Raw genomic sequence first — 288,358 nt, 5'->3', positions numbered from 1 at the left:
GATGGCGCTGCCACCCCACACCCTGCCGTCAACACACTCCCACGCGCTGCTGGCCACCGTCAAGGCTGCGCTCTCACGCGCATTCTCACCCCCTCCTGCCAACACAGCTGCTCCCCGCTGCTTGGAATCGGGCTCACACATGCGTTCGCTGAGGGTTTTTCTCCTGTGTTCTCAAGGCTCACACTTGTAAACAAGGCCAGCATACACTCTGCCCCCTGACCTAGGGTGTCAGTCTCGTCACTTGGAACTGTGTGACCGTGGGCAATGGACTTAACATCTCTGGGCATCTGACGCCTCATCTGTAGAATGGGGACAATAATCACCTTCTAGGTGTTTTCCAAAGGCTCAGGGGGAGCTGGGCGAGAGAGCAGGCATCCAGGAAGTGCTAGATCAGCGGGAGCTCTGATGCTGGTGCTGTCGTGTGTCCTTTTTGGAGTCTGGCCACTGGTTTTCCTTTCCCACGCCTGACTGCTGGCCTCACCTCGTGGTCACACCTTCCTAGCCCTGTGACCTCAAGTGAGGCACATCACCTATCTGCTTCTCATGTCCCCAGCTGGTGAAATGGGTTTAATAACTGCCTGGCTGGGCCCAGAGGCATGCTGTGAGGGGCACAGGAACTGGTCACTGTTGTGCTTCAGAAGCCCATTAGTGCTGGCCACAGCTGCAGGGTGTTGTGGGCGAATGGGATTGGAAGGGGGCAACAGCCACACATGGGCATTTTCAGCCTCCTGCCATCTCCCACTCATCCCCTCCTCAACCCTCAAGCTGAGGCAGTGTTTCTATTTTGGCTCTGCCATGGGGCTGCAGTCCACCCAAAGAGGCCACGGTGGCCCATCTCTGCAGCACCTGGGGCCTTGCTGAGTTGCCGGCCTACCCGCCTCCCCACCCACTCCTTCCTTAAGGCACAGCGGTTCTTCCCAGCAGGATCACTGCAGCGCTGAGCCCTCCAGCGTACCCGTCTCCTCCTGCTCTCTTGCTCGCCCTAAGGCCAAGGGTCCCCGGTCTTCTCCCCGAGTTCCCCTCCACCCTACCATCTTCTCCAGGACTCTGTCTTCCCTTCTCCTTGGCTAGAGAACCTGCTCTAGATTTTTCTATTCTGGGGAACAGGGGTATGCAGAGGGATAGAAAACAAATGTGATTTAAGAACTGAGATAAATCTGGGCTGAGCAGGAGGGTGTGCGTAATGGAGAAGGAGGCTCTGCAGTGGGTGGAGCGGCAATTCAGGCCAGGTGGGTGAGCTGGGCTTCTCCCCACGCTGCAGCACCATACCTTCCTGCCTCTTGATGCAAACAGGTGAACTTGCTGGAGGGCAGATCCTGGCCTGGTCCTTGCTCAAAGGTTGTGGCTTCTCCATTTGCCTGTGAGAGACTCTCAAGCTCTGGCCACCGCTGGGAGGCCACTGGAGGTCCATTGGCTCAGGGGAACCATGGTAACCAGGCTGCCTCTGTCATCTGGGGCACTGGAAAGAACACAAATGGAAACCCATATACTACATGTATCGATACCCAACATGTGTAAGTCAAGCTAAGAAGCTGTCAAAATATTATACCTTCAGAATGACCTGGAAAGCCAAGTTTGAATTTAGATTTCTTGGATTCTTCAGAGTCCCTCCAGAACACAAGGAGGGACAGGAGAGAGCTGGGTGGGTTGGTAACCACTGTGCAAGTAGGGCTCTAGAGCAGTTGGCTGACTTGGCAAAAACATAAACTATGTTTCAATCCAATCAGCACCTTCTGTTTTTTACTTCCTCCCAGGCCACTGTGGCCTAAAGAGCTAGAAGGCAGTAGGCACAGTGGTGGTTATTACCTTCATTCAAATCCCAGGGCTGCCAAAACCGAGGCTCAATTAATCTTTTTAGTCTTTTTGAGGCTCAATTTCCCCATTTGTAAAATGGACTAATGATACCTCCCTGGTAAAGCTACTGTAATTACTAAAAGAGAGAAGCCTTGTAAAGCCCTTAGGGTGGTCCTGGAACATAATAATTGCTCACTAAGCTGTGAGCTATTATAATTTCTCCACATATGTGCAATGATAGTATCAGAGCAGGAAGCAGTCTGCCTGCCTCTTTATTGCGCACATGATGAAATAGGTCACTCAGCTAAGCAGAAGCAGATATGGAACTAGGGTTTCCAACTTTCCCACAGTCTTGGGTTTTTCCCTAGCTAAAAATAAAAAAAATGGTGGCCCAATAACGTGAATGTCTTTAATTCAGTGCATACTTTAAAAACAGTTAATATAGCAAATTTTATGGTATGTTCATTTTGCTACTGTGTTAGTTGATTAGGGCTGCCATAACAAATAATCGCAAACTAGGTGGCCTAAACAACAGAGATGTACTGTCTCACAGTTTTGGAGGCTAGAAATCTGAAATAAACGTCTCAGTAATGCTGACACCCGAAGGCTCTGAAGAAGAATCTAGTCCCTGCTTCACTCCTAGCTTCTGATGGTTTGCAGGCAAGCTCTGGCATCCCTTGGCTTGGAGAAGCAGCCCTCCCGTCTCCGCTTTATCTTCACAAGTCGTTCTCTCTGTGTATACGTGGCTCTCTTCGTGTGCCCAAATTTCCCCTTTTTATAAGGGCACCAGTCAGATTGGATCGAATCCACCCTGTTGACCTCATCTTAACTAAAGACATCTGGAATGATCCTATTCTTGAATAAGTTCACATTCTAAGGTACTGAGGATGAAGACTTCAACATAGGAGTTTTGTGGGGGACACAATTCAGCCCATAAAAACCACAGTGAAAAATTATGGCTACCCTGCACGCAGTATCAGACTGCAGGCAGGGGAAAAACACCTCTGGTGATGTTTCAGGGCTGTGCTCACAGCAAGTCTTCAAAATGTGTTTCCTGATTTGTGTTAAATCTGGTGCCAATAAGCTAAAAGGGCTGAAATCTCCCATTTTCCACAATAAGTCCTCCACTGGCCATGAACTAAAAGGATTTTTAATGACCAGTACTGTTTCCAGACAAGTACTTAATAAACTCTTTAAAAATAACTGGTTCTCTTTGGTTGGCTCAACTCTGCAATCCTGGATGCCATCTTGTTTCTACTATTTCTGTCCTCAGAGAAGAGGTAAAATTCAGCTAGAGCAGGCAGAATTACACACTGTCTTGTTTTGCACGTGGATAGCTTATTTTATTTAAATTTTTTCCCTTTAAGATTTTAGGGAGAAAGTCTTCACACAAATAGAAATCCTGCAAGAATGGCACAATAGACACCTATGTACCTTCCACTTAAATGCAATGATTATTAACCTTTTGCAGGATTTGCTTTATCTGTAGCAAGTTTTTTTAGTGAACCACTTGAAAAGAAGTTGCTGGCATCATGATATTTTAGCCCCAAATATTTAGCCATGAATTTCCTAGGAATGAGGGCTTCCCTGGTAGCTCAGCTGGTATAGAATCTGCCTGCAATGCAGGAGACATCAGTTTGATTCCTAGGTTGGGAAGATCTGAGGGAGAAGGGATAGGCTACCCACTCAAGTATTCCTGGGCTTCCCTGGTGGTTCAGAGGGTAAAGAATCCACCTGCAATGTGGGTAGACCTGGGTTCAGTCCCTGGGTTGGGAGGATCCCCTGGAGAAGGGAACGGCTACCCGCTCCAGTATTCTTGCCTGGAGGATTCCATGGACAGAGGAGCCTGGCGGGCTACAGTCCATGGGGTCGCAAGCAGGACATGACTGAGCGATTTTAACTTTACCTAGGAACAGACTGTTTTCCTATATAAGCACACTGAGAAAACCAATTGTTCCATAGTATCATCTCATATCCAGTCCATACTCAAATTTGACAAGGCTGATTTTTAAAAAATTCTGAATCTGATGAATTTCAAATCTGTGAAGTTTAGGGTCTTGAAAGTATGACCGGTGTAATGGGAAATTTTGGAGCTCTTGAAAATTAACCTAGTATCTAGAACTCTTTGACCCATACCACACCGACGTTCCCTTTCTTCATTTCCTTTCTCTAGTGAGCCAGCTCTCTGAAAGCCCAAATGCATGCTTGGGGTGGGGTGCTCCTGGAATTCCTTTTATTCTAAGACTGAGACTAATTCTAAGACTTACTCTTAGCCTTAGGAGCACCTGGAAGAAGGCCTCCTGGCCTGGGGGCCTGCTACACTTGCCTGGGAGGCCCCAAGAGGGAGTTGCAAAGACTGGATTGGGGGTGCAGGGACGCAGGCTCCACCAGACCTTGACTGAGGTGGAGACTCCCAGACTTAGCACCACCCTCTCCAAAGCTGGCTAGGTGCCAGCCCACCGTGGTTGCCAGCGCTGCCATTGTCACAGCCTCTTTCTGGGGATTTCCAGACAGCGGCCTAGAGGATCATCCTGGCCTCCAGAAAGGTGACTGCAAATGAACAGTGAAAGAAGAAAAAGAGGAAAATTCGGCAATGAACTTCTCTGAGTTTGCAGGGGACAGTCCTCTTCCCCTTATCTGCAAATCCAGGGTTCAGGATTAAACCTTTGGTTTTATTTATTTATTTATTTATTTATTTTAAACCTTTGGTTTTAAAAACTGTTTCATAACTAGGAACAGCATTAATCAGTAGAACCGTGCAAATAAAAAGGGGGCCAACAAAGATGGAGGGTGTGGGGAATGGCTGGTTTGTGATTCAGAACCGCCTCCCCCGCCAACCCCCAGGCTTGTTTGAGCTTGGCTGCAAGTTTCAGCCAATGTATTTCTGGATGGGACAAGAGCCAGGGGTCAGATAAAGTTCCAACATATTTTGCAGCAGGCCTGACACTTTGCCCAGTGCTCTGGGCCTGTGACAGCTGCCAGGATGGTGCGTTGGGAAAGTTAGGCCAGATGGAGCTGGTTTAAATGGGTCTGAGGGAACAGGCAGTGGACTAACCAGACGACTCAGCAACACCCAGCACAATAACAACACCATTGAACCAACATGACTTCCTGGGCCACCAGAGGTCCTGCACGCCATTCCTGGGATATCACTAGCAGCCACCATGCTAATTCCCCCAACCCCACTCCCGGCATCCCATTCCCATCTTATTTTCTTTAGTAAAACAAGTAAACGCTGAACACACCAAGCACCTGACACGCATTATCTAACTTAATCCTAACAACAGCTCAGTGAAATAGGTATTGTTATTACCCCCAGACAGACAGATAGACAATTTGTTTTTGTGTAAGACAGCTTACACAAATAGTAACAGATACACCTGCAGGTATGAGGCCCATTTTAAACACTTCCCAGGTGTTGCCTAATTTAGTGGGGAAACCAAGGCGCAGGAGGCAACGCCATTTGTCCCGGGTCACAGGGTTGGTAGGTGTGAACAGGAAACCACTGGGAAGTAGGGGAGTCCAGATGGAGGGCCCACGCCTGCACCACCCCGTGACTGTCCAGATGGGAAACCTTTTCTAAGACAGGCAAGGGGAAGAGAGACTGGGTTGAGATCCGAAACAAAGTGAAGGCAAAGGTCTGCGCTCTTTTCCGTTTCCTGGCAAGCATAATGAGCGGCACCCGTGGGAATAGAAACGCAGACATCTGACCCTGAGCCCTTGGCCGCTCTTCCTTCCTCTCCCCTGGCCCCGTTGGTCTGGACTGTGTGGTCTCAGGCCTCACGGGACAGTCACTGTGGGACAGAGGCAAGCGGGCAGGCTGCAGGGGGCCTTCTGTTTTCACCGAGCTGCATCTCACCCCTCTCAACTCTGAGGCGCCCAGCGGACAGTGAGGGGCTGCCCTGTGCACCTCCCACAGCCGAAGCTGACTGTCTCAAATCTGCAGTTGAGCCGGCTGGGTCCAGACCTGCACGGAGGCCAGGCTTCCCGTCACGTTGTGGAACTCTTCTGATAGCCCAAGGCCACCTGCAGCAATGTCACCTGGCGGGTAGAGATAGTCTGCTCTTTGTCCTCAGCAGCTCTGCTTTCACCTGCACGTGGACAAACTCACGCACCCAGGGGAGCTGCTGTCCCCTGTCCCAGCTGCCTGCACGCACTCAATGGCCTCTGGATGGACTCCGAGGAAGGAGCACCAAGGCCTTGCTTTGGAGCACCTGCCTACACACTCCAAGGCAGCTCCTCCAACACAAAGGCAGCATCAGAAGGGTTCTCAGAGGAGATGATGTCTAAGCAAAGTACTAGATAGAAAATAAACCGTGACAATGTCTGTATCCTGCTCCTCAGAGGTATTTCGGTTGGTGTATGCTGTTGACTTTCTTATGTTTACAGACATATCCGTGCCTTTATCTATATACATGCTCCTGACATTTTAAAAATGTCATGCTCTGACATTTTTAATTAGAAAGGAACCAACTTCCTTTCTTTACTTCTTGAGACACCAGGAACATTTTTCCATGTGGGTTTATATCCGTCTAATGGCTGCCTAGTATCCCACCATGCCATCATTTACAACAGCAATCCCCTACTGATGGACATGTAGGTTGTTCTCAGTGTTTTTGCTAATCAGTCATCCACCCTTTCTTCCTTCACACAAATATTTATTAACCCCTGACTATGTGCCAGGCATCTTGGTAAATGCTGGATATATAGAGATGAAGAAAGTGTACACGGTCTCTCAATCATAGATCTTTCAGTCCAGTGGAGAGACAAATTTCTAATCCCAAGGTGCAATAAGAGCTGAGGAGGGAAGGACGCTCTGAAGGGACTATCAGAGCCAGAGCCCCTGCTTTCCTGGACACTGGGGAAGGCCTCTCTGGGGTGGTGACATTTCAGCGGAGATCTATGCCAGGAGCCAGTCATTTGAGGAGTGTAGGGAAGAACATTCTGGCAGAGAGAACAGCATGAACAAGGACAGAATCGTATGAGCACCATGTGTGTGGTCTGTTTGGGGAAGCCTGAGATTCCCCCTAAGGCGACAGTGTAGGGGTGAGGTTGGGGGGGAGGCTAGATAGGCAGGGTGGAACTCAGGTGAGAAAGCCTTGATACCAAGCCAAGGAACTTGGACTTGATTCTCTCAACAGAGCCTCTCAACATGTCACTGAGTCTAGACAGAATACTGCCGGCTCCTGCCTAAAAGACACAGGAGAATATTAATGTTCAGGAGGAAATCTCTGCTTTAAATGGAAGGTTCGTTTTCCTGCTAGAAGTTCAAAGTCTGTCCTGAGCTTTAGGGCCAAGCGCGTTACCTTATTACTGAGTTCCCCAGAAATGTGACCCAGAGAGATCAAGGATTTGCCCAAGAGAAACAGCAAACTCACCGCCAAAGGCAAAACCTAAAGCCCCAACAGCCAGCTTTCAGCTCCTGCACTAAAGCCCGCCCCCTTTCACCTAGGCAATCTTTCTGGCAGCCACTCGAAACAGGAAGCGGGTGAGGAAATGCATTTTCAGAATTTGTGGAACACCCACGAGTGTCAAGCACTGTGCCTGGCCTGGGAGGTACAGGCCTGTGAGGCCAGCCTGGAGGGTGCTCACAGCCCCGAAGACAGCATGAGTCCCCAGTCATCCTCACTCCAAAAATCCTCCCTGCCCCGCCTCCCCCCGAAAAGTTGCTGAAAAATCATGCGTAACAAAGTGGCCAGGGGTTTCCTGCTTTGGTAAGCTGGCTTACTCAATTTCCCTCATTTGTCCACCCGGCCCAGACGGAGCAAAGGGCAGCCATCAAAGGTGTCTGGGTCGAGGCTCCGGCAGCCGGGTGAATGGGCCGCTGGGGACTCAGTCTGGTCTGGGCCGGGGGCGGGGGAGGGACAAGGCCGGGGGCAGCCGGTGCCAGGGGCGTGCTGTGCGCTACGCGTGCTGGAGAGCGCGAGCCGCCGCGGTCGGATGAGGCAATCGCGGGGAACGTGCGGCTGGGCCCGTCAGGGGCTGCGGCTGGGAAGTGGGAGGGGAGGGAGCCGGCGGGACCGCCCGCAGCAGTTCAGCCCTCTCCCCGCGCCGCTGCTCTCCCAGCCACCTGTGCTGGGCTCCAGGGCGGGCGCGTCGGCTTCTGGCTCGGCCCAGCACGGGTGGGCGCGCGCAGGCGCACCGCCCGGAAAGGCTTGTCCGGATCCCCCTTGCCTCCAGGGCGCCCTGGCTCTTTATACCCCGGGCGATTGGCGTTCTGTTCTTCGCAGGTCCTTCCACGCCCCCCGCACTGTGCTGACAGACACATGAGTTCCTGTTACGAACGCGCAGACACACCTGGGCAGCTCCACGTGGGCGTCACGCGCGCGGAGGCCCCTCTGCCTCTGTATTTGGAGAGCTGTTCTAAGTCAGCCCTAGATTTGTTGTCCTGTACTTGCTGGAACAAGCGCTGTGTCTTTGGGGAAGTTGCTTAACCTCTCTGAGCCTCAGATAAGCCGTCTGTCCAGTGGAGATGATGATAGTATTAATACATACCAACCTCACTGGCTTGTAGTAAGAATTAAATAAGACAGTGCCTGTAAAGTGTTAAGACCCAGTGGTCATTAGAAGTCACCCAATAAAGGATAACCCTGATGATTTTTATAGAGGAGAGAACTGAGCTACAAGCCCTACCTGGCTGGGCTCAGGGAGTCTGTAACAGGAGCAAGACTGGGTGTCTGGGTTTTGTCTGTTTTATTTCCTTTATCAGATTCATCCTTTCTGCAGTATCACTCATCTCTTCACCCAGGGCTTGCAACACAGCACACATTTCTTGATATTTGTGCCCACTCTACAGCATTAAAAACGGAAGGCGTGGCACCCCGGGTGCTGCCAGCTCCACCAGTGGCCTCCTGGCCTGGACTGCTGCCAGCTCTGGGCCCTGACACACTGGAGTTAAGTCACTTCCTGCCTCAGTCTCTCCATCTGTACTGTAGGGATAAGAGGCCTCCTCTCTCCCTTCTCCTGGGACCGGCAGAGGATGACTCAGATAACGGTGGGGAAAGCCCACAGAAACAGAAAAGAGGCTCTTTCTGGAGCCGGGGGCCCACTGAGTGATGCAAGCTTTGGGCTCTACGTGCAATCCAGCAAGAGGGAACAGGGATGATTCTGGGAAAGTGTGAAGAGCCTGAGAGAGCAGAGGCATTCCTGCCCCTTGCCCTTTAAAATCAGACAGCCGGGGTGCAGGGACAGAGCCTCAGTCTAGAAGTCTGAGGGGCCAACACTGGGCTCAGACTCTGCCTCCCCCAGGTCTGTGGCCACCAAAGGCTCATGGTCCCTTTGATCTGTCTGCCTTTTCTGTCAAGTGGGAGCTGTGATATTTCCCTCAGGGGGCTGTTGTGAGGAGTATGAGAGGTAACCCTGAGAGAGGGCAGAGTACATTCTGTGTTTCTAGGTGGGAGCTCAGGGTGAGGGAGTTGAGACAGAAGGCAGCCCCTAAAGGCTTGGCACAGTCTAGTCACCCCAGGCTAGTGTCCAAGGGCCCCTTCCCCCAAAAGTCAGAGAGTCACAGACCCAACTCCAGACATAACAGACCTCCACTGACAGCCCACGAAGTACAGGAAGTTTGGACTCAAGAGTGGGTCCAAACATGGTCTCTGCCACATACTACCTGTGTGATGTGAGGCAAGTTACTTACTGTCTTTGGGCCTCCATTTTTCCACATGTAACATGGGGATAATAATTCCTGCTGTATGAGGCTGTTTTGAGGACAAGAGAAAATGAGGGGGACTTCCCTCATGTCCAGTGGTTAAGAATCTGCCTTCCAATGCAGGGGACGTGGGTTCCATCTCTGGCTGGGGAACTAAGATCCCACATGCTGCGGGGCAGCTAAGGTCCCCTGTCCACGACCACTGAGCCTGCGTGCTCTGGAGGCCTGGAGACACAGAGAAGCCCGAGCGTCTGCAACGAAGACCCCATACACCGCAACTAAGACTCGACACAGCCAAACAAATCAATTTTTTTTTTTTAAAGAAAATGAGGTAACTATGAAGTGTTCATACTAGTGGCCATTGCTGTTGTTGTAAAATGCAGTTTTACGCCACTGCTCATCTTAACCTGTCACAAGTGGGGCCAGGCAGATTATTATCCTCTTGGGTCTTTAAGTTACAAATGTGTACTGAAACCTGTAGTGCCTTTTTGTTTTCTTCAGTTGATAGCCTCACACCATGAGCTTTAATGGAAACAAGTCTGTTTGCTTGGAGACTCTATAAGGCAATATTGTATTTGACATGTGAGGAAGACCTTATATGTCATCCATTATACAGATGAGAAAATTGAGACAGGGAGAGGTCAAGTAACTTGTCTCAGGTCCTGTGGGTAGAAAATGGTCGGCCAGGATTTAAGCTGAGGCCTGCCTGACTCCAGATCGTCCCACCGCTCAGGGCCCTCCCTGCCTCTTGTGTTTCTGCTCTGGGTATTGTGCTGCCATTTCCTGAGGGGGCCTCTTAAAGTGTCCCCAAGGCCAAGGACAGTCATGATTACTGTTCGCTTCCTTGTTTCCCAGGGTGTGGCTCAAGCACACAGTGGGTCCTCAGTCTGTGCTGCTGACCAGGGAAATTGAGTCTCACTTAGCAGGGGGATGAGTCCTCTTAGGGGGAAGTGACTCACAGGCCAGCTGAGTGTGCAGGCTGTGTCTGTGCGTCTGCGTGTGTGTCTCTGTGTGTGGATAGGGGTGGGGCGTGAACCGGGTTCTGCAGAGATGATGTGGAGGGAAATCCAGGCTGGTGATCCCGTCCCTGCCGTCCCTGCCGAATCACAGACTCACCCTCCTCTTTCCGGGCCCTGTCTGCTTGAGGCCTCTGTACCGGCTCCTACTCTACCCCAATGCTACTTGTGCCTCAGCCCTCCAGATGCCTCCTCCACACCTCAGCACCCTACACTGAGCCTGGGGAGGGGTGGGGGGGCGCCCTTCTCCTCGGCCTGATGCAGGCAGCTGGCTGAGGTCACAGCTGGTGTCAGCTCTGGTGAGAAGCTGGCTCCTCCCTTGCCCAAGGAGAAGCTCTTTGGATATCTCCAAGGCTGGGCCCTACTATTTTTAGATACTGTCCCCTCCTTTCCCCTCCCAGCCTCATACCAGCTGGGGGAGGAAATGACTCACCTCAAGCCCAGACAGGTAGAAGCTGTCTCAGTGAGCCCCAGGCAGCCCTGCCTGCCTCCAGCCCTGGGGCTCCCCCACCTGGGGTCACCCAGAGTGACCTGCCTCCCAGCCTGAAGATCAAGGCCCAGGATCCCACTAGGCTTTCTGTGGGCTTCTGCTATTTCTCTCACAGGGCCTAGAGTAGGCTGCCCCCAGTAGGTTGTAGACCCTCTGCTCACTTTAGCAGACTCTGGGCTTTAACTCTACTCTGGGCCTGGGCTAGGCCCCAGCCGAGTCTGAGGGGGCCAGTCAGATTGAGTGGACTGACCACTCACTGGCCTCAGTGGGGATCAGGGGAATAGAAAGAAGGAAGACCCTGTTCAATGGAGAGAGGGGAGGGCATGAAGACCCTAGGTATGTGTATGCTGAGTAGGGTGACCAGTTGTCCCAGCTTGCCCAGGTATGAGGAACTTCCTGGGGACTTTAAATGCCAACCAGGAGAGTTCTGGGTAAGCTGAGATGGTTGGTTGCCCTGGCACTGAAATGTGGGCTGTATCTTAGGGAAAGGGCAGGTGTCAGGAGCTTGTTTGGATGTCCTGGCCTAGTCCCACCCAGTCATGGCTGAAGGACCAAGTTCTTGGCCCAAGCCTGCTCTGCAGTCAAGAGACCATAAACAGAAGTTCACTTCCTGGGGAGGGACTGGGCCCAGGCTGTGCGAAAGGCTGGTAGCTCTCTGTGGACTGAGAGACCCGGGAAGCCCCTGGTCGGGGCAACTCTCCTTGCTAAAGCCAGTGGGGGCAAGGTTGGGGCAGTCAGCACAGGGTTAGGTGCAGTGAGAGCAGAGCCCATGTTGTGGGGAGGAGGAAGAGCAGAGGAAAGACATTGAAAAGAGCAGGAAATAGTGATGAGAGGACAGCTCTGACATCAGGGAGGCTCGGTTCCAGGCCCACCTACTGCTGGTGCCTCAGTGCACTTAACTGTAAAATGGGCAGAGGGGCGCCTGTCTGCCTGCCTCAGTTACTTGAAGTGAGGACTGTGAGACAGTGCCTGGAGAAGCGGGTGGGTGGCTGGAAAGCAGGGGCTGGGGTGGTTGATTAGTTGGAGAGGGCTTGGAGGGGGCTGACCGCCCGCAGAGCTCTCAGCTGGTCAGAGAAGCAGGCAGCGGAGGCCTTGCCCTCCTCTCCATCCCAGGTCAGCATCTGCTCAACAAGGCTCCTGGCCCTGAGGCCTCACCTCGGGGTCATGTCAAAGTTGCTGTGGCCGAGGCCCAGACCTTCATGGCAGCACCCCGCTTTGCCTTTGTCCTCCTCATTCTCGGGGTGTTGGCTCTTTTTTCGCAGACCAGTGGTGAGAAGCCTGGGCAGCAGCTCTGACCCGACTGAGATGGGCAGCCTTAGACAAACCACTTCTCTTTTCTGGGCCTCAGTTTCCTCACTGGTGAAACTGTGGGGTTAGATGAGGTCTCTGGTTTTTCAATATTCATTGAAAAAGGGAACTGTTTTGTTTAGTGGGCAATTGAAATGCCCGATGGCCCCCTCTACCCCATCCCCTGCCCCCACAGGGGCCCAAGGGCTCAGGCAGACACAGTATGAGGCCCTTTTTCGGGGTGCCTGCCCTCTCCAACACTATTTGTGCCTTGAGGGCAAGGGTGTCCTTGTTGTCCTCCCCAGGCAGCCCGGAGTTAGACCCCAAGCCCAGCACCTGGCAGAGAGAACTTCCACATACCTCACCTCATGTGCCCAGTCTGCAGGACAGGCCTGAGATTCCTGTGTGACAGGGATCTGGCTTCAAGATCCCCCCACCTGTGGGTCAGAGCTGGGCACCTCGCCAGGAGCCCTGGTCCTTTCCTGGAGCTGCAGTCTGGGGCACCTGGCCAGAGCCCAGGATAGGCCCGAGCTCTCCCTAGCTTATCCCGGGATGCTGGCACCTGCAGGCACCAACAACAGAGAGGAGGTAGGAATCGATGAGGAAGGCTGGAAAGACGGGGAACTTGCTTCCTCATCTTGGGGGTCATTGTTCCCAGCTTACCAACAGGCAGGGATATTCCTGCCCCACACATCACCTTCCCCAGTGAGGGGTGGGAAGGGGGAGGGAGCATGGAAGGAGGGGGGAGGCCAGGACCTCAGAAGCTGGGCTGCACAAATGGGTACGGAGGATGCCAGAGACCAGGCAGCTGACCCAGGGTCACCCAAGGGCCCATGAGAGGCCCCCGCCGGCACTGACATCAGCAGTGCCCTGCGGGACGTGCAGTCCTCATGCCGGCTCCTCTGGCTCTCACGGCAGCAGGCGTGGGGAGGGCCCTGCGCGGAGTCAACAGTTCCTCGGATTGTGTCATTGCCCTCGCCTGCCAGCTCTGGAGCTAATAACACAAACACATGTAGGGCATACAACTCCATCCCGTGGCCTGGATCCTGCCCCGCTGCGTGAACCCCAGGCTCAGGTCCTGGGGTGAGGCTGGGTCTGGGAGGGGCCCGAACCCCTGGGTTGGCCTGTTTGTACAAGCCCACCCCGGTCAGGCTACATGGTTCACAGAGGTCGACATCAAGGACTTAGCCGGTGTGGTCTGTGGAATGATGATAACTGTCACAAAAATGTTTAAATGATACAAATGAAAAGTGCTTCTTTATGTATAAGTTTACAATTATAACAGAAAAATTTTGAATGATACAAATGAAATTTGATACAAATGTCCTTCACAGCTGAGGCGTGAAACCTGATCTCTGGACTTTGTGCCCAGTGCTTCAGTGCTGAGGAGGGACCAGGGGGAGACTGAGGCCCACACAGTCCCAAGAGGAGCGGCCCCAAGCCCCTTCCCCCGGAATACCATGGAAACCATTGCTGCCCATGTGGCGCCGTGGGAGGTGGTCTGACGCACGGGGTCCAGGGTGCCATCCTCAGCACCCGGGGCCCTGGGCTGGTGGCCGGCAGGTAGCAAAGCCTGCCAGCCGTGACCCTGAGGCCTGTGGCCAGGGCCGCACTGAGGCAGCCAGGGACAGAACCGTGTCTGAGTCCAGGAGTGGATAGTGCCACCTGGCAGAGGCCTGAGCGCCAGAGAACACATCCTCTTCCACCCATTAGGGGTGGGAACACTTCGGACAGCCGTCAGAGGTGCCCTTGAGCATGAGCACTGCTTATGATTCTCACTCTAGCCCCTGGCCCAGCCATCCTCCCGCAAGGACAGGAGACGCGGTGGGCATCTGAGCAGGACTCTGCTCCCCTTAGGAGGTGGGGAAAAGGGAAAGGCCTCACTCAGTGCTTATCTCATAGCAGGCTGGTTCACACATCTTATCTGTCCAGCCGGATGCTGGCCCTCCCTGGAGCCCTGGCAGCTCTGGCAGAAGTGTCCCTGGTCCTGCAAGAGGGCTTATGGCTGTAAAGCTACCTGGAGGGTCACCCTGGGCAGGGCTGGGGGGAATATCACAGAGGGACAGCTATGAGTGGCCATCAGAGAGGTGCCGTGGTGTCGGGGGTGCCCCTTTGTGCCTCGGCAGTGTTCACGGATGCCTCGCTGTGCCCAGGCAGGGGGCCGCAGCACTGAACACGTGGACAGGCCCCAGACAGGCCCGTGGCTCTTCAGGCTGTGAAACCTCCTTCCGAGAACTACGTGAGCTCCTCCAGTGAGACGGCAGGGCAGGCCCAGGCTGTGCAAACACAGGCAGGCCTCCTGGGGGATGAGGACGGCGGAGGCTCAGGGAGGCTGCAGGCAGAAGGAGCAGGGTGGCGGGTCAGGGAAGGGTGGGTGGTAGGGGCTGCGCCAGGGAGCAAGGTCAGAGAGGAGGTCACCTGGAGACAGGAGGAGGACCTCACTCCACTTTTCCGGCCTCCACTTCCCTCCTCTGCATCGAGTCCGTCAGCATCCTCCTGTGCTGTTTGGGTGCCTGTCTCTCGGGCCCCTTCACTGTGTCCATCAGAAAAACGGCAACCACCCATGCGGTCAGGTAGTGGGGCTGCTGACCAGAATCCTGAATTCCTTAAGCCTGACCTCTTGGCCTTACCAGTACCAGCTCCACTGTGGAACTGCACCCCATCATCCCCAAGGAAAAGCCCAGCCAAAGTCAGAGCTAAGAAAGGCAGCCAGGTTCCCCCTGGGACTTTATTTAGACTAATGTGAGGGACACAATAAACAAAGTCAGACTGCCCACTCTTCTCCAGAGCAAAGTCCTGACTCCCGGACTCTCAGAGGACTACCTGGACATGGGGGTCTTGAAGACACCCGTCACACCCCTGGTCCTGTCTGGGCCCTGGAACTTTATTTCCTGCCCACACAGCTGCGGGGCTGTTGGAAGTAACAGGAAGCCTGGGCTCTGTGCCTGGTGAAACATCCCTCCATGAGGGTCAGGGGAGGGGTAGGGGGTAGAGGGCAGGGATAGGGCGATGGTGTGAATGCCACAGCATAGGCTTCCAAGTTTGCCAACCTCTCTCCCAACTCCCCTGTCCCCCGTCCTGTACGACTGGCCTCACAAGGCTGCCTCCCTGAGGGCAGGGCCCAGCAGCAACAAAGGCTCAGACATGCTTGGTGAATCCCTGAGTGAACGGGACAGCCAGGATTCTGGCGGTGCAGGGGCTCTTGTTCATTCATTCCCAGTGAAGGTCTTTCTCTGCCCAAGGCCCCTGGGTCTGACTGGGTGAGCTGACAGCTATAGACCGGGGACCTGGTGCATGCACTGTTCCCTCCTGTACCTTCCGAGGGCTCTGCCCGCCTGTCCCCTCCAGCCAGAGTGCCTGCCCACCCGAAGCCCTGCCCACGCCCACCTCCTTCACAGATGCCGCTCTTTACTGTGAGCTGCTCATCCCGCCACACTCCCAGCTTTGTTGTCAGTCTGCTTACTGGGGTCTGCTGAATGCTGGGCTCACCCACCCAGCCGGAAGTTCTTCCAGGGCAGCCCCAGTCTTAGTCACCTTTGTGGTTTCGTGTCTGGAGTGGGATTTGACTCCAGTTGGTGCTTGGTGAATCTTCCTCGACTGACGACAGATAACACAGAGACCTTTCTGTGTACCTGTTTTGTTTTTTTTTAATGTGAATGGGATAACTTTTATTCCTCGCAGTAACCCACTGAGGTAGGTGGTTTTATTATCTGCATTTTGAAGATGAGGCCACTGAGACAGAGGGAGGTTAAGTGACATGCCCAAGGCCACCCAACCAGTACATGCAGCTGGGCTGTGGGGTCCACACCGACACCTGACGGATCTGCTGTCCTGCCTCTGGAGTGTGGGGCCAGCTCAGGGAAGCTGCGCGCACAGCAGGTGGACACCTTTGTCGTTGCTGGGAGAGAGTAGGTGTGCACAGCTCGAGGGCAGCCTGTCCCCAGCCCTAGACCCTCAGATTAAGTCTCATTTCCCTTAGTGTGGCCTTTCCTCGTTCCCACCCTTCTGAACTCAGGGCTCCTGCCACTCTACTTGGTGTGAGTGGGTCTGACCCTTCAAGGACTGATTGTTTTGCTACATAAACCCCAAATACATGGACAGCTTCATAGACTCTTGGGGGACGAACTTCCCTGCCTCAGGGTCTCAGTTTCCCGCTCTGGGAAATGGGCTGACTGGCTCAGACCACATAGTGTGACATTTGGTAAAGACTCTGAGCTCACATTGTGTCAACAGTCTATTCATCCAAATCTGTGCACCTCTCAACAGCCAGGTGACTCTGCCCAGGAACTCTGGGTGGGGATGAGGCTATAGTCAGGCTGGGGTGTGTGCTCCTTGCCCCTTGGGGCAAGTCTAGAACGGGGAGATAAGCCGGCTGATCCCGGGAGCTTGCACGGACTCGGGGCCCTGTTGTGCCACCTGACAGTGGGTGGGGAGACTTGTCAAAGGCTCTTCTTTGTAGCAAACAGACAGAGTCTGTCCCGCCCCTTTTGGCTCACAGAACTGCACACTGAGGGCAGAGGGACTTGAGGGGGGTTGAATGGGGGTGGCTGGCAACGCCCCTGCCAACCGCAGCCAACAAGTGGTGGCTCGCAGACCGGGCGCGGGCCGGTGACCCAGGTGGGGGCAGCCAATGAGCACCCGGGCTGCCGTGGCACCACCGGGCAGCCTGCCTGTCTTTGGCTGGAGCTGCGGCAGGAGGGGCCTCAGGCCACCAGTCAGGGCTGCGGGCCCTGTCTCTGGGAGGCCCCGGGCAGATCTGCCGCTCCATTCACGGAGGCTGCCACATTTTTAACTTTTCCATGGGGGGGGAGGGTGGGCTGTGGGGGCGGTGTGGCAGGGATGGCTGGGAAGACTGTGCACCCAGAGATGGAAAGAAACTCCGAGAACTTTTCTCTTGTTCTGGATCCAGGGTGGGCTGGAGCTCCAGGCTGGGGAGAAGGGAGGTTTGAATCTGCTGTGTTCACCATAGGCCTGATAGTCAGAGGGGTAAGACCAAGGGGAGGCCCGGGTTGCACACCCTGGATTAGTGCCAGGGACCCCCCTGGGTCCTGGCCTAACTGAGCTGCTTACCCTTTGTTGCGATAGAAATCAGCCCTGGAACAACACTTGTGACTGAAGTGGCTGTCAGCTGGGGTGAGGGGACGTTCCGACTAGCCACCAAACTCCTCGTGGTCTTGGCAGGACAGTGTCAGCAGCAACAGGTGCTTGTACCCCCCTTCTACCCTCCGAGCTTGGGCCCCTTGCTCAACACAGACCCACCAATCACATAATAAACATGTATTTATAGATATACAATTTCAGAATTCTAATTCAAGAAATACAGCTTCTCAGGGGATCCATCAGGATCTATGTTCTTATTGCACATGGCTCAGCCCGTCTAGGGACATCTACCGAGACCAGAGGGTTGGGGTGGTCGGGGCAGAGCACCGGGGCCACCACAGGCAGGGCGCTCTCATCCGCATCCAGTTCTGAGCATCTCTCTGGGCTGGGGCGGCCGCTTCATCACAGGGCAGGACCTTGTTTAAAAACCATATTTGACATCTCTTAACCAAGCTTCCTTTCCCAGCAAGAATCCTACTTGTTGGGAGACTTTTAAAAAAAGAGCCAAGAGAAGCTCTGGGAGGGTGGTGACCCCCCTCCTGGCTGGCAGCTTGGTTTGGGGTAGTAAGGCTTCGGAGGATGGCAGGCTCAATTGACACACCCACCACGAGAGGAAAATTTGGGGAAAACGGCAATTCCAAAAGGCCCAGTATAAACTGTGGGAATAAATAAAACCTCCCTCCCTTCCCCTGGCAGCAAGTGCTGTTTTGAGAAAAATCCTCATTTGAAGGTGACGATAAGAAAACCTTCTGGTTCATCCTTTGTCCAAAGTGCAACAGAAGGCCGGGTGGCATCATGTCCTTGGAGAGTAGACAGAGGTGCCCATGGTCATGGACTTTCTTCAGGATTTGGCTGCTGCCCCAGGGTCCTGGGTGCCACCTGGTTGACTCTTGGAAAAAAAGCCTTCTGAAGCCTTGGTCCATGACTCAGGAAAAACCAGTAGCAACAATGGGGCTGTGCCTGGGGGCACCTATAACGCAAAACTCACGTAGGGACTAAGCGGGGAGGTGGTCAGGCAGAACCTGATTCCCCTCTCCAATCCTGCTGTTCTCGGTGGTAGGGGGAAGGCGGCTCCTGGACGCCAGGACTAAGTGCCCACCTGAGCTGACCAAACTTATGGTGGGTGGGCTCATCCCCCTGGGCCATCTGGGGCCTCTACCATGACACAATACTGACCTGGCACCTGGCCCTAGGGGCACCTTCTTTTCCCCATGGCCTGTTCCCCTCCAGTTTAATCATAACGTTGGCAGCCTTCCAAATTCTCTACAGATTTATGCTATCATGATTACTGCTGCCATCAAAAACAGGCTGGGCTTGAGGGCAACGTTAGAAGCTGTGACCCAACTTTCCTTCTGCTGTCAGCTATGGCTAATGTCTAGCCTTTGAAGGACCAGGCTCCCTTCCCCAAACAGGCCTCATTTTCTAAATCAGGCAAGAAATCAACTCAACAACCTAACCAAATCCCTGCATAGTTTCAAAAAGTAGACTCTCTCTCTATATATCTTTATATGTGCTATTTACATATAAATAGATATATACATATACACGCATCTATAAATTACATTCTATGGAGAGTTCTCTTTCCTCTTCCTCTTTATCCTTGGCCAACACTGATTGCTTCCACTGAGGTGACTGGTGGTGGCTCCTGGGAGGGGGGAGGAAAGGCAGTTGGGCGCCCCCTCCCCCAGCCCTTCCCACAGACATTTGCTGCAAGTTTTACATTCTACTTTCGTTGCCATGGTTTCTGTATCCTAGGAGAGAGCTGACATAGAGGTGGAGCCCGAGCGTTTGCCAGCCCTGGGAGGAAGGGAAGCAGCCCCGTGGCAGGTTTTCCTGTCTGTCCTAAGAGCTTTCTGCATTTACTGGGTGAGAGAGAGGGCAGTTGTGCAGCGTTCGGCCTCCAATTCCATTTTAATTTTTTTTTCTTTTTTGTCTTTCCTTAAGTGTATAGTCCGTCACCTTGGCTCAGTGCATGTCACCAAAAATTCTCCAGGGATTTCATAGTCTGGGGAGGAGAGTGGTAACAGTTAGCCTGGCAGTTATGTGTCCCGGAGCCTGGAGCTTAGCCCCCACCGACAAGCCAAGTCCTAGGCCCTGCAGTCTGTTCGTCTCTCCCAGCGGCACCAGCGAATGGCCTCAGAGCAGAGCCTGCAGCTGAGGGGACACAGGCAGAAGAGGCAGTGGGCAGAGCGCCAGCTGAAACGGAACCTTGACCAGCTCTGCTCACACTCCTCTGGGCCTGGTCCAAGCTGTCCCCTCCAGCAAATGCTGGGAACAGAGCCTGCTGTACCGGGGGGAAAGGTGGGAGGGTGGCGCGGTGGAGCCTGCTACCACCACCTGTAATTTTTTCTCCCATTCCTCTGTGCTGAGGGCTCTCTGTTCACTGGACCCTGAACTCGTGAGCTTTTGTTCCCTTCCTCAGACCACAGGTGAGATGCATGGGCGGTCAGATGCCTGCAGCTGCCAGGTGAAGAGCTGCTCAGAGTGCTTCCGATCCAGCCAGACTAGCACCAGTCTGGGGGCAGGGCCTCTCCTGCCCCCAGCCTGTCGGCTCCCTCCCACGAGCACCACATTTCTTCCTGCCTGGAAGGACAGGGGAAGAGGAAGGGCTGTCCGCTCACCCATCCCCACATGGTTCATCCTGGTGTCTGCCGGGGAATGTCGGGGGGCTACTGACTGCCCAGTAATACCAGGCGGCCTAGATGCCAGGGCACAGGTAACAGTCTGTAACACTTGGGAAAGGGCCCTGGGGGACCACATGGCTGGAGTAGACCAAGTGAGCCCTGGGCACCCCTCAGTTCTGGAGCCAGGGGGCAGGGTAGCATGGGCATGGAGGCACCCTGGAGGGCTGACACAGACTTCAGTTTCCCCACTCACCCCAGGGCACTCCCAACTCTGCAGGCTGGGGTCAGGCTGAGGACAGGGAAACTGCACCGCGCGATCACTGGGCGCCCTCCCTCCCTCCTCATACCCTCCTCTGCCTCATGACCAAGACCAGAGCTGCCAGGAGTTGCCAGGCAGAGAAGGCCCTGGCTCATACTTGGACCTCGGCGGCACGGCTGGCCCAGGACTATCCATGCAGGGAGGCCTGCACCTCTGACAGTCGGCTGCAGCTTGGGGTTCCCATCTTCTGTGCTTTGTTGTACAGGTCTGTGTCACCAAAGTAGCGGGCCCGGTACAGCAAGCCTTCCTCTGCAAAGCAATAGGACAAGTTGGGGTGTGCTTCTAAGGCTGCTACAATGTCAGCATGGTCTGTGCAGGAGGGGAAGGGCAGTTACGGGCCCAGGGACAGGGGCAGAATCCCTTTAGGGTAGACCCCCCACTGGGGAGCAGGATAGAGGCCCCTTTTGATAGAGCACAGGTGAGGCCAGCCAAGGTGAGGACCTGTCATCCTGGGCAGACTGCCCCAGGGCCCCACAGATAGATCCAGATGTCCAATCAGCGAGTGGCCAGGAGATTTGCCCCAATTTCTCTCTACACAGTTACCTATGGCAGCCAAACAACAGGCTGATTGCAATGATTTATAGGAAGCTGGAAGAAATCCCCAGGTGGCCCCTGGGTCCTAGCCCCAGGGAAACACAGGGGTGGTAGGTGGCTTTCGGCTGGGCCATGGCTGGCGCAGGGCAGGGCCAGGCGCTCGGCCCACAGATCACGGGGGAGCAGCGCCTTCTTCTTCCAAGCTCTCAGGCTTTGTGCACCCCACCCCCCAACACATGCACACACACACACACAAACTTACTTTGCTGCTTCTCCTTCCAACAGTTGTTTCGAAGATTGGCAATATAATCGTCTTCCACATTCCGTTCAACCATTTTGAGGCTGGAGCCTGTGTACTCCTCAGAGAACGTGTCTGCCACATAGTAGACGACGTTCAGGTGGTCAGTGACTCGCTTGTGGACGTGGCCCACCGACCTGGCCAGAAACAGACCAAGCGCAAAGTGGGCGTGGGTCCACAGACCCAAGGTATCGCTAGGGATGACTGGGGCCCCCAACAGAAGGTGCCACACAGGTCACGGGGTAGGGGCTAGAGCAGGAGCTCCCTGCTGCTCTAGAGAAAAGAAAGAGGCTCCCTCCTGTATGAGTGGCCCAGACCACGGTAAGGTGTGCCTCCAGCTCTCTGCTTACCACACTGCTGCCTGGGGCCTCTGGGGAGCAGCCCCTCTCTGGGAGGGCCTGGTCAGGGACGCAGGGAACCCAGGGTGAGTGCAGGTTCCACCTGTGATGAGTTGTGTGACCTGAGCTCCCCGTGCTTCCATTCCCTTGTTCATGCCCTAAGCCAATCCTTGCTGAAGGCCTGCCCTCCTATCCAGGGGCTCCCAGTCCAGAGTGGAGAGGCTTAGGAACAAAATGACAGGAAGGATTCTAAGGCGCTGTATCCTTTCACCTCTTGGAATCTTCTAGCTCCAACTGCAGGCTCTGCAGGCTCAGGGCTTCCCAGGTGGCCCTAGTGGTAAAGAATCTGCCTGCCAATGCAGGAGACATAAGACATGCAGGTTCAACCCTTCGGTTGGAAAGATCCCCTGGACGAGGAAATGGCAACCCAGTCCAGTATTCTTGCTCGGAGAATCCCATGGAGAGAGGGGCCTGGCAGGCTATAGTCCATGGGGTTACAGAGTCAGACGTGACTGAAGTGACTTAGCATACATGCGTGCAGGCTCAGGGAAGAGCCTCTATGTGCTGATAGGAGTTAGTGGTTTGGTGAGGACAGCTTCTGTCTGCCCATTCCTGCCTCTCACCTCTCTAGCTACAGAGAAAAAGGCTGGCATCAGGCAACAGAGTGCCTGTGCTGGCTGGTGTGGGTCCAGTGGACCGACTCTGCCCCCTGCTGGCTCAGAGGGATCCTGCCAGGCTCCCAGGCTGAGCCCGGCCGCTAGGTGGGAGCTCTGAGCTTCTAGCTCTATATCAGATACTTGGTCAGGTGCTGGAAATAAATGAGGGCAGCTGATGCCTTAAAAGGGCAAATAACTTGCCCAAGTTCACCATCGTGGTTGAGACCGTATATTCATTTGACAAATGTTAGCAGGCATTTCTCGGAGAAGGCAATGGCATCCCACTCCAGTACTCTTGCCTGGAAAATCCCATGGATGGCGGAGCCTGGAAGGCTGCAGTCCATGGGGTCACTGAGGGTCGGACACAACTGAGCGACTTCACTTTCACTTTTATGCATTGGAGAAGGAAATGGCAACCCACTCCAGTGTTCTTGCCTGGAGAATCCCAGGGACAGGGGAGCCTGGTGGGTTGCCGTCTCTGGGGTCGCACAGAGTCGGACACGACTGAAGCGACTTAGCAGCAGCGGCAGCAGTGGCAAGCATTTCTAATGAGCCTGGCATTTTATGTGTATAACTCATTTAATTATCACAAGCAGATATTCCTATTTTGTAGGTGAGGAAACAAAGGCTCAGAGAAGTTACATAACTAGTCCAGGGTCACAGAGCTGCTTAGTTAGTAGAGGAGCTGGGATTCAAAGCAACCCTTGCTCTGACTCTAGAGCCTCTGTTCTTCTCATGGTCTCAGGGCCCTCAAGCGGAATGGAAGAACAGAGGTTCCTGTTTCAAGGCCAGCAGTAAGATGGGGAGAGTGTCATGAAACCTGTGAAACCACACGCAAAACAGTGTGCACGCGCAGCGTTCTAGGGAAAAGAGCCGCAGGTTTCACTGCGTTTTCTTAGGGGACTATGATCCTAAAAAGATCAAGAACCTCAGCTTAACAAGGTTTGTTTTCTTGATTCTAAGCAGCTTCTGCAATTTGATCAGGCACCTGCTGGAAGAGGATGGGAAGGAAGGCCCCTGGTGGGGGCTAAGACTCCAAAGCTCCCGCCCCACCCCACCGTGTACCCACGACCCTGGACTCACCCCAGCGGCAGGTACTCACGGTCTTAGGCTCAGACTGTAGGGTGGACTGGACACCATGAGCTGGCTGAGAGCTGACACGAGGATCAGGATGAGGATGGGCATCAGCTGGACAAACACCCCCAACCCACCCTGGAGGGAAGAGCCAATGGTCACCCAGGCTGAACCTGGTGGGGCGAAACGCTGGCAGCAAACGCCAGAGTGGGGCCCAGGTGGTGGGAGCCTGTGCAGACAGGCCTCGATGCCTCTCTCTCCCAGTCCCTCCCATGGGCCCCCAAATACAGAAACCCCTCTACCTGCCAGTTTCCCCAAATAAGAACAAAGCAGCAACTGGGGTTAAACACTGGGGTGGGAGGTGGGTATACGTATTTACTTGTGAGAGAATACAAAACAAAGACGAGCGAAAGTGTCTGCCTTCAGAGGAATGGGAGGCAGGGCTTGAAGGAGGCTTTCTCTATATCTGCTTTTCTGAATTCTGAACCCTATGACTGTATTACCAATTTAAAAGTTGCCAGTTGAGAAATTATAAAATAAAATTTGTTCAGTGCATGATAATTTGTGATTTTAAAAAACTTCTGTATGTTACACACAAAATAAAAGTTTAAAAAATGAATAAACAAAAACAGAAGGCCACATTATCTATCAGAGCAAAAGAGAACCCTCTGCCTAGTATAATTTTAAATATTCTGCAACTGTCCACAGTATTTTAATCTTAGCTAACTGCTTTAATTTCAGTCAGCCACCTGTTCTTATAATCTGTGGCACTCAAAGGATGTTTGATGCATTGTCTTGTTACAGCTCTTGTATACATTTACGAAGGCCGTTAACACTGGAACCTGCCTGGAAGTAGGGAGGTTTCTGCATTCCATTTCCCAGCAGAGGCCATCACACCCAACTCCCGCTGTGGGTGCTGTGGAGTGTGGCTCCCTCTGGTGTCCTTTAGTGGAATGGCAATGGGGGGACCGAGTTAGCTCCCCAGCTGAGTCGTGGGGTACTGCTGTCACAGGATAGCAAGGTACTCCCCACTCCAGGCCTCACCCCCTTGGGTGAGGCACTCTCCCCGTGCCCATCCCTTCCTCACTCACATCACCCTGGTTCTCCCTGCGGTCCTGCCTTTGATGGTACGTGTAGCGCATGCGGCCATTGCTGTAGACATGGACGTTACCTGGGGGTCAGAGGGACTGAGTCAGGAGCGGGGCTGCTGGGAAGGGGAGCGAGGCTGGCATCCCATCTCCCACCATCACCACCAGGGAGGCCTGGACGTGGGGGAGAGCAGGGAAACTTACTAGATGGAAAGCCACCACCAAAAAACATGTTAAAGAGGTCTTCAGGGGAGATGTCGGCCTCAAAGCCGCGGTGGAAGTCCGCATGCCCGTGGCCGTGCCGGGCGGCCTGGCCCTTGTCATCACCGAACTGGTCATACTGCTTCCTTTTCTCTGGGTTGCTAAGTACCGCATATGCTGTGCCGATGGCTAGAAGAGAGGAGGCAGAAAGGTGAGGTCCAAGGATGCTGGGGGGCAGGCCCATGGTGGCCAAGTGCTCACTTCCTTCAGGTGTTCAAGTGGTGCTCTAGGGTGCGGAGGGTGGGGTGGGAGGAGGGATGCTGGAACACCTCTGAATGAATCGGGGCAGCCTGGACTGGGTGGAGTTCTCACTCTCCACCACACGATGATGGTCCACTTTTTTCTATCGATCAGGTCCTTTATGGGCATTCCCCTACTTACTCCTAAGAGCTCATCTCCATTTTACCAATGAGAAAACGGAGGCTCAGGGCAGTTAGGTGTAAGCTCACACAGGTCTGATGCTGCAGAGCCAGGATCAAACCCAGGTGAGTCTTGCTTCAGGTCTGCTCTTTGACTTTATGAAAACCACCAGAATACCTCCTCCTCATTCCTTTCTCCTGGGGTGTCTGGTGGGATGGGGCATCCGTTCTGGAGGGTATGTAATCTTCAAGTCTCCACAGCACAACACAAGGGCGACAAACCCGAGACGTGCTATTGTAAACCGGAGAGCAGGAACTGCCAGGAGGGGCCAGGCCCCCAGGCACTAGAGACTCCACTGCTGGCGGTGTGGCCGGGGCGAGCCTTCTCTTCCCTGGGGTCCAGGTCCCAGCTGTGGTTCCTCGGCCCGGCCCCCATTAGAGCTCCTGGGGGTGGGGAAGCCTGTGCCTGGAAGGCCCCAGCTCTGAGCCCTCCTCAGTCTCTCCTCCTCCTCCAGCGGCCCACACCCTCAAGGCAGCAGGTCAAAGCTGCCTCTGCTTCATGGCGTGCAACCCCTTGAGAATGAGAATGCCCCTCCCCCTTCCACTGTGACAGGGCCCCGAGGCCAGGGCTGGAGAAACGTTAACCCCAGCCACCTCGCCTCCTCATTCCTTTCTCCTTCTGCCCCGGGGCTGGCGGACAGGCAGTGGGGAAGATGCCTGCACGCTGCCCCACTGGGCACCAACCCTGAGCAGCCTGGAATGCAGCACCTGGGGTGGCCCCGCGAGAGGCACACGGGGTCTTGGGGGTCTGTTCTGTGCGGGCTCCCCACCTGGTGATGGTCACAGCCCTGGTACAGCACAGCGCCCTGCCTGGGCCAGAGAAGGGGGCCGGTCACCACACCCCAGAGGGAGGTGAGCCTAAGACCATGAAGGTCCCGTGGAGGACAGACATGTGTGAGAGAAGAGAAGGGATGTCTGTGGAACTGCAGGCCTAGCAACTCAGCACTGGCACAGAGCCGGCCTGTGTGCCTGCTGTGTTCAATGAAAATATCGATTAAAGGGCAGCTTATGTTTTCAGCCAGAACTGAAGCCCCCTCCCCAGAAATAGCAGGCCCTGAGTCCAGAGAGACTGCCATGTCCCCTATTGGAGGTGAGCGCTTGTGCGTGGTGTGTGTGTGGGGGTGTGTGTGTGTAGAGACGGGTGGGTTGGCTGCGGCTGCTGGTCTGAGGAGGCCACCCAGCTTCTCAGAACAGGGAAACAGTTTTCAAGCTCCCAGGATATGGAAGTGACACAGGTGGGTCAGGAGGCCTCCTTCAGCCCCTCAATCAGCATGGGACCTTGGCAAAGGCACTGGTTCTCAGCTCCAGCGCTGTAGCTCCGGGGAGGGAGGGGGAAGGAGAGAGAGGAGCAGTGCCAACTGCACTCTGAGACTGCGGGGTGGAGGCGACCACAGGGCCTTCTTCCCCAAAGCACCTCCTGAGCTGGGAGGACTTGGGTCCAAGGCAGCTTCCAGGAAAAGCCCCTCCTTCCCTCCCAAGGATAGGAGATCAGAACACCCAAACACAGGAACCTGGGTCAGCTTACCTTTGAAAGCTTCAGTGGCGCCAGGCGCATGGTTCTTGTCGGGGTGGAATTTGAGGGCTAGTTTGCGGTAGGCCTTCTTCAGGTCCTCATCTGAGGCCCCTCTGCTCACCCCCAGGATCTCGTAGTAATCTTTACACTGCTTGACCCTGGAGGAGGAGGGAGTAGAATCTGGCGAGGGAGCTCTCGTGGGCCCAGGCTGGGAAGGGAGGTGGCTGATGAAAGAGCAGTGTGGGCGCCCAGCTCTGAACAGGCTGGGGGACCAGCAGGACAGGCCCAGCGGAGACAGCAAGAATATATTTAGGATTTAAGAGGGGGCAGCTGCTGTTTCTGCTAGGCCAGGAACCATTTCCCTGAGCTAACAACAGCACCCTTGCTGCAGGCACCTAGGAAGGACTGTCAGTCAGGGGCCTCTGCCCAAGGGCAGGTATGCCCCGGGTTGGGCAGCTCTGCCATCCTGGCAATCCGAAGCTGAGGGGCAAACAGGCCAGATGTGGAAAGTGTCTGTCCACCCATCACAGGGCTCTGAAGAGACGCTGTTTCTCTGCCTCTAATTTTTACTCCTGGGGTCCCTGGAGACTCCCTGATTCTTGGCCCACAGTCGGTCTCTCTCTCTTTCTAGTGCTTATTTTTATTCGGCTGCGCTGGGTCTCAGGCACAGCATTTGAATTCCTAGTTGTAGTATGTCGGGTCCAGTTCTCTGATCAGGGGTCGAACCTGGGCCCCAGTATTGGGAGCGTGGAGTCTTAGCCACAGGACCACCAGGAAAATTCCCATCACCAGTTCCTATTGCCTACAACCCATGGGCTTGTCTGGTCAGAAAGATGTCAATTCAGCAAATACTTTTATGGGAAATTATCATCACACTGGGTCACACACAGGCCTGAAGCTTGACAACATCTTCACTAGCAGCCAGGACCATGGGGGAGTGACCGCAGAGGGACTCCCAAGGCTAGCTGGTGGGGAGGCCTCTGGAGAAATGCGAGCAGGAGTATCTAATCCTGAGCAGCCATGGCTGGGTTGTCTCGGCCTGGTGTGAGCTGCTCTGTGCTGAGCCTGCCCAAGCCTTGGAGGGATAACGCCCCCTGTCTCCACCCTACCCCGCACAGGCTCTGATCTGAAAGGGTCTTTGTTGGGGGCAGGAGTGTGGGTTGGGGGAGTATCTGGAGGGGAGAGCAGGCCTCATCTCTGACAAATGGGGCTGTGTAAGAGGCCCGGGATCTGCCGGCCTGTGGCTGAGGAGGCTGGCAGCATCAGCGGTTTTCAGCCTTTGCTGTGGGCTGCAGGGGCAGCAGGGGACAGCAGGGCCCCAAGGCCCACACTAGACTCCAGGGCCTCATGGAAAATAGCAGAGGGCCTTGTGAGCCCGGCTTCTGAGCATCCTCCAGCCTCAAGGTCCTCCCAAGCGAGGTGGACGATGGGCGGCAGGAAGCCTTCTCTAGATGTGAAAACGTCCCAAGCCCCAGGCTCTGGCCCTCCCCCTGCCCAGTCCCCTACCTTTTCACGGCTGCTACTTGCTCGGCGGTGTAGCCTTTGGTGCTCTCTCCTCCTCCCGCCTCACCGTTGGCTGAGGGCACGTTGGCCCCAGCTGCTTTCCTATGGGTCGCGTGAGTTGCCTCTGTGGGTTGGGGTTGGTCGGCGGCAGGCTGTGGTTTCTGGTTGAGGGACTCGATCAGGGCTGTGCAAAAAGCAAGACAACTGTTTAGGGTTCCTGCTCCAGCAACGGCTGAGGGCCTGCCTGGCCCTGGGAGATCCCAGGACCCCTGCACCCCACCCTCTTCTTCCCAACATAGCTTGATCCTTTCCTGACTTGGGCCTGAGGGCCTAAGGGGCTAATCACTTGCTCTCTGAGGAGCCACAGTTCTGAGGGTAAACCCAGCACAGAAATAAACTATTAATCTTTTAGGTTTTTAAAATCCCAAAGTAATGTGTGTAACAGCCACCTTCTGTTGAGTGCCAAGATGGGCAAAGCGCTCTGTAAGGGGGCTCCACTTGGCAGGACCATCAGAGTCAGCAGGGACTGGGAGGAAGGCCCGCTCAGCTGTGGAGAGGACAGGGAGCAGTGACACTGCCCCAGGGGGCAGGGGTGTGTGTGGCTCAGGACACACATCTGCTGTGCTCATGGCTTGCTACTGTTTACCTTCTTCAAACGGCTGGCCACGCCCAATGTCCTGCTTCAGCGTTCACAGTCTTACAGGGCATTAGCGGTCATGCTCAGAGAGGCTCACAGATATCCAAACACAAGTGCTTGGTGCCTTTTGATTCAATGAGGAAAGGCCCATGTCTCTGGGAGGAGTCCCCTGTGCCCACTCATTACAGGCCCAAAGCCAGCTGTGAGCCCCTGAGTCATGTCTGGGGAACAGCACCCTGGGAATCCAGGCATCTGGGCCACTGCAGGGACCCGGGACCCCTCCGTGCAGAGGAGGGGCAGCAGTGCAGCCTGGCTGGTCCCCAACTTCCTTCAAATATGCCAGGTGTTTGCTGGGCTCCAGGCACTACGACGCATGTGGGCCTGGAGGAGGCCCAGAGCTGGGCTCCAGGGAGCGGAGCACTGGGGCTCGAGTGGCCCACTGTATCCTGAGCCACAGCCACCGCTGCGCTACTTGAACACTTGCATGTTCTGAGTCAGAAGCTGGGAGATACAAACACAGAGGCTGACAGGTGAGCTGGCCCTGCATGAGGGGGTGGAGGGACTCCTGCAGCAAAGCCCAAGAGGGTGCTCGGAGGGAAGCCACAGAGGTGAGCGCTCAGCGTGAGTCAGCAGCCTGGACACGGAGCTCTGCATGTATTCACTCATTTAATCTTTTTTTAAAAATTAATGATTTATTTTTTGGCTGCGCCGGGTCTTTGTTGCTGCACGCAGGCTTTCTCCAGTTGCAGAGAGGGGGGGCTCCTCCCTAGTTGTGGTGCTCAGGCTTCTCATTGCGGTGGCTTCTCTTGTTGCGGAGCACAGGCTCTAGACACGCAGGCTGCAGTAGCTGCGGCACCGGGCTCAGGAGCCCTGGCGTGCCGGCTCTAGGGCGGGGGCTCAGCAGTTGTGGCGCCTGGGCTTAGCTGCTCTGCAGCATGTGGGATCTGCCTCAGCCAGGGATGGAACCTCTGTCCCCCGCACTGGCAGGCAGATTCCTATCTACTGCGCCACCAGGGAAGTCCTCGCCCATTTAATCTTGACAGTGGCCTCAGAGCTGGGTCTCATCACTCTCATCCCTGTTATAAGGGAGGAGCTGTGTTTGATCACCTTGCCCATGGCTACACAAGGTGAGTGGCAGCAATCGAGTTCCAGGATGTCCAGCTCCGGAAACCATGCTCTTGACTACTCTGCCATCCCAGACCACATGAGCCTGGCAGGAGAAGCCCCTTCCAGACATGTTGTTCTGAAAAAGAAGTGCATTCCCAAAGACCCAGGCTTCGAATCTCAGTTCAGCCTAACACTCCGACCTCTGGTGGATTGGTGAAATTCTCTAAATTTCGGTTTCCTCACAGTGTGTGTGTGGGTGTGTATGCTCAGCCGCGTCCAACTCTCTTGACCACATGACCCCACCGCCAGTCTCCTTTGGCTCCTCTGCCCATGGAATTTTCCAGGCAAGAATAGTGGAGTGGGTTGGCATGTCCTCCTGCAGGGGATCTCCCCACACAGTAGATGAGGATAAAATGAGACGTGGAACTAGCTGGCACAGACACTGACATACAGTAAAAGTTCAAAATGAGGAGCTGCTAATACTGTGACCTGGGCTGATGAGCTGGCTGGCCAGGGAGGTGAGGTGACTGAGGTGGGGGGTGGGCAGGGCACTCCACATCTTGGGGAGCCAAAGTCTCAGCACCCAGTAGGCTCTGGACTCAGCTATAACCATGAGATGTCAAGCCATCCCAGGCTCCAGTTTTACACTGGGTACCAAGGAAATGGCAAAAGTAGAAACCAACAAAGTGATTCTGACCAAGACAGGACTGTCACTCCCAGACCCTGAATGCCAAACCCTCTCAGTGGCCCGTCCTCTCTTCTCCCAGCTGGTTTCCTAAGGCTTTTAAAGAGGTTGTTTATTTTGATTTCTCTGGAAGCCTCAGGGGTCCAGGCTGATGCCCTCAGGAAAATATGACTGGCCATTCAGTTACTGTAGATACACAGGAGCATCAGCCAGGAAGTGGGATGGACTCTCTCTGGTCCCTTTCAGGGAAGATTCTGGAAGATTTTTTAGACAGTTATGTGGAATCAGCCCTTCTAATTTCCCTACACTGCACAAAGACAACGCAAAGGGGAACGAATGTGCTCTGGGTCACACAGAAGATTGCTGTTTGAGGTGGCAATTCAAGATTTCTGGGTGCTAACAATTAAGACTTTCTTGTGGCCAGGACAACCCCTCCACCAGCCCCTGGATATGACTGCCCCATGCTGTCTCACTGTTACACCCGTCACAGCATTGCGCCTGGGAAGCAAAATCACAGAATAGTGGGCAACAGAATAGCTTAATGTGGTGATGGAGTTAGACAGACAGGGTTGGGTTCAAATCCCAACTCTGCCCCTTCTCAGAAAAGCTGGCAGACAGAAAGAAGGGGAACTGGAGGAAGAGGCCAAAGCTGGGGTGGGAGGAGGAGCCACTGAGGTGGAGGTGAGACCATCTGTATAGACAAAGCTACTAGAGGAGACCCCTCCTCAAACCCAGACTGGAGATCAGACTGCCTGCTTCAAACCTGGCCCTGCTGCTCGACAGCAGTGTTTCCCTGGACAAGTCAACTTAGCTTCTCCATGTGAACCTGGGTCTCCCTCAAGACAGCTGAAACAGTAAATGAGTGAATGCCTCCAAAGCACTGAGCACTGCCTCCAGCAAACACTGTGTCACCGCGAACACATCCTCTCCAGGCTCTCTAGGTACCTACAGTGCTCAAAGTAGTCAGGAGATGGAGGTCAGATTAGAGGAAGAGCCTGGGAGCGGGGCTGCACAGTCTGGATCCTTTGCTAATTAGCCACGTGGCCTTGTCAAGTTACCTAATTCCTCACTGAAGACACAGTCCCTGCCCTCACAGGGTTGTTCAGGGGGGTAAAGAAGAGTCAATAAAACAAGATAAATGGAAGGACTGAGTGCACAACGGGGTACATAAAGGCTGACCAACTTGAACAGACAGCTCCACACTCTGGACCTTGCCAGTCTTAAAACACCCCTCACTCCCAGACCCTGAATGCCAAACCCTCTCAGTGGCCCGTCCTCTCTTCTCCCAGCTGAAACAGTAAATGAGTGAGCTGGCGTGTGCTGGCCTCCCTGACTGAGCCTGAACCCCAGAGCCGGCACCACCCAGAACCTTGGGAAGCCTCTGCATGGACCTGGAGTCTGGGACTTCCTGACATCTCTTGGTTACAACTCAGTCCACAGCCTGCTGAGTGTTGAGACTTTACCTTCTGAAGCCCTGGCGCCTCCTGGCCCCCGACCTTGGGTCCCCTCACCTCCCTGGCTGGCCTGCTCCCGGGGCTAGCCGGATCATGAGCCCAGATCAGGACATTACCGGCTATTCATTTTGAACCTCGTCAGTCTGTGCCAGGTGCTTCACAGAAGCTGAGGCAGCTGAGCTGTCCTCCACGGCTAACCTTCACTCTGGATGCTGGAAACACACAGGCCTGTAGATGTTCTTAACAGCTCCCAGGAAAACGCAGTGCCTTCCACCACTGTCGCTAAGCCCAAGGCGAAGCCACTGCTTACCAGGCTGCAGGACTGGATATAAACTCTCAGAAAGGGACCGACTGACTCCATTCCCCTGCCCTGTGACTCCTTACCTCAGGGCCCCACCCCTGCTCCAGAGCACATCAGTCCAGCCCCTGGTGCCTCCCCATCCCACCTTCTGCAGCAGAGTTTCAAGTCCTCTTGGACCCTTTCACTGTGAGATCCTTGGACCCTTCCACTGTGAGATCCTTGGACCCTTCCAAGATTTCTCTGAGCCTCCACTCACTCCTAACCTTTCCCTGTCTGTCCTTCCACGTCTCCAAGACCAATCCTCCTCTGATGCTCTTGATTCTCTGCCTTTCATTTCTTGACTTGCCCTTTTCCCATGTGGCCTCTGCAGCAACTGACAGTGCTGCTCACAAGCTCCTTGACACAGGGCTCCATGGCTACCTGGCCGCTGCTCCCTCCCGGGACTGCCTCTTCTGCTGTTGCTCCATCTCACCTCTTGCTTCCTGTCTCTCCCCATTGGCTACGGGCAGATGTGGCAATGACTGTGCCTGCAGTAACCTCTGCTACACGTTCACACGTTCCCACAGTGACCTCAGCCAGGCACGACTCCAGTGAGCTCCATCCAACTGATGACGAGACTCTCAGCTGGAACTGGGAGCTCTTTCCTGAGCTCCAACCTGACAGCTTATTTGGAACATCCCACCAGCACCTTGCACTCTGCCCATCTCTGCCCACCCATGTTCTTTAGCTTGGTTTCTTCCTGATCACATAGGGTTGGATTCTGAGTCCCCATTTCTCCTCAGTATCCTTCTTACAGAAGCCTCAGCACCTCTCCTCCAGTGAATTTATTCTGATCCATGCTGCCTTACCTTAGGCCTTTGTAACTCCTAACCCACGCCACGCAATTGCCTCCCAACTGATTTCTGCCTTGAGTCTCTCTTCCCACTCAATAACCCTATATGTTGTTTTAAGATCAGTACCCTATCTTCCACCTGCTATCAAACACTTCAGTCATTTTTCCACTAACTACAGAATAAAGTGAAAATATCCCGGTATGGCAGGAAAGGATTCCCCCAGTCTGGTCCCATCCTGTTTTCAACCATAGTCCCTTCCACACTCAAATTACCACCTCCACGGCCTCCACATCTTGTTACACTCAGTCTCTTTCCCCACATCTCTTACAACTTCCAGCCTCTATATCTTTCCCCCCACATGCCTTTCTCAAGCCCCCTACTCTCCTCTGAAGTGCAGATAAAATGCGGCCTCTTATCCTACTACCTGAAGCCCTCCCTCACTGTGATCTACCATCATTTTCACATCCCTGTCATGAGATTACTTATAATTTACTCTCCATGCTTCCTACCCCCAAGACTCCCCTCCACCTCGTGAAGGGCAGGGACTGAATTTTTCACATTCACCCAGAGGTTCTCAGCATCTAACACTGGGTTTCATTTCTGTTTAATCACAGCTCTCGTTTTACAGTTTGCAATATCATCTTTTCTGTAACTGTCTCCTTCACTAGATGTAAGCTCCTTAAGGTGAATGATCACATCTTACCAATCCTTCTATAACCACTTAGCACCAAGCAAAGACTCGGCAAACAAAAACAAAGAAGGCTTTGCATTAAATGAGTATGTAATGAGTTCAAACTTTAAACATCGAGTGCAGACAACTACCTAGTATTTTTTAACCAAGGTTTCCCTATCTCAAACCTAAACTACCCCTACATCCTCGTCAGCTCAGTGCAGGGCTGCAAATGGCACAAGGTAAAGTTTATAGAGAGCTGAGAGGCATCTACCCTTTCCAGAATAATATGAATGTGACAAATATGCAGCAGGTCACGCCTCTGTTTGAGCAGATTCCAGTACTTGTGCCCCAGGAAGGACACCATCCAAGCACTTGAAGTGTACCAGGGGGCCCTGGTAACAGAAGAGTTCCACAGGCCATGCTGTTACCATCCATTCTTGGCTCCCTGTTTCTGAACCAACAGAAGTACTGGAGTCAGTCCGGGAGCTGCCCTCGTGCCCCCTTATACAGAGCGCCCTCCTACAGAGTGTGATTTCACAGAAAAGCTCCTCGAGCAGGTTACCTCAGGAGCTGTGGAAAATAGAGACTGAAACTCTCTCTAAAGCAAACAGGCCAAACCTGCAGAGTCAGGAGGGAGAGAAACTCAGGCATTCTAGACTGCCTCTTCCACCCCTACTCCCCTTTCTCAGATTCATAATGTGGGCATGAAGGGTTAGCAAGCTGACTGCTGCTGTTCAGTTTCATTTTGTTCCTTAGCAAACATGTAAAGACTCACAAAACTTTCCAATTTCTAGCTGTGTAACCTTGGACAAGTCCCTAGCCTCTGAGGTATTTCCTTATCTACAGAACAAAGATAATGATCTGGTCTGCCTCCCTGACAGGGCAGGTTCAAGAGAAAAAATGTACTGAAAGAGCTGTCTAAACTGAAAAGCCCTTTTGGGTACGATTGTTATTCACATTATCTGTGCCAGCCCTCCAATTTTCCAGTTGAGGAAACCCAAGCTCAGAAAGATCACAGCGTAGCAGTTAGGATGAAAACTCCCATCTTCTGAGTACCTACTGTCGGCCAGTTTACTTAGTGGTAATTGCAGGTACAAACTCTGTATTTTTAATGAACTACCTCTTTCTCTCCTCCAGCGTGTGAAGAAAAACCCCGAAGAAGACGTAGGTTAAAGAAAACAAAAGAAAGGCTTCCTGGATAGAGCGAGTAGTACAGACAGCCTCACTGGTCCCTCTCTGGTTTGGAAACAGTCCAGGGCTGCCTAGCAGCCTGGTGCCGTCCAGCCGCTCATATGGCCGCCCACTGACGGACTCTCGGGCGCGAGGGTAGGTGGCAGTGGTGGAGGCCATCGCTCTGAATCTCGCAAGCGGGAGAAGAGGCTCCAGGAGGGAGTGAGGGGGTGTGTGGAATGGGAAAAAGGCAGGCTCTAGTCTGGTGAGGGTGGTCCTTGACCCTAGCCCGGAGACATGCCAGGGAGTGAACATACGGAGATGACTTTTCAGGCCGTCCGAAGGTCAGAAGTCCTCTTTCTTTCTCTAGAACTTATTTCTTCCTTCAGAGGAGTTATGGTTATTTTCCTAAACTATAATATTTCCCAGGCCGGCAATGGCCCTGGGCCACCGAATGGCCCCTTGGGAAAAGTAGTTCGATTTCGCTTCTATATAAGTTCCTTTCGCCCCATCTGTCAGAGCCTCTCATTCTTGGGAACTCCAAATCTCAGAGGGTTCCGCAAGCACCTGGAAAGCTAAAGCCACCGTTGCCCCTGTCACCAAGTGTCCAGTATCCCGGAGAGGGGTGGGAGCCAAAGACTACACCTCCCGAAGGCCACCGCGCGTCACAGTGCGCAGGCGTAGCCGCGCCTCGCCACCCCTCCCCCTCCTCCAACTGCTCCCGTCGGTCCGTTCCCGTATTCCCCCCATCAGTTCTAATGTCCCCTCAGTGTCTCCGGCATCCTACACTCACAGCGAACTCGCGGCGTCGGGTACAGCCGCTGCGCCTTCTCCAGGAAGCGGAGCGCTCGGTCCGGCTGGTTGCTCTCGATGGCCTTAAGGGCGATGCTAATACAGCGCTCGGCTTCATCCTTGTTGGATTCCATGGCGGAACCAGAGCGCGGAACCAGGGAGGGGGAGGCCGGGCGAGCGAAGGGCTGCGCCAGCAGCCGGCGCGTCTAGGGGCAGGCGGTCGCAGGGTGATGACATAAACCCTCCGCCCCTCCTTCCCTGGGGTTTGAGCGAGGGCGGAAGCGCTACCGTATGTCTTCTAAGAGCGGGAAGTCTGAGAGAGACCCTAATGGTGTAAGCTCACATTCCAAGCGGTCATATGCCGAGGTCTTAAAGTTGTATGGAGAAGGAAATGGCACCCCACTCCAGTACTCTTGCCTGGAAAATCCCATGGACGGAGGAGCCTGGTAGGCTACAGTCCGTGGGGTCACAAAGAGTCGGACACGACTGAGTGACTTCACTTCACTAAAGTTTTGTATGTTCGCAAGTTCTTGGTAGTAACTCTATGCATTTGAGACGAAGGTTTCTTATTTAGTCATTCGACAGATATTTGGGTACCCGCTATTTGCCAGGTTAGATATATAGTAGAAAACAGAAGTCCCTGCCCTCATGAGCCTACATTCTAGTGTGTGTAGTGGGGGTGGGGAGATGTCAGATAAAGAGACTCAAATAGTGACAAATGCTAAGAAGGAAAAAAAAAGATAAAGAAGTAAAGGGATTGAGAGTGGATGGTGCTATTTTAAATAACCTGATAGGAGAAAGCTTTCAGAAGCTGTAATTTTAATAGAAATCTGAATTCAGGAGAGAGAGCAGATAATTCAGATGTGACTACCTGGAAGAAAGGTGGTCCAGGCAGAAGGAAGAGCAAATACAGACTCTGAAAGGAGAATTTTGATGAATTATTACAGATCAACAAGGAGCATATAGAATTCCACTGTACTGTGGAATCCAGTTCTGTCAGGTTTTCACATATCTGATCAATCCAGGGAAAGCAGTCTTACTAATGTTACCAATGACCTGCATTGGCAAATCCATCAGTCATTTCTCAGTCCTTCTATTATGTGGCCTCCCCAGCGAGATTTGGTAAGAGTCTTACCACAGATAAGGGTTAGGAGGCTACTACTATAATCCATAAATGCTGGGCTGGATGAAGCACAAGCTGGAATCATGTTGCTGGGAGAAATATCAAATAACCTCAGATATGCAGATGACACCACCCTTGTGGCAGAAAGTGAAGAACTAAAGAGCCTCTTGATGAAAGTGAAAGAAGAGATTGAAAAAGTTGGCTTAAAGCTCAACATTTAGAAAACAAATATCATGGCATCCAGTCCCATCACTTCATGGCAAATAGATGGAGAAACAGTGGAAACAGTGGCTGACTTTATTTTTTGGGGCTCCAAAATCACTGCAGGTGGTGACTGCAGCCATGAAATTAAAAGACGCTTACTCCTTGGAAGAAAAGCTATGACCAACCTAAATGGCATATTAAAAAGCAGAGACATTACTTTGCCAACAAAGGTCCATCTAGTCAAGGCTATGGTTTTTCCAGTAGTCATGTATGGATGTGAGAGTTGGACTATAAAGAAAGCTGACCGGTGAAGAATTGATGCTTTTGAACTGTGGTGTTGGAGAAGACTCTTGAGAGTCCCTTGGACTGCAAGGAGATCCAACCAGTCCATCCTAAAGGAAATCAGTCCTGAATGTTCATTGGAAGGACTGATGTTGACGCTGCAACTCCAATACTTTGGTCACCTGATACAAAGAGCTGACTCATTTGGAAAGACCCTGATGCTGGGAAAGATTGGGTGAGAGGAGAAAGGGACGACAGAGGATGAGATGGTTGGATGGCATCACTGACTCGATGGACATGAGTTTGAGTAAGCTCTGGGAGTTGGTGATGGACAGGGAGGTCTGGCGTGCTGAGATTCATGGGGTGGCAAAGAGTTGGACATGACTGAGTGACTGAACTGAACTGAACTATAATCCAGGTGAGAATTAATAGTATCTTGGGATAAAGGCGGTGGTGGAGGTGGTGAGAAGTAGTCAAATTCTGGATATATTTTGAAGGCAATCAAAATTATTTTTCTAATGGACTGGATTTGGAATGTGAGAGAAAGAAAGAAGTCAAGGATGATTCCAAGATTTTGCCCTGAGTATATGGGAGAACTGTTTCCGTTTACTGAAACTGGGAGAAGTTCATGAGAGGAGCAGTTTGGTAGGAGGAATATTAGATGTCTGATTTAGGGTGGTTTAAGTTCGTGATATCTTTTGGAGTCAAGTGGAGATGTAGAGTAGAAATTTGTATATATGTAGGGTTTAGGGATGAAGATGGGACTGGAAATATAGTTTTGGAAGTTATCAACGTACATAAATTGTAACGGGGGGAAAGCAGCAGGACACAACTTTTCAAAGAATGACATAGCCCAAGGACACAACATAAACTGATTAGAATCAAATGGGACCAAAGATGGTAGACAAGACTAGACCTTGATCCTGAATCAGCAAGTGAAATGACACACCCAGAGGTGCCATGACAGTTCCAAGTCACTAAGACCAAGGAGTGGGCGGTGGCCCAAATCCAGGAAGTCTCTGCCCCATCCCCCAAATAGTTGGAATAGTCCTCCCACTCATTAGCATATGAAATTACCCAGCCTATAAAAACTAACTATGCCACATTTCACAGCCACTGGATTCACCCTCTGTGATGGCCCAGACTCTGTGGAGTGTGCTTCTCTCTGTTTCTGAATAAATCCACTTCTTACCTATCACTGTCTCTCACTGAATTCTTTCTGCAATGAGACATCAAGAACCTGAGCTTCATTATGACCTGAAACCAGGTACTGTGAGTTTTGGCTGGGTTCGGGTCCCAGTCATGTGGGTTCGAGTCCCAATCTGAGGTAAATGGTTTCAAAATGACATTTAAAGTTTCAAGACTAGGTAGACAAAGACATATAAATAGTATTTAAAGCCATGGAACTAAATGCACCTAGAAAGTGACGGTAGAGAGGGTAGAGCCCTTTACCAGGCCCGTATGCAGACGTCTGGAAGAGAAGAGAAGTAACTCATAAGGTCAAATTACTTTCTTTTAACAAAAGTTTCAAGGGGGGGGGCAAATTCCAGCAAACCATGTAGGAGACCAATCACTGTGAGGACTGTGAAATGACCAGCGGATTTTACAAGGTGGAGGTTGAGGGTGACCTTGACCTTCTTGCTGTCAGTGGATGGTAGTGGTAAAAGGTCTGACAGGAATGAATTTAGGGAGGGAGAGTGAGGAAGAAATGGATGAAGAATGGGAATGTAAGGAAGAATATGGAGAAGTTTTGGCCATACCTTTGGCATGAAGGATCTCAGTTCCCTAGCCAGTGACTGAACCCAGGCCCCCAGCAGACTTAACCATTGGACCACTAGGGAAGTCCTGGTTTTGGTTTTTAAGATGGGATATATTATAGCATTTTGTGATAGGAATTATTTAACTGTGAAGAAAGTTCAGTAAAAGGAAAGAGAGGAGACAACAAGAATAGACAGAGGCGGTGGACTGTGGGGCATGGCGACTGCATGGCTTTAGACAGTGACATGGATGACATTGATTTTCAGGAGGGAGGCAGTATGGTTAGGTATACTGCAGGCCAGCTGGCAGATCTGGAAGTGGGAACACAAGGAAGTTCTTTTCAGATAGCTTTTATTTTCTCAATGTAATAAGAAGCAAGGTTGTGGCCTCATTGGCTACATGTTCACCCTTGGAAATTTCTTCACATCCAACCTTCATTTCCATTCTCATTGTTTACTTCCCCATGAAGACTCTAAGCTGGCCAATAGGGAGTATCCTGGTGGTGAAGAAATCAGCCTCTCCTTAATAATGAAACAGGAGGGAAGGGGGCAGGGCACAACATTTAAAAGAATAACATAGTTAGAATATGTGACATAAAGTGATTAGAACCAAATAGGCCCACGATGGACAAATGGACTTCCATTAGTCCTTGAGTCTCAGTATATGCTCACTGTAGCTCACCAGCAAGATAAATGACACACCCACAGGTGCCCTGATGGTTCCAAGACCAAAAAGTGGGTGGTGGCCCAATTCCTGGAAATCTCCGCCCCTTCCCCATAATAGTTGGAATAATCCTCCCACTCATTAGCCTATGAAATTACCCAGCCCATAAAGCTAACCACACCACATTTGAAGGCTGCTCTTGCCTTCTGAGATGGCCCACCCTCTAAACACAGAGTGTGTTTCTCTCTAAGTAAATCCACTTATTACCTATCACTTTGTCTCTCACTGAATTCTTTCTGTGATGAGACATCGAGAACCTGAACTTCATTAGGTCCAGAAACCAGATATGTGATCTCAATTGCAGCACTGTGGGTTTTGGCCTGGCCACATGGGTTAGTCCCAAGCTGGGTTTTGGCTAGGTTCAAATCCTGGCACATGGGTTCAAGTCCCAATCTGAGGTGAAGGGTTTCAATAAGACAGCCCTACACTTAGAGTCCCTTGGACAGCAGGGAGATCAAACCAGTCCATCCTAAGGGAAATCAACCCTGAATATTCATTGGAAGGACTGATGCTGAAGCTACAACTCCAATACTTTGGCCACCTGATGTGAAGAGCTGACTCATTGGAAAAGATCCTGATGCTGGGAAAGATTGAGGGCAGGAGGAGAAGGAGATGACAGAGGATGAGATGATTGGATGGTATCACGGATTCAATGGACATGAGTTCGAGCAAACTCGGAGATGGTGAAGGACAGGGAAGCCTGGGGTACTGAGTTCATGGGGTCACAAAAAGTCAAACACGACTGAGCAACTCAACAACAACAACACACTTAGAGAGCAGATTCATTTCCTGGGTTAGGAAGATCTCCTGGAGGAAGGCATGGCAACCCACTCCAGTATTCTTGCCTGGAGAATTCCATGGACAGAAGAACATGGCAGGTACAGTTCACAGGGTTGAAAAGAGTCAGGCACAACTTAAATGACTCAGCACGCACACATGCACACGTAGAGAAAGTGAGGGTCTCCACAAATTGTTAGGTCCTTCAAATGTGTTAAAGGATAAACACTAGGACACCTATCAAATAGCCTCTCTGGAGGTTTGTTGACCCAGGACTGCTAGGTAGTCCCCTCTCCTGCTAAGTATGTCTTCCATCTCCTGAGTGTTATGAGGTACCCCCTCCTTGGGCTGACAACAGGCACTTCATTTTGTGAAGAGGATGCTCGTGTGTAAAAGGTGACCTGTAATTTATTGTGTTAAGGAACTGGACTTTGATTGCTCAGCTGCTGCTGCTGCTGCTAAGTTGCTTCAGTCGTGTCCAACTCTGTGCGACCCCATAGACAGCAGCGCACCAGGCTTCACCGTCCCTGGGATTCTCCAGGTAAGAACACTGGAGTGGGTTGCCATTTCCTTCTCCAGTGCATGAAAGTGAAGTGAAAGTGAAGTCGCTCAGTCATGTCCGACTCTTTGCGACCCCATGGACTGCAGCCTACCAGGCTCCTTCATCAATGGGATTTTCCAGGCAAGAGTACTGGAGTGGGGTGCCATTGCCTTCTCCGGATTGTGCAGCTATTGGCTGGTAAACCCGCCTCTTCTTTCCCACGAGGCAAATCAGTTTTGAGTTCATAGTAATAATTTGGCTTGGTTGGCAGGGTCTGGAGTAGTATGGATCTGAAGAGGTAGGCCGGGTGGGAGTCTGTGTGTGGCAGGACATTTTCCTGCCTTATTTCACAGAACTGTTTCAATTCAGAAAGGCTGTATTGTTTCAGAAGGGATTATAAACTGAGCCTGAATGCTGGTCTACCCAACCTCTATGTAATCACTGTCTCTGTTTCCTAAAAATCCCAAACCAGGTGTCATGTTTTTTGTGCAGAAGCAATTTGACTTTCTACGGTTCTTTCCCAGTTCAAAGGCCAGGAAGAGAGCCACATTTTTGCTCAGTTTATGTTAAATATTATGGCCCTTGGTTTATAGATGTTGTTTAAAAATGGAACTGATATTCAGGCTGACTTGAAATTAGTTTTTCCTTGATAGTTCTTGAAATCAAGATGTCATGATGATGATCTAAGGAAAAAATTAGAAATTTTATCCTGATTAGCTGAATCATGGTATGGATGGGAGGATGAGGTCTGAAAAGAGACATAATATCCTTAATTGCCTCCACAGATATCCAGGTGAAGTCACTGGGGAAATGAATCTCCCATTGAATCTCAGCTTCTCATTTTGCTCCCAGAGCTGAAACAGCCCTTGTGTTAGGTGACCACCAGCCTCCAGATTTCTTGGAGGATACCAAGAATTCAGTCTGACCTTAACATGCTTTGATCTCCCATGGTTCCCTCCTCATCTCTCTTCAGATACATCTCACCCCACCTCTATCCATCTGCTGGTCCTCCTTAAATATCTCTTGCGTGCGCATGCTAAGTTGCTTCAGTCGTGTCTCTTTGTGACTCCATGGACGTAGCCTGCCAGGCTCCTCTGTCCATGGGGTTTCCCAGGCATGAATACTGGAGTTGGTTGCCATTTCCTTCTCCAGTAGATCTTCCCGACCCAGGGGTCTAACCCACATCTCTTATGTCTCCTGCACTGGCAGGAGAGTTCTTTATTTTTATTTTAAAAAAATTTTTATTTTTACTTTATTTTACTTTACAATACTGTATTGGTTTTGCCATACATTGACATGAATCCACCACGGGTGTACATGTGATCCCAAACATGAACCCCTCTCCCACCTCCCAGGAGAGTTCTTTATAACTAATGGCACCTGTCCAAATCTAACTAGTTCTTCAGGACTAAGCTTAAACTCTATCTCCTCTGTGGAGAGATAGAATTAATTTAAGTCAGATGTTTGGGATTCCCTGGTGGTCCAGTGTCTAAGACTCCGAGCCCCCAGTGTAGGGGACCCGGGTTGGATCCCTGGTTGGGGAACTAGATCCCACATGCCACCACTGAGAGTTCACATGCTGCAACTAAGACCCGAGGCAGTTCCCAAAACAACATCAGCAGACAGAAAGACAGATGTTTATCCTGAAAGCCAGGCACTCTAGAGTTTCAGGGATTCAGAAATGCACTGTGAATAAAGGACACAACCCGGCATCAGGGAGGCTGCAGTCTAGTAAGGGAGGTATTGCTTGCCCAGGTGGCACAGTAGTAAAGAATCTGCCTGCCAACACGAGAGACGTGGGTTTGATCCTGGATTGGAAAGATCCCCTGGAGAAGGAAACGGCAACCCACTCCAGGATTCTTGCCTGGAAAATTCCATGGACAGAGAAGACTGGAGGGCTACAGTCCATGGAGTTGCAAAGAGTCAGACACGGCTGAATGACTGATCTTGCACATATGCAAGGGAGGTGTTAAAAGAATTAGAGGACAGTGTGGTAAGCACGACAGTGGGGTTGGGTGTAAACCTGAAGAGGCGCAGAAGAGGGAGTTGTTACTTGTGTGTGTAGAAGGGGAAAGCTGTCCTCAGGGAGATGACATCGGAGGCCGAGGCTGAGAAAGAGCTGACTCTCTAAGAACTCCCCTTGCGTTGAATTCCCATAACACTTAAACCTGACCCCTCCATGGAAACCTGGCTTGACTGCCTTGCACAGTTGTTGCTCTTCACTTGTGAGTCTGATTACATCCTGTCTCATACTAAAGCAGGATGGAGATCTTGCCCTCATACTCTCCATGATCAGATCACTAGCCTGATACCAAATAGGGGCTCAATACATATTTGTTAAATGAACAGAATGACAGGTTTTTCTGTTCCCAAACACTTGATCCAGAGTTTCCCTGAGCAAGCTGGGGTAAATTCCTTCCTAAGGCTTCAGGAAGAAGTGCCAAGTCAGTGGAATGTCCCCTGTTTCCTGTCCTTTGCTCTGACTCCCCAGTGTCCCCTGCTGCCTCCAAATGTGACCCACCAAGGCCTCCCTTTCGGAGAGTTCTAGGCTCCAAAATGTCTCTGAAGAATCTCCCCTTTATTGATAAATGATGAAATGCAGCTGTGTGAATGGTTGAGCATAAGGCTTTCCAATGTATGCTTTTAAGATATGAGTTTGATTTTGGAAACGTGAATGTTCACCTATTAAAAATATAGAGAGGGAAACCTAAACCTTGCTTTGAAGATGATGTAAAATTCACCTGAGTGTGAGTGACTGATGAATTTTCAATCTGAGCTTTAACAAACTAGTTGTTGGGTGAACACAAGAAGATTTCCCTATAGCATCTCTGGATCTCCACTTCAGGCATTTGCTCTTTCTCCCTAGAGAAGGAGGAGACCTCACATCTATGGACAGTCAGAGGCTGGAGGATAAGGGCACTTGAAGCCCTTTCTACCATACATGTCTGCTTCAAGGACATCCTACCAAGCATGGGTTCTTTTGATTCAAACTCCTTTCGATGGCCTCTATTCCCAGCTTCTATTGGGCAAGAGATGGAGGTGGTTAAGACACTGATTCAGACTTCATGTGTTCGTAGTTAGTTGGTCTTGAAATTGGGAGAACCCAGGTGGTTAGCAGATTCCCTGGGTCCACACGTATCTGTCTATCTACTAGGTATTTCTACTGGGATCTGTCTCAGGCATCTCATCATATCAAAAAATTGCCTCATCATTCTCCACCCAAACCTGGCTCTCTCGGCCTCCCAACCCTCCTGAAGATCACTATCACATATGCAGTTACACAAACAAATCTGGGTTTCAGGCTGAGTTATTTCCTCTCCCTCACCATCCTCTGATTTGAACACCTCATCCTCACGCCTCACCTCAGGCGTGATTGAAACATCTTTCAAATCTCCAAATCTGTTAGGAACTCTCCAACTCTGCAGCCATTCCCCTAATCCAGGCTTCCAGCATCTGTTAACTGGATTATTATAGCAGTCTCCAACCTGGATCCTGCTCCAATCCATCTGTAGCCTTGTAGGCAAAGTCATCATTCCAAAATGCAAAGCTCATTATGTCATCTTCCTGCTTAAAACCCTTCAGTGGCTCCTACGTGGCATTAAGACAGAAGTCCAAACTCCTATTGCGGTCCTATAGAACTTGGTTCTATTTTTCTTTTCATCCTTATATAAAGCCATCTGGCCTTGGTATTTTTTGTTCTAAGATTTTAAACTACTGATTCAATTTACTATTGTATTGTTCAGTCGCTAGAAGGTGAAGGTGAAGTCGCTCAGTCGTGTCCGACTCTTTGCGACCCCGTGGACTGTAACCTACTAGGCTTCTCTGTCCATGGGATTCTCCAGGTAAGAATACTGGAGTGGGTTGCCATTTCCTTCTCCAGGGAATCTTCCCGACCCAGGGATCGAACCCGGGTCTCCCGCATTGGAGGCAGACGCTTTAACCTCAGTCGCTAAGTCATGTTCAACTCTTTGTGATCCCACGGACTGCCGCGCTCCAGGCTTCCTTGCCCTTCACTATCTCTCAGAGTTTGCTCAAATTCGTGTCCATTGAGTTGGTGATGCTATCAATTTACTATAGCTTAGTCTATTCCAAGTTTGATCTGTGGGTTGGGAAGATCCCCTGGAGAAGCAAATGGGAACCCACTCCAGTATTTTTGCCTGAAGAATTCCATGGACAGAGGAGCCTGGAGAGCTATAGTCCATGGGGCCACAAAGAGTCAGACATGACTGACTAACACTTTCACTTTCATAGTCTATTCAGATTTTTATTTTTTTATTGTGTCTAGGAAGTTATATTTCCTAGGCAACTATTCATTTCAGATTTATTGGCATAAGTTGTCCATAGTATTATTTTTTAAACTGTGATAGTATCTAGTTATATACATTTGAAAATTCTTAAAATTTATTTTTTCTGTTTGTTATTTTTTTGTCTGGGTTTTAATCTGTTGTTCTTTTCCCAACTTTTTGAGGCAGATGCCTAGCTTATTAATTGTCAGCCCATCTTCTGTAAATAAGTATGGAAGTTGTTAAGATGTTTCTAACTTTCCCTTTAACTGTGTCTGACAAGTTTTCATATGTAGTATTTTCATTATCATATTCAATTCTAACTTTAAAAAAATTTCCATCATGATGTTTTCTATAACCTGTTAGTTGTCTACAAGTGTTTCAAAATGCCCAACTATATTTCTTATCTTTTTTGTGAATGACCACCAATCTTAATCCTTGGGTCACAAAATCACTCCCAGTCTGTACTTCCTGGATACATCTTAGAACTGCCATCCTCAGAGACATGCTTTTTGGCCTTTGGACTTTTGCATACTTTGTTTCCTCTGCCCAGACACTCCTCCTCCTTGCTTTATTAACTCCTTCTCAATGGTCCCAAAGAAGGGCGATGCCAAACAATCTTCAAATTACCACACAATTGCACTCATTTCACATGCTGGTAAGGTCATGCTCAAAATCCTCCAAATTAGGCTTCAAAAGTACGTGAACCAAGAACTTCCAGATGTACAAACTGGATTTAGAAAGGCAGAGGAACCAGAGATCAAATTGCCAACATCTCTTGGATCACATAAAAAGCAAGAGAATTCCAGATAAATATCTATTTCTGCTTCATTGACTATGCTAAAGCCTTTGACTGTGTGGATCACAACAAACTGTGGAAAATTCTTAAAGACATGGGAATACCAGATCATTACCTGCCTCCTGAGAAACCTGTATGCAGGTCATGAAGCAATAGTTAGAACCAGACACGGAACAATGGACTGGTTCAGAATTGGAAAAGGAGTATGTCTAGCCTGCATATTGTCACCCTGCTTATTTAACTTCTATGCACAATACATCATGTGAAATACTGGACTAGATGAAGCACAACCTGGAATCAAGATTGCCGGGAGAAATACCAATAATCTCAGATATACAGATGACACCACCCTTATGGCAGAAAGCAAAGAGGAACTAAAGAGCCTCTTGATGAAGGTGAAAAAGGAGAGTGAAAAAGCTGTCTTAAGACTCAACATTCAAAAAACTAAGATCATGGCATCTGGTCCCATCACTTCACAGCAAACAGATGGGGAAAGAATGGAAACAGTGATGGACTTTATTTTCTTGGGCTCCAAAATCACTGTGGATGGTGACTGCAGCCATGAAATTAAAAGACGCTTGTTCCTTGGAAGAGGAGCTATGACAAACCTAGACAGCATGTTAAAAAGGAGAGACATCATTTTGCTGACAAAGTTCTGTTTAGTCAAAGCTATGGTTTTTCCAGTAGTCATGTATGTATATGAGTGTTAGATCATCAAGAAGGCTGAGTGCCAAATAGCTGATGCTTTTGGACTGTGGTGCTGAAGACTCTTGAGAGTCCCTTGGACTGCAAGGAGATCAAACCAGTCAGTCCTAAGGGAAATCAACCCTGAGTATTCACTGGAAGGACTGACTCTGAAGCTGAAGCTCCAATACTCCGGCCCCCTGATGTGAAGAGTTGATTTGTTGGAAAAGACCCTGATGCTAGAAAATATTGAAGGCAGGAGGAGAAGAGGACAGCAGAGGACAAGATGGTTGGATGGCATCACCGACTTGATGGGCATGAATTTGAGCAAGGTCCGGGAGATAGAGAAGATCAGAGAAGCCTGGCATGCTGCAGTCCATTGGTCTGAAGAGTCAGACAGGACTGAGCAACTGAATAATAACAACAACTCAACCATCAGGTCTCATATTTTCTTTTTTTTTTTTTTCATATTTTCTTAATTAAAAAAAAAATTCTCTGCACATCTGACTTGAAATTCCAATCTGGATTAGATAGCCTTCTGCTTTTCTAAGTGCTATCACACAGCTTACATTTAACCTACTGCTTGTTGTTTTTTTTTTTTTTTTTTCCCTCACTTTGAATTTCCTTCTGCAAACTCCTTGAAGACTCTGCTCAATGCCCGGCCACATGACTCTTACCCTCTCACTTGCTGGTAATTCCTATTCTGGAGCCACAGAGAATGATACATGGCTGCTTCCCTTCTCTCAGGAGTATCATCATATCCACCGCATCTTTTTTTTATGGTTACAGTCCATCACTGGCTGTTCATCCAGCTCCAGCCCACGCCACCCAGGTCCCTGGGAGGCCTGTTCTCCAGAGCAGGACTGGGGCCAGGCTGGACTCCAGCTGATTCCCCTACCCTGCTCCAGCTCAGTGACTCCCTTGCACTGAGCCTTCTTGCCAGCAGGTGGAACCCAAAGCCTGAAAGCTGAACTACTCTGTCCCATGTTGTTTTTCTGAGCTGCTTATTGGGACACATTACCTGGCTTGGGCTGTGCTTGGGCTTGGAGAGGATGCTCTGGCCTGTGGACCTGGCTCCTGGCTCCCATGCTGCTGTCCTTTCCTCCTGATCTAGTAGCAGTCATTGCCTGGACTTCCCCTTTGCCTCATAGTCTGATTCAGTGTGTACATTCCAATCAGACGTAAAACTAGGTAGTTCAGTTCAGTTCAGTCACTCAGTCGTCTCCGACTCTGCAACCCCATGAATCACAGCACGCCAGGCCTCCCTGTCCATCACGAACTCTCGGAGTTCACCCAAACTCACGTCCATCAAGTTGGTGATGCCATCCAGCCATCTCATCCTCTGTCGTCCCCTTCTCCTCCTGCCCCCAATCCCTCCCAGCATCAGGGTCTTTTCCAATGAGTCAACTCTTCGCATGAGGTGGCCAAAGTATTGGAGTTTCAGCTTCAGCATCAGTCCTTTCAAAGAACACCCACGACTGATCTCCTTTAGGATGGACTGGTTGGATCTCCTTGCAGTCCAAGGGACTCTCAAGAGTCTTCTCCAACACCACAGTTCAAAAGCATCAATTCTTTGACGCTCAGCTTTCTTCACAGTGCAACTCTCGCATCCATGCATGACCACTGGAAAAACCATAGCCTGACTAGACTGACCTTTGTTGGCAAAGTAATGTCTCTGCTTTTCAATATGCTATCTAGGTTGGTCATAACTTTCCCTTCTAAGGAGTAAGCGTCTTTTAAATTCATGGCTGCAATCACCATCTGCAGTGATTTTGGAGCCCCCCAAAATAAAGTCTGACACTGTTTCCACTGTTTCCCCATCTATTTCCCATGAAGTGATGGGACCAGATGCCATGATCTTAGTTTTCTGAATGTTGAGATTAAGCCAACATTTTCACTCTCCTCTTTCACTTTCATCAAGAGGCTTTTTAGTTCCTCTTCACTTTCTGCCATAAGAGTGGTGTCATCTGCATACCTGAGGTTATTGATACGTCTCCCAGCAATCTTGATTCCAGCTTGTGCTTCTTCCAGCCCAGCATTTCTCATGATGTACTCTGCATATAAGTTAAATAGGCAGGGTGACAATATACAGCCTTGACGTACTCCTTTTCCTATTTGGAAACAGTCTGTTGTTCCATGTCCAGTTCTAATTGTTGCTTCCTGACCTGCATAGGCACTTATGCTAATAAAATGATCATTTTTGAATATCATGTATGTTCTTATGCTCTTTCCTTACTAACCGTCTCTCCACATTCTCCCTGCTTCCTCTTAGATAATCTAGGAAACCTATCTGAACCCATCAAGGCAGCCCCAGCAGCTTGGCTCCCCTCTTAGTGTCTTTTCCTGTCCAAAGCCTAAGGGCTAGAACTGCAGTTATCATGTTTTCTTTTAAATATTATAACAAAAAACTTTCTTTTTTTGGCTGTGATGGGTCTTTGTTGCTGTGTGAAGGATTACCTCTAGCTGCAAGTGGGGCTACTCTTTGTTGTGGTGCGTGGGCTTCTCACTGCAGTGGCTTCTCTTGTTGTGGAGCACAGGCTCTAGGGGCACGGGCTTCAGCAGCTGAAGCTCACAGTCTCAACAGCTGCAGCTCGTGCGCCCTAGAGCACTGGCTCAGTAATTGTGATGCTCAGGCTTAGCTGCTCTTCCTGGACCAGGATCAAATCTTCCTGGACCAGGGATCGAACCCCTGTCTCCTGCACTGGCAGGTGGATTCTTACCCACTATACCACCAGGGAAATCCTATTTTTTTTTTTTTAAAGTAGAGAACAAAAAGTAGACAACTTTTGTTTGTATGTGTGTTTAGGAGTGTCACTGACCTGGAGAAGGAAATGGCAACCCACTCCAGTATTCTTGCCTGGAGAATCTCAGGGACAGAGGAGCCTGGTGGGCTGCCATCTATGGGGTCACATGGAGTCAGACAAGACTGAAGCGACTTAGCAGCAGTAGCAGCTGACCTTGGTCCCTGAATTCTTTAACAGAAATTGATGAGGCCAGATAAGGAATTCAGGCGAGGCTATATTGGGACTTAGACTAGCACAAAAGGGCAAGAACAGGTAACAAGTGCCCTTGCTCGCTCTCCCGTGGAGGGCAGGCTGGTTCCTTCAATGGGGTGAGAACAGGAGCAGATTCACAGCTGGGGCTGGACGGTGGGTTCGGTGTTCTGCCCATTCCCTTGAAGGCGCCAAGGGATCATGCGCAGTACCCTGCTTTTGCTCCTGGCGCCTAAGTGGCAGTTGGTCTGTAGCTTTATATCTTATTGTCCATAACTGCACTGATTGAGGCAGGCATGCTGTTATTTTTAATCCCGTGTAGTTTCTCTGCATTCTGTTGCTCAAGGAGATGTTTGTCCAGCTGCAAGTGCAAGCACTCTGGGAAAGGGTCCCAGACTCCAGTCTCTCAGGAGGAATTTCCTGAGGCACTGCTAGTATCACCTCTACATTGTCTGAGAAATATTTCAAAATTAGCTTTCGGTGGTGGACAGTTCCTTTGATCATGTCACTGCTTTGGGTCTGAACTTGGTGGGTGACAATCTCACAAAAATTACATCAAATTACAGCAGTGTTTTTGTAGGTGGGCAAGTGATCCTTGGGAGGTAATGGAGGGGCTACTAATCTTGTCTGGAAGAGGGTCAACAAAGGGACAGTTTGATGTGACCCTTGATGGCAGAGGGGAAGGTTATCCTGTCTAGGTAGGAAAACAATGGGAACAAAAGCAGAACCACAAATCAGCCTTCTGTATTCCCAAACTGCCTGTTAAAATCCCCTCAGCCTACTCATAGGCGTCTTCGGTCAAAGCCTCCCTTGGGTACCAAGGAATACGTACCCCAAGAAAGCACAGACTGGACGATACTGGCAAACTCCTTTGAGAGATAATCTGGTCTCTTCTGGGTGCCTTAGCTTGCGCCTCTCACCTGCACATTTGCCCTGCAGTGCCCAAGTGTGGCTCTCCCATCTTCTTGACCGCCGGTATCTCCTCTGCTTCCTCAGGCTCTCCTAGGAGCTAATGGGAGTTCAGCTGGAATTCCAGCTACCTGTGCTCTTGACGCCGGGTCTCAGGATGTTGTGGGTGAGATCCTTACCCTGTTCAGCTTCGTGAACGCAGGCCAGTTGGCAGGTCTCTCCTTGGGAGGGAATGAATGCCCCACAAAGGCTGTGAATGGGACTCTTCTTTCAGGCTGGAGAGACAAGGACTGGGGAAGAGAGTGATTTGGGGACCATGGGACAAATTTAAGAAAAAGCTCATATTTTGCTGATCCTCAGCCCTGGGACAGTGAGCAAGACAAAGGCTACACTTGGGTGCCAAGAATACTTACCCCAAGAAAGCACAGACTGGAAGACACTGGCAAATTCCTTTGAGAGATAATCTAATCTGCTCCCAGCAAAGATCTTAGGACTAGAGTTATTAAACCACTCTGGAGAAAATGCTGGGGTTGACACTGTCCACAAGTACAGACCCACATCTCTGCTCTTCTCTTGCTGAAAAACACTCCCTACCAACTTTTAGGATTCGAAGGAAGCACTGGGCTTTTGGTATTGTGGTTCTATTACACTGGCAGCTAGACCCTATCCTGCCAGGGAGCATTACCTGGAGGTTCTGGAGGTTGGAGGTACTCTGGAGAAGAGCTGAGGGAGAGGTTTCTGGACATGGAAGAAACCTCTAAGCCCATTAAGCTCAACCCTATCTGTCATTTTATAGTTGAGAAAACAGATGGGAAATTGCTTGCTTGCTTAAGGTCACACTGAGTTAGTGGCAGAGCTAAATCCATAGAAAACACTGGTTGCTATGGATTTTTCTTTTTTCTTTTTCTTGGCCATGCTGCAAGGCTTGTGGGATTTTATTAATAGTTCCCTGACCATGGATTGAACTGGGGCCCTTAGCATGGGAATGTGGAGTCCTAACCCTTGGACCACCAGGGAATTCCCAGTTGCTATAGTGCTTAACACTGACATCTGCCGTAACCAGATGACGTCTCATATCCCCCCCACCCCCCACCACCCCATCTTAGTTCCTTATCGTGGGGCATGAGTGATTATGGACCACTTAACGTGGTCCAGGATGAAATGCTATCCAAACCATGTTGAAAAATGCCACCACTAAGCTTCAGACCCTCACTTTTTGCTTATGCCTGAAGTGTCCTCTCAACAGGAAGAACCAGAAAGAAAGAAAATAGGTCTCTCGCTAGCAGGATCTCAAAGCCAGTGGAGAAGTGAAATGGAAAGGGCCCTGGAGGATCCTAAAATAAAGGACACAGGAGCCTTTGTGTGTGTGGGTTGTTTATTGCAAACTGTTATTATTAAAGTGGTATTTTACAAGTGTTCTTAAGACAGAGGACAGACAGGCTCTGAGCTGGGCCTCGGCTCCAGAGGCACACACCCAGAGGGGAAATGGCACTTGCAGGGAACATGAGCTCAACGGCTGTTCACTTCATAAGCACAGTCGTGCTGGAGTCTTCTCAGGAAGCCTGAGAGGAAAAGAAGGGAGTGGGGACAGCCATGAAGCAGCTGCTTTAAATTCCTAATCTCGCTCCATCCCCACTGTGCACAGGGCCTTTTGGGGCAGGCCTCAGAGCCACCCTGGGGATTGACACAAATCCATCCTTGGGCCCAGGCTTCCTGCCAACTCGGGGGGTCTCGGTCATCCTTGTTATCATTCATCACTGATTTACTTTTTCTGTCAGAGATTTCCCAAATTTGTAGCTTAAAAACACCAGCAGGAGGAGAAGCAAGGAATGTTCTTGTTAATATAAATCCACAGCAAGATGGCTTGAGAACTGGGTGTTTCCCACAGTTGGCAGGTATGTGGACAGTTGCCTGCATTCTTTATCCATAGGTGCTTGAATGCATAGCAGTTTTGAACATGCAAAGGGTCTGCACTTTTAGGACTTGCTCGTGTTTTTGAGAACCTCTAGAGAGACTCACTGGATCAGAATCAGCCTAGCAGAATGTGGGGACAGGGGAGACTTGGATCCTAAGATCATTCCCAGGAGAAAGGGAGCACTATTTCCAGAAGTAGCAGCAGGGCGGCTGTGCCAAGGCTCTGCCCAAGGATCCAGGTGCCTGGTGTGGAGAGGTGGCTCCTTGCACAGTTTTGGGTTACTGTTTGGGCAAAGAGAAGTCCCAGGCAGTCTCCTGTGCACATTTCCACATGGCCTGCATGAGGCGGGTGAAGCCCATGTCTTTGGGCTTCTCTAAGCCTCTCATCAGCCGTTGCTTCATGATGGAAACAAATTCTTTATTGCTCAGCTCTCCATTGCCTAGAAGAAGAGGCAAACACAACAGGGATAAGTGAAGGCCTTGGAACAAAGATGAGAAAATTCCACTGTCACATCGTGTCAGTTCCAAAGCCTAGCACTCTCTCACGGCCAAATTCAATTCTCTTGGCTAAAAGTGAACTGATTTGTGCCTTCCTTGATGTTTTCGATGCAACTCAGTGACAATTCAGTGTAGTGTGACAGAAGTTGAATGAGACTACATTATATGTCAGGTCCGGTGCTATGCTAGGTATTGAGAATAAAGAGATAAAAATGACTTTGTCCCTTGAAATACCATCAGATCGTGGGAGAGACAAGTACATTATTTAAGTATTATGGTAGATGTCATAATGGGGTAAACAGAGGATGCTATGGGGCACAGAGGAAGAATGTCTAACTCAGGATGGGCAGGGTACAATTACAGATCAGTAAAGACTTCCTGGAGGTGACTCTTCAGCTGACTCCCAAAGGATGAGCAAGAATTGGCCACACACGGGGGAGTGAGATGGGGGAGGCATTTCAGCGGTGGTTGTAGCATCAGCAAAGGCACCGGCAGGAAGCAGTCCAGCTGCTGGAGAACCACACTGGGTGAGGTATTGCTGGACACACAGAGATACAGGTGGGGCCAGGAAACCAACGAGGGAGGCAGGGAGACAGGTCCCTAAGGAGCCTGTATTCTCCTTAAAGGGTTTGTACTTTATCTTCAGGGCAGGAAAGGACTGGAAGAAGGGAGGAAGATGCAGTTAGATTTTCATTTTGGATGGATTTCTCCGGCTGGATGATGACGGTGATGGCCTGGAGGGTGGCACAGCTGGAGTATGGCAGCCAGTTCGGAAGCTGCTGTGACAGTCTTGGCTGGTACACTGGAGCTATCTGCAAGGCTCCATCAGAAACAGTGTCTACGTCAAGGGCAGTAAAGCTCAGTTTTCCTGCCGGACTCCAGAGGGCCCCACTTACCATCGCAATCGAAGAGCGCAAACACCACATCACACACGTGATCTGAGAGTTCCACTTTGGCCACCGTCCGGGCCACCTGCTGCATGGTCACTGAAAGAAGAAAGATGTTGAGTTAGCCCAGCAGAGGGACTTTCGTTTTGCTTTCTCTGAATGAAAGGATAAAAATATTCCATCACAGTAAAAAATTTTCAGATGTATTTGTGATAATTCAGTTTTTAATCCATAACCACCCTTCCTTTTCACTTCAGGTTCCATTTTTTTCTATTGCTGCCACACTTTAGGAGGTATATATAATTAAGTAAGAATGCCTGGTAACAATTCATAGGGAAAGTAGATAAGAGGTTACCAACAGCTGGGAAGTTAGTGGTTAATGGGTACAGATTTATCATTTGGGGTGATGGAGAATTTTTGGAATAGTAGTGATGGTTGTATAACACTGTGAATGTAATGAATGCCACTGACATACTTTAAAAATGGCTTAAATGGCAGCTTTTGTTATATGCATTTTACCATAATAAAAATTTTAAAAGTTAAAATCCACATAATATTTAAGAATGGAATTCTAAGTCTCCAGCATATAGTGGTGGCTTTTCTAATAACTTATTACCAGAAGAGTGCCTTGCAAAAAAGTAAAGAATATCTGATATTATCATAGTCTCCATCTTGGCATTTCCCTCCCACTGGAAAGAACACAGTAACAAACAGTCAAAGAAATAATGAGGCAGCCAAAGGATGGGGAGATGAGAAACAAGGAGGCTAGTTTGACTGCACTGAGGCTTCGCCACCAGTTGCTGATGAATAGCGGAAATGCACAGCTGGGCTCCTGCCCCTCCTCCCGACAGGTTTTCCATCACCCACTTTGTTTTTTCCAACTGTGCACCTTGAGAGAAGCAGTGGCCCCCACCTCGCTAGATCAGAATACAGTGTTTTGTTTTTTTTCCCCAGATTTCATCAGGAAATCTCTCCTGCCGTTTTCTCTTTCTCTGACATTTACTGTTAAACACTAGCAATCATGTGAAAATTGGGTTCTCACGAAAAACAAGCCAGGAAGGAAATTAAGCGATTTCCCCTGCCTTCTCTGTCATTTATCCTCAAGCCTGATCTAGCTACATCTAGAAATTATGTTATTGCTTATAGACACACTCTTAAGTGAGGTAAAACTCAGAGGAGAGAAGAAGATGAATTTCTATTCATGAATCAACTAGCAACGAAGTATTTGTATCTATAAACCTCAGTCGCTAAGTCCTGTCTGATTCTTTGTGACCCCAAGGATTGTAGCCTGCCAGGCTCCTCTGTCCACTGCCGCTTCCAGAAGCAATGTAAACTTTTTAAAGTCAGTGTGTTTTCTCTGCTTATTTCACTCCTATAATTTCAGTTCTTTCTTGTCATTTTTTTTTTCTGCATTTGATCTCTCATTTTGCCTCTATGGCCTCCATACACTCTCCACAGTGCTCTCAAGGTCAGCTGATACAAATGCCAGAGCAAGGCTGAGGAGCAAGGTGACGCAGGAGGAAAACTGTGCTTGCAGTCATAAGACCTGCGCTCTAGTCCTGGCTCCACCAACTTGCTCGTGTGACCCTGATGGAGTTATGTGATCTCTTTGGATACAGTTTCTCATATCCAAAAGAGGAGATGCCACAAGATAACTGCTAAGGCGGCTTAGTAGTGCAGAGTGGTTCACTGGCGTTTTCCAGAATCTGAGGGTGACGGACAGGAGTGGAGGTACACAGAAATAGCTGAGGATCTTGTGTGGTGAAGGACAGAAGAAAGGTATAACGGCCACAAGCTGGGCTGTGTCTCAGTGTCCACAGTCTCTGGCTGGAGGGCACTAGGCTGCTCACAGGGCGTGAAGAGCCAGAATCCTCCTCTTGAGGCTTTAGGTTACCGCTCACACTGCACTTCCTCCCAGGACATGAGTCAGCATGAACGAGGAATCAACATCCCTTGGAACTAAAAGACTTAAGCAGACTACTGTGTGGATGTTCATGAGATGTAGTTAAGTGCTGCCAGGGGAGATGGGGCCTCTACCAGACTGTGGAAGTTTTAGGGTTTATAAACTTCTCCTGGTAGGTCTAGACACTTTATTCTCCCAGTTGGCTCAGGAAGAACCAATTCCTGCTAACTAAATGGCCTGGGGAAGGAAGAGAAAGCAGAAGGCCAATTTACAAGGAAAACAGTTAACTGTTAAGAGAACTAAAGGGACAACAGCTGGTCATTATACTTCTCAGTAGGAAAATCTACTAAGGAAACTCAATCCACCTCAGAAGTTTGCTCAGTGAAAAGAGAATAAGATCAGAAGACCCTGGGTGCTCTCAAATTGTGGTCACTTACCAGAATACCCTAGGCAGCCACAGAAATGTGTCCTGAGAAGTGGTGCAAAACCTGTTCTATATTAGATAAATACGGACACTTTATGTTAACCGTTCCTTTCTCTGCCAATGTTTGTTAACCATGCCCTTTTCACATCAATACCACACCTGTTTTAACTGATAACTACACCTCCTTTTCTCTCAGTTCCATTCTCTCAGGGCACAGTGCCCATCATCAATTCTTGATGCTCCCAGTGCCCATCCTATTCCCTATGAAGATGGATCTTATCCTCTAAATAAACCATTAAATAAATACTATTCAATGTCAGTGAGAGCTCTTGGCTTTTTCGGGTGAAAAGCTCACTGAAGTGTTATTAAGTGGTTTCAGAACAGGGACTTTCTCGAATTCCACAGGTGAGAATGCCTCATTACAAAGGCCATCTCTTAACAGAACAGTTACAGAATATGTTTCACCTCATATGGAGAGGGCTCTGATGCCATCTGTACTACAGGAGGAAAACCAGGGCTGCTGAGGTATTCAAACCACTGGGATGTTACCAGCCAGCAAAGGGCCTGGCTGGGGTGCCCTTTCACTGTCTGAGATCCTCACACAGGCCCCCAGGGTGTGAATCAGAGCAGTGGAGGAAATGAACATTAAACTAGCTGGTGAGCTCCAGCCAAGAGTACTGGGAACAAGTAGGATGACAGACTACAAGCCAAGTGCTTGACAGCTGGTCCTGAGAGCTGGCTCATTCAGATTTGCTTCCACATCTCTGAACCAAAGTCATAATTAAATCACAGCAAGAACAATCCCCCACCACTTCTGCCCAGACCTCAGCTTCTCCATGCAGACCAGTTGCTGGTACTGGAATGTGGGCCTCGCCTATTTAATGATGCTAACTGATGGATGGTTGGGATTCTAATCTGAAAAATGTCCCTATGGAGCATGAAATCCCCCTGGAGAAGGCCTAGGTTTCCAAGGCCTATTTATTCCTTTCGTACAAATCTGCTCCAGCTGCCTGAACAATAGATAGGCATGAGACTGGGTGATTTCTACTAGATTGGGATGGGGAGGAATTTGCAGAAGCAGGCTCATTGGCACTCAAAAATGTGTTAACCATCTGGCTCTTTGAAAAGTCCAAGCAGAATCTGAGATGTGCCAGGTCCCCAGTTTACTCTCTGGCATAGTCCATGACTGGACAATTCAGCAGCACAAAGAAATACATACTGAGTTTGTGTGACTATGTCAGATGCTATATTATATAAAACTATCTATTCACAACAGTACTCGAACAGAGGAAAAGAGAGTTCTGAAGGGATAAGAGCCCAAATTTCCATTTGGAATCAGAGAATCTTAGAACTGGAAGAGACCTCAGAGGAAAGATAAAATGCAAAGAATTTGAATGACTTGCTCAGGGCCACAAAGCTAGTTGGTAGCAGGGCTGTGTCTAGAATCTAGGTCTCCTGACTTTCAGCCCATGCTCTTTTTCCTATGCACACTGGGCTCACTCCATCCCTTATACAGACAGTGGATCCCCCCATGAATCTGTCACTCTATTTTTTTGGTGGGGGGAGGGCATGCCATGCAACTTGTGGGCTCTTAGTTCCCTGGCTAGCAACTGAATCTGTGTCCTCAGTAGTGAAAGTGTGGAGTCTTAACCACGGGATCACCAGGGAATTCCCTGAAATCTCTCATTATAAGTTAAGAGAAAGGACTCAGGTGGAAGAAAAGCCAAAATATGAATTACTCCTTGCTAGTGGGCAGGGATGAATAACTGAATAATAACTAGGGGTTGTGAGGAGCCAGCACTGTAGTCTGACCACAGATCTGCTGTCCTGTGTGATGGAAGACATCAGTATTCCCTTGGAACATATACTGACAATTTTAAGGACAACTCAAAAGGTTTACTAAAATGCAACCTAATGAAAAGTGTATGAAATAAAGGTGGCCCTGGGAGTTCTGCCTGTGATGCATAAATTGAGCTATGCACAGTGTGACCCAATTAGGAGCTGCCTGTCTCTTCCTAATGCAAAGGTGTCTGGAAAGGTGATACGCCAAGTTGGGTTGACAGTCTCTAGCTGTGTGGCCATGTGATGATGCCTGTCTTCCTGGACCATAATGGAGAAAATCAAAAGCTGGCTTGTGACAGCCAAGGTTAAGTGAGGGAGACATTTCTGCTTCAGCTCTGAAAAGGCTTATGCTGTAGAGGTCTTAGTTTCTTAAGTCCATCCCTAAATGGCTTCGGGGAAGGTGGGGACAAGGGGAAGGATTTTCCTTTAAAGAGCACTTGTCCTTTCTTTTGCATCTTCTTCCAGGATACTTTGGCTAATACAACACACACATTTCAACCTGACTGAAAGGGGTGGGGGTGGGAAGGAAAGGACAACATTTAGGATAACAAGCAATTTCAGGAGCCAAGAGTAATGCAGTATACTAATAATGAAAATGATAACACTCTGTGTTATGCACAGAGCTTCTGTGCCACAGGCAGGTTGACCAGCTCTGTGCGCTCAGGCCGTCCACCTGTCAGAGGTGATGCTGGTGATCCTGGCTCTTAAATACTGCTATATGCCAGAAAAAAAAAACAAACTGTGGCCAGGTTTTCTGAACCTCAGAGCATCATTCCAGATGACTGTTTCAATGCGCTTCCATGCTTAACCTAGTAAAACTAGTTGACAGTAAGATTTATTGCCATTGTCCAGTATTGTATCTGGGGTCATTAAAAATGCTCATCACATTTGTCCACAAAAGGCAAGCATTTCTACCAGCACCATTAGGCAGTGATTTCAGGTGCCACATTCAGAAGGCAATCACAGTTCAGTGGGGGAAACCATACATACCATTAGGATTGTGAAACATATAGGAGAATTATCAGACATATTAACAGACACACATGGGTTACAGTGGAAAAGCTTGTATTTGGTTAGAGGTACATTTTGGATCCTCATTCTAAAGGATTAAGGAGACAGACTGCTCCAGATATGGCATGTAAAGCAGTAAGTAGTAGGTGGTGGAGGAATCAGTTTGAATAAGTACTGGAAGCAGGAAAGGAGGCTAATGCCTGACTAGACAGCTTGAACAGAGGTGCAAGTGGGGATGAGAGCATTAGGCTAGATTTGCCATCAGGACAGACTGGCAAGGGGCCAGTCAAGTCTCCTTGCAGGGAAACCTTTATAACACAGCGGTCTTATCTTGAGACCAATTTACCATTTTACCAAAATTTACCATATTTGCTTTTCCCTCTTTGACTCTTTTAAATTTTCATTGTTTTTTATTTTAAAAAGTTATTTTTCATTATATAATACATTTAGCTATTTGAAATTCAAATGGTACAAAAGGGTTGAAGTCTCCCTCTCAAAGTTATGTCCCATCCCCCTCCAGATGTTGTCCACAGGCAATGAACATCTCCAGTTTCCCTAGAAATATTTTATAGATATAAAATCAAATATTTATCCTTCACTTCTTCCCACAAAATGATTTAAATATACGGTTTTGCTTGACTATTTAACAACATATCTAAGAAATAATTCCATTCCAATACATAAACAATTCCTTTTTGACAGCTGCACAGCATTCCACCAAGAGCATGTGTCATTATTTAGATAACCACTTCTTTACATTATTCTAACATCAATTTTACCAGGGTTCAATCCCTGGTTTGGGAAGATCCCCTGGAGAAGGAAATGGCAATCCACTCCAGTACTATTGCCTGGAAAATCCCTAGGACAGAGGAGCCTGGTAGGGTACAGTCCATGGGGTCACAAAGAGTCGAACACGACTGAGCGACTTCACTTTCACTTCCAACCTCAATTTTGGAAGTGGCTTTTATGTTTGCTTTGCAAATTACTTCCTTGGCTATAGTTGTTAGCCTCAAGAGAGTCTGAATCTCTGATAACTAAAGTCGAAAGCAACTGAGATATTTAAGTTCAGCTTGCTGAAATGATGCAAAAGGCTAAATACTCTTCATCTTAACACATGTCTTATCAAAACTTCAGAGGTACACCTGTGGCTGATTCATGTCAATGTATGGCAAAACCAATACAGTATTGTAAAGCAGAATAAAGTAAAAATAAAAATTAAAAAACAAAGGTCTCTAAGGGCAGTAGCCCCTGAAGCCCTTGCAAAGAAGTGCTTGCATTAAATACTAACCTCTATACTTCCCCAGTTTGTATAATTTCTTTCTGATCATTTTCATCACAGGATGTAATGCTGGCTGATATTCTTGTCTCTTTAAGTCGGTGTTTTGGTGGTTTATCTTACCCTCTTTCCTCTCTCCTTCAATGGTAATCATGAGTCCCTAAAGCAGCTCTCTTTCTCCTTGGGGCACTTACAAATAATTTCACTAAATCACAACATATTCAAAGCAACAGAGTTAAGCCAGAATCAATCTTTAGAACTGCTAAGTGACTTTAAATTTTGGGGAAAATAAATTAGTTCTCTGCAGAGAGAGAAAGTGCCTCATAAAGCAAACCTTTCAGAATTTGAGCTTCTGTGCCTACAGTATGAATACTTTTGTTTTAAAAATTGATGGCTTTGTCTTAAATGAATGGAATCCTGGCAAGCACTCTCCTTCACACATAAACGTTCTTACAAAACGAAATAATGAACTGAAGCACAGAAGCCTGCCTCCCACAAACTTTAAAAGAATTTATAGGGAGTTTCCTAGAGGTCCAGTGGTTAAGACTGTGCGTCCACTGCAGGGGGCACAGGTTCAATCCTTGGTCAGGGAACTAAGATCCTGCGTGCTTGGCAGCATGGCCAATAAATAAATAAATAATAAAAATACGAGAATTTACAAAATAGGAGCTTTTTTCCCATAACCTCTTCTCCACACATCTTTATGACATTACCATTTCCTGCCTTTATGCTACAGCTGTCTGGGGATGTTCTCCTATACATTCTTGCTGTAAACTTTCCCCCATTTTTGTCTTCTCATAAAAGCTGTGAGTCACCTATAGAATTCTCTAGACCCTTCTAGTGGCAGTGAGTGCTGTGTACCTAACCAAACAGTGGTATGGAAGTGAATGAACTGGAATCTCTGGTCTCAGTTTTGTATCACACAAGCTGTGATCTGAGCAAGCCATTTTCCTTCAAGCGTAACTGAAGAAGTTAAAAACAAGGTAGTGGGGGTTTAAGTAAAATGATTTCTAAGCTCCCTTTTAGCCCTAAAATTTTATGACTGACATGTTAACATCTTTTTAGATAACATGGCTTAGATCAATTAAAATGTGCGTATCTTCAGAAGTCCTCAAAGAATTTAACTGGTAATTTCTGGAATTACAGCCGGTATGGTGGGTAGAATTTTGAGATGGTCCTCAAGATCCCCACACCCTGTAAAATCTCCTCTCCTTGAATGTGGGCAAGACCTGTGAATAGGACGTGATACCACTCTCGTGATTAGGTTACTTTATATGGACAAGGTAATGGGATAGTCATTCTCATGATTACAATTATGTAAGAACCCATCTTGCACACTGAGCAAAGAGATTCTCCTGCTGGCTTTGAAGAAGTGAGCTGCCATACTGTAAGAGGGCCACACGGCAAGGAACTGCGGTGGCCTGCTGAGAGTGACAGCCAGTATAAGAAAGGAACCTCAGTCCTACAACCAAAAGGAGCTGAATTCTGCCAAGAACCCAAATAAGCTTGGAAGACGACTGTCTGTGAACTCCAGATGAGAAAGCAGTCCTACTGATGCCTTGATTTCTATCTTGTTAAAGACTTTGAGCAGAGAACCCAGTTACACTGTGCCTGGACTCTCTGACTTATGAAAACTAGTATGATAAATAGGTGGTATTTTAAGCTGCAAACTTGTTGTAATTTGTTGTAAGCAAGAAAGTAGGGAAGGTATTTATGGTTGGGATTGTCCTTTAGAGATTCCTCAAATCATACTTTATATAAAGCTATGCTCATTCTAGGTACATTTTATGGAACTGTCACTTTTCTGCAACTACTATACCAAGCTTCATAAATTAGCTCTTATCAAGGCACTAGCCAAGATCTAATTAAATTTTAAATTTCTTAACAAGAAAATAAATTAAAACTGCCACCATTCTTTTGGGAATTCAACAGCCTTGCTCTGATTTCAAATGTATTTGATAATTATAAGTCAGTTCATTTTCACAGATTTGGATACAGCTTTAGGCTACAACATGTTTCTTAAAACATTACTACATTCAGTAAAAAGCTGATTTAGTTATAGAATTTCAAATCTGGAAGAATGCTTGGCGATATTTAGTATAACATCTAACTTGAGGTCAGAGAAATTGTGACTTGCCCATGTGTCAAGGAAATTAATGACAAGGGAAGGTGTCATACTCCTCTTGTCCTCCCCCTCACCCTAGGCTTTTATTAGAGAATTATACCATCCTTTTCAGGATCTGATCAGGTTAAGAATTAATTCACTCATTTATTCAACATTAATTAAATATCTACTGCATATAAATAATTATTCTAGGCTCAGAGCAGGACACAAAGATGTGGAAAACATGGTTTTTGTCCTCAAGAATTTACAGTCTAGTAGACGATTACCCTTTGATTGCTACAGATACTAGAGATATTAATAGGGCACAGATAGTCCTAGGAGCAGGGCTTCCCTGGTGGCTCAGATGGTAGACTCTGTCTGCAATGCAGGAGACCCAGGTTTGATCCCTGGGTCCTGAAGATCCCCTGGAGAAGGGAATGGCTACCCACTCTAGTATTGTTGCCTGGAGAATTCCATGGACAGAGGAACCTATGGGTTACAGTCCATGGGGTCACAAAGAGTCAGACATGACTGAGTCACACACACACACACACACACACACACACACACACACACACACACAGAGTCCTAGGAACAGAGAAGTTAAATAATGAAAATTGGAGATACTAAGGGAACATTTCATGCAAAGATGGGCAAAATAAAGGACAGAAACAGCAAGGACCTAAGAGAAGCAGAAGAGATTAAAAGGAGGTGGCAAGAATATACAAAAGGTATATTCTTCTGTGTATTCTTGACTATACAAAAAAGGTCTTAATGACCCAGATAACCATGATATAGTCACTCACCTAAAAACAGAAATCCTGGAATGTGAAGTTAAGTGGACCTGAGGAAGCATTACTATGAACAAACCTAGTGGAGGTGATAGAATTCTAGCTGAGCTATTTAAAATCCTAAAAGATGATGCAGTTAAAGTGCTGTACTCAATATGCCAGCAAATTTGCAAAACTCAGCAGCAGACCCAGGACTGGAAACGTCAGTTTTCATTCCAATCCCAAAGAATGTTTAAACTGTTGTACAATTATGCTCATTTCACATGTTAGCAAGGTAATGTTCAAAATCCTACAAGTTAGATTTTAGCAGTACGTTAACCAAGAACTTCCAGATGTACAAGCTAGATTTAGAAAAGGCAGAGGAACCAGAGATCAAACTGCCAACATCCGTTGAATCATAGAAAAAGCAAAGGAATTTCAGAAAAACATCTACTTCTGCTTCATTGACTACGCTAAAGCCTTTGACTGTGTGGCTTACTACAACAAACTGGAAAATTCTTAAAGAGACAGGAATACTAAACCACCTTACCTGTCTCCTGAGAAACCTGTATGCAGGTCAAGAAGCAACACATAGAATCGGACATGAAACAGCAGACTGGTTCCAAATTGGGAAAGCAGTATGTCAAGGGTGTATACTTCACCCTGCTTATTTAAGTTTGCAGAGTACATCATGCAAAATGCCAGGCTGGATGAATCACAAGCTTGAATCAAGATTGCCAGGAGAAATATCAACAATCTCAGATAGGCAGATGATACCACTCTAATGGAAGAGAGTGAAGAGGAACAAAGAGCCTCTTGAAAAGGGTAAGAGAACAGTGAAAAAGCTAGCTTAAAATTCAACATTCAAAAAACTAAGATCATGGCATCTGGTCCCATCCGTTCATGGCAAAGAGATGGGGAAAAAGTGAAAACAATGACAGATTTTATTTTCTTGGGCTCCAAAGTTACTGAGAATGGTGACCACAGCCATGAAATTAAAAGACGCTTGCTCCTTGGAAGAAAAGCTGTGACAAACCTAGACATCGGATTAAAAAGCAAAGACATCACTTTGCCAACAAAGGTGTCTATAGTCAAATCTATGGTTTTCCAGTAGTCATGCATGGATGTGAGAGTTGGACCATAAAGAAGGCTGAGTGGTGAAGAATGACTGCTGGAGAAGACTCTTGAGAGTCCCTAGGACAGCAAGGAGATCAAACCATTCAATCCTAAAGGAAATCAGTCCTGAATATTCATTGGAAGGACAGATGCTGAAGCTGAAGCTCTAATACTTTGGCCACCTGATGTGAAGAGCTGACTCCCTGGAAAAAACTTCAATGCTGGGAAACACTGAAGGCAGGAGAAGAAGGGGACAACAGAGGATGAGATGACTGGATGGCATCACTGACTCAATGGACATAGGTTTGAGCAAACTCTGGGAGATACTGAAGGATGGGGAAAACTGGCGTGCTGAAGTCAATGGGGTTGCAAAGAGTTGCACACGACAGTGAATAAACAGTGAAAAACAATGCCTCCTGAAAGCAATAATCCCAGGAATTTTTAGATGAATGATGAATTTTAGGAGAAACTAAAAGCTCCAATCTTCCGCATTAAAAAAAAAAGCAACATACAGCTTCTTTTTTCCTTTTTTCTTATTTTTATTTGGCTGCACTGGGTCTTAGTTGCAGTATGTGGGACCTAATTCCCTGACCAGGGGTCGAACCTGGGCCCCCTGCATTGGGAGTGCAGAGTCTTAGCCACTGGACCACCAGAGAAGTCACAACAACTTCTAAATTAATACAAATTTCAAAAAGTGGCTGAAAAAAGCAGTAGATACTACTTTCCAAGAGGACAAACAGTAAGCCATATCAGGGTCTAGGGTGGTATTTTAAAAAATAACTTTGCCAAATTGCCATATCCGGAGAGGATGTTTCTAATCTATTAGCTCCTTAATGAACTGAAGATAAGATAAACAGACAGAGGAAAGTCAGTATTTTGGGGTTGAAAACAGAACAGGCAGCTGTCTATAGTCATAATTTCAATCTAGTATAATAATACAGGATTCAGTTCAGTTCAGCTCAGTTGCTCAGTCGTGTCCCCATGGGACCCCATGGACTGCAGCACGCAGGCTTTCCCGTCCATCACCAACTCCTGAAGCTTGCTCAAACTCACGTCCATCAAGTCGGTGATACTATCCAACCATCTCATCATCTGCTGTCCCCTTCTTCTCCTGCCTTCAATCTTTCCCAGCATCAGGGTCTTTTTAAATGAGTCAGTTCTTCATATCAGGTGGCCAAAATATTGGAGTTTCAGCTTCAGCGTCAGTCCGTCCAGTGAATATTCAGGACTGATTTCCTTTAGGATAGACTGGTTGGATCTCCTTGGCAGTCCAAAGGACTCTCAAGAGTCTTCACCAACACCACAGTTCAAAAGCATCAATTCTTTGCCACTCAGCTTTCTTTATAAATGAGAGCAATTGTGCGGTAATTTGAACATTCTCTGGCATTGCCTTTCTTTGGGATTGGAATGAAAACTGACCTTTTCCAGTCCTGTGGCCACTGCTGAGTTTTCCAAATTTGCTGGCATATTGAGTGCATCAATTTAACAGCATCATCTTTTAGAATTTGAAATAGCTGAGCTGGAATTCCATCACCTCCACCAGCTTTGTTTATAGTGATGCTTCCTAAGGTCCACTTGACTTTGCATTCCAAGATGTCTGGCTCTAGGTGAGTGATCATACCATCATGATTATCTAGGTCACAAAGATCTTTTTTGTATAGTTCTTCTGTGTATCCTTGCCACCTCTTCTTAATATCTTCAGCTTCTGTTAGGTCCATACTGTTTCTGTCCTTTATTGTGCTCATCTTAGCATGAAATTTTCCCTTGGTATCTCTAATTTTCTTGCAGAGATCTCCAGTCTTTCCCATAATATTGTTTTCCTCTACTTCTTTGCATTGATCACTGAGGAAGGTTTTCTTATCTCTCCGTGTTATTCTTTGGAACTCTGCATTCAAATAGTTTATCTTTCCTTTTCTCCTTTGCCTTTCGCTTCTCTTCTTTTCATAGCTATTTGTAAGGTCTCCTCAGACAACCATTTTGCCTTTTTCGCATTTCTTTTTCTTGGGGATGGTCTTGTTCACTGCCTCCTGTACAATGTCACGAACCTCCATCCATAGTTCTTCAGGGACTCTGTCTATCGGATCTAATCCCTTAATTTATTTCTCACTTCCACTGTATAATTGTAAGGCATTTGATTTAGGTCATACCTGAATGGTCTAGTGGTTTTCCCTACTTTCTTCAATATAGGATTATCTCACTTGATTCTCTCAATGGCATGAGGCAAGGAGTCTATATCACCATTCTACAGATCAGGAAACTGAGGTTTTGAAAGCTTCAGTAACACAAAGCTAGTGAGTTCAAAGACACAAAGCTAGTGAGTTACAGCGATTCAAAATCAGGTTTGAGTTTAAAACCAGAATTTATGCTGGCAGACAAACTTCTTGAATATATTTAACTTTCAATAAATGCTAGATGTTGGAAGTGTCTCTGAAAGTATAATAAAACATTGCCACACCCGCAAGTAGAGGTGATAAGGAACACCTGGATCGTTAGAAGTTCAGATGTCCACATCTGTATATCCTGTAATTTGATGTCCAGAAATGACAGCTTGGTATAGATATATGTATCTTCTGTTCTGTGGGAGCCTTCAAAGGGGTACCAACTTTCCTTGCTAGATGACCATATTTAAGTAATTGCAGGCTTTTGTGTATTGGTTTTTTCACCGAAGAGTAATATGGTCAGAAAAGTGAAGAACATAGATGTGTCTACTAAGATGTTCCTTTGTGGGCATAAGAAGCTACATTAGACAATTCCAAGAATCTGTGTCACTGCAGAGCATGCACTACAGATGTCAGAGTGTGTCTGAGCTGGAAAACATGGTTCTGAACAGAAGAGACGACTGCAGGGGGAGAAATGTCCTATTCCATATTTAACAGAAGGGCACTGACTCCAAAACATCAAAAGGACTCTATTCCCACCCAAGAATGGTCAACTCTTAACCAAAGGGAACTAGGAGGAAACAACCTAGTGCCTGTCCTCCCTACGCTACTGAGAACCAGAGTTCAGAATGGTGAACCTGCCTTGTCTCCTCCTGGATTACATTTCAGCAAAAAATTTTAAATCCCAGAAGTGTTTTGGGGTATAGAGACAACATGATGGTATGGAAAGAATACAGGCTTTGGGATCAGAGAGCCCTGAGGTTGAATTCTGGCTCTCCTTATTAGCTGAGTAAGCAAGGGTAAGGTGCTTCATTTTATATTTCCTTTTCCATAAAACGGGATAATACTAGCTTTCAGTAAAAATACTTGGGGTTGCAGAAAGCACCTTGTAGGAGTTACGCAGCAGGTTTTACTATTTATTTTCCTGACTTGTCAGGTAATTAGGTAAAGTGTACATATAGAATGACTATACAGAATTGAGAGCAACTATGTCATAAATTATGATTTTCAATTTAAGTCAGCCTGGGCTGGAGCATGACTACTAAACATCATGGACTGTATTTGTGCCACTGTTTCCTGTATGATAGTTCAAAGTACACAGGAGATACAACTGGACCTACAAGTTTCCCAAATCTCTAATATTCTAAGGTGTTTTATAATGGGGCTTTTCACCACCTGGAAACCTTTTATTCTCTTGGCAGAAATAAGAACACTCTAAGTCATACAGGCCATAGCTCATTCTAGAGCTCCAATTCAAATAATTTCTCACTTTTCTATCATAGGATGCCGTGGAGAAGGAGTCATGTTCAATTTTCCATTACCTTCTTCAGCAGACTAGGTAAATCATTCAGACAGCCCTTGAGAGCTTATACATCTAATTTTATGCCCAATATGTGTATGAATAAGCAATAGAACCAAATCCTCTTAAGTGCGAAATAAGAGATGACCCATAGTAGAAACATACTATTAGTTCATGTAGAAAGGTTGTTTCTCCAGATGGTCAGATTCACCAAAGACATCTCATTCTTGCCTGGCAGTTGTCATTTCACACAGGCCAAGGGGAACTAAAGAAATAGCCTCAACAAAATTTGCCATTTTCATTCTAGAGGGATTAGATCACATTGTAATGTAAATCTGGAATTGCCACCTGCCTAGGTTCTCCAACTGTTCCGAGGAACATTAGCTCTGTGAGTTGTTAAAAGACATTTTAGGGCAAGTCAAGTTTGGGAATTTTATCACTCTCTTGGAGATTAATAATGAACATTAGCATATTAAAAAGTTGGCAGGAGTAGTGCCGCAGGAAGAATTTCTGTATAACTTGGCATTTTACAAACTTCTTTGAACCATGGAACACTTTTTTGGGGTTTTGCTTTAAACCCACAGAACCATTAACATATTGCAGTATATAATGTTCTTCACAATGCTGTTTGGGAAATTCTGTGCTAAATTATGTCTAAAGACAGGTTTGCAAGCTCTAAAATAGCCAAGGAAGAGACAGTGCCAGGGCCTCTAAAAGGTTCCAATTTCTGAAGGTCCTAACCTTTTAGGAAAAAATGAAGACAGCTGAGACTGAGAATAGCAGGCAGACAAAGGTACTCATATGTCCACCCAAAGGTACTCTTCCCCCACCTCCCATAGAGGTCAGAGGCTCTAACTAGCACCTATCACAACTTGAACAACTTGTATCCTCTTCTTTCTCCCCTGATGATAGATTGTGAGCTTCTTAAGAGCAGAACCCTGTGCCAGCACAGTGCCTATGCTGCTAGCTGAATGAATCCATGAACCATGCTAAATCTGGTTATATCATCAACCTCATAATGCAAGCAGCAGGCATTTACTCAACATTCACTGCATGATACGCACAAGGTTAAGTGTTATATGTAGATTTATCCTCAGAACAATCCTGTGAGGTGGATATAGTTATCCTGATTTTAAAAACACAGAAACTAAATTCAGAAACTGCCCAAAGCTACTCGGCTAGTCAGGCTTCCCAGGTGCCTCAGTGGTAAAGAATACACCTGCCAATGCAGGAGATGCAGGAAATGTGGGTTCAATCCCTGGTTGGGAAGCTCCCCTGGAGGAGGAAAGGGCAACCCACTCCAGTATTCTTGCCTGGAAAGTCCCATGGACAGAGGAGCCTGGAGGGCTACAGTCCATGGGGTCACAAAAAGTTGTATGTGACTAAGCACGCACATACACTAAACTAGTCAAAGATGGAGCCAAGATTCAAATCCAGGCTTGTGCTGTTCACCACTGTATTTTTCTTCCTCTCTTCTAAGATGTATCTCAGCAGTGAAATCTCATGATTCTGTGGAAGCAGAATTGGTATAGAACTCAAATCCATGGAAAAATCACCAGTCTGACTATCAGGCTAAGGAAGGTTTAAAAGGGGAGAGTGTAAGGAGAGCCTGTAAAAGACAGGCACATCTGGCGGAGGGAAGGAACTTGGAATGGTTGCCAAGCGCATGCTAGTCTTTCCATGTGCAATGTATGTCAAGTCTAAAACACAGGGCTTACAGAAGACAGTGAATTCATGACATGAGTTTGTTCTCTGGGTCTACTGTCAAAGGTGAGGGGTTACTGGCTTGAGATCCTATGTCTTGTTCACATCTATCAAGATATTCAGTCATTCACCTATTAATTGATCAAATATTTACAGAATGTCTACTGTATCTTAGCTATTGTCCTAGGCACAGGAAACATATCCAGGAACAAGACAGATAAGCATTTTAGTAAACAGGGACAGATAATAAACACACACATAAATATACAAGAAAATACCAGGTAGTGATAAATGCTATGATACAGGCTGATGGAGCTACCTAGGAAGTGATTTATGACACCTCAGTTACAAGAGCCAAACACACTGAGGTCCCAGGAAAGAGCACTTGAGGTGAAGAACAGCCAGAACAAGGGCTTTCAGGTGGGAATGAACTTCGCATATCTAGAAAATAAAAGAAGGACATGCAGAGTGGAGAGAACTGGTAAGAAAGTGATATCTGTTACACTCAAGAGTATGTAAGAGCCACGCCACATGGAGCCCTATAAGTCCAGGTAGAGAGACTAGAAGTAGAGTGGGCTAGATGGAGAAACAAAGTCAGATTTGGGATTTCTGGAAGTAGAGACATAGATTCACTGAAAAAACAAATATGCAGATGAATGAGTATGGAATCAAGGATAATGCTTACTTTTGTTTGTTTACTTCAGTTTAGTGTTTACTGAAAGCCTACTATCGATGTACAAAACATCACAGATAGTAATCTCTACTCTACTGATTACCTGTATTTGTGAAAATTCAAGCCCATGTCCATAATTTATGCATAGGAATTGATGATAAGAGTCAGAATATTTTAGGTTAAAAATTACAAAAGCTATAGATAATGTAGTTAGTTTTATATAACTTTTACTGAGTAGTCAGGGAAGGGGCTCTTTGAAGAAACAGAAGTTAGCCAGGGAAAGAAAGACCATAATTAGGTTTCTTTAAAAAATTCAGTTTTAGGGACTCGCCTGGTGGTCCAGTGGCTGACTCTGAGCTCTCAATGCTGAGACCCTGGGTTTGATCCCTGGTTGGGGAACTAGATTCTACATGCCACAACTAAGACCCTGAACAGCCAAATAAATTTTAAAAAATTCAGTTTTAAATAGACAATACAAATATTCTCATAGTAAATTAAATTCATTTTTTGTTTCTGCTTTTGCTTTACTTTGTGGACTACATATGAGTGATATTTAGTTCCTGGTTGCTATAGTGAGTTGAATGTTGGCCCAAGAGATATGTCTGCATCTTAGGCCCTGGAACTTATGAATGTGACTTTGTTTGGAAGAAGGGTCTTTGCAGATGTCATTAAGAATCCTGAGATGATCCAGGTGGGCCCTAAGTCCAATGACAAGTGTTCTTACAAGAGACAGACAGAAGACAGGCAAACAGGGAGAAGTGGGTAGGGAGGCCATGTCAAGAGAGAAGCATGACTGGAGTTATGGAGCCACAAGCCAAGGAGTGACTAAGCCACCAGAGGCTGGAAGAGGCAAGGGAGGACTTTTCCCTAGAGCCTTCAGAGGGAATATGGCCCTGCCAACACCTTAATTTCAAATCTGTGGCCTTCAGAGCTGTGAAATAAATTTCTGTTGTTTCAGATCACCGTGTTTGTGGTAATTTGTTATGGCAGCCCTAGGAAATGAATATGCTTGGCTTTTCCCTCTTACTTCGCATGAATCTAGGCCAGTTTCCCCTAGATATCTTATCTTTTACACTCAGGGAATCCAAAGTTATACAGATGAAACAAACTAAGAAGTCAAAATAAATGCCAAACATCATCTATCTCAAAGCCAAACATATTTCTGGATATCAGATATAACTATATAATTTGTACTGCTGCCTCTGTTAGCAAGGATAATGAGGCGTGAGCTCTATGGAGGGACTAAACATTTCAGGAAATGGTCTGAAGTTATTTGAAAGAAACACTATCCTTTTTTTTTAACCACTAGGTTACATTTTCCTTTGCTATCATTACCCTGAATCATTCTGTTTTGTGCATCCTATAATTTTAACACAGATAGTGATTCATCCTATATAATTGTTCCTGAGAGCAAATCTATGATCTTTAGTTAGACTTCTCAAAAAAAGGTATGCAAATATAAAGATGAGCCTATTTATTTTATTTAATAATAAGCGATGACTTCAAATCTTTTATGTTGGACTTACAGATGCTGTCAGATCTGTTCTGTGAAACAAAGCAATATAACCAAAGGTATTCTACAGAAATGACCCTGTGGTATTATACAAATACATGCATAACCTCCCGGAGAAGGCAATGGCACCCCACTCCAGTACTCTTGCCTGGAAAATCCCATAGATGGAGGAGCCTGGTGGGCTGCAGTCCATGGGGTTGCTAAGAGCCGGATACGACTGAGCGACTTCACTTTTACTTTTCACTTTCATGCATTGGAGAAGGAAATGGCAACCCACTCCAGTGTTCTTGCCTGGAGAATCCCAGGGACAGGGCAGCCTGGTGGGCTGCCGTCTATGGGATTGCACAGAGTCAGACACGACTGAAGTGACTTAGCAGCAGCATGCATAAGCTCCATGATTTAATTAATTTTTTCCAAAGGTTTTCACAAAGTTCAGAAGAGGGATTATTTTAAACAAACAAAATTATATAAGTAAACAAGCAAGGAGATGAATATTCTTTTGAAAAGTTATGTGGATCAAGAAAATGAAATAAAAGGCATCCCTGTTGGAAAGGAAGAAGTAAAATGATTTCTATTTGCAGGCTGCATGATCTTATATTGGAAAATCTTAAGAAAACCACCAAAAAGTGTTGAATAAGCAATACTGTGTTTATAAAACCCAATCAATGCTTTGGAGAAATTTAAAAATCACAAATTGCAGTACTCAATGGTGAAATAAAAACATTGTCAGATAAATCAAAAACTAAGAGAATCACTGCCAGCATATATGTACTATAAAGAATGATAAAGGAAGTTTTTCAAACTGATAGTGATATCAGATAAAAATTTAGACATTCAGGAACAAATGAAAAACACTCAAATTGGTAAGTATGAGTAAATGTGGCTAAGTATAAAATTTTTTTGTTAATTTACTAAAAGTATAATTGTTGAAAACAAAAATCCTGACATTATATAATAATGATTATAACATCTATGGAGGAAATATAACATGGCAACAATAGCATAAAAGATGGGGTGACAGTAAATGGAACTATATGAAAGCAAGGTTCTTACAATTAACCTGAAGTGGTACAATATTAACTTTAAGTAAAACATGAAAAATGACAATTTCTAGAGAAATCACTAAAATATACAATGCAAAAAGGTAGAGCTAAAAGGTCACCAGACCCAACTCTATGTCTAGAAGAGATGAAAGGTTTAACACAAAAAGAATAGAGGAGGACAAACCACGCAAAGAATAACTACCTAAAGATTTGTGCTGTGCTTAGTCACTCAGTTGTGTCCGACTCTTTGCGACCCCATGGACTGCAGCCTGCCAGGCTCCTCTGTCCATGGGGATTCTCCAGGCAAGAATACTAGAGAGGGTTGCCATGCCCTCCTTCAGGAAATTTTCTCACCCCAGGGATCGAACCCAGGTCTCCTGCATTGCAGGCAGATTCTTTATTGTCTGAGCTACCAGGGAAGCCCAAGAATACTGCAGTGGGTAGCCTATCCCTTCTCTCGGGGATCTTCCCAATCCAGAAATTGAACTGGGGTCTCCAGTATTGCAGGCAGATTCTTTACCAGCTGAGCTACCAGGGAAGCCCACCCAAAGAGCTAGAGTAATTAAATCAATACCAGACAAAATAGACTTCAAGAAAAGGTATATTACTAAACATAAAGGGGGAATACTTCATATTGATAAAATGGCTAATTCATCAGGAAAACACAATAATCATAATCATTAAATATGTATGTACTTAATACTAGAACTCAAAATTCATGAAGTAAAGACTGACACCATTTAAAGGGAAAAACAGACAAATTCACACATCATATTTAGAGATTTTAACATTTCAATCTTACTAAGAGCAACTAGACAAAAAAATCAGGACATATAAGATCTGAATACTATCAACCCACTTTGACCTGACATTTTTGTAACGTTACATTCAAAAGAATGCACATTCTTTTCCCATGTATATGAAACATTCATTAAAAAAAAAAACTAACCAAATTCTGGGTCATAAAACAAGTTCTCAGCCCATTTTAATGAACTGAAATTTTATAGTGTGTATTCTGACCACAATAGAATTAAATTAGAAATAAAAAACAAGAGTATATCTAGAAAAATAAAATATTTGGAAATGAAAAAAACCTATCTTGTGCAGGAGACACAAGGGGCTCAGGTCTGATTTCTGGGTTGGGAAGATCCCCAGGACTAAGAAATGGCACCCTATCCAGTATTCTTGCCTGGAAAATTCCATGGGCAGAGGAGTCTGGAGGGCTACCGCCCATGGGGCCGCAAAGAGTAGGACACAAATGAGCAATCAAGCACAAAGGTTTATTAGGATGAGAAAGTAATAATCAAAAAAATTTGATAAATTAAACTTTATTAAAAAGAAGAATTTCCACTACTCAAAAGACCTCATGAAAAAGTGAACAGGCAAGCCAAGACTAGGAAACTATTCACAAAATATATATACCTGATATAGGATTTATATTAGAACATAACAAGAACTTCCACAATTCAATAAGACAAGCAACTTATAAAAATGGGCAAAAGATCTGAACAGACACTTCACCAAAGAAGGTATCTGAAAGATGAGAACACAAAAAGCTGCTCAATAGCAGAGGTCATCAGGGAAGTACAAATTAAAAATACAATGAGACACTTTAATGTACATTCCAGAATCACAAGAATAAAAGATACATTGTGGAAAAGTGTCTGAAAGTTTTTTTTTTTTTAAATAAAAGAAATACTCACCTTTCTCTGTACTCAGCAATATACTCCTAGGTATTTATCCGAGAAAAGTGACAATATGTATCCTCAAAAAGATTAACACAAGAATGTTCATAGTGGCTTGATTCAAGATAGCCAATAACTGGCAACAGCTAAGGTGCCCAACAGAAGAAAGGATAAACAAATTTTGGAATAGTCACACAATAGATTACTATTCATAAAAAAGGAACAAAACAAACTACTGTATGCGTAACAACGTGGGTGGATCTCAAACACAGGCTAAGAGAAACTGAGTGTTCATGGTACAATTCCGTTTGTATGAAGTTCTAGAACAAACAAAATTAATCTACGGTGGAAAAATATACAGAATTAAGGTTGCCTCTTGATAACTAGGGGCAGAAATTAACTGCAAAAGGGCACAAGGGAACTGTAAACCACTATTGAACTATTCATGCTGAAGTACTTCGGAGTGATGTACACTTATGTCTCTAACGAACCATCAAAAAAAATGAGGAACTGATAAACAGAAGGATGAATATATGCACAGATATCAGAGAAATATAGCAAAATGTTAACTGAGCTGGACATATGGATGTTCTCTGAATAATTAAACTACTGTGTATGTTTGAAGTTTTTCATAATATTGGGAAAAACTGCTTGCAATTGCTCTGCTCGCTCCCATTGCCTGTACAAACTGGAACTGAAGTTGTATGAAGTAAGCCAGTGGAGGTGCTATTCTCAGACTCATGATTTTATCTTTAAAGAAAAACACAAAAACTAACATGAAAAAGAAACCAAACTATTCCTTCCTAACAAAGAATGAATTAAAATGAACAGCAACTTTAGCTTCACATTTTGTATGTCATGACTGGCTCTGATAAGAGAACTTCCAAATTCCATGCATTCGTCCTCAGCTTAGATGCGTTTCTAAGACTAATCATTTAAAGATGGGCATCTGCCTTGACTAGTGTTTAGCTCAAGAAAATGTATTTGTTGAACTTGGCCTCTCAGGGTGAAATGCAAGGCCCATTCAATGTCAACAAAACAAAGCAAATCAAAAACAATGTCAAGAAAAATTCACATATCTCTGTTAAGGAAGGGTAGTCACCTAATGGATTACAGATTCACTGTTTATAGCTTCAAAAAAACACTTTTGGGTTTCATTACCTTTATCAAGAGACGCCCCAGCCATATGGTAAAAGCTCAATGCAGTGTCTACATCATTAATATTCTTTAGGAAAGTAAAGAAGTTCTCCACTTCCTGAAATGTCAGCCCCTGAAAGAAGAAAAACAGTAAGGTAAGGCAGGAACCTGTGCAAAAAGCAGCATAAAATGCAGAAGACTAGGCAGTTACTCATGCCTATAAATCAGAAATTTATGCTATGTCTGGAACAGAGACTCAACAGATTACTCAAGAAATGTCAAATTTACAAACAACAGGGGAACAAAACGTTGGAATTTTACCCTAAGAAAGGCATGCTAGCTAATTGCTTTCCCCTCATATGTAAAATCTGACATGAAGCTGTTTAGTGATGGGTGGATATCTTTAATCAAAATATTTCTAACTATATCCTCCAATTAGCCACAGTATCTGTTGTGACACTCTCTAAATGAGCTGTAGCCACTTGATTTGTTATACATCTTAACAAGTAAGACCCATTAGGACTTTCATTTTAATAATCTACTCAATAGGGCAGTCAAGCTTTTTTGAGGCTTAAGCTAATTAAAGAATCATCAAAGTCAGTGATATACATGGGAATAGTTTCAGGATTTACCAGAACCCAAGCAACTGGGAAAGTTGTTCATGATACCAATTTAAAAGCTACTAACGAAGCAATGAAGCAATTGGCCATGTAACTTTAATTTGATGAAATTTCTGTGAATGAGGAAATTCTTTTCAAAAGCTAGTCAAAGATTTGCTGATCTTTAATTCTACCTTTTATGATGGCTCAAGAGAGTAGTTGGATAAAGATATTAGAGGAAGGAAGATCTGTCCTACTTGCCTGCTTCCCATTTCTCACACATCATGCTGGGATGGAAATGAATACAATTCCAAAGAAGTGAGTAACACTGGAAAGACACTGAGGTTAATGCATTGTAATGAAGCATAAGGTCCTTAATGGACTGCAGATGTTGACAGGCTTCTAACCAGTACTGCTCCTCTTCCGATTTCCATTTCCCCAAACCACAGAGCCTGGGCTTCCCAGGTGGCACAGTGGTAAAGAATCCACTTGTCAGGAGACGTAGGAGACATGGGTTCTATCCCTGGGTGGGGAAGATCCCCTGGAGTAGGAAAAGGCAACCCGCTCTAGTATTCTTGCCTGGAAAATTCCTTGGGCAGAGGAGCCAGGTGGGCTACAGTCCATGGAGTTGCACAGAGTTGGACATGACTAAGCATGCACGCAAACTACAGAGCCTAGGAATTTATATCTGTAACTCAGTAAAAAGGAAAACTTAATATAGACTACAGTATACCAGGAAACTGGCCAATGATATCTTTATCAATCTAACTAAGAGCTAAAATACTGTATGATTATGTCATATAATCTTCTTAGTTTTCCCCCTTCAGTTCAGTTCAGTTGCTCAGTCGTGTCCAACTCCTTGTGACAACATGGACAGCAGCACGCCAGGCCTCCTTGTCCATCACCAACTCCCAGAGCTTGCTCAAACTCGAGTCCAAAGAGTTGGTGATGCCATCCAACCATCTCATCATCTGTCATCCCCTTCTCCTCCTGCCTTCAATATTTCCCAGCATCAGGGTCTTTACTAAGAAGTCAGTTTTTCACATCAGGTGCCCAAAGTATTGGAGCTTCAGCTTCAGCATCAGTTCTTCCAATGAGCACCTGGGACTGATTTCCTTAAGGACGGACTGGTTGGATCTCCTTGCAGTCCAGCAGACTCTCAAGAGTCTTCTCCAACACCACAGTTCAAAAGCATCAATTCTTTGGCACTCGGCTTTCTTTTATGGTCCAACTCTCACATCCATACACGACTACTGGAAAAACCACATCTTTGACTAGACAGACGTTTGTTGGCAAAGTAATGTCTCTGCTGTCTAGGTCATAGCTTTTCTTCCAAGGAGCAAGCCTTTTAATTTCATGGCTGCAGTCACCTGTTTTGGGGCCCAAGAAAATAGTCTCACTGTTTCCACTGCTTCCCTATCTATTTGCCATGAAGTGATGGGACCAGATGCCATGATCTTAGCTTTTTGAATGCTAAGTTTTAAGCCAGTTTTTTCACTCCTCTCTTTCACTTTCATCAAGAGGCTCTTTAGTTCCTTTTCACTTTCTGCCATAAGAGTGGTGTCATCTGCATATCTGAGGTTATTGATATTTCTGCTGGCAATCTTGATTCCAGTTTGTGCTTCATCCAGCCTGGCATTTTGCATGATGCCACAAGGTGACAATATACAGCTTTGATGTACTCCTTTCCCAATATGGAACCAGTCCATTGTTTCATGTCTGGTTCTAACTGTTGCTTCTTGACCTGCATACAGATTTCTCAGGAGGCAGGTAAGGTGGTCTGGTATTTCTATTTTTTTTAAAGAATTTTCCAGTTTGTTGTGATCCACATAGTCAAAGGCTTTGGCATAGTCAGTGAAGCAGAAGTAGATGTTTTTCTGGAACTTTCTTGCTTTTTCTATGATCCAACAAATGTTGGCAATTTGATCTCTGGTTCCTCTGTTTTTTCTAAAACCAGCTTGAACATCTTAAGTTCTTGGTTCATATACTGTTGAAGCCTAGCATGGAGAATTTTGAGCATTATTTTGCTAGCGTGTGAAATGAGTGTAATTGTGCAGTAGTTTGAACATTCTTTGGCACTGCCTTTCTTTGGGATTGGAATGTAAACTGACCTTTTCCAGTCCTGTGGCCACTTCCGCGTTTTCCAAATTTGCTGGCATATTGAGTGTAGCACTTTAAAGCATCATCTTTTAGGATCTGAAATAGCTCAGTTGGGATTCATCACCTCCACTAGCTTTGTTTGTAGTGATGCTTCTAAGGCCCACTTGACTTTGTACTCCAGGATGTCTGGTTCTATGTGAGTGATCACACCATCATGGTTATCTGAGTCATGAAGATCTTTTTTGTATAGTTCTTCTGTGTATTCTTGCCACCTCTTCTTAATATTTTCAGCTTCTGTTAGGTCCATACTGTTTCTGTCCTTTATTGTGCCCATCTTTGCAAGAAATATTCCCTTGGTTTTTCCCCTTAGAATCACAGAATTTAAACATTTAAAAACTATGGAATATGAGGATCAAATAGAAAGGTGTGTAAAACATAAACATACAAATGAACAAACTCTGTAAAATGAAATTTTACACCCATAAAAACTCAATTCAGGTCAAGAAGCAGATTAGTCAGCATCCCAGGAGCCTCCCTCCCCTTCCCCAACAATGGCCCTTTACAGTCATGAGCCTCTTCATATAAAAACCATTCTGAATTTTAGGAGATTCATTTCCTTGCCTTTCATAAAAAATAGCTTTTCTATTTATGCATCCTTTAACATATGTTTAAGGAGTTTAAGTATATCTACTTTTGAATTTTATAGATGGAACCATGCAGCATGTATTCTATTATATACGGTTTCTGGCTTTAAAATATACATATATATTTGGCCGCACCATGTGGCATGTAGGATCCCAGTTCCCTGAGCAGGGATTGAACCTGCATTCCCTGCACTAGAAGCACGGAGGCAAGCAATTGACTGCCAGGGAAGTCTCCGGCTTCTGTCTTTAACATTTTTTAATATTTTTGTGTATGTCTGTAGTTTATTCACTTTTATTGCTGTAAGTATTCTACTGTGTGACTATTCTATTTGGGCTATTTCCAGTTTTTGGAAATTATGAACAGTGGTCCGTCTTATTTAAAAATTCATTCAAACATTTATGGAGCACCTAGTATGTACCAAGTTCCATAACTTTTGGTGGTGAACTGGAAGGCCTATATTAAATAATTTCCTCTCAACTTGAAGCCATTCTCATGGTCTTGACTTAGAGCACCCAGAGGTAGAGTTCATTCCTTGTAAAAATGCTACAATATGCTAACTAATGTAAGTACTAGGCTATAACATAATACGAGGAGAATTCCACTGGATCAGAAGCACAGGTTTTACATCATCTGCTTATGAATGGATACACTAATACCATCTTCTCTTTCTATCAAAAGACATTAATGGAAGAGTATTCAGTCTTTAAAAGGAAAAAAGTTCTGATACATGCTACAAAGACAAACTCTGAACACATTATGTCAAGGGAAATAATACAAATTACAAAAAATACAAAGGACAAATACTGTATGATTCCACTTATATGAATTACCTAGAGTAGTCAAATTCCTAGAGACAGGAAGTAGAATGGTGGTTTCCCGGAGTGGGGAGGGGGATAATGAGGAATTATTGTTTAATGGTATGGAGTTTCAGTTTGGGAAGATGAAAAAGTTCTGGAGATGAATGATGGTTTTGGTTGCACAGCAGTATGAATGTACTTAGTACATTTGAAAATGGTTAAAATGGTAAATTTTGTTCTATATTTTTAATGGTAAATTTAAAAAAAGACATGCTAAAGCTATTCTCCTTTTTAAATTTTACATATGGATTTCCACAGGGTAGGGGAGCATTGGTGTCTGAGTTTATGAAAGGATTTTTAAGGCTAAAAGGTTAACATAAATTCCTAAAACTGAAAGGGCAACCTCTAATGTGTGTTAGTTAATTTACTGTGAAACATTAAAGATGACAGTGCTTACGTTGAGAATTATTAGAGGACAGAAAAATCTAAACTGAGTGATTATTCATTTGATGACCAAAAAAGTGGACTATAAATCATATTAAGTCATTATTAAATAAAAATATGCAATATTTTTCCTTTTACTACATAAATATAATTAAAATTTTTATTGAGCACTTACTAACCACTTAGCACTCTACTAGGAACAGTGAGGAAAATAAAATTGCTTTGGATATGGGTCTTGGTCTTATAGAGCTTAAAATTTTGATAGGCCTCCTTAAAGAAAATGTGATGCTATTCATAAAATTATTATTTCTTGGTAACTACCTCAGTAAAAAGTCCAAAGATTTATTAGAATAAAGCTAGAATAAGAGTGCAACATGAAGTTTACGGATAGAAAGTGCAAAGACAGGCTTTTTGAAAGTTGAGTTGCTCGGACTTAGAAGGCTATAGCTTAAGTACAATATTTTGTTGAGTGACTTGAACTGCAGATATAGTAGTCAAAAGGAAATACCCTTCTCTTAGGCTTGGCATCAAACGGATTTTTTAAAATATATACTATGGGGAAATAGAAGAAGCAGGAGTTATTTTATTCTGTGACCAGATTTTCAACAAACCAACTGAAAGAACTTACATGACTGGACTAAAAAATATATATAAAATTAATAGTACTTTGAGACTCTAAATAGAAGTATTTCTTTATGTTGTTTTAAAATGATTTTAACATTAGAGAAGTTGTTAAACAAGCAGACAGAATTGTCTTTCAAAACTAAAAGCAACTGATAAAATGTTCACAAAAAAACCAGAAAATCTTTATGACCTTGGGTAAGGCAGAGTTCTTAGATATGACACCAAAAACACAATCCATAAACAGAAAAAAATTTAATATATTAGATTTTATCAAGGTTAAAAATTCTGTGCTTAAAAATACTGAGGAAACAGACAAATCACAGACTGGGAAAAATATTTTAAAATCATATATCTGATAAAGCATTTATATCCAGAATTATATAAAGAACTCTTTTTTTTTAAATTACAACATCATGATTTATTAAAGCACAGCATTCTGTACAACAAAGGGCCTTAACAGTTATCTATTCGCAGCCAAACTTCTCTATAAGTTAGTTTCTCTTAATAAAAAACATGTTATACTTTAAATTAATAATTTAACTGATGAGGAAGTTACCATAATACCTATTTTAACATTGAACAAATCTAACCTCCTATTGGACATTAATGTAAAATCCTGACATAGAATTTGATTTAAAACTTCTCAAAATAAATTCATTAAAGCAGGTTCCCTGTGAAAATATGTAAGAATGAAAGCTAGCATAATAGCAGGTGCAGTCTTTACATTTTATTAACCATAGAAGATACTTTTATAAACAGTCTAATAGAGACATTAACTGTGCAAAAGCTGATGAGATTTACAGTCTTAAATATAAGCACCAACACAGAAAGGATATTGTGTCAGTTCAGTTAAGTTCAGTCACTCAGTCGTGTCCGACTCTTTGCGACCCCATGAATCGCAGCACGCCAGGCCTCCCTGTCCATCACCAGCTCCCAGAGTTCACCCAAACTCATGTCCATTGAGTCGGTGATGCCATCCAACCATCTCATCCTCTGTCATTCCCTTCTCCTCCCACCCCTAATCCCTCCCAGCATCAGAGTCTTTTCCAATGAGTCAACTCTTTGCTTGAGGTGGCCAAAGTATTGGAGTTTCAGCTTTAGCATCAGTCCTTCCAATGAACACTCAGGACTGATTTCCTTTAGAATGGACTGGTTGCATCTCCTTGCAGTCCAAGGGACTCTCAAGAGTCTTCTCCAACACCACAGTTCAAAAGCATCAATTCTTCAACGCTCAGCTTTCTTCACAGTCCAACTTTCACATCCATACATGGCCACTGGAAAAATTATAGCCTTGACTAGATGGACCTTTGTTGGCAAAGTAATGTCTCTGCTTTTGAATATGCCATTTAGGTTGGTTATAACTTTCCTTCTAAGGAGTAAGCGTCTTTTAATTTCATGGCTGCAATCACCATCTGCAGTAATTTTGGAGCCCCCCAAAATAAAGTCTGTTTCCACTGTTTCCCCATCTATTTCCCATGAAGTGATGGGACCAGATGCCATGATCTTAGTTTTCTGAATGTTGAGCTTTAAGCCAACTTTTTCACTCTCCTCTTTCACTTTCAAGAGGCTTTTTATTTCCTCTTCACTTCCTGCCATAAGGGTGGTGTCATCTGCATATCTAAAAGTCCATTAATTCTACACTTAAGAGGATCATTTCTTTATGTAAGGATAATCTCATTTATGAATTACACACGATATGTAGTTTAGGATCCATCTACACTATGCTTGTAACTGCATGCTGCTGCTGCTGCTGCTAAGTCACTTCAGTCGTGTCCGACTGTGTGCGACCCCATGGACTGCAGCCTACCAGGCTCCTCCATCCATGGGATTTTCCAGGCAAGAGTACCTGAGTGGGTTGCCATTGCCTTCTCCTTAGAATTATATAAAGAACTCTTACAACTCAATAATGAGATAATAATAACCCAATTAAAGAAAAGATCTGAACAGACATCTTCCAAATAAGATATATGAATGGCTAAAGAGTACATGAAACAATGCTTCAGATCATCATTCATTAGAGAAATGCAAACTAAAATCACAATGAGATATCACTACATATCTATTAGGATGACTAATCAAAAAGACAGATAATAACAACTTTTAGTGAGGATATGGAGAAAATGAATTCATGCATTGCTGTGGAATGTAACTTTGGAAAACAGTATGGAAAACTTCTTAAAAAGGATGTTTCACAAAATTTTACTATATGACCCAGCTAGCCACTCCTAGGAATCTCCTTAAGAGATATAAAAACATAGATGCACATCCAAGATTTGTATGTAAATGTTTCTACCAGCCTCAATTTGGAAACAATTCAAATGTTCATCAACTGGTGATGGCAGAAACAAGATATAAATATCTATACAGTGGAATATTATTTACTATTCAGTAATAAAAAGTTATAAACTATTAGTATATAGTTTATACTGAATAGTAAACAGTGTTTCTGAATAGTAAATAGTACTCCATTGTATGGATAGTAAACAGTCTTCCATTGCATAGTAAAGCAGAGACATTACTTTGCCAACAAACGTCCATCTAGTCATCACTGGAAGCTGTGACGTTTCCAGTAGTCATGTATAGATGTGAGAGTTGGACCATAAAGAAGGCTGAGTGCCGAAGAATTGATGCTTTTGAACTATGATGTTGGAGAAGACTCTTTAGAGTCCCATGGATTGCAAGGAGGTCAAACCAGATAATCCTAAATCCTGAATATTTACTGGACGGACTGATACTGAAGCTGAAGCTCCAATACTTTGGCCACCTGATGCAAAGAGCTGACTCAATGGAAAAGACCCTGATGCTGGGGAAGACTGAAAGCAGGAGAAGGGGATGATAGAGGAAAAGATGGTTGGATGGCATCACCAACTCAATGGAGATGAGTTTGGGGAGATGGTGAAGGACAGGGAAACCTGGTGTACTGCAGCTCATAGGGTCGCAAAGAGTTGGACATGGCCGAAGAATTGATGCTTTTGAACTGTGGTATTGGAGAAGACTCTTGAGAGTCCCTTGGACTACAAGGAGATCCAACCAGTCCATTCTTAAGGAGATCAGCCCTGGGATTTCTTTGGAGGGAATGATGCTGAAGCTGAAACTCCAGTACTTTGGCCACCTCATGCGAAGAGTTGACTCAATGGAAAAGACTCTGATGCTGGGAGGGATTGGTGGCAGGAGGAGAAGGGGACGACAGAGGATGAGATGGCTGGATGGCATCACAGACTCGATGGACGCGAGTCTGAGTGAACTCTGGGAGTTGGTGATGGACAGGGAGGCCTGGCGTGCTGCGATTCATGGGGTCGCAAAGAGTCGGACACGACTGAGCGACTGAACTGAACTGAGTGACTGAACAACAATTCCACTGTATGGACAGTAAATAGTATTCTATTGTATGTATGAATAAACCTAAAAATATAAGTAAAAGAAGCCAGACAAAAGACTTCAGTATTATATGAATGCATTTATATGAAATTTCCAGAAAAGGCAAGTCTATAGAAACAAAAGGAAGATTTATGGTTGTGTGAGACTAGGGTGGAAATGGGTATTAACTATAAACTAGCATGAGGGCTCTTTTTTCGGGTGATGGAAATCTTCTAAAACTAGATATTGCAGTAATGACTGCAAATTTACTAAATTTGCTAAAAATCATTGATGGGTGTCACTTTACAAAAAATCATTCATGGATGAATTGTACACTTAATTTACATACGCTGCTAAGTCACTTCAGTTGTGTCCGACTCTGTGCAACCCCAGAGACGGCAGCCCACCAGGCTCCCCCATCCCTGGGATTCTCCAGGCAAGAACAGTGGGTTGCCATTTCCTTCTCCAATGCATGAAAGTGAAAAGAAAGTGAAGTCGCTCAGTTGTGTCCGACTCCTAGCGACCCCATGGACTGCAGCCAACCAGGCTCCTCCGTCCATGGGATTTTCCAGGCAAGAGTACTGGAGTGGGTTGCCATTGCCAATTACACCTCAATAAAACTTAGGGCAGTTATAGTAGAATGAGAAGAGAAGGAAGGAAAATTTGGCTTCCTCTGGAGTCAGCTGTAAATTTAGTATCTCATATTGAGAGGTCATGGGTGGTATAGACACACTGTAATGATGATTCTCTTGTGTTGTCTTCTAACTGGTCATAGTAAATCCATCTGCCAATAATCAACCCAACTGCCTGAGTTCCCTCTATGGCCCATTAAAGAAAAGGAACAGTCTCCTTCCTTCTTTCTTATACGCTATGCTTCTCACCAATCTATTATCTGCTCAATTTTTCTGCAAATTTTAAAATTTAGTTTTAAAAAACATTTACATTATTTTTATACTAGGTAATATATGTTGCACAGTACAAAGTAATTCTTTCTCTACCCTTGTCATCTAGTCTCCCACCCTCCATGTGGTCACTGTCAACAAGTGGGTACCCTTTCAGAGGTGTTACTATGCTCGTCTTGCTTCAACAAAGCATCGTCCCATTGCAAAGCCCAGAGGTTTCTTCAACTGGTTGCTGCCTGGCAGTAGGGGGAAGTTATACCATTTCTATTAGTTACATTTCTTTAAGAATCTAAATGTCCTGAAACATCACTTTTCTTTCTATGTTCCTTCCTACTGTTGACAAAATATCAGTGACACCCAGTGTCAATTGGAAACCCCCAAACTTCTTAGTGTCGTATACAAGGTCTTCTACAACCTGGTTTCATAATTTACCTTTCTAGCTATCTCACTAAGAGATAGGCTACAGTCTAGTAACACTGTTTTTCTTGTTTACTCCAAACTCTTCTGCTTATTCAAATCATAGAGAACAGTGATAATAAACAGATTCATTAGTAGGGCGATTATGGACTCTGGAATGAGATAGCCTGGCTTTGAATCCTAATGCCACCTCTTAAGATACTGTGTGTTCTCAGACAAATAACGAAGGTTCAGAAAAAGCATTTTTCATCTCAAAAATGGGGATCCTACCCACCGAGCAGGATGTGATAATTAGGGAGAAGACAAATAAATGTCTTGTACATAAAAAGTACTCAGTAAACCACTAGACCATTCAGGTATGACCTAAATCAAATCCCTTACGATTATACAGTGGAAGTGAGAAATAGATCAAGGAATTACATCTGATAGACAGAGTGCTTGATGAACTACGGACGGAAGTTTGTGACACTGTACAGGAGACAGGAAGCAAGACCAACCCCATGGAAAAGAAATGCAAAAAAGCAAAATGGCTGTCTGAGGAGGCCTTACAAATATCTGTGAAAAGAAGAGAAGCGAAAAGCAAAGATATACCCATTTGAATGCAGAGTTTCAGAGAATAGCAAGGAGAAACAAGAAAGCCTTTCTCAGTGATCAGTGCGAAAAAACAGGAAAAAAATAGAATGGGAAAGACTAGACATCTCTTCAAGAAAATCAGAAATACCAAGGGAACATTTCATGCAAAGATGGGCGCAATAAAAGACAGAAATGGTACAGACCTAACAGAAGCAGAAGATATTAAGAAGAGGTGGCAAGAATACACAGAAGAACTGTACAAAAAAGATCTTCATGAACCAGATAATCACAATGGTGTGATCACTCACCTAGAGCCAGACATCTTGGAATGTGAAGTCAAGTGGGCCTTAAAAAGCATCACTATGAACAAAGCTAGTGGAGGTGATGGAATTCCAGTTGAGCTATTTCAAATCCTGAAAGATGATGCTGTGAAAGTGCTGCACTCAATATGCCAGCAAATTTGGAAAACCTAGCAGTGGCCACAGGACTGGAAAAGGCCAGTTTTCATTCCAATTTCAAAGAAAGGCAATGCCAAAGAATGCTCAAACTACCCCACAATTGTACTCATCTCACACATTAGCAAAGTAGTGCTCAAAATTCTCCAAGCCAGGCTTCAGCAATACGTGAACCGTGAACTTCTAGATGTTCAAGGTGGTTTTAGAAAAGGCAGAGGAACCAGAGATCAAATTGCCAACATCTGCTGGATCACTGAAAAAGCAAGAGAGTTTCAGAAAAATGTCTATTTCTGCCTTATTGACTATGCCAAAGCCTTTGACTGTGTGGATCACAATAAACTGTGGAAAATTCTGAAAGAAATGAGAATAACAGACCACCTGACCTGCCTCTTGAGAAATCTGTATGCAGGTCAGGAAGCAACAGTTAGAACTGGACATGGAACAACAGACTGGTTTCAAATAAGAAAAGGAGTACATCAAGGCTGTATACTGTCACCCTGCTTATTTAACTTATATGCAGAGTACATCATGAGAAATGCTGCGCCGGATAAAGCACAAGCTGGAATCAAAGTTGTTGGGAGAAATATCAATAACCTCAGATATACAGATGACACTACCCTTATGGCAGAAAGTGAAGAAGAACTAAAGAGCCTCTTGATGAAAGCGAAAGAAGAGAGTGAAAAAGTTGGCTTAAAGCTCAACATTCAGAAAACGAAGATCATGACATCTGGTCCCGTCACTTCATGGCAAACAGATGGGGAAACAGTGGAAACAGTGGCTGACCTTAATTTTTTGGGCTCCAAAATCACTGCAGATGGTAACTGTAGCCATGAAATTAAAAGACGCTTACTCCTTGGAAGGAAAGTTATGACCAACCTAGAGAGCATACTAAAAAGCAGACATTACTTTGTCAACAAAGGTCTGCCTAGTCAAGGCTATGGTTTTTCCATTAATCATGTATGGATGTGAGAGTTGGACTATAAAGAAAGCTGAGTGCCTAAGAACTGCTTTTGAACTATGGTGTTGGAGAGACTCTTGAGAGTCCCTTGGACTGCAAGGAGATCCAACCAGTCCATCCTAAAGGAAATCAGTCCTGCGTGTTCATTGGAAGGACTGATGTTGAAGCTGAAACTCCAGTACTTTGGCCACCTGATTCAAAGAGCTGACTTATTTGAAAAGACCCGGATGCTGGGAAAGACTGAGGGCAGGCAGAGAAGGGGATGACAGTGAATGAGATGGTTGGATGGCATCACCGAGTCAATGGACTTGAGTTTGGCTGGACTCCGGGAGTTGGTGATGGACAGGGAGGCCTGCCGTGCTGCAGTCCATGGGGTCACAGAGCTGGACACGACTGAGTCACTAAACTGAACCTAACTGGAACAATAGGTCAAAGTCCAGAATAAGCTGTCAGGCTCATTCTAAAAACTAGTAGTAATGAATTTACTCAGTTATGCTCTGAAATATATTCTCTTCTCTGGTATGTATAGGGTCTTGAGGGATAGGAAATAGGGAAAAGGCTGGCCACATCTTGAATGCTATACTACATAGTGGTTTTGGTGGACACCCAATAATTGCGGTTGCTGCTGTAGCTGCTAAGTCGCTTCAGTCATGTCCAACTCTGTGCAACCCCATAGATGGCAGCCCACCAGGCTCCCCCATCCCTGGGATTCTCCAGGCAAGAACACTGGAGTGGGTTGCCATTTCCCTCTCCAATGCAGGAAAGTGGAAAGTGAAAGTGAAGTCACTCAGTCGTGTCCTACCCTCAGTGACCCCATGGACTGCAGCCCACCAGGCTCCTCTGTCCATGGGATTTTCTAGGCAAGAGTACTGGAGTGGGGTGCCATTGCCTTCTCCGAGTTTCTCAAAGGTTCTGGGATCAATGTTCCTAGAATGTGACATTTTATGAAGACCACAATGTGGGTCCAACTCTCAAGTATCTGAAAGAACATGTGAACAGAAGAGACCACATGAATATTATCCACAGAAAACAAGAAAAGTAAATAACCTAATAGGTTTATTATGTCTTTATGAGGGTACATACTATACATTCATCAATGCATCTGATAAACAATTGCCTGTGAGACATCATACAGAGGATGGCAAAGATGAGCAGGACAGAGCTTTTAAGAGGCTCAAAGTTGAGTGAGTTGTATTATAATTATTTATTATGTCTTTCTCCACTATGAGAACAGACAGCTGGTTTTGCTCACTCTTGTATTCCCAGTATTTAGAAGAGTGCCTGGCACATGGGTGCTCAATAAATATTGATATGAAATTAGATAGTTCTTTGCATAGATATATGTTTTATTAGACTATTACAGACTACATATTTCTTGAGGATAGGTTATGGCTTTATCTTTTATCCTACAGTACCTGGTTTTGAATATAGCAATGTCTGCCACTGAACTGTAACTTTCAATTCATTCTTGAGTGGATTTGCTAAATTATTAAAGCTTGTGGCGTCTGCACTCTTAACCATAGAGAATCAACACTGTGAATTACACCTATGAAGTCTCAGGAAAGTCTCTTTCCTTTAATGAGGAGAAGATGGTAATTTGAAGAATGGAAAGTTTAAAAAAATTTTAAGTTGAGTCACATTTGACCTAGAAGAAAAATTCACAGAAAAAAAAGACAGTGAAGGGAATGGGGAAACTCTGATAGAGGTTAGGGACTAATTTTGAAAACAAAGCCAAAACAAAACATGTTTTCCATAAAACAAAAAAAGAAAGAAAGAAAAGAAAAATCTGCCGTTGTTAAATAAGAAACATGGTGGTTACTCAGCATGAACAGAGCCATTTTTCCGGGCATGGCAGGCTCCCCAATTCCTCCAGCTATTACTCAGGGACAGAACTAGAGACACTGATGAAGCAGACTTTTCCAGCCCAGTGGCTGGCAAGCTTCACTGCACATTAGAAAAACCTGGGGAGACTTTTAAGCACTACTGATGCCTGGACCCACCCACTGAGCTTCTGATTTAGTTGATTTGAAGAGGGTCTCAACAACCACATTTCTGAAAAGTTCCCCCAAGTGAGCCTACTGGAAAACCAGGTCCAGAGGACTGCGTTAGAGGAAGAGTATGGTTAGGAAAAACGGAATTTTGTTAGAGAAGGGACAAGATCTGTAATAGGAAGCCTCAGATTTTAGTCCAGATTGTGGGCAGATCATTAATTTCTCTTCTTCTCTGTCTCTATAATCTCAAAGGCAAAATGAGATCTAGCAAAGCTGTTACAAACACAAAAAAGGAAAATGGCTGTGAAGCACTGCATGGTCACTAATATGCAAATATTTATTTAATACCACCACTAGGACCTTCAATCTTTTAGTTCTGGTTTGAAATTTTGTACAGAACCCCACACAGAAAGTGACTAACATGTGCCAAATGAAAACTTACATTTTCATGTTAACAAATCCAGAGTGGAATAAAGGAAGCAATTAGGAAGCAGATAGTCATTCCCCTATAATGGGAAATGGTCCCAGAGAGATGGACTGGTAACCTTAGGAGGAAAAGCCCTTCATTAACTGTCATTTTAGTTAATTGCTATGTTCACAAATTATTTAACCAACATGAGAGTACAATCAATCTCCATCTCCTTGCTAAAGCAGGCTAGAAATTCTGGGCCAGAAATAATTTAGCACCCCAGATTTTTATCACCTGACAAAGTTTGTCTTTTCACTTCAGGGCTTTTTTGCAAGGTCTTTGGGTCCTAAATTAACTCCTGCCAAAGCTAGAATACTTTTATTTCTTCAAGGGAGATGTCTCCAACACCCAATTTATTGCTTTAAAATATAAATTCATATCAAAACATGAATTAACCTATCATGATAGATAATGTTGTTTAGTTGCCAGGTGGTGTCTGACTGTTTTGCAACCCCATGGGCTGTAGCCCACAAGGATCCTCTGGTCCATGGGATTTTTTAGGCAAGAATACTAAAGTGGATTGCCATTTCCTTTTCCAGGGGATCTTTCTGACCCAGGGACAAAACCTGTGTCTCCTGCACTGGCAGGCTGATTCTTTACCACTGAGACACTTGGGGAGTGATAGAAAATTATTTTAAGGTCAAATCAATGCCAGGACCAAAACTTTTAAAATAAGTTTGGTCGGGGATCTCCCTGGTGGTTCAGTGGTTAGGGCTCCATGCTTCCAATGCAGGAATGGGGGTGGGGCATTGCAGGGTCAATCCCTGGTGGGGGTGTATGCTGTGTGGTGCAGCCAAAACATTAAAAAGGGTCAGGTCAACAAAAAGGTGCATTCCCTACAAAATTCACCTAGATATTTGTGATCAACTTTCTGAAATTATAACTTCCAATAGATATGAGCTGTGTACTAGGCAATATAGGAGTTCTCTTTAGGAGAGAAGCATTGTCCTCTATCACTTTCTGTTAAGGAGTCTTCCTTCATAGCCAAGAGAACACCTTCAGACCGGCTGGACTGCTCAGAGAAGCTGACACTTTCTCTCAGAATCCAGCCTGCTCTCAGTTGCAGTCCACAGCCTGTTCAGAGGTCCTTTCAGCTTTTCAACACCCAAGGTACGGAGGAAAAACTCTAGCTGATAAGAACTGCTTTCCACCAAAGCAGTTGGTTGATGCTATTCAAGCAAGATTTCCTGCACAAAGACTAACAAAACGGAAATAAGCCCAGGCAATTCTATTTCTTACTGAGTCTTTAAAGTTTAGAGCCTGCATAGAGGACAAGGGTCTCAGTTTACGAGGCCAGTTAAGTGATCTATCCAACGTCCACAGAAACTTCTGAGGCAGGACTTGAAGTCAAGTCTTCCAGCTTCGTGTCTGTTGTATCACCCTACCTTAGCAATCCCTCATGGAACATGTTTAATGTTAGGTCAATTTTCCAGGCACGGCTAAGTGGTAATTGTTGTCATGTGGAAAGGGTATTGGGCTGAAAAGGAGATCTGGGGTCTAGCCCTTGCATTGCTGTGTGTGTTTGTGTATGTGTGTGTCTCTCTGTGTGTACATGATCTTTAAAAGATCTGGCCTCTTTACTAGTTTTTGGTTCAGTTTGTTCATCCCACTGCCTAGAAAACCCCAGACACTGACTCAGTTCTACCATCTGCTTCTTCCCTGTACCAGGCACAGCTCTGAAGGCTCTCACAGAGCAGTGTTGACTAGTGTCACCACAAACCCATGGTCCCAATCTCAATGCTGCTCAAAAAAGACCCACTCATCTCCTCCTGAAATCTCTAATCATCATAGTCTCAGCCTTTTGCTTCTATGCTTGCTCCTTTCCAAACTATTCTTCATAAAGCATCCAGAGTTGTCTCTTAAAACATACACACAACCACGCTATTTCCCTGCTCACAACTCTTTAATAGCTTCTCATTGCACTGTGAATAAAACCCAAACTCATTCCACACCTACAAGGTCTTGCAGGTTCTTGCCCTCATCTTCCTCTCAGATCTCATCTCAGGCCATGCTCCTCTTTGTTAGTATTCATCAACCACAATAATCCCCGTTTAGCTCCCTACACATGCCAGATTTTGTCTTTCCTGCTTGTTATGGACTGAATGTTTGTGCCCTCTCACCCCTGAAACTTAATACACTGAAGCCTTAACCCCCACTGTGGCTGTATTAGGAGATGGGGCCTCTAAAAAAATAATTAAGGTTAAATGAGGTCACAATGCTGGGGCCCCAATCAGATAGGATTAGTGTCCTTATAAGAAGACACATTACAGAGCATGTTCTCTCTCTGTATAAACACTAAGGAAAGGTAATGTGAAGACAGAGCAAGAAGGTGGCTGTCTACAGGACAGGAAGAAAGCTTTCATGAGAAACCCAATTTGCTGACACATTGATAATGGACTTCTAACCTCCAGACCAGTGAGAAAACAAATTTCTGTTTTTTAAGCCACCCCGTCTATAGTATTTTGCTATAGGAGCCCAAGCCGAGTTAATATACTACCGCCTCAGAGTTTTAAACATATGCTATTTCCTTCTTTCCAGAACCTCCCTCTTCCTTCCTTTTTTTCAATTTCCTCACTTTCTGTTTAATATACCTTCCAACTGGACCACTGTAATAAAACAACTCTCCCAAAGGTCACCATTTCACCAAAACCAATGGGTATTTATCATTTTATTTTACTGGACCCTCTCTTTCCCATGGGACACTGTAGATCCCTTAGTTTTTGAACCCTCTTCTTCCCTGGCTTTGATTTCAATACTTTCTCTAGGTACTCCTCTAACCATTACCTCAAGATTTCATTCTGGAACTGCTTAAATGTTAGTGTTCCACTTGATCTTGCCCTTGGCTCAAGGTTCTATAATGTTCTTCTTGGATAACTGCATCAATCTTCATGATTTTAATTCTAATAGTGTGTTGATGATTTCCAAACCCAGCTCAGTCCTCTAAAATAGATTTGAATATTCAACTGCTGGTTAACCATCTCTACTTAGGTAGTCCACAGGCACTTTAAACTCAAGATATCTACAAGTGAACTCTATATCTCCCCATCAGTCTCTCTCTTTCAATTCACTATTTCAGTTCATGGTCACATTGTGATCTGAACAAAAAAACCTAGGGTCATTTGAGGCTATTCCTTCTTCTTCAAAACTGCTTTTTTTTTTCCAAGTGCCAGAAATAAATTAGTCATAATTAGTCACTAGTTCACTCTCATTATGTTAGTACCTTTGCAGTAACAATATGCTCTCATGGTTTCCTCTAGGCAAAGATACCTACCTTTCCCTCTTTGAAGTGCTTCTTGAGCTGCTTCTGCATGGCAGTCAGCTTCTTGGACTGCACTCCACTGTAAGCCAGCAGCATGCCACCAAACTGCCTCTCAGTGATTCTCCCATCCACAGGGTCATGGCGTTCAAACTGGAAAGTGAACAGAAAGAGTGTTCACGGGGTCAAATGGAAACTATTTTGAAATGGGATGTGGAATGATCAACTGTTGGATTCTGAGAACAGCTGGTGGCTGGGATCATATTTTGAACTATAATTCTCATCAAGATTTAAAAAGATTAGAAACAGAATATTTGAGTTTATATTCCAGATCTGCCACTTAGTTACCCAACTACTCTAGGAGTCAATTTTCTCACCAATAAAACAGCTGCTATAACATCTCCTATATCTTCTAGATCAGGAACTTCCTTGTGAGAATAAAAACAATGCCAGAACTCCATTCAAATTCATTAGTAATATTATTAGTAATAAGTGCTCTCTGGATCATCCACATCTCTGTTACTCAGAGAAAACTTAAAAGTTAATTATTATAAATTTGATCAATTGTACATACCAGTTCCTTGATCTGTACTTAGTATTGTTATACAGACCTCTAAAGACTTTAAAGAAGAGCAATGTGTTTTCCAGTTTTCCCCCAAATGGTAATCAAATGTTAGAACATCAATAGAGCTTGAAAAAATAATGTATAGAGCATATGATGCCTCAATTAGACATGGATACTTATCACAAAGCTACAAAAAATCATTAAGCATATTTAAATATGCAGATGGAAGGCTAAGCACAAAAAACTTCAAGCTAATCTAAGTAATATCAGAAAACTAAGATTGTCATTTAAAAACAGAGAGAAGTTATCTCAATACCAGCTGCAGTGTTAATGATATATATAAATGCCTAAATAATAAAATGGTTAAAATGGGCCTAGAAACCAATTAGAAAGCAACATGATTTCAACACGGTAAAATTTCCCCATGGTTTTATTGGAAAATAACAGTTACAAAGAAACTTTCACATTCCTACATGATAGGGCAAAATCTTATTCTCCTAAGAGAGTTATATATAGACATAAGACACAGCTAAGTAAGAGCAAGTCAACAAACATTTCCTGAATGTCTACTAGTTATCTAGCACTGTTAGTCACTGTAGGGTACAGGAAAGATGATTCAGTTTCTGTCCTTAGGAACTTTACCATCTAGTAACAAGATAAGGTTTACATGTAAGATATAAAATAAGGAAGTATATAGTTAAGGGTGAAAGTCTCTCTCAGTTTTTATTTCCTTGCTTAGTTTAGTAAATTGATATACACTTTGTCTCCTCATTGGTCAGACTAGGTCAGTGAGCAAGACACACTAATTACATTTGAACAACAGTAATCATTTGCTGTTAGTATACTATGAACCAGGTACTTCACTCATACAGTCTTTCATTTAATTGCTGTAACAATCCTACGGAGTAGATATTATCAGCTCCATTTTACAGTTGAGAAAACTGAGGTAGATGAAGTTAGAGCTGGGAGTCATATGTGGCTCTGTCTGGAACCACAGACTGTTATCTCAATAACATACTATTTCCTCCTTCTAAACACTAGTACATATTCATCCTATAGGATAGCAATATGTTGTTTTGGATAAACTTATAAAGCAAGGGTGCTTAGTCATATCTGAGTGAGAAGCAAAACTCTTTCCATAGAAATCAGCATCATCAATACTAAGCAAAAGCCTCGGTTTTAACTTAACCACTCAGTATTTCATGTTGGCCACACCATCACTTCCACAGAGCTGATTAATTTTTGACAATACCAAAAGTTTTCAGGACTTAATTTAAGTTTGATTTATGATTCAATTAGCCACCCTGAAACAAAAATGGAGGACTGATAAAATTTTTTTAAATGAACATACTTTCTGCAATGTTTAAATCAGATTTTCAGTGACATGTGACACCCAGGCCAAACTGGGCTTCTTCAAGGCATGTGAAACAAAGCGGCCATTCCTGCTCTCCTAGGCGTCAACTATTTAGTGCATTCATTTTATCTTTATCTGGGAGATTTCACAGTTGTAGAGAAATCCCATACATTTGAATTAGAGGAGTTAAGTTTTATCCCCCAAGATAGATTCAAGGTTGCAATGTCTCTTTTTACAGTGCTGGCAGCAGCAGCAGTGTGCTCATGCTTATGAAAGCCTGCATTCATCTGCTCTCCACAGGGGTATAAACCTCACCTCTGCCACGTCTCAAACAGTAAAAACAATTTCCAGTGGAGATCCCCAAGTAACAATTCCAGTGCTCAAATTAGCATTTTTACTAATGTTCTTTGAAAACACAGACTTGTCTTTTTCTATCATTATTATTATTGTTAATATTTTGATGTGGTTGGAACATGAAAGGGCGTGAAAGTGAAAGTGTTACCATGGACTGTTGCCTGCCAGGCTCCTCTATCCATAGAATTCTACAGGCCAGAAAACTGGAGTGGGTAGTTTTTCCCCTCTCCAGTGGATCTTCCCAACCCAGGGATCGAACCCAGGTGTCCCACACTGCAGGCAGATTCTGTACTGTCTGAGCCACCAGGGAAGCCTAAGAACTATAAAACTCAGATCCAAGCAGTATAGCCCACTTCAAAGTTCACTACCTTCTCTATAATTAAGATTTGGAGCAGCACTAAAGACCTACTAGGCCAGGGAGCTTCAAGGGTAGTTTCTCAAGGACCTGAATTAGGGCTACATTTTCCAGGGCAATAGCTTGACATCATGTGGCACCACATGAATATAATCCCCAAGGTCATGAGAGGGTCTTTGGGGAAAGATAGATTATTACAAAATTATCACAGTGTAGAAAGCTTCTAATTATACATCTGGAAGCAATTCAAATGATTGGCTTTATTTTATTTACCAGATATCGACAAAGCCTCTTAAGTTCCACTTCAGTAGGACAATTAAGAAATTCCATTCTATTTGATCCTGTGGCACAGAATACGTATGTTCTAGGGTACCACCCACAATTTTCACTGCTCCTTCAGACTGTATTAACAAAGCTACAGTAATAGAAATAGCATGGTACTGGCATGATACCAGACATAAAGATGAGTGGAACAAAAGAGCCCAGAAATAAACTCACACACCCTGGGGTTAACTAATATGACACGGGGATAAGAAAACACCATGGAGAAAAGGCTATTCTTTCAATAAGTGGTGCTGGGAAAACTGGAAAGACGTAGAAAACAATGAGATTAGAACATTCCCTCCTATCATATATAAAACATTCCACATATAAAAACAAACTCAAGATGGTTTAAAGATCTAAACATAAAACTCCCAGAAAAAGTTTGACATAAATTGTAGCAGTATTTTCTTGGATCAGTCTTCTAAGACAAGAAATAACATAAAAAGAAATAACATTAAAATGAAGTAAAAAAGAAATAACATAAAAAAATAAACAAATGGGACCCAATTAAATTTAAAAGTTTTTGCTCAGCAAAGGAACCATCAACAAAAAGACAACCTATGGGATGCAAGAAAATATTTGTAAATGATGAGAAGGGGTTAATATCCAAAATATACAAAGAGCCTATACAAGTCAGTATCAAAAAAATCCAATCAGAAAATGGGCAGAAGACCTGAATAGACATTTTTCCAAAGAAGAAATACAGATGGCTAACACGCACATGAAAAGATACTCTATATCATTAATTATTAAAGAAATGTTTAAATCAAAACCACAATGAGGTATCACGTCACACCTGTCAGATTGTCTATCATCAAAAAGTTTACAAATAAATGGTGGAAAAGGTATGGAGAAAAGGGAACTCTCTTCCTATACTGCTGGTGCAAATGTAAATTGGTGCAGGCTGTTGAGGTCCTTTAATGGACCGGAACCTGGTGGTCCAGAGTCGAGATAAGAAAGTAAAGGAGAGAGAAGGAGGCCGATATTCCTTGGTTTATGCAGAAAACCAATAAAGCTCCTGACATGGGGCTTGCGCTGTTCATGAAGGCACCTGGCGCCCTCTCAATGGGGTGAAGGCACAGCGTGCCTTCTCGAGAGGGTCTCAGAAGCCTAGGCAGGAAAGTGAGCACAGCAGAGAGAGAGAGAGAGAGAGAGAGAGAGAGAGAGAGAGAGAGAGAGAGAGAGAGAGACGGGGACCCAAGCTCTGATGGAGCAAAGGTGTTTTATTCAACATGTGTGAGTATTTATACTGTCTTACAAGGTAGCTATTTTCAGCAGAGATAAAATCAAAACTTACAAGTTACCAAGGAAACATGGGGTCATCCATGTAAGAGAGAGAGGGTAGTAAATAATCACTTTTACTCTATGGGTCATAAAAAGGAAGACGGTCGTAAATAGTTACTTATCACCGTATGTAAAAACTAACGAAGGAAATGCATGCATTCCCAAGCCCCCAGGAGTAGTGTGCTACTCCACTTAATTCCTGAATACTCAGGAATTAATAAGGGACAGAGGATTCATGACAGATCCAAAACAGCACACAGGAAGCCTCCTGTTAAATGCTTCCTGACAGCAGGTCACTACAGAAAACAGTATGGAAGTTCATTAAAAAACTAAAAATAGAACCACTATATGACCCATCAATTCAACTCCTAGGTATACCTATCTGAAAAAAATGAAAACACTAATTCAAAAGACACATGCACCCCAATGTTCATACCAGCACTAGTTACAATAACCAAGACATGGAAGGAACTCAAGTGCCATCAACAGATGACGGAATTAAGAAGATGCAGTATATATATAAATATATATATATGCAATGGGATACTACTCAGCCATAAAAAGAATGAAATACAGTCATTTACAGTAATATGGGTGAATCTAGAGAACATTATGTTTAGTGAAATAAGTCAGAGAAGGACAAATACTGTTATCACTTACATGTGGAATCTAAAAATAGTACAAATGAATGTATATATACAACAGACACAGACTCAAAGATACAGAAAGTAAACTTATGATTATCAAAGGGGAGATGAAAGGAGAGACAGACAAATTAGGGGTATGGGCCTAATAGACACAAACTACTATATACAAAATGTTAAGCAATAAGGATATATTGTAGAACATAAGAAATTATATCTATTATCTTATAGTAATCTATAATGGCGTATAATCTGCAAAAATACTGAATCACTATGCTGTATACCTGTAATGAACACAATATTGTAAACTGACTATACTTCAATAAAACAAACAAAAAAAGAAATTCTAATCTGTTGGATCCTGTGGCACAGAACATGTACGTTCAAGCACACCACCCACCATTTGCATGGCTTCCCTGAGTCTAGGAATAGAGCTGAACAGCCTAGCATTTTCTCTTCTGTGCCACTGCCACTTTCTCAAATGGATACAAGCTGTTGGCTTCCTGTTGTTCCCCAGGGGGCTGCAGGGCAGAGAAACAGGGGACAGAGAAGAGGAGCCAAAAAACTGTCTGCAAGATTTTCCATCGGTTTCTGACCACACTGTGCCTCTCACTCCCATCCTTGCCCCTTGTTGAGAGAAAGAACAGTTCTGTGGAAGGACAGATGGTATGTGTGTGTATATACACATAGACACACACACACACACACACATATATATATAGAGAGATGAAATGATTTAAGGAAGAAGGAAAGCTAGGAAGAAAACATGTACTATGAACAAAGCCCAAAATAAGATTAGAAAATTGTAAAAGAAAAAAGAAATCAGTATCTGCAAGTGGGTCTTGATTTATTAAAGCCTTTTGAGGTTAATATATTTCAACAAATATAAAATTCTTCTCTATCACAAAATTACATTTCAGGAGACTCTGTCTACCCCTCAGAGTAAATCCTGCCCTTTTACAAGTACAGGCTTTTCCTAGCTTCTGAACTGTACAATTCAAGTAATGCATAGTAATCTCAAGCCACTGAGCTGAATACATCTATGTTTTTCCATCTGACAGTATTTGGATTTTGAGATGTGAATCATGTCACTGCTGCTACTACTAGGAGTCTCAGAAAAACTGTTTTGGAAAAATGATTTCAGGCCAAGTTCTCTACTGCAAACCACCCAGCGAACATGACATGTTTAAATGTGAAATCTATGTTTCTACAATTGGTAAGTGACATTAGAGAGCCCCAGGTCAAATTACCTTAATCTTAAGGTATGAATTTTCTTATTCCTTAAATACAAGATGGATCTTCATTGTCAATAATTAATATGACTGTCTTTTGGCTAAGGAGGAAGGCCTATACTTTGAAGGCAACATGATTCAGTGCCCTGAGCAAGGGCCAAAACAATCCACTGGCATCTAGGGCCATGAGATTATAGATTACCAAATTTTTAACTTGCTAGACTCTTCTACTTCAAATCCAAGGATTCTTTCCATTTAAAAATGGTTTTAAAGAAAATTCGTGCTGGTTAGCAAATCAAGTGACTAAAAGACATGAGTACCAATCACACAGTTAGATCAGAAAAAGATTAACTTTATAGTCTGATAGTCAAAGTTAAGAAAATAACAAGACTAATGCATGAACTTAATATGGGATAATAAAAAATCAGCATGTATTTGACTAAAGGTGTTGGAGAAAAATATTTTAGATCTGGAACGAAGGAATTCAAGGTTTGATAAGTTTTGGTTTCATTCCATGCAAAGTAATATATTTAAATGACTAGGAATATAGATTTTAGAATCAGCTGCCTGGGTCTGAATTTCAGCTTGAACCCATACTTACTGCTGTGACTTACTTTCTCTAAGAATTTAACTTCTTCTCACCAAAAAAAAAAAAAAGGAGATAATATTCACAACCTCAAAGTGTTATAAGGATTAATTGGGATAATGTGTGCAGAGAAATTAGTACAGAGTTTGGTGCATAGTTTGAATTCCAATAAATGTAGCAATTAATATTCTTATCACCATATCACTTCTCAGGAAAATGCCTCAATTGATTATTCTCTTCTTTTTTTAAAAATATAAATTTATTTATTTTAATTGGAGGTTAATTACTTTACAATATTGTATTGGTTTTGCCATACATCAACATGAATCCACCACAGGATTATTCTCTTCTTAATAAGTGTTACCTAAGTTCAGCTTACTAGGTCTCATTTCTCTTTTCATAACTGCTTTCGCCCCGTCTCTGTTTACAGACTACTACTTTCATATTTGAAAAGCAGAAAAAGTGAATGTAACAAATATCATTTGTTATACAACATAATAGAATAATTCCTAGATTAAACTACCTAGAGGAAGCTGAAGCAGAACAGCTTAATAAGACCTGTATCCTGGCCATATATTACTAGACAGAAAACTTGCATAAAGGAGGTGCACAATAGTTAGTAAGTGAACAGAGGTAGAACACTAGAAAATCAATTCACAGTACAGTGTCCTACTGTTGAGAGTATTTCCTATCTGAGGCAAGGATTACCTCTCCATTTCCCCCTTAACTCCTACTTCCACAATATTGATTTCTACAAGAATATGCTTGAGAACGTCATTAAATATGACTAGTCAGTAATATATTTGAGTGCTTACTAATGTTCCAGGTGCTGTCCTAAGAACTTACCTTATGTAATCCTCACAATGTTATATAACAGGTATTATTATTATTGTTTTATTTTATAGACATGGGCACACAAGCAGAGAGAAGTTAAATAACTTGCTCATACAGTTAATCTGGTGAGAAACTTCTCTTTCGGCTCAATCAAAACAGTTAATGTGCTTTCTTATCTTAAAGGCATCAACGATCATATTTCCTTTCTTACCCTGGTTACGGAAAGCTTAGTCAAGTTTGTGACTTACCTCTAACAAGAACAGGAGTTTACAACTTATATTTTTCATAATAATCTTACTCCTGGCTTTCTCTTAACCTTCTTCCATTTTTTAACTTTCATTTCTCAGCAAATTTTATTTTATTTTTGTTTCATTGAATATATTCTTTAGGGCTTTATTAAACCCTTTTTTGAACAAAACAGGGTATAAAAAAGTGGTGTTGGACATCTCTGTTATTTCAGTTTTTGGTTATAATAAATATCACCACTGGGATCAAGTTTTTCTGTATTTTTCATCATTATTTTTGGGTTGATCTCTAGAAATGAATTATGAAATAAAAATCTATAGGCTCTTTTAATTTTTGACTATGAAATATTTGATATATACAAATAATACACATGATAGACAAGTCATGAAGCCTAATAATTAAAAAACTTCCATGAATTTACCACTAATTTGAGAGGAAGCATTAGCACAAATAGTTGAAGTTCATCTCTCTGCCTCCCCTAAGAGGTAACATCACTGGACTTCATTTTTTACTACCTTGCTATCTTTGTTTAGTTTAAAACACATTAACAATATTGTTTATTTCTTCTGTCTTCTGAACTTTATAAAATGTTATCATAGTGGATGTATTCTTCTGTGATTTTCTTTTTTTCAATTTACCGTTGTACTTTTAGAATTCATTCATGTTGGTACATTTAAGCATGCTTCTTTCATTCTTACTCTATTGTAGATTTCTATTATTTGAAAATATCACTATCAGTTTTCCTATAAATGGACATCTGAGTTATTGTCAGCCTTTTTATAAGGCTATTATGAATATTCTTATATCAGTGTCCTGGTGAAACAGCAACAAGAGTTCCAAGGCTAGAGCATGTATGTAGAAGTGGAACTCCTGTCTTATCAAGATAATATCTAATTACTCGCCAAAAGAATCACACCAATACTTTTCATCACTATGTATAAGAGCTCTGTTTCATACTTTCACAAGTACTTGGTGTCGTCAGACTTTTAATTTTTTGCCAATCTAGTGTGTGTAAAAATAGTAGGCATAAATTTTTTAATGCTTTTGATATATATTGCTTAATTTCTAGAATGATGTATTGCTTTATAATCCTAATAGTATATGAGAACACCCTTGATAACATCAAGTATAATTTTTAAAAATCTCTGCTAGAGTAAAAATGGTAGCCCATTTTAATTAGCATTTCTTTGATTACTAGTGAGGCTGACCATTTTTCAAATATGTGTACTGGTCATTTCTATTTCTTCCTCTGAATTTTCTATCTTCTTTGCCTATTTATTTACAGAATTGCTGATATATGTCTCATTAATTTATAAGATTAAAAATATTTGCCCTGTATTAATACAGTGTAAGTTTTTTCACCCAGTTTGCCCATCTTTCAGTTTTGCTTAAGTCTGCTTTAAATCTTCATTGTGGTGAACACATGGATCTATTTGCCACTTGTTTCACTGGCTTACAGCTAGTAACTCTTTTCCTGTTAGATAAGAGGCTAACTAAGCATTGATTTATCATTTCTTGATTTAAAAAAGGAAACATAACCTAAAATATTAAAACATATTCTTCGGTGTCAATCAATGAAAGTGATTAAATCCTCAGAACAAAGGTAAGCTTTGCTTTAAAAAGTCCTCCAGATACTGCATGAAGTCAGTCAGACAGAGAAAGACAAATATCATATGATACTGCTTATATGTGGAATCTAAAGAAAAGGTATAAATTAACTTATTTACAAAACATAGAGTTACAGATGAAGAAAACAAACTAATGGCTACCAAGGGGGGGGAAAAAGGGGACGGATAAATTGGGAGGTTGGGACTGACATATAGACACTACTATTTAAAAAATATGTGTGCGTGTGTGCATGCGTGCGCGCGTGCATCCCTGCGCGCACATGCTCAGTCACTTCAGTCGGGTCTGACTCTTTGCAACCCCATGGATCATAGCCTGCCAGGCTCCTCTGTCCATGTTATTTTCCTGGCAAGAATACTGGAGTGTGTTGCCATGCCCTTTAGGGGATGTGCCTAACCCAGGGATCAGACCCACATCTCCTGCACTGCCAGCAGGTTCTTTACTTGCTGAGCCACTGGGGATAGATAACTAATAAGAACCTACTGTACAGCACAGGGTACTCTACTCAATATTCTGTAATGATCTATATGGGAAAATAATTTTAAAAAGAGTGGATATGTTATGTATAACTGAGTCACTTTGCTGTATAGCAGAAACTAGGACAACATTGTAAATCAACAATGATACTCCAATAAAAATTAATTTCAACAAAATAAAATCAACTGAGAATATTAAAAAAAAAAAATAAATAAAAAATCCTCCATTGCTGACTTTTTTTAAACTAGTTTTTATTTTTTTTTCTGCCAAGCCACAGAACATGCAGGATCTTAGTTCCCCAATCAGGGATCGAACCCATGCCTCTGGAAGTGTGGGGTCCTAACCACTGGACTGCTAAGGAAGTCCCTTTAACTAGTCTTAATGTTTGGGAATTTAGACTAAAATCGGGTTATTTAAACCTAACTTAACCAGGTTTCCTTTAATTGAGGGAATAAACTCACAGAAATTCAGTCCGGTTAACTATCTTTTTTTGTTTAAAGGAATATAATCAGCTCTGGAGTGATGATAGCTCAGTTGGTAAAGAACCCGCCTGCCACGCAGGAGACCCCAGTTCAATCTCTGGGTTGGGAAGATCCGCTGGAGAAGGGATAGGCTACCCACTTCACTATTCTGGCCTGGAGAATTTCATGGACTATATGGTCCATGGGGTCGCAAAGAGTCAGACATGACTGAGCGACTTTCACGTTCATGGAGTGATAGAAAAAGCGAAAAAAAAAAAAAAAGTTCAGTTCTAAAGAAAAGAAGGCCTAAAAGGACTATTATACTTTCTTAGAAAAATTCCTCAGGTTGTTAAAGAATAACCCATTCTCTATCATTTATAATAGCAAATATTACTGTTACAGCATTTACTATGTGCCAGATCCTGTTCTAAGTGCTTTCCATATACTAATTCACATAACATTCTGAATTATACAAAATCTGTGTGGTTGTTTTCTTCCTAAGATATGACCTTGATCAATATGAAAAAGACTCAAATTCTGGCAAAATTAACAGCTATTTAATACTCTAATCAATCTATGAAGTTAGTGGTTCCATATGGAATCACTATATCATGTTAGTCTCAAGCTATTTTTTCCTCTACAATAACTCAGAAAGCAGTAGATCTTACCATATCCAATTTCTGCTTTCAGCATCATTTTATTCTAAATCACAGCAACATGAAAAATACCTTAGTCTTGGCACTATATATTCCCTTGAGATTTGAGGCCCAACATTATTCAGAGTTCAGGGACATTCTTCTTTTCATGAGATCACAAGAATTTTGGAAACAGAAAGTCCATGTATTGGAAAAAAAATATAAAAGCTCCAATTTTAGTAGATAAGAACCAAGGACTAATCATGGTAGGAAAGCAAAGTGCTATCTTTTTCTCATCTGAGTGTCAGTTTGTTTTCCTCTGACTTCATTATTTCTGTAGATAGCTCTCTGAGATCTATTGTCTAGGTGAAAATACAATATACATTTCCATGCTGCTTTAGTCCGAGCATTGCTGAAAGCATATCAGCACTCTTTAATGAGTTGGACATTTAGCTAGTTCATTACTTGACACCTAATGTCACTATAAAAGACTTGATGTGCTGATTTTACCTAAAGGAACCAGTGTGAGAAGCTGTTAAAAAGTAATGATGAAAATTAAGACATACAATTTACTTTGGGCTTGGTGTATTCATAATTGATCAGTTCCTCAACACAGTGAGTTATTAAATAAAGAAAAATAAAAGCCTCAACAAATTAGCAAAGCCAATCTAGCAACATATAGAAGGGATTAAATACCATAACCAAGTGGGATATATCCCATAAATGAGAGGATAGTTTAACAACTGAAAGTCAGTTAAGGTAAGACATATCAAGAGAATAAAGGTCAAAAACTAAATGATCAAAAAAAAAAAATGGGGAGAGAGGCAGACATTTTATCTTGTTACCATTTTCATATAAGAATATGGGTAATTTCTCCTACTTCCATTAAAGAGAAAACTCTCTAAGTCAGTAGACAGCAATTACTGGCAAATGATGAACAGATCAAAATTTGCCTAATAGAGACAACAAGGATATACATTTTTAGTGGACCCCAGTGAAACAGCAGGAAAGCGACAGGGTAAAACCTTTAAAAGAATGACATACTGTTGAGGATATGACAAAGACTGGTTAGAATCAGTTAGGTCCAAGATGGCAGAAGATTTGACTTCCAATGGACCTTAAGCCTCAATATACGTTCATTGTAATATGTTAGCATGCTAAATGACAGTTTTGAGGCCGACCACAATAGGACAAAAAGTGGGTAGTGGTCCAATTCCTGGAAATCTCTGCCCCTTTTCCCAAATAGTTAGAATAATCCTCCCACTTGTTAGCCTATGAAATTACCCAGCCCATAAAATCTAACCACCCCATATTTGGGGTCTTTTGCCTTCTGAGATGGCCCACACTCTCTGTGGAATGTGTTTCTCCCATGGAATGTGTTTCTCCCATGGAATGTGTTCTTGCTTTGTGAGATGTACCACAATCACTGCAAATGGTGACGATAGCCATGAAATTAAAAGACACTTACCCCTTGGAAGGAAAGTTATGACCAACCTAGATAGCATATTAAAAAGCAGAGACATTACTTTGCCAACAAAGGTCTGTCTAGTTAAGGCTATGGTTTTCCCTGTGGTCATTATGGATGTAAGAGTTGGACTGTGAAGAAAGCTGAGCGCCGAAGAATTGATGCTTTTGAACTGTGGTGTTGGAGAAGACTCTTGAGGGTCCCTTGGACTGCAAGGAGATCCAACCAGTCCATTCTGAAGGAGATCAGTCCTGGGTGTTCTTTAGAGGGAATAATGCTAAAGCCGAAACTCCAGTACTCTGGCCATCTCATGCGAAGAGTTGACTCATTGGAAAAGACTCTGATGCTGGGAGGGATTGGGGGTGGGAGGAGAAGGCGACGGGAAGACAGAGGATAAGATGGCTGGATGGCATCACCGACTCGATGGACATGAGTTTGAGTGAATTCTGGAAGTTGGTGATGGAGAGGGAAGCCTGGTGTGCTGCAATTTATGGGGTCGCAAGGAGTTGGACACGACTGAGCGACTGAACTGAACTGAACTGAACACTGGCTCAGACGGTAAAGAATCTGTCTGCAATGCGGGAGACTCAGGTTTAATCCCTGGGTCAGGAAGATCCCTTGGAAGGGATGGCAACTCACTCCAGTATTCTTGCCTGGACAATTCCATGGACAGAGGAGCTTGGTGGGCCACAGTCCATGGGGTCACAAAGAGTTGGACACGACTGAGTGATATTTTAAAAAAAACCAAAACATTCTGTCTATGAAATGAGTATCTCTCTAAATAATCTACTTCTCACCTATCACTTTGTCTCTCACTGAATTCTTTTGTGATGAGACATAAAGAACCTGAGTTTCATTAAGTCTTGAGACCAGGCATGTGATCTCAATTGAAAGACAGTGGGGTCAGGTCTCAATCTGAGCTTTGGTTGGGCTGAATTCCTGGCCCATGGGTTCAAGTCCCAGTCTTGTGTGTCTTCACCAGCATGATGTAAATTAGCCATCAATTCACTAAAATATGTAATATGAACTCTCCCCAAGCTGTACTGATTTGTACCTAATTTTTTCATAACAATAAATTTAAACATAAAGCCTTTCTACAGCAAGAATAATCCAATCAATTTTAGACATTCTGTATTCTTTTTTTTCATTCCCCTCCCATCCAGGCTGCCACATAACATTGAGCAGAATTCCATGTGCTATACAGTAGGTCCTTGTTGATTATCCAGTCTAAATATAGTAGTGTTAAAACAGTCTGTATTCTAAAGGAGACTTCTTTCAGCTGTGAAAGGACTTGGAACACCTCATGGATCTAGGGAAAGTAAATTGCTTTATGCTAAGCATTCAGATTTTTCTTTATTTTCCCTCTCTGGGATATTGTCCTCACTTTTTGTCTATCTGTACAACCCTGTCCTTTCTTGAACTTAACCTCTCTTCATGGCCCTACTGGTTATTCCAAAACACTTGATTTCTCTGAGTTTTCTGAGATCTTACAATAGATTAGGTCTAGGCATCATAGAAAATTATGCTTTGCATTGTATTTTCTTTTCTTTTTGAAAGTGCACATATTGCTCTTTTAACATTATGTACTTCTTGAAGGAAGAGTCCATGTCTTATATTTTTCACTCTGTCATACCCAGAGCTGGGCCACACAGCATGTTCTCAATAAATAATTTGTGTTGATTGATTAAATTTCTGCCTCATATAAGACTCCCCTATCAGTTCTTTACTTATCATCTACTAGGAGCTTATATAGCTTTTCAGCCTATACTCTTGAATACCGAAGGTGAGACTCTGCCACTTTACTAGAATTGATAATTATTCCTGGGGGTGGAAAATCCTAACACTGCCACTAGAATTTCAAGGATATGATTAGTTGCGGGCTCCATTATGAAGCTCCTTTTGCTGCTTTACCTAAGTCCAGTTATATATAAAATTTCTCAATAATATTCAGTTTGCATTTAAAAACCTGAAAGAAACAATAAAAAAATAGGTAAATCAATAAGCATACTGGAGGAGGCAGATAGGATAGGCAATGCCAGATTCTGTAGGCCAAAATAATTTGTACTCGGAGTCTGAAACTATGCTGGAATGATAAATTAGGTGAGAATGGCAGGTACAGTAATTCATCCAAGTGAAAACCACAAAAACCTATCAGTAAAGTTTCCCTTCTTCTGTCACTTGGTATTAGAAAACCACCATATCATCAATTTTCATAAAATTCAAGCCAGGGTAGATGTCATAAAATCATTATAGTCACACTGTCGTCCATTAGGAAAATGGGAATATTTTGATCAAAATACAGAGACCCACTCATCTAAATTAAAAGTCTGAATTGCAGCATCTATACGCAGCTGAAGACGTGCAAGAGTCTTTTCATTTAGTCTTTAAAAAAAATATGTTTATTTATTTGGCTGCACCAGGTCTTAGTTTCAGCATGCATGTTCTTTATCTTTGTTGTAACACGCAGGGATCTTTAGTTGCAGCATGCAAACTCTTAGGTGCAGCATATGGGACCTAATTCCCTGACCAGGGACGGACTCTGGCCCCCACAATAGGAAGTGCAGAGTCTTAGCCACTGGACCATCAGGGAAGGCCCTCATTTACTCTTTACTCACTGAAATTTTAGTTTGGTAGCTTCTGGGAAATACTTTATGCAGCTCTATATAGTCTCTGCTCTGGCTCTCTTGAAGAATTAGGATATGCTTCCTGTGCCCATTTCAGAGATCTTGATTATTTGGGCTATGCAATTGAATCCAATATATTACAGTGGCAAGGATAAAGGTTTTGCAGTCAGGCTGACTTGAGTTTTTTTTTTTTTTTTTTTGGTCTCTTACCAACTGTAAACTCCTGAGCAATCTATTTATCCTTTCTAACCCTTGTTTCCCTCATTTGTAAAATGGGTATAATAACAGTACTTTCCTTGTGAGATTATTCTGAGGGTTAAGTTAGATAATACATGTGAAACAATCACCCCATTTAATATTTTACAAAATGCATTTACTTATATTTTTTATATTTTAATATCTCTGAAATCAATATGCTTCTTATAATTGCTATTGGCTAGGCAGCAGTTGCAATGCTGTTGTCATTGCCTATATAAGATGTCAAAGCTTGCAAAATGAATGTCAGTGGCTTGGAAGAAAATCCTAGGTAACAGTGGAGTATTTCTTTAAGAAATGCTGCATTACGAATGCTCTTGATGGCTCAAAGGACAATTTGGTGTAAATTAACAGATATTCATAATTCTGCATCAAAAGAGAAATTCAGAAGAGTTGGGCCCTGAACGTGAGGACATTTTATACCAATTTATTTATAATTCCTTTTATGAATACACAGGATGACATAATAAAAATCTAAGCCTAAAGGAGTATTTCAATAGGCATTAACTAAATATATTTAGTGCAAGGAAAGCATTTTTGTTGTGATTTACTTGACAATTTTTTCTTTTTTAGTGGTACATAAAATAATGGTACATCTCATCAATGTTTGTGTTTTAGATTCAATGAAATATGGTAATACATTGTCTAGCACATATTAAGAGCTCAGTAAATGTTAGCTGCTATTAATAAATGTTGTTAGCCACAAAAATAATAATAACAACAATTTTGCTTCTATTAACTTCAGTTCTGTTTAAAGAGAAACAAACTTTCTTTCCCTACAAAGATAATACAGAAAAAAAATTGAGAAAGGAGAAAATAACTACAACCAAGTAATTCTCTTCTCTCTCTCCTTATTACTCTTCACATGAGCATTTTTGTTGTTTATGAGAAGAAAAGGAAAAGAGGTGGGCAAGAGTGGAACTGTGCTCAGGGCATAGAAAGTTTAATTCTAAATTGTCTTTCCTTATAAAAACTGCACTTCTGCAAAAATTTCTGGAAATAGGAGGTATAAGAATAGACTATAAGCTCTGCAGTTACTACCTATGGGACACAAATAAACAAGTGGGCTGAGAATAATAATGTACAAAATGCTTCCTTCTTTTGAGTCTCATAATCACCTTTGAAATAGGTGTAATAGTGACCATCTCCATTAACATAACAGGAACGTGAGCTCTGAAGAGTAAATGGGACAAAGCCAAAACAACAATAGTCTAGAGGGTTTTAAAATGAATGTGTATTACTGGCATGATAAAATTATGTAACTACTTTTTATGAGTGAATGATTTAAAAAGTCTATCCCTAAAGGCTGATTTAAGATCATGTAATTACACATTTGCCTAACAAATTAAAAAAAAAAAACTAGCTAGGCAATTATAAATTAAACTGCTAGCTTATACCCAGGAGGAGACAGCATCATTAAAAATAGTTATTACTTGATGTTTTCTATAGGAATAATGTCACAGATAAAAGATATGAAAAAATCAATTGTGGCTCAATTTGAAAAAGAGCTGTGTTTAAGGAATCCATCGTGACAACTCTCTCTATGCTTCACAAAAGCTAGACAGTTTAACTGAAAGAAACACAGGTTCATTACACTAAAACAATGGGACAGTTATGGCTGTACCTGTTTTTACATGATGAACTAAGTTGAGTATTAAGTTGTATATTCTCAAATTTCTACCTTCTTGGAAAACACTACAATACTATAGTTTGAGGACACTATCTGTAAAATTAGCAATACATTCCATTCTGTGGTTTCTGGAGTTCAAATCTCAATTTATCTCCCTTCTTGAAATGATGATCCCTTTTTGATTGGCTTAATCTTATCACCCATTTTAAATCTGCCCATTCAGAAAGCCACTGCATAGGCAATAAGCTCATGCCTATTAGGTGCTATGGAACTGGTTACTAATTTTTAATATACTAAAAATTATGCTGGAAACTGCCAATTTTCTTAGAACATAAAATAGAGAGCTAGAGAGTGAAATAATATACAGAAATTAGAATTCAGGTTGACTGACAAGCATAAAGACAAATGTAAGAAAGACTGAGAGACTAAAGCTTAGAAATATGCAGCTCACTGAAGCTTCAGTGTAGAAAGTGGGAAGAAATGATGAGTCCAAATGCAGGCAGGTGAAAGGCAAAGTATCTAATGGGCAAGATCACTTTGGTGGTCATTGTCTTTCATTAAAAAATAGAGAAAAAGATAATACATGTTTTTCCCTGACATAGGAAAATGGAGGAAAGTCATCAAATCCTTTTATGATGACAATGGTAAATACAGAAAGAGAACTTGCTTTCTATTTGAATTGTATTTTAGGTTAACAGTAAGTTTAGCTCCCCCTGGCTGGTCAGTTACGTGTTTTAGAGGCCAAAGAGTAACCAATGAGTGAGGTTATTATATGTTAAATCCCTCAGCACTATAAGATTTCTGGTTTGTTTGTTTTTTTTTAAGTCATCGAGCTAATTAAGAAGGTTTTTCTTAAATGCTAGTTTTTCATTTTTTTAAAAACCAATTTAAAAGACAAAGAAGATACTTTTCAAATATGTGGTAGCATTTCAGTTTTTAAAAAGAGATAATTAGGACTTTTTCATGCTTAATCATGTGGGTCTTCAAGATAGCAATTAGTTAAAATTATCTAAACTATCATACCCTATAATGTACCTCTAAATTATGTGAAGTTTGTTCATTTTAAGGTCATTATTTTTAGTTTTTCTAGTTGTATTAACGCTTCTCTTTGGTTGCACATAATAGAAACAAACTCAAGATAAGTTCAGCAAAAAAGAAATTTAGGAGCCTCAAGAGACAAGGGCAAGCTCATGGAAGAAAAAAGACTGAAAGCCAGGATTACAATATTGGCAGGTCTCTTGTCTCTGTGCAATTGCTTCACTCCTCATTTTCTGTTATCCTTTCTTCCTCTGCACTTGATGAGTTTACATGGTAGGCAGCAGATGGTTACCCTGGAGTTCTGGTGTTCATATCTTAAAACACCAACTATGTCCACTTCCAACTTCAAATTCCCTATGGAGAAACTGAATGGCCCGACTTGGGTTGGGCATCCACTGCCAGTTCAATTAGCTGAGATAGGGGAAGGGGAAGGTGATAGGAGGAGAAGTGGGAGGTGCAAGGTATAAATACTGGAGCCCACAGCTGTGTTTGGTAGGTAGAATGGGACAAATCTTGGAGAAAAGGGAAGTGTTGAAAGTTGAGTAGATATCCCAAAAGATGCCTAATTAATTAACACATAATGATGCTATTGAGAGAGATTGAGAGGGTGAGTGCATGTGTGTGTAACTTTATCAAGCTTTTGACTATTTCCTGAGCATCTGATTTGTGTCAGACACTGTACCAGTCACTAAGGAAGTAATAATGAGTCCAAAACTCTAACAAAAGTTCTCAAGGAGTGTTTGGAGACAGGTATTTAAGAAATACTCAGGAGACTATATAATCAAGTCACCTGAAGAAAAAGTACAGAGTGCTATGGAAATATGTAATCTAAAATGAGGTCTAACTGGGCTGTGAGAGATAAGAAGGAGGTAACTGGGGGAAGGGAAACGAGGAAGAGAGTATTTCAGGCAAATCAACAATAGTGCAAAAGCCCTATTGGTACGAGATGAACTTGGAAGAGGAGGCGACAGAGGTCAAGTTATACAGAGTCCAGGGGTAAGGGTTTAAGTCTTTATTTTAAGAAGAGTGAGGAAGGCGAGAGTGGCTACAGTGGGACTTCTCTGGTGGTCCAGTGGGTAAGAATCGGCCTTGCAATGCAGGGGACACCCGTTTGATCCCTGATTGGGGAACCAAGATTCCACTTGCCATAGAGCAACTAAGCCCATGTGCCCCAACTAGAGAGCCCATGTGCTGCAATTACTGAAGCCCAAGTGCTCTGGAGCCCACGAGCCACAACAAAAGATCCTGGACAATGCAATGAAGATCTCGTGAGAAGCAAGTAGAACCTGATGAAACAAACAAACAAAAGAGAGTAGCTAAAGTAAGACTAGTTGGGAAGTAACTAAAGTGATTCAGCCAGAAGATAACCTGTAGTGTAGACTAGAATGGTGTTGGATATGAACAGAAGTGGTAAGATGAGATGATGTTACTAAGAGGGATTGTGGGAATGGGTGTGACGAAGATATCTATGCCTAATACATTCTTTTCTGCTTCATATCTAGTTCTTTGAATAGGACTTTAGCTACTTGGAAAGCTGATGGTTGCTTGACTTTCTCACTACTAACTTGAAGTTTTTACTAAAAGAAAGATAAATTCTCATTTCTGCCTGGCAGGTCTTTCTTTGCTGGTCCTAACAGAATGTTTTCATGTGTGAAATTATACTTCCTTAAATCTTTAAACTGTTTTTAACACCTTCCCTTCTGAGGGTCCCATAAGACTTGCAACATCTGATACACTCATGTGAATGGCCAATACAAGGTAATAGGGGCAGTGACAGCTATAAAGGAGGCTGCTCTTTTCATCTCTTGTCACTCTCCAAAGTAGCAGAGATCTACCTTCAAACGTATTTGATCTTAAGAGCTAGTCTAACACTGAAGACAAAGATATTAGTATTGGTTGGTCATTCTCAGTTCTATCCCTTTCAGTTCAGTTCAGTTGCTCAGTTGTGTCTGACTCTTCGCGACCCCATGAATCGCAGCACGCCAGGCCTCCCTGTCCATCACCAACTCCCGGAGTTCACTCAGACTCACGTCCATCGAGTCCGTGATGCCATCCAGCCATCTCATTCTGGGTCGTCCCCTTCTCCTCCTGCCCCCAATCCCTCCCAGCATCAGGGTCTTTTCCAATGAGTCAACTCTTCGCATGAGGTGGCCAAAGTACTGGAGTTTCAGCTTTAGCATCATTCCTTCCAAAGAAATCCCAGGGCTGATCTCCTTCAGAATGGACTGGTTGGATCTCCTTGCAGTCCAAGGGACTCTCAAGAGTCTTCTCCAACACCACAGTTCAAAAGCATCAATTCTTCGGCGCTCAGCCTTCTTCACAGTCCAACTCTCACATTCATACATGACCACAGTAAAACCCATAGCCTTGACTAGACGGACCTTAATCGGCAAAGTAATGTCTCTGCTTTTGAATATGCTATCTGGGTTGGCCATAACTTTTCTTCCAAGGAGTAAGCGTCTTTTAATTTTATGGCTGCAATCACCATCTGCAATGATTCTGGAGCCCCCCCAAATAAAGTCTGACACTGTTTCCACTGTTTACTACAATTCAAATACTGACTTCTTTGCTTCCAGCTTTCATGGAGCTGGGAGACAAAAATAAGCCTCAATTTAGGGAGGAACAAGCTGTCCATGGCTTTTTTAATACAGAGGAGACTGCCACATAAACACAAGGTCAAAATTATTGCACCGTTTTCAGTACAGAGGCAGAAAGGAAGTTAATTAGTATTTCAGACCAGAACCAACCAATTCAATACACTAAAATTATACCACCATGATAACATAAAAAGGAAAACTGCACATTCTTCTGTCATATATTTACCAGCACATATTGGCAGAGAGGCAGGTATTTCCAATGTTTGAAGCTATCTGGAAACCATGGTTTGAGATATACTAATTATAGCTTAGCAGCATTCATTTACTAAAATTGTGTTAACTTTTACTTCCCTCTGAGAGTAAAACTTGCCCCACGGAGCCCTCTGGCACATGGACATGATGATCACGAAAAACTCGTGCAGGGAAGGTGACTCTTTCGGGATGACTTCTGCAAAGCTAGCTGGGAAGGGCATCTAAGGTGATGCTCCATTATGCCAGTTTAAAATAAATCATGTTTCACTAAGCAGAGCAGGCTCCTGTTGACAAAGTATGTATAAAATCTGATTAGCTTTGGTGAGTTAATGACTACATGTTCAAATAAATGGACTTACTAGACTCACTGGATTAACCAGCTCCACAATTTATTATTTTTCCTTGGCAGAAATTGAATGCAAAGCCACATTAACATCACATTTGAGGTTATACATACTCACAAGTGAGTAAAATCAAAGAGATTGTTCCCCTAGCTATCATAACCCTGTCAGAGCATAAATACAGTGAACTAAAAAACTTATTTCAAATCCACAGTTAGGAAATGAATACACCACAATATTCTTTAAGATCAGCTGTGGAGATATTGTACTAAGAGAATTTTAATTAATCTTTCCTGATGGAGAAAGAGGAAATTCCTTCACAGGCTCTTTAAAATCAAAATAAGCAAATCAACAAACCAACCAGCACCATTTCCCAAGCATTAGAAAAATCCCAGCATTACTTTAGATTCAAATTTAAAAACTAGTCTCAATCAAATTTAACCTGATACTCATTTACTTAAAAATTTAGTTCAATTTAGCATTGGAAGGACTGATGTTGAAGCTGAAACTCCAATACTTTGGCCACCTGGTGTGAAGAGCTGACTGATTTGAAAAGACCCTGATACTGGGAAAGACTGAGGGCAGGAGGAGAAGGGGACGACAGAGGATGAGATGGTTGGATGGCATCACCGACTCAATGGACATGGGTTTGGGTGGACTCTGGGAGTTGGTGATGGACATGCTGCAGTTCATGGAGTCGCAAAAAGTTGGACATGACTGAGCGACTGAACTGAACTGAACTGAGCCTACTGGGAAAATTCCTGACAGAAAGCAGAGTTTGATCCCATTTCTTTAGTTAACATCACAGAGTAAGATGAGCTTATACCTAAGTGAATAATTGTAAATTGTGTAAAGGGATAACCAAACAGTAGCTACTTTCTGCCTAAAAGTTCCAAGTCCGTTAGACCAAAGAAATCAACATTTTCAGACATATAGAAGGCTATCACTAAGGGATGTATTATCCAGGTGTTTTAATACATACCATCTTCTGTGTATCATGAGAACAAAATTCCTTAAATCCTGAGTAAAAAAAGGCAATCTGTTAGTTTTTAACAGGTTGGTGTTAAAAACTCATTTGGTATTACAGTGGGAATTTTCCAAGTTGATTACAAAATATTTCAGAAAAAAATCTATGCGGTATTTTCATTCTAGATAGTGATTTCAAAGAGATCTTAACAGATATATTCCTTAAATTACAAGCATGCAAACTAAAACATATCACATCATTTTAGCTGTACATTTATTTCTTCAGAATGTCCAATACTTCTGCCACTAAGGGGAGCAATATACCATGATGCATAACACAACAGAGATTAAGCTTCCTCGCCCCCCCCCCCACCCCGCGGGGGGGAAACTTGAATCCTGGAGATGAGAGGAGCCTTCCTTGTCATTTCAAAAGCTGCATGTTGCTGCTGCTGCTACTAAGTCACTTCAGTCATGTCCGACTCTGTGTGACCCCATAGACGGCAGCCTACCAGGCTCCCCCGTCTCTGGGATTCTCCAGGCAAGAACACTGGAGTGGGTTGCCATTTCCTTCTCCAATGCATGAAAGTGAAAAGTGAAAGTGAAGTCGCTCAGTCGTGTCCGACCCTCAGCGACCCCATGGACTGCAGCCTTCCAGGTTCCTCTGTCCATGGGATTTTCCAGGCAAGAGTACTGGAGTGGGGTGCCATTGCCTTCTCCGCAAAAGCTGCATAGCAGGACACATTTCTTTGGAAACAGAAGGGACTGCGACAGGAATATGGCAAGCATTTGCTGAGTCTGGATTACATGAACATGCAGCTGGGTGTCTGGTGAAGCAGAGAGAAACTATGGATGTACACTGCCTGAAGACTACAAGGAAGCAAGCCTTCTGGGAAGGAAGAACATAAGGCTGCAATCCTCTGTTCACTAGATTCACAGCTAATGAAACATGTGGGGGAGAGCTGTGGTGACCCTGAGCAGTGCCAGTGGTTCAGAAAGGCAATGAGGCATCTGCGACAAATCAAGCCAGGGCAGAAAGACAAACTGGTGGGGTGGCTTCCGTGACGAGTCAATTGCTGGGAAAGGCAGAGATGGTGGTAGGGCCATGAGACAGCACTACTGGAGATGGCCTGTCATTGCAACTATTCTTGACACAGCCCACCGAAGGCTACTCTTATACCCTGGGGAAGGTGGTAAGTGTACACAGGTGGTACCCTATATAGAAATGGTTCCCAGTGTTCCCCATCTTCTAATATTCTCTCACGTGCAGTCTCCTCCCACAATGGACCATGTCAAGAGAGCCCTGTGAAGAGGTCCAGAGAAGGAGGAACTGAAAGCCTCCTGCCTGTGGCCATGTGAGTGAACTTGAAAGAGGACCCTCCAGACTAGTCAGGCTTTCAGAAGACTGCAGTTCTGGCTGACACTGTGACCACCACCAAATGAGAGATAGCCAGAACCACCCAGCTGAGCTGCTCCTGGATTCCTATCCTTTAGAAACTGTGTGATACAATAAATTCTTTAAATGGCTAAGTTTGGGGAGAATTGCTTATGCAATAATAGCTAACTAGCGCAGAGTTGTAATACTTCACTTTTTAGAAACTATCTTCCTACTTTGAAGAAACACTAGAGCTTGAGCAGAAATCTATACCAGTGGTGGTAGTAACACCAACATGAGAGCTGGAGTTGCAGCATCACACACATTACCTTGAACAAGAGCAACTGTGAAACCAACCCTATTAACATTAATTTATCCTCTATGACAGAGAGAAACAGAAAAACAATTACTATCACAACAAAAATGACCCACCAGATAGGAAAGGTACTTTTACTACAGCAAATGAGATGCTTCTAGAGTTTCTGGGTTTGTACTCTGCCAGTCTTAATAGCACAGAAAATTCATGGAAACTACTTCTAAATAGGAAGGCAAATAATAGCATATTAATATCTTTTAACAAATAATGACAGCAATAACTTTGTATTAATGGTTCTGTATATGATGTCCATTAAAGAGAAAGTGAATCAATACTATATTCAAGGAAAAACTACTTTAGTTCCTTAATTTCTGGCATCATGCTCCATAATGTATCCATCTGGAAATTTGAAAAATATTATCAAACATCTCACTGAGTGATATCTTCAAGTACAATGAATTCAATACACCTCACTTATTTTTCTAGTTGGATATTCTGGAAATCACTGATTTGGGATGAAAAATAGAATCAACATAATGACTGTGAAACTGGAAATTTTCTGGAATCTTTTCAAACATTAAAGGAGACAAAACTGCAAAGAATATCAAGATGGGCCACTGGACAGAGATGTCAAGAAGTTACTGACTCTTCCCTCACTTCCTTTTCTGCTAAAGCAAGAAGCGCAGGAGCCAACAGCAGTTTCTGGGAAGGGGCTCTGTGGAGCTGTCCAACATTCGGCACTAAAATTTCACACAGGCAGTCACAGATGAATGAATAAATGAACAAATCTTCCTAGAGTGATTGGTGGGTGCCAGGCATGCCACTGGGGTCTTTCTTATCTCAGGCAGTCTTCCTTACAAGTCTGTGAGGTGGCCATTACTCTAACTGTACAAATGATGAAACACAGGCTCCCAAGGCCATAGAGGTAAAACTTACATTTAGATCAACTTTCTAAAAATCCAAATGGCATAACTGTATACTGATTATTCTTTTCACAAACATTTATTGTTCACCTCTTCTGTGCATACCTCCATCATTGTACTTTTCTTCCTGTACTGTAATAACTAATTTCCCAGACTGATTATAGTTCCTTAAATTTAGGAATCAGGGTCTACTTGGTTTCATTATCCAGTATCTAACACAATGCCTGGCACACACCTAAACACTAAATAATTTTAATTTGTTTTTAGTAAAAAAAAAAAAAGACTAAGTATTACATTTTTGGTTTTTATTTCTTCTGCTAGGTAGACACGCTATCACATTTCAAGGAAAGACTGGTAAAGAAAAGGGGCATCTCCCAAAAAGCTTTTTTGGCATTGCTTTATTTCAGGCTTTCCTGATAGCTCAGCTGGAAAAGAATCCGCCTGCAATGTGGGAGGCCTAGGTTTGATCCCTGTGTTGGGAAGATCCCCTGGAGAAGGGAAAGGCTACCCACTTCAGTATTCTGGCCTAGAGAATTCCAATGACTGTACAGTCCATGCGAATGCAAAGAGTCGGACATGACTGAGCAACTTTCACTTTATTTGAGGCTTTTTATGTTAAAAATGATTTAAGTAGTTTATATTTCATTAGGCCAAGGAGCTTTATTTTTTTTATTTTTTTCGAGCGAGGCCCAGTAGCTTTATTTTTAAAAGGTACTTTTATACCTTGTCTTATACATAGAGGGAAATGAAAGATGCAAAGTCATACAGAGTCAGCCCAAACATTACATCTATTTTGTCTTTATCAAAACCAGGATTTTTTCTGCAAACCTTTCCCATAAACAATATTGTGTACATTATCTTCTGGCCTTGGAGGCCTGTGAACATTTGATGACCCTCTTTGGATAAAGGCTTCTCAACCAGAAAACTTATTTTCCCTTGAAATGTTTTTTCTTATATTTCTAATCTACGTCAGCCTCAGAAAGTATTAAACAAGTTACATTTCTCCTGGAGCAAAGGTGCAGTGAGTTATAAGAAAGAACCAATTAGCTCAAAAGTCTGATGTGGTTAATTTCAAGGCTACACTTGTTTTTCTTACATTTCAACTATGTTAACTAATGCACTCCCAGGTGCACAGTGGATAAGAGATACGGGAACTTAGCAACAAGCATTGGCCCAATAATGAAATCCTACATTAGCACTACTCTAATAACTTTTAACTCTTTGAAAGGCTCTATGTTTTAGGCTTTCCATGCCTCTCACAGTTGGGGGGCTGTAAATAATCATATGTGTAGCTGCAAGAGTCTGGATATACCTGCCAAGCAAGCTAGAATGCTAACAGAGGGGTTTTGATTGGAAATATTCCTCTCATGTCCAGGAGACTTATTAGCTATAGCCCTAAGTTGATTTTCTCCAGAGAAAGGTGGCCAGGAAAAGCCCCCTGTTAATGTCAGAGGAGTTGGTGAAAGTCATGAAATAGTAAAACAGATTCTGGTTTTGGGGTAGATGCTCGAGAAAGCCTAGGGAGCCCCTTGAGTTCTGAAGCCTTGGTTAACAATTCTCTTCCACATGACCTTGTCATGGGGGGATCTCCCGTGGTGGCTCCCAGCAGAAATAGATAGAAACCCCAGAGATAAACCCATATACCTATGGTCACCTAATGTATGACAAAAAGGCAAGAATACACAATGGAGAAAAGACAAGTCTCTTCAATAAGTGATGCTGGAAAAATTGAACAGCTCCATGTAAAATAATGAAATTAGAACATTTTCTAGCACCATACACAAAAATAAACCCAAGATGCATTAAACACCTAAATATAAGACTCACACTATAAAACTCTAAGGAAAACATAGGCAGAGCACTCTTTGACTTAAATCACAGCAAGATGTTGTAGGATCCACTGCCTAGACTGGCAAAAAAATAAAAACAGTTAAAAGTGAAAGTGAAAGGTTAGTTACTCAGTCGTGTCCGTCCAACTCTTGCATCCCCATGGACTGTACCCCCACCAGACTTCTCTGTCAATGGGATTTCCCAGGCAAGAATACTGGAGTGAGTAGCCATTCCCTTCTCCAGAGGATCTTTCTGACCCAGGGATAAAACCCAGGTCTCCTGCACTCCAGGCCAATTCATTACCATCTGAACCAGCAGGGAAGTCCCAGAGTCATAAAAACAAAGATAAATGGGGCCTAATTAAACTTAAAATCTTTGCACAGCAAAGTAAACCATGAAAGAAAGTGAAAGTGAAGTCGCTCAGTCATGTCCTACTCTGTGCAACCCCATGGACTGTAGCCTACCAGGCTTCTCCGTCCATGGGATTTTCCAGGCAAGAGTACTGGAGTGGGTTGCCATTTCTTTCTCCACCAAGGAGCTTTAATATGAAAAAACATTCATGCTAATATTGCGGTAGATTGATACAAAATAAATAAGGAGAATGTGGGCAGAGAGGGAGAAAAGGCATTCTATTAAAATAAGAAATGAAAGAGACTTGACAAAAGCTGTTTTTGTGCTGTTAACTGAATTCAGAGGGTAATAACCTGATATAATTTATATGATCCTCTAAAGTGGCATTTGCTCAGAGTCTGTATTCAACAGGCTGCAATGCATTATTTATTCACAAATTACTGCAAAGCTGGCTCTGATTCCTAAGATATTGTCTAGACGTCTCAGTCTCCCCTAAGGTTATATGGCAGGCTAGAGGATAAAGCTATTTTTAAAAAATCTCCTTTCCCTCTAAGAAAGAAAAAAATAGACTTACAAGAGTTATTTAAGGCCAAATTAGTTAGAAGAAGGGAAAACAATTAGAGGACAAAAAGCTTCTTTCCACTCATTAGTACAGTTATCATTCTTTAAAGCTCAAATTCTTCCTTGTAAAATGTCCAGAAATTCTGAGAACCATAATTCTGAAATATGGCAAAAGATGGCTAGAAGAGGGATAAAAATGAACATACCTACTCAGATCCCTTAGGCAACACTGAGTTCCAAGTTCTTCATTCAAGGTCTGATTTAGAGGCCAAATTTGATCTTTCTACCGGTCCAGCTAGCTCCAGAAATCTGGAGAAAGCTTCTCTTCTCTTATCCAGTCCCCTGTTTTTCATATGCTTCTCAACAATCTCTGCAGACCCAGACTTGAAGGCAGAGACTCTACCAACCTGAGAACACCTAAGAGACACATTAAATCTTGTTTGGGACAAACTGGGTAAGAAAGGTCATTTCCTCTGTCATCCCTCTCTTGGCTCCAGTCCCAGTGTACTCAGCGCTTCCTTGCCTCTTCTCATCTAACCAGAACAAAGAGCTGACAAAAATTCTTTCTTTAGATATAATAAATTGCAGAGTTAAAGCTGACTCAAATATTGCCATCTCTGGGAAAATTTCCCGAGTGGTCTCTTGCTCTTTTACTTCACAGACTGATTTACATGTCCCCTATTATACTCTAATTGCACCACATAAATCTCTCCAATATTGTACTTACAACACTATGCAAGCATTTCTGGTTTATTCAGCTCACTTTTATAAGTTTCTTGGGAGTAGGGACAGTATTTTGTTCATCCCTGAATCCTGAGCATTCAGCACAGCTCCTGGAAAGCTAGTGTAAGTCAGTAGTTAAGTGCAGACTCTAAAATTGGGTAGAAGGCCTAAAGAGACATTTTTCTAAAGAAGACATACAGATGGTCAACAGGTACATGAAAAGACACTAATATCACTAATTATTAAGAGAAACATAAATCAGAACCACAGTGAGGTATATCACCTCACACCAGCCAAAACGGCCATCATTAAAAAGTCTACAAATGTTGGAGGGGGTAGGGAGAAAAAGGTACCCTCCTACAGCGTTGGTGAGAATGTAAATTGTTATAGTCTATGAGGCAGGGCAAAGGCTAATAGAGTTTTGCCAAGAGAATACACTGGTCATAGCAAACACCTTCTTCCAACAACACAAGAGAAGACTCTACACATGGACATCAACAGATGGCCAACACCAAAATCAGATTGATTATATTCTCTGCAGCCAAAGATGGAGAAGCTCTATACAGTCAGCAAAAACAAGACCGGGAGCTGACTGTGGCTCAGATCATGAACTCCTCATTGCCAAATTCAGACTTAAATGGAAGAAAGTGGGGAAAACCACTAGACCATTCAGCTATGACCTAAATCAAATCCCTTATGATTATACAGTGGAAGTGAGAAATAGATTTAAGGGACTAGATTTGATAGATAGAGTGCGTGATGAACTATGGACAGAGGTTCATGACATTGTACAGGAGACAGGGATCAAGACCATTCCCAAGAAAAAGAAATGCAAAAAGGCAAAATGGCTGTCTGGGGAGGCCTTAAAAATAGCTGTGAAAAGAAGAGAAGTGAAAAGCAAAGGAGAAAAGCAAAGATATACCCATTTGAATGCAGAGTTCCAAAGAATAGCAAGGAGAGATAAGAAAGTCTTCCTCAGCAATCAATGTGAAGAAATAGAGGAAAACAATAAATGGAAAAGATAAGAGATCTTTTGAAGTAAATTAGAGATACCAAGGGAACATTTCATGCAAAGATGACTCAATAAAGGACAGAAATGGTATGGACCTAACAGAAGCAGAAGATATTAAGAAGACACAGCGAGAATACACAGAAGAACTGTACAAAAAAGATCTTGATGACCCAGATAATCACGATGCTGTGATCACTCACCTATGCCAGGTATCCTGGAATGTGAAGTCAAGTGGGCCTTAGGAAGCATCACTACAAACAAAGCTAGTGGAGGTGATGGAATTCCAGTGGAGCTATTTCAAATCCTGAAAGATGATGCTGTGAAAGTGCTGCACTCAATATGCCAGCAAATTTTGAAAACTCAGCAGTGGCCATAGGACTAGAAAAGATCAGTTTTCATTCCAATCCCAAAGAAAGGCAATGCCAAAGAACGTTCAAGCTGCTGTACAGTTGCACTCATCTCACACGCTAGCAAAATAATGCTCAAAATTCTCCAAGCCAGGCTTCAGCAATACGTGAACCATGAACTTCCAGATGTTCAATCTGGTTTTAGAAAAGGCAGAGGAACCAGAGATCAAATTCCCAACATCCACTGGATCTTAGAAAAAGCAAGAGAGTTCCAGAAAAACATCTATTTCTGCTTTATTGACTATGCCAAAGCCTTTGACTGTGTGGATCACAATAAACTGTGGAAAATTCTGAAAGAGGTGGGAATAACAGACCATCTGACCTGCTTCTTGAGAAACCTGTATGCAGGTCAGGAAGGAACAGTTAGAACTGGACATGGAACAACAGACTGGTTCCAAATAGGAAAAGGAGTACGTCAAGGCTGTATACTGTCATCCTGCTTATTTAACTTATATGCAGAGTACATCATGAGAAACGCTGGGCTGGAAGAAGCACAAACTGGAATCAAGATTGCCGGGAGAAATATCAATAACCTCAGATATGCAGATCACACCACCCTTACCACAGAAAGTGAAGAAGAACTAAAGAGCCTCTTGATGAAAGTGAAAAAGGAGAGTGAAAAAGTTGGCTTAAATTTCAACATTCAGAAAACTAAGATCATGGCATCCAGTCCTATCACTTCATGGCAAACAGATGGGGAAACAGTGGAAACAGTGGCTGATTTTATTTTTGGGGGCTCCAAAATCACTGCAGATGGTGACTGCAGCCATAAAAGACGCTTACTTCTTGGAAGGAAAGTTATGATCAACCCAGAGAGCATATTAAAAAGCAGAGCCATTACTTTGTCAACAAAGGTCCTTCTATTCAAAGCTATTTTTCCAGTGGTCATGTATGGATGTGAGAGTTGGACCATAAAGAAAGCTGAGCACCGAAGAATTGATGCCTTTGAACTACGGTGTTGGAGAAGACTCTTGAGAGTCTGTTGGACTGCAAGGAGATCCAACCAGTCCATCCTAAAGGAGATCAGTCCTGAATATTCATTGGAAGGACTGATGTTGAAGCTGAAACTCCAATACTTTGGCCACCTGATGTGAAGAGCTGACTTATTTGAAAGGACCCTGATGCTGGGAAAGGTTGAGGGCAGGAGGAGAAGGGGATGACAGAGGATGAGATGGTTGGATGGCATCTATGACTCAATGGACACGGGTTTGTGTAGACTCTGGGAGTTGGTGATGGACAGGGAGGCCTGGTGTGTTGCAGTTCGTGGGGTGGCAAAGAGTTGAACATGACTGAGTGACTGAACTGAACTATGGAAATTAGTATGCAGAGTCCTTAAAAATTAAAAAGAAAGCCACCTTATGAACCTGTAATGCCACTCTTGGTTATATAGCCAGAGAAAACTCTAACTCAAGAAGATACATGCACCCCTACGTTCATAGCAGCACTGTCTACAAAAGCCAGAACATCAGTTCAGTTCAGTTCAGTCGCTCAGTCGTCTCTGACTCTGCGCTTCTCTGTCCATCACCAACTCCCAGAGCTTACTGAAACTCATGTCCACTGAGTCAGTGATGCCATCCAACCATCTCATCCTCTGTCAGCCCCTTCTCCCCCTGCCTTCAATCTTTCCCAGGATTAGGGTCTTTTCAAATAAATCAGTTCTTCACATCAGATGTCCAAAGTATTGGGGTTTCAGCTTCAATATCAGTCCTTCCAATGAATATTCAGGACTGATTTCCTTGAGGATTGACTGGTTGGATCTCCTTGCAGTCCAAGGGACTCTCAAGAGTCTTTTCCAACATCACAGTTCAAAAGCATCAATTCTTCAGTGCTCAGCTTTCTTTATAGTCCAACTCTCACATCTATACATGACTACTGGAAAAATCACAGCTTTGACTAGATGGACCACTGTTGGCAAAGTAATGTCTCAGCTTTTTAATATGCTGTCTTGGTTGGTCATAGCTTTTCTTCCAAGGAGCAAGCATCTTTTAATTTCATGGCGTAAGATTATGCAGTAGAAGTGACAAACAGATTCAAGGGATTAGTTCTGATAGGCAGAGTGCCTGAAGAACTATGGATTGAGGTTCATGACACTGCACAGGAGGCAGTGATCAAGACCATCCCCAAGAAAGAGAAATGCAAGAAAAGCAAAATGGTTGTCTGAGGAGGCCTTACAAATAGCTGAGAAAAGAAGAAAAGCTAAAGGCAAAGGAGAAAAGGAAAGATATACCCATTTGCAAGCAGAGTTCCAAATAACAGCAAGGAGAGACAAGAAAGCCTTCATCAGTGATCGATGCAAAGAAATAGAGGAAAACAATAGAATGGGAAAGACCAGTGATCTCTTCAAGAAAATTAGAGATACCAAGGGGGAACATTTCATGCAAAGATGGGCACAATAAAGACATAAATGGTATGGATCTAACAGAAGCAGAAGACATTAAGAAGAGGTGGCAACAATACACAGAAGAACTATACAAAAAAGATCTTCATGACCCAGATAACCATAATGCTGTGATTACTCACCTAGAGCCAGATATCTTAGAATGTGAAGTCAAGTGGGCCTTAAGAAGCATCACTACAAACAAAGGTAGTGGAGATGATGGAATTCTAGTTGAACTATTTCAAATCCTAAAAGATGATGCTGTGAAAGTGTTGCACTCAACATGCCAGCAAATTTGGAAAAAACAGCAGTGGCCTTAGGATTGGAAAAGGTCACTTTTCATTCCAATCCCAAAGAAGAGCAATGCCAAAGAATGCCCAAATACCACACAATTGCACTCATCTCACATGCTAGCAAAGTAATGCTCAAAATTCTCCAAGCCAGGCTTCAACAGTACGTGAACCATGAACTTCCAGAAGTTCAAGCTGGATTTAAAAAAGGCAGAGGAACCAAATATAAAATTGCCAACATCCGCTGGATCATGGAAAAAGCAAGAGAGTTCCAGAAGAAGATCTATTTCTGCTTTATTGACTATGCCAAAACCTTCGACTGTGTGTATGACAACAAACTGTGGAAAATTCTTCAAGAGATGGGAATACTAGACCACCTGACCTGCCTCCTGAGATATCTGTATGCAGTCAAGAAGCAACAGTTAGAACTGGACATGGAACATCAGGCTGGTTCCAAACTGGGCAACGAGTACGTCAAGGCTGTATATTGTCACCCTGCTTATTTACCTTATATGCAGAGTACATCATGAGAAATCATGGGCTGGATGAAGCACAAAGTGGAATCAAGACTGCCAGGAGAAATATCAATAACTTTAGATATGCAGATGACACTACTCTTATGGCACAAAGTGAAGAAGAACTAAAATGCCTCTTGATGAAAGTGAAAGAGGAGAGTGAAAAAGTTGGCTTAAAATTCAACATTCAGAAAACTAAGATCATTGCATCTGGTCCCATCACTTCATGCCAAGTAGATGGGGAAACAATGGAAACAGAGAGAGACTATTTTTTTCGGGTCAAAAAATCACTGCAAATGGTGACTGCAGCCATGAAATTAAAAGACACTTGCTCCTTGGAAGAAAAGCCAAGACATAGAGCAACCTAAATGTCCACTGAAAGAGGAATGGATAAAGAAGATGTGGTATATATATACAGTATACTATTACTTAGCCATAAAAAGACTAAAATAATGACAGCAACCTAGATGGACCTAGAAATTATTATATTAAGTGAAGTCAGTAAGACAAAGAAGTATCATATGATATCACTTATATGTAAATCTAAGAAAATGATACAAATGCACTATTTCTAAGACAGAAACAGACTCATAGATATAGAAGTAAACTTATGGTTACCAAAGGGATAGTTAGAGGCAGAGGAGGGAAGATAAATTAGGAGTTTGGGATTAACATATATACACTATTATATACAAAATAGGTAAACAACAAGGAGCCAGTGTATAGACTGGGGACTATACTCAATATCTTACAATAACATATAATGGAAAATCTGAGAAAGAATATATATATGTATGTATATATAATCGAATCACTTTTCTGTACACTTGAAACTAATAGAACATTGCAAATTAAATATACTTCAATTCAAAAAAAAAAGAGCAGACTCTAGAGGCAGACTGCCTAGAATCTACTATCAGCTCCTCCTTATCATGCTAGGGACCTTGCGTAAATTACCTAATTTCTTTGCATCTTCATTTTCTCATTTGTTAAACGTGGATAATTATAATGCCAATCAAATATTGTTGTGAAGATTAAATGAAAATAATGTAATAAGGCACCCACAATAGTGCTCAACTTCCAGTGAACTCAAGAGATATGTTGGCTAGTATTTTTATTTACGTAATATGTACTCAATTGTTTGCTAAAACGTTTGATACTTCTACAACAGACTGTTGTAGCTAGGAAAGTAGCTACTGATTAAACATTCACCGTCATCTTTTATACTACTTTCCATTTCACTGTATCACGTTCAACTATATTGTATATTAAGCATTCTGCTGTGTGTAAGATTAAGAAATTATCACTGCATTCTGATTTCCAGAGTTGAGCTATGAACTTTCAACACACTGGTACACAGCTCATTCATAAATTGAGAAGTGCCTGTGTTCTACTAAAAAAAATGGTTAATAAGACTATTTGAAGATAAGACTGAGGAAAAATTTCCACCAGAGAAAAATCAAATTTTCATGATTTATTTATGAGCCCCTTTTTTTCTTGTGTCCAGTTTAAAGTTAACTTAGAATGTAAATTAAAGATATGTGATGACAAGAAAATCCTGGTGATTGCCAAGTATGATAAGAGGTATCATTAACATATTGACTTTGGAATCACAATGCTATCTGCATATCAAAAAAGTATTAATCTCTAAGTTTTCTGCACTTTAATGATCAATCTGAAATGTCAGATTCAGAAGTACTAATTAATATCTTTTAAAAATCATGCCTAGATCATATACGTTTAAGCACCAAAGTATCACTCAAACTTTCCTTTCATTCTTCAAAAGATATGAAACAATAAGCACTGTTTTCTGTAATTTTTATAGAATAACTGATTAAGGTTACATTTACATCAAAGGAGCTTTGTATCACCATGGACATTCTACTATGGACAGACTTTCCAATCTGATTCTACCTACAAGCAGCAAATGACAGCAAACTTGAGCTATAGGGTGTAAAGGGAATTGCAAGAAACTAAATCAGTTTGGCTTTATGTTTTACATATCTTCTTATTAAACTAACACCCTGAGAGCTAACTTGGTTTCATCAGGGCAAGACTTTGGACCTACCTGACAATATGGTACAGAGAGAAGACAGAATTAGCTTTAAAAAGTGTTGACATCAAGTCATGAGTGACTGACTTATAAAGAATTATTGTAGGCACTTAAATTTTTATTCTATCATTTTTATATATTTCTATTTAAAAAATTTTAATTGGAGGCTAATTACTTTACAATATTGTGGTGGTTTTTGCCATACATTTACATGAATCAGCCATGGGTGTACATGTGTTCCCCATCCTGACCCTCCCTCCCACCTCCCTCTCCATCCCATCAAACCCAGACTGGCAATCTATTCCACATGATAATATACACGTTTCATTGCTATTCTCTCAAATCATCCCACCCTTGCCTTCTCCCACAGAGTCCAACAGTCTGTTCTTTATACCGGTGTCTCTTTTGCTGTCTCGCGTATAGGGTCATCGTTACCATCTTTCTAAATTCCATATATATGCGTTGATATATACTATATTGGTGTTTTTCTTTCTGACCTACTTCACTCTGTATAATAGGCCCCATTTCATCCACCTCATCAGAACTGATTCAAATATATTCTTTTTAATAGCTAAGTAATATTCCATTATGTATATGTACCACAGCTTTCTTATCCATTTGTCTGCCGATAAACATCTAGGTTGCTTCCATGGCCTGGCTATTGTAAACAGTGCTGCGATGAACCTGGGGTACACGTGTCTCTTTCAATTCTGGTTTCCTCAGTGTGTATGTCCAGCAGTGGGATTGCTGGGTCGTATGGCAGTTCTATTTCCAGTTTTTTAAGGAATCTCCACACTGTTCTCCATAGTGGCTGTACTAGTTTGCATTCCCACCAACAGTGTAAGACGGTTCCTTTTTCTCCACACCCTCTCCAGCATTTATTGCTTGTAGACTTTTTGCGTGAGATGGTACCTCATTGTGGTTTTGATTTGCATTTCTCTGATAATGAGTGATGTTGAGCATCTTTTCATGTGTTTGTTAGCCATCTGTATATCTTCTTTGGAGAAATGTCTGTTTAGTTCTTTGGCCCATTTTTTGATTGGGTTGCTTATTTTTCTGGAATTGAGCTGCAGGAGTTGCTTATATATTTTTGAGATGAATTCTTTGTCAGTTGCTTCATTTGCTATTATTTTCTCCCATTCTGAAGGCTGTCTTTTCACCTTGCTTATAGTTTCCTTCATTGTGCAAAAGCTTTTAAGTTTAATTAGGTCCCATTTATTTTTGCTTTTATTTCCATTACTCTGGGAGGTGGGTCATAGAGAATCCTGCTATGATTTATGTCAGAGAGTGTTTTGCCTATGTTTTCCTCTAGGAGTTTTACAGTTTCTGGTCTTACATTTAGATCTTTAATCCATTTTGAATTTATTTTTGTGTATGGTGTTAGAAAGTGTTCTAGTTTCACTCTTTTACAAGTGGTTGACCAGTTTTCCCAGCACCACTTGTTAAAGAGATTGTCTTTTCTCCACTGTATATTCTTGCCTCCTTTGTTAAAGATAAGGTGTTCATAGATGCATGGATTTATCTCTGGGCTTTCTATTTTGTTCCATTGATCTATGTTTCTGTCTTTGTGCCAATACCAAACTGTCTTGAAGACTGTTGCTTTGTAGTATAGCCTGAAGTCAGGTAGGTTGATTCCTCCAGTTCCATTTTTCTTTCTCAAGATTGCTTTGGCTATTAGAGGTTTTTGTAACTCCATGCAAATGGTGAAATTATTTGTCCTAATTCTCTGAAAAATACCATTGGTAGCTTGATAGGGATTGCATTGAACCTATAGATTGCTTTGGGTAGTGTACTCATTTTCACTATGTTGATTCTTCCGATCCATGAACATGGTACATTTCTCCATCTACTTGTGTCATCTCTGATTTCTTTCATCAGTGTTTTTAGCTTTCTATATATAGGTCTTTTGTTTCTTTAGGTAGATTTATTCTTAAGTATTTTATTCTTTTCGTTGGAATGGTGAAAGGAATTGTTTCCTTAATTTCTCTGTTTTCTCATTGTTAGTGTATAGGAATGCAAGGGATTTCTGTGTGCTAATTTTATATCCTGCAACTTCACTGTATTCATTGATTAGCTCTAGTAATTTTCTGGTGGAGTCTTTAGGGTTTTCTATGTAGAGGATCATGTCATCTGCAAATAGTGCGAGTTTTACTTTTCTTTTCCAATTTGGATTTTCTTTCTTTTTCTGCTCTGATTGCTGTGGCCAAAACTTTCAAAACTATGTTGAATAGTAGTGGTGAGAGTGGGCATTCTTGTCTTGTTCCTGACTTTAGGGGAAATGCTTTCAATTTTTCACCATTGAGGATAATGTTTGTTGTGGGTTTATCATATATGGCTTTTATTATGTTGAGGTATGTTCTTCCTATACCTGCTTTTTGGAGGGTTTTTATCATAAATGGATGTTAAATTTTGTCAAAGGCTTTCTCTGCATCTACTGAGATAATCATATGGTTTTTATCTTTTAATTTGTTAATGTGGTGTATCACATTGATTGATTTGCAAATATTGAAGAATCCTTGCATCCCTGGGACAAAGCCCACTTGGTCATGATGTATGATCTTTTTAATACGTTGTTGGATTCTGTTTGCTAGAATTTTGTTAAGGATTTTTGCATCTATGTTCATCAGTGATATTGGCCTTTAGTTTTCTCTTTTTGTGGCATCTTTGTCAGGTTTTGGTATTAGGGTGATGGTGGCCTCATGGAATGAGTTTGGAAGTTTACCTTCCTCTGTAATTTTCTGGAAGAGTTTGAGTAGGATAGGTGTTAGCTCTTCTCGAAATTTTTGGTAGAATTCAGCTGTGAAGCCATCTGGTCCTGGGCTTTTGTTTGTTGGACGATTTCTGATTACGGTTTCGATTTCTGTTTGTGATGGGTCTGTAAGATTTTCTATTTCTTCCTGGTTCAGTTTTGGAAAGTAATACTCTTCTAAGAATTTGTCCATTTCTTCCAAGTTGTCCACTTTATTGGCATATAGTTGCTGATAGTAGTCTCTTACGATCCTTTGTATTTCTGTGTTGTCTGTTGTGATTTCTCCATTTTCATTTCTAATTTTGTTGATTTGATTCTTCTCCCTTTGTTTCTTGATGAGTCTGGCTAATGGTTTGTCTGTTTTATTTATCTTCTCAAAGAACCAGCTTTTAGCTTTGCTGATTTTTGCTATGGTCTCTTTTGTTTCTTTTGCAATTATTTCTGCCCTAATTTTTGTGATTTCTTTCCTTCTACTAACCCTGGGGTTCTTCATTTCTTCCTTTCTTAGTTGTTTTAGGTGTAGAGTTGGGTTATTTATGTGATTTATTTCCTGTTTCTTGAGATAGGTTTGTATTGCTATGGACCTTCCCCTTAGCACTGCTTTTACTGAATCCCATAGGTTTTGGGTTGTTGTGTTTTCATTTCATTCATTTCTATGCATATTTTGATTTCTTCTGTTATTTGTTGGTTATTCAGAAGTGAGTTGTTTAGCCTCCATATGTTTGTATTTTTAATAGTTTTTTTTTTTTCCTGTAGTTGACATCTAATCTTACTGCATTGTGATTAGAAAAGATGCTTGAGATGATTTCAATTTTTTTTGAATTTACCAAGGCTAGATTTATGGCCCAGGATGTGATCTATCCTGGATCTATATTTTAAAGTAATGATTATTTCATGTTACCTACCCAGTTTGTTAATTCTTATAGGATTGGTAGGTATCTAGATATAAAAAATAAGTAAAGCAATCAAAATAAAAAGCAAGAAATAAAAGTATTTTGTATGGTGAAAGAAGAGATTCCTTTTTTAAAAAAACACTTGGGAAAATAATGCTTGCTAAAGGGCTTTTCTCAAGAGTTTTATAAACAGTTGAGCAGTTTATGCTGGCTATGTACTTCAAATTTTTTACAAAAGATAAACTGGTAAAAAATTTTATTATCATAACCAAATATAAATAGATTTTTTATAGTGGGGGATGTTATCTTAATAACAAGGTTAAAGGGTTTTTTTGTTCATTTGTTTTTTAAGACTTTAAACATATACTTTGCTCCCTAAAGTTATAAATCCCTAAAAGAAACAAGTACTCTCTAATAACTCTTTTAATGATTTTTAAGTTGAAAACATCTAAGGATGAAATAAGAAACTGAAGATTTATTACTATCTACATTCTGTTTTGTAGAGGCAAAAATAGAAGAATAAAACTAAAGAAAAGAAGAAAAAACCCAACAAACATACCTCATTTTGTTTCTTAGATTTAGTTAAATCAAAGTTAATTCTCAATTTTAAGTTTACATAATAAGAATCAGTTTCCCAGGAGGAAAAAAGCCCAAAATAGATTATTAAGATAAAAAGAAATTTGCTTTGCCAAGAGTGTTCTAGTTCCTAAAAGTGTTTGGTTGCCTTCTGATCTCCTTTCCAACAATCTTTTGGTCAAGAAAACAGCTGAGGTTTGTCTTTTAATATGGTCTTCCACTGAGGCAAGAAAGATTTAATTCTACTTTAGTACTTTAAACAGATGAGTACAAAGATGCCAGCTTGATGATGTAAAGGGTAGGTGATTCTGGAATTCTTTAATATTAAGTTCCTTACAATTTAAATTAAATTAACCCTCTTTTTCTTTTTTTGCTCTACTCTTAATGGCAGATGAGAATAATTAGCATAGATTTTTATGTCACCTTGTTATCTTTCTTTCTGACTGAACAAATCTAGTTAACATCAATATTTTTTTTCTTGAAGACTGGGAATATGAGACAGTCATTGTTACCCTCTGAATTATACATAATTTGCCTTCAGATAACTGATACTCATTCCATTTTAAAATGTGATAATCTGGTTGGTAATGCAATAAGCAAAACTTATAAAAAAGTTTTGAACCCCAAAACTTAAAAAAAATATGTTACAAACTGGAATTCTGTTAGATGATACTCTTTCAGTTTGCCTCTTGTGTATTCCGAAGTTGCCTTCTTCCTCGTATAAATTAGTTTTTACTTTTCTTTGACATAATGACAGCTCCTTTTTCTCCTCCCCCCAAATTAATCATAATCTTTCAAAGAGTTCTCTATTACCTTTCATTTTTGATTGACATCCTACTTGCTGCAATCCTCAAGAAATCAATGAATATATTAACTGAAATTAGACTTGGCACCTGTCTCCAAGGAACTCAGCTCAATAGTTCTTGGTAGACTTAGATGGAATTTTTAATAACTTCAAAGGATATATTTTAAAAAACTGTTCATTTTTGACATTAAGCCACTATGATTTATTAAAATTAATGTATATCTGGCTTTTATATGCATATGTTAAGTATTTAATTAAATAGTTCATAATTTTATTCCAAGTCATTATAACTGCTTTTCCCAATAGCCTTAAACACAAAGGCATTTCACCATTACTAACTCATATTTTCTTATGAAACCGGGCATTCTAAAGTCATTATTTTAAATCCACATGTTTTTAGGTCCCAAATAAAGACAAAGGGTATAAAAAAAATTTGACCAGAGTTAAGAGCATTAAAACACAAAAAATCTAACAAGTCAATGACTGTTATGAAAAGAAACTAAGTAGGTAGTTTACATAGTATTTTATAAACACAAAGAATGGTGTATTTCTTCTCAGTCATAAGATTCAACTTGAAGGGCAAAGAAACTGGAAAAGAATGGTGTTGAAAAAGGGAAACTAAATATTCAGGAATTTTTTTTTTTTCTGTTCCTAAATTTCTGAACATTTTTTCTTTAGAGCTCCAAATAAGTCATGTACAGAAACCTCATCTCAGACTAAAAGTAATAACAATCAAATGATGAACAGAATGAAAAGAGCTTAGTCTGAAAGGCTGAGTTGGAATCCTGACTGTACCATTTACTACCTCTGTAACTTTTATCATTTCAAGTTTCAGTTTCTATAGCTGTAACATGGGTATAATATCACCAAATCCAATAGGGTTGGTGATGATTAAAATAAAGAAGGCATGTATTATCTACACATTGTCTGGCTCATAGTAGGCATTCGATAGATTTTGTTCATGGACTTTTTCCCTTCCTTGACCCGTGTGGAAATTAAATTTGACAGATAAATCGTGTTCTCTTCACTCTCAAAGCTACTGTGGTGAGAAAAAGATAGAAATTAAATGGAGCTATAAATCTCCTTGATCTAAAATTTTGAAGTAGATTTAGTAAGCAATGAAATTAAACTGGTAAGGTATAAATAGAATGATGGAACTTATAAAACCCATGTGAAAGTTAAGATAGTGTTAATCATTTCTATTTTCCTCTTGGCTGTGATGATATTATATTTCATATTCAGTGAGGGGAGAAATTACCTAAACTTCAAAAACTAAAAGTGTTTCATAAAAACAAAATTTGCTTCCATTTTCCAGATGTTTTATCAGAAAACTATTTCAAAATGAGAGTAAGGATTTTCGGTCATTTGTCTGGAATGATCTATTTATGTGTCTACTATGTGCCAATTGATATACTAAAGGGTAGAAGGTATATAAAAGAAGGTGGAAGGATAACTATTAAAGGCATGGTACATGCCAAGTGTTTCAGGCACACATCATTGTGTTAGTTCAGTGGGGCTGCCATAATAACAGACTACCAACTAGGTGACAAACAGCAGAAATTAATTTTTTCACAGTTCTGGAGGCTGGAAGTCCAAGATCAAGGTACAGGCCGAGCTGCTTTCCTCTAAGGCCTCTCTCCTTGGTTTGCAGTTGACTGTCCTCTTGCTGTCTCTTCACACGGTTGTCCCTCTGTGTAAGTTCACCCCTGGTGTATCTGTGTCTCTTTCCAAATTTCCATTCCTTATAATGTTATCAGTAGGACAGGATTAAGGCTTAATAGCTGCATTTTAACTTAATCATAGCTATGAATTTAACTCAGATGACCATTATATCCACTACTGTCGGCAGGAATCCCTTAGAAGAAATGGAGTAGCCATCATGGTCAACGAAAAAGTCTGAAATGCAGTACTTGGATGCAGTCTCAAAAACGACAGAATGATCTTGTTCGTTTCCAAGGCAAACCATTCAATATCACGGTAATTCAAGTCTATGCCCCAACCAGTAACGCTGAAGAAGCTGAAGTTGAACGGTTCTATGAAGACCTACAAGAATTTTTAGAACTAACACCCAAAAAAGATGTCCTTTTCATTAAAGGGGACTGGAATGCAAAAGTAGGAAGTCAAGAAAAACCTGGGGTAACAGGCAAATTTGGCCTTGGAATACAGAATGAAGCAGGGCAAAGGCTAATGGAGTTTTGCCAAGAGAATGCACCGTACATAGCAAACACCCTCTTCCAACAACGTAAGAGAAGACTACACGTGGACATCAACAGATGGTCAACACCAAAATCAGACTGATTATATTCTTTGCAGCCAAAGATGGAGAAGCTATATACAGTCAGCAAAAACAAGACCAGGAGCTGACTGCGGCTCAGATCATGAACTCCCTATTGCCAAATTCGGACTTAAATTGAAGAAAGTAGGGAAAACCACTAGACCATTCAGCTATGACCTAAATCAAATCCCTTATGATTATACAGTGGAAGTGAGAAATAGGTTTAAGGGACTAGATCTGATAGACAGAGTGCCTGATGAACTATGGATGGAGGTTCATGACATTGTACAGGAGACAGGGATCAAAACCATCCCTATGGAAAAGAAATCCAAAAAAGCAAAATGGCTGTCTGAGGAGGCCTTGCAAATAGCTGTGAAAAGAAGAGAAGCGAAAAGCAAAGGAGAAAAGGAAAGATATAAGCATCTGAATGCAGAGTTCCAAAGAATAGCAAGGAGAGATAAGAAAGCCTTCCTCAGCGATCAATGCAAAGAAATAGAGGCAAACAACAGAATGGGAAAGACTAGAGATCTCTTCAAGAAAATTAAGAGATCCAAGGGAACATTTCATGCAGAGATGGGCTCGATAAAGGACAGAAATGGTATGGACCTAACAGAAGCAGAAGATATTAAGAAGACACAGCGAGAATACACAGAAGAACTGTACAAAAAAGATCTTCACGACCCAGATAATCATGATGATGTGATCACTAATCTAGAGCCAGACATCCTGGAATGGGAAGTCAAGTGGGCCTTGGAAAGTATCGCTACGAACAAAGCTAGTGGAGCTGATGGAATTCCAGTTGAGCTGTTCCAAATCCTGAAAGATGATGCTGCAAAAGTGCTGCACTCAATATGCCAGCAAGTTTGGAAAACTCAGCAGTGGCCACAGGACTGGAAAAGGTCAGTTTTCATTCCAATTCCAAAGAAAGGCAATGCAAAAGAATGCTCAAACTACCGCACAATTGCACTCATCTCACACGCTTGTAAAGTAATGCTCAAAATTCAAGCCAGGCTTCAGTAGTACGTGAACCGTGTACTGCCAGATATTCAATGGTTTTAGAAAAGGCAGAGGAACCAGAGATCAAATTGCCAACATCCGCTGGACCATCGAAAAAGCAAGAGAGTTCCAGAAAAACATCTATTTCTGCTTTATTGACTATGCCAAAGCCTTTGACTGTGTGGATCACAATAAACTGTGGAAAATTCTGAAAGAGATCGGATTACCAGACCACCTAACCTGCCTCTTGAGAAACCTATATGCAGGTCAGGAAGCAACAGTTAGAACTGGACATGGAACAACAGACTGGTTCCAAATAGGAAAAGGAGTATGTCAAGGCTGTATACTGTCATCCTGCTTATTTAACTTATATGCAGAGTACATCATGAGAAACACTGGGCTGGAAGAAGCACAAGCTGGAATCAAGATTGCTGGGAGAAATATTAATAACCTCAGATATGTAGATGACACCACCCTTATGGCAGAAAGTGAAGAGGAGCTAAAATGCCTCTTGATGAAAGTGAAAGAGGAGAGTGAAAAAGCTGGCTTAAAGCTCAACATTCAGAAAATGAAGATCATGGCATCTGGTCCAATCACTTCATGGCAGATAGATGGGGAAACAGTGGAAACAGTGTCAGACTTTATTTTTTTGGGCTCCAAAATCACTGCAGATGGTAATGCAGCCATGAGACTAAAAGATGTTTACTCCTTGAACGGAAAGTTATGATCAACCTAGATAGCATATTGAAAAGCAGAGACATTACTTTGCCAACAAAGGTCCGTCTAGTCAAGGCTATGGTTTTTCCTGTGATCATGTATGGATGTGAGAGTTGGACTGTGAAGAAAGCTGAGCGCTGAAGAATTGATGCTTTTGAACTGTGGTGTTAGGGACGACTCTTGAGAGTCCCTTGGACTGCAAGGAGATCCAACCAGTCCATCCTAAAGGAGATCAGTCCTGGTTGTTCATTGGAAAGACTGATGCTGAAGCTGAAACTCCAATACTTTGGCCACCTCATGCAAAGAGTTGACTCACTGGAAAAGACCCTGATGCTGGGAGGCATTGGGGCCAGAAGGAGAAGGGGACGACCCAGGATGAGATGGCTGGATGGCATCACCGACTTGAGGGACATGAGTTTGAGTGAACTCTCGGAGTTGGTGATGGCAGGGAGGCCTGGGGTCGCAAAGAGTCTGACATGACTGAGCGACTGAACTGAACTGAACTGACTCCCTAATCTGCTTTATAACATTCTACTGCATTGGCTATCTACATGGTATGTCAGTGGGCTTTAAGCTCTCTAGCATCTCAGGGTAAAAGACAGAGGTCCATGCTCTGTCTCTTGAGACTCTGTCATGTGTCCAAGAATGAGTGTCAGGCTAGAATGTGGTAAAGCTGGCATCTGCTCCATATTCTGATGACGCCGTACTGTTGTTTAAAGTTTGTCAAAACTGCCATTCTGACTTGTGCTTTATCTTCTAACTACATTTTATACGCCATGCTAAGTTGTAACTATATAATTAATACGTTAAATAATTTCACATTCCCAAATTATGTTATAATGTTTCCAAAGAAGACCGTTTCAGGTATGCATACAAGGGGTCAGGAACTCTTACACAAAAACAGCTGGACTCCTGAAAGCAGAATGTAAAACTCCCATGTGAAAGATGTCCTCCTTATACCGGCAGGAAAGAAACAAAGAAAGGCAACTGTGGACAAGTAACTAAAACATATGGGGGACCAAAGGAAGATAGGAATTATTTTAACAAAATCTGTTTGTATAGATAACTCTTGACTTTGACTCTCTTTTTCTGGTGATAAGAATGCGAACTTCATAAAGCTAAGTTGCTTCTCTCTGCTCAATTTAGTATATAAACACTTAGCCCGAGCCACTTCTTTGGGTCTTCATTTTTTTACGGGGATTCCCATGTATGTGTAAAAATCTGTATACTTCTCTCTTGTTAATCTGCCTTACATTAATTTAAGACTCGGGCCCAGGTGCAGACCCCAGGAGGATAGAGGTAAAGTTTTGTGCCCCCTGCACTATATATAAAATAAATAAATACTTACCAAGTATTACAGGGGGTACAAGAGTCTCTTGAAGGAGGCTGAATATGGAGAACCATTACTTTGTTATTTTAAGGTACATTCCTTAAATATTAATTATACTATTTCCAAAAAAAAAAGTGTGAAAGCACATTCTAAAGTTAGATCTGATTTTAGTATGATCTATTCTTCTGCTTCTCTTCTAGAGAATGAATATTAAGCACTGTTCTGATCAATAATGGGAATTCAGTTAGGACTTTTCAAACTGTCTCAACTGAGGTAAGTGGGTGGAAGAGGTGGGAGTAGTATATTAGAATCTCTGGGGAAAGATGGGAGAGCAGATAGAGAAGTAATATTCAGAGTTTAAAAACAAAGCAGCACTTTTCTCCAATAGTTTTATGTGTTTTTAGTCACAGTATTTAATGTTTTAAAATTTCAAATAACATTAAAAGCAGGGCATATGTTAACCCATAAAAGGGGGTGGAGAAACAACAGCATAAGGGAATTTTTTAAAATCTGAGGAAATCAGAGACTTCATTTTTTTTGTCCTCAAACAAAAATGCATACAAAAGGCATTTAATGCATGTTTTGAACTGAACAGACTCAGTAGGCAACTAATCCAAAAGCACTTAATTCAACAAATACAGGCACAGAAAAAGGTAATAATACTCTTACAGAGTTGTGTCCAGGAACTGAATACCATGACGGTCTAAACTTTAAGTGGAAAAGTAAATCCTCAAACCCAGTATGACACCTTTGTAACTCTGAGTACACATATCTTTATTTCTGACCTTTTGTGTTTCCAGCTGTTATTACCTTTGTAAACTTTCATAGAAAGAGCTCCTTATTATCCTCCCTGCCTTCATCCTCTGGTGACTTTTACACAATAAGCATACATGCTCAGGTTGAAAACTGCTCTGACTCCTGAATTTCTTTCTCCTCAAGCTGAGCATCCAGAGACAACTAAGATTTTCAATTTAGACTTCTGGGCTTTCAGTCCTAGAATCATATTATTTCCTACTTGCTGTCAGGCTGCAGATCACTGATAAGGTTCAAACCAATCAGTTCTCATGGTTGGAGGTAGATAAAAAGAATACCTATGGTGCAGGCCCCTCCCAGCCCAGAGGCTCTTCGTGGGTACATGATGGACAGTGTCCTGAAGTCCAAGAAATACCTACCTCCAGCTTCAGAACATCGTGCTGCAATTTACGCTGAAATTCAAGGAAGTTTTTGATTGTCAGCTTCCCCTTGAGATCAGCTCCAAAAAAGTAGGTTGTGAGGGCTGAACACAAGCCAGACTTGAGGGTGTTACCAGTTGTAGGACGATCTCTGTGACGCATTCCCATGCTGGTTTGGGAGCGAATAATGCTCTGAACCTAATGGAGAAGCAAACCCCAGTCCAGAAAAACATTATAAGGTAGAAAATGTAGAAAACTAAGAGTAATAACAGTCAGCTAGTTACTATCTTCCTACACTGTGCTACAATTCTCTCTTTTAATGCTCACAACAATCCTATGAGATAAGTCCAATGATCATCCTCATTTTACAGATGAGGAATTTGAGGTATGCTGTTAAGTAACTTCCCTGGTGGCTCAGACGGTAAAGTGTCGGTCTACAATGCGGGAGACCAGGGTTCAATCCCTGGTTTGGGAAAATCCCGTGGAGAAGGAAATGGCAATCCACTCCAGTGCTATTGCCTGGAAAATCCCATGGACAGAGGAGCCTGGTAGGGTACAGTCCATGGGGTAGCAAAGAGTCGGACACGACTGAGCGACGCGACTTCACTAACCTGCTTGGAGTCAAGTAGCCAGCAAGTAATAGAACCAGTAACACACATGCCTGACACATTTATAATGGGGATGCTCTTAAAAAATCTCTCTTGAGAAAAAAGTATGCATTTGTTTTAGGCTCGAAACCTCACACACAACACTAAAATAATCATCAGCCTCACAGTAATACCTTCCATATCTCAGGAGACTTTTAAAAATTTCACACTTCTACTACTGACTCTCCAGTTGTGACAAGAGGCAGTACCAGCTATAGGCAAATACTTGATATCTAAGAGAGGCAACACATTAATCAGAATGATAATGCAAAATATAAAGTTGGTACGGAGCAATTCTCCAAGAGAAGATGGGGAATTGGTTTAATCTTTGAGAAATTCTAAATGAGATTCTGAAAAAGAACAATTCTGGGGGCTAGCAACCATGGCCTAACTACTGATAGACAAAATGAGCTTTCTGATGTGAGTCTATGGCTGCCATAGCATATTTTCCCCCCACTGGTTCCTGGAGTCTTTTCTACCTCTTTACAACCTAATAAAAACAACTATTTAGAATAAAATTATAATATGTAAAGACAGATAAAGTTATATTATAATAGATAAATAATATATATAGCCTTGTGAATAATGATTTTTAAATTGCTAAATTAGAAAAGTATAATATCTAAAAACTTAAGATTTGTAACAATGGATTTACTTATTTAAATGTCTTTTATTCATTTTATTTATTACCTATGACCATACAAGAGACTTACTTAACACAACTGAATAGTCCCTGGCTCTAAAAGGTAACAGTAGTATAATGGAAAGACATGAGATGAGGAATCAGGAAACATGATGTCTAATTATGTTGCTCTGTAGTACAAGCACAATTTATATAGGTCATTTAACTTCTTTGGGCCTTAGTTTTCTCACTGGAAAAGTTCATGGTTAGAGGACACTGTCTCTAAGTTTCCTTATAAGTTAATATCATAAATGCTTCTGATTATGCTTTTTTTCTGGGTTCATGTTTTATCAAGTGAATCAGACTGTTTGATGTTTGTTTTTCATGCACTTGGAGATTTGAAAGATGGATTTTTAAATTATTTACGTTGAAGATTTTTAGACTTCAAATTGCAATACAGGATAATCAGTGCAGTGCTGCTTATATTTGAAGGCAATACACAATTCATTTTCTCTGCCTAACTGTGAGAACTGAAGAATTTTTTAGTAGCAGTGAATCAATATCGAGTACCACTGTCAGGACCTGTCATGATTTAAATTTTGCCTGTGCTGTAATATTGTAGCTTATACACTTTCAACGGTGGAAACTGCATGTTAGCTTCAAAAGTGTGGTGCTGAAGGGTTTGTGTGAAAATTTCATCCCCTTTCTCTGTCTCACAGCTGACAGGTATTATTTCTCATACTTTAATACTGAAGAAATTTCTGTCATGGCCTGGGTGAATGTAGCCCTGACAGTTATGAGTTTTTAAAAAAAAAGTCTTTTGGCTAGGTTAGTTCTATTTTATGATCTGCTATGAAATGGGTTAAAGAAAGGGATACATGTGGAAGAAAGATCGGAGAAAGCTCACACTTTATTTAGAGTTGAGGAATGCTTTTTATTTTCTTTTTTATTATTTATTTATTTTGGCTGCACCACACAGCATGTGGGATCTTCTCTGACCCCTTAGGACCAGGGAGTGAACCCATTCCTTCTGTGGTGTGAGTGCAGAGTTCTAACCACTGGACTACCAGGGAAGTCTGAGTAATGCTTTTTAGTAATTTATGTTTATGCACGATGAAAGTGATTTTTGAAAACGATGAATGAAAGAGTAACATCAGGTATTAGTTTGCCTCACGTCACTTTCACTTGGAAGACACATAATGATGAAATGTGTGTGTCTTCATATTGGTCTGTTTAACTTTTTAAAATAAGCTTAACAAACAAACTGTCAAGAAAATACCTATTTAGCTAGAAATTAAAGGAAAGTTTGAATGATTGAAAACTTAGTGCATTTTCAACCTAATTATTATTATTATATTGCCCAAAAATGTAAAACACAAAAGATGAAGCTGAGAAACTTCTAATAAGAGCTATTCATCCCTGAGTCACCTTATAATTATTTTTCTTTTTCTAAAGAGTTTTTACATCAAAATTTCTTGTGATCAATATTACAAGTTGCATCAGTTTAACACATCCAGTTATCAGGGAATCATATTAGATGAAATTTATATTCCCTTCTCTGTCAGGTGAACAGAATGGTGAAGCGATTGCTACAAGTCATTCAGCCTATCAACAGCAATGCCAAAAATATTGGTGAGGATATGGAGAAAAGGGAACTCTCATGCACTACTGGTGGGAATGTAAACTGGTGTAGCCACTATGGAAAACAGCATGAAAGTTTCTCAAAACATTAAGACCGGAACTACCATATTCAGCAATTGCACTTCTGAGTATCAAAGAGAAATCAAATCACTGTGTCCAACAGATATCTTCAGCTCCCCACCATATTCACTGCATTATTATTTACAATAGCCAGGACATGGAAACCACCTAAGTGTCCCACTGGCAGATGAAGGATACAGAAAATATCACACACATGGGAATGTTATTCAGACATAATTTAAGAAGGAAATTTTGACATTTGTGACAACATGGATAAACACTGAGCACATTATGCTACATAAAATGTCAGACAGAGAAAGGCTAATATTATATGATCTCACTTATATGTGGAATCCAAAAAACAGCTGAACTCATAGAGGACAGATCGTTGGTTGCCAGAAGCGAGGGGTTGGGGGTGAGCAAAAGGAATGAAGGTGGTCTAAAGGTATAAACTTCTAGTTATAAGATAAACAAGCCTTGGGGATGTAAGCATGGAGACTATAGTTAACAAACAAAATTGTGTATTTGAAAGTTGCTAAGAGAATAGATCTTAAAAGTTCTCATCACAATAAAAAAAATTGTAACTGTGTGATGATGAATATTAACTAAACTTATTGTGGTAACATTGCTATATATATATTGCAATGGTCAAATCATTATATATATATGTATATATATATATGTATGTGTGTGTGTGTCATATCATTACATCACACACCTAAAACTAATACAATAAGTTAACTATATCTCAATAAAAAGAAAATAGTTCTGTATAAAGTAAAATAGTTCTGTATAAAATAAAATTTAAAATACCAAAATAAGTTCTATTTACAATCATTTGAGGCCACCCAGTAATATCAGTAAAGTGCAGAATTACAGAAAACTGAAGGTATTAGATGGACATAGCTTGCAAATTGAATAAATATCTATAGGGATTTTGAAATCTTTGTGTATTTTTTACTTAAAGATACACTATACCTGATACTTCTTCCTACTTCCTTTTTGCCTCTTTACTCATTTTGAATACAAAAGTACTTTCTTGCACATATATATTTTTTCCTGTTTTGAAAATACTTCTATTAATCAAAATAATTATACTTGGAGAGGTACCATGACCCTCCAAGGATAGAAGTTTGATGGAAATATAATCTCTTCCTAGAATTCAGAAGAAACTATATACATTTATGGCCTTCCCTGGTGGCTCTGATGGTAAAGAATCTGCCTGCAATGCAGGAGATCCGAGTTCAATCCCTGGGTCAGGAAGATATCACCTGGAAAAGGGAATGGCTACCCACTCCAGTCTTCTTGCCTGGGGAATCCCATGAAAAGAAAAGCCTGGTGGGCTATAGTCCACGGTGTTGCAAAGAATCAGACACAACTGAGCGACTAAGCATAGCACATACATTTATGGCTAGAACCTGCTACAGTAAAAGGTATGGTATCATTTTTCCTTCCCTCATAGAAATCCTTTCAGAACATATGTCATACATCCTTGTATTCTGGAACTTCCTGGCACAAAGAAGCTATTTAATAGATACTGACTGAATATATGATTGAAGAGCCATAACTTAGCCTCTCAACATTAGACTCTAATTCATGTCGGGGAATTAGAGCAAACTTGACCTGAATCATATGCTGAAATAATTTCTTACATTTAGAGTAAAAACAAACAAAAAACCTTCATCTATCATAAGTGGAGATAATTCTGAAAAATGATCCTTTAGGTACTTCAAAAATTGGATAGCATCAGAATATACTATCAAGGCCAAAGTAACTCCAAGGCACATGAAAATGTGTTGAACATTAATGTATTTAAAGGAAATTTCCAGGAAAACTTGCCTGTTCAAACTCTTCCATGTCTACTTCTCCATCTCCATTCAAGTCAAACATCTTGAAGGCAATTTCAAAATTTCTCTGAGGAGCTGTAAGTTAGGAAGGAAGGAAGGGCAGGAGGGAAGGAGGAAGGAAAGAGAAAAATATTTAGAAGGTATTGACCAAAAATAAAAAATCATTGCTTTTTAAGAAAAAAGGATGGTTAAACATTAAAATGTAACTTCAAGTCAAAGAATGCCACCACATTTATCTTGATTAACCTTTTAGCAACAGTTCTTAAAACCAAGAGAATTTTACCATGGCCAGTAAAGATAGTACTTATCTATCTTTGTGTTCCAACACTCTCTTAAATACTTTACTTTCTTAGAAACCATCTTCTCTTAATTGAATAACATTACTGTTGTTCTGTTACTTAAATACAGTGTTATTTTTCTGGGCATGAAAGTCTATTTGGGGTGAGATATACTGCTGCAAAGTAAGAAGCTGAAACTATCTTTGTCTTGCCTTTTTAAAACAAGCTAGCTTTCTACCCTGTTCTTTCTAGTCTGTCCATTGTAAGTACAATCAGGAGTTCAGTGGATATCACTCTGCCAACAGGTTATTATCAACACATTATCTATACCATTCTCCTCAATGCCACTATAGCTCTGTGGTAAGGCAGAAAAGCACATGGTCAGCTACCCAGCCCCCTATTTTAATTGTGTCAGCTTGATACATAGATTACTGAGTAAAGTATACGTAAATGTTTATTTATTTATTTATTTTTTGTCTTTTAAATCCATATGTCCTTAGTAGCTGACACATAGGGGACTTTATTTAGTATACGTAAATGTTTAAAAGTCAAAATGAAAAATACAAAGCTTGAGAAGACAGTATATTTTTTTCCCTTAAATGAATGGTGAAAGTATTTCAGGACTTCTTTAATGTCCCCAGATTAATCAAAATACAATTATTATATTTGTACATTAGGATAAAATATAAATTCAACAGCCCTCCTCTCCTTCCTTACCATGCTAAATATTCTAGTAAAGAAAACTAGGGACTTCCCTGGTGGCACCCAGGCTCAATCCCCGGTTGGGGAACTAAGATCTCACAAGCTGTGTGGCATGGCCAAAAAAAGAAAACTAAGTCACTTACTTCCTTCGGTGCTTCAAATTTATATAGCTATAGAAAATAAAATTTCCTATATATATCCTAATACTATCGAATTAAATTTTTAGTAAATATCACTTTTAGTTTAAAAAATTAAAGATAATACGTAGACAAAAAAGTAAACAAGGGCTTAGTACATTATGCATTACTGTACACAGTTCATATCCTGTCTTGCTCATTAATTTGTCAGTATCAACACTTTCTAAGCTTAAATTCCATTTTCAGCTAGCTAGCCTACTAAGTGGGTAAGCTCCTGGTTTTTAGTTGCCTGGGTGAATCATATGCTTCTCAGTTTCCAACTGCCTCTTTCGCTTGATACTGGCTTCCAACAGGTTTGCTTTTCTTAGGCCACCAGTATGATTGCTGAGAAGGATGCAGGGCAGGAGGGCGGGGATTTGATTTTTGTATATTTATTGTCACTTCTTAAATTATTCCCATTTGTCTGGATGCTATCTTTTACTGAAGAGTTACTATGTGCCAAGCACTGAACTGGATAATTTTAAGCTGTTTTCTAATTTTGTACTCTCAATCCTGAAATTATTTCTTTCTTAATTTTTTTTTAAATAGAGTAGGATGTTGGGGCTCCAAGCCACTAAATGACTCGCTCAAAATCACACAGCTAATAGGGAACAAACAGAACTGGTAAGTGACTGAGGTCAACAATGACTATTCATTATGTTCCACAGCCTCCAATATGAAAACTGTGGTTCTTATAATAATAAACACACTCTTCATTCTGGTATGCTCTAACTTAGAAACAAAACAACAAAACATGACTCACTGGTTATGTCAGTCTCTGAAATAGCTTAGAGTTTCAAGTTTCATCTAACGGACATTCCAGATATCAAAGAAACATTGCCTGCACAATGCTCAGTAGTTTAAGCTTAGTTGCAATCATAGGCATAGGCAACATCAGATTCTGTAATGGGTTTGTCATATGTTTTAAAAATCCTGAATATAAATTCTGTTCTTCCCTATTGTCTCACAAACTTAGCTCACTTCACTCACATACATTATTTACCTAACCCTTGTAGATACTTGAAATTTTAACAACCGCAGACAATATGAGGCCACTGCAAGTTTTAAGCAGGGGAGTGCCACAATCACACAGGCATTTAAAAAGAACTTCTCTGGCTACAGTATGAAGAACATACTGGAAAACAAAATTCAGTCTCAGAGAACATCATTAAAGCTCCTGAAACTTGAAAATGTGAACTGAGGTGATGGCAGTGGTCATGGAGAGAAGAAAACAAACTTGAAATAAGGAGGCAGGAAAGTATATAACTTAATGATTAATTAGCTGTGATGAACTGAGAGTAAAAACGGCTGACAGCATGACTGGCTTAGGCTACCAGGTAGCTTCAGTTCAGTTCAGTTCAGTTCAGTTCAGTCACTCAGTCGTGTCTGACTCTTTGTGACCCCATGAATCTCAGCACGCCAGGCCTCCCTGTCCATCACCAACTCCTGGAGTTCACTCAGACTCGCGTCCATCGAGTCCATGATGCCATCCAGCCATCTCATCCTCTGTTGTCCCCTTCTCCTCCTGCCCCCAATCCCTCCCAGCATCAGGGTCTTTTCCAATGAGTCAACTCTTCGCATGAGGTGGCTGAAGTACTGGAGTTTCAGCTTTAGCATCATTCCTTCCAAAGAAATCCCAGGGTTGATCTCCTTCAGAATGGACTGGTTGGATCTCCTTGCAGTCCAAGGGACTCTCTCAAGAGTCTTCTCCAACACCACAGTTCACAAGCATCAATTCATCGGCGCTCAGCCTTCTTAAGGGTCCAACTCTCACATCCATACATGACTACTGGAAAAACCATAGCCTTGACTAGACAGACCTTAGTCGGCAAAGTAATGTCTCTGCTTTTCAATATGCTATCTAGGTTGGACATAACTTTTCTTCCAAGGAGTAAGCGTCTTTTAATTTCATGGCTGCAGTCACCATCTGCAGTGATTTTGGAGCCCCCCAAAATAAAGTCTGACACTGTTTCCACTGTTTCTTCATCTATTTCCCATGGAGTGATGGGACCAGATGCCATGATCTTCATTTTCTGAATGTTGAGCTTTAAGCCAACTTTTTCACTCTCCTCTTTTACTTTCATCAAGAGGCTCTTCAGTTCCTCTTCACTTTCTGCCATAAGGGTGGTGTCATCTGCATATCTGAGGTAGCTTACATATCATTAAAGAGAAAAGATAATGTAAAAGATTTGAGGAAAAAATGATTTCAGATAAGATCTGCTGAATTCAAGGAGTCCACAGCATATTCTGATGAAAATGTTCAGGAGATAGCTGGAAATATGGGTCTAAAGCTTAGAAGAGAGAGCTTAAAGTTAGTAGTCATATTAGCATAAATAGATACACACCTACATTTGCATTGGAGAAGGAAATGGCAACCCACTCCAGTATTCTTGCCTGGAGAATCCCATGGACAGAGGAACCTTGCGGGCTACAGTCCATGGGGTCGCAAGAGTCGGACACGACTGAGTGACTCTGACTTGACTTGACTACATATGCATGCTCAGTCGTGTCTGACTCTTTGTGATGCTATGGACTGTAGCCCACCAGGCTCCTCCATCGATGGGATTATCCTGGCAAGAGTACTGGAGTGGGTCGCCATGCCCTCCTCCAGGGGATCTTCCCGATCCAAGGACCGAACACACACCTCCTGCATTGCAGGCAGATTCTATACCACTGAGCCACCCAGTTAGCTTCAAAGACCTGAAATGAAGATGTCCAAGGAGAACTGAAGATTGAGGAGAAGTGTACAGAAAGGACAGAAAGAAGCTGAAAACTAATATTTAAGGTGAAAGTAAAAAGAGAGGAAGCAGGGACAAAGTGGTATCACACCACCAAGAGACATGTGGTTCAAAACAAATAGGAATAGGGGAAGATTTGGCCAGAGGCACTCAAAGGGCTGCTATTCATGAATCACAGCAGCATTCTCATTTCCTGTCTTCACTGATTAGAGACAACGCAGAGTTGTTAAATTTTTAGGTTTATCGTGGTCTTCTATTCCTACTGTCTTACAAGTTCTGTGACGGCATACACACAGGCATTTAAATGACTGAATGAGATTTTCTGGCAGCTCATGCTTAATATGATCTCCTACAACTAAGGTTAGATTCACTTTACCAAACAAAGAACATCCTGTACTGCTTCAGGTTTCTTTATCTTTTTAATCCTGGCTTACTCTCAAACACAGTATTTGCTTTAAGTGGAATGACTTTAAGAGTGTTTATTCAAGAATATGCATTGACACTCTCAGGCTGAGCTCTTGCGCCCTGGTCACTGATACAGCATTTCAGGACAGCAGCCGTGCGCGTTCTGATTGCGTTTAGGCCTTAGCAGTCTATCACGCAAGCTCCTTCCACAGTAGTTCTCTCAGGTCATTCAATCTTCATTTGCTGATCATATCAAAGCACTAGAGACAAACAAGCAAAAAACCAGCTCGCCTTAAGTGAAACATGCTACACAGGAATAAGCTGCTAGGCAACTTTCTTGTACCCTCTTGTCTCCCTTTGAGAGTAGACTTCAGAGTAATTTTTAAATCTAGCTGCTCTGGAAAGCTAAAAGTATCTTGAGTTTACATTAATTCACAACCTATTGCCATAGAAAGGTAGAGAGAGGGGAATTCTTTTGAATTTCAGGCTACTTGTACAATGAACAGTGAAGCTTCGCCCCACTCGTCCTTGTGTTAATGGTTCAATCTATTTTCTGCACAGCAATATCTAAAACAATCATATGTTGGGACTGATTAAAACAATGAGATTCTATACAAAGTTCATCTCTCTACATCTTTTACCTATAATTCCATGACAGTTTTTACTACAAGTAAATGGAGATACATTAGATCTTGTTCTAGTGTAGAATAAAACATTTTTATGTTATTCTATTATCGACAATAATGACAAGAGCAATAACAACTCTAGATTTGTTCAAAGCACAGCAGATTTTTCTATACTGTTTTAGTAATAAGTAAAAAACCACGTTTTTATATGTATGTAAGTCAAATAATCAGATAGCAACAATATTAGCTGTCTCAAGATTTTCATGACTGTTTCACTTACTTTTTTTTTAATAGATAATGCAAAAGCCTTGGGCTCTAATTCTGACTTTTCCAATCTAACGAGTTATTATGCCTTAAATTCTTTTTTGGTAGTACTGACAGGATGAACAAAAAAAACTAAATAGGTTAGATTCTAAACAAGTTTCTTATTTTCTGTTAGCTTGGTTCTCCTACCACAAAATTCCCACCTTACTATTCCTGTTGTAAAATGATGCATAGGACAAATAAGGTAATTAATATGCAATATCAGAGAACTCTGAGTGAGGAGAAAAAACTGTATATAGTATGATGAACCTCCATTCAGTGATAAACCTGCCTACTGAATTTGTAAGGATGATCATATAGCCTCTGATTATTTCTGAGGGAGGTCACCACCTGCAATGTCTAACCATTGCTGGCCAGCAATGGCCATATTAATTGAACTTTTCTTCTCATGCAGAATGGGCTTCCCAGGTGGTTCAGTGATAAATTCCCCTGTCAATGCAAGGAGACACAGGAGATATGGGTTTGATCCCTGAGTCAAGAAGATACCCTGGAGGAGGAAATGGCAACCCACTCCAGTATTCTTGCCGGAAAATCCAATGGACATAGGAGCTTAGCAGGCTCCTGTCCACAGAGTTGCTAAGAGATGGATACGACTGAGCGCACACCCACCACCACCTTCTCAAGTAGAGCTCAAATCTAATTCTTTGTAGCTCTTACAAATTGTCCTAATTTAATTTTTGAGAGAAATACAAAATAGAACTGTTTCTCACCTTTATGATGTCCCTCTGAATATGTAAGAACATAGTGTCATGTCTCTACTAAAGGTTTCTCAGAACCTCTTTCCAGAACGTCAAGGTTATTTTGTAATAGCCTTCTCTGGGGTACTTTAGATGACCAATGGCTCCCATAAATACAATATTCTAAAATGGTTAATTCTGGAATGACTTATCCTTTCTAATGACAGTAGGACTTCTCTGCAGACTAACATATTAACATTTTTCTTATATGAGGGCATAATGTTTTGCTTTTCTACCTTAGGCTAGAGCAAAGGAGTAGAAAAACCTACAAGATTATATTTCAAAAAAGTTGTCCTCTCTCAATTCTCCTGAATTATTCAAGGTATGATGGCTAGGTGCAATCTGGAAGAATCTTTCTGCCTTTTTTTTTTTTTAACACAGACTGGAAGCATTGTAGTTGTATTATAGTATTCCCCTAGGATAATTTAGCTTCCAAAGGACACTACATAAAGTGAAAATATCCTAAGACTTTTTAAAAAACATACTTAAGCAAGAGCAGATCAATTTTCTTTTCAATGACATACTTGCTTTCTAAGTCAGATCTGATTTCTGTTAGTAACTATTTTACAGGTACTCTTTGATAATCTATTAGCCTCTTCAGCATTTTCTAATATTAGGTTTCATGCTATGTGCCAGGCTAACACTATAGCTAGCAAACGGACTGCAAATATTTGAAAAACAAAAGACTTAAAGAATCATAAAAGATAAAGTCAAGAAATATTTATTATAAAGCTATACATTTTATATTTTATTTTTAAATATAGTTAACTTTGTATTCAATATCACAGTTATCCAAGTCTATGCCCCAACCAGTAATGCTGAAGAAGCTGAAGTTGAACGGTTTTATGAAGGCCTACAAGATCTTTTAGAACTAGCACCCAAAAAAGATGTCCTTTTCATTATAGGGGACTGGAATGCAAAAGTAGGAAGTCAAGAAACACCTGGAGTAACAGGCAAATTTGGCCTTGGAATACAGAATGAAGCAGGGCAAAGGCTAATGGAGTTTTGCCAAGAAAATGCACTGGTCATAGCAAACACTCTCTTCCAACAACACAAGAGAAGACCCTACACGTGGACATCACCAGATGGTCAACACCAAAATCAGATTGATTATATTCTATGCAGCCAAAGATGGAGAAGCTCTATACAGTCAACAAAAACAAGACCGGGAGCTTGTGGCTCAGATCATGAACTCCTTATTGCCAAATTCAGACTTAAATTGAAGAAAGTAGGGAAAACTGCTAGACCATTCAGGTATGACCTAATCAAACCCCTTATGATTATACAGTGGAAGTGAGAAATAGATTTAAGGGTCTAGATCTGATAGATAGAGTGCCTGATGAACTATGGATGGAGGTTTGTGACACTGTACAGGAGACAGGGATCAAGAACATCCTCATGGAAAAGAAATGCAATAACGCAAAATGGCTGTCTGGGGAGGCCTTACAAATAGCTGTGAAAAGAAGAGAGGCAAAAAACAAAGGAGAAAAGGAAAGATATAAGCATCTGAATGCAGAGTTCCAAAGAAAAGCAAGAAGAGATAAGAAAGCCTTCTTCAGTGATCAATGCAAAGAAATAGAGGCAAACAACAGAATGGGAAAGACTAGAGATCTCTTCAAGAAAATTAGAGATACCAAGGGAACATTTCATGCAAAGATGGGCTAGATAAAGGACAGAAATGGTCTGGACCTAACAGAAGCAGAAGATATTAAGAAGAGGTGGCAAGAATACACGGAAGAACTGCACAAAAAAGATCTTTAGGACCCAGATAATCATGATGATGTGATCACTAATCTAGAGCCAAACATCTTGGAATGTGAAGTCAAGTGGGCCTTAGAAAGCATCACTACAAACAAAGCTAGTGGAGGTGATGGAATTCCAGTTGAGCTGTTTCAAATCCTGAAAGATGATGCTGTGAGAGTGCTGCACTCAATATGCCAGCAAGTTTGGAAAACTCAGCAGTGGCCACAGGACTGGAAAAGGTCAGTTTTCATTCCAATTCCAAAGAAAGGCAATGCCAAAGAATGCTCAAACTACCGCACAATTGCACTCATCTCATATGCTAGTAAAGTAATGCTCAAAATTCTCCAAGCCAGACTTCAGCAATACGTAAACTGTGAACTCCCTGATGTTCAAGCTGGTTTTAGAAAAGGCATAGGAACCAGAGATCAAATTGCCAACATCCGCTGGATCATGGAAAAAGCAAGAGAGTTCCAGAAGAACATCTATTTCTGCTTTATTGACTATGCCAAAGCCTTTGACTGTGTGGATCACAATAAACTGTGGAAAATTCTGAAAGAGATGGAAATACCAGACCACCTAACCTGCCTCTTGTGAAATCTGTATGCAGGTCAGGAAGCAACAGTTAGAACTGGACATGGAACAACAGACTGGTTCCAAATAGGAAAAGGAGTACGTCAAGGCTGTATATTGTCACCCTGCTTATTTAACATCTATGCAGAGTACATCATGAGAAACGCTGGACTGGAAGAAACACAAGCTGGAATCACGATTGCCGGGAGAAATATCAATAACCTCAGATATGCAGATGACACCACCCGTATGGCAGAAAGTGAAGAGGAGCTAAAATGCCTCTTGATGAAAGTGAAAGAGGAGAGTGAAAAAGTTGGCTTAAAGCTCAACATTCAGAAAACGAAGATCATGGCATCTGGTCCCATCACTTCATGGCAAACAGATGGGAAAACAGTAGAAACAGTGTCAGACTTTATTTTTTTGGCCTCCAAAATCACTGCAGATGGTGACTGAAGCCATGAAATTAAAAGACGCTTACTCCTTGGAAGGTAAAGTTATGACCAACCTAAACGGTATTTTCAAAAGCAGAGACATTACTTTGCCGATTAAGGTCCATCTAGTCAAGGCTATTGTTTTTCCAGTAGTCATGTATGGAGGTAAGAGTTGGACTGTGAAGAAGGCTGAGCACCGAAGAATTGATGCGTTTGAACTGTGGTGTTGGAGAAGACTCTTGAGAGTCCCTTGGACTGCAAGGAGATCCAACCAGTCCATTCTGAAGGAGATCAACCCTGGGATTTCTTTAGAAGGAATGATGCTAAAGCTGAAACTCTAATACTTTGGCCGCCTCATGCGAAGAGTTGACTCACTGGAAAAGACTCTGATGGTGGGAGGGATTGGGGGCGGGAGGAGAAGGGGACGACCCAGGATGAGATGGCTGGATGGCATCACAGACTCGATGGACGGTAGTCTGAGTGAACTCTGGGAGATGGTGATGGACAGGGAGGCCTGGCGTGCTGCGATTCATGGGGTCGCAAAGAGTCGGACACGACTGAGCGACTGAACTGAACTAACTTTGTATAGAGGCATATTTATGTGGTGGCTTCCCAGGTGGTGCTAGTAGTAAAGAATCCACCTGCCAATGCAGGAGACACAAGAGACACAGGCAGGTTCAATCTCTGGGTTGAAAAGGTCCCCTGGAGTAGGAAATAGCAACCCATTTCAGTATTCTTGCCTTGAAAATTTCATGGACAGAGAAACCTGGCAGGTTACAGTCCATGGGGCTGCAAAGAATCAGACATGACTAAGAGACTGAGCACTCCATGTTTATGTGATGCAAGGCATGTGTGTGGGGGCGTGCTCAGGCCTGTCCCACTCTGCAACCCCACATACTGTAGCCCACCACGCTTCTCTGTCCATGGAATTTTCCAGGCAAGAATATTGGAGTGGGTTGCCATTTCCTGCTCCAGGGTATTTTCCCAACGTAGAGATAGAACCCACATCTCTTGTGTCTCCTGCAGTGGCAGGGGATTCTTTACCACTGCTCTACCTGGGAAGCAAGACATAGCATGAACAGTATCAGTGGCTCAAAAACTTCACAGTTACACACTTTTTGCTTCAACTCAGAAGTCCCATAGACAGGTCTGCCCTCATCTTTGTCTTGTAGAATAATCTATTGACTAAAATATCCACTATTAATTGTGCAATCCATCTGAAGTCACTGGAGATGATGAAAGTAACTATAATATTTTGCTCTGGAATCAAGAAATGATTATTCTTAAAATGCAAGATGTGAAACGGCAAATAAAAAAATCCACATCTACTATAATTGGTTACAGAAGACACTGTACTGTGAAATCAAGATTTTCTCTGTTGGTTGTATTAGAATTACAATTTAAAACACTGTAATAACTTTTAGAATACACTAACAAATTTTAGTTAATAACCATTTAGTGACTCAAATATGCTCAAACAAGGGTAAGTTAATTAGACTGTTTCCTGAATATGTTTTCTGTAGTTGTACAGCTGTATGTTCCCATTAAGTTGAAATACAGGGGAATCAAACTATGTAATATAAAACAATGAACATTTTACCACTTAAAATATCTAGTTTCTCCCATGATGAACAATTTGAAATGATAAAATGGTACGACATTTTTATTGGTAACTTCTGGAATTCAATATCAAGAAAATTTCCTTAGTGGAGGAAAAAAGACAGTAAGGTGATCTGAAATAGCCAAAGTTAATGGTATGTAGATATATCAATCTAGTTCTTCTTACGTTTGCTCTTTTAACATGGTGGAGCGGGAACCCTCCATGACTGAAATGACAAAAATGCCAAAGATAAAGAGAAAGAGGCCCCAATTATCCAGGAGGAAAACAAGTTATAAAGAAAAAAGTATTGAGTTGCAACATAATTCTCCACAACACTTGAATACTGCAGAGCAAGTTCTATAGAATCTTGAGGGAAAGCAATTTTAAGGGTTACATACAAGTCAACTCATCATTTATCTACATTAGCAACAGAAGCCAGTCTCAGACATTCAAGGATTTAGAAATTGTATAATCCACAAAACTTTCCTAACGAAATTCCACAAAAACACAGTAACAAAATTCATAAGCGGGGACTGGTAAACTATGATGTGCTGGCTGTTTGTGTATTGCTCATGGCTGCTTACAACTGAGTAGCTGTGACACAGAATATGGCCACCAAGCTTAAAATATTTATCTTGCCCTTTAAGAAAAAGTTTGCCAACCCTTGGTTGAGGAAATTCTTCAGCCAACGATGACAAAAAAAAAATCAATCAAAATAAAGACTGGGAAGATAAGATCAATTAAGAAGTGAGCAGTAAGTTAAGTGAGCAATAAAATCAGTAGAGGAGTTAAGCTTAAATAACGGTTATTCATAAAACAATCATGGCATGTGGCATTTATTAAATGTATCAGGCACTTTATACAAATTATTTAATCCTCCCAATCATTCTGTACTGTACTAATAGTGACACTGTACTAATATACCCATCCCCTGTTAAAAAAGAGGGAACTAAGGTATTGGGTGTCCAGAATCAAAAAGCCGAGATTCAAATCTAGACATTCTACTAGAGTCATTATACAAAAGTGGTTATAAAAATAATAAAGTATTAGATAGTCCTGGAAAGAGAAAACATATAAATGTAAAAGTACTTTTTATTTTTTATTTATTTATTTTTTTGCAGTGAGAAGGATACATTTATTTATTTATTTATTTTAAAAGTACTTTTTAAAAATGACTTGGAATAAGAAATACCAGATTAAAACTGTATTAAATGAACTAAACTGCTCTATTAGAAGACATAGAGCATGTCGGACTGCATTTATTATTTATAAGAAATATACTGAAAACAGAGTGTAGAGAAGAAAGTGAAAGGAAGATTAATTTCTTGATTTCCAATAGAAGACATCAAAAGAAATAGATGATTCTGTCCTAGATACAAAAAGCCATGTCACCCTTGAACTCCCACAGATACGTACACACATCCTGATCCAGGGATCAAACCTGGGTCTCCTGCACTGCAGGCATATTCTTTAATGTCTGAGCCACCAGGGAAGCCCAGGTAAATCATGGCTTCTCCGAACCCCCATAAATACATATACATATACACATTTAAATTAATTCAAAGGTTACCACAAATAGGAGAGCATTAACATTATTTGGGAGAAAAACTCAATGAACAAAGCAAAAGCTTGAAAGAAAAAATTGGAAAGAAAGCATAGAAAACAAGATATAAGGTGACAGAAGAACAAATAAATCACAAAAAAGTTACATGAACTAAACTGCTCTATTAGAAGACATAGAGCATATCAGACTGCATTTGTTATTTATAAGAAATATATTGAAAACAAAATATTAAAAAAATAAAGAGTAAGAGGAAATTCAGGAAAACAAAACAGAAAGAAAGCAGAGGTGGTATTATTAATATGAGACAGAAACGAACCAAGAGCAGAAGGATTAAGAACAAACACCATTTCCATATTACCCATAACTACCATCCATAAAGAATATCGATTATATATCCTTATGTACAGGATAATATCACATAAAAATATATAACAAAATATTAGGTATAAAGAAGAAATTACAAAAATTACTGTAATATCTAAGTCTCTGACATATTTTACAGAAAACTTAATGAGGTCATGGAGACTTTATATAATACAAACAACAAGTTCAATTTGATATTGTCAATGTTAGTGTGTTAGTTGCTCGGTCATGTTCAACTCCTTGTAACCCTATAGACTGTAGCCCACCAGGCTCCTCTGTCCATGGAATTCTCTAGGCAAGAATACTGGAGTAGGTTGCCATTTCTTTTTCCTGGGGATCTTTCCAAAATGGCAACCCATGCCAGAACTATTGCCTGGAAAACCCCATGAATGGAGGAGCGTGGTAGGCAATAGTCCATGGGGTCACAAAGAGTTGGACACGACTGAGTGACTTCACTTTCTTTTCTTTTCCAACCCAGGGATTGAACCTGGGTCTCCTGCATTGCAGGGATTCTTTAATATCTGAGCCACAGAGTCTGCATGTATTTTTTAAATCTTCAAAGGAAATTTAGAAAGACATTAGATATTAGTCGACATACAAACAGACATACACACACAACACAAACACAAGTAAAATAAGAAATGGTAAATGCAGAATTTTTACAACTATAATACAATAAAACTATGTCATAGGAATAAAGCCACTGATCACCAGGTTAAGATCCTGAAAGAGCACAGGACAAAATTTTAAGCTTTCCTAATAAACTTTTTTCCCCTGAGAAAGAGAGATAGGAGGAACTTATTCAATATGGTAAAGTTTATATGACAGGAAGATTCACAATATACTTAACTGAAAAATGCCAAAAACATTTATTTTAATATAATAAAATGGGGATGCTCATTATTAGTGACAATATTTTGAAAGTTATAGCCAAACCAAATATATAATGAAATAAAGCACACATGCTAGAAAAGAAAAAACAATTATCACTATTTGAAAAGAAAAGGTGGCAAGAAAACATAGAAGAACTATACAAAAAAGATCTTCATGACCCAGATAACCATGATGGTGTGAACATTCACATAGAACCTGACAACCTGGAGTGCGAAGTCAACTGGGCCTTAGGAAGCATCACTGCAAACAAAGCTAGTGGAGGTGATGGAATTTCAGTTCAACTATTTCAAATCCTGAAAGATGATGCTGTGATAGTGCTGCACTCACTATGCTGACAAATTTGGAAAACTCAGCAGTGGCCACAGGACTGGAAAAGCTCAGTTTTCATTCTAATCCCAAAGAGGAACAATGCCAAAAAATGTTCAAACTATTGCCCAATTGCACTCGTCTCACATGCTAACAACATAATGCTCAAGATTCCCTAACCCAGGCTTCAACAGTACATGAACCAAGAACTTCCAGATGTTCAAGCTGGATTTAGAAAAGGCAGAGGAACCAGACATCAAATTGCCAACATCCACTGCCAAGTCACTTCAGTCATGTCTGACTCTGTGCAACCCCATAGATGGTAGCCCACCAGACTCCACCATCCCTAGGATTCTCCAGGCAAGAACACTGGAGTGGGTTGCCATTTGCTTTTCCAATGCATGAAAATGAAAAGTGAAAGTGAAGTCGCTCAGTCGTGTCCGACTCTTGGCAACCCCATGGACTGCAGCCTCTCAGGCTCCTCCATCCATGGGATTTTCCAGGCAAGAGTACTGGAGTGGGGTGCCATTGCCTTCTCCACTGGACTATCAAAAAAGGAAGAACATGCCAGAAAAACATCTACTTCTGCTTTACTGATTATGCTAAAACCTTTTGACTGTGTGGATGACAACAAATTGTGGAAAATTCTTCATGAGATGTGGATACCAGATCACCTTACCTGCCTTCTGAGAAATCTGTACGTAGGCCAAGAAGCAACAGGTAGAACCAGACATGGAACAGACTGGTTCCAAATTAGGAAAGGAGTACATCAAGGCTGTATATTGTCACCCTGCTTATTTAACTTATATGCAGAGTACCTCATGCAAAATGCTGGGCTGGATGAAGCACAAGGAGGAATCAAGACTGCTGGGAAAAATATCAACAATCTCAGATATGCAGATGACACCACCCTTATGACAAGTGAAGAGGAACTAAAAAGCCTCCTGATGAAAGTGAAAGAGGAGAGTGAAAAAGCTGGCTTAAAACTCATCATTCAAAAAACGAAGATCACAGCATCTGGTCCCATCACTTCATGGCAAATAGATAGGGAAAGAAAGGAAATTGACAGACTTTATTTTTGGGGGCTCCAAAATCACTGCAGATGGTGACTGCAGCCATGAAATTAAAAGATGTTTGCTCCTTGGAAGAAAAGCTATGACCCACCTAGACAGCATATTAAAAAGCAGAGACATCACTTTGGCAACAAAGGTCCATCTAGTTAAAGCTATGGTTTTTCCAGTAGTCATGTACGGATGTGAAAGTTGGACCATTAAAAAAGCTGAGTGCCGAAGAATTGATGCTTTTGAACTGTGGTGCTGGAGAAGACTCTTGAGAGTCCCTTGGACTGCAAGGAGATCCAGTCAATCCTAATGAAATCAGTCCTGAATACTCGTTGGAAGGAATGATGCTGAAATTGAAGCTCCAATATTTTGGACACCTGATGTGCAGAACTGACTCATTGGAAACAACCCTGATGCTGGGAAAGATTGAAGGCAGGAGGAGAAGGGGACGGCAGAGGATGAGATGGTTGGATAGCATCACCGACTTGATGGATATGAGTTTGAGTAAGCTCAGGGAGTTGGTGATGGACAGGGAAGCCTGGCACGCTGCATTCCACAGGTCGCAAAGAGTTGGACGTGACTGAGTGACTGAACTGAACTTTTGGTTTCATTTTTGACTCACTGGTTGGTTTATGATTGTGCTGTTTCATTTCCATATATTTGTGAATTCCTCAAATTTCTTCTTGTTATTGAGTTCTGATTTCTTACTATTGAGGCCAGAAAGATTACTTGATACGATTTCAATCTTTTAAAATTTGCTGACACTTGTTTTGTGACCTAACATATCATCTATTCTGGAGTATGTCCATGTGCACTTGAGATGAATGCATATTGTACTCTTGGATGGAATGTTTGTAAATGTCTGTTAGGCTCATTTGGTTTCAAGAACAGTTCAATGTTTCCCTATTGATTTTCTGTCTGGATGATCTATCCATTATTGAACATTAGATATTGAAGCTCCCTACTATCATTGTTCTCCTGTTGATTACTCCCTTCAGATATGTTTCTATTTGTTTTGCTTAGTATACTTAGGTACTCTTGGGTATTTAAATTGTCATATTCTCTTAATGTATTAAACCCTTTATCATTACAGAGTGATCGTCTTTATCTTTTACTACAGATTTTGACTTAAAGTCTATTTTGTCCAAGTACAGCTATACATGCCCTCTTTTGGTTTTCATTTGCATGGAGTATCTTTTTGCATCCCTGTACTTGAGCTTAGGTATTCCTTTTAGCTGAAGTATTTTGCAGGAAGCCTAGAATCGGGTTTTATGTTTTTTTTTTTTTTCTCATCCATTCAGCAACTCTGCACCTTTTGATTAGAGAATTTAATCCATTTATTGGTAAGGATTTAGTATTCCTAGCTTGTTAATTTTTTTCCTTTTTGGTTCCTTTGTTCTTTCTCTCCCTCTCGTATTCTTTTGTGAATTTATGACTTTCTGGAGTGAAATACTTTGATTCCCTTCTTTTTATCTCGTGTGTATCTACTAGAGGTTTTTATTTTGTGGTTACCAATGAGGCTTACTCAAAATATCTTGTAGCTATAAAAGTCTATTTTAAGCTAATAATTTTGATTGCATACAAAAATTCTACCCTTTTCTCATCATTTTGTTGATTTCACAATACATGTACACTGTATATTAACAAATTACTGTAGCTATAGCTAATTTGAACACTTTGTCCTTTAACATCTATATTAAGAGTTAAGTGGTTAACATGTCACCATATTGCAATATTAGAGTATTCTGAATCTGACTATCTATGTAACTTTACTGGTGTTTCATATATTTTCATATGTTTTATGTTACTAATATCCTTTATCTTGACAAACTCCTTTCAGCATTTCTTGTAAGGCAGATCTAGCAGTAATGAAGTACCTCAGCTTTTATTAGGGAAAGTATTTGTCTTGCCTTCATTTGAAGGACAAATGTTTTAGGTAAAGTATTCTTGCTTGGCAGATTTCCTCTTTCAGCACTTGGAATATATCATTCTGCTCTCTCCTGACCTGCAAGGTTTCTGTCGAGAATTCAGCTGATAGCTTTATTAGGGTTCACTTGTATAAGAGATTTTTTTTCTCCTGCTGCTTTAAAAATTCTGTCTTTGTCTTTGATTGTGGTCAGTTTCATTAAAATGTCTCTTTGAGAAGATTATTTTCGGACTGAAATTTGGGGCCTGCCGATTAGCTTCATGAACTTAGATGTCCTACTTTCTCCCAAGGTTCAAACAGGTCCCAGTTATTATTTCTTTAAATAAGCTTTTTACACCTTTCTCTCTGGCAGTCAGCATGCACTCCAGCGGCTTCAGGATCTTGCATTGGTGCATATCTAGCGATGCGAGCTGATGGCATGCAAGGGCACAGACTGATTATCCCTGAGCTTGTGCACAGTGGTGGGGGTCAGCTGTAAGAGTCTAGACTGGGGAATTGCATTTGTGTAACCTCAAAAGCTTGAACTTGCTGCTGTTGTGGGTCCCAGGTTCCAGTGGAGAGGGCGCTGTGGAGAGACTTTGGTGCTGATGTCAGTAAGTGCAAATATGCAAATACTTTTGGGATAAAAACCTGTGAAATCTGCAGAAGTCTGTGACAGCTGTGCTGGCCATTGGTTTGTTTAGTGGGGAAACGTGCTGGAGTCTTCTACAGAGCATGTCTGTCAAGCTGGTCACTCCCTCTGCATGGCTTATATTACTATCCTTGCAATTCTTTCTTATTCCTAGCCATCTCTACAATGTTTCAGTTTTGCTGGTTTCTGGCAAGGATGAAACTGAAGCAAGTCCTTTGTGTGACTGAGAAGATGCAGTTAAGTGGAGCTGTTTTCCCTTCCTTTTTATGTGGATATTCTCAAATTATCTGTTCTACTGTCTTCATGAAGTTTCTTAAGTTGACTCCAGAGCTCTCCCAGATCTGTTTTTGTTTGTAGATAGTTGACTTGTTGGTCTTTGTGGAAGGATGGAGGCTGGGGTCTCCTTTTCCATCATCTTTGTGACATCATCAAGTGGCACCCTCATTCCAGTGAATTCACTTCTGGGTCTCCATTTATCTTTAAAGAAATTTCTGAGATTTCACACCAGGTTATATCCCTATTGAAAGGTTGGGCAAGGTCGGGTGTGTTGAGGCATGCCTGGGCATGCCCCGGCAGAGTGCCACAGACAAGCCCTGGAGGCGGGCCGACAACCCAGCCGTCCAATCAGGTGCTGACACGGAGCCCTTGGACACCAATCACCGCTGAGCCCGCGCTTTCTTCCTTATATGGGAGCCCGGCCCGGGCTATAAAACCCTGCCCCACCCCTCATACCTCGCAGACTCCCTTTGCTTCACAGACCCCCTTTGCTTCCTTGCTTACCCGCCCCCGGGAATTCTGCCTGAGAGCGACCGCCCAATAAAGGCCCTAATCAATGGTCCATAGGGGTGGCTCCTTCTTCCCGCGGCGTTTCTTACACCTATTTTCAAAGATTTTATTACTACCACCATGTCCAGTGCATGGACTTCATCATTTAGGGAATATAATAGTTTTGTAAGCATCTTCTTGAAAATATTTCTAGAACTATTATAGGAATTTATAGGTCATTTATAATTAGTGTGAATTCACTGAATCTGAAGATTCAAATTTTTTTTGACCTAAATTTGTTGAGAAAGGAAACTTTGTTTTTTGAAAGGAAGGGTGAAAAGAGACAGAGATATTCCTTTCATGGCTTACCAAAGAGCTGGCTTCGTAGATCTGAGTTAGCTCAATGAAAGAAAGGCTAATGCTACCTGTGGAATGGAACATCCCTCTTTCTAACAAGACCACTTTGTCAACCAGGATGCTCCTGTTATCACACAGCTCCTGGATGTTCTCTGCCTCCCATCCCAATTATTATAGAGAGAGTTGGGGCAGGGGGGTGGAGGAAGGGAGGCAGCCATCTTTCCTTAGATCCCACTCCCTGATGTGCTTCAGCTGTGTCTGATCCAACTAAGAACTTTCTTCTGCTAAACAGCATGTGGATGGGGACTGGGTAATTTTGCTGCTTTTCTGCCTGTGAGTTTCCCCACTAGACCTTATCTTAGATTATGTTTAGCTACACAGTACTAGCAATATGTGTGTTAGTGTTCCCTGTGCACAACAAAGGGGAAAAAGTAATTTTTTTGGACGAAGAAATACATTTTACCTTGACATTTCACCAAAGACCAATATTTTCCTCTCAATTTGTCTTGGTACAGATCTAAGGGCTTCCATCTGTGGAACAAACCCAGGGAAGAAAGAAGCCCTATGTAGCCAACTAACGTTCACTGCTGGAAAGCCCATGGAGCCAAGCACAAAACAGAAGGATGAGCTGGGTTAGTTTATAAAAGGGCAGGGAAGATTTCCTGATAAATTCAGCATAAACTTTAAGACAGGTAAGTCTGGCAATGGACCCAATTGGGATTTTAAAATCAGACCTAGTCCAACTCTGGCAGGTTTCTTGACCCAGTTCAGAAAAAGAAATGTGGAAAATCTGGACACTCATAAAGCAAAACTGCAGAGCCAGGATCCAAGAGGGCCTCACCCACCACCTACAGAGCCAGTGAGCTCAAAGGGCTCAATAGCTGACAGTCATTACTGTGATCTGTGGCAATTTTCTCTACATTTTCTCTTTTTCTCAGTCTCTTGTTTTCTTGAGATCAAGAATTGGAAAGGGAACTTCAGAGACCTGGATTCTCAGCCTCAGGAAAGCAGCTGCTCAGGAACTGTCCCGGAGAGAGACTGCATCAATTGCATCGCATCTGGAGACAGATGCTTCTTTATGATATACAGTACCACTCTGAGCCTCCTGTCTGACCCTCTCTTTCTTTTTGAATCTCTCCTCCTCATAAACACCTATAAGTATTAGAGTAAAAGTACCCCATTTTTGCCTCTGCATTCATGGTTGCCTTTTTATCTCTGCTTTCTACCCAACATGAAATAGTTTTATGAAAATGAATAGATTAGTGCTGCCATTATGACATAAAAGGGGCTTTTCTGGTGGCTCAGAAGGTAAAGAATCTGCCTGCAATGCAGCAGATCCAGGTTTGATTCCTGGGTTGGGAAGATACCCTGGAGAAGGGAATGGGTACCCACTCCAGTATTCTTGGGTGGAGAATTCCATGGAGGGCTACAGTTCATGGGGCTGCAAAGAATCTGATACGACTGAATGCCTAACACTTCCAGTTTTGGTAATATAAACAGGAATCACTGTATTATTTCATATACTGAAATGAATCCATTTTTAAACAGTGTTACTGATGGTGCATAGGCCAATCAGATGAGCCCAAAGGAAAGCACTATTTACAGTCTGCCTAAACTACCAGGATATAATTTGCTCTGATTTCAGATAAAAATCTTTACTACTTCTGCTGTTTTTCTAGGAATTAAAAATAAATTTCTTGAAGTTTTAGGAATAAATATAAGACAATATATGGTTTATACTGCTAATATACAGTAGGTGAACCCAAATAGATTTCTTTTTAAAATTGTAGACAACTTAAGTTTTGCTCTGAAGGCTGTTAGAACTCTCTATTTTGGAAAACAGATTTTCCTTTATTCAAACAGCCATACTTCTATACACAGAGTATGACATCTTCTCATAACTTTTATTCTCATTTAGGTACATCCTATATCATACACACAAAGGATGTATATAAATATCTATAGATATATACCCTAAAATGAATGTGACATACAATATCACATATGTGTATCTGTATATATACATATTTCCTGATCAATTCCAATATAGTTGCTTTATAAAATATGTTTATCCCTGGTTACAATTAAATGTAAACATATAAAAGATACACCTTCTGGTTACAATTCATTTTCTTTTCAAATCAGCAGAGATAATTGCTTTAAAATTATAAATTATAGGTTTCATTTGATTCTCAGCAAATTTATACATCCACTTCTGTTAAAACTCTTATTTTTGCATACCAAACTTCTTGTCACACAGTGAAGTCAAGATTTTTTTAATTCAACTCCTTTTTTATGACTTAGAATTTTCATTAAAAAAATCTTATTTAAAAGCATATAGCCTTTCTGATTGAACAGGGAAAGTGATGAGGAAATTCTGAACCTTGCATACTTTCCCTTCTTCTCACCAAGGAAATCCATAAATGGACTCTGCAGACCTCCTAATGTTTTGTGGATTGTGATTTGTAAGTAGAGAGTAGTATATATTTAAACTTAAAAATTATCTGTTGTTTATTTGAAATTAAAATTCAATTTGTGTGCTGTATATTTACTTGCTAAATTTGGCAACCCTACTTACAAACTATTATCTTAGTGAAAAGAGCTCTCAGTTCCATAATAGAGAGGATTTTCCCAAGCAGTATTTGTAAATATGTTGAACACATGACAACTTCTCTGATTTCAGTTCTCCAACTAACACAATGAGAATAATAATTAAGGCCCTAACTACCTCACTGCAGTTATTCTAAGAAAGAATTAGGCTTTAGGGAATTCCCTGGCAGTCCAGTGATTAATTAGGACTTTGCGATCCCACTGCTAAGGATTTAGGTTCTATCCTTGGTTGGGAAACTAATACCCCACAAGCTGCATCACATAGCCAAAAAAAAAGTAATACACTCTAGCCAAAGGTTCAATATGCAGTTATCACTGATGTTGCTTTTTAAAAATTCTATTAAAAAGCGCTAAGTACTAACTGCATATCAAGAGTCATTTATAAAATGCTTATTAAACATTCAAAACTCTGTTTTCTTCAAGTTGTATTGTAGTTTGAATGGAAATAATTTAATTAATATTTTAAATAGAAAAAAAGAAGACAGGTGACTCCATCTGTGAGAATAACAGTGTTAGGATAAAACTGCTTTGAATATTTTCACCTCTGGTTGGTGAAACAAGTTGAATTATGCACTATTTTGCAACAAGTCCCAACATATGATTTATTATTGTTATTCAAAGTCTATGAAACAATTTTTTCTCATTACCATCAAACAGTTATATATTACTTTACATTAAGACTATATTTGAAAAGAAACTATTGAAGGAAATATTAACAGTGACTTCTTCTCTGGAGAAAATAATTATGGTTTAACTTATCTGTTTTATAAGGCGAGATTTTGCATCATTGTTTTTCTTAACATGAGGCATTTAATACCCTCTTTATCTTAAAGATTCATATTCCCTTAGCTTACCAGCAACTCTGTGACAGACAAATGACACAGAAAGACTGTAGCTAATTATATAATTGTCTAGGAGCTTCACAGAGTTAATGTATCTAATTTGGTCCTAAATAACAGATTAGATATCCAACGTATTTGACCCATGGATGAATTCCAGGTACATAAGTACATTTAACTGTACTCTAAGTCTCTATGTTTTTTCACTAAAAGAATCTAACATCTTTTCTTTTTTTATTTCTGTACACTAAGGTACCAGTAAAATAAACTTTGGAATTCTATAGTACCAGTCAACCTAGACATGTGAAAGACAAGCTTTCAATACAAAACAATTAATTTTAAGGGACGTTTTAAAAAAGGAAAAATTTTAGAATCATTGCTGCTGCTAAGTCGCTTCAGTCGTGTCCGACTCTGTGCGACCCCAGAGACGGCAGCCCTCCAGGCTCCCCCGTCCCTGGGGATTCTCCAGGCAAGAACACTGGAGTGGGTTGCCATTTCCTTCTCCAATGCGTGAAAGTAAAAAGTGAAAGTGAAGTTGCTCAGTCATGTCTGACTCATAGCGACCCCATGGACTGCAGCCTACCAAGGCTCCTCCATCCATGGGATTTTCTAGGCAAGAGTACTGGAGTGGGGTGCCATTGCCTTCATTTGAGAAGATTAATAAACTATGCCTATCATCCCAAACATCCTTAATTGTTATTTATTAGTAATAATTAGAGTAGTTATACTTTTTTCCAGGGCTTCCCAGGTGGCGCTAATGGCCCTAATAGCTATCCTTTTTTCCACAGAGTCTAAAAGAAAAAGTAAAACGGCTAAAAGAACAAAAAAAGGGAAAAGGGAGAAAAAGTATAGAGAATTCTGCTGCTGCCGCTAAGTCGCTTCAGTCGTGATCGACTCTGCGTGACCCCATAGGTGGCAACCCACCAGGCTCCCCCATCCCTGGGATTCTCTAGGCAAGAATACTGGAGTGGGTTGAATTCTAGTGCCCACTAATATCTGTGTTTTCCTTGAAAGGGATGGTGGTGGCGAGGGCACATAGGACCTTGTAGGCCACTGTAAAGACTTTGGCTTTTACTTTGAGATTAAAATCTGAGAGAGACTGGAAACCTCTGGGGAATTTAAAGCAGAGGAATGATGTGATTTTATGGTGGGATTCTGGATTATTTCAAAGTAGATATGACAGGATTTACTGACATCAGAAATGAAAATATTCAGAATATTTTAAAAAATACACACACAAAGTCAAAACACAAACACACACACTCTTTCTTTTTCCAAAATGGAATAATGAAGTATGTATGTTCTGACTCATCAGTATATTGTGAACAGTTTTCTATGCTAATAAATCTCTGCGTTACATATACAAAGTGCTGTATTGAATTTTATTGCATAGATTTATTGTAATTTGTTCAGCCATCTGTTTGATATTTGAATTCTTCCCAATTTATTTTCTGACGATCAGTATCATTACATGTGTCATTTTATTAACCTAAACTTGAAGAAATGCAACTGCTGGGCCAGAGGGTAAGCACTTATGAAAATGTCTGAGAAACACTGCCAAGATTCTAAAAAGGCATGTTAATATTTTATATTTTCACTAACACTATCTAGTCAATTAAATTTAAGTGTTATTCCAATAGTTAATTCTGACGCACAAATAGCTTTGTGTACAGTACGGATTTGTTAGTCTATGAGAGGAGGAACAACTAGTAGCCCCTTCATAAGAGGTAATCAGCATTAATCTTTATCCCAGTTTCTTGGATTTCTTTAGATTTTTGAGAGTGATCTTAGTTTAGGAAAGACTTCATTCACCTCATGTAGTTTGGAGGACTAAGCCGAAGTCTAAGCTAGTTTAACTGTAGCATAGATCGGGTGGTAAAGCTGCCCGGTATGCAAGGTACAGCTTCTATGCCTACAGTTTGTCTATCTCCTAAACAAACCCATAACCTTTGATTTACAGGTCTACAATCAGCCACAGGAGCCCAAGAACATGCGGCAGGAGGAAGGGAATTATGATGCTCTTTTTAGCAGCACTAATTGGAAAACCTTGGTTTCTACTTTAACAGATTCTGACCACAAGGAAAATGAACACTTAGAAATTTAATGTATATTCTTAGATCAAACTTAAACTTCATATTGCTTTTATGTGAAAATCCTTAAATAATGAAAGAAACTACAAGAGATGTTACTATGAGCTTACCACCCTTACACATAGACTCTGCAATGGCTACAAAGAGAGTTCTTTATTGTGTCTCAGTGTGATTTATTTTATGTCAAGTGGCAAGGTTTTCTAAATAATATGAAACACTACCTGTCAAAAACCTGAGATTAAAAACTTCATAAGACTGTGAAATGTTTCTGAATTTGTTCAGCAAGGCTTTAGCTGTGCAGACACTTCTTCCATCTAACTATTGCTCTTCTTCCATTTACATCTTTTCTAGAAAATACATTTCAGCCCCGATTCTATCTATCTATCTAGATTATCTATCTATCTACATAACTTTCTAAATAAAATTTCACACCTGAAGAAAAGAAATAGCAAATGTTCCTACTTCAAGGTATATAACCTGTTTTTACACTGTATCTCTACCTCAGTTGCTAGATGACCTTCCCAGGGCTGCCAGAAAGTCTTGCATTTAAATAGATCTTCCTAACACTGTTATTTGACAGTTGTGCTATATGAAGAGTATTAAATGCCAGAGATGTCAAAAATCTTTGATTCCCCAAGAGTTTCTGGGAAGTAGATTCCAAGGCATGCCTGTGCTTTACCTTTTTATTAAGGTCACATCCTTCTTCAGAAATGTATTTTCTTCAAATGCATGTTGCTATTTTTGTGGCCAAATTACATAGGTGATAGATTCCCTACCCCTACCTTCTGAGATCTAAAAAAATATAATCATCTGCTTGACATTCATTTCATTCTATGTGGTTTCATGCCATTCCTTGTGCTCAACAGCCAAAGTGACAATTTATGCCAAGATACAACTTAATGCATATGTGCTTATAATTAGCTGCTTTAACAAAGAGATTGGATATTTGATACTTAATTTATGCTCATTATGAAGGATCCTCTTTACATGTGACTTAGTTTTGTGTCACATAAAAAGCTATTTTTTTGGCTTAGTGTCCAAATAGAAAAAAATTTGCTATTCTAATTAATTTTCTAGCTTTCACTGTGTATAGAGAATAACTATTATTTTAAACCAGTTTTAAATACTAGGCAGGAGGCTAAGGCTACTTGGAGCAATATAAAATTTTAGTATATATACTGAAGTAATTATCAGAAAACTTCTTAGATACTTAGCCAACAAATATACATGGAATACTTGTTATGAGCCAGATACTGGGCTGGATACCTTCTCCAGAAGGGATACTGTTTAGGCAAATCAGTCCATGACAACCACTATTTCTTGCCTTGATTTCATTTTTGCACCCTCAAATTCTTCAGCAAAACAAATGAGCATTTTCCAAAGCTGTCCCAGAAATAAGTAAGCAACACATCATGAAGCCTAAGCATAACCAAACACTATTAAGTTGTGGGTTTTATGGAAAAGTCAGATATATAGAAAGGACAGACACATTTGATTCCAGTCCAGCTTCTAAGAGGCAAACAATGTGAAAAAGTGGGGCTCACAGGCCATAGTAAATATTTTACACAACATAAATTACTGAGGGCTGAATTCTACAGAGCCACCCCAATCATCAACAGAACAAAACCAAGATACAGCAGAGGTGGAAGAAGACAGAACAGAAGGTATGTGAGGTACAAGAGGGGAAGTTTCGATAATCTGTTCTTGGGAAATGATGGAAAGACTCTGGCAGGACGGTAAACTGAGGTCTATTTGACACTGTAATCAAAGGTATAGAGATGGATAGGTGGTTTTGTCTCCTTTCTACCTAGAAGAAACCCAGAGAAGTCACATCCCAAATATTCTTTCATTGAAATATTTTTGGAATGACTACTATTAGTAGGATACTGTGTTAGGTACTTTGGGGATACAAAGCCACATAGCAGAGTTCCTAATTTCAAGATATTATTTAGTGATACCATAACCACTGTCTAAACTTTCATTAATTAGAGAGTTTTTCAAACTAACAAATACTTCTGGAGCTGTTACAAGGTATCATAATTCATTCACAATTCAATGTAAAAAGTTTTTTTAAATTCTGATTTTTAAAACAAGTAGAATTTTAGCTGAGATATAGGAGAAAGTTCTGATTTGAAGAGTGAAGGGAGAAGAAGGAATAATGTGACAGGTTAGGGTACTTTCTAGAAGGCATAGAATTTAGCTATATTGGAGTTTTACTTTTCTTGCTCCAGGAATTTTCTCCCATTGATAAATGAGATCTAAAACAGAAGGAAACCTTCCCTCGTTAGGCCTTCGCTCCCAAGGCCCTAAGGAGCAGAGATGGAAAAACAAGGGCAGACCTCTTTCTTTTCTCTTTCAGAGGTCCTATATATGAATCTCATATCCTAAGAAGCGGCTCCACGGAAAAGTGGCAGAAAGCTTTACAGGCCAACATAACCCATTCAAGAGAGAATATAGTGTATGCAAACATAATAATTTTAGTGGCAGCACCAGCTCATAGAGCATACAGAAAATACTCCTGATTACCTCACTCAACATTCTTTTTAGAAAACAGGCCCATTTGACTATCTGTACTGAAAGGGTAGAGCTCTAGGAATCCTGCGATCTCAATCAGATTTCCATAAGATTTTAAGATAATATTAGAATTTTATTAGAATTTTTAGAATATAATTTTCAGAACAGAATTTTCAAAACATGAAAATGGATCAATTTAAATAAAACACAAATATGAAAAGGCTAATAATAACTGATTTCCTCATGGGTATAAAATTATAAAATCTTTCTCAAGATACAGTCAAAACACATTTAGATCTTATCTTTATTGTAAGTCACAATTTGCTACTTTAGTCTCTGTTCTCCCCTTGGCCTTATGAACCCTCAGAACAAATCTCAGGCATTGTTCTCAAGGGATAAACTTTGCTTTTGCAAATGAAAAAATTTAATCTTCTAGTACAGTCACAAGGAGACTTGTGAGAGCTAAATACAAACACCAGTTATTTCTTGCTAATGTGAACTAAAATTATTTTGTTGTTGTTGATACAAAGATGTAAATGCTTCAACTTTCTGTAACAACAGGGTCTACTGAAATGACATATTTTCAAGTACATCTGGCTCAAAATGAACTTAACATCATAAATATTTGATATATTTAAATGCATTATTTTATTGTTTTGACAGAAGCTGTATTATTATAAAATCAATGAATTAACCATAAGAAAGGCTATGCTAGAGAAAGAAGTTACTGGTAAATAACATAGTGAGACACTTTTGGCCTAACAGCATGCTAATGAGTATTTCTGAAGTTCTAAGCACTTTTTATAGGGTAAAACAAAAATGAATAAGATCAACCATTTTCTTCTTTGTTTTACCCTTCATAAGGACAATTAGGCAACAGCAGAAAATCCTGAGACATAAAAATTACATGTGCTCGTGCCCAGATGCTGTCATGTCCGACTCTTTTGCTCACCAGGTACATCAGATTTTCCAGGCAAGAATACTGGAATGGGTTACCATCTCCTTCTCCAGGGGATCTTCCTGATCCAGGGATTGAACCCGTGTCACCTGCACTGGCATGCGGATTCTTCACCACTGAGCCACCTGAGAAGCATCAGTTAGTTCAGTTTAGTTGTCAGTCGTGTGTGACTCTTTGTGACCCTGGGGACTACATCACGCCAGGCTTGTCTGTCCATCACCAACTCCTGGAGCTTGCTCAAACTCATGTCCATCAAGTCAGTGATGCCATCCAACCATCTCACCCTCTGTCGTCCGCTTCTCCTCCCGCCTTCAATCTTTCCCAGCATCAGGGTCATTCCCAATGAGTCAGTTCTTCACATCAGGCGGCCAAAGTATTGGAGTTTCAGTTTCAGCATCAGTCTTTCCAATGAATATTCAGGACTGAGTTCCTTTAGAATTTGACTGGTTGGATCTCCTTGCAGTCCAAGGAATTCTCAAGAGTCTTCTCCAACAACACAGTTCAAAAGCATCAATTATTAGGCACTCAGCTTTCTTTATAGTTCAACTCTCACATCCATACATGACTACTGGAAAAACCATAGCTTTGACTAGATGGACCTTTGTTGGCAAAGTAATGTCTCCGCTTTTCAATATGCTGTCTAGGTTGGTCACAGCTTTTCTTCCAAGGAACAAGCATCTACTAATTTCATGGCTACAGTCACCATTTGCTGTGATTCTGGAGCTCAACAAAATAAAGTCTGTCACAATTTCCATTGTTTTACCATCTATTTGCCATAAAGTGATGGGATCAGATGCCATGAACTTAACTTTTTGAACGTTGAGTTTTAAGCCAACTTTTTCACTCTTCTCTTTCACTTTCATCAAGAGGCTCTTTAGTTCATTTTCACTTTCTGCCATAAGGGTGGTGTTATCTGCATATCTGAGGTTATTGATATTTCTCCCAGCAATCTTGATTCCAGCTTTGTGCTTCATCCAGCTTGGCATTTCACATGATGTACTCTGCATATAAGTTAAAATAAGCAGGGTGACAATATACAGCCTTGACATACTCCTTTCCCAATGTGGAACCAGTCCGTTGTTCCATGTCCAGTTCTAACTGTTACTTCTTGACCTGTATACAAATTTCTCAGAAGACAAGTAAGGTGGTCTGGTATTCCCATCTCTTTCAGAATTTTCCAGTTTGTTGTGATCTACACAAAGGCTTTGGCATAATCAATAAAGCAGAAGTAGACATTTTTCTGGAACTCTCTTGCTTTTTCTAGGATCCAACAAATGTTGGCAATTTCATCACTGGTTCTTCTGCCTTTTCTAAATCCAGGTTGAACATCTGAAGTTCACAGTTCATGTACTGTTGAAGTCTGGCTTGAAGAACTTTGAGCATTACTTTGTGGGCATGTGAGATAAGTGTAATTGTGCAGTAGTTTGAACATTCTTTGGCATTGCCCTTCTTTGGGACTGGAATGAAAACACCCTTCCCAGTCCTGTGGCCACTGCTGAGTTTTCCAAAATTGGTAGCATACTGAGGGCAGTACTTTCACAGCGTCATCTTTTAGGATTTGAAATAGCTCAATTGGAATTCCATCACCTCCACTAACTTTGTTTACAGTGATGCTTCCTAAGGCCCACTTGACTTTGGATTCCAGGATGTCTGGCTCTAGGTGAGTGATCACACCATCGTGGTTATCTGAATCATGAAGATCTTTTTTGTATAGTTCTTCCGTGTATTCTTGACACCTCTTCTTAATATCTTTAGCTTTTGTTAGGTTCATACCATTTCTGTCCTATATTGTGCCCATCTTTGCATGAAATGTTCCCTGGTATCTCGAATTTTCTTGAAGAGATCTCTGTGAAGCTGTGAAGCTCACTCAGTCGTGTCTGACTCTTTGCGACCCCATGGACTGTAGCCTACCATGCTCCTCTGTCCGTGGGATTCTTCAGGCAAGAATATTGGAGTGGGTTGCCATTTCCTTCTCCAGGAGATCTTCCCAACCCAGGGATCAAACCCAGGTCTCTCACATTGTAGGCAGACGCTTTACCATCTGAGCCACCAGGGAAGATCTCTAGGCTTTCCCATTCTATTTTTTCCCTCTATTTCTTTGCATTGATCACTGAGGAAGGCTTTCTTTATCTCTCCTTGCTATTCTTTGGAACTTTGCATTCAAATGAGTACATCTTTCCTTTTCTCCTTTGCCTTTAGCTTTTCTTCTTTTCATAGCTATTTGTAAGGCCTCCTCAGACAACCATTTTGCCTTTTTCCATTTCTTTTTCTTGGGGATGGTCTTGATCACTGCCTCCCGTACAATGTCACAAACCTCTGCCCATATTTCTTCAGGTACTCTGTCTTTCAGATCTAATCCCACATTGTACCAGTTCTTGCTTTTGATTTTTCTGGTGGCTTTTCAAAGATTAATAGTACATAGTAAGATTGCTTACAAATAATCCACTTTTTGATCATTTTATTATTGTCTCCACAAGCTATCTAAAACTTTGGTCTATAACAGGGTCAATAACTTTATTTAGAAAATATATGAAGACAAAGAACATACATAAATATTTCAACCTGTCAATGGCCAAGATCCAGATTCTAAATTATGTTATGATAACCTAGTGAATCTTAGTATTAGCTATGAATCATCCAAATCAATAAATAATATATAGCATTCTAGATAAATCTAGATGACTTTTCTTTATATCAAGTTATAAGTCTCTGACTTCAATTACAAGATTTAAGACCACCAGCTAATGTTGTAGTTGGTGAGTCCAGAGTACTAAGCCATTAATAAACCATGCTTTGGCATTTTCATTCAATTTCAATTAACCTAGTTTAAGGATCAAAGCCTCTTTGGAAATTATTTAATAATAATAATTATTAACAGTCTTTATTGTGTGTGGAATGAATCTAAATTTATTTTATCAGTGAGCAGTTATTTAGTAAATACTTAGTATTCTACTTAATATAGATGCTATGGCTCATGCTTGACAATTGTTCAAGTTAATCCATCAAACCTCATCAGACAGATAAAGTATGAAACAATAAAATCTATGAATTAGGGTAAGAGGGGGATATAAATAATTTAATTCTGAATTATAAGAAACCTTATAAATTTCTCATAACCTACTTCATTTAGAAGTAGGTTAGCTTAAAAACATATCTTCCTCACTCCACTGGTACTGGATGTGGCCTGAGGACATCAACAGCTAAAAGAATTGTTCTCAACTCAGGATATAAACAGCAAAGTCTTCTGTTTTATAAACTTCATTTCGGAGAAAACTGAAAAAAAAACAATCCTTGCTTTGTTACTTTGCCACAATGCTTTATATATAGTAGATAAGTTCGTAATTAATATCACTATAAATCTGTAACAAATAATCATTACAAACCTATGCTCACTGTCAGGCAGTTACATTCGAGGTAGGAAGATGGAGAATAAAGAAGATATATCAATTATCCACTTCTGGGTATTTATCTGGAGAACACAAAAATACTAATTTTAAAAGATAAAGGCATCCCTATGTTCAATGCAGCACTATATACAATGGCCATGCCACGGAAACAACCTACGTGTCCACTGACGAATGAATGGATAAAGAAGATGTGGTATACACTCATGCATGTGCACACACACACATATATAAAATGGCACATAACTCAGTCATAAAGGAAGGTAAAATCTTGCCACTTGTGACAACCTTGGACCTTGAGGGTATTATGCTAAGTGAAGCAATTCAGATGGAGAAAGACAAATACCAAATGATTTCATTTACATGTGGAATCTAAAAACAAACAAACAAATAAACAACATAAAGCAAAACCAAACTCAGAGAGAACATACTAGAGGTTACCAGAGGGGAAGGGGGTTGAAGGGTAGCTGAAATGGGTAAAGGAGGTTAATTATATATGATGACAGATGGTAACTAGACTTGTAATCGTGATCACTTTGTAGTGTATATAAGATGTTGAATTATAATGTTGAACACCTGAAACTCATAATTTTTTAGGAAAGAAAAGAAATCAATTATATAGAATGTGAAATTAAAAGACACTTGCTCCTTAGAAGAAAAGCTATGACCAACCTAAACAGCATATTAAAAAGCAGAGACATTACTTTGCCAACAAAGGTCTGTCTAGTCAAAGCTATGGTTTTTCCAGTAGTCATGTATGGATGTGAGAGTTGGACTATAAAGAAAGCTGAGCATCTAAGAACTGATTCTTTTGAACTGTGGTGTTGGAGAAGACTCTTGAGAGTGTCTTGGACTGCAAGGAGACTCCCTTGGACTGCAAGGAGATCTAACCAGTCAGTCCTAAAGGAAATCAGTCCTGAATATTCATTGGAAGGACTGATGCTGAAGCTGAAAATCCAATACTCTGGCACCTGATGAGAAGAACTGACTCATTGGAAAAGACCTTGATGCTGGCAAAGATTGAAGGCAGGAGGAGAAGGGGACAACAGAGGATGAGATGGTTGGATAGCATCGCTGACTCAATGGACATGAGTTTGAGTAAGCTTTGGGAGTTGGTGATGGACAGAGAAGCCTGGCGTGCTGCAGTGCATGGGGTCACAAAGAGTTGGACATGACTGAGTGACTGAACAGAACTGAACTGATATAGAATGTGAAATCATGACAAATGCCAAGGAGAAAAAAGAGAGCAAAAGAGGGATTTAGATGTGTATGTGTAAGTGTGTGTGTATGACAGGATGAAGTGAAGTGAAGTGAGGCTGCTCAGTCGTGTCCAACTCTTTGCAACCCCATTGACATCAGGCTCCTCCATCCATGGGATTTTCTAGGCAAGAGTACTGGAGTGGGTTGCCATTTTCTTCTCCAGGGAATCTTCCCAACCCAGGGATCGAACCCATGTCTCCCACACTGTAGACAGACGCTTTACCGTCTAAGCCACCAAGGAAGTTCTGTATGACAGGATAAAAGGTATTTAAATTTTAGGCTGGCCAGAGAAGGCACCCATTATCCAAAGTACATACAGAGAAGAGCGAGAAATTTATGTCACTGCTTATTATAAGCACAAGATATTGCTGCCAAATTGGTTGTTATTCTGGGTTTGAGTCAAAAAAATTCTTGTTTAGCTAAAAAATGAAACTTCTAAAATTGATGGTAAATTCTTGAACACCACTGATTCTATTAATTTTGAAAAAAAAAACACCCCAGATAATTAGAAATACAACAGTCTTGTATCATATGGGTTATGCTCTTCACATTGCTCTAGCTGGTTTTCCATTAGAAATCTGAAGAATGGTCCATGTTGTTCATCAGAGTAACAGACGAAAAATATGCTAATGTACTCTCCGAGGCCCAAGCCACTCCCTAGCAAAGCTTTTGGTGTTTAAAGGACTACATTTCTTCTTGCCTGACGACCTGGCAAGAAGTGTATTTAGATGTAATGAGTCCTTGTTATTCACAAAAAGGTGGATTCACTGAAAGCCTCACTTATCATTCTAGCGGCTATTAGGATGTGGGAAATAACTGATCTCAATGTCATTTCTGTGGCATATTTCCCTCCATGATTTGTTATATAAAGTAAACAATGCAGTGCACAACATACAGATTGTAAGACTGCTTGAACTGCCCATTATCTACAGCAGAGTTTACGAACAGCCTTTCCACAGCTCAGTTTTAGAGAAAGAAGAGGCACTATGGTAAGCTGTGGCTTATCACTGCTGAAAATGTGACCACAGCGGGAAAGCCAAGTGACAGAAGCCCATGTGCTGGAGTGGCCTGGGTTCAAGCCCTAAATCATCTACTTACTGTGGGACTTGAGGCAAGTTTTTTATTTAATATAAATTTATATATTTTAATTGAAGGCTAATTATTTTACAATATTGTATTGGTTTTGCCATACATTGACATGAATCCGCCACGGGTGTACACGTGCTTCCCATCCTGAACCCCTCTCCCACCTCCCTCCTCATCCCATCCCTCTGGGTCATCCCAGTGCACCAGCCCCAAGCATCCTGTATCATGCATCGAACCTGGACTGGCGATTTGTTTCACATATGATATTAACATGTTTCAATGCCATTCTCCCAAATCATCCCACCTTCTCCCTCTCCCAGAGTCTGAAAGACTGTTCTATATATCTGTGTCTCTTTTGCTGTCTCGCATACAGGGTTATTGTTACCATCTTTCTATATTCCATATATATGTGTTAGTATACTGTACTTTGGCCACCTCATGCGAAGAGTTGACTCAGCGGAAAAGACTCTGATGCTGGGAGGGATTGGGGGCGGGAGGAGAAGGGGACAACAGAGGATGAGATGGCTGGAGCGAACTACGGGAGTTGGTGATGGACAGGGAGGCCTGGCGTGCTGCGATTCATGGGGTCACAAAGAGTCGGACACGACTGAGCGACTGAACTGAACTGAACTGATACTGTATTGGTGTTTTTCTTTCTGGCTGATTTCACTCTGTATAGTAGGCTCCAGTTTCATACACCTCATTAGAACGGATTCAAATGTATTCTTTTTAATGGCTGAGTAATATTCCATTGTGTATATGTACCACAGCTTTCTTATCCATTCGTCTGCTGATGGACATCTAGGTTGCTTCCATGTCCTGGATATTATAAACAGTGCTGCGATGAACATTGGGGTACATGTGTCTCTTTCAGTTCTGGTTTCCTTGGTGTGTATGCCCAGCATTGGGATTGCTGGGTCGTATGGCAGTTCTATTTCCAGTTTTTAAAGGAATCTCCACACTGTTCTCCATAGTGGCTGTACTAGTTTGCATTCCCACCAACAGTGTAAGAGGGTTCCCTTTTCTCCATACCCTCTCCAGCATTTATTGCAAGTTTTTAATTGTTTGTGTGCCTCAATTTCCTCATCTGTAAAATGAAGATAGTAAACTACAAACATTACACGGTTGATATAAGGAAAATGTAGGTGCAATTGAAGTCCTCAAAGAAAAGTATTTGGTGAAATAAGAGCTGAAATTTTTCCAAATTTTATGAAAACTATAAACCCACAGACCCCAAAACTCAAAAGAATCCCAAGACAAGAAACACAAGAACACTATACAGAGATACACAATGAAATGAAAACCAAACAACCCTGCAAAAACTACATCAGTGGTTCTCAACCAGGGATTATTCCTCCCCATTCCTACTCCTCTGGGGACATTTGACAAAGATATTTTTGTTTGCAACAACTGGGTGAGGGAAAGTGTGCATGACTGGCATCTAATGTGCAGAGGCCAGGAACGCTGCTAAACATCTTATAATGGAAAGGACAGCCCTCACAAAAATCAGTTACCCTGCCTAAAACATCAGCAGTTCTAAGGCTGAGAAATATGGGGCTTCCCTGGTGGCTCGGATGGTAAAGAATCTGCCTGCAATGAGGGAAGAGAAATACTAAAAGCATATAGTAATCAAAATGCTTAAAACTAGTGAAAAGAGAAAATCTTAAAAATCATATCCTTATCATATTTTCTCATCCTGACAAATACAGAAAGTATATGAGATTGCAATAGTAAGCATTTTTTAGTAAATCACGTACCAAGGTTAAGCCAGGAGCTGAGTACCAAGAAGTAAAGGTGCCCAGACCTGTAGAGCTACTTAGAGGGATTCCCAGTACTCACAAGCCAATGTGACTTTTTAAAAAAATATCTGAATTTAGGGAGCTACACAATGTGCAGTTTCTATCTTCAGCAAAAACTGAAGATTCTGCTCTGTGGTCTTCCTGACACTTAATCATAGGTAAGAAGTGGTGGGGCCAGGGTTTGAACTGAAGTCTGTTTCGAAAACGCATCAAAATAATATTAATAATACAAAATATAAGATCATAAATGTGCTTTCAGTTTACTATTTTGGGTTTTCATAACAAGTTAATATATATCTATTCTGCTAGAGCACTGGTCCACTACAAATTTATTCAATTACTTTGGTAGTCAGGGACAGCTGTGGTAAAGCATATCAGTCTATATTTCTTCATTTTTTTCTGTCAATTAGAGGAAAGAAGAGTAACAGTGGTCACAGCTATGGCAGGAACTGTGTATATCATTTACTGAAAATTTTTTATAGTTTAAAAAAATTTTTTATGGAGTACAGTTGATATACAATGTTGTGTTAGTTTCTGCTATACAGTGAAGTAAATCAGTTACACATATATTCACTCTTTTCTAGATATTTTTTCCCATATAGGTCATTATAGAGTATTGAGAAGAGTTCCCTGTGCTATAGAGTAGGTCCTTATTAATTATCTATTTTATATACAGTTGGAGGAGGAAATGGAAAACCACCCCAGTATCCTTGCTTGGAGAATTCCATGGACAGAGGAGCCTGGCGGGCTATAGTCCATGGGTCGCAAAGAGTCGGACACGATTGAGCGACTAACACACTTATATACAGTAGTATATATGTCAATCCCAATCTCCCAATTTATCCCTCCTCATCCCTTCCCCACTGGAAACCATAAGTTTGGAACACTGTTTACAGTTTTATCTTTATAGATGCCTATTCTGGAGAAGAGTAGGAAGAGGTGCTTATTTTTATTTGGTTCTGTCCTCCATGGGGAAAAAATTGAGAATCACTTCTTTCAAGTATCCGATCTCTTTGGTCAAGCTAGGTAGATTTCAATCGATGCACACAGAGAGCTAGAGACATACACTCTTTTTTCTGAAGGGTTAAAACAAAGTCATACTAAAGGGAAATAATGCTAAGAACACTTACAGTAGCATACTAATCAACAAAACTGTTTAGCCTAGAATAATCAGAAATTCATCAGTGCTCTAAAGGAGTAAAAGCTGAGTTTTGTGTCTTAAGAAGTTATCTTCCAAAGTTCAAAAATGAATATTCAACACAATTAGAACCAAGCCAATCATCTTTAGTAAAGGAAATAATAGATTAATATGTGTTTTACTGAGGAAGTAGAAACATTAATTGGAGAAGGAAATGGCAACCCACTCCAGTGTTCTTGCTTGGAGAATCCCAGGGATGGAGGAGCCTGGTGGGCTGCCGTCTCTGGGGTCACACAGAGTCGGACATGACTGAAGCCTGAAGCGACTTAGCAGCAGTAGCAGCCTAAACATTAATGAGGGATAAAGGAGCAGGCAATGTATAAATTATCCTGAGCTTCAAACAGTTATAAGGTAACTTCACAGGTGCTTTTTTGTTTTCTTCTAACTTTACCTGGATACTTTATTTTCCTTCCTCTTTTTCAGGTGGTTCTATATACAAGTTATAGAGAATCCAAAACAACTGAAATTTGATGTAACTTATCATTCATTAACTTTGCAAACATGTTTTGTTTCCTCCTCCAATCAACTTAACTCTTTTTTTAATCCTGTATGCCACCTGTAAGTGAATAAAAAGTTCATACTTACTCGAAAGAACAGTCGTAAGGAAAATGTAGTCTGAAAAGGATATGAGTCCACATTCTCCAAGGGTGTAAAATATACTGCCTTCATCAGCAAATTTTTCTCGTTCCTGGGCAATTTTCTATTGAATGTATGGGTCCAACCAAAAGATAAAAAGAAGATATAACAGAATGAGAATATAAATAGTTAGAGATGAAAGACCATTTATCTGACAGTTTTATGCTATTTATCATAAGCATTTCTCTGATAGCCATTCCAAATTAATGGATCCTTTACAGTTTTTAAGATGATTAAAATTATAAGCAAAAGATGATTTTGTCTATTTGCTCCAACATGGCTTAATGTGAGCAATGAAAAGTTTTCAGTTTTATGAACTCCTGCCATTTAAGAGGCCCACTTCAGGTCTGAATTTGTTTCTGAGTTTGAAAAACAATCCACCTTTTTCTATAGCGGTATATAAGGTAGAGAAGAAAAAAAAATCAGTTCTAAATACCCAAGAAAAACAACTAGTGATTAGAACTAGTGATCAGAAATGAAGAAGTTAGCAACTATTGTCAACACCCACCCAAATGTTCAGAAAATTAACTTCTGAAATATTAATTTTAACTTTTACCTTATGAACCCCAAGAATCTTAGTTTTTGAAATGCAGAACAGTTTACAGAGTAAATAGCATCTCTGAAATATGTCAAATCAGACATACACATCGAGCTTTAGGCATGATATAATTTAGTTATATTTACTGTTACTTTGGTGGAGGCTCCTAAATTTTAGCTACTTGAAGAAACTCTCCTATAACTTAGTTTTAATTCTAAGTACATATTTATTTTCTTTAATCTATAAGCTCACAAACAGAGTTAATTCTCAGGTTCAGAAATGGTCTATCTGGGAAGCAGTCTATTCCTGGGTGTTTAAGGGAAACCTACCTTTTTTTTTCCTGATTCCCTACCAGACCAGAAACTTAAGAGGTGACATTGATGATACATTCAAAAACTGAAAAGGATCCATGAAAGAGTTAGACTTGAAACTCATTTTTATAAGTTTGACTCATTTTGGACCAACCAAAGAAATTTCAGGAATTATTCTAGGTACCAAAAAAGGGAGAGGAGGTTTTAAAAACCCAAACCGAACAAAGCGCAGTCAAAGTAATAATATCATGCAAGCACAAAGTAAGCAGCAGCACTGCAAGCATAACCTTGGGAGGAGCATCATGGAAACTAAACCAACAAGCACCACCACACCATCATCCAGATACACAGCCATCCAATAGGTTACCTCTGTCTAGTGAAGATCCCATCATACACACAAAGGAAAGAAAACTGGTTAACCAATGGAAGACACGAGGACCGAATGAATCATCATGATCTTCTTAGTAAACCCACTCAAAATAGCCTCTCCTGGATATTTGCTTACAATATGAAACAGCAACGATGGAAAAGGCAAAAATCCACAGCTGAATTCCAACGAAGCAGTAAGAGGTTTTGATGGCAGTTTCTACTTAGGAAAGGGCTTCTCTGATTCATTTGTGATGGGCAGAAAGCCTGGTCTGGCCTAACAGCATTTAGAGATTACTTGCTTGAGCCAAAAGCAAAAATGAGCCCACAGTCCAATTAAGGTTAGACCGCATACCACACTTGATCTTCTACCAACAGATTAAACACCAATTTCAGACCAAAAAAAGGCTACTGGATGAAAAGAGAAGCAAAGTTGTTCACTGGGAAGTTAATACTTTAATTTCTCAAAAGAAAATTGTACATTTTTTAACATTATCCAAGATACTGCAAAGGAAAAGCATGTGAACAAGAAAAAAATATACAAAATGAGAACAGGCTGTCAAAGGCATACAATCTTATTTGCTAGAATAAATTTGAATAGAAGCTGAGTAACCCATATTAATTATGTAATGATCTTACAGAGAGACTGCTATAATAAAAGAAAATAAATAGTGTATTAGGATCTAGAAGTTGAGAAACAGACAAAAATCTAAGGACAAACTGAAAGGAGGAAACCAGGCCAAAAAAGCATATCCAATATTATTTTTCTAAGAATCATCTGGACCCTGCTGCTGCTCAGAAAATAAAAAGACAAATCTTAAGTTTGTAGCTTTTAATTTTGATGTAATTTCAAACTCAGAAAAGTGGAGAGAACTGTATAAGGAATTCCCATATGCTTTTTATTCAGATTCACCAACAGTTTACATATCTCCTTATTTGCTTTATTATTTTACATATCTTCTTTTATATTATATCAAAACTTGGAGACATGCCCCTTTAGACTTCAATACTTCAATAAATATTTCCCATAAACAAAGACATTCTCTCATATACTACAGTAAAAATTTGATAAAATTTGATAAAATCAGGATATTTAACACTGATACATATTATTACTTGTAATCCACAGTCTATTATCAAATTTAGCGAACTATCTCAGTAATTTACTTTTTAGCTATTAATACCTTCCCGCTATGGACTTAACAGAAGCAGAAGATATTAAGGAGAGGTGGCAAGAATACACAGAACTATACAAAAAAGATCTTCATGACCCAGATAATCAATCACAATAGTGTGATCACTCACCTAGAGCCAGACATCCTGGAATACGAAGTAAAGTGGACCTTAGGAAGCATCAACAAAGTTATGATGGAATTCTTATGAACAAAGTTAGTGGAGGTGATGGAATTCCAGTTGAGGTATTCCAAATCTTAAAAGATGATGCTGTGAAAGTGCTGCACTCAATATGCCATCAAATTTGGAAAACCCAGCAGTAGCCACAGGACTGGCAAAGGTCAGTTTTCATTCCAATCCCAAAGAAAGACAATGCCAAAGAATGCTCAAACTACCACACAATTGCACTCATCTAACACGCTAGTAAAGTAATGCTCAAAATTCTCCAAGCCAGGCTTTAACAACAGGTGAACTGTGAACTTCCAGATGTTTAAGCTGGTTTTAGAAAAGGCAGAGAAACCAAATATAAAATTGCCAACATCGGCTGGCATTGAAAAAGCAAGAGCGTTCCTGAAAAACACCTATTTCTGCTTTATTGACTAGGCCAAAGCCTCTGACTGTGTGGATCATCACACTCTACGGAAAATTCTTCAAGAGATGGAAATACCAGACCACCTGACCTGCCTCCTGAGAAATCTGTATGCAGGTCAGGAAGCAACAGTTAGAACTGGACATGGAACAACAGGCTGGTTCCAAATAGGAAAAGGAGTACGTCAAGGCTGTATTTTGTCACCCCGCTTATTCAACTTATATGCAGAGTACATCATGAGAAACACTGGGCTGGATGAAGCACAAGCTGGAATAAAGATTGCTGGGAGAAATATCAATAACCTCAAATATGCAGATGACACCACCCTTATGGAAGAAAGCGAAGAAGAGCTAAAGAGCCTCCTGACGAAAGTGAGAGGAAAGTGAAAAAGCTGGCTTAAAGCTCAACATTCAGAAAACTAAGATCACAGCATCTGATCCCATCACTTCATGGCAAATAGATAGGGAAACAGTGGGAACAGAGGCTGACTATTTTTGGGGGCTCCAAAATCACTGCAGATGGTGGCTGCAGCCATGAAATTAAAAGATGCTTACTCCTTGGAAGAAAACTTATGACCAACCTAGACAGCATGTTAAAAAGCAGAGACATTACTTTGCCAACAAAAGGTCAAAGCTGCGGTTTTTCCAGTAGTCATGTATAGATGTGAGAGCTGGACTATAAAGAAAGCTGGGTGCCAAAGAATTGATGCTTTTGAACTGTGGTGTTGGAGAAGATGCTTGCAGAGTCCCTTGGACTGCAACAAGATCCAACCAGTCCATCCTAAAGGAAATCAGTCCTGAATATTCATTGGAAGGACTGATACTGAAGCTGAAACTCCAATACTTTGGCCACCTGATGCAAAGAACAGACTCATTTGAAAAGACCCTGATGCTGGGAAAAACTGAAGGCAGAAGGGGATGACAGAGGATGAGATGGTTGGATGGCATCACCGACTCAATGGACTGAGTTTCTGAGTAGACTCTGGGAGTTGGTGAGGACAGGGAGGCCTGGCGTGTTGCAGTCTATGGGGTTGCAAAGAGTCAGACACAACTGAACTGAACTTTCCCTCTAGTCCAGGATGTAGTCCACAAACATAAATGGCCTTTAGTTGTCATGCCTTTTTAATCTCCATTAATCCAAAAGAGCTTTCTTTGCCCATCTTTGTTTTTCCCTTTGGAGGTTTATTATTATTTTCCATTGTGGTAAAATTCACATGACATAAAATTCAGCATTCTAACCATTTAACCATAAAATGTGTGGGCTTTTTGAATCTGGTTTCTTTCGCAGATCATGGTTTTTGATGGTCCATCTGTGTTGTAGCAGCAATCAGTATTTCATTCCTTTTTATTGTCAAATAATATTCTATTGTATATATACCATAAATTGTTTATCCATTCATCCATTAAAGGATATTTGTTTCCAACTTTTGGCTGTTGTGAATAGTGCTACTATGTACATTCACGTACAACTATTTGAGTATCTGCTTTCAATTCTCTTGGGTATACATCTGGGAATGGAACTGATGAGTCATATCACACATTTATGTTTACGTTTTTGCAGAATGGCCAAACTGTTTTCCACAGCAGCTATACCATTTTGCATTATTACCAGCAATGTAAAATGGTTCCAATTTCTCCACATTCTGAGTTTTTTTATTTTTAAAATTATATCCATCTTAGTGAGTGCAAACTTGTTTCTTACTGTGGTTTGATTTACATTTCCCTAGTGTCTAATGATGTTGAGCATCTTTTCACGTGTCTGTTACCCATTTGTATTATCTTCTTTGGAGAAATATCTATTCAAATCCTTTGCCCATTTTTTTGAACTGGGTTATTTGTTTTCTGTTGTTGAGTTGTAAGGTTCTCTATATATTCTATATACTAAACATGTATCTGATATAGGGTTTGCAAATAAATTCTTTCATTCTGCTCATTGCCTTTCACTCTCTTGATTATGTTCTTTGGTGCATAGAAATTTTAAATATTGATGAAGCTCAACTTGTCTATTTTTTTCTCTTATTGCTTGTGTTTTAATGTCGTATCTAAGACTTCATCACAAAATCCAAGATCATGAAGATGTACCTGTTTCTCTAATAGTTCTGTGGTTTTAGCTTTTATATTTAGGTCACTAATCTATTTTGAGTTAACTTTGTATTAATGAGAGGTAGGGACTAAATTCATTCTTTTGTATGTGATATCCAGTTGAGCCCATATCATTTATTGAAATGATTATTCTTGTACCATCTGGTACTCTTGTTGAAAACAAACTGACCATATATATGTGAGTTTATTTCTGGATTCCTCATTTCACTCCACCTATGTGTCTATTTTTATGCCAGTACCATGCTGCTTATTTTTTTTCATCATTTTTGAAACCTGTGGTAAAATGTACTTATCATAAAATTTACCATGTTAACCATTTAAAAATGTACAATTTGGTGGTATTAAGTACAATAAAAACATTATATAACCACCACCACTACTTGGTTCCAGAATGTTCTCATCACCCCATTTGGAAACCCTGTATCCATTTAGTCACATTCCACTGCTCCTGCCTCTAGTCCTTGGAAACCACTAATGTACTTTCTGTCTTTATGGATTTACTTTTTCTGGATATTTTGTGTAAATGGAACCATACCTAGTTATTTTCTTAGTGGCCACTCTGTGGATTATAATTAACATCTTAAATTTACAGCAATCTAGTTTGAATAAATACCAACTTAACTTGAACAGTATTTTAAAAAATTCTGCTCTTGTAGCATTCCATTTTCCTTTATGGTATTTTCACAAATTACATTTTTATACAGTGTGCCCATTAACATAGATTTTTAAATTACTGTCTTATGCATTTGTCTTTTAAATCACAGAGGGATAAATAGGAGTTATAAACTACAAATAAAATACTGCCTTTTAAATTTACCCATGTTGTTATCTTTGCTAGTGTTATTTCTTACTATAGCTTCAAGTTATTATCTAGTGTCCTTTCATTTCAGCCTTATTCATTTTAGCATTTGGGGGTAGAGTAGAGCTACTACCAACAAACTCCCTCAGTTTTTCTTAATCTGGGAATGGTTTAGTATCTACTTCCTTCATTTTTGAAGAATAATTTTGTAGGTATAGAATTCTTGGTTGACAATTTTTTCTTTCAGTACTCTAAATATGTCAGCCCTCTGGCCTTCATAGTATCTGAAGAGAAACTGGTTGTTAATCTTATTGTGTATAGGTTGTATGTTGTAAGTGAAGCGAAGTCGTTTAGTCATGTCCAACTCTTTGTGACCCCATGGACTGTAGCCTATCAGGCTCCTCCATCCATGGGATTTTCCAGACAAGAGTGCTGGAGTGGATTGCCATTTCCTTCTCCAGGGGATCTTCCCGACCCAGGAATCGAACCCGGGTCTCCCACATGGCAGGCAGACGCTTTACTGTCTGAGCCACCAGGGAAGCCTTGTATGTTGTAAGTTGCTTCTTTCTTGCTGTTTTCAAGATTCAGCAACTTCAGCTTTTGACAGTAATTATGTGTCTTAGTGTGGGTCTCTGATTTTTTCCTACTGGGAGTTATTCAGCTTCCTGGATGTGTAGATTCATATATTTCATTGAATTTGGAACGTTTTCAGCCATTATATCTTCAAATATTCTTTCTGCCCCTTTCCTTCTCTCCTTGCCCTTTGAAATTCCTATTATACATATGTTGGTATACTTGGTAGTGTCACATAGTCTCTTAAGCTCTGTTCATTTCTCTTCTCTTTTTTTTTTCTGTTTTTTCAGACTGGATAGTATTAATTGACCTACCTTCATGTTCACTGAAGATTTTTCCTGTGTATTCAAATCTGCTGTTGAACCCCTTCACTAAAATTTTCCTTTCAGCTATAGGAAATGTTTAGTTCCAGAATTTCTATTTAATACCTTTTTTATTTTTTTTTACAATTTGTATCTCTTTATTGCTATTACTTCATACCTCATTCTCCTTGTTTCCCTTAAGTTCATTAGTGTACTTTCCTTTAGCTCTTTGAGGATACTTAGGACAGTTGATTTAAAGTCTGTTTATAGTAGGTTCAATATCTGAGCTTTCTCAATGATAGTTCCTATTCCTTTCTTTTCCTGAGTCATACTTTCTTTTCGAGCATAATTTCTCACTGAAAATTGAACATTTTATTTATTATAATGTGGTAATTCTGGAAATAGGGTTCTCCCACCTCCTCAGGGTTTGTTGTTGGTGCTGGTGTGGGTTGTAGTCATTTCTTTAATAATTTTTCTAAATGCTTTTGTAAACACTTTGTCAAGCATAGTCATTCAAATCTCTGTTTCATTACCAGCTGATGATCTGACAGAGATTTCCTTAAGTTCCTGGATCCAAAGCGTGGGAAAGACAAACTCTCTAGACGCTCGCAGATTGGCTCTGTGGTGGGCATTCTTTCAAGGCTTAGCCATTGTTTACCACTCTACCTTTGACTTCTTGCTTTCATGGAAGCTAAACATCAGCCAGAGGTGAAAGTTTAGGATCTGTTGAGATTTTCCTCTTAGTAGTCATTCAGCCCTAGCATGTATATTCCCTTCCAGATTCATGACTATATTTGGTTTCTTTAGTTTTTGACCTTGAACAATTTAAAAAGTACAGGTGAATTATATTGCAAAATATTCCTCAATCTGAATTAGGCTGGTATTTCCTCATGATTACAATCATATCTATTTGTCTATTATAAACTATGAATTCATAATATCTCTAACTCCATTCTAATGTCACAGAGTACAATTTAGTCTTGCCCTTTATACATGTTACTCCCTTCTCCAAAGGGGAGAAAACTGATTCCCATTATCTGCCAATACATTTACTCATTTGCTCAGGCTTAGAATACAAGAAAGATAGTTTCACAGTTGTTAATTATCTCTGCAAAAAACAAATGTAGAGTTCAATATTTGTTACAGTTTTAAGTAAAATCCACTTATGGTGAAATGCACAAATCCAATATATAATTCAATGAGTTCCATAAATACATATCTGACTAACCCAGGTACATACTATATTTGGGTTGTAGGACATTTCCACCACCCCTGATGTTTCCTTTATGCCCCTTTATAGTTAATTCCCACCATATTTTTGCACCATGGATTAGTTTTGCCTATTCTAGAACTGCCTACAAATGGTATCATCAACATATATGCTTCAGTGTGCAGGTTCTATGGCTCAGCATAGTGCTGGGGAGATTCATCCACACTCTTATTAACCAGCAACTCATTAATTTTGATTGCAGAGTAGTATAATAACTTGACAAAATAAAAATAATTTATGCAATTTGTTTTGTGTATTAATTATATTGTGCATCTAATATTAATGCATACAGTAATATCAAAACTTATTCATTCCTTTATTGATTAAACACTTAGGCATGTTTCAGATTTTGGCTATTTTGAATTTCCTACAAGTTGTAACTTTTTTACTTGCTATTTTACTTGCAAGTAAAGTTGAGTATGAGTTCTAGTTGCAACACATCTTTGTCAACATTTATGTTGCCACTTTCTTTAATTTAGCCATTTTAGTGGTTCTCTCATCATGGTTTTATTGAGCATTTCTCTGATGACTAAATATTTTATGCACTTTATGCACTCCGTTTATTGGCAATTAATATATCTTTCTTAAGGAACTATCTGTTCAAGTCTTCTGCCCATTTTTAGTTGGGTTGTCTTTTTATTACTGATCATGAGTGAAGTCGCTCAGTTGTGTCCGACTCTTTGCAACTCCATGGACTACGTGTAGCCTACCAGGCTCCTTTGTCCATGGGATTTTCCAGGCAATAGTACTGGAGTGGATTGCCATTTCCTTCTCCAGGGGATCTTCCTGATCCAGGGATTGACCCTGGGTCTCCCACACTGTAGACAGACGCTTAACCATCTGAGCCACCAGGGAAGTCCATTACTGATCATAGTATGTTCTAGACATGAGACTCTTTTCAATGTCTCCAAAATGACCCCATTGTTTCTTGCCTTCTGGTATCCATGTCCTTATACAGATCTAGTCTCTTCCCACATTGAATTAGAGCTGGTCTGTGTAACTAAGAGAATACAGTTCAAGTGATAATGTATGACTTCTGATGCTAATGCATAAAAGGCACCTTGCTCTACTGGAGGGAAGCCAGCTGTCATCAGAACAGAACAGTCAAGAAGCAGGCATTTGGAGAGCCTACAGAGAGAGGATGTGAGGCCTCTCAGTAACAGTACTATCTTATCAACCATTTGAGTGAGCTACATTAGAAATGAATCTTATACCCTTGGTCAAGCTAGATGACTAAGGTCCTAGCCAACACCTTATTGCAACTTAATGGAAAAGACTGAGCCAAAATCATGTAGGCAAATTGCTCCCCAATTTCTTATTCACAGAAAGCATGAGAGATAAGAAATAATAATTGTCTTAAGCCATTAAGGTTTGGATTTGTTACTGGGTAACAGATAACAAATACAATCAAATCTGTACTGAAAGTACATTCTATTAGTCTGTGGCTTATAATTTCTATATCAATAATCAGAAGTTTTAAACCTTCATGAAATCTAATTTCTCAATTTTCCCCTTATAGTTATTGCTTTCTGTATGCTATCTAATAAATTTCTGCCTATCTCCATTTCATAAAAATATCCTCTTTTTTTTTTAGAAGTCCTATAGTTTTAGATTTTATACTTAGGTCTATGATCCATTTCAAAAGAATTTTGTGTACAATGAAGTAAGGTGGTAAGGTTTATTTTTTAAAATAAGGATATATAGTTGTTTCTAAGCCATTTGCTGAAAACATCTTCCTTTCTCCATTTAATTATTTTGGTACCTTTGTTAAAAATCAATTTACATGTAAGTGTGCATCCACTCTTCTTTAATAGCTTCTGACTTGAGTAGCCTATTTTCTTTTGAAGGTCTTTTGATTACTAGCAAAGCATATGATTGTTTTCCAAAATATAAATAATGTAGATTGAGAGAGACTGCATGAAATGCATTTAGGGTTATAGTTTAGGTCTAATCACCTCCACCACTAGGGCAATTATAAAATTTGCAGAGATAATAAAGATGTCACTGAACAGACCTGAAATTGTATACTGATTGAGAAATACTATCAGACCATATCTCAATAGGGGTTATTTTACATTGACACTTTACAGTGCTAGTTTAGTTAGTGTGATTTTTCTCCTAGAGAAAAGCCCTCTAAATGAGAAAATATTTCTGTTTGCAGGGCTATATAGAAGACCTCTGCTGTACTGAGTACAGTACAGCTATAGAGACCAGGAGAGGCCACAAGAAGGTCAAATTGCTCTACATAAGAAAAAGTTGAAGAAGATATCTGGGAGAAGAAATATAAAAGGAAAAAGGACTCTTGAAAGGTGAGCCAAAAAGGATAAGGAGATGTGACCAGAGAGGAAGAGAAAGTATCAAAGCTGGGAAAACGGAGAAAAGAAGGCAGGTGAGCACATATGGGAACATGTGTGTGTGTGAGGAAGGACAGAGAACACGTATTTTGCAGTAGCTCTTTAAAAACAAGAAACAAAGATGTTTAAAGAGGACTTTTAAATTAGTCATGCTTTGTGATGTGCCCTGTGCAACAGTCTTCTGTCTCTTTAGTAAAGGTCTACACTGTTTTTCCATACTTCTGGAGTTGGGATGGGGGCAGAAGGAGAGAGGGAGATACATTGTGTTTTCTGAGGCATCCACACACCAAAGAGTAGTTCAGGTATATCTATGATTATACAACTATCCATTAACTCTTAAGAACTTACAAGTGGGTTTTCAAGTTTCCAAGACTCAGACAATTCTTATAAAATTCATAATATATATTAATCACAAACACCAAAACTATCATAATACCATCATAACTGATCTATCAAATTAGTTAGGAGGAGAATCAAATATATACGTCAAGATTTGGAAAGAAGAAAATCAATTTTTAGACTATTTTGTGTTGCATTAATGTTTCTTAGCTGATCTTTTCAAATCAAAGGCCCGATTCTACCATAAAATGATATCCTCAAGTCAAACAACAAAGCCAGAGGAGAATCTGTGAAAATAGATATATTTGAGTTTAATAATGAATAAATCTTTAAAGGCACCAAAGTATGGTGAAAATGAAAAATCAAGATTTAAAGCACAGTGGAAGGAAGGTTTTTGGTTATTTTTTCTTATTTCTAAAGTCTTCTCACAGTGGTGTATAACGGACTTTTGGACTCAGAGAGAGAGGGAGAGGGTGGGATGATTTGGGAGAATGGCATTCTATCATGTATACTATCATGTAAGAATTGAATCGCCAGTCTATGTCTGACGCAGGATACAGCATGCTTGGGGCTGGTGCATGGGGATGACCCACAGAGATGTTATGGGGAGGGAGGTGGGAGGGGGTTTCATGTTTGGGAACACATGTAAGAATTAAAGATTTTAAAATTAAAAAATAAATAAATAAAAAATAAATACAAAAAAAAATAAAGTCTTCTCAATGTTTCATTTTGCAAATTGAGAATGTCAAGTAAACTGTTCCTTCACTTAATCTTTTAGATAAAGCTTTATCTTTGACTAAATTTTAACTCACTTTTGTTCTAAGCAAATACCATTTATACACTTCAGGAGGCATAGAGCAAGTAAAACATAGTCTTCCTTAGCAGACTGATGGTAATGCTCATTTTCTCTCACTGTCTCAGAGGTGGTTGTTTATATTTTTTGTTACTAATGAACACTTAGCATTAATATGCATTTTTACTAGGAAAACCTATCATAATGATTTATACTTAATTCAATATGTTATAAATTCAATATACATATGAACATAACAAGAGAAACTAAAAGGAAGATATATATATAAAAGTTAAAAGAAATAGAATATATTCCAATTCTATTGTAAGACCATACAATATGAGATTAAGCAACATATTAACATATCATTCAGTAAAAAATTTATAGAAACTTATTTCATATTAAAGTTCCTCAGGTTAAGATTCTAGCAACTACTTCAGTGTATATGTTGACAATTAAACAGAATTGGGTATTTTAAAAAGAAGCAGTACTTGCAGATACCTTACAGAGCACTATACTATTTTATATATCTTAGAAGCTGCATATCAAACACTACTCCAATCACCTGAATCTCTGAAAGAATGCAGATAAACTGGTCACAACAGAATTTCTATTCAAGTTACTGACAAATGTTATTCCCCTTCTGGAGAACAAAACTATGCAAAATATTTCAAAGCAGTGGGCTCACTGACTTAAAATGAAATTTAATTGTTTTACCATTCATTTACATGACCTAGTCTTAGATCTTATATGTTTTAAAATTTAAAACATAGCAATAGATTCAATATCACTAGAACATTCAAATTACTGACCTCAAGTACAAAGAAATTAATAACCTCATAGGAGTCCTGGCATTGATCTCAAATGCACCATATCTAAATCTTTTAATTTTTTAGATAAGCTGAAAGACTTGAGTAAACTTAGAACAAATCAGCAATTACATGTGTAATATACTTCTCGGTTAGTCTAAAACCTCAAATTGTTTCACCAGGATGGCTTTATGCTGAAAGATTCACACTCTGGTTTCTTACCCATCACAAAAACTTATAAAATATCTGGTTAAAATTGCAGGAGACCATCAGGAGACCTGGGACTGGGATTTCCAGACACGATTCAAACAAACTTATTAATACTCACTGTGCTCAAACACAGTGAATATTATAATAGGTTTGAAGAAAATAAGGCCAACAATTTTGCCTTCTAGGACTCAACTAGATAAAGCCAAAGAAAAAAAATCGTATCTAGGAGCTTAAACTCAATTACTTATTCTAGTTAAGATCTACTTTTCAAGTTCTATAGTTTAAACTTTTTTCTGCTGAATAGAAGTTGATGGACTATGCCAGCAAAACAGATGCTAACACATCATCTAGAACTTCAAAACATCTCTGGTATATAGAAAATCTGATAAAGAACACAGCTTTACTATTTAAATTAAGATGTCATCTTTTATGAGATGGAAATAATTGGATTGTTTTAATACTAACATTTCTCTATGTTGCTGAAATACATTTCAAAGCCTGCCCAAATCCCTCAAGAAATACTTGAGGTTGTATTTCAGAAACAATGATGATAATATGCTTCTTCCAAAAGATGCAATGTTTGCATATCATTTCCAAATGATAGTAGTATTTCTACCTAAGGCTGGGTTAAGGCCAGGAAAGAAGGATGTTAGAAAGAAAGAGAAAATTCAGCAATTTCCTCATGCAATTAATGCTCACTCTTCATTGCTTAGTTGGTGCATAGATAGGTGCCAAAGCCTTGTAAGATATTAATCTTAAACAATCACACTATTCTCAATCAAACAGAAAATGTTGCACAGTTAAAGTATGTGTTATTCTTCTTTTATCTCATACCTGAACTTGCAGAAAGAAAGAATTTGGGGGATATATCAGATGAAAATTAAATTGAGATGTTTCTAATTTATATAGTTCATGATTTCTTCTATTCCTAACTCAGTTTCCAAATTTTTTAAAGGTATTATTGAATTTGAGGCAACAAACACAAATTTCTGTGCAACAAACTACAGAACGTGAATGCTTAAGATCCTGGAAACTTCACTCTTGCAGAAAGCCGTTCTCTTTTCAGTCCCAATTCTAGCCACTTTAGCTCTAAGAACAACTCCAAACTCCTAGAAGACAAATGCTTTCCTACTTCATTAACTAGATGGCTAGAGAGAATAAGGATAATAAATGAGGATGCTTTAAAAAAAAAGTGGCAGAAGATTTGATTAACACAATGATAAAAATTCAAAAAAGTGTAATGCAACAGAATTCTTTTCAAAGAAATGATATAACTTTACTGAAATGATCTATTTCAGTTCTTAGCATCTGATGAAGTGTTATCAAAACCCTAGATGTGGAAAATCATCAAACGTGTTAAGTTTCTACCACATTATGCCTGCAAATTTGCTTCAAGGCAGCTCTGGGTGGGAGAATCTATATTTTGTCATTATTGATTATCTGCTATCCAAATCTAAGAATTTAATTTTGAATGTTGGCCACTCAAATCAATCAGTGCTGAAAAGAACTGTCCTGAGCTCAGCAGCAATACTGGTTTCAGTCACATGGGTTAGAAAAGGCTTCCTTATCACTCTGTGGGAAAACAACCTCACATACAAATTTTGAAAAATAAGTCAATAGTGTTGCACCTTCTCCTATTTGGAAAATCACTTTCAAGAAAAAATACACCATAGGAAAAAAGGAAAAGAGCTTCATTCTGAGGATCACTGTTCATACCCTTGATTTACACTGTTCTAGAAACTACCATTTCCTAGGAAACCCTTTGGATGAAGAACTTTTAAATCACTTCAAAGTCAAACAGCAATGATTAAAGACATATTAAGAATTATAGTTTGCATGTTCTCTGCATGCATGCTTAGTCACTCAGTCGTATCTGACTCTTTGCGATGCCATGGACTGTAGCCCACCAGGCTCCTCTGTCCGTGGAATTCTCCAAACAACAATAATGGAGTAGGTTGCCATTTTCTTCTCCAGGGAATCTTCCCAACACAGGGATCAAACCTGTGTCTCCTGCATAGCAGGCAGATTCTTTACCCTCTGAGCCATTGGGGAAGTCCATTCTATGCTAGGTACTGTGTTAAACACTTCTATTATCTCTTTTAAGTTCTTACTGCAATTCTATGAGATAGGTGATACTATTACCTGCACTTAACAGATATAAAACTGAGGGTTAGAGAAGTAAGAAGTCCAAGGTGACAATGCTATAAAGTGGCAGGACAGGTCATGATCTGACTCCAGAACCCATGCACGAACCATTGTATGTTGTATTATATCAAATGCACAAAAATACATCAGGTGTCTATATGGTGGTTTAGTTGTTAAGTCATGTCCGACTCTTGCAATCCCATGGACTGTAGTCTGCTAGGCTCCTCTGTCCATGGGATTCTCCAGACAAGAATACTGGAGTGGGTTGCCACTTGCTTCTCTAGGGGTATCTACCTGACTCAGGGATTGAAGCCGGGTCTCTTGCATTGCATGCAGATTCTTTATCAACTGAGCTATGAGGGAAGCCCAACTATTTGCAATTTCTAAAACTGATAATGCAGGTCAAACACTGTTGGAACAAAACAGTTAGTTATTGTAAAATACTAATCTTGAGGTTTAGCTTGTATTAGCTTATTTATTTTGAAGATGAAAATCTAGTTAATGATGTAGGTGCACATCATATTTTTATGCCTTGATTTGTTCAAACACGTATTTTAATAATTTGCAAAATAAGTATCACTAAAAGAATGTAATGATTCTCTATAATCTTCTTAACTAGTAGATGTTAGGTTGATTTATAATTGGAGAAGTTTTTTCTTTTTTTACTTTACAATATTGTATTGGTTTTGCCATACATCAACATGAATCCACCACGGATTGGAGAAGCTTTTTAAGTTTAGAATTTTTTTTAAAAAGTGCACCATGGCAGAGATAAATATGCAAACCAAGAACTGTCCTCTGCAATCAAAGGTCATCAACACATATGAGTTGAGAAATCATTTTTAGCCATCCTTAGAAGAAATAAAATGTTTTGAGTGACTTTCACAGAAATCTACTTGTGTAATTTTCAAACATGCTAGCGTGTTTGTGCTAAAATGATTTTTTAAACTAAGTTAGTTTGGAACAAAGTCCTTTCAGATTGAAGTGAATTTCAAATTTTGTTTCATGATGGAAATGCTAAACAGAAAGGCACTGGAAATGTAATGGTTAGTCATGTTTATGCTTTCAAATCAACAATGATAAATCAAATGGGTTCACAGTTGATCCCAAATTCAAACACAATAAAATCTAAAATAAAAATGTATTTAAAGACATCTTAATAGAAGTCTTAATATTTGGGGTAACCATGTAAACTATACCCTCCTTGGGAGCACTTAATGATTATATTATTGTTTCTTTGTTCAAGATGAATAATCAAGGACATGGATCAAATCAATAGACTTTAGCAGTGGTGGAACTCAGGGACTGGAAAGAGACATTACAGTCACTCCCTATAGAAATATAATAAGTACTGACACCATTCATTAGCTGCATCTGAAGAATAGCACTCATATTGTACTACCAGGAAAAAAACAACAAAATGATTCCAGCCTTTCCACAGGCAACAGGAACTTAGCATGCAAAGGACAAATCCCTGTAAGGAAGCAAGCAAGAAAGCCCTCTCCTAAAAAGTAACTGCTCATTGACCTTTGGAAGCTTAAACAATTTTTACTAGTGTCACCAAAATGAGTGATGTTTATAGAACCCAACGTAAGTAAACAATCCCCCCACTACCTATTCTAAGAAAAAGAGCTTATTATTTTTAATACAAAAGGCTTATTAATAAGAATTTTTAGCTGCTTCCTACAAACTGTCCTGCCATAAATAAGAGAACTGGAAGCGGCTTTCCTCAGTTGCAGGTGTTAACATCTCATTTGATTTACGCTCCTTAGTACTTTGCATGATGGTTGAGCCATAGCTATTCTAAAACAAAATCTCTGGACTTAAGCAACATTGATAATGAGGTTATCAATCAATTATTTTGATATCGTAATTTAAGTATTTGTTGATTTTTTTCAGAATGTAGTTAAAGGAAAATTAAGATAATCTACAGAACCACTAACAGGATGAATGGTTTGGAGGGTTGGTAAGGAAACTACCACAAATATATATACCATTTTAAGAACAAGGAAGCACAGGGAAAATGTTGTATAAAAATAAAGAACACCCTATAATCTTCACTAATTGATTATTTTAAGCCAAAAGATGTTTTAATAAAGTTTTACATTTTATTAAGAAATGCAAGAGTAATGTTTTTAGTAGATATTTTTGAATACATTTTAATAGCTGATAAACTATAAGTCTAAACCTTCAAAGATCAATTTGAAAAGTACTTCTTATGTGTGTCCTTGAAATCCTCCTTTGTCAGCCTACAAATCTATATATTCTTTTTCATCATTTTCTCCATGTATTTGCTGCTTTTCTAAGTTAAAGCTGTTGTTTAGCTCAAAAAAGCAAAATAATGAAGTGTTTCTAAATGCTTCATCTGTTTACTCAAGTCATTTTACTGAGTTAAGTACAACTAAGTAACTGCTTTATCTGTATTTATTACTTAAGAAATTTCAAAAGAAAAAAAAAAAGGACTAATTTTTCACTTGGAGTTACTGTTGTCTCACCATCACTGTTACAGTTCAGCCAGGAACATGGTTTCCCTACTAAGACAATTTAAATGACCCAACTGAGTATCTACTATACAATGTTTAAAACAGTTTCTTTAACTTTTGTGTGACACATAATGTTAAAACTTCCTCTTAAATTATGCTAGGTTCTATATTCTCAAGGACTTGTGAAGTGTTTGACCTGTCATATTAGAGATAAAGTACGTTAATTTAAAGTGACAGGAACTGAATCATTCTAAAGGGAGCAGGGAAAGGACATAAGCATGCACTGAACCTTTATCCCTGCAGCATTACTATGGGTTTTGAAACATTAATTAATTTAAAGCACATGCTGCTGAGTCGGTACCTGCCAGAAATCCTGATCAGAAGATGAGAACAAGAAAAAAATTGACATTGTTTGATTATATGAACAAAAACTCCTAAATTAAATATACATGTATCACAAACTATTATAACATATAAAGGACCAAATGAGATTTGTAATAAAAGGACTGAAAATCTGTAAACAGGAAATGAGAAATACATAGAAATATTTTATATATTATCTAGTAGGTACAGTAGGACAAAACAAAACAAAAACCCAAGTAATTCATTTCTTAACCTTCCCCTAAAAAACATACAATTTCAGAAAAACTTCACAACACTATAAAAAGAGAATACATGAATAATTAATGTATTAAAGGGAAAGCAAATATTTAACTTTTTTTCATAGGTAGTCAAGCCATTATCATTTCATGACATATTTTTTAACTTCATGGCAAATTTGTTGCTTTACTAACCATATTTACCATATAGACAAGCAACTCAGATGAGTTCAGAGGATTAGTAACTACTCTAAGGAAGAGTTCAGTAAAGAAGAGTTTCAGACCTTAGAAACAGGTCTCTTGCAAATTATATTGCCAAAATAAAGGACTATTCACATGAGCAACAAAAAGCTAATCATGAAGTCCTAGAATGAAGGCCAGCATTGATGAAAGCAGTTAAAGTTAGCTGGGTATCACTCCAAAATATCTTCAAATATCAATGGCTTTAAAGATTCTTTTTTTTTTTTTTTTAACAAATAAACTTCACTGGCTATTAAATAGAAGTTGACCTGAACTTATTATACTTCTCAAACCAAGCTTAGTTCCTAACTAAAAAATATATGCTATCAGCAGTTTAGAAGCCTAAGGCTAAGACTGATGTGACAGAGGCCCAAAGGCCTTACAGTACTGGGGGAGATGAGTCACTGTGACCATAGAACAGCCCAGATACGAGAAATCAAACCAGAGGTCTCTCTCCAGTTTATAGATCAGCCATTTAATCGCTGACAGCTGCTCATTACAGAGACGGCACAGGGAGATTTTTATAGGATTTAAATGGGAAGAAAAGAACAATGGAGAGAGCAATTATGAAGAGAGTATGCTTCTCTCTAGCATTTCATGCAAATGAAGAAAGAAGATAACACACACAACAGCAGCTAACTCCTTCCATAAACTGAGTAAAGGGCTCCAAGTAATGCAAAATAGCTATAATCTGTAGAGCCAGATACTTTGCCTTTTGTCCTGTTTTTATAGTTACAGAAGATAACTGATACTCAGAGATTAAGTAGTCTCTTGCCCAAAGTTGTATGTGGCAGAATTCATATATGAATACAGGACTGTCTATACCCAAAACCACATTAATCTCATCCTGTGCTTTTACACACTAATAAATATAATAATCCAGAATTCTGTATTTTTCAAATTCAGTTCAGCATACCTACAATATCTACCAATCATTTACATGTAGCTATCAAATACTGAGATGCTCAAATTGTACATCTCTTGTAAAATATTTTAGACACCAAAACCAGATTTTCTGAGGGCTGTGGTGTGTACAAAGAACTAAAATTGCTAATTTGTAAGAAGAGAGAAAAGTGAGAAAATACTTTTTAAAATTATTTAAAGAACTTCAGATGAGAAAGAAGATGAAAAAATTTGAGACTAAAAATAAAACAGAAAAGTACAACAGGTGTAAAAGGATTTTCTGAAATGCTGAACCAGTACTTGATTTCATTTTGGTGATGTAATTACAGTGTAAACTTTTGCTTATCTAAGGCTATAGGGTAGCTCGAATCAGATGATGCAACATTTAACACAAAACCAATCAATATTTGAAAGACTAAATAGTTCAGTTTCTAACAGGAATATTATTTTCTCAATAGAAAGTAATCTTCATTTTAATGAGCCAAGATCCAATTTTCAAATATAGATAACAGTCTTCACTTTAAGAGTGATGGTTTTGATAAAAAAGGAAAAGGAAAAAAAGACACAGCATTTTTCAAAATGCCAACTGATATTCATGGCATTTGAGAAAACAATGGAGGAAATGACAGTCAAGTTGAAATTCTTCTAAATTCAGGTATTGAAATTTGTGTATTTCTTGTTTACTTTCTTTAAAATTTAACACTGTGGTTTTTCAGGTTAACATAGGCTTCTAATCTAAGAAGAAAAAATTAACACTCTTCAACAAAGTGAAACACCAAGTTCCTTTTTGCACAAATAACATTGTTAATAAAATAAAAGAAATATTTGACAAGAGAAATTTCTATTTACAAATAGATCATATACACAAACAGCTTAGATACATGAAAGGAGATAGATAATAGCATAGTGATGATGCTAAAGCTGAAACTCCAGTACTTTGGCCACCTCATGGGAAAAGTTGACTCATTGGAAAAGACTCTGATGCTGGGAGGGATTGGGGGCGGGAGGAAAAGGGGACGACAGAGGATGAGATGGCTGGATGGCATCACCGACTTGATGGACGTGAGTTTGAGTGAACTCCGGGAGATGGTGATGGACAGGGAGGCCTGGCATGCTGAGACTCATGGGGTTGCAGAGTCGGACACGACTGAGCGACTGAACTGACTGACTGACTGACTGACTAAGACAGTGGATCAGCTAAGAGTCCAGTTTGGACTCTTGGCTCCACCAATTACCAACTGTATGATCTCAGGTTAAAAAAAAAGGCTAATTTACTTAACTTATATGTATTTTAGTATCTTATTTATAAAATGATGAAAACAGTAAGCTATCTGAAAGAGTGGTTGTGTGCATTAGAATTATTATGTATAAACACTTGGAACAGTTCAGTTCAGTTCAGTTCAGTTCAGTCACTCAGTCGTGTCTGACTCTTTGCAAACCCATGAATCGCAGCACGCCAGGCCTCCCTGTCCATCACCAACTCCTGGAGTTCACTCAGACTCAAGTCTATTGAGTCAGTGATGCCATCCAGCCATCTCATCCTCTGTCGTCCCCTTCTCTTCCTGCCCCCAATCCCTCCCAGCATCAGAGTCTTGTGCGTGGTAGATAATAAATACTCAAAAACTTCGACTATTGTTCTTTTTCATATTATTAGTAGTACTGACAGTAATAGCTGCCTCAAGAGACAAACAGTCAAGCATTTTTCATTTAGAAATTTTACTTTCAACTAAAAAACAAACCACTGACAACTAATGAATGAATGTGTTAATGGAGTTTTCTTTCTTTCTTTATTTTTTTTAACATTTAAAAAAAAATTTTTTTTTATTTAATTAAAAAATCTTTAATTCTTACATGTGTTCCCAAACATGAACCCCCCTCCCACCTCCCTCCCCTGGAGTTTTCTTTAAAGGGCCAAATTATCATCCCTAAAATAATATGTAATTATGAAATATCTGTGGAGAACTTCAGGCTTCAAATAATTGAAATACTTTATGTATCCTCTTGGAATGTCTTACAATTTTTAGGATAAATACAAACATGGATCAAAAAAATGAAGCAGAAACAATAAAATTCTGTCTATATATTCTTATTTATCAATGCACGTGTGCTAAGTTACTTCAATTGTGTCCAACTCTTTGTGAGCCGATGGACTATACCCTGTCAGGCTTCTCTGTCCGTGAGATTCTCCAGGCAAGAATACTGGAGTGGGTTGCCATGGCCTTCTCCAGGGAATCTTTGCAACCCAGGGACTGAACCGCCATCTCATTATGTCTCCTGCATTGACATGAACTGGGAAGCCCTATTTGTCTATAGAAAGACCTGAATAAATATACCAATTCACCAGGAATTTAGAACTGACTGGTTCTGAGCCTGTGAAAAGCAAAACAAAGGAGGGGAGGAAGTATATAATTAACAAAGTAGAAATCATAAGAAAATCAATCCTGTTATTAAAACTTGAGCAAAATTAAAGTAATTCAAATAAATATGAAGAGTCACCAAATTCTTCAGTTCAGTTCATTCAGTTGCTCAGTCGTGTCCGACTCTTTGCGACCCCATGAATCACAGCACGCCAGGCCTCGCTGCCTATCACCAGCTTCTGAAGTTCACTCAAACTCATGTCCATTGAGTCAGTGATGCCATCCAGCCATCTCATCCTCTGTCGTCCCCTTCTCCTCCTGCCCCCAATCCCTCCCAGCATCAGGGTCTTTTCCAATGAGTCAACTCTTCGCATGAAGTGGCCAAAATATTGGAGTTTCAGCTTCAGCATCAGTCCTTCCAATGAACACCCACAACTGATCTCCTTTAGAATGGACTGGTTGGATCTCCTTGCAGTCCAAGGGACTCTCAAGAGTCTTCTCTAACACCACAGTTCAAAAGCATCAGTTCTTCGGCACTCAGCTTTCTTCATAGTCCAACTCACATCCATACATGACCACTGGAAAAACCATAGCCTTGACTAGACAGACCTTTGTTGGCAAAGTAATATCTCTGCTTTTCAATATGCTATCTACGTTGGTCATAACTTTCCTTCCAAGGAGTAAGCATCTTTTAATTTCATGGCTGCAATCACCATCTGCAGTGATTTTGGAGACCCCAAAAATAAAGTCTGACACTGTTTCCACTGTTTCCCCATCCATTTCCCATGAAGTGATGGGACCAGATGCCATGATCTTCGTTTTCTGAATGTTGAGCTTTAAGCCAACTTTCACTCTCCTCTTTCACTTTCATCAAGAGACTTTTTAGTTCTTCACTTCCTGCCATAAGGGTGTTATCATCTGAATATCTGAGGTTATTGATATTTTTCCCAGCAATCTTGATTCCAGCTTGTGCTTCATTCGGCCCAGCATTTCTCCTGATGTACTCTGCATATAAGTTAACTAAGCAGGGGGACAATATACAGCCTTGATGTACTCTTTCCGTATTTGGAACCAGTCTGTTGTTCCATGTCCAGTTCTAACTGTTGCTTCCTGACCTGCATATAGGTTTCTCAAGAAGCAGGTCAGGTGGTCTGGTATTCCCATCTCTTTCAGAATTTTCCACAGTTTATTGTGATCCACACAGTCAAATTCTTCAGTTCAGTTCAGTTCAGTTCAGTTGCTCAGTCGTGTCCAGCTCTTTACAACCCCATGGACTATAGCACATCAGGCTTCCCTATCCATCACCAACTACCAGAGCCTGCTCAAACTCATGTTCATTGAGTCAGTAATGCCACCCAGCCATCTCATCCTCTCTTGGCCCCTTCCTCCCGCCTTCAATCTTTCCCAGCATCAGGGTCTTTTCAAATGTCAGTTCTTCGCATCAGATGGACAAAGTATTGGAGTTTCAGCTTCAGCATCAGTCCTTCCAATGAAGATTCAGGACTGATCTCCTTTAGGATGGACTGGTTGCAAATCTGTGCAGTTCAAGGGATGCTCAAGAGTCTTCTCCAACACCACAGTTCAAAAGCATGAATTCTTCAGTGCTCAACTTTCTTTATAGTCCAACTCTCACATCCATAAATGACTAGTGGAAAAACCATAGCTTTGACTAGAGGGACCTTAGTTCACAAAGTAATGTCTCTGCTTTTTAATATGCTGTCTAGATTAATCATAGCTTTCCTTCCAAGGAGCAAGTATCTTTTAATTTCATGGCTGGAGTCACCACCTGAAGTGATTTGGGAACCCAAATAAATAGTCTCTCACTGTTTCCATTGTTTCCCCATCTATTTGCCATGAAGTGATAGGACTCGATACCATGATCTTAGTTTTCTGAATGTTGAGCTTTAAGCCAACTTTTTCACTCTCCTCTTTCATTTTATCAAGAGGTTCTTTAGTTCTTCTTCACTTTCTGCTATAAAGGTGGTGTCATCTGCATGTCTAAAATTATTGATATTTCTCCCAGCAATCTTGATTCCACCTTGTGCTTCATTCACCCCACCATTTTGTATGATATATTCTGCATATAAGTTAAATAAGTAGGGTGACAATATGTAGCCTTGACGTACTCCTTTCCTGATTTGAAACCAGTCTGTTGTTCAATATCCAGTTTTAACTGTTGCTTCTTGACCTGCAGACAGATTTCTCAGGAGGCTGGTCAGGTGGTATGGTATTCCCATCTCTTTCAGAATTTTCCACAGTTTATCATGATTCACACAGACAAGGGCTTAGGCATAGTCAATGAAGCAGATTCAGTTCAGTTCAGTCGCCCAGCCGTGTCCGACTCTTTGCAACCCCATGGACTGCAACATGACAGGCCTCTCTGTCTATTGCTAACTCCCAGAGTTTACTCAAACTTATGTCCATTGAGTCAATGATGCCATCCAGCTATCTCATTTTCTGTCATCCCCTTCTCCTCCTGCCTTCAATCTTTTCCAGCATCAGGGTCTTTTCAAATGTGTCAGTTCTTTGCATCAGGTGGACAAAGTATTGGAGTTTCAGCTTCAGCATCAGTCCTTCCAATGAATATTCAAGGCTGATTTCCTTTAGGATGGACTGGTTGGCTCTCCTTGCAGTCCAAGGGACTCTTCAAGTGTCTTCTCTAACACCAGAGTTCAAAAGCATCAATTATTCGGCACTCATCTTTCTTTATAGTCCAACTCTCACATCCATACACGACTACTGGAAAAACCATAGCTTTGACTAGAGGGACCTTTGTTGGCAAAATAATGTCTCTGCTTTTTAGTATGCTGAAGTAAGATGTTTTTCTGGAACTCTCTTGCTTTTTTGATGATCCAGCAGATGTTGGGAACTTGATCTCTGGTTCCTCTGCCTTTTCTAAATCCAGCTTGAACATCAGGGAGTTCACAGTTCACATACTATTGAAACCTGCCTTGGAGAATTTTAAGCATTACTTTACTAGTGTGTGAGATGAGTGCAACTGTGTGGTAGTTTGAGCATTCTTTGGCATTGCCTTTCTTAGAGATTGGAATGAAAACTGACCTTTTCCAGTCCTGTGGCCACTGCTGAGTTTTCCAAATTTGCTGACATATTGAGTGCAACACTTTCACAGCATCATCTTTTAGGATTTGAAATAGCTCAACTGGAATTCCATCATCTCCACTAGCTTTGTTCGTAGTGATGCTTCCTAAGGCCCACTTGACTTTGGATTCCAGGATGTCTGGCTCCAGGTGAGTGATCACACCATCGTGGTTATCAGGGTCATGAAGATCTTTTCTGTATAGTTCTTCTGTGTATTCTTGCCATCTCTTCATAATATCTTCAGCTTCCATACCATTTCTGTCCTTTATCGAGCCCATCTTTGCATGAAATGTTCCCTTAGTATCTCTAATTTTCTTGAAGAGATCTCTAGTCTTTCCCATTCTATTGTTTTCCTCTATTTCTTTGCATTGATCACTGAGGAAGGCTTTCTTATCTCTCCTTGCTATCTTTGGAACTCTGCATTCAAATGGGTGTATCTTTCCTTTTCTCCTTTGCCTTTCGCTTCTCTTCTTTTCATAGCTATTTGTAAGGCCTACTCAGACAACCATTTTGCCTTTTTGGATTTCTTTTTCTTGTGGACGGTCTTGATCACTGCCTCCCGTACAATGTTATGAACTACATTCCATAGTTCTTGAGGCACTCTATCAGATCTAATCCCTTGAATCTGTTTGTCACTTCCACTGTATAATCATAAGGGATTTGATTTAGGTCAAACCTGAATGGTCTGGTATTTTTCCCCACTTTCTTCAATTTAAGTCTGAATTTGGCAATAAGGAGTTCATGATCTGAGCTACAGTCAGCTCCTGGTCTTGTTTTTGCTGACTCTAGAGAGCTTCTCCATCTTTGGCTTCAAAGAATATAATCAATCTGATTTAGGTATTGATCATATGGTGATGTCCATGTATAGAATCTTCCCTTGTGTTGTTGGAAGAGAGTGTTTGTTATGACCAGTGCATTCTCTTGGCAAAACTCTGTTAGTCTTTGCCCTGCTTTGTTTTGTACTCCAAGGCCAAATTTGCCTGGTACTCCAGGTATCTCTTGACTTTCTACTTGCATTCCAGTCCCCTATAATGAAAAGGACATCTTTTTTGTGTGTTAGTTCTAGAAGGTCTTGTAGGTCTTCATAGAACCATTCAACTTATAGACTTGGACTACTGTGACAATGAATGGTTTGCCTTGGAAACAAACAGAGATCATTCTGTCGTTTCTGAGACTGCATCCAAGAACTGCATTTCAGACTCTTTTATTGACTATGATGGCTACTCCATTTCTTCTAAGGGATTCTTGCCCACAGTAGTAGATATAATGGTCATCTGAATTAAGTTCACCCATTCCAGTCCATTTTAGTTCACTGATTCCTAAAATATTGATGTTTACTCTTGCCATCTCCTGTTTGACCACTTCCAATTCGCCTTGATTCATGGACCTAACACTCCAGGTTCCTGTGCAACACTGATCTTTACAGCATTGTAGCTGACCTCCATCACCAGTCCCATCCACAACTGGGTGTTGTTTCTGCTTTGGCTCCATCTCTTCATTCTTTCTGGAGTTATTTCTCCACCGATCTTCAGTAGCATATTGGGAACCTACCGACCTGGGGAGCTCATCTTTCAGTGTCCTATCTTTTTGCCTTTTCATACTGTTCATGGGGTTCTCAAGAGAATACTGAAGTGGTTTGCCAATTCCTTCTCCAGGGGACCACCAAATTCTATACCATAAGAATTTCAGTCCCCCTGCTAACATCTTCTAACTAACATCTTTGATTTGCAATATAATTTACTCTTAAAAGACAGGAAATCTCTTACATAACTTACTATATGTATCAAGGAGTAATACTGTACTTGATCTTATTGGCAGACTCATATTTTATCTGTGATATGAATAATCACAAGTCAAAGCATTCAGACCATTACAGTACAGGAAAAAAATGTGCCCCTACTCCACTTGGGGAAACAAGACCTTTCCCTAAAAGGAATGGAATTTTAAACTTTACTGATATCTTTTAAAAAAAACTTTTCCCTAAGTAAGTAATTAAAAGCATTTGGTTATATTAAAGCTTTGACTTCTAACTACAGCTCTCTTTTTTATTCTTGCATATCATCTTTTTATTATAAACACTATAACCGGTATTTTCTTTTCTAGACTTTGACTGTACTTTCCTTTCTTTCACCTCAATGTGGACAATGTTTCAATTTGATTTAAAATATTTTCCTTTTCCATGTATACAAATATTCTTGTCAGCATCATAAAGGAGATGGAAATAAAACACATGTTAATTCTTTCTCCAAATTAGGAGAGATTCTAAGGGGGCTGTAATTACAAATAATGAAAAGACTCATTCCAGAGGCATGATTTTTGAAAAGTTCAGGGAGAGGTTAGGGGAAAAGGGAACCTGATAGAAAGGAAATAGTAAAAAATCTATTTTCTAAAAAAGAAATATATTTTCGAATGATAATAATGGACGACTAGTTTCAACAGGCAATTCATCATTATTTAAAAAAAGAGTATTAACTACTTCAAAGACAGCATGAACTTTGACTACTTCAATGCTCTGGAATACTGGTATTCTGTGAAGAAACAATTTTACCTAGACAATGCAGTTTTCTACTGTAACTTGAAAAAAAAACAACTCATGGTAGGTAGGGCTTGAAATAGAGAAAATTGACTATTACAGACAATAAGAACAGAAAATATAAAACATAATTTTTAACTTGTGGTATGCTAAGGAAAAAACGAAAAGTAAGAGAAACAGGGAAATGAAGGGTTTCAGGACAGCAATTACATGAACAAATATTTGACAACTATGTAAAATAAAGGTTCTATTTAGGAGGGTGCTTTGTCTTATAGAACAATTATTGGGTGATAAAAAGTTAAACTCAGGAAAAAGTACAGCTTTCATTAAAGAAATAATTCATGAAATAATGGCATTAACAAATCATAATGAGAATGTATAGATACTATGGGGAAAGAATGCATTTTAAAAAAAATCTATGATATATTACACTAAAAGAAAAGCCAGACAATATTCTGTGTTACCATCTGCATGCTAGTGCGAACACTCTAATTATAATGATTTTCAAATATCCTCAAATAGAAAATCTGAACTCTTTTTTAAGTGTTGAGGTTTTTAAACTAGTCTGAATATTTTTAAAAATATCATTTACCTACAAAATATAATCTTAAAAAAAATTATTTATTCATTCTTTCTTTTTTTTTTTGCTGTGCTGGGTGTTTGTCGCTTTGTGCAGGCTTTCTCTAGCTGCAATGAACAGGGGCTGCTCTCTAGTTGTGGTGTGCCTGCCTCTTGTTGTGGTGGCTTGTCTTATTGTGGAGCACCCGCCTAGTTGCTCCAAGGCATATGGGATCCTCCCGGATCAGTGATCGAACCTGTGTCCCCTGAACTGGCAGGTGGATTCTTTTCCACCAGGGAAGACCCTACAAAATATATTCTTAAAAGGCCACTGACTGTAGTTTCTTTATACAAGGCCTGTGTTAGCAGATAGTTTTGAACTGCATAAATGCTGCAAGTTTCAGTAATTGGATGACTTTTCTACAAAGGAAATTGCTAAGCATCCTTAGAGTAAGGGTATGCTAAGCATCCTTAGCGTACATTAACATATGGTAGTGATGAGCTCTGGAAAAAAGATCTTCCCCCCGCAAAATCAAAAGCTGCTTAATAAAATTCAATTTCATGAACTATCAGTTGAAACAGTAATGTTTCATTTACTTCTTGAAAATTCTCTGGTCAAAAAGAAGAAAACATGAAAAGTAAGGAATTTCTGCAACTATTTGTCAATATCATTGGGCCATTCTTTTCTACTTTGCTGGAGTTTGTATGAAATTCAAGTACAAATGAGAAAACACTCCAGAAAAATGATACTACTTCTACATTTCTTCTTGCTCTTATTGACCAAAAACACTAAAGTACAATTCAACAAGAAGGCAATAAAATAAGACAATTTCTTAGTGGTCAAATGACAGACTTAATTAAATGGTATGCTGAATGTTAAAACAATGGAGAAATAAACAGGATGAAAACAAATATTTCTCTAAGCAATTTATAACTAGTTCATCTTTCAAGTTAAAAAAAGGAGAGAGGGAGAAAGAAAATTATCTGTTTAAACATCAAAATAAGTTTGAGAGGAAACTCAATTGTTTTCTTAGTAGTAATTTCTACCAAGTTTCTACCCATCATGCATGAAATTTACTATAATTATCACATACATCTGTTTTTTTCAACAGAAATTATCTTAGGAGTTATGTACTCTGGAAATTGCTATTCAACAACTGAGATTTTCTGACTCTTGGGAGAATAAGAGTCATGAAGATCCAAAGGAAAGAATTAAGATCAACACTTGAATGAAGGAGGAAACAGACAGAACAGGCTCCATCTTGAAAGCAGGACTCCATCTTGGGCCGGACTATGGACTTTGAGCTATACGCCCAGTATCTATGGAAATGACATACCAACTGGAAAACCAGGCCCTCTGGATGGAACCCCAGGGCTTGTAGCTAGACTCTCTGTTGCCTAAAAGAATACCCTAATTATCTGTGTAACCGAACAGAATCATAAATTCTATTTTGCTTATTGGGGTATGACCACAGGCCTATTGATAATTGTCCAGTTAACTACCTAGGCTTAAGGCATATGAATCACGGGTTAGCTTTGATTGTATCTTTCTTTTCCTTTGTTCAGACTAGTTTCAGGGAATTTGGGGAGGCGGGTTTGGGCACGTGCACTCAGGGTATATAAGGTTTTCAGAAAAACTGGTCAGGGTCCTTGGCTAAGAGGAGACTCTGCCTTGGGCCCACTGGTGTAATAAACTGCACTCCACTATCTGCATTGTCCTTCTGAGTGAGTTTGTTTCCCAGAACGCGTGGCTACAACAGAATAAGCATTGAGTCTTATAATTATTGAGGGAAAAACTTGATACACTGCAAAAATCCCTGAAAAAACTACTAAGTTAATTAAGTACTGAATGAAATTTGCACTCTTCATTATTTGAGATTTAAAAACAGTAAAGAAACTACTTTCTTCGACTTCATATGAAATAAAGACAATTCATAAAGACATAAACTAGACGTGAACTAAGTTTAAGTACCCCATTTAGGAAGCATAACCTTCACTCCTTAAAATAAAACCTTAATGATATATTTGATAGAGTACAGGACTTAAATGAAGAAACTAGCAAAGGAATTAAACATGCATATCATTATGCCGATGAAAGGGGAATTTGTGCACTTTTTCTGAGGAACAGGCTAGCTGGCTCAGGGTCACTGGCTCAGTTTTATATCTCCTTATGTAAGTGTCCCATTCTTTTATTCTCTTTCAGAATCTGTTCCCCTGGATGAAGTCAACTTTTACATGCCTGAGTTTCATATAAATCGTACTTTCAAACATTATAACATTGATATCCTTAAATCTTGCCTTTCCTACTCTGATTTCAGATTTTGTGCTTCAGTGCATAAACATTTGCAACTATAACCTGTTAAGACTGCCTTCCAAACATAGAAGCACTGCCATTTTTGTCTCCATAGCAAGAGAAGTACACAAATACTTTAAATTATTTTTAAAATTTATTTGCCTTTTATTGAACGATAATTGCTTTATAGAATTTTGCTGTTTTCTGTCAAACCTCAACATGAACCTGCTGTATGGCTCAGGAAACTCAAATACTTTATATTTTTATTGCATTTTACTCTTGCTATTTTATAAAGATGAGTGGAAATTGAAAAAAAATGCAAACAACACAAATGATAAGAAATGTAGAGGTCATAGATTTAAATCAATTGAAACAAAAGTGGAGCTCATCAGTCAATCCAAAAGTTGCAAATTTCTAGCATCAAGTTGACAAGTACTGGCCAAAACAGGAGAAAATAAAGAGCACATATAAAACATGAGTTACTGCCGGGAGCCAGCACGAGGAGTCCCGCCCGTGGCAAAGGTGATGAGGTTAAGGGGTCCAACAGGCAAAGGCGAGTCTGGCCTTAAGGGAGCCTCACTGGATTTTCTCAAGCATCTACCCCCAAAACCAGAGTCTGCCTGCCGTACTGCATTATGCTTTTTGCTTACGCTTCTGACATTAACAGGGGCTGTCCCACCACCACCTTTTTCTCAGTGAAGTGAAGTCGCTCAGTCGTGTCCGACTCTTTGCGACCCCGTGGACTGTAGCCCACCAGGCTCCTCTGTCCATGGGATTCTCCAGGCAAGAATACTGGAGTGGGTTGCCATTTCCTTCTCCAGGGGATCTTCCCAACCCAGGGATCAAACCCGGGTCTCCTGCATTGCAGGCAGATGCTTTATCCTCTGAGCCACCAGGGAAGGCTCTGGAAAAAGTTAATTTAGAGCTTTTAGATAATAAGTCTCCTGGGCATAATAAGAGTGTTTCAATCCAAAAACCCCTCTGATGGCTTTCGAGCCTGCCTATAGGACTCTTACAGCTGCACGTGATTGTTTGTGGCCTCCTGACCTGGAGAGGCACAGGAAGCTCAAAACATCCTAGGAATGTAGGGGCTTCCCAGGAATCAAAATCATTAGAATAGGACTGATTAAGGGTTTCATTTGTTGGGCCAATACTTGCTGCCAAATTTTCATATCTTTTATTTGTTGATATAGTTGGTATATAGAAAAAGCAAGTAGCAATATAGATCTTTGAGTTAAGTACCTTCTTTGTTATAACCCACTGCACCTTTGTTCTATAGGGATATAACTTTAGTGCTTTGAGGGTGATGCAGATTAAAGAAAAACACTTCAGGGGAAATGAGATTAACATTCATTAAGGAAGAGAGCCATAAAGTGTTAACAGGCCTCTTGGCCAGAAGATAATGTAAATCACCTGAGATCTTTTGTATACAAAAAGATACACAGAAAGGGTCAGGACTGCTGCCCCTGCATGACTCTGTATTTTCCATTATGTAAAACTTAGGGTATATAAACACCTTTTAAAAATAAAGTTATGGGGTTTTTGCACAAGCTTGGCCTCCCCCGTGTCAACTCTCTCTCTCTCTTTCTCCCTCTCCCTCCCTCTCCTTTTCAGGCTGATCCCTTGGAGCAGAGGCTCTCCATGTCTACTTATTTGCCCGGGCTTCTAAGACCCACGCGAGAGGGAGCCCAAGGCAGGGCACCCTCCGCTATTCAAGCAGACACCTGTGGCCTAACGTAGATGGTGCAAGTTTCTTGTCTTGAAACTTTATTAGCTTTCCGTGTAAACCAAGGAATATCAGTCTCTTTTCTCCACTAATTTTCCTACTACACTATTTTTTCCTAATCTCTCTTTGTAGTTCTAATTGAATAATTATTTCCTAAGATGCCAACTCTGTCCCCTGTTCTAATTACCCTGGAACCACTGGGGTTGGACCCTGGCAAGTTACTATTAGGGCTTCTATATTTGGGAGTTCTCTAGGAATGGAAATTCCCCTTTTAACATGTAAAGTTGCTGTTCGACTTGCACATCTTTATCCAACTTCTTTACGTTTTCAGGTTTACAAAAAAGGACTGAATTCTCATGTTATGCTGGATTCCTTCAGTAGCCAAAAAAAAAAAAAAAGTGATCTATAAAATTGATTTTGTTGTACGATATTAGTGACATCATGAGTCATACCTCCAAGGAATATGCAATTGACTAGTTGATTTTTCCCAATAGGTCAGTCAAACATTTTATTGGTTACCTCCTTCCTAGGTGCCAAGCATACTCTGGACTCTGAGTGACATAAAGATAGATAAGACAGGGGCCTAACCTGCCAGAGACTCTGAAATCAGACCCTGACACCAGTGTCTGCAGTAACCCTTTATATGGATAGTAGAGACACCAAGGATCAGAGAGAAGATGGGGTTGTCCCAAAGCAAAGCTAGAACTCTGAACCTGGGTCTCCTAGCTTCTAAATGCCCTTTCTTTTTGATCATTCTTTCTTTTAGAACATGTGATTTTAAAAAGAAGATATCCACAGATGGAGGCATTGTGCCACCTGAATAGAAAAAGTAAATTTTAGGCTGGAAGCCTTGGCTTCCAAGATCTCTCAGATCTCTCAGCTTTTAAAGCAGCCACTCATTCTTTCCACTTGTGCAAGAATCTGGGCACTTATATCTTCACCTTACCAATACATGTAGTTTTATATAAGGATGCAAGATTGACACATTCCTGCAACATCAGCTTCTATTAACCCTGACTTCTACCCGTCTAGAGCCTAGTTTGTAATCCTGCCTTTTCCAGCCACTTCATGATTTTCCTTCTGACTTCCTTCTTGTTAAGCTTTGTAAAGCCATCCCTGGCTCGATCTTCTTCCTGCTGTACTTTCTTCCTCCGCTTTAAAATAGAACTTTTACTTTTCTCTCTGACTCTGTGTAATATTTTCTTTTTCTTTTTGGAGAATTCAGTCTGAAAGGGAAAAACATGTTTAACTGACTGTTTTGAGATAATAAAATTAAAAGTTTCATTTTCTATACTTAATGATTTAATTATATGATTTATTCAGGCATAAAATAAATTGAAAAGTATAATGTAAAATTTATATGTATATTGGGGTGCTCTTCATAATTGTTTTAAAACTACTAGTAAGGACTTCTCCAATTTTCTTGTTAGGGTTATGACTATAAACTATCAAAGTCTAAGGAAAGTCAAATCAGATAGGTGTTTTTATAAGAAATATAATATTGGGGAGTTGTTAACCTTTATAATGGCTTCTAAATTAAAATTCAAATGTCAAAACACACTCAATTAGCCCTCATTATATACAGCAGAAAACCCAACAGTATTACTTTATATGCAAAAACACAGAAGAACCTTCTGCTTGATTTTTTCTGTAGAACCATTTGAAGGCACTTACAGGCCTCCCAATGTAAGCACCAAGCTTTTTCAGTAAGATAAACAAGTATTCAGAAATTTCTCACAAATAACTTTAGAGGAACTTTAATAAACAACAGGATATACATGTTGTGTCGTAGTTCACTCACCTTTCCATCAAAGCGTTTTATTGTATATTGATCCAGACCCAAGTCTGTAAAACAGGAAAAAATAATGCTTAGTCACTGATTATAACTCGGGTGAAATACATGAAATGCTAGCTCTCAGTTTTGTTTCCAATCCCATTGAGATGGTTTAGCTACAACATTATTTGAACAGAAATGAAAATTCTGTCCCACTTTCCGACTTAAAGTGTTGGTACTAAAAAATACCAATCCTTTATTTTATATATGAGAATGTGAAACTCTTAGAGATAAAAAGAGTCCATTTGCAGACCTATTCATGTACAAACCTATTCAACAGTAAAGCCAAACTAGAACCCTGGACTCTTCCCAGGATGATACTTTTTCATTACATCAAAATGATATATTACCTCTAAATAAGGTGAGGGGATATTAGTTTTATCTGAAAGCATAATCATTTTTTGTATAAAGAGATGAGTTTAATACCAGGAGCCACTGTGCACACACCTAAACAAATTCAAATTGGCCATCCTAATATGACCTTTTAAAGGTGGGCTAAATAATAACTTTAGCCTTGGGAATTCCTAGCATTGTGAAATACTAAGCACCATGAAAGATAAAAGGAAATATATTAAGTGTTCTTGAGGGCTGGGATTTTCTGTTTTTGATGACTGCTTTATCCCAGTATTTGGAATAGTGCTTGGTCACTAAATACTTAAAAAATACCCACAAAACTGAATGAATAAGATACAATCCTTGCCTTGAAGAGTAACAGTTTTGTAAGAAAGACATATGCAATAATATTTCAAGGGGAGATACAATGAGTTCAATAAGAGGATGCTGTGGGACTTTTTAGAGTGGAGAAATCAGTTCCCAATTAGACTTATTTTTCTTGCATAACTACTTAGTTGTTTTCTTTCAGTTCTCACTTTCTTCATGCCAGTTCAGGCTCTTATTTCATTATGCTTACAGTAATACAATGATCGGAATATCATTGCTCCCAAAGGAAGCTTTTTGCATTTCTGCTTCTACACATTTGGTTATACATGCTCATCTAAAATGTGCTTCACCTTCTAGAAGTCTATCTGGAATAAAATGAACCACTGACTGCAAAAGAAGAAGAAAAGTCAGAAAAAAAGAAAATTTAAAAACAAATCTAATTTGAAACTTCACATGTACTCAAAATATCAGTTATAAAGGCAGAACATGCCTCTATGATAAAAAAAAATAGAGAACAAGAAAGACTTGTAGACAATTAAAACTAGCAAGGGGAGATAAGAAAGATTTCCTAAGTGAACAGTGCAAAGAAATAGAAGGAAACAATAGAATGGGAAAGAATAGAGATCTCCTCAAGAAAATTAGAGATACCAAGGGAACATTTCATGAAGAGATGGGCACAATAAAGGACAGAAACAGTATGAACCGAACAGAAGCCAAAAAAATTAAGAAGAGGTGGCAAGAATACACAGAAGAACTATACAAAAAAGATCTTAATGACTCAGATAACCACAATGGTGTGATCACTCACCTAGAGCCAGACATCCTAGAGTGAGAAGTCAAGTGGGCCTTAATAGCATCACTACAAACAAAGCTAGTGGAGAATTCCATTGAATTCTAGCTGAACTATTTCAAAGTCTAAAAGATGATGCTGTTAAAGTGCTGCACTCAATATTCCAGCAAATTTGGAAAACTCAGCAGTGACCACAGGACTGGAAAAGATCAGTTTTCATTCCAATTCCAAAAAAAGGCAATGCCAAACAATATATTCAAACTACCACTGCATTCATTTCACATGTTAGCAAGGTCATGCTCAAAATCCTTCAAGCTAGGCTTGAACAGTATGTGAACTGAGAATTTCCAGATGTACAAGCTGGATTTAGACAAGGCAGAGGAACCAGAGATCAAATTGCCAACATCTGCTGGATCATCAGAGAAGCAAGAGGATTCAGAAAAATACCTACTCCTGCTTCGTCGACTATGCTAAAGCCTTTGACTGTGTGGATCACAACAACCTGAAGAAAATTATTCAAGAAATAGGAATACCAGACCACCTTACCTGCCTCCTGAGAAACCTGTATGCAGCACAAGAAGCAACAGTTAGAATGGGACATGGAACAACAGACTGATTCAAAACTGGGAAAGGAGTACATCAAGGCTATATATTGTCACCTTGAGTATTTAACTTATATGCAGAGAACAGAACATCATGTGAAATGGTTGGGGGAATGAAGCACAAGCTGGAATCAAGATTGCTGGGAGAAATACCAATAACCTCAGATATGCAGATGACACCACTCTTGTGGCAGAAAACAAAGGGGAACTAGAGTTTCTTGATGAAGGTGAAAGAGGAAAGTTAAAAAGCTGGCTTAAGACTCAACATTCAAAAATCTAAGATCATGGCATCTGGTCCCATCACTTCATGGCAAACAGATGAGGAAACAACGGAAACAGTGACAGAGTTCATTTTCTTGGGCTCCAAAATCACTGAGAATGGTGACTGCAGCCATGAAATTAAAAGACACTTACTCCTTGGAAGAAAAGCTATGACAAACCTAGACAGCATAATAAAAAGCAGAGACATCACTTTGCCAATAAAGGTCCATATATCAAAGCAATAGTTTTTCCAGTAGTCATGTATGGATATGAGAATTGGATCATAAGGAAGGCTGAACACCAAAGAAATGATGCTTTCAAACTGTGGTGCTGGAGAAGACTCTTGAGAGTCCCTTGGGACTGCAAGGAGATCAAGTCAGTCCATCCTAAAGGAAGTCAGTCCTGAATATTCATTGGAAGGACTGATACTGAAGCTGAAGCTCCAATACTTTGTCCACCTGTTGCGAAGAGTTGACTCATTGGAAAAGACCCTGATGCTGGGAGAGATTGGGGGCGGGAGGAGAAGGGGACAACAGACGATGAGATGGCTGGATGGCAGCACTGGCTCAATGGACATGAATGTGAGCAAACTCTGGGTGATGGTAAAAAACAGGGAAGATTGTGATGCTGCATTCTATGGGGCTGCAAGAGTTGACACAACTTAGCGACTGAACAACAACAAAACTGTGATTGTTCATTTCCTCATATTTCTTAATATACTGTCAGGAAATTACAAAAAGTTATCTCCCTGGACCACTGCCAAAAAGACAACAGAATGGAAAAGAGAAAATAGAAGAGTGAATTATAGAAAAACAGAGACTCAATACAAGGTCTTCTGTTATACAAGATCTTCTGTCACACAAGATCTTTTCTCATTCAGAAATACAGATGACATAATTCAGAAAGTATTAGCAGAACATTTCTCATTTAAGTAAAATGAACAAAACTTACTTGTAACCCACTCCAGTGTTCTTGCCTGGAGAATCCCAGGGACAGGGAAGCCTGGTGGGCTGCCATCTATGGAGTCACACAGAGTTGGGCACGACTGAAGTGACTTAGCAGTAGCAGCAGCATGATTTCAACATATAATCAATATGAAACTTATTGAGATATTTTACATTGTATTTATACTGAGTTTTTTAAATCTAGTGTGTATTTTACAATTATAGCACATCTCAATTTAGACTAGCTACATTTCACATTATTACCATAATATCCAAAAGAATTCAAAAGTTAACTTGAATGGATTTATGTTTTTCATTGAATGCTCTTTACTATAGTTGGGAACATATTTTACCATGGGCATCTACCCCAAAAAAGGAAGGGGCATGTAAGGAGAGCCTGGCATGTACTGAGAATTCCTGTCATTTAAAAGCAAATACAGACATAAAGTACTTAGTTGAAATACATGATTGGTTCATCCTGTTATATTTAGATTTCTTTACCTGTCAAATGAAGGGGATGGTTGGATTAGATCAGTTCTTAACATGGTTGGGGGGTGAAATATGGGAAATGTGGATGGACTACTTCATTCTATCCTTACTCCCTACTTCTCTTAAAATTCTAATAGGCTCAGTTACAGTGGGGAAGGGAGAGTATGCTGAAGTTGAAAACACAGCATGTATTATTTGAAAATGTAATCAGATGACTCCCCTTCCATTTCTCCACCCTCATTCTTTGGGTCTTAACTTAGAAACATGGGATGTTATGCTGCTATGCCTAGGGTGTTTTCTATGGTTCTCAAACTTCTCTTCAAAGAACTCCCACAGTCAGTTAATGTTAACAGAGTGACCTAAACATGATCTCCTCCTTTTCATTAATGAGAAAGATGACCCTCAAAAGGATTAAATGATTGTTTTCGATTTTAAGTCTAACAATCTTTTTAAATTATGGCAGTTGCCCATCTTGAATCCACACTAAAAATAATGTAAATGTGCATATAAGAATAGTCTCAGTTGAAGCTCTTGAGTGAACATTTAACAGATTTGTTTTAAAGATGATAGCTACTCATTTTGTCAAAAGACATAAATGGAACTGAATCATATATATAATTTTGATATAATCACATATATAATCACATATATAAAATCTAAAAATTAGAGCTTAAGTAAATGGAAACTATATAATTTTACATAAGAAGTCCCAGCTTCAATATTTAGAGATTCATTTTTCAGTTTAAAGAATTTTTCTAAAAAATGGATGCAGAAAATTATCCTAAAATTTTATATAAATGATTGTATTTTCAGCTTATGTTAGTCAACAAAACAAAGTATAGTTCAAGTTCATCAGATACAAGAGATAAACTTTTGCTTAAAATCTAACTGCTAAAAATCAAAGGCAAAGAAAAAAAATCTTTAAAACAGGCAGTTTAAAGTGCTGAAAGAGAAGAGTTTCAATCCAGATTTCTTTATTTAGTGAAAATATTTTTCAAGAATGAAGACAGGGCTTCCCTAGTGATCCAGTGATTAAAAATCTGCCTTGCAATAATGCAAAGGACATAGGTTCAATCCCTGGTCCAGGAAGATCTTACATGCCTGGGGGCAACTGAGCCCATGCATAACAATTCCTGAGCCTGCTTGCCCACAACTAGAGAAAGACTGTGGGCAGCAACAAAGATCCAGCACAGTCATAAATAAATAAATAAATATTTGAAAAAAAAAAAAAAAAAAAAAACCTTAAAAAAAGAGAATGAAGACAAGATAAAAATGTTCTCAAATGAAGGAAAACCAAGAGAATTCATCATCAGCAGAACTGCTTTAAAAATGTTATCCTTCAAGTGTGAAGAAAGTGATACCAGAAGAAAATATGTAACTTAGGAATAAATAAAGAACAACAGAAATACCTAATACTTATTACAGATAAATTTAACAGACTATTTTGGCAGTCGAAATAAAACCTTAAAACAGTATCTGGAAGAGTTTTCAACTTATGTAGCTCTAATACATATGATGTGTGCTTAGTTGCTCAGTTGTGTCCAACTCCTGCATGGACTATATAGCCTGCCAGGCTCCTCTGTCCGTGGGGATTCTCCAGGAAAGAATACTGGAGTGGGTTGCCATGCCCTCCTCCAGGGGATCTTCCCAACCCAGAGATCTAAGCCAGATCTCCCGCATTGTAGGTGGATTCTTTATCGTCTGAGCCAGCAGGAAAGCCCAGGAATACTGGTGTGGGTAGCCTATCCCTTCTCCAGGAAGGGAGTCCCAACCCAGGAATCGAACTGGGGTCTCCTGCATTGCAGGCAGATTCTTTTACCAGCTGAGCTACCAGGAAAGCCTAATACATATGATACTATACCATAAACTGGGGAGAATACTCCACTTGAAGCAGTAAACTATAAATTCTTAGTAAAGTGTAAAAAATTAACTATGTATTGATATATTATAATCCCAGTAGCAACCATTAAAGATACACAACAAAATATACTTAAATTCCTCTGCCAAAATCAATTAAAATGAAATATGAAAAAATCTTCAGGGATTCCCTGGTGGCTCAGTGATGAAGAATCTACCTAAATGAAGGAGACACAGGTTCCATCTGTGATCCAGGAGGATCTCCCATATGCTGAGCAACTGAGTCCACATGCCACAACTACTAAGCCTGTGCTCTAGAGCCTGGGAACTGCAACTGTGCAGCCCACATGCCACTACTGAGCCTGTGCACCCCAGAGCCTGTGCTCCTCAATGGGGGAGGCCACTGGAATAATAAGTCCATGCACCTCAACTAGTGAGCAACCCCGCTCGCTGCAACTAGAGAAAAGCCTGTGCAGCAAGGAGGACTCAGTTCAGTTCAGTCGCTCAGTCATGTCTGACTCTTTGCGACCCCATGAATCGCAACATGCCAGGCCTCCCTGTCCATCACCAACTCCCGGAGTTCACTCAGACTCAGGTCCATCGAGTCGGTGATGCCATCCAGCCATCTCATCCTCTGTCGTCCCCTTCTCCTCCTGCCCCCAATCCCTCCCAGTATCAGAGTCTTTTCCAATGAGTTAACTCTGCATGAGGTGGCCAAAGTACTGGAGTTTCAGCTTTAGCATCAGTCCTTCCAAAGAATACCCAGGGCTGATCTCCTTTAGAATGGACTGCTTGGATCTCCTTGCAGTCCAAGGGACTCTCAAGAATCTTCTCCAACACCACAGTTCAAAAGCATCAATTCTTCGGTGCTCAGCTTTCTTCACAGTCCAACTCTTGCATCCATACATGACCACTGGAAAAACCATAGCCTTGACTAAACGGACCTTGTTGGCAAAGTAATGTCTCTGCTTTTCAATATGCTATCTAGGTTGGTCATAACTTTTCTTCCAAGGAGGACTCAGCACAGCCAAAAATAAATAAGTAAACAAAATTTTTTTAAAAATCTCCAAATAATCTGAAAAGAATGCAGGAAAGAGGTAAAAGAGTAACATAAAAGGGGAAAACAAACAATTAAATGGTAGACCTTAATCTAAACATATCAAAAATTACATTACATAGAAATCATCTAGATATAGTAATTAAGAGGTAGAAACTGTCATATTGGATAAAAAACAAGATCCAACTACATGTGGTCCATAAAAAACCTGTTTTAAATACAATCGTATAGGTAAGTTAAAAGTAAAATGATGGAAAAAGATGTATCATGAAAAGTGAATCAAATAAAGACAGAGTAGCTACATAAATATCAGACTATGTGGACTTTAGAGCAAAAGAAATATTAGCAAGGATAAACAGGGTCAATTATATAATGAAAGAGGGTCAATTCACCAGGAAGACAGAATAATCCTAAGCGTGCATGTACTTAGTAAGAGAGTTTCAAAACATCTGAAGCAAAAGCTGATAGAACTGAAAAGATACAGACAAATTCACAAATAAAAGTCAGAGATCAACTCCCTTCTCTCAATAATTGACAGAGACAGGAATAGATAACCAGTCAGGATATGGAAGATGGAAAGATCAGTGGTTGCCTGGGATTTGCCAGGGAAAAAGTGGGAAGGCAGGATTACAAACGGGCACAAAGACATCCTAGGGGGTGATGAATATATTCATTATTTTGATTATGCTGGTGGTCTCACCACTGTATGAAGTGAAGTGAAGTGAAGTGAAGTCACTCAGTCGTGTCCGACTCTTTGCGACCCCATGGACTGTAGCCTTCCAGGCTCCTCTGTCCATGGGATTTTCCAGGCAATATACTGGAGTGGATTGCCATTTCCTTCTCCAGGGGATCTTCCCAACCCAGGGACTGAAGCTAGGTCTCTCACACTGTAGACAGACACTTTACCATCTGAGTCACCAGGGAATACGTCCAATTAGTATATCTGTACTGCTTGTTTTGTTTTTGTTTGTTGTTCAGTCGCTCAACTGGGCACTAAGACTTGACGTGATAGACAATTAAGAATTGCTACTTCGTTTGCTACCACAAGCCCCACTGGTCACCAGAGTCAAGCTATTAAGGATGTGCCCTCCCAGTGGCAGTCACAAAAGCTGGCAAGTCAGACATATACACAAGCTCCCTGTTCAGAGATACCAGCAATCTGGGACAGGGTACAGGGAGAGCACAAAAATGATGCCCACTGGCCTGCCCAGTCTCTGAAGAAGTTTATAGTCAGACCATAGATGTGTGTTTAATTAGAAGCCTCCCCTCAGGCCACAGCCATGAAGATAAGTTAGTAAGCCTCTTTACACAAAGACTGGGGTGTATTTCATGCTGGTTATCTGTGCTGTGCCCTGGCATGGGCTAATCAGTTAACAACTGTTTCTCCATTTGTTACAGCCCTATGGGACCTGAGAATGTAAGCTCCAGTGGCCACTAGCGGCAAGTGATCAAAGGATGTGTCCTGGGTGCCAGCTGCAAAACCAGGATGCTAGACATGCACACAAATCCCCCTCTGGGAGACACCAGTGACCTAGGGCAAGGCAGAAAGGTATGCAAAAATGGCTCCTACTGGCCTCTACAATCTTTAGACAGTATTTCAGCATGTCTTTGGATGTGTATTAAACCAGAAGCTTTCTCCACAAGCCAAAGTTCCAAGATAAGCAAAGGTACCTGTTTCACAGAAATACTGGTGGTGTTTCAATTTGCTACATCTGTGCTGTGCCCTGAGGGTGGTAGCCAGTTAAGAATGGTTTCTGTATTTGTTACAGTCCTATGGAACCTGTGAACATAAACCCTGCTGCCCACCAGAGGCAGGTGAACAAGGGGTGTCTCTTGGGCAGCTGCTGCAAAGAACAGGGCACTGGATATGCACAAGCACTTCTCAAGGAGAGACTGGAGACCTGGAACAAGGCAGAGGGAGAGTGCAAGCCTCTGTCTTTGGAGAATATTTCAGTAGGCTCCTAGATATGTATTAAATTAGATGTCTACCTCTCAGGCCAGTGCTGTAAGATAAGCAAATAGGCCTCTTACACAGAAAGACTGGGCACTTTTCACTCAACTGCCTTTGCACTGGTCCCTGCAGGGTAGCCAGGCATGAGCACTTAAAGAACTGCTCTTTAGTTCACTATAGGCTTGTGGGTCTTTCAGATGCAAGTCCCGTTGGCTTTCAAATCTGGATATTCTGGGGCTTACCTTGCAGGTGTAGGTCTCAAAAGCTGGGGTGCCAGATGCGAGATTTAAACCTCCTACTCCTCAGTTAGAAGCTCAGATCTGTGAGTTCCCTCCCGACCACTGGTTACTGTGCCAGGAGTGGAGTTTATGGCGAGATTGTGTCTCAGCCTTTTCTACCCATTTCGGTGTGGGTTTTCTCTCATTTGTCTGATGTGTAGGAGTATAGGAGTGGCTCATCTAGTTTTGGAGTTTCTTATTCTTCTTTATACAGTTGTAGATTTGGAGTGTCCATGGGAGGAGGCGAGGTCAGGATCCTCCTACATAACCAACTTGACCCAAAACCACTGAATATAATCGAGGGTAAAATTATGTGTCTTAGACGAAAAGTGCTCTGTTGCTGCTGCTGCTGCTAAGTTGCTTCAGTTGTGTCTGACTCTGTGCGACCCCACAGACGGCAGCCCACCAGGCTCCTCCGCCCATGGGATTTTCCAGGCAAGAGTACTGGAGCGGGGTGCCATCACCTTCTCCGAAAAGTGCTCTAGGTAAGATAAAAAATGGCTCTCTAGTAAGAGTATCACTAAGGGCGTGACTCTTATTCTAAGGAGAATATGGAGTCCTGAACAAGTTAATTCATAGTATGATCTCTCCCTTCTCTTTTCACATCCCTTTTGTCTTCCATGTAGATAACATCAGATCAAGATGAATAGATCAGCCAGTGGGATGCGGTGGAAAGGAAACAGAGATCCTCTTTGCTCTGATCAAAGCTCAAGTTTTTCTACAAAGTACTTTAAAAACTCTATCCATGCTGCTGCTTCTCCAAGTCATTGGCTAGCTATGCAAAATTGGTTACTACAAGCAGCAAGCAACTGTCTTATCCACTGTACACAGAGATGCTGATGATATTAAGGCTGCACAGAAAGGAGATGAGACATATTCAAGTCACACACTACATATTTTTAGTCCTTTTATTGTCCTTCCTGCTTACCTATGGCTACCCTAAACTTTCTTGGTATTCAGTACAAAAATATTCTTAATCAGCTTGCTACTGAAATTCATTAGCACTCTACGCACTTAAAAACTGCTTAATTTTAGGGCTGTGTATGCTTTGTGATTATTTTTGAACTATTCTAAAACTAAAACTTACAAGTTTAGATCTGTTAGGTATCCTGGGATACAGTATGTGTGAAAGCCATGACAAAACAAAGCTGAAATATGAGCTACTGGCTAGAGTCCAACCATCTGATGACAAATTCAACTACAAAAAAACAGCCTCATTCTTTTCTTTGTTTCAACCCACACTGGAATAACATATATTTTACTTCTGCTACATCAACATTTGTGGAAATTTGTGTTCATGAGCAAACAAAAATGAAGCCAAATTTTCTCCTGAATCTCATTTTAATATATTACAATTTTCCCTCATGATTACTATTTTAAAAGAAAAGCAATTATTCATTATTCTGACTTTTTATCAAAATCAGAAATATGCTTGGCATACGAGACATTTAGTAACCATTCTGTCCATATAACAGGTCTTTCAATAATTAAAAAACAAAACTACAAAGTTAAATGCCAAAATGTATGTAAGCAATCAGAATATATAATGTTTTCCAAAGGGGGAGAAATTCCTTAAATGACCAGATAATTTTTACTAACCTACCTAAAGTGTTGCTTCATTTTCCCTGTCACACTGGAAGCAAAGTACAGTTTTATTTAAAGTTACACATATTAGATTTCATGTGGGTATTAGAAATAATTTAACAGTACAAAATATTTTGCCATCATAAAACCCAGGAATATATCTCGCAATCCTTTTTCTCTGTCTTACACACGTCATCTTTAATCTCTCCTTCCACATGTCACAAAATAAGGTGTTAAAACTAATTCAAAAGATTCAAAAGCTAAAAAGTCGGTGCAATCAATGGAAACTGTCTGGTTTAGCAGCATTTAGTACACTCATAGTGTTATATAACTACCACCTCTATCTATCTAATTTCAAATATTTTCATCACTCCAAAACAGAAATAAACAAAAAACACCTTGTGCCCATTAAGCAGTCAGTTCACATTCCCCCAACCCAGCTGCTGGCAAACCTGCTTTCTATCTCTAGATTTACCTAGATATGTTATACAAATGAAATAATATCCCAATATAAAATAAAAATTAAAAAAGCAATCATATAATAAGTGGCCTTTTGTGTCTGGTTGGTTGATGATTTTTATTTTTTAATTTATTAAGATTTGTTTTGTAGCCTAACACATGGTCTATCTGGTCTATTCTGGAGAATGTTTGATGTACGCTTGAGAAGAAATGTATCCTGATACTCTTGAGTGAAGTGTTCTATATATGTCTATTAGATTTAGTTGGTTCATAAAGAGTTAAGTCCTGTTTCTTTAATGACCTTCTGTCTAGATGTTCTTTTCACCACTGAAACAGGGTTATGAAGTCTCTAACCATTATTGTAGAATGATTTCTCCCTTCAATTCTGTCAATCTTTCTCTCACATATTTTGGAGTCTGTTATTTGGTGGGTGTATACACATATATTTATCACTGTTATATCTGCTTGATGAACTAACCCTTTTATATATATAAATGATTTTTTATATAATGTCCTATGGTAAAGAATCAGCCTGCCAATGCAGGAGATGCAAGACACATGTGTTCGATACGTGGGTTGGGAAGCTGCCCTGGAGTATGAATTGGCAACCCACTCCAGTATTCTTGCCTGGAAAATTCCAAGGACAGAAGAGCCTGGTGGGCTACAGTCAATGGGTTGCAAAGAGTCAGACACAACTGAGGGACTGAGCAGGCACGCAATATTCTAAAGTGAGTTTCCTGTGGACAATATATAGGTAGATCATATTTTTTAATCTCCTGTCAGTCTCTGTCTTTTAACTGGCGAATTTGTTTTAGATTTAAATTGATTATTAATATGGAAGGACTTGCTTCTTCCATCTTGTTATTTGTATGCTATATGTCATGTCTTTTTTATCCCTTCATTTCTCTGATCTTGCCTTCTTTTGTGTTTGATTTTTTTTTCTAGTGTACTATTTTAATTCACTCCTCATTGCCTTTTCTGTATATTTTTTAGTGATTTTCTTAGTGGTTAACCTGAGGATTACAATTAACATCTTAAATTAATAATCTACTTTGAATCAACATTAACATATCTGTAATTGTTGTTTTACAAATTTCTTTTAAATCATATAGAAAACAAAATAGGAGTTAAAACTCCAAAAACAATACTGACTTTTCTGTTTTCCTATATACCTTTACAGGTCTTTATCATTAAAAAATTTTCTTTGTATGATTTTGGTTACTATTCAATATACTTTGATTTCAGCCTAAAGGATTCCAGTTAGCAACAAACTTCCTCTGCTTTTACTATCTAGAAATTGTCTTAATTTCTCCTTCTGGGACTCCTATTATGCATATGTTGGTATTCTTGCTTTTGTCCCACAAGTACCTTAGGCTCTATTCATTTGTATTCATTCTTCTTGCTCTGCTCCTCAGACTGGACATCAACTGACCTATCGCCAAGATTCTGATTATTTAATCTGGCTGCTCAAATCTATATTGAACTCTTTCAGTAAATTTTTTATTTTATCTACTTTTCAGTGCAATAATTTTTAAAATTTTGTAATTATATTTGGCTGCACTGGGTCTTTGCTGCTGAGCACATGCTTTCTCTAGTTGCAGCAAGCAAGGGCTACTCTTAGTTAAGGTACAGTGCACAGGCCTCTCCACTGCAGGGGCTTCTCCTGTTGTGGAGCACAGGCTCTAGGTGTGCAGGCTCAGCAGTTGTGACGCAAGGGCTTAGTTGCCCCATGGTATGTGGGATCTTCCCAGATCAGGGACTGAACTTGTGGCCCCTGAATTGGCAGGTGGATTCTTAACCACTTCACCATCAGAGAAGCCCTCAGTTCAATAATTCCTACTCAATTACTTTTCATAATTTTAATTCTTTATGAATATTCTCTATTTATTAATACATAATACTCCCTATTTCCTATAGCCCCTTGCCTATGGGTTCCTTTAGCTCTTTGAGCATATTTAGGATAGCTGATTTAAAGTCTTTGTCTAGTAAGCGCAATGTCTGGATTTCCTTGGGGACGGTTTCTATTTCTTTTATTCCCCTCCTATTCTGATAATTGTTGATAAGCCATGAAATTCTTCAAACTGAAAATTAGACATTTTTAATATTGCAATGTCGTAATTCTGGAAATCAGATTCTCTCTTTTTCCCAGAGTCTGACATTGTAACTTGCTGAGGACTACAGTCATCACTTTTAGTGATTTTTCCAAACTATTCTTGCAAAGACTATTCTTCCTCATGTGTCATCAGTGAAGTTTCTGCTCTATTATTTAAGCAGTCATCAAGTGCTCTCACAGAAATTTCCTTAAATGTTAGATGCAAAAAATAACAAACCAACAAACAAAACACATCCAAGCTATTTTAGTGTTTGTAGATTGGCCCTGAGCTAGGGTGCTCTTTTGATGTTTAGCTGCTGCTGCTGCTAAGTTGCTTCAGACGTGTCCGACTCTGTGCGACCCCACAGACGGCAGCCCACCAGGCTCCGCTGCCCCTGGGATTCTCCCAGCAAGAACACTGGAGTGGGTTGCCATTTCCTTCTCCAATGCATGAAAGTGAAAAGTGAAAGTGAAGTCGCTCAGTCGTGTCCGACTCCTAGCGACCCCATGCACTACAGCCTACCAGGCTCCTCTGTCCATGGGATTTGCCAGGCAAGAGTACTGGAGTGGGGTGCCACTGCCTTCTCTGTGATGTTTAGCTAGACTCTCCTATAACTCCGCCTTAACTTACCTCCACTTCCATGGAGCACAACTATCAACAAGAAATACAAGGCCACTCAAGTCTTTTCCAAGTATGCATCAGGCCCTGAGCATCACTTTGGATTCCCTAGGCAGTAGCCTTTCAAAGCTCTTATTCCCTGAAATGTCCTTATTCTCATCCTCCTTCCTAAGCTTTTTAGTCTGTCTGCTGCTGGTCCTATCTGCCGTCTCTTGGCCTGATGGGTTATAGGTGGTATACATGTCTTTAAATTTTTAAAATAGATGATATTTTGAGGTGGGTGAAACAAAAGGCAAATCTTTGTGCTGGTAGCTCAGTAAACTATCAGGTGAGTTAAAAGGCACACCCACTTTTTAAAAAACAAAACTCTATACGTTGCCCTTTACTGAATTCCCCATCACTAGCAAGCCACAAAAGGAATGTAGGCTGCCATTCCCATGACTGCTGCTAAGCAGGGAAATAGGGCATGGTAGGCAGGTAACCAAAAGGTCACAACACTTTCTTTCCAAAATGTATTGGCTTCATTAAACATTACCCTGGTTGCTATAACAGTTTTTTATTAGATTTCAGTGATCCAAAAAGTTGATTTTGTACATTTTGGGCAGCATAATGATTTGCTTCAGTGAAAGAACTGATTTTTTTACTGAAGAAAATGACACAGTCATTTTTCCCACCATGTCTCCCAAAAGCATTTGTAAATTATTACCTTTAACTTATAATATTAAGCCCTTTATTTTCTTTCCTCACATCTCATTTCTTCAGGCTGGTTCATCTAGATGAGACATCCTTTCCTCTGTTCTTCAAAACTTTTATTCAAACTTAAAAGTATTCTCTAGAAACCATTCTCTAAACTTCCAGGTTGAGTTAAGTGCCCCTGACTTACACTGCCATAGCACCTGTTCTTTAACAAATCATCACATTCCTGAAACTACCTGTTACTATCTCTGTCTATCCCACCAAAGAGCAACATCTGTAATGCACTGCCTTCAGGAATAGTTTTATAACAAGCAATGAATCTCAACCAGAGGGGTATAATCTCAACATTTTAGATTATAGGCTCCTCTTTTCTACTCCTAAAGCCTAGCATAATGCCTAACATCCAGCAGCTACACAGTGAATATAATTATTGCATGGACTTACATAGTTTAGGCGATACAGAGAAACAAAGCAGCATATAATGAAATAAATACCACAATCTTATTTTTCACTGCAGCAACTTACGTTCTGGTTGTTTTTCATTGGGTGTTATGGATCGCACAAAATCTTCTGGTGTCATAAACACTTCAGATTCACCATGCTCACTGATTACTTTCAAGGTGGCAAAATAGCGGAAGATTTTATCTGGTGTGGAATATGCACGAATCCTATTCTCATATTCCATCACCTAAAATTAGAAATTCAGAAAGTGTTACTGTATTAAGCAATTCTCATTTTCATGTATTTTCTCTTACTTGGGAGAAATTTTATACCATTTTTCCTATAGCTGTTTTTTTTTAATATTAGAAATTACTTGTGCCTCAAAAACCTATGATATACTATTCATACTTCAGTTGAAGCAATGATTGTATAAGTTTTGTTTAGAATGTTTTTTAAGGTGTTTTTTTTAGTTGGAGGATGACTGCTTTACAATGTTGGTTGGTTTCTGCTGTACAGCATTACAAATCAGTCATAACTCTCTCCATATATATATATATACATAAATCTCCATATTTACATATATATATATATGTAAATAAATCCCCTCCCTTTTTAAACAACTTTATTTTATTTAAATTTTGGCTGTATTGGGTCTTCATCACTGCATGAGAGCTTTCTCTGTTTGCTGCCAGTGAAGGTAATCTCAACTCTAGGGTGTGCAGGCTCAGTAGTTGTAAGCCCACAGGCTTAGTTGCCCTAAGGCATGTGGAATATTCCTGGACCAGGGATTGACCAGTGTCCCCTGCAGTCCAAGGTGGATTCTTAACCACTGGGCCACCAGGGAAGCCTTAGAAGTTTTTGAATAGTTTCCTAATTTCCTAAATCACTGAAAGCAAGCAAAAGAAAAATGTCATACAAGAATTCAAAAAGTCTCAGTCAAAGGCTCCATACACATGAGAGCCTATCATTTTTTTAAATACCAAGTTTTCTAGAAGGGACTAATTTTACAGTTTTACTTTCATGCAATTTCCTGAATTCTAAAACAAAACAGACATGGGACTTTCACAGATCTGAACAACTCTTTCAAATACAAATTACATTAAACAACAGCATAAAAAATAAAATTACATATCACAGAAACTCAATTATTAACACTTCTGAAGCAAAGACTTTTACTTTGGACTGAAACATTAGACTTCCAGAGAACATTTAAATATAGCATATTTAGAAAAGAGTAGATGTGGGAAGAACACAAGAAAATATTTGAATAGGAACAAAATTATATATGGTACACATTTAACTAAAAGAGTATAACACTAACATAAAAGCTAATATAATGTTAATATAAAAGTCCATTTCTTTATCTAGCCCCCAAGACCCCATCTGTACATGAAACATACAAAAATACTGGTATCTTTTCGTAATATTCTTGTACAACCTATATAGTACTTTGGTGAAAAGATTTCTCTCATACCTGAATTTTATATGTTGAGATAACCAATAATAAATAGTATCTGATAAATAACTGGCCAGAAAATATGTCAAGGCAATATGATCAATTATTGGATTATTATTTAGATCCATACAATATGGATCTAAATCCATATTGTAAGGCAATTATCCTTCAAATAAAAATTTAAAAAATCTATCAGTGAATTCAATGTCTATAAGAAACATTATTCAATGTCTATATTTAAAAAAATTATTAATGTTTTAATTTGCTTTATTAATACAGCTATTACTGTAACTGTCATTTCTGGCTAGATGGTCACTTTGAGGTCACTGAGAGCAGCTGGTTAACAATGGACTCAATTTCATTACCAGATGTGCTTTCAGTCACCAAGAAAGGAATGCTAATTTGTAACTATACATGACAGGAATCTTTCTAAAGCTAATTTGAAGTCTGAATACTGATTTCAGAAAATTTTTCAATAGATTTGGCACATGGCAGACACACTAAGCATTCCCTTAGCAGCCTTTCAACCCCTTAGCAGCCTTGAAACTTAGCTACAAGTCTTAAACCAAAGGCATTTTATATTTTACTACATCTGCTGGGTCATACCAGCTACAAAACAAAAATAATCAGTTTGTAATATTTAGGATATAAGCTACAGCTACTGTCAAAGATGGCTTTGTCAACTAAAATGTTAAGTCAATTATATGTAAGATAAAGGTAGAAAAACAACAACTTAAAAGTCAATGACTTACAGACTGAAAATCAGATTCTTCATTGTTACCCAAAAAATACACTGCTGAATATTACTGATTAGTTTTAGTTTGAAACAATAGGTAAAGTAACAGACTTCTTGCATTTCTGCATTTTTAGAGTTTAATATAGATATATGGTATAGTATATTTTTGGTTTTTTTTCACTTAGCAATCTAGCTTTTTTTAAAGTTTTTATTGAATTTGTTACAATATTGTTTCTTCTCCAAAAGGCATGTGAAAAGATGCTCAACACCACTAAGTATCAGAGAAATACAAGCTAAAACTATAATGAGCGGCTGACACCAGTCAAAATGGTCATCATCAAAAAGTCCACAAACAATAAATGCTGGAGAGGGTGTGGTAAAAAGGGAATCCTCCCATACTGTTGATGGGAATGTAAACTGATACAGCTACTACAGAGAACAATATGGAGGCCCCTTAAAAAACTAAAAATAGAGCTACCACATGATCCAGCAATCCCACTCCTGAGCATGTATCTGGAGAAAACATTGTTTGAAAAAAATCCATGTATCCCAGTGTTCAATGCAGTACTGTTTACAATAGCCAAGAGACGGAAGCAAGCTAAATATCTATTGACAGATGAATGGATAAAGAAGATGTGGTACATATACTCAAGGGAATATTACTCAGCCATTAAAAAGAATGAAATAATGCCATTTATAGCAACACAGATGGACCTTGAGTTTATCATATGAAGTAAAGTAAGTCAGAAGGACAAATAGCATATGATACTGGCTTATGTATGAATCTAAATAAACGATACAAATGAACTTATTTGCAAAATAGAAATAGACTCATAGACTTAAGAGAACAAACTCATGATGAGGGGAGGGACAGACTCAAGAGTTTGAGACTGACATGTATACACTGCTATATTTAAAACAGATAATGAACAAGGAATACTGTAAAGCATGGGGAATTCTGCTCAATATTCTATAATAACCTAAATAGAAAAAGAATTTGAAATAGATATTTGCATGTGTAAACTGAATCACAGTGCTGTACACCTGAAATTAACATAATATTGCTAATCAACTATACTCCAATGTAAAATAAAAAGTTTGTTGTTGTCTTTTTTAAAAGAAGACAGATAACAAGCATTGGTGAGGGTATTGAGAAAAGCGGACACTTCTGCGCTGCTGGTGGAAATGTTAAATTGATTCAGTCACTATGGAAAACAGTATGGAGGTTCTTCAATAAATTAAAAATAGAACTACCATATGACCCAATAATCCAGCTTTTGGGTATATAGCCAAAGGAAATGAAATCAGCATCTCAAAGCGGTGTCTGAACTCCATGTTCACTGCAGCTTTGTTCACAATAGCCAAGGTATAGAAAAAATCTATGTGTCCATCATGGAATCTCAAGGGACTCCAAAGAACCAATATAATTTTGAAAGAAGAACAAAGCTGGAGGACTCTAACTTTCTGATTTCAAAACTTATTAGTCATAAGAAGAATGTGGTATTGGCATAACGATAGGCATATACACCAAACAAACAGAAAAGAAAGCCCAGAAATAAACCCTCATATATATCATCAAATGATTTTTGACAAGGGTGCCAAAATCATTCAGTGGAGAAAGCAAAGTCTTTTTGACAAATCATGTTGGGAAAACAAGATATCCACATACAAAACAAAAAACATACAAAAAAATGAAGTTGGGGGCGTCCCTGGTGGTCCATTGGTTAAGACTTCCAATTCCACTGCAGTGGGCACGGGTTTGATCCCTAGTCAGGGAAGTTCTGTACGCTGTGAGATGCAGCCAAAAAAGAAAAAAACAAGAAAACTTTTAAAAAAGATGAAGTTGCACCCTATAACTCCATATTCAAAAATTAACACACAGTGAATCAAAGACCAAAATGAAAGATCTAAAACTAGAAAACTCTTAGAAGAAAACGTAGAACAAAGCTTCAAGACACTAGATTTAGCAGTGCTTTCCTGGATGTGATGCCAAAAGCATATGCAATGATAGAAAAAAAAGAAAGACTTCATGTGTGTACCTATGGCTGATTATTGTTGTTTGGCAGAAAACCACAAAATTCTGTAAAGCAATTATCCTTCAATTAAAAAAATAAAGTGGCCAAAAAAAAAAGGTACCTTATATAAGTTAAAAAACATTTGTTGTACATCAAACAGTAATATCAATAGGTAAAAAGATAATCTGCAGAAATTAGCAATCAGATCATATAGAAAACTACTAAAACTCCATTAAAGAAAATTTTAAAATGGGCAATGGATGTGAACAGACATTTCTCCAAAGAAGATATACAAATGGCCAAAAAGCACTTGAAAAAATGCTCAACATCACTGATCATCAGGGAAATGCAAATGAAAACTACACCAAGATACTACCTCAGATCCATTAGGATAGCTAATATCAAAAGAACAAAAATAACAAGTGTTAGCAAAGATGTGGTAAAAGAGGAACCCTTCCTGGTGGGAACGTCAAATGGTGCAGCACTGCCAAAAACAGTGCTTTCATAAAAACAAGCACTTCCATTAAAAAAAAACAACACACAACTGAAAATAGAACTACCATATGATAATGCAATTTCACTTCTGGGTATATACCCCAAAGAATGAAAAGCAAGGTCTCAAAGAGATATGTGTATACCCATGTTCAGAGCATCATTATTTACGATAGCTTAAATGTGGAAGCAACCTAAATATCCATAAACAGATGAATGGATAAGCAAAACGTGGTATATACATACAGTGGAATACTACTCAGCCCTAAGAAATTCTGACATATGCTACACCATGATAACCCTTGAGAACTAGGTGCAATAAGCCAATTACAAAAATACAAATACTATACGAATCCACTTGCATGAGGTTTTTCTTTCTTAGGTATTCAAAAATCTGAAAGTGGAATGGTGGTTGCTAGGGGGATCGGGGAGAGAGGATAGTAGGGAGTTATGTTTAACAGGTATAGATTTTCAGTGTTACAAGATGAAACATTTATGAAGATGGATGATGGTGATGGTTGCACAATATTATGAATGTTTTTATTACCACTAAACCATACACTCAAAATTGGTTAAGATGGTAAATGTTACGGTATATGTGTTTACCACAAAAATATTGGAAGAAAAAGAAAAGAGACCTTGGGGTCTCAGAGTACTGGAAGAACTAACAAGAAAAAAACATGAAAAATATTTAAAAGATATACAGGATGCATCGTAAGGATTCAAAAGAAAAGAAAGGACATTTAAAAAGAATTCCAAAAGAAAAGAAATGACAGTGAATCAGTACTGAAACAATGTGTAAGAATTTTTCAGAATTGAGAACTTGAGGTTTCAAACGGGATAGTAAAATTAAAACTAAAAAAATAAAACAAAGCTAAATAAAAGAGAGAAGCATGCACAAACTAACAACAATAGTATGCCATGAACTAAGTGATATGACTGTCCTAGATCTTTGTACTTGAGAATTTTTTTAAATTAAAATAAAATAAAACACACAAGACAACCAGGCCATGCACAGGAATAAAAACAAATTCAGGACACTTGTTTACATCTGAAGAGGAAGACAGAAAAATGAGGTTAGAGTATACAACAATGTATTTTTTATATTCACTGTTTCTTCTTACAAAAAAAGGAAAACACAAAAAACTGAAGCAAATATAGCCAAATGTTAAAACCTGATAAAAATGAGTGTGGGTACATGTATATTTATTATAGTAGTCTCTATTTTTCTCATTGGACATTTAAAATATTACAGAAAAATCAAGAGAACATAAAAGAACAAAAGCAAAAAGTTTACATGAAAATGATGGCTCAGAGGTTAAGAACTGGCCTGTAGTGAAGGAGACACGAGAGGTGGGAAGATCCCCAGAAGAGGAAATGGCAATCTACTCCAGTATTCTTGCCTAGAAAATCCCATGGACAGAGGAGCTTGGTGGGCTACAGGCCACAGGGTCACAAAGACTGAGCCACGGACACGACTGAGTACTGAGCATGTAGGCATGGCGATATCAAAGGCAGCATGTAAAGATGATAGCAGTTTGGTAGTCCAGGGTAAAAATCTGAATAGGACAGTATTTAGAAAAAAGTGCACGATCAAAAATGAAGCTTATTATTAATTGAAAGATAACTGCTTTACAATATTATGTCGGTTTCTGCCATATATCAACATGAATCAGCCACAGGTATACCTATGTCCTCTTCCTCTTGAACCTCCATCCCACCTCCCACCCCATCCCACCTTGATGAAAGGTTGTCACAGAGCCCTGGTCTGAGTTCCCTGAGTAATACAGCAACTTCCCACTGGCTACCTATTTTACAGATGGTAATGTATATGTTTCCATGCTACTCTCTCCATTCGTCCCCCTCTCTACGTTCCCTCTCCCTGTATCCACAGTCTGTTCTCTATGTGTGTGTCTCCATTGAAAGGGAAAGTGTTAGTCACTCAGTCATGTCCAATTCTTTGCAACCCCATGGACTGTAGCCCTCCAGGCTTCTCTGTCCATGGAATTTTTCAGGTGAGAATACTGGAGTGGGTTGCCATTCTCTTCCCCAGGGGATCTTCCCTACCCAGGGATTGAACCTAGGTCTCCCACAATGTGGGTAGATTCTTTACCATCTGAGCCGCCAGGGAAGCCACCAACGGAAGTCTTCATCGCTGGCCTGCAAATATGTTCATCAGTACCACTGTTCTAGATTCCAAATATATGCATTAATATATGATATCTGTTTTTTTCTGACTTAATTCATTCTGTATAATAGGTTTTAGGTCCATCCATCTTATTAGAACTGACTCAAATGCATTCCTTTTTACGGCTGAGTAATATTCCATTGCATATATGTACTACAACTAAAACTGAAGCTTATAATTTAATTAATGAGAGAAGAGTCTTCAACATGTCTATATATAGACTATGTAAAAGAATGAATAACAAAGAGTAACTAAAAAAAAGGATAGAGAAAGAATAAGTGTTTAAATAGGTTTGTGGGGACAAAATGACAAATGGGATGACTGCCTATTCACTGAGACTTTAGTGAAAGAAAGACTATATTTCAGATTTAGATTAAAAAGGGTTTATAGCTTTGGGAGTTACCAATTAAGTAAACTACACTGATAGCTTTTATTTTTTCTGTGAAGTATAGGATATAGTCAACTCAATTGCTAAGTAGAAAGTAGAAGCAGAAAATGGAAGATTCAAAAACAAATGTTTATTTGGGTCATTTTAGCCCTACATTATAAAATGTAACATTTGACTACAAATGAAACTGCTGGTGGCAAGATAAATTTGAACTTTCCTTAAGTTCACTCAGGGCAAAAGATTAAATAGATGTATCATTTTGGAAACATGGCATGATGGATAATTAACTTGTAATGCATAAATTCTGTTCAAATTCACTTTAACCAGAAGTGTTTTGGGGAATGACATATTTAAGAGCTTCCTCCAAGTAAACAGAAGATCTGAATTCTCAAAGGAACTATTCTTGTTTGCAATTATACATGCTCCCCAGCACACATAAAGTAACTCAAATTATCTTGTGTTGATTAGTTACATTTTTTAGCAAGTAAAGGTAATTTTCTGAATTTCAATGTGAACATGCAAAATGTCTAAGAAATTCAGCCTTTTGACTTTTCATCACGTGTCTGCTGAATTCAAACACCCACCATCACAGGGATTACTAGAGAGGAGCTAAAACTTTTCACAGGTAAAGCTATATACAACAATATACTCTGTTAAAGATTTTAAATGCTAGAGTTATGTAAAGTTTATGCTGTCCTCAAAAAGTAGTTGATTTGTAGACTTCCAAAGAGATCTTCTGCCTTTATAATCTGGCATCATAGATCAGTGTATCACAGACTCAGCTTCACATATATGAGAACATTCAGCATGAGAAAGATCCAAAAAGCAATGATCACCTTACATAGTTGAATTGAAGAACAAAGAAAAGATATATTAATCTTGATTACAAATCCTATATTCTTTTCACTACCCCAATTAACTTCACATTAAAAGAATACATTTGCCTTAGAACATGATGGAAAATTGCAAAGAAATGAATCACTTCAAAGAGAATATAAATCATTTGAAATATCTGATAAAAGACTCAACAGCATTATTCTAAAATATAATTAACTATAGTTCTAATTAATTTATAAGATTGTGTTCCATACTTTTCTATCTCTGAATCCAGAACGTTTCTTCTTTTTCTCTTCTGGATAAGGCTCAAGACAAACACCTGCAGCCTTTTTTTCAGCATTACAATCTTCCCCTTCCTCTTTACTCTTCCCTTTATCACCAAGTTCACTCTTGATGTTGTTTGCAGATGGTGGAGATTCTGCAAGGGCCCTGGATACGCAAAAAATAAAAATTAAAAAATCTATCAGTCAAGAAGGTCCATCATATTAAACAAATAAAGATTCTCAGGTAGAGCTTAGCAGGAGTGACAGCAATGAAATTCATTTAAAGTTCTACAAGAAAAGGTTGCTCAAAAAATTAAAAATAGAACTAACATAAAATCCAGCAATTCCACTTATGATTATATATCCAAAAGAATTGAAAGCAGGGTCATGAGGAGATTTTTGCACTCATGTTAATAGCAGCATTACTCATAATAGCTAAAACATGGAAACAACTCAAATATATACTGATAGATAAAATGGATAAAAGAAATATGGTATACTCATATAATAGAATATTAAGCCAGAAATCAACGCCTTTTCCATAAAAGAGACAACTGGAAGGACAGAAGTACACGCAGGAATAGGATGGTCAGTTAACACTCACCTTTTCCACAAAAGACCAGTACTTGCAGTTACTGCAGATGCTCCAAGAAAAGCCACCATCATTAGCCGTCGCCTGGTCTGGGCGGGCTGTGATCCTCCATGGTACCATCGAGAGCCCACTGCCAGCTCTGCCAATGCAGAAAGTGAGTTAAGACGAAACATCCTATGGACAAAAAGTAGAAATATTATTCCTAGCAAATGGCAGTGACAGTGATGATCATGATAATAACAGTATTAAAGCCAATAAACACTAGATATTTAACGGCAGACAGTATTCTAAACATTTGACAATACCATGTATTATCCCATTAAATCCTCAGAACGATCAAATCAGACAAATACTACGACCCATAAACCTGATATATCAGTCAAGATACAATTAGAAGAAACCACATGGTAATTTGAACAGGGAAAGTTTAATATAAAGCATTATGAATTACAACAGGCAAAAAAGTACTAAGGGATAAAGACTTCAGATATAGGGAGCAGTCACTACTTAACAGGGCTATTTCAGAGCAACAAAAAAGAAATATATCTGTAAAGCGCCACTCCCAATTGGGCTGAGATCAGACAGTGGTGAGCATGCAGCTATGGATGTCTGAGAAAGTTGCTAAGTGCTATACCAAAAGAACTCACTGTAAAGCCATCCACAAGTGACTGAAGGAGAAACAGGCATTTCTTCTAGATTACATGACTTTTTGTAGTGGCAATTCATTTAAATCACAAAAAGTAACCATGCTTCTCCTTTTTGATTTTCTCAAAGCATAGTTTACTTCTTCCTGATTTAAATTATCTTGTACTTTGTACATATACTCACATATTCACATATTTGTAACTTACGTAAGTTTGCCCCACCTTCAACATACACACTTGGTTCTGAGTTTCCTTTAAGGTCAAAATTACTCTTTACCTTTCTGAAAACAGTCTAACACAGTGGTTGTTACATTATAGCTGCTTAAAATATTTAACAATTTTACTTTAATGTGAAAAATGTCAAGTTACAAATCACACAGGTACTGGCTCTGTACATTTAAGTACATTTTTCAGCCCCCAAATACTGTCTTTTGTTGTTTGGGTCCGAGTCAAGTTAGACTATTTAGCTGTCTCCCTGAGCTGGTTACTGACTCTTCTCTGAGATCAATACCTATAATCTCAAGTATATCTTTCTCCTAGCCTCCTTCATTCAACCTAGCTCCAACATCAAAGTTGGAGCTAAATCTTGCCCTTACAGATAAAGTGGGAAATAATTAGTTTTTTCTATGTCATATAACCTAAGCTTCAGCAACACAATTCTTACATCCCTTCCTATCCTAGAAGTCACCTCATTTTATTGCACATAATCTAGCAAATTCCAGCACCAAGGAGATTGTCCTTTTGTTTTCTTCCTGTCAGTCAACTTCCAATTCATTTTTAAATTAACATTTTCCAAACCCACAAGTGCATTCACACACAGCATTGCTTTTGTCTATAACAAAAACAAGCATAACTAAAAATACTCATATCTGGTGAAAACATTATTCATCACTGACAACAGTAAGAAAAGGGCACTTGAAAGTTTTCAATGTGAAAGACAAATAACAACCAATTCAAAAGCTGGACCAGAGATTTCCCTGGCAGTCCGGTGGATGATTCTGTGCTCTCACTTCTGAAGGCCTGGGTTCAATCTCTGATTGGGGAACTAAGGTCGTGCAAGCTGTGTAGCATGGCCCCCAAAAAATCTAACTGCATAGGAGATGTGGAAGACAAACAGGAAAAAAACTAAAATAATAACGACAACATTAAGTAATATAGGAATCCAGTGACTCAAGATCTAGTCTCAACTCTACTGCTAAACAGCTGTGCACAAAGTAAGCTCATCTCCTCCCCAAAGAAGAGTTTATCTACTGATGAGACAACTGCCTACAGGAGTTTTAGGGTTTGTTTTCTCTCTTTAATGTTCTCATACCTCTGGTGAAAAAAGATAATGCAAATTTTAATCTATTTCAGTTAGGGGGAGAGACTAAAACAGTATATACATGGTTCAAAACTTACTAGCTTTGAGAACCCATTTCTGTATGCTATGGCTTCAGAGGATTTTAAACATTGGAGGTCCTGAGTTATAGGAACATTCCACTTACATTTGGCATTGTAATTCAAATGTTACTGTCTACACCTCATTTCACCACTGATTTTAATCTCATTCTCCAACGTACACATCAAAATATATATCTATCCATCTTTTCTAGTGTAATTTCCAAAGATGCCAAGTAAACTTGAGGGAAAAAATTATCTCACTGAGAACAGACTATTATAATTTAATTCCCAGCTTTGTACTGAAGAAATGGTGTAACTAGGTGAATGTGCTAATTTTTGATGAGACCATTTAAACAGATTTAAGGAGATCCACTTTCTGGAAAATTGAATAGGCCAATTGGCCGCAGTTATGCAGTAATGAAGACTAACATGTACATTTATGACATGGATTAAATAAAATCAAAACCAGTGCATTTTTCTCTGCCCTTAGAGTCCTCATCCTTCTCCAAAAAGAACCATGCCTCTAAAAAATAGCTTTTATGTGAACTGAAAAAAGATGAAGAGGTATTTCTAATTAAGAAATGTCAGGGGAAGCAAGTAAAAGACAATTCTGTTACGAAGAAAAGCATTATCCATGCAACAAGAAACAGAACAAGTTAGTTAAAAACAAACAACAAAAATCTGTAACAGTATAACATTGCTGTGTTTCCGTATCTATTATTTTTAAACTATTATGCTTAAAGTATCGCTTTTGGTAAATTTCAAAGGGGCACAGAACCAGAAAAATCACTTAATTAAACATCCCTATTTTACAGGTGAAGGAACAAAGATCCAGATAAGTTATGCAGTTTACTCACAGCTAATTAGTACCAAAACCTACAGTAGATCCTAAAATTCTTGATTCCCAAATAAGCAACCCAAGGAAGGGGAATCATTTTAATTAACTGTTCACAGCAAAACAAATATAACAGCCACACTTCAAAAGGAGATCAAGTGTCCAACCATAGAAAGATAAACAATTTTATAACAGACTACAATGTAATACAAATATTAAAATTATAACCCTTGCTGCTGCTGCTGCTAAGTCGCTTCAGTCGTGTCTGACTCTGTGCGACCCCATAGACAGCAGCCCACTAGGCTCCCCCATCCCTGGGATTCTCCAGGCAAGAACACTGGAGTGGGCTGCCATTTCCTTCTCCAATGCATCAAAGCGAAAAGTGAAAGTGAAGTCTCTCAGTGGTGTCCGACTCTTCGCGACCCCATGGACTGCAGCCTACCAGGCTCCTCCGCCCATGGGATTTTCCAGGCAAGAATACTGCATTGGGGTGCCATTGCCTTCTTCTTAATTAACTGTTCACAGCAAAATAAAATAAATATAACAGCCACACTTGAAAAGGAGATCAAGTATCCAATTATAGAAAGATAAACAATTTTATAATAATAGACTACAATGTAATACAAACATTAACATTATAACCATTAGAAAGTATTAAATATTATTTCACAAGCCAACAGAAAGCTGTGCTAAAGATATAAAAAGACAGTTGGAAAAAGAAATAAACATGGCTCTGTAAGCTATGAAAAGATACTTAATATCGCGCATAATAAAAGAATGCAATTAAAAATATACTGAGGGCTTCCCTGGTGGTCTAGTGGTTTAGAATCCATCTGCCAATGCAGGGGACATGGGTTCTATCCCTAGTCCAGGAAGATCCCACATGCCATGGAGCAATTAAACCAGTGTTTCACAAACTAAGCCCATGCATTGCAACTACTTGAGCCTGAGTGCCTAGAGCCTGTGCTTCACAACAAGAGAAGCCATCTCAAGAAGAAGCCCATCCATCACAACAAAGAGTGACCCTCACCTGCAACTAGAGAAAGGCTGCATGCAGCAACGATAAACCAGCATGGCCAAAAATAAATAAGTCCTTAAAAAAAAAAAAAAAACTATACTGACATTCACTCATTATGCTGGCAAAACCCAGAAGTTTGAAAACATACTTGTTAGCAGTGCTGTAGAAATGGCACTGCTGAGGAATGTGTAAATTGGTACAATCTATGGAGGGCAATTTGGTAATATCCATCAAAATCACCCAAATAAGTTGCATACAATGACGCAGCAATTCCACTTCTGATTTAATACACCACTGATACTCTTGCACACCTCTGAAATTACACATGTAGACAGTTATTCACTGCATCATAACTTTAACAAACCCGCCTCTTTGTGACCTCATGGACTGTAGTCTGCCAGGCTCCTCTGTCCAAGGAACTCCCCAGGCAAGAATACTGGAGTAGGGAACCACTTCCTTCTCCAGGGGATCTTTCCAACTCAGTGATCGAACCTGTGTCTCCTGCATTGCAGGCAGATTCTTTAGCATGAAACAAACAGCAAAAGACTAAAAATCACCCCAAAGAGAAGCAAGAGAGAACTGCTTAGACTATGATAATATACACAAGGCAATAAAACATAGAGATTAAAAGAAAAAGAAAAAAACTATGTATATATTTGAAAAGATTTTCAAAACATACTGTTATCTTACTAAAGCAAGGTGTGGGATAGCATATGTGGTACACTACCCTTTATGGAAAAAGAGGGGAAATAAGAATGCATATTTGTATATTCTTATTAACTCTGGAAGGACACACCAATAGTGTGTGTCCTATACCAATATGAATAAAAGTAAGTAATACCAATAGTGTTGTCAGGATTGGGAAATGGGTAAGATATCAGATGGAGATTTTACGACATAGCATTTCATTTTTAAAACTATGCTTATGTACTGATCTAGACAAAGACTATTTCAAAGCATCTTCACTGAAGTTTAAAGACAGAATACAAGGTAATATGTGCATGCCAATTAAATAATGTAAAATATATGTGCAGCTTTTTAATTTAGGAAAAATTTTTAGATGATGCAAATAAAACTTAATGATTACTCTGGGGAAAGAGTTTACTTAAACTTTCTCATTCAGAGAAAAATAAAGGCAGGCCCAGGTTGATATTTTGTCATTTACCAGCCCTATGAACGGGCTGAGGCCCAATAATGCCTCAGAAAACAACATAGTAAGTAAGGTCTGCTCAGTCGTGTCCGACTCTTAATGACCCCATGGACTTAAGCCTGCCACACTCCCATAGGATTTCTCAGGCAAGAATACTGGAATGGTTGCCATTTCCTTCTCCAGGGGATCACCCAACCCCGGGTAGGGATCACACCCAAGTCTCCCACATTGCAGGCAGACCACCTTAAAGGGCCCCTAAGCTTATTTAACTTATATGCAGAGTACATCATGAGAAACGCTGGGCTGGAAGAAGCACAAGCTGGTATCAAGATTGCCAGGAGAAATATCAATAACCTCAGATACGCAGATGATACCACCCTTATGGCAGAAAGTGAAGAGGAACTAAAAAGCCTCTTGATGAAAGTGGAAGAGGAGAGTGAAAAAGTTGGCTTAAAGCTCAACATTCAGAAAATGAAGATCATGGCATTTGGTCCCATCACTTCATGGGAAATAGATCTGGAAACAGTGGAAACACTGTCAAGACTTTATTTTGGGGGGCTCCAAAATCACTGCAGATGGTGACTGCAGCCATGAAATTAAAAGATGTTTACTCCTTGGAAGGAAAGTTATGATCAACCTAGATAGCATACTAAAAAGCCAGAGATATTACTTTGCCAAAAAAGGTCCGTCTAGTCAAGGCCATGGTTTTTCCAGTGGTCATGTATGGATGCGAGAGGTGGAATGTGAAGAAAGCTGACTGCCAAAGAATTGATGCTTTTGAAGTGTGGTGCTGGAGAAGACTCTTGAGAGCCCCTTGGACTGCAAGGAGATCTAATCAGTTCATCCTAAAGGAGACCAGTCCTGAGTGTTCATTGGAAGGACTGATGCTGAGGCTGAAACTCCAATACTTTGACTCATTGGAAAAGACCCTGATGCTGGGAGGGACTAGGGGAAGGAGGTGAAGGGGACGACAGAGGATGAGATGGCTGGATGGCATCAGGGACTCGATGGACGTGAGTCTGAGTGAACTCCGGGAGTTGGTGATGGACAGGGAGGCCTGGCGTGCTGCGACTCATGGTGTCGCAAAGGGTCGGACACGACTGAGCGACTGAACTGAACTGAACTGAAGCTTTAACTCCCTGTATTGACTCCCTACATTATGGCAAATTTCCCCAGTACGGTAAGACTTACTTAAATCAAGGTCACATCCCAATACTCTTATTACTGGCACATCCTGATTCAACTTATCAAACTATTAGGATTCCAGACTTTATCCTGAGCCTGACTTAAAATATCTGCTTACACTCTATGTTATGTCCCTGGTATTTATGACCTCTGACAACTGCTCATTTAAAGAACAACTGCTTGGCTCTTGCACTCCAGACACTGGCCTACATAAACCTCTTTTGTACTATTTCTGTTTGTTACTCAGCACTACTGTTAAAAGCAATATCTGATAATACTAAGGCCAAGATATATTTCTATGATCCATCTATATTTGGCAATCAATAAAACTCAGACCTCAACTATAACCTCAGCTTTCAAAGTGTTTAGTTTACATGAACTAAGATTCTGAGAAAACAAGGACTAAGTGTTCTTTATATCTGTATTTCTAGACTTTTAATACAGTATCTGTCACAGCTAGTTTCTACAGGTGATGGTCCAACGAACTCCATGAACCTGGAAATATAGCTGCTCTCTGAGAACTACATTGTAAAATCAGCAATATCTTGAGTACTCACAACTTTATAGTCATCTGAATGGCAGCTGTATACTAACCACAGCATTGGATTCAGTAGGGCATCAGAGCCTCAATCATTCAGTATCTTAATTATACACTTAACTCTCCTTTATTCTATTTCTATGCTCACTTAAATTGAAGAAAGTAGGGAAAACCACTAGACCATTCAGGTATGACCTAAATCAAATTCCTTACAATTATACAGTGGAAGTGACAAATAGATTCAAGGGAACAGACCTGATAGATAGTGCCTGAAGAACTATGGACGGAGGTTCGTGACACTGTACAGGAGGCAGTGATCAAACCATCTCCAAGAAAAAGAATTGCAAAGAGGCAAAATGGTTGTTTGAGGAGGCCTTACAAATAACTATGAAAAGAAGAGAACCGAAAGGCAGAGAAAAGGAAAGATATACCCATTTGAATGCAGAGTTCCAAAGAATAGCAAGGAGAGTTACCTTTCTCAGTGATCAATGCAAAGAAATAGAGAAAAACAACAGAATGAAAAAGACTATAGATCTCTTCAAGAAAATTAGATATACCAAGGGAACATTTCATGCAAAGATGGGCACAATAAAGGACAGAAATGGTATGGACCTAACAGAAGCAGAAGATATTAAGAAGAGGTGGCAACAATACACAGAAGAACTATACAAAAAAGATCTTCATGACCCAGATAATCACAATGGTGTGATCACTCACCTAGAGCCAGACATCCTGGAACGTGAAGTCAAGTGGGGCTTAGGAAGCATCACTACGAACAAAGCTAGTAGAGGTGATGGAATTCAGCTGAGCTATTTCAAATCCTAAAAGATAATGTTGTGAAAGTGCTGCACTCAATATGCCAGCAAATGTGGAAAACTCAGCAGTGGCCACAGGACTGGAAAAGGTCAGTTTTCATTATAATCCCAAAGAAAGGCAATGCCAAAGAATGCTCAAACTACTACACAATTGCACTCATCTCACATGCTAGAAAAGTAATGCTCAAAATTCTCCAAGCCACGCTTCAACAGTACACAAACTGTGAACTTCCAGATGTTCAAGCTGGATTTAGAAAAGGCAGAGGAACCAGAGGTCAAATTGCCAACATCCACTGGATCATCGAAAAAGCAAGAGAGTTCCAGAAAAACATCTATTTCTCCTTCACTGACTATGCTAAAGCCTTTGACTATGTGGATCACAACAAACTGAGGAAAATTATTCAAGAGATGGGAATACCAGACAACTTGACCTGCCTCCTGAGAAATCTGTATGCAGGTAAGAAGCCAACAGCTAGAACTGGACATGAGACTGGTTCCAAATTAGGAAAGGAGTACTCAAGGCTGTATATTGTCACCCTGCTTATTTATCTTATATGCAGAGTACATCATGAGAAATGCTGGACTGGATGAAGCACAAGCTGGAACCAAGATTGCCGAGAGAAATATCAATAACCTCAGATATGCAGATGACACCACCCTTCTGGCAGAAAGTGAAGAAGAATTAAAGAACCTCTTGATGAAAGTGAAGGGGACAACAGAGGATGAGATGGTTGGATGGCATCACCGACTCAATGGATATGAGTTTGAGTAAACTCCTGGAGCTGGTGATAGACAGGGAGGCCTGGCATGCTGCAGTCCATGGGGTCGCAGAGAGTCGGACACGACTGAGCAATTGAACTGAACTGAACCGATGCTCACTTAGTAATTGTGATCATAATTCTGCTTCCTGTTTAGACTGCCTTCAAAGAGAGAGCATGTTGATCAGAAGATGGGCATTTCTAGTTCTCATGGTAAATTAATAAACTGGCAATCTGCAATCTGGTTTATAGTTTTAATCTCCCATAATAGTCTAATGAAGCTTCACCAAAGCAGATAAATTACATGGCAATAATAAGATTCAGTTTGAGGCCTTGGTCCATGGTAACATCTTGCCCCCTGACTTGCCATTTCATTCAAACTTATACCCCAGAGAGAATTTCCCAAAAGTTTTGCATGGCCAGAGTCACTGAACCTAGGGAACCACATTTACTTTTCCTTCTGCCCAGGGTGTAACTGAATAAGTGGAAGGCAATGAATGAAGAGTCTAAAGAAAGGGAAATGATGGGAATATTGTTTTGCTGGACATGATACAGATTGTTGTATGAAATAAGCAAGACTACTTGAACTTTTTCTACAATAGTAATATAGGAATACATTTTTGTTGAAAATGTTGTTGTAGAGAAATATATAAAGAAACTATGCATACACGCACATATATATATATTCTTCACTCCTTTCCATTATGGTTTGTCACAGGATATTGAATATAGTTCCCTGTGCTATATAGTAGGACCTTGTTGTTTATCCATCCTATATATAATAATTTGCCTCTGTTAACCTGAAACTCCCATCCTCCCCTTCTCTAGCCCCATTTTTAACTTTGATACTGACAAATTATCCTTCAATACTAACATTTCAATTTACATACCCACCAGGAGTGTATGGGGGTATTCCTTCTCCTGTATTTGCTAGTCTCAGTCTTTTCCATTTACATTAATATGATAGGTAAAATGATGGTGTGATCACTCACCTAGAGCCAGACATCCTGGAATGTGAAGTCAAGTAGGCCTTAGAAAGCATCACTACGACCAAAGCAATGATGCTGTGAAAGTGCTGCACTCAATATGCCAGCAAATCTGGAAAACTCAGCCACAGGATTGGAAAAGGTCAGTTTTCATTCCAATCCCAAAGAAAGGTGATGCCAAAGAATGCTCAAACTACTACACAATTGCACTCATCTCACATGGTAGTAAAGTAATGCTCAAAATTCTCCAAGCCAGTCTTCAGCAATACATGAACCGTGAACTTCCAGATGTTCAAGCTGATTTTCGAAAAGGCAGAGGAACCAGAGATCAAATTGCCAACATCTACTGGATCATCGAAAAAGCAAGAGAGTTCCAGAAAAACATCTATTTCTCCTTCACTGACTATGCCAAAGCCTTTGACTGTGTGGATCACAATAAACTGTGGAAAATTCTTCAAGAGATGGGAATACCAGACCACCTGACCTGCTTCTTGAGAAACCTATATGCAGGTCAGGAAGCAACAGTTAGAACTGGACATGGAACAATGGACTGGTTCCAAATAGGAAAAGGAGTATACCAAGGCGGTATATTGTCATCCTGCTTATTTAACTTATATGCAGAGTACATCATGAGAAACGTTGGGCTGGAAGAGGCACAAGCTGGAATCAAGATTGCCGGGAGAAATATCAATAACCTCAGATATGCAGATGACACCACCCTTATGGCAGAAAGTGAAGAGGAACTAAAAAGCCTCTTGATGAAAGTGGAAGAGGAGAGTGAAAAAGTTGACTTAAAGCTCAACATTCAGAAAACGAAGATCATGGCATCCGGTCCCATCACTTCTTGGGAAATAGATGGGGAAATAGTGGAAACAGTGTCAGTCTTTATTTTTTGGGGCTCCAAAATCAGTGCAGATGGTGACTGCAGCCATGAAATTAAAAGATGCTTACTCCTTGGAAGAAAAGTTATGACCAACCTAGATAGCATATTAAAAAGCAGAGACATTACTTTGCCGACTAAGGTCCGTCTAGTCAAGGCTATGGGTTTTCCTGTGGTCATGTATGGATGTGAGAGTTGGACTGTGAGGAAAGCTGAGCGCCAAAGAATTGATGCTTTTGAAGTGTGGTGTTGGAGAAGACTCTTGAGAGTCCCTTGGACTGCAAGGAGATCCAACCAGTCCATTCTGAAGGAGATCAGCCCTGGGATTTCTTTGGAGGGAATGATGCTGAAGCTGAAACTCCAGTACTTTGGCCACCTCATGCGAAGAGTTGACTCACTGGAAAAGACTCTGATGCTGGGAGAGATTCGGGGCAGGAGGAGAAGGGGACGACAGAGGATGAGATGGCTGGATGGCATCACTGACTCGATGGACGTTGAGTCTGAGTGAACTCTGGGAGTTGGTGATGGACAGGGAAGCCTGGCATGCTGCGATTCATGGGGTCGCAAAGAGTTGGACACGACTGAGCGACTGAACTGAACTGAACTGAACTCATAGGTAAAAAATCTAATTTAATTCATATATACCCTATAGGTATATAGCACTATAGGTAAATAGGGCGATAAAGCAAGCTGAGAGCTGAAGGACTGATGCTTTTGAACTTAGAGTCCCTTGGACTGCAAGGAGATCAAACCAGTCAATCCTAAATGAAATCAGTCCTGAATATTCACTGGAAGAACTGATGCTAAAGCTCCAATACTTTGGCCACCTGATGCAAAGAACTGACTCACTGGAAAAGAACCTAGTATTGGGAAAGGTTGAAGGCAGGAGGAGACGTGGACGACATGAGTCTGAGTAAGCTCCGGGAGTTGGTGATAGACAGGGAGGTGTGGCGTGCTGTAGTCCATGGGGTCACAAAGAGTCAGACATGTCCCGAGTGACTGAACTGAATTGATACCCTATAGTTAATGAGTTTGACAGTATTTATTTTTCTAGAGTTCATTGCTGGTTTTCTGAGGACTATTAGAATATCAAGCTGCATTTATTTTCTTTTGTTCCATATTCCCAATCTGTGTGCTTTATCTTTTCTTACTTGCAAAAAAGGGGCATTTGTTTCACCTAGATTTTTTTTAGGTATAAAATAATATATTTAGGTTAGATGTAATATTAATCCTTTCATTCAATGTTATTTTTAAGTTGAATGTTATTTTTATTAAACAACAACAAAAGGTTACAACTTCCTTAATCTGAACCATTTCAATACTTTTCTAATTCAATCCAACTGAGCTCCACCAGAGCTGCCTGGGAAGATTTGTTCTACCTAGTGTTATGCTTTCTAATGACTGGTTATACTTTCAAAATACTTGAATTGATTAGTCATTCATCACATTACTGAAAAGAAAAGATGATTTAATCTAAACAGCAATGAAGTTCTCAAAAATACCCCTCAAGTGTTTCATCTTCACACTAGCTAAAATTTACACTTCACACATACTAAAAATTACAGTGCACTCAATTCATCTGCAGTACAGGGAGGGACACAGCCACTTCAGTGTTTCACAACACAGATGGATACAATTTTTAAAATTTATTTTACTAAAGCTACAACCTAGAACACTCATTAAATACACACTAGGCAGTAGAACAAACATCAACAAGTATATTGATTTCACTGATATTTGCGACACTTATTCTTTGCCAAGGGTGTGTGTTATCCCCAAAGCACAGGCAATCTATGAAAGCGACAGTTGCCATGAACATAGGAGAATAAACAATAGGGAAAAATGAGCATTGCTATTGCTATATTTAAGATTCATTGACTTCTGAGAGCAGATTTAAGCAGATTTCAGATTACCGGGAAAATATTCCTTGGGCAAACTTTAAGAATTATTGTAATTAATATTTTCATAATTGATTTCATATCCACAGTTTATATGCCCATAGAGTTCACTATATGACCATCACTTCATGGCAAATAGATGGGGAAACAGTGGAAACAGTGGCTGACTTTATTTTTTTGGGCTCCAAAATCACTGTAGATGGTGATCACAGCCATGAAATTAAAAGACGCTTACTCCTTGGAAGAAAAGTTATGACCAACCTAGACAGCATATTAACAAGCAGAGACATTACTTTGCCAACAAAGGTCCATCTAGCCAAGGCTATGGTTTTTCCAGTGGTCATGTATGGATGTGAGAGTTGAACTATAAAGAAAGCTGACCACTGAAGAATTGATGCTTTGGTTTTGTTTTTTTTTCTTTACTTTTTTTTTAATATAAATTTATTTTGATTGGAGGTTAATTACTTTACAATATTGTATTGGTTTTGCCATACATCAACATGAATCCGCCACAGGTATACACGTGTTCCCCATCCTGAACCCCCTTCCCTCCTCCCTCCATGTACCATCCCTCTGGGTCGTCTCAGTGCACCAGCCCCAAGCATCCAGTATCCTGCATCGGACCTGGACTGGCAATTCGTTTCATATATGATATTATACATGTTTCAATGCCATTCTCCCAAGTCATCCCACCCTCTCCCTCTCCCTCTCCCAGAGTCCAAAAGACTGTTCTATACATCTGTGTCTCTTTTGCTGTCTCGCATACAGGGTTATCGTTACCATCTTTCTAAATTCCATATATATGCGTTAGTATAGTGTATTGGTGTTTTTCTTTCTGGCTTACTTCACTCTGTATAATTGGCTCCAGTTTCATCCACCTCATCAGAACTGATTCAAATGTATTCTTTTTAATGGCTGAGTAATACTCCATTGTGTATATGTACCACAGCTTTCTTATCCATTCATCTGCAGATGGACATCTAGGTTGCTTCCATGTCCTGGCTATTATAAACAGTGCTGCAATGAACACTGGGGTACACGTGTCTCTTTCAATTCTGGTTTCCTTGGTGTGTATGCCCACAAGTGGGATTGCTGGGTCATAAGGCAGTTCTATTTCCAGTTTTTTAAGGACTCTCCACACTGTTCTCGATAGTGACTGTACTAGTTTGCATTCCCACCAACAGTGTAAGAAGGTTCCCTTTTCTCCACACCCTCTCCAGCATTTATTGCTTGTAGACATTTAGATCGCAGTCATCTGACTGGCGTGAAATGGTACCTCATTGTGGTTTTGATTTGCATTTCTCTGATAATGAGTGATGTTGAGCATCTTTTCATGTGTTTGTTAGCCATCTGTATGTCTTCTTTGGAGAAATGTCTATTTCGTTCTTTGGCCCATTTTTTGATTGGGTCGTTTATTTTTCTGGAATTGAGCTGTAGGAGTTGCTTGTATATTTTTGAGATTAGTTGTTTGTCAGTTGCTTCATTTGCTATTATTTTCTCCCATTCTGAAGGCTGTCTTTTCACCTTGCTTATAGTTTCCTTTGCTGTTCAGAAGCTTTTAAGTTTAATTAGGTCCCATTTGTTTATTTTTGCTTTTATTTCTAATATTCTGGGAGATGGGTCATAGAGGATCCTGCTGTGATATATGTCGGAAAGCGTTTTGCCTCTGTTCTCCTCTAGGAGTTTTATAGTTTCTGGTCTTACATTTAGCTCTTTAATCCACTTTTAATTTATTTTTGTGTATGGTGTTAGAAAGTGTTCTAGTTTCATTCTTTTACAAGTGGTTGACCAGTTTTCCCAGCACAACTTGTTAAAGAGATTGTCTTTAATCCATTATATATGCTTGCCTCCTTTGTCAAAGATAAGGTGTCCATAGGTGTGTGGATTTATCTCTGGGCTTTCTATTTTGTTCCACTGATCTATATTTGTGCCAGTACCATACTGTCTTGATGATTGTGGCTTTGTAGCAGAGCCTGAAGTCAGGCAGGTTGATTCCTCCAGTTCCATTCTTCTTTCTCAAGATTGCTTTGGCTATTCAAGGTTTTTTGTATTTCCATACAAATTGTGAAATTATTTGTTCTAGCTCTGTGAAAAATACCGTTGGTACCTTGATAGGGATTGCACTGAATCTAGAAATTGCTTTGGGTAGTATACTCATTTTCATTATATTGATTCTTCCAATCCATGAACATGGTATATTTCTCCATCTATTAGTGTCCTCTTTGATTTCTTTCACCAGTGTTTTATAGTTTTCTATATATAGGTCTTTAGTTTCTTTAGGTAGATATATGCTTTTGAACTGTGGTGTTGGAGAAGACTCTTGACAGTCCCTTGGACTGCAAGGAGATCCAACCAGTCCATCCTATAGGAGATCAGTCCTGGGTGTTCATTGAAGGACTGATGTTGAATTGCAACTCCAATACTTTGGCCACCTGATGTGAAGAGCTGACTCACTGGAAAAGACCCTGATGCTGGGAAAGACTGAGGGCAGGAGAAGGGAAAGACAGAGGATGAGATGGTTGGATGGCATCACCAACTCAATGGACATGTGTTTGGGTGGATTCTGGGAGTTGGTGAAGGACAGGGAGGCCTGGAGTGCTGTGGTTCATGGGGCGGCAAAGAGTTGGACTCGAATGAGCAACTGAATTGAACTGAACTGAACTGAAAGTTCACTAACCTGGGCTTATGTGTCTTCATGAAGGCAGAAACAAAGGACTGCAACTAATACAATATATAAAGCCTAATATAATACTTTGGGCTTAGACACATTCAAATGTTTGTTGATTTAAACAGAAATACAGTATTTTGAATAATGCCAAATACTTATAAAAATACTGACTTAATAGGCTATTGGACTGAAAATGAGAAGAATCAAGTTTCTAGGTTGGTTGTTTCTGAATGCCTTAACATGACAAACTATTTCTGTACTATTCCTCTGACCAGTATTTCTTTAGACCCAAAATGAAATCCCCCCTCATCCAAGTGGGATTTATTTGCATAACTTATAAAAGTTGTGTAAAATAATCATTATTACTCTCGATTCCTTCCTCTGAATTCCTATAGAATTAACAGTTTGTACCACTATTACTGTACCTTGTTTATTAAATCATTTTAATGTATGCCTGCAAGCTTGCCAAAGAGACTACAAATCTAAAGATATGAAGTATAATTTAGCTTCTAAGTATCCTAAGCGCCAGTTAATGAATCTGAAGTTATTACTAACAGTAATAACAAGTGTTAATGTTCAATTACACTTGAGTACATACAGAAAACTTAGGGTCTCTTTCTACCTCTACTACCACCCTGCTATGTGACCAGTAAAAGCCTTATCCTGTCTAATAATGCAGGGAGATGCACAGCACAGGTGGTTATTTCTAAGCCCTTTCTGGCTTTAGGAGTTTTTTCAGAAAAACAAAATGTAAATGTATTTTGTACTTTACAAAAGTACAAAGGAAGGAGAAAGTCATTCTGATTGGCTATTAATGACATAACAAACTACATTAGCTTCATTGGCTTAAGAAAATTTCATATAATCTAAAACGTCCAATTGCCATTATTTCATTTAAGTCTTTAGTTATTTATTGAACAAGGTACCGTGAAGACACTGCAGGAGACACAAAGATGAGCAAGACATAGTGTGCCCACAAACAACTCATAATTTGGTAGTAAACATAAAACAACTATTCAAATAACCATAATGCAAAGCAGGGAAAAAGGTGTTACTACAACACAGCAACAGATTCAGAGAAAGAAAAAATTACATTAGGTGGAAAAGTGGAAAGGGCTCAAGAAAGAATTCAAGGAAGATTTACTGAGAGTGGGAAAAAGCTAAGCATTCTTTACAAAAGATCTTGGCTGAATACACTGTCTTAGAAGCCTTCGTCATTTTATCTGAGGAATGGGATAAGCTACCAGAAATATAATCTTTGCTGTACAACTATGACACTTCTAAAGATGCAGTAATATGTCAGATTTTAATTATGCCAAATACTTTTTTAAAACATCTGCATACATTTCCTTTAGATGAAATGAATCAGATTGAAAGTTCCGCAATGAAGACACCAGGATGACTGCCAAAACACAGTAGAGATTAACATTCATGTCTAGAAAAGATGCATTTTCATACCTCAAAGTGACATTACTGACAGTATAACTAAGGAAACCTCACACTTCAGCTCATTCTGTTCTGAGAAGTGAATATTTTTCAATAGCAGAGAAAGAACTATTTTAATGATGTGGGGAATGTAAAGTTAATTTAAGTCACAGAAGTCACTAATAGTAAAAAAAAAAAAAAAAACTATGCACAAGAATCATGTCACAGAAATGTTAGGTTTTACACAGAACTTTTGTTATATACTTGCTAAATGAAGATGCTACAGAAAAACAAGTCAATATCTCATAGTATGCAACTCTCTGAAACTCTGTGAAACATTCCTTCAATCATCTAAGAAGCTTCAAAGTTCACTGTCTCAAAACACACATACATACCTGCACTATACACACAGTTTTTTTTACTGCAATTATAAAATCTGAAACTCACATCTGGTGAGGCAGGGAAGAAATGAAGAGTAGCAACTTCCCTTCCTTGAACAACTGCACAAAAGAACGGAAGTCTATTTAAAACAAAAAAACACCATCCAGGAAACCACACAAATAATGGTAATCAATACAAATTTTCTAAAACCACTAGTATGTGCTAATGTATTGAGATGAATAAGCTTCTTCCAATACTTAAAATTTCCATAAAAGAATGTCTCCAACTTTTGATTCAAATCTTGGAAATTAGGTACCTATAGATATAATGGTAAATAAACAATTTTAATGTACTGAAGAACCATTATAGAAAACTATCAAATGAAAAAAAAATCACTTATCAGTAAGGAAAGCTAAGCACTGCTCTAAAAGAAATTAGTTCCAAGAAAGTACTGACTTGTACAAGCAAAGGCCAGGGTCTGTAGAAGTGAAGAGGAAGAGAAGTAGTCTAGAAGATGCACTGTGGAGAACCATTTTTAACTCTCTACCTCCTCTAAACATCTTTGGTTTATCCAAAATTAAGGCACATTTCAATTTCAAGCCCTAAGCCTCAAAAATTTTATGGTGACTTAGCTATATTTTTGGCAACACCAGCAGTCACAAAATCCTCATATATAACAAAAAATTTCACTTAAAATATTTCTGTTTAAACAATTCATATTATAGGATAATCCAATAATATGCTGTTAACCAATATTTGGTTATTCACTTGGAATTTTCTGTCAACTCTCAGAATATAAAATGTAATCTTTATCAACAAACCAAAGTATAAAGTGCGAGGTTAAGGTTTGCATATATACGATTTTAAGATAACAAACGGGAGTTGCTGAAGTCATTAGAGACTGCCTACATTTCTGTCTCCCAATATTTTCCCTAAAAGCAATGCAGAACAACAAGAAGGGGGAAATAGTCACATGAAAACCATGAAAAATATGCATAAGGGCAGAGGGTATATGGGAAATCTCTGTACCTTCTTCTGGATTTTGCTTTAAACACAAAAGAGCTCTTAAAAAAAAAAAAAAGTAAACTTTTTTAAAAATTCATGAAGAATTTCAAGGGACCCCAAACAGCCTAAACAGTCTTGGAAAACAAGATGAACAAAGTTGGTGAACCCTTACTTCCTGATTTCAAAACCTACTACAAAGCTATAGCTATCAAAACAGTATGATATGGCATAAAGACAGACATATATTCCAATGGCATAAAATAGCCCAATAATAAACCTTCACATATATGGTCAACTGATTTTCAGCAAGGGTGCCAAGACCATTCAACAAAGAGAGGACCTCTTTTCAACAAACAGTGTGGAAAAACTACATGTCCACATGCCAAAGAATGAAGATAAACTCTTAGCTTACACCATACGCAGAAATTAAAATTCACCATAGATTTAAGCATAAGAGCTAAAGCTGTAAAACCCTTAGAAGAAAACACAGGGAAAAAAATCTTTACAACACGGAGTTTGGCAATGGCTTCTTGGATTGAACATCAAGAGCACAGGTAACAAAAGAAAAAATATATTGATTTCATCAAAATAAAAACTTTTGTGCATGAAATTAGAATACCAAGAGAATGAAAACACAACCCACACAGAGGGAGAAAATATTTGCAAGTAAGGATTAATATCCAGAATATATAAAGAACTCCTATATCTGAACAACAAAAAAAGAGTAATCCAACTCAAAAATGGGAAAAGAACTTGAACAGACATTTTTCCAAAGAAGACACACAGATGGCCAATAAGTACATGAAAAGATGCTCAACATCATTAGTCATTAGGAAAATGTAAATCAACACCACAATGATATAGTATTTCACACCTATTAGGATGGCTATTGTCAAATTTAAAAATGTATTTCTCAAACCTTTAAGATTTTTAAACTAGAACTGAAATATGTAATGTACTGGCATGATAACAATACATTACAGGAATAATATCTTTATCATATATAGTCCTAATGCTTCTAACTGTTAATTTCCAAAACAGCTTAAAATAATTACTCTGAACCAAAAATTTAAAGCTGAAAAAAAAAGCTATTTTCAATGTCCTGAAACACAATATATTAGACTCGAATAACACAACTACACATGATTACGTTACAAAAAGGCTTGTGCAGGATAAGAAAAAACACATCAGAAGGAATATTTTTAAAACCAGTATGGACATAAAATATTTTTATCAACATGATCAACAACTTAATGTAATGAACACATAACAGAATACTGAACAGTTTCATATTACACATTCTTTTCAAATACACAAAAATATTATATAAATTAACCACATGAAAAACATCTGAGTTTTACATTTAAAAGTCAAGTGACAGTGGAAGTGCAAAGTTACACATGAAGGACTGACCAAATGTTGATAAATAACGAAGCTGGGTAATGGATGCATAGGGGTTCTGTATATTAAGACAATCAAAATATTGTATAGGTTTCAAAATTTTCATAACAAAAAGTGTTTAAAACTTGATTATAGAAGTTCTGGCTCCAATTAATATGAAGTGGGCACACTCATTCCTTCCTGTCTGTCTCACTGAACACAACTAAAAGCCCTGAAGGAGTATCTATCTGAGGACTCTGAAAAGTAAATGCTAACAGGCAGAATGGAAAAGGAAATAGATCCTAAGGTAATGCTGAAATGGCAATGAGTTTCCCAATTTTTTTCCTCTGGTCTCTCCATGTAAGAATTCCAACTTAGCCTGATATCAAACATGTGCACTTGATGCAGACAGAAAGGTCTCCAAGAGCCATTTATTTCTGGTTTGATGAGTAGGAAAAGTAACTTCTACGAGTAAGAAAGAGTGGGAGAAATTCCCTGGGTTTGCATATGTGTGTGTGTTTGCCTTTGTTTGTTTTCTCCCACCCAAGCAATAAAGCATTCCTACAGTAGTGCCGAGGAACCAGCAGTTGGTAAGTCATCTAAAATGAGAAAAAAGGAAACAAATTTTCTAACCAAAGAAACAGTGCCCCAAGAGCTCTGGGGCATCTCTTCTACTTTTCTGTCCTCTGGTCATTAGACCCAGGAGGCTGATACAGTTGAATTATATGACAGGGTAAAGTGAAAGTGAAAGTGAAGTCGCTCAGTCGTGTCTGACTCTTTGCAACCCCATGGACTATAGCCCACCAGGCTCCTCCGTCCATGGGGTTCTCCAGGCACTAATACTGGAGTGGGTTGCCATTTCCTTCTCCAGGGGATCTTCCCAACCCAGGGATCGAACCCAAGTCTTCCGCATTGCAAGCAGACGCTTTAACCTCTGAGCCACCAGGGAAAGGAAAATTCTAGGCTTGAATTAAAAGAAAAGCAGTCCTTGGGAGCAATTAAGCGTTGGGGATATCACAGAAAGGGGGAGCTCAATAAAGTGAACCCATAGGTTCCATATGATCTCCTGAGCTCACCTCCAAGGTACACATGTTGATTTTATCTTAAGCAGCACAGCAAAGGATCTATGAACTAAGGTATAAGGTAGACCTTATTCTATAAGGTAGAGTATAAATGGTTAGACTTCATCTATATAAAGTTCAAAATCAGACAAAACTAAGTGTTTAAGGATACACATAATCATGATTATCATCAAAATTCTGGAGGATAATTTATCTCCTGAAGAGATAAATTGTTTTAGCAACTACGGTTCAAGACTGGCCTCTGTGTGGGGCACACAAGGGACAAATATGGATAGCACTGCAAAGGCTAAAAAAACTGATGTGACATTGCAGCTCCAACCCATAAAAGGTGAGGTGGAATGTGCAGCCTGAACCTAAGAGGCCAACTGCTCGCTAAAGGAAAAAACCCAACATTCTTTACAGGATTTAAATAAGATTTGCAGAGTCAAAATATGATATTCTAGGAGAATTCTATGCCCACAGACCTGCTCTAAAAAACTACATAAAGTTCTTTAAATAGAAAAAGTATATAATATTGGAGAGAAACCTGAAAATTCAGCAGTGAAGGAAAAACAACAGAAATTGTCTTTCATTGTTCCTGAGAAGTAACTTTGACCTTTGTTCCTTTGTATGTAATATGTCATTTTCCCTCTGAGTTCTTGTTACTTGGTGTATATTAGCCTGGTAGCAACGGGTTTTCCGTTGTCCCAGGATAACTACAATTTTCAGCAGTTACCTTGTGCCAAGGGATCTTGTACATAGGGCTTTCTCAGTGACCCTGTCTCTTCTTCCTCAGATGTAGACTTCTCAAGATCTCAGCTTCTGACAGTTTCCTGCCCCTCTCCCAGCCGTTGAGATTTTTTTCTTTTTCTCTCCTCTAGACTCAATGGATTTTACCTATATTCTGAGGTAAGATATAAAATAAGTCCAACAACATGAAGCTTTGCATGCTAAAGCGCTTCAACTCTGTGTGACCCCATGGACTGTAGCCTGCCAGGTTCCTCTATCCATGGGATTCTCCAGGCAAGAATACTGGAGTTGGTTGCCACGCCCTTCTCCAGGGGATCTCCCTGGCCCAGGGACTGAACCTGTGTCTCCTCCATCTCCTGCGTTGGCAGGGAGGTTCTTTACCACTAGCGTCCCTTGGGAAGATGTGGAGCAATAGGAACTTTCACACTTGATGTTGGAACTGTACATTGGCTTAATCACTTTAGAAAACTTTGACATTAGCTTGATAAATAGAAAACATGAACACCTTTAACCCTGCAATTTTTTTTTTTTTTTTCTATGCTGAGTCTTTGTTGCGGTCTGTGGGCTCTCTTTAGTTGTAGCACTTTGAGCTTCTCTAGTTGCGGCACACAGGCATAGTTGCCCTGCTGCATGTGGGTTTTTAGTTCCCTGACCAGCACTTGAACCCATGTCCCCTGCACTGGAAAGCAGATTCTTAATCACTGGACCACCAGGGAAGTTCCTAACCCTGAAATTTTACTATAGAAAAGTTCAAACATATTCTGAGATTCGAAGAAGAATGTTCACAGCAATCGTGTTTATAATAATCAAAACTAGCAACAACCCAAATGTTCATCAACAGTTAAAGGGATAATAAACATGTCCTAATTCCTAATGCAGATAAAAGAATAAACAGGGATTCATGTCATGGTCATTTATGTGTACCTTAATTTTTTATACACTTTTACTTCAAAATAAATCATTTTTTAAAAGGAATTACTAAATTAACTTTGGAAAATTTACATCCCCCTCAAAATGCTTTACAAGTAACACATGATAAGCCTCATAAATATAATGTTCATTGGAGAAGCATATCATAAAAGAATATAAGTGGTTAGACTTCATCTATTGTTCACAACCAGACAAAACTAAGTGTTTAAGGATACATATAATCATGATTATCATCAAAATTCTGCAGGATAATTTATCTCCTGAAGAGATAAATTGTTTTTAGCAAATTATGTTCAGAGACTGAGACTGTCTTTGCCAATAACTTATTTAACCCAGGTTCACTGCAGGAATTACATGATAATATGTCACAAGCCAACAGCATACAGGATAGTCTCTTTATAAGTAAATAAAGAAATAACATACTCCAAATCAACAGTAGACTGCTTTGGATAGTTGATTCAAATGATTACACTATTTTTCCAGACAAAGAGGAGATGAAAAAATAAAAGTCCAAATTTAGCCGAGGGAAACCTTTTTAGGAGTTGGTTTTCAGAAGAGTCAGCTTAGCCAACCAACAGCTGCCAGTGCAAACTGAAATCCCTTGTTGCTAGAGCTGGATGTTAGGGGAAGGAAGGCACCAGTGTTGGCGGACAAGATGATCTCCTTCACAGGATGACTGCACAGTTTTCATCACTGCTGGCAAAGAGCAGCCTCGCTACAGCACGTCTTTGGAGAGCTATTTTAGATCAGTAAAGAGTAGCCTTGCCCAGATTGAACATTCTCAGTAAGTCCTCTCAAGTTCTTGGTATTTAAAATTTAAATGTTCATTACGACATAGTCACTCCTCCACATATTCACATCAACAAGCACTCAGCAGCACAAAAATTTTGATGCTATCATCTTGACACAGCCTCCCCAATGTAAACATATTCACCCTTAGATCAAAACAATTTCATTTAAGCTATAAACAAGTAAATGAAATCATAACAAGCCAACACACAACAGGCTGTGTGATCAAGGAAGGGCATATCGGGGACTTCTGGGGTGATGGAAATGTTCTTTTGGCCTGAGTGATGCTACCTACATGATTCACTTTTAAAAATTATTATTTAAAGTGTACATATCTGTTTCATGTACTTTTCTTTATATATGCTATATGCCATAGCTTTATATGAAATATACATTATAAAATTTTCTTAATGATACTCAACCATTCAAAAGCTAATATTAGACTGAGTTAATCTACTCATACAACAGAACAAACCTAAATGGCCTATATAAACCTACAACCATAACCTCATTCACAATTTGCTAATCATTGAATTCATTCATTGTTAAGTCTGTTTGCTTTGCCCATGAAGTGCAACATGGGAATGTATAGCAAAAATAGTAGTTGACTAAATCTAACTTTAGAAAATGCTGAGATTGATTCCACAAAGTGTACATTTTTTAAGGAAAACATAAGTTTTCGATCAACAACAATATATACCATAGAAAAAAGAATATTTTATGGGTTTCCCAGTGGCTCAAACAGTATAAGAGCCCACAATCCAGGAGACCCAGGCTTCATCCCTGGGTTGGGAAGGTCCTCTGGAGAAGGGAATGGAAACCCACTCCAGCATTCTTGCCTGGAGAATTCCATGGACAGAGGAGCTTGATGGGCTATAGCTCACAGGGTTGATGTGAACTGTAGAGTCAGATGGGGCTGAGCAACCAACACTTTCACTTCCACTATTAAATTAAAAGCTCTAAATCCTACTGTGATGTAGAAATGATATCTGAAGACAGAATGAAGGAATCAATATTTTAAAAGAATATCACCTTGCATTTTCAGAGAACTTTATATTTTAAAATGCTCCAATGAATACTCTCCCATTTGCATTATACTCAATTTCCAGAAATGGAAAATGGGGTACATGATTAAAATGTCATAATAATTCCATGTCAGAACTCAACTGTGAGTCCATGACGTTTCTCAGAATCTCATTCAACAGCAAAGGACTGGTCAGCAGTACAGGCCAATCTGTAAGAATAAGATATATTTCTGCCAAAGGAAGTCTCTTTCTACATAAATAACAATTTCAGTGGAATTTTTTTAGCATTGACAGCAACAGACATCTTTATTGATACTCTTTTATAAGAATCTGTCTATATTTATGTTCTCTCTAGAAACAAACCTGTTATGCTGACAGTAATATTAGATATTTCACAGGCTGCTTTTCTTTTCTTTTTTTTTAACCTTTACTTCAATTTCTATTTACCCAGGTACTCCTTTTTTTTAAGACTTTCACTTATTTACTTGAAGATGTTGTTTTAAACTTTGGGATTTCATTAAAACAAAACTATTGCTGTTGTTCAGTCAGGTCCCACTCTTTGCGACCTTATGGACTGCAGCACGCCAGGCTTCCCTGTCCTTTACTATCTCCTTGAGTTTGCTCAAACTCATGTCCATTGAGTCAATGATACTATCCAACCATCTTATCCTCTTTCACCCTCTTCTCCTCCTGTCCTCAATCTTTCCCAGCATGATGAGTCTTAACCAATGAGTTGGTTCTTTGAATTAGGTGGCCAAAGTATTGGAGCTTCAGCTTCAGCATCAGTCCCTCCAATGAAAATTCAGGGATGATTACCTTTAGGACTGACTGGTTTGATCTCCTTGCTGTTCAAGGGATTCTCAGGTGTCTTCTCCAGTATTACAGTTTGAAAGCATCAATTCTATGGTACTCAGCTTTCTTTGGAGAAGGCAATGGCACCCCACTCCAGTACTCTTGCCTGGAAAATCCCATGGACGGAGGAGCCTGGTGGGCTGCAGTCCATGGGGTCGTGAAGAGTCTGACATGACTGAGCGACTTTCCTTTCACTTCTCACTTTCACGTATTGGAGAAGGAAATGGCAGCCCACCCCAGTGTTCTTGCTTGGAGAATCCCAGGGACGGGGGAGCCTGGTGGGCTGCCGTCTATGACCCGCACAGAGTCGGACACGACTGAAGTGACTTAGCAGCAGCAGCAGCTTTCTTTGTGGTCCAACTCTCACATCTGTACATAACTACTGGAAAAACCATAGCCTTGACTATACCTTTGTCAGCAAAGTGATGATCCTGTTTTTTAATATCCTGCTGTCTAGGTTTGTCATAGCTTTTTTCCCAAGGAGCAAGCATCTTTTAATTTCTTGGCTACAGTCACTGTCTGCAGTGATTTTGGACTTTCACTTATTTACTTGAAAATGTTGTTTTAAACTTAAGAATTTAATTAAAGCAAAATTAGAACATCACAAAGTTCTACTAAACATGTATATAAATTTGTATTATATATTTTATTTTGTTCTGCTTTGTTTTAATAAACTGAGGCCCAGACAACTGTGTCTAACTCAGGGTTATCTAGTTAGTTAATTAATTTTAGATACCAGACCTTACTAACTCAACCTCTTACTGGCCATTAATTTTGAAGTCAGTAAGACCTGTATTTCTGACTTTGGCAACTTTGTGCTTCCATAAAACAGGGATAGTAACACTTACTGCAAAGAACTTTAAGGAGAATTACATGAGAAAATGCTTATAAAATGCTGAGCACAATACCTAACATGCAGTGAGTGATGAAAAAATGTTTGTTTGGAAGGTAACAGAATGCTGCTGACAGTGATAATTAAAATAAAAACTCTATTTTGCAACATAAATTTCACTAAAATGTTACATAAACACATAACACCTAAATATATTCCCTTTAAAGAAAACATTTATGCAAAGTATCACTACGAACAAAGCTAGTGGAGGTGATGGAATTCCAGTTGAGCTGTTTCAAATCCTGAAAGATGATGCTGTGAAAGTGCTGCACTCAATATGCCAGCAAATTTGGAAAACTCAGCAGTGGCCACAAGACTGGAAAAGGTCAGTTTTCATTCCAATTCCAAAGAAAGGCAATGCCAAAGAATGCTCAAACTACCGCACAACTGCACTCATCTCACATGCTAGTAAAGTAATGCTCAAAATTCTCCAAGCCAGGCTTCAGCAATACATGAACCGTGAACTTCCAAATGTTCAAGCTGGGTTTAGAAAAGGCAGAGGAACCAGAGATCAAATTGCCAACATCCGCTGGATCACGGAAAAAGCAAGAGAGTTCCAGAAAAACATCTATTTCTGCTTTATTGACTATGCCAAAGTCTTTGACTGTGTAGATCACAATAAACTGTGGAAAATTCTGAAAGAGATGGGAATACCAGACCACCTAACCTGCCTCTTGAAATCTGTATGCAGGTCAGGAGGCAAGTTAGAACTGGACATGGAACAACAGACTGGTTCCAAATAGGAAAAGGAGTACATCAAGGCTGTATATTGTCACCCTACTTATTTAACTTCTATGCAGAGTACATCATGAGAAACGCTGGACTGGAAGAAACACAAGCTGGAATCAAGATTGCCGGGAGAAATATCAATAACCTCAGATATGCAGATGACACCACCCTTATGGCAGAAAGTGAAGAGGAACTAAAAAGCCTCTTGATGAAAGTGAAAGAGGAGAGTGAAAAAGTTGGCTTAAAGCTCAACATTCAGAAAACAAAGATCATGGCATCCAGTGCCATCACTTCTTGGGAAATAGATGGGGAAACAGTGGAAATAGTGTCAGACTTTATTTTGGGGGGGCTCCAAAATCACTGCAGATGGTGACTGCAGCCATGAAATTAAAAGATGCTTACTCCTTGGAAGAAAAGTTATGACCAACCTAGATAGTATATTCAAAAGCAGAGATATTACTTTGCTGACTAAGGTCCATCTAGTCAAGGCTATGGTTTTTCCTGTGGTCATGTATGGATGTGAGAGTTGGACTGTGAAGAAGGCTGAGCGCCGAAGAATTGATGCTTTTGAACTATGGTGTTGGAGAAGACTCTTGAGAGTCCCTTGGACTGCAAGGAGATCCAACCAGTCCATTCTAAAGGAGATCAACCCTGGGATTTCTTTGGAAGGAATGATGCTAAAGCTGAGAGTTGACTCATTGGAAAAGACTCTGATGCTGGGAGGGATTGGGGACGGGAGGAGAAGGGGACAACCCAGGATGAGATGGCTGGATGGCATCACGGACTCGATGGCCATGAGTCTGAGTGAACTCCGGGAGTTGGTGATGGACACAGAGGCCTGGCGTGCTGCGATTCATGGGGTCGCAAAGAGTCGGACACGACTGAGCCACTGAACTGACCTGAAGACTCTAATCATAAATTTATCTATTATCTATTCTTGCTATCTAATCAAGGAAAAGGATACTTGTTTTCTTCTAGTCTAAAAACCATTTCAAATCCATGGAATCACTTCACCATTTCTAAGAAATCTTGTATTTTGACTCAAAACTATCTACTACAACAAGAAAAAAAATGAACTCAATTAAAAAATGGACAAAGGATTTCAACAGATATGTCTCCAAGAAGATATACAAATGGTCAACAAGCACATGAAAAGATGCTCAACATTATTAGTCATTAGGGAAATGGATATTACCAAAAAAACAAAAGCAAACAAACAAAAAGCAGAAAACGACAAGTGTTGGAGAAAATATGAAGAAATTGGACCCTTGTACACATTTGGTACAAATGTAAAATAGTGTGCCACTATGGAAAAGTCAAATGTAGAATTACCATGTAATCTAACAGCTGCAACCCTAAGCTTATATCTAAAAGAATACATAGCAGCACTATTCACAATAGCCAAAAGGTGACAAGAGCCCAAATGTCCATCAACAGAAAACCAAAGTATGTTGTGTACATATAATGGATTATTTGGCCTTAAACAGAAATGAAATTCTGATACATATTACAACACAGTAGTCAGATTCTATTTTTAGCTTTGGGTCCTTTGAATTCCCCTGTATCCCTTCTGGCAGCATGTCATAAATAAACAGCAGCTATAAATAAACTTCATCAATGTACTTTATGGAGCTGCCTGCTTTGTTTTTGGTCTCAAAGTTTCTTCTTAGTCCAGAAGATACTATTCAGTATCTCTGCCTTCTAACATGGGTCAGCAGTAGGCTTCTAGTAATTAAGTTTGGGGGATTCAATAGTTATATGTGGATTTTCAACTGTTTAGAGTTGGGTGGGTATTGGTGTCCCTAACCTCACACTGTTCAAGAGCCAATCATAATTACCAACCTACAAAGAGGGCACCAAAAAACGTACATACCCAGACTCATTCTCCACCCTCTGTCATTAGCCAAACCCTACTGGATACCAGAGCCAATGGAGCATAGTGTGTAGTCCATAAAGGTCAGCTTCCTGGAGCACAAAGTAGGATGGAGAAGGGTAAAGTAATAGTGGGGGCAAACAAAGACTATCTTGTACAACATAACCCACTACTTTACTGCACATGTCTATTTTACTATACAAAAGGAAGAATCAAAATAAATGTATTTTTCAGTATAAACAAGTTCCTGTTGCCATAAAAAGTAGGGCAATCGATGGGTTAAAAAGACAAAGGCTTTTGTTGTTATTTAAAAACAAAAGGAAACTCACACATTTTGACAAAAAGATTCAGTACACAGGCTGCCACAATCAAGAGCTTTCAGTACACAGTCTGCCACAATACCCTTGCAAACACTGAGATGAAATATGAAGAAAGAAAAAAAGATCAATATAACAAAATATTAAGCACTAAAAGAGACATCAGAAATTTTCAAATTTTCAGTATAAGAGGACAAGCCAGAGAGGATGATACTTCAAGCAAGTTCATCAAGATGACAAAGATACTTAGTAGCAAAGTTGGAAACAAACCAGTCCTGTAACTCCTTGTCTCATTCTCTTCCCACCACAGACTATAGAAATAAAGCTGGAAATGCTTCATATTCGGGAAACTGACTAGTAAACAAGTTAAATAATCACCACCCAGATGCACAGGTTAGAATGTTTCTTACAGTAGAACCCTATGTTTCCCACAGTAACAATATTCTGCCCTCTATCCTCTTAACCAAAAAATTACACTTCATGAATCCTAACACACATAGTACACACAGAACCTAGAAGCTGAACAGAGACCTTAATCTGAGCTTAAAGAAAATATGCAGTTAGGAAAGAAATTATCAGTGAATTAACAGCCATTTTCCTATAAAGCATGAAATTAAAACCTCTGGGTTAATCCAGAGGAGTCATCCAATGCTTTGACAGTTGAATTGCTCCTTCAAAATCTGGGGTATACATGAAGAATGCATATTCCATTGGTCTGGATGAACACAAAAATCACTTCTTAAGATGCACACTAATTGCATACTTAGGAAAATAACAAAATAAGAATGCAGTATCTGGAAGACAAAGCCCATAAAATCAATTATAAAGAAAAACTAATTTAAAAAAAGGAGAGAGAAAATAAAAGTATTAAGGATTAAAGTAAATTACTTATAAAAGTAAAAGCAAATTTAAAGTGGCTTCTTTTCCAGAAAATAAAAATGTAACATCAAACCTTTGCAGCTCATTTAAAAACTTTCAAACACTCAAGAATACTATTATGAACATCATACCTAAACTGAACAATTAACATTTCATCTATTTTCTTCATCTATCTATCTGTCTATCAAGTTAATTTTTAAACTCACCACTTCAAAGTTACAGATATTAAAACTCTATCCCTAAATATTTCAATAATATCTTCCTATATAGCTACAGTACCACTGTCATACTTGCTGCTGCTAAGTCGCTTCAGTCGTGTCCGACTCTGTGCAATCCAACCAGGCTCCCCCGTCCCTAGGATTCTCCAGGCAAGAACACTGAAGTGGGTTGCCATTTCCTTCTCCAATGCATCAAAGTGAGAAGTGAAAGGGAAGTCGCTCAGTCATGTCAGACTCTTCACGACCCCATGGACTGCAGCCTATCAGGCTCCTCCGTCCATGGGATTTTCCAGGCAAGAGTACTGGAGTGGGGTGCCATTGCCTTCTCCAACTGTCATACTTACTCAACAGCAATTTCCTAATATCTTCCAATACTATTAATAGTACATATTCAAACTTTCATAAAACATACAGCTGGTTTTTTCAAACAAGGATCCATACAAAAATGATGTATCTTTGGTACTTTCTGAAGTCTCTCTAAAATAGTTTCTTCACACATGACCTTTTTCTCCCCTCACAACCCTAATCTTATTAGCTATACATAACATAAAATTTGGAGAAGGCAATGGCACCCCACTCTAGCACTCTTGCCTGGGAAATCCCACAGATGGAGGAGCCTGGGAGGCTGCAGTCCATGGGGTCGCTAAGCCGGACACGACTGAGTGACTTCACTTTCACTTTTCACTTTCATGCATTGGAGAAGGAAATGGCAACCCACTCCAGTATTCTTGCCTGGAGAATCCCAGGGACGGGGGAGCCTGGTGGGCTGACATCTATGGGGTCACACAGAGTCGGACACGACTGAAGTGACTTAGTAACAACATAAAATTTATCCACATCCAGTAGAGTGTCCTTTATGTATTATCCTTGTGCACTACTAATGGGAATGTAAGATGCTGCAGCCACTACAAAAAATAGTACAGCAATTCTTCAAAAAATTAAACAGAATACTATATGATTCAGCAATCACACTCTGGTGTATATATCCAAAATAACTCAAAACAGGGACTTGAATAAGTCTTTGTACATCCATGCTCATAGCAGCATTTTTCACAACAGCCAAAAGGCAGAAACAACCCAAGTGCTCATGAACATGAATAGGTAAACAAAATGTGGTGTATAAGTACAATGGAATACTCAGTTCAGTTCAGTTCAGTCGCTCAGTTGTGTCCGACTCTTTGCAACCCCACGAATCACAGCACGCCAGGCCTCCCTGTCCATCACCAACTCCTGGAGTTCACTCAGACTCACGGCCATCGAGTCCGTGATGCCATCCAGCCATCTCATCCTGGGTCGTCCCCTTCTCCTCCTGCCCCCAATCTCTCCCAACATCAGAGTCTTTTCCAGTGAGTCAACTCTTCTCATGAGGTGGCCAAAGTACTGGAGTTTCAGCTTTAGCATCATTCCTTCCAAAGAAATCCCAGGGTTGATCTCCTTCAGAATGGACTGGTTGGATCTCCTTGCAGTCCAAGGGACTCTCAAGAGTCTCCTCCAACACCATAGTTCAAACGCATCAATTCTTCGGTGCTCAGCCTTCTTCACAGTCCAACTCTCACATCCATACATGACCACAGGAAAAACCATAGCCTTGACTAGACAGACCTTTGTTGGCAAAGTAATGTCTCTGTTTTTCAATATGCTATCTAGGTTGGCCATAACTTTTCTTCCAAGGAGTAAGTGTCTTTCAATTTCACGGCTGCAATCACCATCTGCAGTGATTCTGGAGCCGAAAAAAATAAAGTCTGACACTGTTTCCACTGTTTCCCCATCTATTTCCCAAGAAGTGATGGCACTGGATGCCATGATCTTCGTTTTCTGAATGTTGAGCTTTAAGCCAACTTTTTCACTCTCCTCTTTCACTTTCATCAAGAGGCTTTTTGGCTTCTCTTCACTTTCTGCCATAAGGGTGGTGTCATCTGCATATCTGAGGTTATTGATATTTCTCCTGGCAATCTTGATTCCAGTTTGTGCTTCTTCCAGCCCAACGTTTCTCATGATGTACTCTGCCTAGAAGTTAAATAAGCAGGGTGACAATATACAGCCTTGATGTACTCCTTTTCTTATTTGGAACCAGTCTGTTGTTTCATGTCCGGTTCTAACTGTTGCTTCCTGACCTGCATAACCTTTAAGTCTTATATTAAGTGAAACACATCAATCACAAAAAGGCAAATACTGTATGATTCCACATACATGATGAACCTACAGCAGAAACAGAAAATAATAAGCTGAGGCCAGAGACTAGTGGGGAGAAGGAAGTAGAGTTATTTTTTAATGAGTATAAAAGTTTTCTGTTTGATAAGAAGAAAAAAGTTCCAGAAAAGAATGGTGGTGTTAATTGCACAATAGTGCAGATACACCTTATGCCTCTCAATTGTATACTTTTAAATGTCTTTAAATGGTAAATTTTTAAAAACAGTGGTAAAATAGACATAAAATTTACCATTTTAAGGTTATATTAAATATATTCACCACTTTAGGCAATCATAGCACAATTCTAATTTTTTTAACAGGACACCTGAATTGTATTTCTCAAACTCTGGATTTATATAATGGCTGCCTTGTAGCATGGTTTAAATGTTTCTCTAGTCCTTTTATTTCCTGTAAACTAGAAGTTACACCTAAAAGTTCGATCAGAGTAAAATTAAGTACTTTTAGCAAGAACTCTTCATAGATAATTTTGTATATTCATAAGCCTTGGCTTAAGTTTTCTTCTTCCAGGTCTAACCTGCCATTAATAACATTAAGTCTGTCTTTCATCTCAGCCACCGTAGTTTTCACCTATAGCTTTGCTTCTGTTGTTGTTCAGTTGCTAAGTCGTGTCTGACTGTGACCCCATGGCCTGAAGCATGCCAGGTTCCTCTACCCTCCATTATCTCTTGGAGTTTGCTCAAATTCACATCCATTAAGTTGGTGATGTTATCTGTATCTTCCATGTTCCTAATTAACACATTCAATCTTTCTGCTATTTTTTTAAGCATATGGAATACAGTTATAAAAAACTGTTTTACCCCCCCCTTTCCACTAATTCTATCACCCATGTCACTTCTGTTTCAGTTTTTTTCTTTTTCATTATGAGTCAAATTTTCCTGCTCCTTTGCATGCCTAGTAATTTCTGATTGGATGCCAGACACTGTGAATTTTACATTTTTGGGTGCTAGATATTTCTGTATTCCTGAACCTATTCTTGAGCTTGGTTCTGGGACACGAATAAATTACTTGGAAAGAGTTTGACTGTTTCAAGTCTTGCTTTTAAATTTTTTAGGCTAGGCCAGAGCAGTATTTAGTTTAAAGCTAGCTTAAAGCTACTGAGGCAAAACTGTTCAGAGTACACAAGTCCCCATTTACTTGCAGTTTGGCTCTTTGCGGTTTCAGTTACCCATGGTCAACACTGATCCAAGAATATTAAATGCAAAATTCCAGAAATAAACAATTCAAAAGTTTTAAATTGTGTGCTCTTCTGAGTAGCCTGATTAAAAATCTCACTGTCGTGTTCCATGCCCCATTCACTGTCCTGCCAGCTCCCCATGTGAATTATCCTTTTGATTGCCTTATTTGATCCTCAATAACTCTGAGGTTTCTCTGATCCCAAAGCCATTGTTCTTAACCATTATGCTTCCTTACCATTTCAGGAATTATTAGGATAGGAAGTCAAATGATATCAACCTTAAGTTGAAAATCAAATTATGAAACTACTTAATTCAAATGCTATCATAAATTAAAGGCCTGAGAAAGTTAGTAATGCTGCTTTATTTGAAACAGATTACAACAGAATCTACTTAATCATTTTTAAAAACACAATTTTCAAATCTAAATGAAAGTTTTATTTGAACAAGAACATGATTGAAATGAAAATGAACTATCATCTCAAACTAGAAAATGTAGATTTAAGTGTATTTATAGTATTCACAACAGTTCTGTCAAGTAGAATATGTCAGGATGAAAGAAATGTTTCATATCTGCACTGTTCAATACAGTAGCCACTAGTTATTTTGGCTACTAAGCATATGAAACATCTCTAGTAAAACTAATAAACTGATTTTTAATTTTAATTATCATAAAATTTAATTATAAGTCATCTGTTTGTCTCCACCACTAGACTGTGAGCTCCTTAATGATGGAATATGTTTTATTTCTCTCTTTCTAGTGCTTAGGCACATATTAGGAAGAGAAAATAACTGATGTGTGGCAGAACGTGTGGACAGAATTTTCTAGGAATGTCCAAGTAAATTCTCTAAATGCATCAGTCTGATAAAGGTTACAGAGTGCAGACTTAATCTATTAAATTATATCCTACTTCTACTCTGATTTTTAAAGCAGATAAAATATCATAACTACTCATTTATTCACCAAACATGTTCTGAGCTTGTATATAAGACAGGTACTCTGTTGAGTGTTCAGGAGACGATGGCAAATAAGCCTTGTTTATGGCATCAAGAATCACTCATTCTCTAGGAAAATACATACAACTGCTCCACAAAATAAGGAGAGTATTTTTTTAAAAATAAATATTATGGGAACCACCAAGGCAAATAACCACCTGAGAGTGGAGGGAAATACACAAATTGAAGAACAACTCATTAATCTAATCTGAAGAGGAATAATAACTCACCAGTTGGAAGATGGTAGGATGGTGAAGCGGCATTCTAAGTACAACAAACAGCCCAAGTAAAAACATAATGACACAAAAAGGCACAGATCATATGGGAACAAAAAGTAGTTCACTATGACTAGAACATAGGAGAAGGAACAGGAAGAGAAGGTAGAGAGATAAAGTTATATTACAGCTAGATTCTAATGCCCTTTATGTGCCATGTTACAGAATGCTCACTTAATCCTACTAGGATAGTGGACAAATTTCACATGTTTAGTTTTTAAAAAGGTAAACTTTAGCTTGCTGGTTTAAATCCAATAACTCCAATGAACAAACTTTAAAACGAAAAATCTGACCTGTAAGTAGAGCTTATAAATAGACATCAATAACTGTCTGACTCTGAACAAGCAAGATTATTAAGATAGGCATTTTAAGTTTTAAATGACCAATTTAAAACTTAAAATCATTTTGAAGGAAAATGCAAACCTTACTTGTATGCCTCACATGAATGATAAGGATTTCTCTCTTAAAGATTTCCATGAAGTTTCCTTTTTCTCATACTCAGTATCCTTATCTTAAATTTATTATTGTTGGCGACGAATCTTTACAATTTGCAAAAAACAAAACTGATTACTCTGTTAGTCTAGGGGGAAAAGTTAATCCAGTTCTAGCTGATTATTTTCTCATTAATAGGGCCAACACCTCTCTGCCCAATACAGCAGTATTTAAACTCCCAACCCCAGATCACTAATGATATTTGATGTTAATCACTTATCACAGTTGTTCAGTTCCACAGTTGCCTCTTCCGGTTTTTCAAGTAACATTCTAAACTGCTATCTCTTCCACCTGCAGGTGTCCAGTATATCATGTTCTCAAAGTATTACTTTTTTGCAGGAGTATTATCCCGAACTTATCCTTTAAAATAAAAACAAATCCATTTTTATCATTTGAACCTATTATTTAAAGTAACCATAAATTCTGCTCTGAACTTCCAAAGGTGCTCAACGCCTAGCTCCCCTTCTATAGTGAAGGAACAAGCTATCTTCCTCTTAATGACCTTTACTGAGCTCAGAGTTTGTGTAAAATTTACTCAATACATTCCCCCATCCTGACACTTACACTTGAAGTAAGCAATTTTTATTTTTGTGTGTTTTTTTAAGTATAGTTGATTTACAATGTTGGGTTAGGTTCAAGTGTACAGCAAAGTGATTCAGCTATACATAAATATATTTTTTAAGATTCTTTCCCACTATAGGTTATTACAAGATACTGAATACAGGTCCTTGATATTTATCTATTTTATATTTTAGTATGTATCTGTTAATCCCAAACTCCTAATTTATCTTCCCCCACCACCTCACTATCCCCTTTGGTAACTCTAAGTTTGTTATCTATGTCTGTGAGTCTATTTCTGTTTGTAAATAAGTTCATCTGTATCATTTTTTTTTAGATTTCACATACAAATGGTATCATATGATACTTGTCTTTCCCTGTCCTACTTCACTTAATACAATAAACTCTAGGCCCATCCATGTTGCTGCCAATGGCATTATTTCATTCTTTTTTATGGCTTAGAAATATTCCACAATACACACACATCCCACATCTTCCTATCCATTCATCTATCATCATCTATCAGTGAACATTTAGGTTGCTTCCATGTCTTGGCTATTATAAACAGTGCTGCTATGAACACCGGGGTGCATGCATCTTTTTGAATTGAGAGTTTTCTCCAGATGTGCATTCAGGAGTGGGACTGCTGAATCATATGGTAGTTCTACTTTGTTATTTAAGGAAACTCCATGTTGTTCTCTTCAGTGGCTGTTATCAATTTACATCCCCAACGATAGTGTAGGAGGGTTCCCTTTTCTCCATACCCTCTCCAGCATTTATTATTTGTAGATTTTTTATTTTTTGGCCATGCCCTACAGTTTGCAGGATCTTAGTTCCCCAACCAGGGACTGAACTTGGGCCCATAACAGTAAAAGGGCTGAGTCCTAATCACTGGACCACCAGGTAATTCCCTAAACTTTTTAATGATGGCCATTCTGACCGGTGTGAGGTGATACCTCATTGTAGCTTTGATTTGTATTTCTCTAATAGTTTGTGACATTGAGCATTTTTTCATGTGCCTGTTGGCTATCTGTGCATCTTCTTCAGAGAAATGTCTATTTAAGTATGCTCATTTTTCAACTGGGTTGTTTTTGGATTTTTTTGATATGAAGCTGTGTAAGCCTAAGCAATCTTTACAAATTGGGCAGTCTGCTAATAATTGTGTAGCTTAAACGAAGTTTTCTAGTTTATTGCTATATATGCAACATGGAATTTAAAACCCGCTAAAATCTAGACAAACTGAATGAAGAACTTCATTAATTCCTCCAACATCTATATAAACTCTCTGGGCTAAACAGTCTCAAGTTGGGAAAATAAATTCTTTTTAGACATTATTTTTTGTTATTGTCACTGTTAACAATCACATTTAGGGACTTCCCTGGTGGTTCAGCAGCCTAGACTCTGTGATCCCGATGCAGGGGGCCTGGGTTTGATCCCTGATCAGGGAACTGGTTCCCACATGATGCAACTAACATTCCATGTGCCACAACTAAAAAAGGTCCCGTGTGCCACAGCTGAGACCTGGCGCAGCCAAATAAATAAATAATTTAAAAACAACACAACAATCACATTTATGAGAATCTGCTAAATCCCAGGCACTTGGCATATATTAATTAATCCTCAAAAAATCCCTATGATATATTACTATTTTCATTTGCAAATAAACTCAAATTCTGAGAGATTAAGTAACTTGCTCAACATCAAGAAGGGAGGGAGTTGAGTTTTAGAATAGACACCTGCCTGCCTCAACTAAAGCCTGTGCTACCAGTGTTAGCAAGTAAAGCTCAAATGACCACTGAATTGAGCTACTAACATCTTCTAAATGAAAACAAGAAAGTGGAGTAAACAAGACGTTGCATCAATTATATTTTCTCTTAAAATATAATGAATCATCAGAATAATCCATAAAGATACAAAACAAGACACTAATGTTAACTATAGTTTTAAAGCTGACACTCAGTAACAGCAATTAGTGACAATTATTATTTATTTTTTAAACAATGCTCAAAATTAAATAGTTTCTATACAGAGTTTTGAACATGAATTAAAGAATCAAGTATGTAAGCATATTTACTACATATACTTAAATATTTAAAACATTTATTTACTATTTATAAACTGCAGTTTATATAATCAAGTTCACACACAACAAAAAATACTTACCAATATTCAATTTTAACAAACTGGCCAAATATACAATATATTTACAGTTGGAAAATCTGAGTACTCCAGAGCACGGGTACTTCTACATGTAGTAACAATACAAATAGGTGCACTCAAAGAGTTCAAATTTCAAGTTCTATAAATTAATAGTAGACATTTTAAAAAGGAAAAATCAACATGCAAACTGTAAAAAATAATTTATATCGGGAAAGGAAAGCAGTTAATTTTTTAAAATACATGTAAAATTATTTTTGGAGAAGGCAATGGCACCCTACTCCAGTACTCTTGCCTAGAAAATCCCATGGACGGAGGAGCCTGGTGGGCTGCTGTCTATGGGGTCGCACAGAGTTGGACACAACTGAGCGACTTCACTTTCACTTTTCACTTTCATGCACTGGAGAAGGAAATGGCAATCCACTCCAGTGTTCTTGCCTGGAGAATCCCAGGGATGGGAGAGCCTGGTGGGCTGCCGTCTATGGGGTTGCACAGAGTCAGACACGACTGAAGCAACTTAGCAGCAGCAAAATTATTTTAGTGAACATCTGCTATTACTACCTGCCCAGCAATCTTTCTCCCTTTTCCAGGAAATGACGCTTCAATTTTCCTTTGGGAACTATATGTCACCTACCCTTAATTCATGTGCTTTTGAACTGTATCTCCCTCCATCCTGCTCCACAGTGGGAAGATCCAATTCTGACCACCCACGGCATTCCATCTGTCTGGTCACAGAGATTGTCTCTAGGATGGGCAATGACCCAAGTAAGGCCACAGAGTAGTTTGCTATTGTAACAGGATTCTATTATAATAGAATCAGAAAAAGGGAAGTTTTCTCTCTTCTGGAGTTTCTGAGGTTGTAGGATGTAAGCCCAGTGCTATCAATGCCATCTTTCCCAGGGAGTCTGACCCCAAACTCAACTCTTCCACACTGATGCCCAACCCAAAGCAAGAGGAAGTAGTGGTTACCTGTCGGCATGGGAAAAGATAAATTAGGATTTCAAGTTTCAGTGTTATATTTCTTATTATGTTTCTATTTTTCAAAAATAAACATATATTACTTTTATAATAGGAGATATAAAATATTTAAAAATACTACCCCTGTACTTTCTTCTCAATTATTCTGAGATAGCAATATTGTCTTAAAAAGCATTAGTAATCTTCTCAGAATTTACTTGAGTAAAAATCTACTTAAAAAGAATCAACTTTTTCCCTTAGCATAAAATCAAGCAATTTTCCTTTCTGGTGGGGGGGGGAAAAAGTTGTGAGTAAACTTTTTTAAAAGTTAGTTCTCTTTTAAAGGAAATATTTTAGAAAATTAAAAAGTGGAAGGCCAGTGGTTAAGACTCCATGCTTTCAATGTATGGGGTGCGGGTTCCATCCCTGGCTGGGGACCTAAGATCCCATGTGCCACACAATGTGGCCAAACAAAAAACTCTACTCCATGTGGAAAAAAACTGGTAAACATTTAAATTTAGCAAGTGTTGCAGTCATTGTAAAAATTGGTCAAGAGGGAAAAAGTGGCCAAATTAGGTGTAATAACTTTGTCAATTACTCAGTCCTATATTTCTGAATAATATAAAATCTGAAGGGTCAATTAAGTCTTTCAGTTATTATTTTACATAATACTCCATTACAGGATAAATTACATACCATTGTTAAACACAGGAAAGTCAGTCTCAAGAGTCACCTCTTGGAAATGCAAAGTCTATGCAACATAGTAAATGTTCTCTATTATAAACGAAGATAGCAAAACACTCTTTTGTTCTCTTGCTCATATTAGTTTTTGTCATTTTCCTTTTCTCCCCAGGTACACAACCAATCCCTGAATCTTTACTTTTTGTTAGCATTACTTTGTGTCATAACCTTCAGTAAGGTCACTGAGGGCTTCCTATGTGGTTCAGCGGTAAAGAATCCCCCAGCAATCCAGGAGACACAGGTTAAATACCTGGGTCTGGAAGATCCCCTGGAGAAGGAAATGGCAACTCCCTCCAGCAATCTTGCCTGGAAAATCCTATGGACATAAGAGCCTGGTGAGCTACAGTCCATTGGGTCTCAAAGAGTCCCACACTGAGCTACTAAAAGGACACAGAGAGCAGCTGGAAGCCACAGCCACGTTTTCACAAACAAGGGAGTGAGTTCTAAAAAGGTTTTAGGATGAGACAATCTTTAAGAAGCTCAATACCTTAGGCAACGCCAAGAGGATAATGGGACCGTCAACCTGGACAACACCTAAGTCTCAAGATGCTGACATTTTATTAATTTGTCATATCGTTTAATGAAACCTAAACTCTCCAACAAACTGTTTCATTCCTTTCTCCTGATAGATAGATCACATTCACCTGTGACTCAAAGGAATATTTTACCATAAACAAAGGTATACCTGAGAAACTGCCTCCAAATTCACAGACATATCTACTTATAAAACAGAAAGTAAATATGTCTTTCCAAGTACCACAAAGAGAATAAAGTATTTTACTCTAGTCCTAACTATAAACTGGTTATTCTACATATACTTGCAAATATCTACAATACTTTTTAGGCATCTGAAAGAGAAGATAAAGAAACCATAATACTACACAGGGAGGAACTCATAAAATACCGTTTAAGCTCTTCGTCCAACATTTTTACACTGAGTCAATAATGCCCGGCTCATTCTCAAAACATCGTATTGTGGGCCAGGATAGGATAGTGAGAAGGAAACTTGAGAATGGGTAAGACACTGGGAAAGATAAAAACTGAACGGTTCAGGAAACCTGCACTTTGTTTTGTCCCTTCAGGTCCCCCATTTATTTTTCCACTTTTGTCATTTCAGTGATTAAAACTTCCCCTCATGAGAGACCTAACTATAAACTCCCCACCCACTTCCAACCACATCCCCAGATGCTAAGGATGGTCCCTGGTCGCCTGTGAGAAGAGGGACGTCGGCGCTCAACTGAACCCTGCCGCTGGGAACTCGGAAGTAGAAGTTCTCCCGGGACAGGCAGAAGGGACTGGGTGAAGTGAAGGAAAGCTGAGGAAGCGAAGCAGGCAGGACTAAGGACTGGTCTCAAGCCCCAGTCTGGACACATCAGGGAGAGACAGCTGTCCCGCTAGACCAGAGAAGTCGCCTGACCCCAGAGCAGACAAACGGCTGGCCCCAGAGGTCTGGTCTCTAAAGCTGTTTCGCATCCCCCTTCCTTTCGTCTTCCCTAAAAGGCTGTCTCCTCAAACCTTCACTGTCCCAGGACTCACCCGTCCACGCCTGAGGGGCAGTTGCTTCTCCGTCAAAGCCGCCCACCTCTGAAAACCATAGAGACGAAGAAACAGCCAAGACAAGCCTCCACTTCCACCACCCACCCTCACGTGACTCTCCTAGTCGCTGGGCCTTTCGGGATCGTGGTGAAATACGTGTGGGAGGAGCACGGAGGAAAAGGGGTGGGGAGAGGCCCGGAAGCAACCCGCCCCGCCCGGGCCCCGCCCCGCCCGGACCCCGCCCCGGCCTCGGCTCCGCCCGCTTCAGTATTTAGGAGCGAAGGTAAGCTGTCACCGAGACTCTCCCTGGTTTTTTCTCTGCGCATTCTACCTCTATCGCCCTCACTCACCGACACACAAGGCGTATAAGAATCTGTTAAAAAAGAGATGTATTGTGCTGTTGCCACCTCGTTGATACCTTTTTCGTGTTGGCTAAGCAAAAAGGAGTCAGTGAAAAGAGAATTGGACCACAGTGAGTTGGAAATTATTTTCGAGCTGCATTTAGATTTAGGCATCTGATAAAATTTGCCTATTTCCTGATTTTGAAGTGTTTTTCCAACTTAAGAAACCTCCTCACCGCTTCTTTAAGTGTGTTTTTTTTTAAGTGTTCTCTTTGCAAACTAATGTTATTGAAGAGTTTCGTCACTAATCTACTAGTAGCATGTTTTTCTCTGATGTTCCTATCAGAACTGAGGATGGAGAGGGGTCCCCTTTTCTGCTGTGGAAACAGAATGACAGTATTTTGATGATGATGTGAGAGAAGTTTTAAAGAAAAGTTTCTTCAAAATTTTCCTTAAAGCTATAGAAAAAGCTACCACAAATAGAACTATTAATATCATTGGATTCGGTGAAGTAAGTAGAACGACTATTTTCTGCATTTCTTCTCAGAGAACTGTCCCTCCGCTCTACCCTAAGAACGACACATTATTGTGTTCACGGCACTGCGCTCGCGCTTTACAAGCAACCCAATGTTTGTTTACAACCATCCTGCAGATGAAAACTTTTTATTCAGTTGCAGGCTAAGACCCCGAGGTAATGAGCAAATGCTAGAGCTGACACAGACCTAATCTAAAGATCACCAAGGACGTCTTAAGCAGTTTTCTTCAATCTGCTGTCCTCTGGATCCGTTTGCCTCAGGAGTTAGGAATCTTGGCTGATTTGCTTCTTAGCTATCAAAATGTGCCTATTTCTATTTAGAGCCTGTAATCTGTTAAATGAAAAATCTAATAAAGACATCCTTCCCCGTTTACTAGAAGGCACTTAGCATGGTATCCTTCTCAGGCAGCCCATCCATTCACGCTGATTATGGGCGTTTCAAGTTGTGTCATAGGTTAGTATCAAAAAACACTGTGGGGGCTCATGGAATCCCAACTGGTAGCTCGGTCAAGTGTTTCTCAGAATAAGAAAAAGAAAGTTATCAATACATAAATTTTGGACAAAGACCAGTTATTAAGAATTGGTAAAATTCAATCCTGGTTTTAGTCAAAATTTGTCTAGGGACTTCCGTGGCTGTCCAGTGGTTAAGACTCACAGCTTCCAGTCTTCCTGCAGGAGCGAGGGTTGATCCCTAGTGGGGGCCATGTGCCATGTGGCCCAGCCAGATTTAAAAAAAAAAAGTCTAAATTTGTCTATATAAAACTAAATGACCTGTTCAGGTAATTATTAAATGTCATGTAAAAACATAAGTCACAGATCTTAAACTTTTTAGTTTCAGGACCCCTTTACACTCTTAAAAATTATTGAGAACTCCAACAACTTTTATATGTTACAACTATCAATACTTGTCATGTTTTAGAAATTAAAACTGGAAAATTTTAATTTTTTAGTCATTGAAAAGAGCACATTGTATGTTGACATAAATAGATATTTTAGAATAATAACTATATATTTTTCATGCATCATGGTTTTACTTTTCTGTTGATTTTTTAATGTGAGGTTTGTAGAAATAAGATGATTCTCGTTCCTTTCTTCTTTAATCTGTTTCCATGAGTGTGTCTGTGCACACTTAGTCAATCAGTCATGTCTGACTCTTTGCAACCCCATGGGCTGTAGCCTGCCGGGACTCCTCTGTCCATGGGGATTCTCCAGACAAGAATACTGGAGTGGGTTGCCATGCCCTCTTCCAGGGGATCTTCCCAACCCAGGAATTGAACCCGAGTCTTCTGCACTGCAGGTGGATTTTTTACCAGCTGAGCTACCAGCAAAGCCTAATCTGTTTCCATATCAGTCATCAAATAGCCACTGGAAAGCTCCACTGTACTCTCAGAGAATGAAAGTGATAAAGGCAAATTACAGCTTATTGTTATTAGGAAAAAAGTCTTGCCCTAACAGATCACCAGAAAGGACTCAGGAAACCCCCAGGAGTCCATGAACCATACTTTGAGAAGTCTGTTTTAAACCATACAAATGTCAGCTACTTTAAAAAACAAACAAACAAACAAAAACTATCATCGAGCAGAACATTTAGGGGAAAGAGGGACAATACAGAAGAGACAATACAGACAATTTACAAACTAGACCAGCCTTGTAAATGTGAGTACTCTTTCTCCATTTTCAGGAGCATAGATTAAGTTATCAAAATTCAGGGTCATAACTGAACACAACTGTATTTTGCATTAGAAACCGGTACACCAATCCAATATTGTCTTTCTACCTGCCTGCTATCCAAGGTGGTTCCTGTCACATGATATATAATACCACTAAAGTAGGTTTATATTCCCTGCACAAATTAAGACTCAAATAAAGTTTGAAGTTAAAATTCTTTTTGTAAACATATATTGAATGTCTACAACATGCAAGGTTCCTAATAGGTGCTGGGCTTATAAAATTTTATAAGCACAGTTCCTGCCCTTAGACAACTTATGTATATATAATAAGACTTAAACCCTGGTATAAATGTATTTTTGCCACATTCAGTGGTTCCCAAATGAGTTTGATGATCAACTGTCTCAGAATTATCTGGGGAAATTTTAAAAATACATATTCCTGGCTTAAGAGATATGATGTTAAAGTGAATCAGGATGGTGCTCAACAATTTGGATTTTTTAAAGTGACTCAAGTGTTTCCATATAATATGGGTCTGGAAATGAATACAAAGTACATGAAACGAAAAATGAACTTGGTCTTTGTCCTTAGTACTGTGCTCAGTCGTTTTCTACTCTTTTGCAACCCCCTGGACTGTAGCCTGCCAGGCTCCTCTGTCCACAGGATTTTCCAGGCAAGAATACTGGAGCGGGTTGCCAGGCCCTCCTCCAGGGGATCTTCCCTATCCAAGGATACAACCTGTGTTTCTTATGTCTCCTGCCTTGGCAGGTGGATTCTTTACCACTGGATTCTAGCCACCTGGAAACTTGTCGCCAGTAGTGTGACACATAAAATATGATCTCTTTATTTCATCTTCAATATTTCAAAAGTGTATTATTGTTTGAAGACCTTGTTATCAAGAGACAGAGTAAATATTTAATTTCATTCAGTTAAAATAGAAATTGACATACTTATTTCAAACATTGTATAGTTCATCTGCCTTTATCACATAAAAATAATGTGAGATATTACCATAGCAGTTTGCATCACATGACACCACTGTAAGAAGCAAAACATCTTTTGCAACAAGAATCTGATGACAAAATGTTGTTTTATAGAGCTTTGATTAAATTCTTTTAAAATGAATTCAATGAAATGCCCCATGTTCCATTACGCTTATCTTTAGGATTCCACAGATTATAGTATTTCAAAACATACAGTTTTTCTTCATAGTTTTCTTTTGAGGATATGTTATGTTTAAGGAGCTATTGAAAGACTTATGATCCATAGTTTCTGTTGCAGTCAGTGTTCTTTGTCAATATTGTAGCCAGAATTATATTCGAGTAAATAAGACAAAATTTTAAAACACAAGCTTAATATTTCCTTCTTTCTTACCACAAAGAGGGGAAAAAAAGAAATAGCTAACTCAGCCATAAATATGATTAATAAAAGTTGATATATATATTTCTCTTAATCTTATTGATAATAACTTCAAAATTAAAGACTCCCTACACAGATCTTGATTTCTAAATATTTTCCCCCATGAAAAGGAATCAAAGCTTCTTGAACAAATGACTGATTTCAGGACTAGCACAGGAAGGTACAAGACGATCTGGAACATCCTGTTGTGTCAGAAATAAGTGCTCAAAAAATAAAATGGGGGTATGTCAATAGCAGCCTGGTTGAAGGGCCTCTCGTCGGGCAAATGTGGGATAACTAGAATATCAAAATTAGAACAGTAATGAATTATGATCCATTGAATAAAATAAGAATTTATTCATGTATTCTAATGAGAGAGAGAGATGGGGAAAAGGAAAAGCTGTTCTCTATAGAGCTTGCCCACTGATAGATGCAGAGAGTGGTGCAGTTGGAAAATTACCATTTTGCACCTATCATAGAAAAGATTGGTTTGGAAAGCATCATCGATGGATTCTAAACCTAGGGGGAAAGTTTGATGAGAAGCAGTATTTTTTTCAAATCTTCAAAGTATCTCTTCATGGATCTTCTATTTTTTTAGAAGTATAATAGAGTGGGGCAGGCCCAGCCCTTAGCATATGGCCATTGCTGAGCACCATTACCACACAACCCATTACCAGGCAATGGTTCAAAACCGCTAACACAGGATGCTTAGAGTGGTAGTTAGAGGTCCTATTCAATCATTGGTCGGCACCACAGGGGACCGCTCCCTCAAGCAAGCAACTGTCAATGAGCAACTGTTAGTAGTCCTGCTCAGCCATTGGTTGCCACTACAGTGAGCCCCTCCCCCAAGGACCAACTGTCAATAAGTGACCATTAGTGGTCCATTCAGCTAATGGTCAGTGGAATGGTGGTCATCAGGCAAAGAATGAAGTAAGAGTGGATCCTGGCCTTCTCACTGGGACTCTCAGGCTCACCTGGCCTCGGGCCAGTGGGTAAGCTGCAGGGCCCAGGGAACAGGCTAGGGGGATGTGTCCTGCAGAGCTCCACAAACTTTGCCAAGGCTGCCCACTGGGCTGGGCCCAGGCCTTGAGACAGCAGTGAACCTCTCCCCAATCCTGCCTCTGTGAAGTAATGACATCGTCTGTCTGCCTGGGGTGTAGTCTGTGGGTTCTGCCTCTGCCGTGTGGGCAGCCTGTCGAGGCTTAGGGCCAGCTGAGTCCTAGATGCCTGGCTCCCCCAGTGATAACAGCCACCAGCTTCGAGCCGCCCCTTCTTAGCCAGGACCTGACCTCAAAGGGTGACAGTTTGTGTCTTGGAATCTGGCCCTTGTTAGAACAGAGAATAACATTTGTTTGGTGATGCATGCTAAGTCGCTTCATAATTTAGAAAATTAATTTTTCTACTTCCTATAAGCATCATCAAGTTTCCTCTAAATAATTGTCAAGTTGGAGGGTTTTTTCCTTTTTTTCTAATTTTAATTTGTCTCATAATTCTTAAACATTACTTTCTAATTACAAATGTATGCATGCCCTTAAATTCAAACAGTTGAAAAGTATATGAGATAAAATGCATGCCATACACTTCTCAATTGTTTGAATTGTTCTCAATTTGAAAGTGTTCTCAATTCAATTGTTTGAATTGAGAAGTGGGTTCTCAATACACAGTGGGTTCTCTCTAATGTTACCCCCAAAGATAACGACTTTTATGATTTTATATCCTTCTAGACTTTTTTCTTTGCTTCTGTCAATGTATCTATCTGTATGTGTATACAATGTTTTAAGAAATGCTAATCATTTTGCACAGTTCTTTTATTTCTTATTTAACACATAAATCTTTTTTAAGCTTAATTTTTAGGGCTTTCCCTGGCAGTCTGGTGGTTAAGACTCCACACTTCCTCTTCAGAGAGTGCAGGTTCAATCCCTAGTCAGGGTATTAGGATTCCATATGCTAAACGTCAGGGCTACAAAAGTTTTTTTAATTTAATTGTTTATCAAAGCTATGCATGTATAGTTTTTTTACAAGTAGTTCAGTTCAGTTCAGTTCAGTCGCTCAGTCGTGTCCGACTCTTTGCGACCCCATGAATTGTAGCATGCCACGCCTCCCTGTTCATCACCATCTCCTGGAGTTCACTCAGACTCACGTCCATCGAGTCCGTGATGCCATCCAGCCATCTCATCCTCAATCGTCCCCTTCTCCTCCTGCCCCCAATCCCTCCCAGCATCAGAGTCTTTTCCAATGAGTCAATTCTTCCCATGAGGTGGCCAAAGTTTCAGCTTTAGCATCATTCCTTCCAAAGAAATCCCAGGGTTGATCTCCTTCAGAATGGACTGGTTGGATCTCCTTGCAGTCCAAGGGACTCTCTCAAGAGTCTTCTCCAACACCACAGTTCAAAAGCGAGTCCAAGGCCAGGGGCGGCAGCTGGGAGGAGCCACCCACACCCGAGGCCAGGGCTGGCCGCCAGGAGGAGCATCCCAAGGAGTGGTGGCTGCACAGGCACAGGAGGGCCTAGAGGAGCTATCCCACGTTGAAGGTCAGGAACGGCGGCAGTAAGGAGATACCCCTCATCCAAGGTAAGGAGCAGTGGCTGTGCTTTGCTGGAGCAGCCATGAAGAGATACCCCACGCCCAAGGTAAGAGAAACCCAAGTAAGATGGTAGGTGTTGCAAGAGGGCATCAGAGGGCAGACACACTGAAACCACACTCACAGAAAACTAGTCAATCTAATCACACTAGGACCACAGCCTTGTCTAACTCAATGAAACCAAGCCATGCCTGCGGGGCAACCCAAGACAGGCGGGTCATGGTGGAGAGGTCTGACAGAGCGTGGTCCACTGGAGAAGGGAATGGTAAGCCACTTCAGTATTATCGCCTTGAGAACCCCATGAACAGTATGAAAAGGCAAAATGATAGGATACTGAAAGAGGAACTCCCCAGGTCATTAGGTGCCCAACATGCTACTGGAGATCAGTGGAGAAATAACTCCAGAAAGAATGAAGGGATGGAGCCACAGCAAAAGCAATACCCACTTGTGGATATGACTGGTGATAGAAGCAAGATCCGATGCTGTAAAGAGCAATATTGCATAGGAACCTGGAATGTCAGGTCCATGAATCAAGGCAAATTGGAAGTGGTCAAACAAGAGATGGCAAGGGTGAACGTCGACATTCTAGGAATCAGCGAACTAAAATGGACTGGAATGGGTGAATTTAACTCAGATGACCATTATATCTACTACTGCGGGCAGGAATCCCTCAGCAGAAATGGAGCAGCCATCATGGTCAACAAAAGAGTCCGAAATACAGTACTTGGATGCAGTCTCAAAAACGACAGAATGATCTCTGTCCGTCTCCAAGGCAAACCATTCAATATCACAGTTATCCAAGTCTATGCCCCAACCAGTAACGCTGAAGAAGCTGAAGTTGAATGGTTTTATGAAGACCTACAAGACTTGTTAGAACTAACACCCAAAAAAGATGTCCTTTTCATTATAGGGGACTGGAATGCAAAAGTAGGAAGTCAAGAAACACCTGGAGTAACAGGCAAATTTGGCCTTGGAATGCAGAATGAAGCAGGGCAAAGACTAATAGAGTTTTGCCAAGAAAATGCACTGGTCATAGCAAACACCCTCTTCCAACAACACAAGAGAAGACTCTACACATGGACATCACCAGATGGTCAACACTGAAATCAGATTGATTATATTCTATGCAGCCAAAGATGGAGAAGCTCTATACAGTCAACAAAAACAAGACCAGGAGCTGACTGTGGCTCAGATCATGAACTCCTTATTGCCAAATTCAGGCTTAAATTGAAGAAAGTAGGGAAAACCACTAGACCATTCAGGTATGACCTAAATCAAATCCCTTATGATTATACAGTGGAAGTGAGAAATAGATTTAAGGGCCTAGATCTATAGATAGAGTGCCTGATGAACTATGGATGGAGGTTCATGACATTGTACAGGAGACAGGGATCAAGACCATCCCCATGAAAAAGAAATGCAAAAAAGCAAAATGGCTGTCTGGGGAGTCCTTACATATAGCTGTGAACAGAAGAGAGGTGAAAAGCAAAGGAGAAAAGGAAAGATATAAGCATCTGAATGCAGAGTTCCAAAGAATAGCAAGGAGAGATAAGAAAGCCTTCCTCAGCCATCAATACAAAGGAAGAGAGGAAAACAATAGAATGGGAAAGACAAAACATCTCTTCAAGAAAATTAGAGATACCAAGGGAACATTTCATGCAAAGACGAGCTCAATAAAGGACAGAAATGGTATGGATCTAACAGACGCATAAGCTATTAAGAAGAGGTTCCAAGAATACACAGAAGAACTGTACAAAAAAGATCTTCACGACCCAGATAATCATGATGATGTGATCACTAATCTAGAGCCAGACATCTTGGAAAGTGAAGTCAAGTAGGCCTTAGAAAGCATTACTATGAACAAAGCTAGTGGAGGTGATGGAATTCCAGTAGAGCTATTTCAAATCCTGAAAGATGATGCTGTGAAAGTGCTGCACTCAATATGTCAGCAAATGTGGAAAACTCAGCAGTGGCCACAGGACTGGAAAAGGTCAGTTTTCATTCCAATTCCAAAGAAAGGCAATGCAAAGAATGCTCAAACTACTGCACAATTGCACTCATCTCACATGCTAGTAAAGTTATTACAAGTAGTATAACAGTCAAATAATTCAACTAGCAAAAATTGCTTCTAATGATTATGTAACACATTCACATGGCTTAAAAATCAGAAAGTACAATGGTATACAACATGAATAATCTCCCTTCTACCTGTCCCTGAGATACCCAGATCTACTTGTGGGCAACAAATGACATTGGTTTTTATACATCCTTCATTCATATATAGATACATGCACGAACACACACACACATACATAAACACACAGAAGATCTTTTTGTATCATTATATAAAGGGGCTCCTCAATTTTATATAGAAGGCAATGGCAACCCACTCCAGTATTCTTGCCTGGAAAATCCCATGGACGGAGGAGCCTGGTAGGCTGCAGTCCATGGGGTCGCTAAGAGTCAGACCCAACTGAGCGACTTCACTTTCACTTTTCACTTTCATGCATTGGAGAAGGAAATGGCAACCCACTCCAGTACTCTTGCCTGGAGAATCCCAGGGATGGAGGAGCCTGGTGGGCTGCTGTCTATGGGGTTGCACAGAGTCAGACACGACTGAAGTGACTTAGCAGCAGCAGCAGCAGCAACATATCATATTACATTGTATAGACATGCCTTTATTTCATTAGTCACCTGGTTGTTTAGTCAGACTGTTTCTAGTTCTTGCTCTTAAAAATAATCTGCTATGAATAAGCTTGAATATACATCATTTTGCCAATATGTGGGTAATCTATGGTATAGATAGATTCCTAAAAGTGGAGCTGTGAGTCAAATTTTTCACAGATTAGGTCTTCTAAGAAGAGATTCTGGGACAGAAATTTAGAGTTCAAGGTGTTTTTAGGGAGTGCCCTTGGGTTTAACAGCTGTGCAAGGGAGAAGGAGGAAGTGGGATTGAGCAAAAGAAGCTAAACTTTGAAGATGCTGCATGAAGCCTCAGCCACCTCCATAGGGAAGCCATGGACTTGAGATGACCTATCAGAATTGGCCCACATTGGGTGCCTTAGTTGGGTGTTTTAGTTGTTCAATCGTGTCTAACTCTTTGCGACCCCATGGGATTTTCCAGGGAAGAATTTTGTATTGGGTTGCCATTTCCTTGTCCAGGGGATCTTCTTGACCCAGGGA

At 40.4% G+C, this 288,358-nt stretch overlaps 2 protein-coding genes and 1 non-coding gene across 5 annotated transcripts; all 3 read right to left on the bottom strand.

Annotated features, from left to right (window-relative positions):
- Positions 1-17,570: 17,570 nt before the first annotated feature.
- DNAJB12 (DnaJ heat shock protein family (Hsp40) member B12) lies at positions 17,571-35,774 on the bottom strand. Of its 3 annotated transcripts, none has more exons than XM_068981885.1 (9): positions 35,616-35,774; positions 27,966-28,146; positions 26,472-26,617; positions 24,471-24,656; positions 24,270-24,349; positions 23,207-23,316; positions 21,075-21,247; positions 20,376-20,527; positions 17,571-19,340 (listed from the first exon to the last, which is right to left on the bottom strand). In XM_068981885.1, exons 1-8 carry the CDS (start codon positions 35,746-35,748, stop codon positions 20,406-20,408), a joined length of 1,131 nt encoding a protein of 376 aa, XP_068837986.1. In that variant the 5' UTR covers positions 35,749-35,774; the 3' UTR covers positions 17,571-19,340; positions 20,376-20,405. The 3 variants fall into 3 exon arrangements, with proteins under 3 accessions (XP_068837986.1, XP_068837985.1, XP_068837984.1); XM_068981884.1 differs by having other exon boundaries at positions 17,571-17,751; positions 35,616-35,757; XM_068981883.1 differs by having other exon boundaries at positions 20,430-20,527; positions 35,616-35,757.
- A 16,301-nt stretch (positions 35,775-52,075) lies between these two features.
- On the bottom strand, positions 52,076-278,743 carry MICU1 (mitochondrial calcium uptake 1). The gene is made up of 14 exons (XM_068982144.1): positions 278,654-278,743; positions 238,310-238,471; positions 237,697-237,871; positions 229,415-229,577; positions 214,518-214,561; positions 198,770-198,781; positions 182,469-182,474; positions 181,202-181,316; positions 144,653-144,735; positions 139,844-140,041; positions 93,471-93,608; positions 75,893-76,001; positions 53,999-54,088; positions 52,076-53,044 (listed from the first exon to the last, which is right to left on the bottom strand). The coding sequence occupies exons 2-14, from the start codon at positions 238,468-238,470 to the stop codon at positions 52,884-52,886; spliced, it is 1,455 nt and encodes a 484-aa protein (XP_068838245.1). The 5' UTR covers position 238,471; positions 278,654-278,743; the 3' UTR covers positions 52,076-52,883.
- TRNAG-CCC (transfer RNA glycine (anticodon CCC)) lies at positions 65,019-65,091 on the bottom strand. Its single transcript has one exon. It is a non-coding gene; the product is annotated as a tRNA-Gly (tRNA).
- Positions 278,744-288,358: the final 9,615 nt, after the last annotated feature.

The sequence above is a fragment of the Capricornis sumatraensis genome, chromosome 10 (genome assembly GCF_032405125.1).
Source record: "Capricornis sumatraensis isolate serow.1 chromosome 10, serow.2, whole genome shotgun sequence".
NCBI lineage: Eukaryota > Metazoa > Chordata > Mammalia > Artiodactyla > Bovidae > Capricornis > Capricornis sumatraensis.
This window is presented reverse-complemented; position numbering and strand designations above follow the sequence as displayed.

Bases quoted from the DNA above. Each gene is read 5' to 3' on its own strand.
- DNAJB12 (XM_068981883.1), bottom strand. From the start codon at position 35,748: ATGGAATCCAACAAGGATGAAGCCGAGCGCTGTATTAGCATCGCCCTT. The intron at 23,317-24,269 runs GTGAGTGAGGAA...TCTTCCCTCCAG, and splicing joins GCAGGGAGAACCAGGGTGAT to GGTGGGTTGGGGGTGTTTGT. The intron at 19,341-20,429 runs GTGCAGGCCTCC...TCTCCTCCCCAG, and splicing joins GCTGCAGCCGACTGTCAGAG to ACTATGAAATCCCTGGAGAA.
- MICU1 (XM_068982144.1), bottom strand. From the start codon at position 238,470: ATGTTTCGTCTTAACTCACTTTCTGCATTGGCAGAGCTGGCAGTGGGC. The intron at 214,562-229,414 runs GTAAGTTGCTGC...CCTGTTTTACAG, and splicing joins CAATGAAAAACAACCAGAAC to ACTTGGGTCTGGATCAATAT. The intron at 144,736-181,201 runs GTAAGTATGAAC...CCTAACTTACAG, and splicing joins CCTTACGACTGTTCTTTCGA to CTCCTCAGAGAAATTTTGAA.